Raw genomic sequence first — 263,126 nt, 5'->3', positions numbered from 1 at the left:
CGGAGAGAGGAAGAAATCATAGAGCCTTCACGCTCCTCCAAAGTGTTCGTAGGCTATAGCGATGATTACGTCACGATCACGTCTCATTAAAAATAACCAGGATACAAGCGCAGATATTCGGGGAAAGGGCATGGGCAACGCCACTTTCCAATATAAAAACTGCAGAAAACTGATGAAATATCCTGACAGAAAAACTGAATGCCTAACTAACAATTAGTGACCCAAAGTCGAACGTGCCGAGCACCAACGAGCCATTCGCATATTCTCTCCGAATTATGTTATGTAAATGAGAGAGAATGAGAGAGTGAGTAATGACTGTTCATCACTGACGAGTGTATTTCATTTACAGCACACTTCATACCATTCAGCTTTAAATGTTCGGTGTGTAGTATATTCCATTATACCCATATAAATGTTTAGTTAATAATTAACAGCATTCACTCTTAAGTATGTAGTTAGCACACTCTGCCCTGCTTTTGATGGATTCTATAAAGGCCGCCGACTTTCAAATTATCTACAATAAATCTGAAGCCGGACGTCTGATGGGAGGCTTCGGTCGTGGCTAGGTACCACCTGACAAAGATGAACAGCCGGTCTACTATGTCACGTAGAAATCGATTAGGGGTATAGTTTTAACATAACTGCAATACCCCAAACAGGCTAGCCCGCTACCATCTTACTGCATCATAACTTACCATCAGGTGCGATTGTTGTCAAAAGCTAACTTGTAGCGAAACAAAAAGAAAGATTCGGGCAGTTTAAAGACCAGGCCTGCGGGCCGATAGCTTTGAGCGCTCGCAATCGAGAAGTCGTTTTCGTATATCAAATTCCGTATTATATAATGGAACTAATGTCACTTACCTATCTTACAGTCGCAAATCCTGTACTTCTGATTTTTATTTTAAAAACGTTCTGTCAAAAGCCTGAGCTAAAGATAAATAGACAATTTTGAGCTTTAAAGCATTTAGTATTTGCATACTCATAAACGACTCCTCGATTGCAAGGGAGTTATTCTTGCACTAAGGCTACTGTCGAGGTGTGAGGGGGTGTAGTTCTAGTAACTATTAATCGTTTAAGTAGTCACTAATGCCCATTTTCACTAAACCTAGGAAACGCTTAAATCGGAAGACTAATGATTTGGGTGAGGCGTAGACAAATAAAACCTTTCACCAACTTTTACTTAATGACTAACGATGTTAGACGCCGTCTAAAGTTACGACACCGATTCTGCGGGTTGTTAAGTTTAAGGGACTAGTAAAGTAACCTTACACTGTTAAACGACACTAGACACATAAAAAAAACATAAATTCGGTTTTTTTTAATAACCATGTATTTTCCATACCAACCATTTTTCGTATGGTAAATCCATACGAAAAATGAAAATACAAACACAAAATACCACACCTTGTGGCAAGAATCATAGACAAGTTAGGTTATATGAGTTGCCTAGTTAAAATCGTTTGGTGAAAGGCATAGGTATGCCTGGGAATCATCTTTGATTAGGCGTTACTTACTTAGGCATTGCCTTGTTCGTGGTTAGTGAAAACAGGCATGAATGCATTAAGATTTAAGGAAACCACTTAAAAATATTAAACATGAGAAGAAAAACGAGTAGAGGTAATGAAACGTAAAGTAACGTGTGTAACGACTCTTCGTGAAAACTTAAAAGGAGGAAGTGGAATGATAAAGTATTTTTGAAATGGCAAACGTAGAATGTATATTGATGATCAACAGTATTTTGTTGTAATTAGATTTTAGGTGTAATATATATATATATAAACTGTTGTGGTAACAAAGATTAATCGATATGGAACAAACCATTTGCAAAAAATAAGATAGCGATGTCGATAATATTAGTTGTAAGTCGCTTACCAAAGGTTATTAGGATTACAAGCACTGCGTGATACGTAGTAATTAGTTTTTAGGATACCGATGAGACAAGAACAGACATCCTAACTTTCACAGGTATTGCCTATGCAATAAAACCTAAGTTATATGTAACGAAACACCAAATATATCGCGTTAGTTAAGTTATAAGTAATTTTTTAGTAAAAAATTAAATAGCAAAAAAAATACTCAGATTAATCAGTTGTGCATGTTCTATGCACGCATGAAAATAGGATAAATGTAATTTTGCATACACCGTCAATAAATAAGACTAATAAATGATATTATCCATAATTTACCCGATAATGATAAATTGTCAATTCTGTCCTAAGCAATCAAGATAACTAATATAGTAATTGCATGTATACAGGTTGGAAACAACCTGTTTAATATTCGAAACTACGCGATTTCAACGAACTTATTTTTTTTGCATTTGGATTTCTTATATAGTTATAGAGATTGTTAATGGCACTGTGTAACGTTTTATTAGCATTACATAAATATGAACCAATGCACCACAAACTTCGAAGATAAAAGCCACTCAAAACGAAAAAAAGAGTGAAGTATAATAATGTTATAATTTTTAATTTTAATATTTATTTTGTAACCATAATTATTACGTCCGCCTTTACACCAAAAATTAGCATTACAAGAAACAAAATTGGTTTTAATTACAAAACAGGAAATATTCTTTGTTTGATCAAATAATTATATTTTAACTAAATAATTATAATGATCTCGTATGTAAATTAAGGAATACTATGCATTATATTTGAATGCCATACTTATATTTAACTTAGAAATTTTGTTAGTATGGGCTATAAGGAGAATAAAGTTACAATATTTAAAACGATTAATAGGTACAATAAGGTCCTTAATTAAATTTATATTGTAGGGTTCAAGTACGAGTATAACCGATAGGGATTTTTCACACCGTAGAGATTTTCTTCGTCAATTTTCATAATAAACTTGTCAATTTGTTGTTATAGTATTAGTAACAAATAATTGTTTGATCTCATGCGTAGACGCATAGTCTTTAAGCGAGCCATACACGATAGGGCTAGGAATCACCGCGGCTGCAGCAGCTTTTTATGTCTAGGCATTTGCGAGCATATAGTTAACGCATAAAAGAAAACGTCTGACCAGAGATCTAAAAAATCATCAAAAACTACACAGTTAGCTGGTAGTTATTAGAATTGTTCTTCCTAGCGTTTGATCAACTTTTTCTTTATTTCTGATTAGGTCAGGAGTATTCGCATAAAAGAACGGTAGAATAGTTTTCTCACACAAAAGTTCATATTTACGTGTACAGTTTAACTGTATACCATAACCTACCGTATATGGCTTTAGGATTTAGTAAGTTATTTTTGTAGTTGTTGAAAAGGTCAATTTGCAATTCAGCTCTTTTAGGTCGAAGAGATAGTTTTGTATAAACAAATGTTATTATTGGCATCGTGAATGCGGTTTTGGAATGAACTTGCGAAGAGAATGATAGGACAGAGATACTTTGTCAATTAAACCAGCATTTATTTAACGATACAGAACTTTGTGTAACCGTTGATTCGTAATAATGATGCGCAGATCTTGGTATACTAGCGCTGGTCGCATTTGCGCATTCACCAAGTAGTCGGTTTAGTAAAAGTAATTTTATATTTCTATACTTAATGCAATAATTTCACTATTAATACAAATTGGTTGGCTTAAAAGTAGCGAAAATCTTTTTTGAGTACTGAAAACACTAAAGATATTCTCGATTTGACTCTAAAGCGTGAGTCTATATACATAAAAGAGAAAGTGTGTGGGTATGTTCCGTATAGTCTCCGAAACGGCTGGACCGATTTCAATGAAACTTTCAGGGAATCTCCAGATTGACCTGGCGAGTTATCCTGCAAAGTTTTGTGACAATCAGAGCACTCCTATTTTTGAACTGTCAAATACAGCTTTTCTTTACTTTGATGATATTCTATTGTTGGGTGTACATGGGTGTAGGTAATGATCTTCACCCGCTCGAGAAGAGAATAGAAGAGAATGAATACGGAGAGAAATAAATGATTTAATATATTATGAGACTTAAATAAAAAATTTAATGATGTAAGTTTATTGTTTAAATAAAATAAATCAAAATCTAGCCCGGCGAAGCGGGCAAGGTACGCTAGTTGTCTATAAAAGTCAAATAAAACTTACTCATTTCAATTTAGGAATGTCTTTACTTGATTGATTGTTCGAAATAGCAATTCGCACTAAAAGTACACTCATAGTTTTTAAGTGTTTATTATAATATTATGTGATTATATTTGCCGACCCAGTGTTATACAGTGTGCAAGATAATACTTATGATTGTAATGTAAAATTGTGCTGTTACACAAATATTAATTTTGTTTGTCGATGACATACTTTAGAACATTTTTTTCTATACAAAACGCAAGTCTATTGAATGTTTTTAAAAATAGGTAAATCTGTCGAGTAACCGGGCGCTAAAAATTCATTTTGTATTTTTTACTTTTGCGACTTAATTCTATTCATGTAGAACATTTCGTTATAACGCTTTTTGACAAACGTAAAAAAGTTAGGCGTTAAAGTTTGCAGAGTTGTATTGAAACAGAGTTGCATCTGCAGCGTACCGGCTAATTTACAGCGAAGTTTCCTTTGTAAACCAAGCGAGCCTAATGCCTGTTGCAAACGTTTCACCCTGCGCACTTGTTAGCTCACTTACAAACGGGCAAAAAGTGCTACAAATTACGTCAGTCAGCGTGAATGAACGAATGAATGTATAAATACACTTTTGTTGTACAAAAACTGAGAAAAAATATAATAGAGCAAGCTATTTAGAAGGCACAATTTAGTGCCCTTATCGCTACATAGAGATAAGCATGCGTAGCCATTACCATGCTACGTCGTAGCAACGAAACTAAAACTTTAGTGTAGAACTTCTTGGAGTTGAATAAATAATAATATTTAATAAGAAACGGTGGTAACTGATATATTTACTTACTACACTTTTAGCTTTCGTAAATTATAATATTAGTGGTTATTCATATTTTATTGAAAAAATGTGGTATAGTTAATGATGCATTAGCATAAAATTAGCATTTTATTGTTATAAACACTAAAAAATTAAAAGATAGTTTAGTAAACTCAGGAAGTTTAAGCTATTCATAGACACCAAAGTCATTACTAAGTAAGTGCTTAATATTTATACAAAAAAAACTAACTCGCAACAATAAATAATTAAGAAATAGCCTAGGTAACGTAGTTGATTTATAGTACATAAAACGTTTTATCGTATTATTCCAACAACACATCGAAAAACGTACAATGCGGAACATGACTGATACAGACACATTTTACATGGCGGGTAGCGTTTAACTCCATTGTAGAATACAAGTACGCGTAATAACTAAGCTTAATACTAAATTGTGTAAACGTTTGGTGCATGTGTGCGTAGGTCTAGACACATTGATGGAACTCTCCACAGAGATGCTCCATAATATTCCACGTAATCCAACAAAGCTTACAGTTTTGATAATTGTGAATTTCACCTATTAGGTTCAGGACAACTGCCTAATGCCGAGCAACTCGTTAATTTTAATGAATAAAGAGATTTAAAATATTTCTATCTAATAAATTGAATTAACCTCGGTTAGTTTTATCGCTTAAATATAAAAAAAAACAAAACGATTTTTAGAATGCTTCATCCGAGGACTAGCAATACTTTTAGTCATTTAAATCAAGCCTTATCAATTCTTTCAGCTGGTTCAATTGGCTGGCAAAAGGCTTCGGCCGTGGCTATCACCCTACTGACAAATACGTGCCGCTAAGCGATTTATGATGCCGAGTATGGTTTAAATATAACTGCCATACTCCCTATCAGGTTAGCCCGCCACCATCTTAGACAGCATCATCACTTACCACCAAGTGAGATTGCAGTGAAGGGCTAACATGTAGTGTAAAAAATAAGAAATACAGGTTGAACTCCGGGAGTCAAGGGCTATCAGTCATAGGCTAACGTGTAGTGTAAAAAATAAAAAATACGGGTTGCATTCCAGGAGTGCCTCAGGCAAAAAGGCTAAAATAGGAAATAAGCAATTTTGATTCACAGTTTTTAAATATCTCTCGAATACCGCATCAATTGGACTTTTATATCTCGTTGAGCTAATATTGCGTTGATTGGACATAGTAAAATCAAATTGTCTATTCAAAACTTCAAATAGCTGCCTGCGTAACGGTGTCGTGAGTCCAGAGATTTTATCTCATCTAAAAATATGCGTACCGCGCTAAAAGAATTATTCACTTAAAAAAAAAAAAAAACTTTTTAACTTAGTCTGTGCTATGTCACCCGGGCAGGGATGAATTTGCCTGTTTTGCAAAGTTTGATCCTAGCAGTATACAATTATGAGTTACTCAAACAAAGGCTCGTGGGCTCAAAGTGGTTATAATGGATAGAAATTTGTATATTATACGTCGTAAATTATTCTAGTATTTAGCAGTAAAATAACTCCCTATTTTAGTACATATATATAAGGATAAAGTTAGGGCAATGAAAAGCAATACATTCTGTACAATTTTTGGTAGGAAATTAGAGTCAAATAGCTATATCTTAAAAATATTAATTCTATAAAAATCATAGTTTACAACTCGCCTAAAATTAATCAAAATTGTTATTCTACCGTAAGAGTACTTTCAATTCTGTAACTTATATGTCAGTTTAAATGATTAATGATGGTTATTATGTAACACCAGTAAACTTTAGGGTTCTCGATATCGATTATCATCTATTGTATATTGCAATTCATACTTTTTTTATACCACAAGTTTACTCCTTAAATGACACCTGAACATAAACAACGAAAATAACTATATGGTATCTTTGGCCTTTTAACCGTTATCTAAAATAAATGTTATAATATTGAAAATGTTGTGCAATAAATGTTACCGTTTCAGTAGAATATCGAATAAGGTCTATCTAGACATACCAGAGTCGTGTCTGTCTTAGTGCAGGTGAGATACATTGGGGACTGATGTATCTTTGTCTCACATTTTATATAAATCGGCGCCAGAACCCTTTTCCTAATGACATAGAAACCTCTAGAGCTCAAAAACTGCCACCACATCATCCAGCGCTTTTCATACGTACGCCTTAAGCAATTCTGAAATATCACAGTGTTGCATTGCCCAGTTTTGGTTTGATGTTTTCACTGTGTGTGAACACAAGAACACTACATGACCTATAAATTAGATGATGCTAAAGGATTCTACAATATGCAAATTATTTTCGTACTCGATGACGGGACCCGGACCTTGATATTTCTAGATAAATCTTGCTCTAAAATAATATCAAATTTATTTAAAATTGTTGTGTCATTATTTGGTACAGTATATACTACTTGCTATTGCATAACATAAAATCATAATTTATAATGAAAAAACATATATACATTTATAAGTGCATCCATAAAATAGTAAGATTTATATTAAATACATACAGAAAATTTAATACATTTACTACAACGAATCCTTGCAAGACAAAAAAAAACAATTATTTTTATACAGTAAGTAAACTACATATTTTCATGTTATCGTTAGTTGAACATGCGAATATATATTGCAGATATACAACGACCTAGTTACTAAATGCTTGAAAAGTTTTCATAAATGCAACAGTATATAATACTAGCTTATACATCAAAATACAAGTTTATGACTATATTAAACAAAAATAATATTTAACATTTTATAATAAATAACCACAGTTAAAAACATTTGTACTTTACCTTCATTATAATAAAATAAATAAGCAAGTTAGTAGTTGAAAATAAACCTTAGATTCACATCAGGTTAGATCGTCAATGATTATAATTTACTTCGCATTTATTGCCAATCATATGAAGTATTACTGACGTATTTATTTAACATTAATTAAAATAATAGATATTTCATGTTAAATAAATACATTTGAGTAAAATATCTTGCAATCATCTACTACGAACTAGTAATGAAAAAAATGATTACAAAGTTACTTGTTGCAAAAATTACGTTTAGAAGCCTCATCCAACAAAATGAAATGAATATTTGTCCTTGATACACGTGTTTAACAACAACGCAGATAACTTTACTTTTTTGTTGCTTACTCGGTGTTTGCAATTAATTTAATTTTAATTAAGTAATAGACAAATAATATGTCTGTTAACAGTAGTTTATATGTATGTGTTAATTTCCCTTATGTGCAATACCTATTTACTGACCTCTAATATTATCACTTTACTGGCTGTATGTCCTTCTACAAATAAGAACTGAAATCTGGTCTTCATTTGAAGCTCCACTGTTTACATACGGAGTACTCTGAACCTAATGTGACAGTGTTTTTAATAATGGAAGTTAAATTTCCTTGCTTACTCTTATTACAGCTTTAAAAATTACAGCGCCAAAATGGCGTCAAAAAAACTGAGAGAAAAACAAAGTGATAACAGCCTGTTTTATTATAATAATAGGGATCAGTGTAATTTTATACTCAATTCTTAATCTCTGTGTAGTATACTTCATTAACTGTTCATATATAACCTATTTGTATGTACTAGCAAAGGAAGATATTTATTTTTTTTCGTAATATTTTTTTATATGTGATTTTTTATCAGTTATTGTACTTCGACTATCGTCAATTATTATTATGTAACCAGTATTGCCAATCAGCCGAATAAATATGTCAATTTCTAATACTTGAAGATAAAATAAAATAATGAAAAACAATACTATTTTCTTTTTTTTTGCAATTATTTACTCACAAATGTATAAAAAATGAAAACGATTTTTAAAATATTACGAATGTTGAAAAAGTTCACGTTTAGAAAAATTATCGAATCAAATAAATAAAATATTTAAGAAAAACGTAGATAACTTTCCTTTTTCGTTGCTTACTCTGTGGTTGCATTTTACTAGATTTTAATTTACTAATAGACAAGTTCGTCTATGGAGAGTAGTTTGTTTATCTGTGTTAGTTTTCCATAAGTGCAATACCTATATACTGACCTTTTATATTATAACTGGACAGGCTGTCCTTATAAAAATATAGTCCTCAAACTCCAAAGTTGTGACCATAGAATAAACTTGAAGTAATATTACAGTGTTTTAGTAATTCAAGTTTTAGTTCCTTGAACACACGTACTAATGCTTCTTAAATTGCACCGCCATTATGACGTCAACCGATTGGAGACAAAAAGAAAGGGACAACAGCCTATTAAGTAATAATAATAGAGATCAGTGTACCTAGGGCTAATTTTAACCTATCTTCTTAATCTATGTGTAGTATTAATATAATTATTAATATTTAACCTATTTGTATGTTATCAGCTAAGAAAATTTTTAATTTTGGATTATAAGAATGATTATTGGTTTATGTTTTTATTTGTGTTTTTTAAATCACTGTATGTCCTTCGCCACTATAACTGTCTTATTTAAAATGTTTTTTTTTTATAAGTATGATAATTATTTTTTGTGGTTAGGATGGGTAGTAGGAAGATGGATATTATTATGAAAAATGAGCTTAATTTGCTATACTCCGCGAAAATCAGGAGAATCTGTATGGTGTAATTTATAATTTCTTCAATCCTTTTACTCCACACCAAACAGATCTTTGGCAATGTACTTGAGGGTACTATAAATAACACCATACAGAATCTCCTGCTTATCGCGGAGTATAGCAAATTAAGCTTAATTTTCATAATATATCATGGATTTCCGCAAAGTAACGGCTGCTTCGATCCAATGCATGGATATTAGGCAAGTCATAGGAAAACAGTTTTCAAAGTCTGTGGAACGTATGGCTTTGTGTAATCGAAACCAGTGCTCGCAAACGTCCTCAACGACCATTTTTGTAATAGCGTCACCCAAACAGAATACACTAAACGCTACTAGTTTAGTTTTAATTTATACTCTCCATGCGGATCCGAATGTTTCTAATTCCAATTTTTAAGCACAATGCACTTTCAGTTATTAGAATCATAACTTTCACCGTGGTGCAGACCTTCTACTTAACACCCATACACTCTCACTCTCGGTTAAAAACAGAACTGGACTACAGAGCAATCGGAACAAGCGTGCTGTGAAGTAAACCTTCCCGGCGCAGTGGTGAACGCTGCGGTCTTATAAATGAGCCGTGCGGATTCGATCACCAGCAGAGACAATTTAGAAATTTTGATTTCTGTTTTTTCTCTGATCTGATCTGATAGGAAGCTTTGTCTTTCCACCCTACCGACAAATTCTAGTGGCGTAAGTTGAAATTGGCGCGGTTGCACGCTCGCGTATATCTTGGAAAATAGTAGGTAGGTTGACGGGTGGACGGGCTTTCACACCGGGCTTCCAAAGAACCTAAGCCATCGTGGTACTCTCTTATTCGCGAACCCATATAATACTGTACGTGTACATTTACAGACGATCTTCCAGCATGCATCTACAGACTCTTTCAGCATACGATGACGCCGAATAATTCTCAGAATTTTCGGAAAAGTCAAAGAGTATCTATCATATCTATGCATCGAAATTAAATAAATCTTTCAACCAAGTTAATTATTATTAATAAAATATATTTATAAGCGAATTATAGAGGTTTCACTTTTTGCCGCTCAGAATATGTTTAGATCAGTTACGGCAACGGTGTATTAAGAAAACATATAGTTTTAATATGTTTCAAACGATAATTGATAGATACCAATTTTTAAGATAAATTAAATTGAAACTTTCGATACACCGTTTTTTTATTAATACCATACCTATACATTACATTAGTAGTAGATTACATTACATTACATACAATAGTGTTTTTGGAACAGGTGGTTTGCTACTCCATTCCATTTTACAGTTGACAGTAATAATTTTACCTCCAATATTCTAAACAAACGTTTAGAATATTGGAGGTAAAATTTTGGGGAAAATGGGAAAACATTACGCGGGTATGAAGTGAGACGTGTGTGTGATTTCACTGTTTTTTGACTGCATGCAATAATGGCTGAACGAGGGTTCTCAAGATCTTAATTCTGTGTCAGTCAGGTTATAGGTTTTCTCATCTGTGGGTATGTGACTATTACTGCTTACAATTATTCAGTTATGCTTACTTAATTGCTTGTTGCTTTTTTGTTATTTCAAATAATTGTCCTTTCATTAGTTTAAGTGCAAAATCAACTAAAACTGATAGGCGCATTTTACGATAATATGAATTCTTTATATATGAGCAAGCCCTTTAAAATATGAATATGCCTATCAGTTTAAAATTCATGAATTATGTAAAGGAGGCTTCAGACTAGATTTTCGTATCACAGCTTGTCCCGCCTTGCTCGGTGTTCACTTGATTTAATTCGAAAACATAAAGATGTTTGGTTTGTAGTCTCCTTAAGTGATGTCGACACTATCTTATACGGCGTCCTCTAAAAGTATGTGTAATGAATAGCTTATAATTATAAGATTGGTAAATAAAAACATTAAACTTTAGATTTTATGTTATTTTTAGGATCCTAAGCCTACTAACTTCCCATTAATCATCACACACCTCCTTTACAATGGGAGAGAAGAATGTAGAAATTTAGCTCTCCAAGCTGTTCCAATACGGACCGGCGGCTTTTTGTTATCACTTGTTTGTTAAAATAACCGCAACTGACGGCTTAATGTTGCCAAGCGTATGGAATCATCATCATCTTTGTCATCATCATCATGATCGTGATCATCATCATAATTTATTTTTATTAGCCTTTTAAAACATTTACTAACCAATTTACATGAAAACAATTGAAAGAAAGGCCGAACCCCAAATGATTCGTGATCCATATTCATGAAACGCAGTGGCATATAATTAATACTAACGCAATCATGATATGCCACTGATATGGCTGTGACCCATATATCACAGAAAACCAACCAAATGGCAGACTGTATCATGAAAATCACTACAAATCATGCACTACACGCAAATTACTAAACTAATATCGACTACCCTGATATACAATTTTAACTCATAAATAACCCAGAATTACTAATTGTTTTTATCGCCGCCTTGTTTACTCCCGAATCTTAACAACATAAAAATATATAAATTGTAAAAAAAAAAAAACCTATTTTAAATACTCTCAATTTTGCCTTTCAACTGAAACATTTTAACTGGAAGTTACTTTGTCACACTTCTTCGAAATCGTGGTTGATCTTTTTTGAATATGTTAGATTAAGCTTTTGATAATCCAAATTCAAATTCAAATTCAAATTCATTTATTTCAAGTAGGCCTACTTTATAAGCAATTTTGAAACGTCAAGTATGTATGTTTGTAGTGACTCTACCACCGGTTCGGAAAGCAGATTCTACCGAAAAGAGCCGGCAAGCAACTCAGTAGTTGCTCTTTATTCCTGATATTTAAGGGTAGTTTAGTTAAGAAAATAGATTATGGATGTATGTCCATAATTTTCTACAGAGTTATCCAAATAGCCAAGGCCGCCTTAACATAAAAAAATATGGAATAAAAGAGCCGTAAGGAAAGGCATCTTAAACCTTCACTATAGTTCATTTTGATGCAAACCATTGAAAAGCATACTCACGCCACTGGGAACGACAGTACAGGGCCAATGATTTAGAGATCGACCCGGGGAAAACTCTTCGATGCCTTGAGGTCAACCTCTTGAGTATCTTTATATCTCATTGAAAATTATAGCATGAACTTACGTTAGGTAAACATAAAATTCTCTACGTTCCAATTATTTTTCTGTACGTTTTTATTATATATATAAATATTGTTCCAGGTCGCCAAGCGCCGGCCGAAACAACCACGCAAACAGATCTTTAAGTCAAACCTAATGACTGACGATTGATCATTCTAATTATTCAAAATATACGATCGATTTTATTTAATTTTATATATCATGAAGTTAAATGGTTTATAAATTTTTAGTTTTATTGTAAAAGAGGAAAGTAATAATTTTAAATCAATCATCGTATTACCAACCAAATTAACGAATTTTCAATCGTCATCGTGAAATTTGTAATACCATGCCTAACATGGTATTACAAATTTCACGGAGCAGAACTTTCTTCTGTTAGTATAATTTTATTCATGTGAAACTTTGAATCTGTTGATTGTATTTAAAGAGATAGTTATATATATATATATAGAGTCAGTTAAAAATATTTCAAGAAAACATATTTAAACTACATGTAAAGGATTTAATATCTTGTTACTAATACTCATACATATAATACTGATTGACGGCCGAGTGGCGCAGTGGGCAGCGACCCTGCTTTCTGAGTCCAAGGTCGTGGGTTCGATTCCCACAACTGGAAAATGTTTGTGTGATGAGCATGAATGTTTTTCAGTGTCTGTGTGTTTATCTGTATGCTATAAGTATTTATGTGTATTATATTCATAAACAAATATTCATCAGCTATCTTAGTACCCATAACACAAGCTACGCTTACTTTGGGGCTAGGTGGCGATGTGTGTATTGCCGTAGTATATTTATTTAAATTTATTACTGATTATCCCACTTGGGTTAAGATATAATGTTTATCAGTAAAGTGACTGTTAGTTATTAGTAAAGAACTCAGGCTGCGTTAGCCAGAGATATGCTAATATGAAGCATGCGGGTTAAAACCCCAACTATACTTAAATGTTGGTAGGTATGAAAAGGTAGTAGTTGAGCTTTGTATGACAGAGCTCGTCCGGGGAAGTACTATCACCATGCTTATTGCTGCCTCTAAGCAGCATTTTCGCATGCTGTGCTCTGATTGGTGGACACAGGGAAGCACTTTGCAGGATGTGATGGGGAGTGATGCTCTGTTTATAGGCATATGACGGCCGATTGGCGCAGTTTGCAGCGACCCTGCTTTCTGAGTCCAAGGCCGTGGGTTCGATTCCCACAACTGGAAAATGTTTGTGTGATGAGCGTGAATATTTTTCAGTGTCTGGGTGTTTATACATATATTCTAAGTATTTATGTATATTATTCATAAAAATATTCATCAGTCGTCTTAGTACCCATAACACAAGCTAAGCTTACTTTGGGGCTAGATGACGATGTCTGTATTGTCATAGTATAGTATATTTATATGATTTACCACTTACCATTAGGTGGGATATCTGCTTGGTCCATCAATTAATAATTATAAATGATTAAAAAAAATAACAAGTAGGTCCTAAAAGAAGTACGCATTTTATTCAATAAATATAATTGAATCGTAGTGTATTATGATAAATAATCATTTAATGTTATCAAGTTAAATATATAAAGGAATTATCGATACTTAAACAAAAAATGCTCATAAAGAAATTGTTATAAGTATTTATGTGTATTATATTATAAAAAATATTCATAAGCTATCTTAGTACCCATAACACAAGCCAACTAACTTTGGAGCTATATAGCGATATCGTTGTAGTATATTTATTTATTTAATTATTAATTTTATCAACACAAACTGTAAAAGATTCTGGGAACAAGTTGTTTAATATAATTACTTATTTATTGCTTAAATCACTGCTGCAATCTTCGATTTTTTCATTTGTTAAACTTAACTCTCGTTGTTATGTGATTTTACCTAAGGAACATTACATATGCAAAGATAATTTTACAAATTCTAATATTGCTATCTCGCTTCGACGCAAGGCAGTTTATTCGCCAGATCTCATGCGCAATCCATATAGAGCATAGGTTATTAAAAACTCTTTCTAAAATTTATCTCCAAAACGTTTTTATTGAAAATTGTAATTATTTAATTTAAAGTTAAAATGTGGCATGACCGCGAAAGCAGCAGTTATTTCACTCCGAAAATGATTTAAAGAAATGCTCAAGTGTTGTATTGTAGCGGACCTTATTTTATTTACGAGTTGTGAAAAATACAGTTCAATGAGGGGTGTTCGCTTTGTGTTCGGCGCCCGTAAACCTCTCACTACAATCAGGATTCTAGGTGCAATACATTTGGGATTTTCCTCGGGGTCCGCTACGTAAAAATGTGTTATTATATTTTTAATTAGAAAATACTCAAAGCACAGGAACAGATGATTTTAAAAAGTATAGCAATTAAGTACGTACTGTTTAGGAACGAAAAGATTTTAAAATAAAATTTAGGACATATTTTATTATTATTATACCCACGGGCAGATGTCTACCTGCCCGGATCTTCGCCTGTTTTTTTGAAGACATAATCATTAGCCGTTTCGAAAACGGATTGACAGACAGAAGATGTCTATTATAATTATAATCCACTGAATCTTATACATATATAGCAGATCTTATCAAAATTTCGTGCAACGCGCTGGGATTAACGTGGTTCGTAACATATTTCAAAACATTTAAATTTATTCAACAGCACGATGTATTAGATTAATATAAAAGTTTATTTAAACATTTAAAAGTTTCTGGGCGTTCAAAAGCTAGCGTGCATTTTGATAAGATTTGCGTCTTCTATATAAATATAATATTTTATTGCTATATATTATTAATAGAAAATGTAGGCATATATTATATATCGAATTAGTTTTTGTGAAAAAAAGCTAGCTAAAAGCTAGCAGTATTATAAATAACTAATAGTTCATTCTTGCTATAGAAATATGCTTTATGCCATTGACTGTAAGTACCTATTGTAGTGTATATTTGTTGTTTCTGTTATACTCGTACAAGGGTCTTGTTACTCGTTTTATTTGTTGATATCTTACTAGACGGTAGATAAAATGACTTACAGTAGTCGAATATTGTAACATGAAAAAATTTAAAAATAATCCGAGTGTGCTTATACTCTATCTCCGCATTAGTTAAATAATAATAATTATTATTAACACAAAGTATGGATATTACTATATTTATATATACATCTTTATATTATATGTACATTGTATATGTATATTAACCTAGAAGACCAAAAATTCTCGGTATCGTGTGTAGGAATATTCTCTAATATTGTATCTGCAATTATTTATATACAAATTATATATATGCAAATATGTATCTATACAGTACCTATGTCTCTTCTGTGTTCTGTTAAAAAAGTTATTATTTGCCTGAAAGAGATCGCTACGTTAAGGCTGCCATATTATATTGTATGCATTGTGTTGCGTTTATTTTAACATGGTTTACGATGATAAAGATCATGTAGAATCAAGTTCAACAAATCGTTTTTAAACTTTATATACCAAATAGAAGACCCGGTAAACTTCATATCACATGTTCTCATACAAAATTATCAATTTAGATTTTTGTGAATTTTCGACGGTTCATTTGTGTTTTCCTATTTTTTTTCCAACGAAAAATTTAAGTGTTTTTTTTAATTTGAATACTAGCTGTCCCAGCAAACTTCGTACCGCGGATCATTTTTTTTTTTATGAATGTCATATTTTAATTCATACTTATTATCCATTCCGGTCTAAGAGAAATCCAAAAAATCTAATATCATAAAAATTGGTCCAGCCGTTCTTGAGGTATAAATTGTGTAACTAACAAATGTTTCTTTTATATATATAGATTTAATTTGGTCATGCTTTCTGATAATTAGCATGACTCACGATCAACAACTCTTTTGTTATTTAGAATAAATTACGGTGTGCTTCGAAAAACCTGAAGAATACCATAATATTTATTTAAGCACATCTTTTTTTCGACTTTTACATAGGTCTTATATATCTCTTTGTCGCATTGGTTAGCGCGGTGGTCTTTTGTACGTGGGAGATCTCGCTTTCGATCCCCGTAGGGACAGTTTTGGAATTTTTCATTTCAGAATTTTCTCTAGTCTGGTCTGGTGGGAGTGTGTATATATACAAGTAGTCACCATAAATTTAACAATCATTTATTTATTATTTTGAACACAAGGAGATAGAATAGAATATATCAGTCGGCCGAATAGCGATCTCTGCTAGGCGTTAGGAAAATATTAAGAACATATGCTGGTACATAATTATAATAAATCTAGATTCGATTAAATATCACAAACGAAAGCATAATTTCATTCAAATGCAATATTAACTACAGTTTAATTTTAAAATATAAAAGTCTGCTCAAACGCTTAAGCGTCTAACTTACACGATCATTTGTAATGAATACGTATTTGCGGCGCTTGCGTTTGAGACATTGGGACCATAGTTACTAGAAAATATTTTCAAATACTTTAAAGCTGATCCGTGCATCTGGTGACCCAAGAGCTAGCGCTTAATAAACCAAAGCCTTGCCTCGTGCCTATAGGTGACCGTTTGGACGGAGTATATATTTTGTAAAAATTTTGTAGTCTTATTTTCATTTTTTGACAATATGTACCAATAGTTATAAGATTTCATTTCTCTTCTTGTATATTGTTACTATGTGTAATTATAAAATAAAGGAATACCAAAATATGAAAAAATAAATGTATATTCAAATATTTTATTTTGATCATCAAAATTAAGGCCAAACTGTATTATTAACACATTTTATAAAATATACTTAACTTTATTTTAAGTAACTATAAAACTACTAAAACTAATACGGATAAATTCGTCAGCTCATAAACCACACATAAGTGGTGGCGAATTTACCGACACAGAAAATGATTTATGATAATGATTAATTCCGGGATCTACATATGCATACATTTGAAAAACTTAGCCGCCCCCCCCGACTTCTGAAAAGTGTCTTATACAACATTTCTTCTGCTATCTTAGAAATATCAAACAACCCAAGGTGGGTCGACTCGCCTGCTAGCATTCCTCAAGAATTAGGATATCAAACCCAAAAAATATTGTTTAAATCAGACTGATATCTCTCGAGTATAGCGCGTATAAATAAACTTTCATCCTCTATCTAAGTACTTATTTTTATAAACCCTTAAAATTGAAATCTATTATATTATTTGTCAACATCAATTCAAAATTGCTAGCGATACCTATTGCTTAAAAAGAAACTGACTTTCATATAAACGGGATGATAATAAAAGGGATGTAATCCCTTTAGGGATGAAAGTTGAAAAGTTATACATTTTTCTTTTGGTACTAATAATAAAGCCAAAGAGTTTATTTTTAGCTTGACTCGCTTATCTCTGGAGTAGGATTTAATTTATTTTTTCCATTTTAGAGCCCTATTTTTGCGGAAGGCTACAGACTATTTTCTCAAAAGTTGAACTTATAAATACACTTCCAGTATAAAAAAACATACTTTCAGTTTCATTACAAGTAAATATACATGCAGCACAAGAGGAGCAGACAGCAATTTTACATCCCACTAAACACCCATAAAGGCAGAAATGTCATGGCAATGCATGTGTAGATTTCGTATTGCCGCCAAAAATTTTTAGCCGCACAACAATGCAACCGCAATTTCAGAAGTAAGTTTTGAAAGTAATTGTATGTATAGATGTCACATTCGACATTTCAAAGAGCATTTTGCTGCAGGTTAACTTGAATGCCATGTAGAGCGAAAGGCCTGCACAAAATGAAATTAATTTTGAAGTGAAAAGTTCTTTAAACGCGTTGAGCACTTTTTGGGTGGACAAAAATCATGCAACTCGCGTCATCGACATCGCACGGTTCCCATGAGCTATATGAATAATGTGTACATATGTATACAGATTTAGTTTTAACTTCTATTGGTAGTGCTCAAAGACTACCCCGATTTTTTTATCTATAGTCAGGTAGCAAGACACGGACAGCTGCTGTCCTGCGACAGAGTACTAGCAAATTTGACTGTTTTATTAAAAAATTATATAACACGAGAGGTGGCTGGAGTTGCGTGCAACAACAGCGAAACTTTGATTTGCCATGATAATTAAAGAATTCCCGGGATCGCCTATGATTTATATTTAGTCGTATGGCATTTTCTAAGAATTAGGATTTATGGTTATATTATTGATATCATCTACAAAGTAATAAGTTACAGTCAATGTCCAGCTTCTCCAACCATGTGACAGTCCGAGCAGGGAGATCAAAAAGGTCGTTGGGCAATCCGTGGTATGAAAAGATAGGGCAGCGCTGGATTATCTGCTCCATCATCTGATCTTCTTGGCCACAGACACTTGTAGCAGATGGTTCCCAACCCCACTTATGCAAAAGATAGTTGCAGCGTCCATGCCCTGTACTTAGCCGGTTTAGTCGACACCACAGGTTACGAGGCAGATGGAAACCCTTGGGTTCCATTGTGGGATCGAAGAGATCTGTTGTCGTTCCCCCGGTAGCTTTCCGTGTTTGTTCCGTGTAATGCCGTTTTCAACGTATAATACTTTAAAAGTAGGATATATAGGACTTTCATACAAACTTCGAACCCCTATTCCAAAACCGTTTCTTAGCACCACTGACTATTCCGATTTTGTGCGTTTTAGTTTAAGCAATTTAAATATAACTTGCTTTAAACGGTGAAGGAAAACATCGTGAGGAAACCTGCATACCTGAGAGTTCTCCGTAATGTTCTCAACGGATCACCTTACCGCATTGGGCCAGCGTGAGCGTGGTGGACATCGGCCTTAGCCTTATTCTTCTCATTGTGTGAGGAGACCCGTGCTCTGTAGTGGGCCGGTAATGGGTAGATGAATTTTTAATTATTATTTTTTTTTTTTTTTATTCTTTCTTGGTTCTAAAGGAAACCTTAGGTAGGTTTCCTTTAGAACGAAGAAAAGATTATAGGCCAAATTTAAAGATTATAGGCTTTATAGTACCTGAGATTTCGTGATGAATTAATTAGTCAGTGATTCAGTGACCTTTTGCTATATAAAGATTAGTTTAATATTTAAACTATGAGCTTAAATTATTGAGTCCGATTCAAAAACAATTGAATTTTCTTAAAAACTTCCCGAAAAACTTTCCTCGAAAAAGAAAAGCAGTTTGTCTCAACTGTATGTCTATCGAATGCACACCTCATTATAAATTAATTCTTGGAGCACAATCTAAAAACGGAACCAAATTACTTACAGATTTAAAATATTACAGCAGAGTGGGATTAAGAATGTACCTGAGAAAGACGAAGGTTATGTCTAATGCTCATGTTCCGCTCCAACCATTAATCGTCACGAGCATTGTACTCACGTCATCGTGATAGCGGTTTGGCGCAGTGGACAGCGACCCTGCTTGCTCAGTCCAAGAAAAAGAAAATATTTGTCTGATGAACATGGATGCTTTTTAGAGTCTGCCTGTTTATCTGTATATTATAAGTATTTACGTGTATTATATTCATAAAAATATTCAGCTATGTCAGCTATGTTAGAAACATTCCAAACACACCAAGCTCGCTCTTATTATTGCGAGCATAAACCGGATATAGGGTTGAAGTGTGCAGTGAAACAATGAATTCCTCTGAATATAGCTTAAAAGGCAACTGAGAAACATTTTAATGCGAGGCTGGATAAAAGTGTAACTTTTTTTTCTAGGAAGCAATACTTTGGTTATATTACAATAGAAACTAAATCATTCTGGCTAATAAAGCATACCAAAATACTGTTGCAATTGTGTAGGAGTACCTACAAACGCACACATTATGACTCCTGTGTGCACATAGCTATAAGGGACCATACAATAAATATTTAAAAATCATAACTGTTTTATTCTGCCCTGAAATATTTAATATGTTATTACTGCAGTTATACAAATAGGTGATTCTTATTCAGTACTATATAAAAGTTAGTAAATAATTTTCAGGAACATGATTAAAATAATCGTTACAGTCCGCCAAACCGCACTGGTACTCTGTGGTATCTTAATGCTGCTGATGATTAAATCAAAAGAAGATGCTAGCTTATAAGGGGCATCTGAACCAAAATTCATTAAAAGTTATAACATAATATGTGTTACTATTATAAGATGTGTGGTTAGGTACCTACGTTTTCAAACACGTAAACTCCCCTCCCCGAACGGTGCGCTTGCTTCACTTTTTAATTTTACTATAACTCCTAAACTTTTTGTCCAAATACTTGCTATACGGGGAAAAGTATTATTAAATATAAAAATCACAATGGTGTTTTTGTGGTTTATTTTTTAAGAGATAAATATGTATAAATATGTATTTGTGTAAGAATTTTTATTAAAGTCGGTTAATTAATCTGTATGATATTATTACAGATGATGTTTGTATATAAAAGAGCATCCCCTATCACCCCATTTCTGATTGAATGCACACTGCATATTCTTCAAAGCCCTTTGAACTAGGTTTCCATGATTAACAATGATTAAACATGCCATTTCCAAATCATTATTGCCAAAGAAACATCTACGGAAAAGTCGCTCTAAACTATCAATGATTTGATTAGAATATAGCTAGATCTAGTCGGATCATTCAGTAGTTCACTGTTGCTAATTACAAAAGTACTAAACCAAAAATTGTAAACCCACAGAACAATCAACTTTATGTTCGATAGACAGCTCTATAGAATAAAATAGGAATAACGTAAATCGATGATAACAGAAAGCTTATTTTAACATATTTAAGAGACGTTTAGATTTAAGAAAATGCTCGTTTTTAAAAAAAAAACTTTTTTTCCGTCTTTTATAAACTTTAATTCTATAAAATACATTTGATAATGAAGCACTACAGGTATAATACTTTCTGTTTAAAGTTTCAGACTTCTTGCTTCTGTTTTATTTCTCTCTTCACTTTAAAAATTGCCCCGGAGCTTATTTCCTTTTAAAATTTTGCATCAACTTTTCTCTTGAAAATGGATACTCAATTCTGAAATATCAAGGCTTTCTTTCAATTAACTTTCCAAACAAAATTTTTATTAATTATTGCAAGTTAATAATAATACGGATCATAGGTACTTTCTTGAAGGTACAAAAATATGAATTTCTAAGCAAGAAAGTTTTAGCGAGTTCCAAAGAGAACATTCGATATATCTGGCGAGAAGATCTGATAGTGTCGACAACGCCACAAACTTGTGCCATTACATGTAGAAAGCAATTAGATTTTTTGACTATAGATAAAAAAACTTTCTGCCTATAAAACTCTAATAATGACTCTAATATTACAAATAGATTAAACTTCGTTTCTGTTAAATTGTTCTTATTAAAAGTTAGGTAGAACGTGTTATCGCGCACAGCGAACAGGGTGCGTGACCGCGATGGTCCACCGGTTGCGCGCGAGGTGGATCGCAGTTCATTTCTCGGGCCGAACTTCCTCAGTATCGCACAAAGTTGGCAGGCAAAGTTAGCGCGGCGTGGATTGCCACCCGTCGCCCCCATCGATCGAAGTAGCGGCGCGCGCACCTCCCTGTCACTGATATATATCGCGGGCCGCAACAACGACCCTCACATCGCAAGAGGACGCGCGCGATCGCCTGTCACGCCGCTCGCCCGGGGCTCCGCTCTTCTCTTTTCTCTCTTTTTCTCTGTTCGTCTGTTTCTCGCTGATGCGGTCGCGCTGAGGCCGATGCGGGCGCCGCCATGCCGCGCTGCCTCATGGCTAAGAAGTGGAAGGCGGCTCCGACGACCGAGCTCGCCGACGAGTCGGACGAGGAGATCGACGTGGTTGGTGAGGGGCGCGGCCGGAGCCCCGCGCCCGCTGCCACCGCGCCGGGACCGTCGCCACGCGACCCTGAGCCTACTCTCCTCTACAACGGTAAGCACTTGTTACTTGCTTTACAACCACTACTACGATGCTTCGAATATCATTCAACTCACTCGACTGAAGTAACAACTTTTCATATTTTTTTTTGTCGCAATACGTTCATAGTATTCAAACTAGTTCTAAATTAATAAATTAAATTTTTTAATTGACTGTTTCATGAGAAAATAAGTAAAATCAATTTATACAAAGTTGTTACTTAAGTGATTTTAGTACTACGTTATGCATACAAACTGCGGAAGGAAGAAGACACAAAACAGCAAAAAAGGTAAGTATAAAAATCGAAAACATTGGCAGGAAGTCCACAGTCCGTTCAGTACGTGACGAGGCAAAACACGCAATATGAAAAGCACGTCAATCTTCAAAAAGGAAAGGAAAGTATAAAGTACATTAAGACACGTCAACAAACCCACTTTAAGCTTCGTAGAATGTAAAATTGTATGCTCTGCCTATTGCGACTGATTGACTATTTGCGAATTTTCATCATAGTAACCTTCATCAAAGCGCAAGCAATTTGCGACATATCTAAATAACATGTTTCTACTCGTATATTATTTTTCTCGTATCCATTTGAACGATAATCACACCTACAAATGTTATACCAGTACAAAACATATAATTATAAAGTGTCGATGTCGTTAACTGACAACATACGCAGACTAAATGACACCTTATGATTTTATGGCGCCCGAAATGGTAAAAGCAATAGAGAGACTAAAAATGTTTATGTTATGCACTAGCTTTTGCCCGCGATTTTGTCCGTGTGGGTTTGTTTGCCCAGGATAAAAAGTATGTCACTGGCCACGTGTTTAACTTTATGTATGCAAATAACTCCAATCAGTTGATCCGCTGCTGCGAGAAAAAAAAAACCAACAAAATATATGTCCACCGTGATTTAAAAATTCTTAATTGCCTAATAGATATATAAAATGGAAATAAATAGATTGATGTAAAATTACCATACATAATTAGTTCAGGAAAATTTTGCAAAATCGTTGATCTTTCCAATTTCAATGTTCTAATAGTTTGCAAATAATGGGTTACAATAATTACAAAAAAGAACATCGTTTAATATGAGTTAAAGGTGCACTGAATTAATTTTTGCTATCAATGAAAGAAACCAAAGATTTTCTGGTTTCCTGTTTAATAAATAACAATGAGACCGTTCGATTTATATACAGTAATAATATACTACGTGTAACAGAATTACGTAATAAAATTGAAGGGTGCGTCACTATATTTCATAAGGAATCACCCTGTAGAAATATTTAATCAAAAGAAGCATATTTATTTTCACCTATAAAAGAATTCAAAACATTCTAAGTGATTATGACAACCCTATTGAAAATGAAAGACCGATACGGGCATAGTACCTACGCTTCGCGACGTGTACCTTATAAAGAGATAGGAGTCAAATGATTTTAATTTTGCATGTGATGTTAGGGTTGTATCTGATTTCTTTCAGTGAAAGCTATGGCAGTGGATTATTTAAAAAACTATAAGGTTTCACACAGATAAGTCTCTGAGATAGTACATAATGTACTCGTACCTCTAAAGCCTGTATTATTTCGGTTTCCATTTACACGTTGTATCCACAAACTGGGTTTAAGAAATATTAAAGGTTTAAGTACTTAAAAACATTTCTGCATGATTAATACTTGCTGTAACGCTCTTAAAAAAGTATATTCTCTAATTAGAAACGTAAGAAACAGTGCATCCTAGTTTAAAATGTGGGCGTGTTATGCACATACAGTTTTACGCAAGCGCGAGCGTATATATTTCGAAAAGCGCGTACGGTGCTGGCATAAAGGCGGTTGAAGAAATAGCATAGTTAAATACTTTCCAAATGGCAGGAAATTTCTAGGTAATACGGTACTAAAAAACAAAGCTATTTGCGTCTTATCTTCTCAAGACTGAATGGGTTTTTTTAAGGATGAGCTCAACATCTTTTACCAAATTCACCCTACAATCCCGTTTTACCATATACGATGCCAGAAAATTCACCTACGTACAATTTTTGATACCCTACGAAATTATACAATGTTCCCGCAGTAGAAAAAAAAAACTACTAGCAAATCGAAAGCAAATAAAAGCTAAAATAGCAAATTTCTGAGTATTAAATTCAATAAAAGTATTCCCATCTTTAATCCCCTATTAAATCCAAGAATTTCCCCGGTTGGTTGTCAATCAAAGGGATTGGACCTGGATGAATGGAAAAAAGAAGACCGAGCTGAAAGAAGTACTAAGATGCCTGAAGTCTAAAGGACTCAATAATCCTTGAGTTTGACAACTCCTTTTACTACCGGGAGTTAATTTTTCCTCGATTTTCTGATCGTATCGTAACTGACCGCATTGAGCAGTGCAGTCTCTTAATAGTTTACGGGAGATCTGTCTATTGGACAAAACAAAAAGCTCTGTGCACAGCTATTATGCAAAACATAAAAGACGGCTGTCGAAGGCATAGCAAGGCAGATTATTTCAAATCCAAACTAACCCAAGCGCACGCACATTGGCCACAGATACAGAATGAGTATGGCTCTTACGAAACAAGGTCTACTAAAAGTCAGGCCACTGAGGAACAGGGACTCTTAAAAACGGGCGAAAAACCGACATCAGTGATATTTCATTCCGGTATTTAAGAGGTCAGAACGCTAGAGGCGGTACCACGAAAGCGTGGTTTTGTTCTTCAAAAAAGGTGTCAAAAATCTGTTGAAAATTTCAGACACATCCCGTGCTCCAGTATCATTATGAATACTCTCACTTAGAGTTTCGAGGACTTTCAACCTCGCGAATAATCTAGATTCCAAAAGGGCTTTATATTCTAGACCGCTACGCTGCTGAAAGTTATGCTGTAAACCGTATAGTACGAGTATAACCAGTATCTTTAGGCCAGTTTAGTGTTTCTAGACTTTTAAAATTTGTAGTGAAACTTAGGGCTCTGTTATGGACACTGCAGAAATGCCCAAGCAACCGAAGTACTGAAGTGATTGTAAAATACTGTACAGTCTGCATCAGGGGCATTACAAGGCCAATCCAATTCTGGGCCAGTCAACAAGTAACAAAAACGTGTTAATTCTTGATCAAGCTCCTAAAAATATGAGTGATGGCTCATTCGATTCGGAAGGTCGTACAGAAAGATGTATCGAAAGCATACATCAGATTTTTTTAATTAAATGAGTACAAGAACTACGTTCAGAAATATACAATTTTTTAACCTAGTGACGGAAAAGGAATTCATATCTTTTCTCTGCCATATTTAAAATTTTATTTAATTAAAATTAACTTTTTTGCATAGAACATATTTTATCCTAGAATTATCCTTATAAGGATCTAGATACAAGTTTATTGGGTATTTAATAAAATTGTACCAGTCCGCATTTCAGCAGCGTGTTCGATTTTCGCTAGTCTTAATTGATAGACAGCGCAGATGGCCCACCTGATGCTAAGTGGGAAACCATCGTCTATAAACAGATCAGCACTTCACAGGGCATGCAAGGAGCACGTCTTGCATTATAGCCAACACAACAATGCCGCCCTGTGTCCGTCAATTTGAGGCGTACATATTAAGCCTGATGTGCCTTTAATAACACCGGCAACTACGCTCTTCAGACCGGAACACAGCGTTGCAACAATACTGATTAGCGGCAGAAATAAGCATGGCGATAAAACTTCCCCGGACGAGCTGTCTCTAAAAGCAGAGAGAAGAGGCCCGAGCGTAGCAGTGCGGTATTAAGAGGTGATGATGATGATTTAGCATGAAGATAAGTGAGGTGTTCGTCAATCGAGGCGAAAGATTAAAACATACGAAACACAACAGATAAAACATCTGCTTTAAGTTTTAACTCGCAGATTAGCACGAAAACTAAACTTTTTATAAAACTTCAACTTAGTATAATATGTCAACAACATTGCGTTGCACTGTTTGAAAATAGTCATGAAAGTGCCTAATCTTGGCCTGTAACTCTATAAGTATCAAAAGATGTACTAATTAGCAAACAAAGCAGTGCAAAGATGTACTAATTAATTAGCTTTGACTACCGCTTAAGTTTGTAACTTTGACTACCGATAGTTTCACATGGTGTTTCTTACTAAGACAGGAATTCAGAGACAGGGACCATTTTCTATATCAATTTTATGTTAAAAATTCTTTACTACGTACGAGTATAAGATGTAAAAAATAAAGCTTTCATTTCTTCATAAATTTTGCATTAAACATTTTCCTTAAATGTAGTAATATCATAATTTTTCTCTTATCTAAAGTAGATCATTTAAAATGGGCATCATGCAATATCTTACGGTAAGCGTGCCGAGATAAACAAGTATTCCGAGGGATTTTAGAGTAACTACTGATCCAGATCTACAGAATCCTGAGCATAGCGAGGGGTTAAGCAGCGCCTGCGATGTAAATTTCCCCTGGCATTTCCCCTGCTTTGAGTACTCTGCTTTGCACACCTTAGGAGAGACAATTTAATCATTGGTAGTTCAATAATAGTACATTACTGCAGCAGCCAGCAAAAGACGGACAATGGAGGATGAACGTAAAAATGTGGGACGAGGCGAAGCCGAGGCACGCATAAGTAAGTGCATCAAACATAAGTTTGTCAAACGATGCGCGGAAAGTATTACGGTAGTACCTAGGCAGCACTTTTTATTTAAAATTACAATTACTTTAGATATCATTGCTGAACCACAACTACAACAGGTCTTGGTTGGTTTCATTAGTATTATAACCATTTTCTTCTTCTTTTTTAAGTCCTTAACACTCTGTGGTGCATAGGACCGAGACTACTTTTTCCAACCTGATCTATTACCGAGCTGTATACTTAAGCGTGTTCCAGGATAAATTGGTCGCCTTTATTTCCACTTCCAGAGACCGCTACCATGTTGCCTTTGGCCTGCCACGCTTTCGTTTGTCCCCCCCCCCCCCCCCCCCCCGATTTCCCACCCGAGGCTGCCATTGTAATGCTTCTTGTTGGACACCGGATATTCGGCGTGAAGCGTGGCCTATCTAGTTTCATTTTCTACGCCGTATTTGCACAAGGATAGGGTTTTCTTTAACAAGGGAATCAAGATCGCAATTTGAAATTGTTTCAGACCAAAATATACCAAAGACGTTACTTGATTGGCACTTGCTAATGAAGACTTGCAGTTAAATGACGGCTGTATGCTTCTCAGTTTCGCAGCCGGAAAGCAGGATACTCTTAACGTTACTGTTAAATATCTTCTTATGAAAATTAAGCTTAATTTGCTATACTCCGCGAAAAGCAGGAGAATCTTTCTCCACTCCACACCCAACAGATCTTCGGCAATGTACCCTCTGCGCACGTTTCAATCATAGATTGGTTGATATTACGTATTCTGCAAAGTGACGCCTGCTTCTATCCAATATTTAAATATTATCATTTTAAACATCCCAGAAAGTACCAAAGAATGCCAGACTTTGCGCAATATTGCGAATGCGGTTAGATCAAGCAGACAAATATCATCAGCATAATCAAAATCCTCCAAAAATGGTCCACGAGTACAATTAATAACACGCAGGGTATCAAATGTATTCCGTAGAATGTCCTCTACAAATAATGAACGAGATGAACAACATAGGTAAAAGCATAAAACCTTGACGTACTCCTGTTTTGAGCCTAATAGGCTCCGAAAGCGTGCCACGATGTATGACGAGCACCCTTTGTAATGCATTTTAATTAGGTAAACAATTTTTATTCTCTTACGATCCTCCATTCTCAAGACATCTCCAGATTGAAAGCAAAGAAAGGGTGTCACATGCCAAAGTCTACAAAGGCCAAATTAAGATTCATACTTCAAATGAATGATTATATTTATATATACATTAAATATACATATTACGAAAGCAAGATACTATCACACAGAGATACTGATGTATTACAAACAATACCATAAGTTTACCGGTTAATCATACCTTTTAAAAAATAGTCAAGCTTAAAGCATACTTAATTAGTTTGCTATAAAGTATATCCGGTTCGGCACCCTGTTTTCAATAACCCTCGAAAATGCAAAACGATACGTTCTCGTGTGCAGTTGTTGACAGTATAGGGCTAATATTTTAGTTGCCATCTATTACATAAGTTGTGCACTAATAAGAGATTATGGCTTAGATCGTAGGATGATGTTAAATAATATTAATGTATAAGATTACTTTATAAAGTTAATTATTAGTAATAGATAGAGAGTTAATAACGTGGGGTTACAATACAAAATAAAAAAAAATTCTTTATGATTAATGTATCAATTTATAAAATTTATTTTTCAGCCATTATTAAATAATTTTTAATAGTTGTTTCATGTTTAAAAATATTTTTTAATAGCTTTTAATAATCACAAAAGAACGGCATCTTATCATAGGCACTTAAAAGTGTTAGTATTCTAATCGCGTTATTTCAGAATACTCGCCAGCTGTCACTCTCGTTATGACTTCACTTCTTGCCATAAAAATTGCGTCTTTTAGATGAAAATATAAGTTATATATATAATTATGTATATAGTGGCGATGAAATCTACATATTTCCAGTCCCTTGGGATAAACTTATAATGCGTGGCAATATGTGTTCGAAAATAATAATAATACCTACGATAATTTCATGCATAACCTCAACTCGAATCATGCGAGAAACTCCTGCGATGAAATGGCGCATATAAGTCGTCATTTGAATAAGTAAGTTCTCATACATGAGTAACGCAATATGGAACATTATTATAAAATAATATGCGGTCTGAACTACGCAATTATAATTGAAAAAGATTCACAACAACTCAATACCTAAGTATTTCTAAGTTAATTTAGTGTCTGATGTTACAAGATAATTTAACAGGAAAGGTGTATTAGGTATATCTTGTACATAATTCTCAAAGAGAAGATTTGCAGTTAGTATCAAATTACCAGTCACTTAAAGTATCAAAGGCCACGCCTCGTTTTCGTATCTGTTTGCAGTCTTCAAAATAGTAAATCAATTTATGAATTGCTACGTCAACTTCTATCAAAGAAATTAAGGTTAGATCTGTAAAGTCAACGTAGTAATAATACTTGGAATGGTTATGTTTAGAAGAGGTTTATAAAAAATGTGGTTTCAGGAAGGGAATTCCCTATGTAACCATTTACGTATCCCCCCAGCATGGCTACCACGGGCAGGAGACAATTTTCTCCCCGGGGAAAATATAAAAATGTATCCCTTGTCAGGGGGATATAATCGGGGGATATAATTTTTGTCTGCTGCCTCTGTGCAAGCCCTGCAGGTCAGACTTTAAGCAAAAGGCTTCTATTAGAAACTAAGAATGTAACCAACTAACACTAGTTACTAATAAACTAATTTGTGGTTTTCATGGTTTAATCAAATGCTCTTGAGAAGTTAAATAGAGTCTAGTAGCATTTTAGGAAAAGAGCATACGCCATTCCTGATTTTTAAGGCTAATAACATTTCCATGAATCTTTGGCTTAATATATTTATAACCCTGTATGTAAAGGTAAGAGTAGCTAGTAAAGTATATTTGTATATTCAATGTAGATTGCTACAATGTTTGTGGTAATAAAATAAGTAGAAAGGGTATGGCTTAGTCTTCCTTGAAATATCTTACAATAATTGTCGTTAATTTTTTTGCGCAGTGAATGCAGTGAAGATTCAATATCCGAAGGTTATATACCTTTTAAACAACTTTAATAACAACATGTAGTAAAACTGATCTATAGAAAGAGCAATTCCCTGCAAAGCGAAATTAAGTTAGAAAACATTGCTTCGCTCATGTGCACAATCAAAACATTGAGGGGACAAGTTGTCGGCTTTATTTTATAAGCAGCTTTTCCGGGAGCTTTTGCCTGGAAGTGCAAAATCTAACAACATCCTCTTTATGATTTTCCACTCTGCAGTTTGCACAGCTATGCTGGAACAAATATTAATTAGTGTCCAACGTCCCGTTGCGAAGAAACTTTGTTATTAAACAATACGTTAGAAATTGGACATAGAATACAAAAGGACAATTTGAAGGCGAATGGTTTTATTATTATTAAATCGATATAAATATTTATTTATAAAATAGATAGGTACACTTTCATTATAAATCAAATAAAAAAGTAGTTACAGAGATATGAACCCAATCGAAAAAGATAGATAGAATCGTATGCCATGTAATGTAAATAATAAACTTTGACAAACTAATATCATAAAAGAATATTCAGTCAAATATATCCTTGTTCAGGGCAAGATATGTCAATGTTGATATTCATCTTGAAAACATCTGTAAATTAAACAAGATATTTCGTTATGATAAGAAAGTTAAATTAAATAAACCTGATTTTATTGTTTGTGAATGCACTTAAAACTGCATTTCTACAGTCCAAGAAAATCACGTAAACTGAAAAGCTGTCAAAACTTCACTAACTGGAAATTGTATTCGTTAAAGTTGAACAGCAAAGCGAAACAGTTACAACATTTTAACGTAGTTTCTAAACCTGATTGTAATTTATAAATGTTTTCAAAGGTCAGGTGAACTCGTCAGAAATTTCGTATTTGTTCGTGAACGTATAATAATTTATATAAGCAAATTCAGCTTCCGCAAAGACTGATATCCAGCAGCGGACATCCTTGGGTTGAGGTGATGATGATGATTTAACATATGGACAACGTCATTCTATCAAAAGTATTTTGATAATTTCTTACTTGGTAAACGCAAATGCCTAACAGTTGTCCGGCTGGGTTGGGTGGGTAAAGTGTAGCATGCTAACCAATAGACCAGAGTCGTTTTTGCTAGCAGATAAGGTTAGCCGCAACTAATAAGTCTCATAAGAGAAGACCTGAACTAGTTTTGAAATTAAGAGTTCCCACATCGGCTTCCACTGGAAAATGATGCCAAATAAACCACCGAACTAAAAAATTATTTAAACTATTTTACATCCAGCAGCAAATGCCTTTTTCTCTTTGTAAAATCAGCAGAATGATCTGAGCGTGTGGTATTTTTCCAACAGTGGCCAAATCGAGTTTCATTTCAACCGAATGCACTCCAAACTCTCCTAACATTATTGTTATAAATTTCCCATTTTCCTTTTAGATTCGTTTTTTACTTTTTCGTTCAATTTCCGCTATGAACAAGCGTTGGATACTTAACGTTGATAAGTTTGACTTAAATTTAAAAAGTTATTTATTTTTTGGATTCCATTGTATTTCTTAAATAGTAATATTGGTTTTACTAATTTTGAATACAAGAATTATTACCATCGTTCGCGTACAATTTATATTTTTTCTGTCTGCATTAGTTTGTTTACTGTCTTGAAATAAAAAAAGTATTCTTTAAACAGTCCGCGGTATTAAATAGATGTGCAGCCAGCCAAAACTGGGGGCCCGTGAAAACTTACTTCCACGAATAAGAAGCCAGTTTTGATTATTTTGCTCGTTGAAAAATCCAAAGGAATAAACGTGACGAAATATATTAATCAGAGTATTAAAGACAAATGTATACTAAGTTAAATTCATTATTTTTAACCACTAAACAAATACAGATAAGAAGTAGAAAAAAACTGACTGCATATAGTAGGTACATTATTGATCGAAGTTCATTGCTCTTTGAAAGAAGAGTTAAACCAACAAGCAAACATACTTTCACATTTATGGCATAAGTGGCTTCGCCTGCGCGTAACCTTTGTGTAACAAACCTAATCCAAATAAACCTTAATACCATTCACTCACGAATGCCTTATCATTTATTTAAACAACAATTATCAGCTGAGAAAGCTGTACGTGGGGTGAAATAGGGGTTGAAAAGGTTTATTACAATTATATATTTTTGAAACTATAGTTCATGACATTCATTTATGAAGATTAACAAAACCAACAACATTTTTTCGGAGTAGAAATGGCGGAGCTCTATCTAAAGACAGATTACTAAAATCATATAAATATATATAGTATTATTATAATATATTACATTCACTTACGGCAACTCTTACTGGTTCTTAGATCTGATAATAGACCTTAGTGTCTCCAACATGATAATATCAGATATGACGAAAGTAGATTAACCGCATTTATCACAAGTTGCAATTCATAGCTAAATTGGCAAGGGGAACCAGAAGTCCCTAGTACCTACTGAAATACTTTTTCTAATAAATCGCAGCGTAGTTATAAGCGACGCAATATTTTCGAAATCCCTACAGAGTTGTCCAGCACGACCATCGGTTAGTAGTAGTTATATAATCGCCATACCAACCTATTCGCGGCCCATAACAGGGCATGGCTCACAATGCGAAGGGTTAGGGCCGTAGTTCGCCACGCTGTCCCAATATGAAAAAAATATTAATAATAACATTTGTACGGCGCTACAAGTAAACGTTTAACATAACTTTGTACCTTGCTTTAAATATTCTCTGCCTTGCGCTATCAATCGGAAACATGGCAGGTCGTGTGACAGCTACAGGGGCGTGACTGCGGAACACGTCTTCGCTTCACCAGAGCTGAATTGAATACTCTCTCAAGCGTAACAACGAGATTATAATGATTCAATGCACTTTCACTGCGTATGGCGAATATTAAAACATTTTGAAAGTATATTTATGCATTACTGGTAAAAATTCGGGATTTTTAACAAGTAATCGCTTATTAGTATTGGAGGGAAATTTACGCGTCTATGCCCATTTCGGAAAAGTAAAAGCCAAATTTCCCTTTATACCTCCGCATTTATCTGATAATAGTTTAGTAATACTGACAATAATTTGCGGTGTGATAACGGCAACTTATAGTCAGATATATCTGGGTGATAGCGTAGTGGGTTTGACTTCAAATTCACTTTCGGGGTCTGAGTTCGAATCCCAGCACGCACCACTAACTTTTGCATATTATGTGCGTTTTAAGCAATCAAAATATCACTTACTTCAACAGTGAAGGAAAACATCGTGAGGAAACCTGCATGCCTGAAAGTTCTTCAGAATGTTCTCAAAGGTGTGTTGAGTCCACCAACCCACACTGGGCCAGGGTGGTGGACTAAGGCCTAAACCTCATAGTGCGAGAAGACCCTTGCCCTGTAGCGGACCAGTATAACGGAATGTCAAAATAATATAGTTATTAACAACTCCCTCTCTCCACGGGTGTCGTACGAGGCGACTAAGGGAAATTAACGAAGAATGAGAACGTGGTGATTACGGGCAACAAACCCCCCCGGACCCCCTCTAGGAGAAGCAATGGACTGATATACTAATGAATACTATGTAATTAATGTCCGCGGTTTCTGCCGCATTTATTTCGGTTTTTTATTCCTTGCGGGAATCCTTCTATTATGGGGGCTAAAAATTATATATCTTTGCCCAGTAAATTAACGGCATGGTTTCTTTTAGAGTTTAGACTTTACTGGAAGAAAGGGTTTACCTCAAATCGATCTTACTGAAGATGAAATAGGACGTGAATGATTTAAACTATGTGTTTAAATTTAAATTTAAAGAAACTAGCATTTTTCAATTCGTTATGACATTCTGATCAATAGGTATTTCGAAAGTACTAATTAGAATTTGTACACATAAAGTTGCAAATACTTACCGTTTATTTTTGTTGAGCTTACAATTTATAAAGCATGATGAAATGCTGCGCTTCGGATTAAAGCTATGAATTTGATCTTACTTTACTAAGAAAAGTGTTAAATATATATAACTGCAAATAGTGCTACTGTTTTTTCCGCGATATTTTTGATGACTTACTGTTTCGCAAGTTTTGAAAGGTCATGTGAAACCACTTTTCTTATGATTTAGATAAGATTTTAAATTAAGAACCTTAGAAAGCCTTGACTTTAAATTGGCCCAGCATAATTTAAGTTTTTTTTACTTTCTCTGAACTAGAGCTGAAGAACTGTTTTCTGACCCATCCCCGTTATATCTTTCTGACGTATTCTGTAAAAATGACAACTATTTTTGGTCACGGTTTTAGACTTTTCGTCCAATCAAATTCCCAACATTACATTGTAAGCTCACCAGAGACGCAGTAGGTATAGGGGAAATGGGGTGGTATTGCTCCGGGCAGCAGACATCAAAGGGCATTTCCAAAAACAAAAACCTGCCGCGATTTGAAAAACGCTTCGGGCGTAAAATTAAAATTTGATGCACATAGGTGTTCAGAGTTAGGTAACTCAATCACATACGTACAGCGTAAAACACCTATTCTACTATTATTGGGATTAATTTCGGGAAAACTTTTGGGATATGAAGAATGTTTGTGAAAAATGTGTATGTTTGACCAATCTACTTGATTCTTTCTTGTATGACATAAAAGGCTACGTGTGAGGGTTATCTGTGTATTTCGATTCTAAAATAAATGCATTATTACTATTGTTTACTGGATCTTATGTAAAATAAAGATTCAGAAATAGAACTCTCCCGACCACCAAAACTGCTAAAGCCATATTTTTTTGCCAAAGGAGGAATATAAATAAATTCTACTCACTAGTTTAGAAGTAGTTTACATGAATTTGTTTTAACCACGCTAGACGCTTATGCATATACGTTAAAAGAAAATCACTTCGTACGTTTGTTTGACGTACTGTCACCACTAATGATCCCTACATTCATCAGCCTTATCCATAGAGTCGTTTAAAGTAGGTAATATGATAAAATAATTTTAATTAAACTTTCATAAGTTTAATTAAAATTATTTTATCCTGAGACCTGAAATAAAAGCTTTAAATGTTGTTCGATAATAGCAGTACCATACTATAATTTCTGACTCGCCTCCGTTATATATTTCTGACGTATTCTGTAAAACATAAACTATTATTCGCTCACGATTTTAATCTGCCATTCGTTTCTACCCTAAATCAAAAAAAAATTACAAAACATACCAATTTACATTAAACCAGCATTGAAACACTTAAAAATCAGAGTTTAAATAATTGTATATTTTAACAAAATATTCGCCAACTTGTGAAACCAACAAAATAAAATTTTGAAAATGTATTCAAATTTTCATTCATGATCCGAAAATGTTCGTTCGGCATACGAAAATTTAGAGGTTAAATTCAAGAGTTTTTTTTGCGCTCATTAACTAAGTTATTTTGATTAAATATACTAAATATAAATTATTTTGCCTGCGCTCATGCATGCACTTTTGTTGAAACATATTTCAATACGGTTTTACTTAGCTTGGAAGTTAAAACCAATAAATTCCAAACATCGAATGTCGAACAATTATCTGTATAATAAAAATATAAAACCCTAAGCTCGTGTCGTAAAAGTTCCTAATGTAAATTGAACTAATCTAAATAATCAAATTAAACTAATCGAATAATCGTTTGCAGGCAGGAATGTGTCATTATTTTTCAAATTGGGAATACGTAAATATTCTTGTATAGTTATCGAGTAACTAATCTTTTGCCTAATTAACATCCTAACAAGACCCTTTCTGTACTGTAGCGTTTACTTTAAGATATCAACGATGATAACAGAAATCGATAAAACCATCGAAGGTTGCAGGGAAATATTAAGTTATGTTAGTTAGCGATATTACGCATAGTTTGCCTAATCGACAATTTGTGCTGTCAAGTGCATTGACATGGTCGAGTTCACATCGATACAACAAGCTGGCGATAGCGGTCATCAAATCATCATGCTTAACCTAGCAAAGGCCTTCTCTCGTATAAGGAGGATCTAGATATCTAGCCCCTCTAGGCTGCAACGGTACATAGAGCAGCTAAGCAAGGCTCGCGAAACTCACCAAGGTTTTAAAGATCATTATCACTCCAAGTCCATATAGGACTGTTTCTACCGAGGGACGGACCGAATGCAATTTTTTTTAGCTCCATGTTGGTAGAAACATAATCATCATCATATGAACCCATTACCGGTCCACAGTGAGAAGAGGTGAAGGCTGTAGCCACCACACTGACCCAGTGCGCATTTGTGGACTTCACACACCTCGGAGAACATTATGGAGAATTCCCAGGTATGAAGGTTTTCTCACGATGTTTCCATGCACCGTTGAAGCAAGTGATATTTTAATTGCTAAAAACGCACATAACTTATATAAAAGTAAGACTCGTGCGCTTAGATTCGAACTAGGCCCCCCGAAAGTGAAGTCGAATTCCTAGCGTTAGTAGCAGCAATTCCAGCACTAGCCATCATTATTGAACCCACAAAACACTAGACCGACGAGAAGCAGTTAAAATGAGATATACTCTCAAATCAACAATACCATATTTTGATATAGTAACTTTCCAATCAACCTGAAAGGCTCGTTTATGTATATACTTGTATGTCGATACAACAGTTTTAGCGTAGAGACTCGTTTCCCTTTCATGATTGCCCCTCTGTATCTGATTAAAAAGGGGACTGCTTCAATTGGAGAGGCTTAAATGCTAACTATAAATCGCCACGTCAGGATATATCAAACGCAAAGTAAGTGTTCATGTTCAAAACACAGGTGCGTTATTGCAAATTTTGCCGCACCGACGTTTGTCGACCCCGACTACCGCCGAGGGCGTCCGAAATGTATATGTTTTGGTATTCTGCGAAAGTGTGAGTGCACAGAACCCCGACTCACACAATCATACCATCATTGTATGAGTATTGAGATGCAAATTAATTTGTCTGAAATGTTTTGTGTTTGTCCATACGCACGTCGAGGAATGGAGGGTGGAAGGTATGGAATTGATTTAATCAGCATCGCATTCTATTGTACGCAATTTGTCTTCATTGATGCAACATTGTCAATAAACGCCAGATTGCAATAGAGGTGATGCCATATTACGATAATCGGGAAAAGTATTTAAAGTAAAAAAAAATGTTCCGGGCCCTGTTACTGTACTGTTGCTGTACTGTGTACTGCAGAGTTTCTTGCCGGCTCTTCTCGCTAGAGTCTGCTTTCCGAACCGGTGGAAGAGTCACTACAAACAGACATACTTGACTTTTCAAAAGTGCTTATAAAGGAAGCCCCTACTTGAAATAAATCAATTTTGAAAACTCTTTAAAACGTCAAAATCGTATTTGTGGATGAACGCATGTTTACATAATTCCAGTTTACATCAAAACGTCATAAATGTATCAGGATTGAGTATAAAAATATAAAACTACCAAAAATATTTAACTAAACTTTTCCCACATTATAGCAGCCTTTAAAATATTAAGGCCCTGTGTGTTCGGTAATTTGCACTTCTTTGAAGAATTTTGAATTCTAATAATGTCGGACCCAGGTATTCTTTATAAGGGGAAGGGGAAGAAGAACCCGGCATGATGTTCAGCGTTTGCTCTTTTCCAACATTAACATTTTACAATTTAATAATCAATTATTCCACCTTGTGCATAATAAAGCAGGATAGCCAAGCTAGCAAAATTTCGGTCTCCCTTTTGGGAATTTTATGCATTTAAAGTAAATTAATTTAATAAAATAATAAATATTGCTATCTTTAATAGAGAGAAGAAAAACATTGTAAGTTAACTTGCACACCTGTTTGTTCTCCATAATGTTTTAAAGCCGTATGCAGTCTACCAATCCAAGTGTAAAGCGCAGCCTGATTTCTTTTAAGCCACCTTATTACTAAGAAATTCATCCATTGACTAATAATGACTTAACATCAAACTTATACATTGATTAGACCAAAACTACCTTCGGAATCTGGTTATGAATAGGGAAATGGGTGTCCGAAAAAATTAAAATTTATATTCATACAGATAAACACTGCCCCTTATGAATTTGACGGAGTGGCACTGATGTGAGCGGTTTATTAATGCGGCATATTTGAATTCACCCTTCTATTCAAACATAGAAGATTTGTTACGCACTACACGGGTAGTACGATACCTATGTTACGTCTGCACAATACACAGTTCAAACAAAGTAAGCCAATAAAAGCCTCCCTGATATCGAGTTGTATGCAATGAGAGTTTTTACCTCTATAAAGGTAGACTCCATACGTCTGGGGACAAATTGGACATCATTATGACGTAACTGCGAACCAGACCTTAATAATTAATTACATTTTATTTTATAAATTGTTTATTGATATCTAAGAAATACAAAACGTGTCATAAACCATATATAACCTTATCATAAACGTATCATATTGCAACTGATAAACGTCCACTGCTGTACAGTATGTCTTTATAGGGATTTCTTAACTTCATAACCCTGTGAGTCTCTTGATGTTATTTGTCTACTTAACAACCCCAACGTCCTTCCTCCGAATTACGTACCCCGCTCACTGCCACTTTTACAGGTTTGCAAACCATTGATCTACGCCAGTAACCCTGGCTTATCTACGGATCTCCTCATTCGATATGGTAATTATAGTAATGATACCCCTCTAGGTATAGCCCTTTCCAGCAGCCGATAATTGACAGCTTTCTTATCAAACTCATAGTCAACGACCATGTTTTTGGACCACAAGTAAAAACTGAACGCTCTGTTAAAACACACAACGCACACGTTGTATATTTTTGAACAATTTCAGAATAACAGGACCATATTAAAAATTGCGGAATATTTCAAGACAACTACGTTTTACAAAGAATATACAAAAGTTCTGCGAAAAATTGCTGCCAGTATTGGTATCTTTAGTGGTTAAAACTCGCGATACCTATTCCTACAGGATATTGGATAGAATAGAGAGGTATAGCAAAATAAGCTTAATTTTATACCTGGCTCCGCTTGATTACGGTTCTACCACTTTCTAAGGACACTACTTCCATTATGTTTCTTATTCTTGGTCTAAGATCTGTTCGCTTATATACGAAACTTCCCAAGTCGTCTCATTATACATTAAAATTTATGACTTTTTTTTTTTAATTTTGTTTAATTTTTATACACCGTATTTTATTGCCTACTCTAAAAATCTATAAGATAATTTTTCATGAGTGAAGCGCACCACTGTGTCGTACACATCGTATGAGTGAATGAATATACTTTTATTGCACACCATAAAAAGTACACAAAAAAAGAAAAGTATAACCAAACAACGATCACATTGGCAGATCCTGATCCTACTCTGCGTGTCCACCTTTACGTAATTCTTGGACGTTTTAAAGATTACGTAACAATACATACGGCACGCGGCTTGCGTGCGAAACCGTATCCATGCCACGTTAAGCGTTTCACCTACACAGCGCGCAGCCGGCAAGAAAGAGAATACCGGAATTTAAAGGGATCGTTATATTATGTCGCAGGTACTTCGACACTCTCATCGGCTCTCATACACAATAGCTAGGCGCACGGCAGTTTATACGTACATTGTCTAACAATGTACTAACGGTGATTTTATATTTCCAATGTTAGCAATGAGATGGATGCATGGATTATAAGAAATCGTGTTAGCTTGAATACGATAGCCAATTAAGACAGGAAATTGTATTTCATTTATCACATAAACGCGTTACTAGCCCATTTCATTGTGCGGGTCTCCTTCGGGTTCGGGTTTTAGAACCTAGTCCACCATGCTGGCCAAGGGTGGATTGGTGGACTGCACACGCCTTTGAGAACATTATTACTTTCAGTGATAAGGCCGCCTTTACACCCCTTTTGTTTACTAGTTGTTTTTGTATTATATCTTTGTTTTGTTGGTGTAATATTATTATTACTAGACCCGTGCAACTTCGTCTGCACCAAATCGGTTATTACCTGGAAAACACAAATAAAATGACATTCTCTAAAAATGAATCCTAGCTAGATCGATTTATCGCCCCCGAAACCCCCTGTAAACTAAATTTCATGAAAATCGTTGAGGCCGATTCCGAGATTCCATTTATATATATACAAGAATTGCTCGTTTAAAGATATAAGATCGGTTTGAACTTGTCACCCCAAAATGAAGCCGAAGTCCTAACCGCCAGGCTACCATTGCTTTCTTTTGTTTTGACTAATTTCTTTATTGAGAATTTTACATTTCATTTTCATATTTACAGCAAAGTAACCTTGCCGTAAATATTCCGTATAATAAACAAACAAACTCATAGTCCTAGGCTTCTGCAGGATTGAACTTGATGGATGTAGGTGGTTGACAGCATAATCTAACTGTTTGAAAATTATAGCCCGGACTCTATGCAATAGCATATCACTGGTTACATGCAGCTACTGTGTTCAAATGCGCCGCCCTGGCTGCCGCAGCCAGTTACGTAATAAATTTCTACCACGTTTATTACTGCAGTACAAAAAATTGTTACGAGATGTTAAAATCTCGGGTAAAACCTTAATAACACCAATAGCCGCTTATAAGGAAGAACTAGTACGTAATTAAAAATAAATTTAAAACACGATCGCGCACTGCAGGCATTTTCACATTTGTTAATAGCGCTATCAGCCATTATAACTTTTTTTATTTTATCTTTATTCCACTGCAATTAAGCCTTTGACTCGGTGAGCAATCTCACCTAGTAATAATGTTCATGCAGTCTAAGATGGTAACTGGCTAACCTGTTAGAGGTATGGTATATATTAACTATATTTAACTCACACCCCTAATCGGTTTCTACGCGACATCGTACACGAACGTTAAAGAGTTGTGTGCCACGTCTATATCGGTAGGGTGGTAACTAGCCACGGCTGAAACCAGGCAAGGAAAAATTTAGAAATTAAAATTTTTAAATATCCCTTTCCCGGGATCGAATTTGGAACCTCACATATAAAGCCACAGCGTTAACCGTTGCGCCACGGAGTTCTTCAAAACTCTGGATGATTATAAGGATTTTAACAATACCTCATATATCTAAATCTATTTTAAGATATTTACAAGTAATTGTGCAACATACAAACTCACTCAACAACATTTACATAAACCCTGAAAACATTGCACTCCTTTTTTGGACAAAATTGAAAATAGATATTAATTACTTCGTGGACATTTCATTGGAGATACTAGCTGGCCGATTTGGATTTGAAAGATTTGACAAAGTGATAGCTGAATTCCAGCGCACAAAGCATTCTAGAAACAGTAAGACACAAGTATTCAAAATGTGTCTCAAAAGAGTAGCAGCAAAAATTGCATAGCGTTCTCACTGAAATTTAGATATAGGAGACAATGATAGATATTCTCAAAGTGCGCGCTGTAAGTTCAATGTTATATTTTGAATTTATTGTTTATTCTATTACCAATACACCGTGATTAATTAGGGAATTGAATATAAAAAATGGCTTGGGCTGTATGCAGGTAACCTCCATGAAGCAACAGTGAGCGCTGTGAATTTAAGTAGTAAGACCCGGGTTGGATTCCCAGCAGGGGCAATTTGTAAATTTATAATTTCTGAATTTTCATAGTTACCACCCTACCGACAAACACACGCCGCTAAGCGATTTAGTGTTTCCGATTATGGGTATAACTACCATACTCACTTATAGGTTAGCCCGCTACCTGCATCACCACCAGGTGAGATTGCTGTTAAGGGCTAACATGTAGTGAAATAAAAGAAAACATGTTTCTCTAGCCCAATGTCTTCAACACCTCAAGGCCCCACTATTACTCTCTCTTGTAAATATAAAATATCGACATTGAACCGAAGAAAAAAGTTTAACTACAAAGAAAAAATCTAACTATTGATTGTATGTGAGTAAGAGTTGTCATTCCGAGGACACTAAATAATAAACCATAACAATATAAGATTTTGTAAACGTTAAACGTCTTTCTCTTTAAAAATTTCAGATAGCCGAAATGACTTTGACTAACTTAGTATGTGAGTTGAAATAGACAAAATTGATTGTTTCAGACAGACGGACTAAGCGAAACTTCAAGGTTTCGTTGCTTTACCGAAAAGCATTTAAATGTACAATCTTAAGAAAATTTATCATTCATTGATAAACTTAACACTTTCAAGTATTGGACTACCGACTACTTAGATATAAAATGGAACAATGAAAAGACGGGTATATTTATTTATGAAGTCAGAATATTAAATCTGACTTCATTAATAAATATACCTGTTCAAAGGCACTTTATTGTACAGAGCGGACTGCTAATTCAAGAACGATAAGGTCTTGAAGACAAAGAAACAATAGTTATTAAAATTGTTGGCTTTGGTTAATTAAAATTTGCGCGTTTGTAATGCTCCTTACAGTATTTGAATCTTAAGAGTCCTTGTTTTGCTGATTGTTTCACGAAAGATAATACAAGAAAAGGAAGCATTTTTATAAAAGAAATAATAAAACGAAAATTTTTAAGATTAACCGTTTCATTTGGACTTTACGGTTACTAAACGTTACGGCTTAAGAGACCATGATAATTAAGCCTATTTAATAAGCACTTTTGAAACCACAATTCTGTATGTTTGTAGTGATTCTACATGCAGCAGTTTGATTGGTAGATTCCACCGACAAGAAACTGGCAAGAAACTCGGCACTTGATATTTTCCAACATCAGCATTTTACAATTATTTTACTTGTGGAAGATGAGAGTTGAGCTGACTGTTTCCAAGCTATCTTATCGTTGCATCAATTGTTTAGTAACCTCGAAATAATAAGTTAGTTTTAACACATTGTGGAGTCGTTTCAAATATTGGAACAAGTTTTCCAGAGATAAAAAGCAACCTTTGTTACTCAAGGTCATTTCAAATAACTCTATGCCAAAAATATAGTTGGTTAAGAAACCAATCAACTTGATTTTTAGCATAGTTGGGACGTTAATGCAAGAACAAACAAACTCATAAAACAAACACACTTTCAAATATTCCAATTTACAAAATCGATAGGATTTGAAAAATTGCAATTGTTTCCCAGGATGGTTAACCAAACCAAAGTTGGAAGACGTTTAAATCTACTGGCTATTAAAAATTCATTCACAATTTTTTTTTCTATTTATTAGTGCACTTGATTTAAATCTGGTTTCTTTCTAATATCACTTTTTGGTAACGTTCAATTTTTATAACTTCATTTGCTGCGTTGAGCCAAATAACAATACTACGTGAACATAAACCTTAGAATTCAAACAAACTTCACGGAACACCTAGATGCCTGTTATCCAGCAGCTCCCTACGACTCGTTGATTTGATCTATTCACCACGTGAGGAAACTATTAAGCCTGTGTTATCCCCGATAAGTAACCCGCCCGTTACCAAATTTTACCTTCACAACTCATTGACCTTTGCCAGAAATCTGGGATAAATCTCCCCAACACCGTTGAGTAACTCTTAGCTTTCTTATTATAGAAACCATAGAAAACTAAAAAATTCAACCCTCCCTAAATTGGTTTCCATTTTGAAACCAAATGCAACGGTTCATTATTATAAATAGTATAATAATTTCTACTCAAAAATATCAATTTTAAGAAGCAAAAAAGTTATTTTGTTTTTTTGCATTTGATAGATATGTTTACAAAAAGTTCACTACTTGCCATTGTACCCAATTCATACCAATAATATGAGTTTTGAGAAGTCAAGATGAAACCCATTAGTAAAGCTACTTGAAAAAAAGTTAAAGAAATTTTAAAACCTTTTAAACGCTTGGTGAGGGAGAGAGGAGCCCCTGTAGAATGAAAAAAAAAAACAAAATTGTACAAAGTTGGCAAAAATATATTGCTTCGATCGGTTCGTTTGATTAATTAAACGCATTTCAACTACCCTCAATAGCTGCGGGCAGCGAACCTCGCTCCGTAGATATAATAACTATGCATATACCTACATATGTTTATACTGCCAAATTGCTGGTCGCCCTAGAAACGAGGGGTTAGGAAGAGGGTTGAAACACCGACATGAACACGTGTATTGATGAATTATCCTCTCTTTTAGTCCTATTAAATTAAGAGGATCTATTTCAATTCATTGTTCTTAATCCTTATGAATTAGTTATTACTTCAGCAACGGTAATTAAATGTAGAATATTATTTTAAATTCAAAATATTTTCAGAAGAAGCCCACAACAAACTCAGCTCGGTAAACTATTATTATGGTTTCCATTTTTTTTTGCTGTGTCACAATCTTACAAAAATGAAATTTATTTAACTAACGGCTGACATCTTAATTGCCAAGTAAAAGTCTTAGAATATCCTAGATGATTAAAAAATAACAAAAGTCTAATGATTTTCTCATAAAAACAACTTGGTTTTAAGCGCTTGCGAAAGCGAAAATATGCTACACAACGTGTAACGGAATTACGAAATTCTGTGAAAGGGTGCATAAGAATATTTCATAAGGAGTCACCCTGTAAAAATATTAAATCAAGAGAAGCTTATCTATTTTTTCAAACAAATTAATTCAAAACATTCTAAGTGTTTACTTATGACAACCCTATTGAATATAAAAGACCTACACGTGCATAGTACCTACGCTACGCGACGCGTTCCTAATAAAGTGGAGTCACTGTATTTTAATTTTGCATGTGATGGTTGTATCAGATATCTTTCAGTAAAAACTATAACAATGGTGTAGACAAAATATATTAGCGATACGGTTGACAGATAACTCTCGGAGAAAGTAAATAATGTAAGCCTCTGAAGTATCAAGTTTTATTATTATTTCGGTTTTCATTTACACGTTGTATATAAAATAAGGCTGTGACACTCTGGCAAAGAAGCACAATAAAATTAATTTTTACTATTTAGGTAATAAATATTAAAGAAAAAACATACTTATGATTTAATAATCATTTACGGTAGACGTTGCCGAATTTGATGCTTGTCGAGGCGAACGTAAAAGACCGTGCGAGTAACAGTACACCCACCCAATTTGCTAATGAATATCCGGCTACGTTCGTTCCATTCAGGGCAGGAGCACGATGTCAGACGGGGCATCACAACTCTGCCTTTTGTCTGACCAGCGATCCATGCATCTATTCACACTATAAAATGCTTGTACAACAAGTTTTGTTCGTTAAAATAAGCTCGGCTTTGCCTTTTTGGTCTAGTGGTAAAGTTAGACTACTCGGTTCAATTCAAAAACATAATGCAATGATGTGTGATGATGACGCACTATATCAATCCGTTACCGGCCCACTACAGGGCACGGTCCTCCTCCCACAATGAGAAGGGTTTAGGCCGTGATCCACCACGCTAGCCCAGTGCGGATTGGTGGACTCAATACGCCTTTGAGAATATTATGGAGAACTCTCAGGAATGCAGGTTGTTTCTCACGCTGTTTTCCTTTACCTTTGTGATATTTTAATTTCTTAAAACGCCCTTTCGTAGAAAATTTCGAGGTGTGGGTGCTGGGATTCGGACTCGGCCCTCCGAAGGTGAAGCCGAAGTCTTAACCATTAGGCTATCCCGGCTTTTAAGCACTTCCGCTAATTCCAAGGCATACGTTTTAGGTATTGGGTTTCTCTATAACTATATTATATAGGCAATCAATTTTTTTTTATTCTTCTTACATAATTTTTATACGTTTTTGAATGATAATTGATTTTGCGTATAAAACATACACAAAAAAAAAACATGATAATAATTTAAACATAACAGGATAATATTTTTAACAAATGCAAAGTTACGGGTACCAGACCTCGTAACTTTGGATTTGTTGTCAACACTTTAAGTACCATCCTCAATAAAAAAATTGTGCTTAAAGCAACTTACCTATATACCACAATGTTAGATATGATGACATTTATTTTATATATTTCATAATTATATCAGTATACTTATTGTAAAGTATATATAATATGATATTTGAATATACCGTTATCTAAATTATAAGACAATCCTTACTTTTAATTTTCTTACAGTACAAGCTTTTAGTTTGATCACTTTTCTTGTCGTTATATTTTACGTGTAAGTACCGAAAATTCTGATGGGAAAATACCTTTTTACCCAGAGTGACACCTCAGACGCGACGTACCTACCGATGCGAGAAAATGGCCGGAACCTTTTTAGAAACACTGTAAAAATGTGGCTACAGTATGTGGTATTACAGTATGTTATACAGTATTAAATTTTAATGATTCCTATTAAAATTTATTTGTTATAAAAAAAAGTTTCAAATATTCAGTTTATCAGAAGCCGTATAACAATATTTATTTATCTAATATTTATATTTTTCTGTATTGAAGTATTATTACCAGTGGTTCAATGTATTGGTTACAATATAGATAAACATTACGTACGTTAGTATAAATATTAAAACTCCAAGTTAGAAAAGGTCCCATTTCTAAAAGCCATGCAACAGTTTTGTGCAAACAAGTTAAATAAAATTTTAGAGCCTTTAATTTCAATTTATAGAAATCGGTTTCATTTTGTTACTGTTGTTTAGTTATCTTTAACAAGAAATAATTAATTCTGATAGTTGTTAGAATATTCTAACAAGTCCGTAAAAACAAGACGGAAATAGCTTTGGTATAATATTTTTCACTCGTTCACACAAAATATTGGTTTCATATGAAAATTGTACGCATCGATACAAAGCCATAATAATTAATACCCATCAAATAAAGGCCTGCTTTCGGAACGTATTCGGCCCACCGTAATTAGCTACATGCGGCAGTGAGGAAGAAAATCAATAAGTGACCCTCGTTTTACGGTCCGCTAAACTGCCACCCAAGCCGCGCTGACTGATTGCATCTACGCATTATAAAATCTGAGCAATTTTGGATACCTAAATAATAAATATACATCTTTAATCCGTTACTGACAGAAAACAAGACTGGAGCTATATTTCCTGAAAAACAAGGTGTCTTTTAAAGCCAACCTCCAGAGGTGTTTCTTAAGAAGCACTTTTGAAAAGCCAAATCTGGTTGAGGCTACTCCATCACCGGCTCTGAATGCAGATTCTACTGAAAAAAATCTGGCAAGAAACTCAGCAGTCAGGCTTTTTCTGCATTCATCAGTTTTACCTATAGCAACCCCATGTTGTGCGTTTCGTTTTAGCAAAAATTTTAAATTTATGCATTCGTTGGCAATAGCAAATTAAGTAGTAAAGCCTACGAAGATATTTATTTTGTCTTCTTCTTGCCCTTATCAAACCTGATAAATTGAGATGGGCCTACTTCTTATCAAAACTTGAAAACAGTTTTGATGTTTTGATTTTTGCAACCGACCGCTTGTCTGTCAATCTTCCTTGAAAATTTTGAACATTGAGTATTCATATATCAGATTCTATCTATTATATTATACATCCAGCCATATATTTACTAGGTGGTAGCTAAATGTAAGAGGACATACACTGATAACTTCGTCTAAGCATTAATTAATTGTTCCACCTTCTTCACTTCCATTTCCAAGACTGTAAAAGATCTTTTATAGATCTCTTGTCCCTTTGTTTAACTCTTATCCTATAATTTTGAGACAAAAGAATCAGTTGAAAAAAAAAAAAACGATTGAGATAATATTCCGGTAAATTAGTTAGAAAATTCGTGATATATTCGGAACGAAGCATTAGTAACAGTTTAATTTTACTATACATTAGACTGTCCGCTCCAGATCACGCAAGTGTGGCTCTTGATTGGCTTCGAGCCAACTTCTTAGACTCTCGACAACTCTCGGAGACCCTTTGTTACAAAAAGAAAACCGAACCGAGAAATGTTCTTAGTTTCAGTCTCTATCGCTTTTTATCTATCTTATTTATGTTGTGACTACAGCCTAAACCGGTTATAAGTTTAAATAAATCTGGTGTCATTGATTTGTGACGTCACAGTATTAAAAAAATATGAAAAAAATATTTATTGTGGCAGCATAATTACATTTAGTAATACACAAACAAAAAGTATGGACGGTCTCTGCAGCATAATTTAGGTAACCCTGTGCTATAGGCACCAGCGACCTACTCTCCTTAATATTGATTAAGTACTAAAATAACAAAATCAGTGCATTTTTAATTAACAAATTTAAAAAGTAATATAAATGTAGCAAAGTTTATATAGCAAAAATCCACTGTTAAGGCACAGCCTTGACCAGATTTTTCAATCATTAGGTAAGTGAGGTACTAAATGGCAGAATTCAAACAATATCGGAACATGAAATTAATATTCCAGAAGAGAATTTTACTGTTTCATAAATTTTTGAACTTTAACTTTAAAATTTTATGAAATCCTATTACGAAGCACAAAAACATAAATGTTCTTGTCACGGATCTACGAATAAAGCAAATATAGATATGACATTGTTTTTAATAATTAATGATTAAACTACGCAATACGATATTGAAACCTTCTTTACAAACTAATTTTATACTATCATTATAATAAAATAAATCCATGGTAACAATTAACGAGGTGTTACGGATTCACTACCCGGTATATTTAGCAATCAGTTAATTGGCAATTAGCTAACCTGTCTACGGCTGTTTACCAAGTCTGCCATATCCATTGATATGATACGCATGAATAATTAATTAGTAAATTGACAAGGTGTAAATTCAAGCTGACCGTGTAGATGCTATGTGTTTTAGAACAGTGTTTGTATTCTCAGTAGGTTCTAGGACTTGATTCCTAAATGCAAATATTGATATTTGGCAAATTGCGACGTTTGGCTTGACGAAGCCTTGACTAACTTACTTAGAAATACTTTCTATAATAACTATAGTTTGGTTATAACACTAACCAAAGACCACACTCCATTACGAACGCCTTATTTTGGAATACTAAAAGTTATAAAAGTATAGTGCTATATTTATACAATGGTTATTTTTTGACAATCTCCTTTGTGGATCTTCCAAATATACGTGATATTGGCGAAATACGACGTGCTGATTTGGCACACTTAAAGAACAAGAATTGTAGTTTGAAAAAGTCTAACTTAAGTTTAATTTCTAACGTCACTAACGTGACAATAGATAATCAGATATTCCACATACCTACTGCATAAAAAATGCGTTTTCGACTTTGTCATTTATTAAACATAAAAGTTAGGTACTTGGGAATTTGGATAGCTTATTTGAATGCCGTCTTTTACACACTATTTTGATAATAACTAGTTTTTAAAATTCGTATGTATTGATAAATTAATACATTATTAATAAATTAGTTGTCTTATATAAAGCAAGTTACCAAATGGTCCTAAATTGTTTGTCAGAGATGTAAGCCCGCGTAGTGTATTTGTTTTTACCAATTTCTGGAACGGTATTTTCCTTGTTTTACAAAATTTATTAGGGACACATGTTGCCAACTTGTTTTCCCTTCACCCCAGTTCAACTCTCCCTGTTATGCTAATGGCTTACTATTCATAAATATACTCGCAGTGTACTCGTTCTTTTGTACAAACATATTAGCCACGGCGTCCAATTACGCTTCTTATTTGAGTTACGCGCGATCGGATGTAGATAATAAAAAAAACAAACATCTAAAAAAAATAACTAAAAGTGATCACAATTACTTATCACAGTAATTGTAATATTTCATTGGTCTCATAGCTAGGATGTTCCACTAAGAATCATGAGTTCACGAGTTAAAAGTTATTACTTAAAGGGCTATTTTTTCCCATGAAAATATTAAATAACAGGCTCGTTAAGAAATTAGAAAACATATTGAGAGAATGGTGTAATATCACTTTTATCTGGCAATAAAAAAAATTATAATAACTGATAAAGGAAAACAGCAAACATTGGAGTATCGCTATACGGTATAAGCTGTAAAGCCCCTCCCCTATGAGAGAGAAGGCCAGGGGCTATTCATAAAAAAATTGAAAATTCAATTCAAAAATTGAAAAATTCCAGTTTCATGTCACACTTCTACAGCGTCAACAATATTAAAATAATACTGCTTTAAGCGATAAAAGAAAATTCATGTCCCTAGCAATAAATAGCACTATTTGATAGACTAAAGATGATAGTAAATTTATAAATGCAGTAAACATATATGTTTCTACTAATGCTGTGAAGATAGACTTATTGACTATTACTTGGCCACCTCACTCACAATCTCCATTACCAATTGACCTACCGTGTTCTGGCCTCATACTGTGTAACCATGTGTTTTTTAAAGAACCTAACTTGCTAGCTCTATTCTGCTTATAACCGTGCAATTTGATTTAGAGCTGTCGATAAAAATACATAATACGGTCGACTATACGTTTAAAAATTACAAGTTAAACAGCACTGATACACTGTGAAATGCAAATTCACCAGTCAGTTACGATAATACAAGCCCGTCCCGAATGTATTATTTGGAACAATAGCGCATTTCACTATTGAATCAGAGAGCCATTTGTTGAGCAATTAACAACCATCCGCCTACTTTGTTGTCTGATAATTATTACTTATCGATTTTTCAGTTGACTTTTTTTGATTTATAATTGAACACAGCTAATCATGAAACGGTTAATGAGGTAATGCCACTCACCAAGGTATTTAATTAGACCTGTTAAATTCGAGTCTCTCGAGTTCAACAAGTCAGATATTTTTTCATATTCATTCTTCAATTAATCTGTACACATATTATATAAAAAATAGAAGTACATACATACACCTGAAAAAAATTCGCCCAATTTCTAGTGTATTCGGGTAAAATACAATCGCTCAGATTAACCGAGCGGCTAGAAGTCATGCGTGAATTTTGACGAAACACATTTCTACATAGTACATTCCTACTTATTTACGAGCGCTTCCTCCTGTTAAAAGTAGGATTAATGAAAAAATATGGCTATTGCCTCGATTCATTCCTTCTTAACCTTTTTACGGTGGCCGTTGTGTAGGTATATAGTTGAACAAAAACACATTGGTAATTCAATCGCTGGTCCTAGATTACTAAGAAACTTAGAAACCTAGATCTACAGATTCACCCACATTTGAACTAAAATATTCCTGTTTAATAATTATTATCATACGCAACTCCTTCACAGTTTGGATTAGAAAACCATATTATTTTTGTAATAGGAAACATTAGTTAAAAATTTAGACAAATTTTTCCTGAACGCATGTTCCCTCTTCAAAGCAGAGTAAACCTGGTAAGCAAAGCTGACAAAGGTTTAAAGAATTTCAATTTAATAGGGGACTCCATTTTGGATTAAATAATTTTATACAAAATGGAGTCCCCTATTCGAATAAAAGATAAAGAAATATACAGATACTAAAGTTGAACTTGTACCTTGGGACGTTAAAAGCCTTTAAAGATTACACATAACTTTCGGTTCCGTGATTTCGCCGTCTGATCCGTCTCACGCCTCGTGTATTCTCTACAACTGTTGAGTATTACGATATTCTATTCTATAATCTTTTATAAATTATTTTATATAAAATCGTGCAATAAATAGATCGACTCATGAAAGCCTAATAACGTACTCTGTAGTAAGCTTTCCTTGAGTTTGCTAGTAAAAGTTTTGTTCGTCAATTGCTAGTTCCAGTTTAGTAAGAAGAGTCAAGTTCTTCTTAGAGTATCATCTTCTCTTGGTCTCATTAAACATGTTAGCTAAGAAAACATAAATCTTTTGCTTTTTTAAACAAAGGAAAAAAGTGTCTATAAAATCAGTAGTCCATCGCGCTACGGCTCAACCCTAGATTATATGAGTACCTTCTGATTCTAGAACATTACAACTCACATTGGCGACCAGAAAATGTTGTCGGGCATCTATACTCGACAGAGCTTTTCTTTGCACCATATCTCAACATCTCTTCCCATGTACACGTCATCTCTCTATATCGATGCATTTTATTCAGTTCCGATGTAGAAATTGTATTGCTTTCGTAAAAACGCTAGTACACACTTTTACAGGAATTCTGACTAATTTTTATTTTCAATTAAAATTGAAAGAAAATTCTACAATAATGATCCAAATAAGATAAAATGAAAATCCTCAATTGCGGCGAAACTCTAAAGCGTACTTGATCCCAAAACACTTTGATGTGTGTACTTCGTCGTTGAAAGCGCTGTAATAGTTTATTCTAGATTAAAATATTGTGAACTCATTCTCAAGTCTTAGTAACTTTGCACTTCACTTCGCAAGTAAATTTACCTTCAATATCGCGAACGCTCTCCTATCTATTAACAATTTACCATGCGATACCCAAGATATTTCAGAGCTTCAGATACTTTTACCTATTTAAAATAATTTCAAAACTATCGCTAAATTATTTGCTTACCAACACGCAATATTGTTCAGAATTAAGACTTAGAATGATTATACCTCACCTGAGGTCGATCCTGTGCGAAGCCTTTTTTATGCAAATTTTGACAATACTCTAAAAGCATTAATCTAATGAAGATAGAATTATTTCTTCCGCAAAGCTTTTCTAAGTTGCTCTAAACATATAAAAAGCTTTTAATGAAATGCGTGTGCAAACCAAAACAAAATAATATTCAAATTAATAAAGTTCGCCGGGCAGGCTATGCTAGTCAACTTTCACCAGACAATATTGACAACACATTGTAAACATCGTGCGTCGGTTCGAACTTCAAAGCAGTGCATGCCTATAAGAGTTTTTAATTTAGGGTGACCATTGCAAAGCTACGCGCTACCCTTTAATCTACAAGTGCACGTATCAAATAACTGCTACCCTAATTATGACTCCCTAAATCTGCCCTAGGCTTTGCGTGTATCTACTTTTTGCCGGTTTTGTGTCCCTACTCCCCCAATAATGTTATGAATTTGAAAGCTTTTGAGTGAAAGAAGGGCAAACCAAGGCAAAGATACACTACTTCGGCTAAACTGTGGAGACTTGATCATCGTCGTAAACTTTGTCACAAAGTTAGCCGGCTTTCTACAGAATGTATTTCAGAGAGTAGCTCCTGAGCTACTTGTTCACATTAATTTATTTTATACCAAAATAATTAGTATAAACATAACCAATACAGATGTCTGTGGACAAGGAAACTATAAGAGATATCTACCGGTAACTTTTAGGCACTAAGAGTTGGAGACGGAAGGAAAATACAGTTGGGACTTATGCAAATTCTAAATATACACATAATGCGATTAGCTTTTTCTTTTCTTCTACCCACGGCTCGAATTATGACGCTCTTCCTTATTCTGTGTTTTCTAATTCTTGCATTTTAGGCAATGTCGATGTGTTTACAAATAAGGACATAAAATTAAATTAAATTAGATCCGAATCTGAATAGATCTAATCAATCCACTAAGCAAACTCGATTTCCTCTTCATAGATAAATTTAGTTGAGTATCCCTGGAGTCTAATTTGGAAAATAGTTTGAATTTACTACGGCAATATTAGCATTCAATTACTCTTCATTTAATTTACCTAACAACCAAGTGCATAATGGAGTTTACGAATAGTGTTGACTTTGTGAGGCGGCGGGCTTTTCTTACACCATAGGCACGCTTGCAAACGCAAAGTTGATATTGTTCAGGCGTTTCTATCCCCACAAAAGACTCCACGAATGCATGCGTACTAACCTCGTACTAAGGACCGTGCATATATTTAGGGATTATTGATTAATATATTTGTTTTGATTAATTTTATCAACGCAACTCAAAATCAGAAATGAAAGTGGACAGGAAAAGAACATAGAGTTGCTACGTCATGTCACGCTCTTAAAACTTAAGCTACGAGGATTACAAACACGCCCTGGCCTATGAATAAGCTCAAAATAAACATCAAAAACGCGATTATCATTTTAGCTTGGAGACTTTCGATACTGGTAACCAATGCATACATTTAAACAAAGTGTAAAAATACATTAATACAGAGGTTACTATACCTTTGATGAATTCCTTAATGACAAAGTAGATAGGAAGCAGCCAGCTACGCTCTCATCTCCCGCGAGACAGAAAAATGAATGTTACTGTTGATGTTGGAAAAGAGCAACTAGACTTTGCCGGCTTTTCTCGGTAGAATGTGCTTTTCGCACCGGTGTTACAGTCACTACAATGAGAAAAAAATAATTTAATTTTGAAATTATGGCATAAAACATTCCCATTAAGTCCACTACATTCATCCATCCACTTCTAATCGCTTTCTTTATGTAGTCTGACTATCGTGCTTGCGGCGTCATACTCTGCGTTTTTATACAATTGACAATCCAGCTCTAAAAACCATAAATATTTTATATTTAATAGACCACGGGTAACATTATAAACAATTTCGTACCAATAGACATGTTAAAACATTAAAGTGAGAGCTTCCTAGTTTGGGCGACTGTTATACTTTGTCAGCGAATAGCTCGTAATGGAAAGCTATAAAGCAATAAATTAGTTTCATCGATACGCGAGTCGAGCGCTTTTTCCTCTTTGTAATCAGCCCACGATTTATGTCCATCACACGAAACTAACTTCCTACAGTTTTTCGTAGGGGTACATTTGTGTAAATAATTGAAACACGATTTATGTTCAGTTTGCTGGGGGTGGCAATATTTACCTCCTGTTGATTCAAGTGCTATGTGATTACATTTATTATTTACCGCTACTGTGTACTGCAAGCTATTAGGAACTTATATTAGCTATATACTAGCTTTTTGATTTGTATACCATTCATACATAAAATTAAGAAACACCCTTTAGTGACGCGTTTTGGCTACGGTATCTTGTGGTAGAAACATATTAGCGTGTCCGTAGCTTTACGTAGCGTGTGTATGTGTGTGTAAACGAGTGTATCCGGTGCGGTCTGGCTTTATTGTAAACATAAGAACTGTGCGCGTTAGGGAAGAGGCAATCCAACAATTGGATAACTTCATTTTCCTAGCCTCGCGTAATGCAGTTTTGGTTAAAAAGGTATATACGAAAAAGTTAATGCTTTATTTTGTTAAAGGAACGCCAGCTACGCAGTTCCAAACCGCTACGCATTTTCGCTTTGCGTGAATTGCTAACACAACTTTGGTTGTAACCATCATACCGTCTAGCTCGCACATTTCTGGTGGAAACGCACCGTCGGGCACGGTGGTAAGTCATAGTAACGTGACGCGCCAGAATTTCCGTACATTATAGGTTTCAGAAACAATGCTGGATATTACGTAACCGTTTGCTTTTTGTTTCTACCTTTCTTATTCCTGTCATTTATCTATTCAGTCTATTAAAAATTTGTTGTATCTTAGATTTTTATATGTATTAAAATAACCTAACTTTCAACGGTTATTGAATAGTCAAAGTAGATTTGCCTATCCCAAGTAAACTGGAAACACTTTTTTTATGTAAGCTGTTAAATTAGCAGTTTAATAGCCGCCAAGGGAGTGGGATATGCCTGCTTGAAAGATTACACCTTGAAATACACGGGCTATGGCCTTATAGGGGTGGGCCGCAAAAAGACATCTTTTTCAAATTTAAAAATAAATAAATAAATAATTTATATACTACGACAACGCACACATCGCCATCTAGCCCCAAAGTAAGCGAAGCTTGTGTTATGGTTATGGTTATACTGAGATGAATGATGAATATTTTATGAATAATATACATAAATACTTATAATATACATATTAACACCCAGAAACTGAAAAACATTTATGCTCATCACACTTATTTTCCAGCTGAGGGAATCGAACGCACGGCCTTGGACTCAGAAAGCAGGGTTTGTGCAAACTGCGCCAATGGGACATCAAAACAAAACAAGGAATCTAAACTATATATCATCTATTGAGCTTAATTTTATGAACTTAAATAGGTTGAGGGTGTTTATGATGACATCGCCGCGTATTAATGTCCGTTTGATGGCCACAGCCTTCCCTGTCATATGAGAGAGTAATTAGAGCATTATGCTACATTGCTGGTAATAGAAGTTCGCTTGACAAATATTTTCACACGTTAGTGATTATAACCCGGACCGACGCGCGACGAGTTCGACTCTTAGATATTTGGGGATGACCACGCCAATTCCCTAACTCCGGGATTTTAACCTACGAACCGTAATCAAACATGCTAATCACTAGACGCTAAACTTACTTTATAATTAACTATCAACCTGCCCTTTAATACTAAGGTATAAATTAGGAAAAAAAGTGAATTTACTGCCATGTAACCAATCAGAACTGGGCCAGCGTACTGGACTACGGTCTTAACCCATTCTCATTGTGGAAGAAGAGCCCTTTAGTGGGCCGGTAATGGGTTGATATGATACCTGGTCTGTGGAAAATAATCCACACGTCCGTGTATTTACCATTCAAACCACAATTCAATCCGTTTCGTGTTTAAGAAGAGTTAGGGTTATATATAGACCGTAATTGCGACTTTGTTTTATACCATATAGAGAAGAGATAGAGATGAAAGTAAAAACAAATTGAAATGCAAACTAAAACATATAATATGTGGCTCACGTAATGCATTATTCATTTTTTATTGTATCTGCTGACTTGGTTATCGTATCGGAACTACATAACACTTGAGGGTCAAGTTCAAACACTCGAAAACTTGTATCTTCGATATCAGGAGCGGTTTGAAATAGCCCGTGTGGTTTTCTTGTATCTGGCTGTTGCGAACAAAATAGAGTTCGGATTGTTTTTATCAAACTTACTTTTATACTTATTAAATTAAAGCAGCAGTGGAAATCGAATTTAAAGACCGTCATTCTCGCGGACACTTTACAGACGGGGCATTTACTGTCATTCAAATGGCACGAATGTGTGAATAGTTAATATGATTATTTCGAATAAAATAGGTAACTACTTATCTTGACAGCAAAATCCATTTATTTTCTATCTACAAACAGGCGATTTATGTTTTTCCGTATAGGGTATAATTTAATCACAGTAATGGCAGTTTTCATTTAATCCTATCATCCAAATACCCTGTCCAGAGCGGCCGGCCCAATACACTAATTAAAATCTTTAATAATCATTCCTCGCGACAGTACTGCTCCCACAGCCCTCAGGGGATTATCGTTCAGTGCAACTAATTAATGTCTGAAAGATTAGATCCAGTTTCTTGCATCCAATCAACGGTTGAATTTTTTTCTCTTTCGAAGGTACTAGGTGTTGAATTCATGTCCCGACTGAAGTAAATAATGGCTTAAATGGCATGAGATTTACTTGTGTTGTCTGGGAATAGTTAAAATAAAATATATAATAATAATAATAATAAAATTAATAATAGTAAAAATTAACATTAATAATTCCACATGACGATAATCTGGTGAAAGCTGAAAAGGAAAAAGTATCTAAATACTTGGACCTTGCTCACGAGATTACCGCCATGTGGAATGTTGAGTCGACCGTTGTTGTTCCGATAGTCGTTTCAGTCAATGGTCTTCTCGCGAAAAGCTTCGACCAACATCTCAAGAAGCTTTCGCTTGGTTGTTGGATCAAGTGTCGGATACAGTAGTCCTTGAAACGGCGCGTATTGTGAGGAGGTTTCTCACTCTTGAGCCCTGACCACCGGTTGCTTGGGCATTCAAAAGCCCCGCAAGCGGAGGGTGGAAGTTTTTTTTTTATAAATTTTTAATAGTGTTTTTTAATTTATTCTTAAGCATTGTTAATAATTTAAAAAAAAATAATAAATGATAGAAATAATAATAAATAGACTACTAAACTAAGCGTAGCTTGTGTTATGGGTACTAAGATGACTGATGAATACTTTTATGAATAATATAGATAAATACTTAGTATATACATATAAACACCCAGACACTGAAAAACATTCATGCTCGTCACACAAACATTCTCCAGTAGTGGGAATCGAACCCACGGCCTTGGACTCAGAAAGTAGGGCCGCTGAAAACTGCGCCAATCGGCCGTCTAGTATATACTTTAAAGAAAAGATTTCATTATATATAACGGAATATATATCAAGTATCTCTACTTTTCGGAGTTATGTTCGTTATAAGCAATTAAAATATCACTTGCTTTACTGGTGAAGGAAAATATCATGAGGAAACACGCATGCCTGAGAGTTTTCCATAACTTTCACAAAGGCGCGCAAAGTGTACCAAACCGCACTCGGCCAGGTGGTAAATAAACTACACTAAATCTTCTTATTCTGAGAGAAGACCCCTGCCTTGAAAAGAGCCGCTAACGGCTTAAATTTAATAAGTGGACAATTTTTACTCTTATTCGTTAAACGTAGTTTTCGCTCGTTCCTCACATACTAAGGTGTAAAATAAGGTTGTATAGTGGAAAATTAAGACGCTTACTTAAGGCAGATACTTCTTAACGTGTCGTGTAACAGATGCCTCTTAGTGTAACTTCGGTGAATTTAGTCTTCTTGTATTTGTTTTTAAAAATAGTTCGGCTTTCCGAATCAAACCCTTTTTATATGTACCTATTACCTCCTGGACTTACGCATCTTTATAAAATAGATATAATATGTAAAATAAATAAATAATAAATAGATATACTACGACAATACACACATCGCAATCTAGTCCCAAAGGAAGCGTAGCTTGTGCTATGGGTACTAAGATGACTGATGATTTTTTTTTAATGAAAAATATACATAAATACTTTCAATTTACATATCAACACCCAGACACTGAAAAACTATGCTCATCACACATACATTTTCCAGTTGTGGGAATCGAACACACGGTCTTAGACCCAGAAAGCAGGGTCGCTGCCCACTGCGCCAATCGGCCGCCAAAGGTTAACAGAAACGCCGTGTGGTGACAACCTATCAGAATACAGCTGTACACCACCCATCCTCTTACCGCGGGTGTCGTATGAGCCGACTAAAGGAATTTAGCGGAGAATGACCAGAAGCCTGTGCTACTACAACCATGTACTGCATTCACCAACCCGTCTGCGCAGCGTAGTGATTACGTGCGTAAACCGTCCCGTTGTAAGAGGCCTTTAGCAGTGGACTGTTTATAGGCTATAGATTGATTGGATTGAAATGGAAATAGAGAAAACTGTATATATCAACAATGAGGTACTGTTGTTTTCAATTTTCTACGTTTATATTAAAAATTATACCAATTAGGTGGGACTTAGTGTTATTTTCTTCAACTGCTAATGCTAATATTAAATGCGAAAGTTTGTAAGGATGGATGGATGTTTGTTAGTATTTCAAGAAAAAACTACTAAACCAATTTGACAGAATTTTTGGCATTGGTATAGATTATTATCTGGGTTGCTTAACACATAGGTTGCTTGTGTCCCGGTAAAATGTACAGATTCCTGTAGAATTTATGTAAAACCGCGGTCAAAAGATTTTAGTTAATAAACCCTTAACAAATATACTGTGCAATTCACACACAGCAGAAGTTAAACTTCTTAAAAGTAGCCTAATTGAGATTAATATGTTTGGATATAGATAAATAGAAGGTTTATTATTTTTACCAAGCTTAAAAATTATTTAATATTTTAATACAAATATTCAGTTTTCACTCTATAGGGTAATATATCTCATTCTTTCACCGACTATTTTATATATTTATGTGTTAATTTCTTTTTCGTGACGCATTTTCAAACCACAACAATTCTAAAGAAGTTTTACTTCAAAGATTATTTTGCAATGAAGTCGCCGAATTATATATTTATATAGGTACATATAGCAACACCTATGTCGCTCGGTCACGTTTATCAATCGTACTTTGTTACGAGAAGTTAGCTGAAAACATTGTTTATAAAGAAACTCTATATACAAAGGCTGTAACTTCACTCTGTTTTTCTCATTTATACCCGTGAAAAGCCGAGGTGGAACGGTCGTATGAAATAAACACCATTGGATCGCAGCACTAAAAAATTCTCATAAAAACTTTTAATTTCTAGTATTGTGTTATAAACAGTTAGCCAAGATGCCGCTCCTCTCACGTATTCCTTTAAATCAATCTTATAAGAATTCCAATCTCGTGTAAACGTGCGTCAACAAGTACGCTGAGCCCGTTTTCGGGGTGAGAGCCGGCGGAGGGGGGAGAACCCTTGTGTTGTTCAGGGGTCGAGATTCAACTGGTGCAATGCGGCGTACCCCTTGTCTCATCCCACCGTGCGCGTTTGTTTTTACTATTGTATATCTGCGGCGCATAGTTGGCACGCTAAACGTTGATTTTGTTGTTTTGGCTATCAATATTACGTGACTTAGCTATCCACAAAGATTTGATCGTTTCATTACTAAAGAAATATATATATCTATATACTTCTTTAAAATCAAGTCGCTTTTCGCCAACGCTTGTTGCATACTAACTCCTAATAAACCAAGGGATGGATTTTGATGCGATAATCACAAACACAGTTTTTCACAAGTGTTTTTTAATATAGCCTAATCCTAATCGACGGCATATAAATTTTGACGGCCGATTGGCGCAGTGGGCAGCGACCCTGCTTTCTGAGTCCAAGGCTGTGGGTTCGATTCCCACAACTGGAAAACGTTTGTGTGATGAGCAATAAGTGTTTTTCAATGTCTGGGTGTTTATATGTATTTTCTAAGTATTTATGTATATATAATTCATAAAAATATTCATCAGTCATCTAAGTACCCATAACACAAGCTACGCTTACTTTGGGGCTAGATGTCGATGTGTGTATTGTCGTAGTATATTTAATGTACAAAAATATCAATACCTGAAGGAATAAGAATAACTAAACAAGTAAAAGGAAAAAAAAAAATAAAAAAAAAATAATAATAATAATAAATAAATAAAAAAAATAATACACTTAAAACTCTATTTATAGAATTAAAACACCTTAATATGTAAAAATAAGGATAACTCATTTAATTCACTAAACATATATTACTTAAATTATATAGTACGCTCAATCTCCATTATTCATGTCACTTCCTGCAAAATTTCCCTATATCTTTGTAACAATAACAGTGTACGTCGGCGCACTGCGCGCGCGCCGACTGTTCGCCGTAAAATTTGCGGGTAAGCACACAACATTATTAATGTATGGGTAATTTCGGAGCGTTTGGTGTGGAAAAGTGATTAATTTATTTGTGTGGTGTTTTGTAGTGTCATTGCTCATTTTAATGTCTTCTTAGTGATTTAATAGCAGGTAAGTCTATCATGTTATGTACAACATAGGTAATTAGTGCTTGCATTTGTTTATACTTAACTAAATGTTCAGGTTAGCTACAACAAAAAATACACATAATAAGTACTTATAAGCCGAAAGTTCGTGGTTGATTTATTATGATATCCTAGACACAGATATCTAGTTAGGAGTCAAATATACACCCTAACATATGGCCAATTATTCTTTTTAAGTAAAAATTTTACGTGTATATAAATTAATTTGTATAACCTTGGCTGTAAGTGGGTTAAATGTATAACTAATGTATATGTACTTAAATAAATAAATAAAAATATCGTTGATTGGTTTGGTATACAACAGTCGAACAAATTAAATTCGCGGTTTGCCATGCTTTTCACGTTCGCCTAATCAGTAATTACCTATATTGGATCTCCATTATGACGCCTTAGTACACGTTAGCATTGGTATTATTCTGAAATAGATGCAGTACATTATTAATTGATCGTACCGCTGTCCAATTACTGACGATGAATAGCGTCCACTACAATTTCCATCGATTTAAGCCAGCCTACTGTACTAAGCTGTTACGGATGATTTGACCACTTGGTGCGATCGTGTTAGAGTGGAATAATTTGTGGCGGTATTCCTTCAATATTGGTTGCCTGGCTGATATCCGATAGTTAGGTCCAAACTTGTGGTCGATTCACTATAAACAGATGGACTTGACGTTTTAATAGTGCTTAAAACTAGGCCTACTTAAAATAAATGTATCCTGAATTTTGATTTTTATTAAACTTGTTATTAGTTACAAACATTATTATGAGGCGTGCAAATAAAAAGCGGTGATAGTCTCGTAATTAGGACTTGAGCGTTCCTTTCGGGTTTTTCCCACAATGAGAAGGGCAAAGGCCGTAGTCCACCACGTTGGCCCAGTGCAGATTGGTGGACTCCACACCTTTAAGGACATTATGGAGAACTCTCAGGTATGCAGATTTCTTCACGGTGTTTACCTTCATCGTTGAAGCAAGTGATATTTTAATTGCTTAAAACACACATAACACATAACTTTTAAAAGTTAGAGGTACGTGCTGGGATTCGAACTCGGCCCCCGAAAGATAAGTTGAAGTCCATCCCACTGGGTACTGGGCTATAACCGCTTCCGGAGCTATTCTGAGTTGTTTGCGTTTAAAGCAACTGAATATCACTTAATTAAACTTTTAAGGAAAACATTTTGAGAAAATCTGTATACTTGAGAATTTCGTAAAATGTTCTCAAAGGCGTTTGAATTCACCAATCGGCTCTTGGCTAGCATGGTGATTTTGTTGATAATGAGTTGATAATGTTAATGACCGTGTAAGCGTGTAGCGGGAATGTTTTAGCGTAGTAGCCATAGCAAAAATTCTGTTTATTTCGTTAGTTCGATCAGAGTTGGTGTCTGAATGGATGATTGGTGACCCGCATAGGAGAAAGAAAGTTTAATTCACAGAGTTCGTTGCATAATATTGGATAGAAGCAGGCGTTACTTTGCGGAATTCCATGATATATTATGAATATAAAGCTAAATTTTCATAATATCCGTTACTTAAACGGACTTCCTAGTTAACGCAAAAATGATTTTATTAAATCGCACTACTTTTAACAATTGACTTTAAAACAGACAGCTCAGCCTTATTTTATGACATTAGTATAAATTTTTACAATAAGTACAATTGATTATTTATTCAAATTAGAAAAATACTTGTTACTTAGAAACTTTATAACATCACAAACAAAGACACCCACTGCGGTATTTTTATCTTATTTTATTAAACCATTTATTATTTGACTATTTTTCTGCCATAAATTTGTCCACGTAGTGAGCTGATTCCCTGTTAATAAGAGATATTTAACCGCTGTAACCTAAACCTACCCACCTATACTTAATGCAAAATATCCTCAGAATTGTTCTTGCGGTTTATACGAAGGAATAGAAAATTGACCACAACTGTGGACGTAATAAAGTTCCGGCTAAGGAAATTCTAAATTTAAAATTGAATTCAAATTTAGAATTTTCTCGTTTGAATTCACCAATCGGCTCTTGGCTAGCATGGTGATTTTGTTGATAATGAGTTGATAATGTTAATGACCGTGTAAGCGTGTAGCGGGAATGTTTTAGCGTAGTAGCCATAGCAAAAATTCTGTTTATTTCGTTAGTTCGATCAGAGTTGGTGTCTGAATGGATGATTGGTGACCCGCATAGGAGAAAGAAAGTTTAATTCACAGAGTTCGTTGCATAATATTGGATAGAAGCAGGCGTTACTTTGCGGAATTCCATGATATATTATGAATATAAAGCTAAATTTTCATAATATCCGTTACTTAAACGGACTTCCTAGTTAACGCAAAAATGATTTTATTAAATCGCACTACTTTTAACAATTGACTTTAAAACAGACAGCTCAGCCTTATTTTATGACATTAGTATAAATTTTTACAATAAGTACAATTGATTATTTATTCAAATTAGAAAAATACTTGTTACTTAGAAACTTTATAACATCACAAACAAAGACACCCACTGCGGTATTTTTACATTCAAAAACTGCGAACGTCTGCGACGTCAAAAAATCTGTTTCGGCATTTAGAACGAATGTATTGTGAGACATTTAACATACTCGTAAACCCTGATAACATTGCAATGTTATTGGGCAGTCGTGGTTAATTTAAATGAAACAAACCTATTTTAATTAAAATAAGAACCTATTTCAATTTTAGACATCCCCTTGAACGTTCTCCTGAGCTGATTAACTCTTGTATAATAATAGCATTCCTTTGTTTAACGTAAACAATAGGATAGCAATCGCTCTCAGTTATGCTTTACAATTTCAACATTATTTAACAATAAATATAACAGAAGCGGAATATTCGAAGCGAACGCTTCAGTAATCGTTTTATAATAGAGAAAATACCCATTGTAACGGTTGAGCACGGCACCATTCACTGGGTTGTTAGCTGGAAAACCGATTTAGGAACTTGTTAGCTTCATACAACTTGTTATCTGCAGTAGCGGTACCCAAATTCCACTATAGTTCGATTAATTAAAACTGAACGCCGATGCCGCTAGGTAAAGTTTGCAATTTCTCATTTATTGCATAGCGTGAAAATAAAAATATGTTGTACAAATACCGTTTACTCACCGATTAACAAAATACCGTTTTTTGTTCAGCTTACTGTATATTAGGTTTAACAAAACCTGATGCGTGTCTGGTCGAAGTGATAGTATTTAGATAGTGATGCATTTTTCGTTATTCGAATCGTCAATTAACAAAAAAAAAAAAAATTAAAAAAAAGCAAGAAAAAAACTATATATTTACAAAAAAATTTACCTATTTATGAATAGGACAAACACTAGATAGTCAGATTTAGGGGTAGGCTTCAATAAATAAACAAAAATGTCTCAGTAAGCAAGATAATTCTCGGTTTTATTTTCGTGGTACCATAATATAATTGCCCTACCATATAATTGCCATAAATAGTCTTTGAAGTCGAATAGATAAAATTGACAATCAATATTCAGTTAAAAAAAATAATAATTTACAAATTTCAATCCAGATACTTAAAAAATGATTTCTGCAATTTAAAAATCATAAAAAATTGCCTTATATACGATTAATTAAACGAATGAAATTTCCCAATAGCGACCTCGATGCTTCTGAAAAATGTAGAAATAAATATAGTAATTTTCCCTGTCTTTCAAGTATTATAATACGAATTCATTAGAAGCTTTAAAGAATCTAGGAATAATATAATAAAACCTAGGTACTTGTACGTACAAAGAGGATCGGTAAGTACCTTATAATTAGCGGAATGAAGAATTTAATTTAAAGACTTTAAAGGCATCTTTCAAGCGAGGCACATCTTTGGGATTCCTGTTGTATTTCCATAGATATCCTCAACGAAGGCGAATAAAATAATGAACTGCTGTCTTAAATTCTTTTTAAAAATTCTTTTTGAATATTTCTTATAATTTGCCATTTTTCTTGTTCACAATTTAATAACATAAATAGCTTAGATTCTCAACCGTTTAAAAGGATATCGTCTATTGTTTAACACAAAAGTGGACTGAAACGTTTGTGTAACAATGCGCTCTTCTGTATACTTTGTTGCCTGCATATTTTAACCTTTTACATTTATTGAGTTTCTATCATAATGACTCTGCGAGGTTCGCTTTCTGAATTAAAAGCTTTATTGGAATTAATATTTGTCGTTTCATAAAACCCACTATTGTATTGAAGTTCTTCCACAGCGAAATTCCTGCATACCTTTAGAGGGAAATATAACAATTGAACATACTTGTAAAGCGAAATATGAATCGACAAAGGATAATATTATATGATATATAGGACTGAAAAATCTTATTTTATTAAACCATTTATTATTTGACTATTTTTCTGCCATAAATTTGTCCACGTAGTGAGCTGATTCCCTGTTAATAAGAGATATTTAACCGCTGTAACCTAAACCTACCCACCTATACTTAATGCAAAATATCCTCAGAATTGTTCTTGCGGTTTATACGAAGGAATAGAAAATTGACCACAACTGTGGACGTAATAAAGTTCCGGCTAAGGAAATTCTAAATTTAAAATTGAATTCAAATTTAGAATTTTCTCTTGTCTGTTCTAGTGGGGGGCTTCGGCTATATGTTAGTTACCCCAGCTGACAATTCGGTTACGGATTTGGTTTTAATAAAACTGCCATACCCCAAACAGGTAAACCTGCTTCCATCTTAGACTGCATCATCACCACCACCAGTTGAGATTGAAATCAAGAGCTGACTTGTAGTGGAGTGGTCACAAACACAAAGAAAAACATGATCCCTAAAACATTAACAAACAGTAAGTTATTCACTTACATTTTTATATAAATCGTAAACTATAAAGTTTTGTAATCGTGAGCGTCGATAGCCCAAAATAGCCCACTGTTAGACGATAGGCCTCTCCCAACGGAGGGCTTCTCATAATCGCCATGCTGGGCAGACCTGTATGTAATCGCAGTAGATGATAGTAATAGCAAAAATGACGCTTTGGCTGCTCTCCGTTATGTATGCTATGCATGAGAAGAGGTGGAGTGGTGACAACTGTTATGATCTGCAGTTACCACATAGAACCAATAATACGTTACGTAAGTAGGTCCAGGTAATAAGTTACATTTTTTATTTACCACTCGGAATTTCTTCGTAAAACTATTACAAGTAAATCTATTGAGTTTTGTGCAGGGTCTTGGGCGTCTTTATCGGATAGTACAAAGATACGACCAAACAGAACCACTTGACCGGAGAAGTTTAGCCCGGAATAGTCAGAGACTGCACAAAGCGGCATTACATAAGCTTTGCGGATCACGAGGCTTAGCATTGAGCGCCAAGTAAATGAAAGTTTGCTACGAGACGGGATTACGCTGCACGAGAATTATATACGTTAAAAGAGGGCGCCATAGAAATATATCTGAGACAAAAAAGCTAAACAAACGAAATACAATGAAAATAATAATTTTTTATTTGCTTAAAGGTACAATGTTTTTTCTAAAATTACCCTGGACCCCCAAACTAGGATATCCCGTGTCTTGGGGTTCAGTGTCTTCCCTTATGTGCATCGAGATTAGAAAAAAAAACAAAAAAAAAACAAAACAGAGAGAAATACTGTACAACATACAAAACTAGACTGCTAAATGGTAAAATATATTTCTAAAGACATATCATTCGCTTCTAGTATTTTCCCGTAGATAAAATAACATCGTTAAGAGTATATTTGCGCTGTTTAAAAAACAACTACTATATATACTATATAGTCTATGTGAAAACGCGAGTTTTTGACATCTAGCTAAAACTAAGTTTCAGAACTGTAATGTATTAGTCTTTCCGTTTCCTATTTCCGAAACGACACCTCATATAACCAAACATGTTGAGACATTTAGAAGTTATGATGGAATAAATATAATCACATACATACATTGTCATTGTCTGGCTTTGGACGTTGCTAGTTACCACCCTATAGACGTGCCGCTAAGCGAGTTAGTGTTCCGGTGCGAAGTCGCGTAGAAACCTATTAGGGGTGTTACTACCATCTTAGACTGCATCATCACTTACCACCAGGTAAGATTGCATTGTAGCTAACTTATAGGCGAATTAAAAAAAAAGTGTTATTTAAAATTCATTTTCCTATCTTTTATGTGGTGTGCAATAAACAAATATTCATTATTTAATTCAATCATTAATGTCAACCCGTTATCGGCCCACAACAGGCCACAGGTCTCCTCTTAGAACGAAAGAGCTTAGAGCGTAGTTTACCTCGCTGGATAAGTAAATTCCGCCAGGTATAGAACTTGGTCTCCCCGAAAGGGAGGCTGAAGTGTAAGACCGCTTATACATGCACAAGTATACATAAACCTTGAAGCATTACGGCCCTTCTGTGGGCAGTCTTATAAAAATGATGCGTTTTTTGCTAAAAAGAGACCAAATTTTCGTACTCTTTTTTGTGTAGGTAAGTAATTTCGCTTTGACTCCTCACGCTGCCCCAACGTGGGTGTGTCGGTATTCAAACAACACGTAACACTAATTGATCATGGTCAATGCAATATTTGGTTTTCATTAAAACCGTTGTCACTTCCAAATTAATGAATGTAAAACTAATATATTTCATTCTTGTTCAGGAGGCAAATTGCATTGGTTTAAACGTTATTAACACTGCTTACCTAAAAGTGATGTATAAGCCACGGCTTTGAATATTTGTAGAATCGACATCGCAATCCACTTACTTACATTGGAAACCTAATAAAACGTAAAAGTTAAGGCTTGCAAATAATAAATTTCAAAATGCAGGTACCTTAATAGAAACATGAATTTACTCGAACAGTGATGTCAAATTTATGATATACACGTTACTCCTCACAAAATGCCCAATCATTTTACGCAAAATTTTACGCCCTATATAATTTGGTCACATCTTTATAAAATTGTTAAATGTTATTCCTTTTTTATGAAAATAAATTAAAAGATTATTACTGTAGCGTCCAGTAACACCAAGCTAAAAAACCAGTAAAAGAATAATGTATTTAGTTTAAAGCGGTGTTAGCCCAGTAGCTAGCTTTGGCTTCAGTGGCGTGCATAGAGGGTATGCACAGGGTATGCTTATGATATAAAATGATCAAAATCTCCAGTACGAGTTATAAATACTTATGGGTAGGCTTTTTATAACTCGTACTGGGGATTTTCTTCATTTTATATCATCTGCATACCCTGTGCATACACTCTATGCACGCCACTGTTTGGCTTCCCTTCTGGGGGGACAGAGTTAGATCCCCGGCACGCACCTTTAACCTTTCGGAGTTACGTGCGTTTTTAATTTAAACAATGAAAATATGACTTGCTTTAACGATGAAGGGAACATCGTGACGAAACCTGCATGCCTGAGAGTTCTTCATAACGTTCTCCAACGTCTGTGAAGTCTACCAATCGCACTTGGCCAGCTTGGTAGACTTCAGCGTAAACAGTTCTCATTTTGAGAAGATACACTTGCCCTATGGTAAGCAGAGAATGAGTTAATAATGCTGATATACATATTACCCAAAATATTTGAAGATCTCCCACCCGCTTTGCGGAATAAATAAATGAAAAAAAACATATATTTTTAAGGAAATGTTTTGATAAAAACATATATTTTTAAGGAAATTTTAATGAAAATACATTTTTTAGCTAATATTTAAAAAAAAATGCCACTGTTCGATTAAGATTGTCGAAATGATTTACATTAAGATAAAGTTACATTTACATTTAGATTAAGTAGTTGAATATTTTTAAAGATATATACTTGCGAACCCGCCATCCCCACCATGAACGCATAGTTTCTTAGGGGATGGATAATTATGTTGGAAAATATTTGTTACATTTATTTTGAACAATAAATTAAATATATATATATATATATATATTTATATACGTTTGTTAGTTAAATACGTAGATAGCTGGAAATAACACAAAAACCCAACTAAATCTATATAAATAAAATCATCAAAAACGGTCCCGTGGCCTATAGGGTTAATTTTCGACCTAGGTAATCGTTTAAAATAAACCATTTTGAGTTAAGTTGTTAAATTAATTACATAAATCTTACCGTAAATTTGACGATACAACGAAGAAACTTTCCCAAACAATAATTATTTATGAAAACGCAATGACACTCGATCGATGCACTTGTTGCTTAAGGATATCCTTACAAAGCTTTGATTATGAAATTTACCGAGTCCCTTAAAAACATTATGTATGCTTTATATTACATAGATACATTATATTATCGATTCCGGACTGATTTTCAACAACCTTGTCTATAAAGAAGGACACGGACCTAAAATACCTTCAACCCTAATGTAATTTAAAATGTGTGATTAAAAATTAGAAATTAAATTTAATTTTTTAACTCCGTCTTGTTACTTGTAAAATACCATTATTGGTTTAAAAAGGTACGCTGAAAATGAAGTTTATATTTTTAACGCAACACGGTGGTAGAAGGCGACGCTACAGGTTGGGGGTTGGTCTATACACTGAACAGGCCACAGGTTGCCTCTGGAAGTTATTAACGATCCCAGAATAACTCTTGGAAATTCGTGTCGGGACTCCCGACTGCGTTCCGACTATCGCTCTCCGCCGTTCTTATATTTATACGGACTACGGTAGTTACATGAAGTACTACTTATCTTATTACTTTACTCTTTTATTGTAGTTTAAGAAAATGTTGTATATACTATTATTAATCGTTATAAATAGGTATATGGACCTTTCTTTAAATAGTTTCTTTACCAACCATGCATAGCACCTGGTTACAAGACCAATTAAAATCGAGCATTCACTACCTTTTTTTAACCTATTACTCATATATAAGTTTTACATAGTATGACTTTACATAAAGCAGTGCTTTATACTTATGTAATTAACTGTTATGGCGTCAAAATCCCGCAGCGAATCGCGCATGCTCAATAACAATTTAATTGAAACCTTAAGGAGGTTTACTCCTTGTTTGTTATGCGAGTATATGTTTGGAACAAGTATCTTAATATGTGCATTTCTCTATTCCACGACAACTTCTTTTTAGAAATTATAGCCTTAACAGTTTTAGATGTATTGCACGCCTCATAAGCGAAGCCTTGAGGTGGGTATTACTATCAGTTTACGCACACCGAGTGATGATCCAACTTAAATGTCACTTTTTTTATTCTTTATTGCTTTTGTAAGTGAATATAAATAGACAAATGTTGAGAAAAACACTATTTTTAACACTCATGATATTATTAAATCTCTTTTTATTATTTAAACTAATTAAAAAATTGTTTAAAAAAGTTCTGTCTTGGACGTCCGTGTGTCTTTATGTGCGGATCCCGTATCTTGAGGTCACGATAACGAGCGAAATACTTCACTTAACAAGTTGGTTTTTTTTATAGGCTTCAGTTTTTTGAAGAATTAGAAGAAGAAGCCTATTACTTTTCTCGGTATAATTAGATGTAGTTTAATTATTATTTAATAAATACTTTTACAAATTTACAAATAATCTCAATTTTATTGTAAAAAATGAGATTATGAAGCGTGCACTTTTAGATTTTCCAACTATTTAATAGTATTTCAGATAATGTTACTCGTAGATGTATCATCCCGTTTTTTTAAAATGTTCAATAATTATTGGTAAGTAAAAATCACCGCCTATAAACAGAGTGTAAAAAAAATAAAGTAAGTGAATAATTTAATTGCACCGGCAACCACGCCCTACAGACCAAAAAACAGCATTGCAACAATAAATAAATAAATATACTAAGGCAAAACACACATCGCCATCTAGCCCCAAAGACTTAGTGTTGCCCAAATTCAGTCTTGGTCTTGCAGTCTTGGTCTTGTTCTTGCGTTTTTGCAAGACCAAGACCAAGAACAAGACTTCCTTTTCGGAGTCATGTGGGTTTTATTAAAGCAATTAAATATCATTAACTTGAACGTTGAAGGAAAAAATTGTGAGGAAAACTGTATGCCTTAGAGTCCTTCATAACACTCGCAAAGGTAGGTTGTTCGGACCACTGCGTTTTCTGGACACTGCAACGTCAGCAATTAACGCAATCGTCTAGCCTCGTAGAAATAACTAGGATAGTGCACTTTGGGCTGCCACTCGACGCGTGTTCATTATCCATATCATTATATCATTTACTTATCATTATCAACTAGACTCAAAGGAAATACAGTCCACTTATAAATCTCTAGCAATTCTCTGTGTCATTTATCATCACTCCACAAAGGACTTGACACCAAAGCATGTCTACAAATCCACATGTAGCCTTGTGGACTACGGTCTTTACCCTTTTCATGCTGAGAGAAAACCCGTGCGGTATTGTGAGCCACTATTGGGCTCACATGCTCCTCTCTCATAAGAGAAGAGGCCCGTGCCAAGAAGGAGTAGAAGAGTTGAAGATTATAATATTAGACCCACCTCGCTGTTCCAATGCGGGTTGGTGGGCTTTAACGACCATTGTCAGTAATAATAGCCCCGAGGCACTGGGGCTGACACCGCAAGTTTCCTCCGAAACTCCTATACCTAACAAATTTTGGCCCGACCTGGGATTCGAACCCAGGATCTCGTGATCCGTAGTTAAACAGGCTAACCACTAGACAAACGAGGCAGTCACGCTGTTATATATAGAATAATATACTTTGCAAACTTCAGTATAACACATGCTAATAAAACATATTCATCACGCCAGAAAGGAGTATTGGATGGAAACTTTTTTAAACCTATGGGGTAAACACCTCAAAACACAATTATCATACAATTGAACGTACATACATATGAACATATTTACCTACTACTGCCATGGTAATATCAAGGTTTTCATTTGCTATTGATTGATAGTTTTAATTCTTTATGGCATCCAATTAGAGGAAAAACGATGAACGAATGTAATTTAGTCTTAAATTGGAAGGGTGAAAAGGCAGTCTTATCCGAATAGCTTTCCCAGCCAATCTTTAACGAGAGGAAATTGTAATGAACGGGTTGGTGCGGAAATTTAACTTAGTTCTAATTTAGTTACTACCTGAAGACCCACTTCCATTTGGGATCGCCTTTATAATCTGTCTCAGACATAAATTTGAAAGATTTCTTGTGCAAAACCTGTCAAAACGCAGGCTAGTCTGCGTCCGAAAAACAAAATGTTTTATATTTTCTTATTCAACATCCGTGATAAGTATAATATACCAAAAAAATTATTTACCCGGCTAAGTTTCTTATGGGCTCTTCTTAGACCAGAGCGTGTTTGGAACCCTCGAAGCTTTAGTTATGTATGAACCCTTTATAAGTGTCTGTGATAGGCCCACCTGAATAAGGAATTTTGAATTTGAATTTTTAGGACGTGTGTTTGTCTTCAAGCGAAATTTTACGCTTATATAGGGTTTTATACTAGTAAACTTGGTTAGTTGCCAACTTGGAGAACCGCAACATCGCTCTCCACCCTTTCGCTTCATTACTTAAAATTATCATTACAGCGAATATGACTCCTTTTTATCAGGACGTCCATAACTTATGCCTGAAATTAATAATCATTCTAATCCAAAATCTTTTCCTACTCTTCCCCGATATATGAGATAGTGTCAATAGCCCGAATAAGATTGATTACTAATATCGGGCGCTATTCAGTGATCAGTAAAGATTTAATAATAATAGCGAATAATTTTATAGGAATGATACGCAAATGTACTGAACCATTTATTACAATTTTCAACATAAGGGATTATTTTTATTTTCATTTATTGTTAGATGTTAATGGAAATTTTGATTTGTTATTCTCTGACCTCTGAACTAACACTATGCAAAAATTTTGCCTTGAATAGAATTAGTTTAGGGCTTAATCCCTCCATGAAAAAAATACGATCATACCCCATGGAAAACAAAATAATATTCGTAATTCCAGACTAAAATGTATGTTTGTAATGTTGTGCTAAGTTTCATCCAGATCCGTTCAGCTGCTTTAGCGTGATTGAGTACCAAAGATCCGAACTTTCACACTTTTATAATTGTAATATTGATTTATGTTCTTATGTATGCAATATGAGCACGTGAGGTCAGTGTTGTGTTTTGTGCGCAGGGTACACCGAAGAGCAGCCTTCCACGCAGTTCACCGCCCAGCTGCCCAGCGAGGTGAGCCCGGCCCCGCCCGGCCCCGCGCAGCCGACGCCTCAGCCTGTCTCCTACGCACTTCTGCATCTCTCCGCCTCCGACTCGACCGAAACGCCTTTTCTCCAAGTACAGCTCCACTCTTCGCCTGTCCCCCCTCCTCCGCCACCGGCGAGCGGCAAGTCCAACTTGTGTTACTCTAGCACGGGCACTCTTCTCTCTCTACCACCCAAGAAGAAGGACATATATCGCCCCTACTGTCTGGGCGACCGTGCATTTCTCCATAGGGCCGAGGAGGATCTCAATGCAGCGCACGCTATTCTCGATTTAAGTCAACACGCAGTTTTTCTAACTACACCGCCTCGTACTGATCCAGCACCCCCCGAACCGCCCCCTCCCCCGCCTGAGCCGCCGCAGGAGCCAACGGCGGAACGCCCCCGGGAAACCGTCGCGTACACCTACGACGCCTTCATCGTGAGCGACGGCCGATCCAAGCGGCGCAACTACGCTAACGCCCCCGTCGAAAGCGCCCAGCAACCTGACCATAAATCTAAATACACTTGTAGCGAGTGCGGCAAGCGCTACGCGACCTCGTCCAACCTGTCGCGGCACAAGCAGACGCACCGCAGCCTCGACTCGGTGTCGGCGAAGCGCTGCACCGAGTGCGGCAAGGCCTACGTGTCCATGCCGGCGCTCGCCATGCATCTGCTGACGCACCAGCTGTCGCACGTGTGTGGCGTTTGCGGGAAGCTATTCTCACGGCCCTGGTTGCTGCAAGGCCATCTCCGCTCCCACACCGGAGAGAAGCCTTACGGATGCGCGCACTGTGGGAAGGCATTCGCGGACCGCTCCAACTTGCGCGCCCACATGCAAACCCACTCGGTGGACAAGAACTTCGAATGCCTGCGATGTCACAAAATGTTCGCTCTCAAGAGCTACCTCAACAAGCACCAGGAGTCGGCGTGCGTGCGAGACGACGACTCTCCGCCGCCACCGGAGCCGCCCGCCGCGTCCGGCTAGGCGCACGCGCGCGACACAACCAGGGACCGTAATCACTGTTGTAACATTTACATTAAACGTAAAGTATTAATATGAATTTAGTTTACTAGCGTAACTATTATAAATATACAAATTCTAAAATAGGTAGATGGGCACGACCTGTGGCGGTGTAACATCCGCCACCCGCGTCGTGCTGCAATCGAGCAACGTTTCGCAAACAACGAATCACGTAAGACCCCGTAGTGCCGCGGACGCGGCTGTAGGCCGCGGCGACAAACGTCCTAATAACGTTAAACATAAAATTATGTATATACATGTCGATAAAATATACCCTTATATACATAGAAGTAATAAAATACGAATGAAACTAATATCTTTTGTAGGTGATTTTTACAAACAGCGAAGTAGGTTAGAGAGTATTATGGTGTAAGTATGTGTGGAGATGCGAGAGACGAGCGCCGAGCTCGTCGGTGGACGAAGGCGGAGCGCCCGGGCTCGCCGCGTCGTCCGTCTCGGTGGGGAACTTGCCAAAACTTTCCGTCCGAAGCTCCGCACAGTCGCCGCCCGCTGCGCCGGCCGCCCGCGACAGTGCCTTAGCGGTGACCACGCGCCGCACCATTCCGCACCACGCCGCACCGTGCCGCAATCTCCCGCACCCTCTGTTGCACCCCTTGCCCCCACCTTCCTGCAATCAAAACCAAATCACGTCTAGTGAATCAATTCACAACATTATCACTATTCCTGAAACCAAATTGAACGTGTACATTGTTGTAAGATTCAGAGCATTTTGATTTCAGTCTAGTTTTAATAAAATCACTTTTCGACAATCATTTTTTGACTTTTAATTTCATTGACTGATTGACCGTCGAATAGAATCATTAAAATTCATTAAATCAAATGGTTATGGACGGGCGGCGGGCGTGGCACGCGACGGCTATAAGGGACGGGCTTCGCCGCGTCACTCAGAGAGCATGCCTTTAGATTGAGTGGTGTTATTAGTGTCGAGTTGAACGTAACGGGCAATAAACTAGTTTAGATTAAGGTATAATTAATTCTAGGTTAGTGAGGTGAGCACGAGGTGCTCGGAAGAAATGGGTATTCGAAAAGCAATAATAATGTAGTCTAAATTAAGTCCGCACCGCTGTCGAATAGACGCAGCAGACTTACATATATCCCCGTAGCGTTCCCGTAGCTCTCGTAGAAGAGCAGCGTCGGCTACGCAGACGGCAAGTGCGAATAACGTTCGCGTCCTCTGCATTAATGTTTAAGATCTAGACAGCGTAAGCAATTTGATTAAGATGAAAGTTTATTCTCACTAACAGTGGCAAGGACAACGACCGACAATTCCACAACCCAAGTAGGACTAGTAACGAGGCCCCTTCGGTGCATCACTTGGGTGTGGTTTCTATCCAGGGACCCAGTGGCGCACTGATGCACCCAATCACCCTGTTATTACCAATCGAGGTCTGAGGATCACCGGAAATACTTTTAGGGCGATGTTCAATTCGTTATCCAATTTATTATAGACGTTAAAAAGTCGTGGGTTCAGAAGGTATGGTATTTATTATGTTTATAAATAATGATAATTGAATTTATTAATTAAATGAAACTTACGGAGTAATTATTTGTAGTCGATTTGTAGGCGTGATTAATTTTATTTTCGGCAATGTACAAGAATTGCAAAAAATATTAAATTGATATCACCTGTTTAGTCCCAGGTTATGTTTCTGTCAGTCTCTCTATCTTTCAGTACCACTTAAAATACGTAATTTGTAAACCAACCAGAAAGCAAGTAAACGTCACAACAGTAGATTGTTGATCATGCAATGTCTTACATTAGGGGCGCCAAGATAAATACTGAAGGCAACGAGAGATGTTAGAGTAACTTCCTTAACGTCAAGGGCTTAGCCAAAACAAAAGCAGAATTTCCCCTACGTTGAATGTTCTGCTTTTCAACTTCGCAAATATTTTCACCACACTTGCACGTAACGTGGGTAATACATGTTTTTTTAGTTAAGTTTGTATCTATCTATTTGTACCTCATTTAAGAAGGAAATAGTTTTTTTAGTACCAATAAAAAGTAATCAAGTATATAGTACAAAAATTACACCTTTTCATAAAGATAAATATACATTTAATGGTAAAAAATATTTAAAAAATTAAATTAAAATTATGAAAGCAATAATCCAAATCAAAAAGCAAATAATAATTATTTACAAAAACATAAATCAAACTATAAAAATGCCAATAATGATTATTCAGAAACAATATAATTGAAAGGTAATAATAATAAATGTCATTTACAAGGTTTTTCTTACAAGTGTTTGCAAAAACTCGTATGATCGCGTTCATTGATTATTAAAATAGCCACCATACCAAATGTAATAACTAACATGGAAGTTACAAAATTTAAATACTTTTCAGACTAGAAAAGTAGAATTTTTAGAACTTTCTAGAAGCAAATCGTTTCTTTTAATAGCTGTTTCCGCAGTTAAAATACTGAGGCTATAGTGGTCAGTCGTCAGTTAAATTAATAGCCTATAACTGTCCACTGCTGGACTAAAGCTTCTCCCAATGGAAGGAATTTTTCATCACCACGCTGGGCCGACGGGTTGGTGATATGGTACGACACCCATGGGAAGACGAGGGGTGATGGCAACTGTATTATAATCTGCAGTCACTAGACGACATGTCGTGTCGTCAGTTATTTATAAATTCAGTAAATAATTAATTTTATTAACACCACAATATAAAGTTTCGGAGATAAATTTTAAGGGAATTCTCAATAAACTATACTCTGTGGTTCGCGCTTCACGGTTCGGGTAGGTTGCAGGGACAGTATCATTCTTGGAAACGTGATGTCAATATTAAAATGAACAGTTTTTAACTCGATGCGCCATGATGCGTTCCTTGTTCAAATCACATTACAACCCTTAAATTGTAACCGACTTCATTACAACTATAAAGCCCCACTAAGCCATTTAAACGTAATGACGTATCTTTACATAACAGGCTATGTAATAAGGCATTGTCGAGCAATTCGTGTGGTATTTTTTTTAACGTCATAGATAGTCAGACCTCAGCTGCTAACAGCCATAGTTTTCCAAATAACACGGTTTCAATTGAAATAAATCACCTTTTCATAATTGCTTACGCCCTCCTAGGTACAATCACATTTATTGTATGCGAAGTATACTGTTCGTGATCATCAAGCCTGCGTTGCCGGCGCTGCGCTATAGCATTAGTTAAAGCCTCGCGAGTCAATTCTTTCTTAGTGAATTTAATTTAACCCTGTCAATTAAAAAATCCTCTATAAAAAGTTCCTCTATAAACTAGATCCTTCACCACATAGCTGTACAATAAAGCTTTTTTAAACTCAACAACCAACTTTTAAGTTGTATTTCTTTTTCATAACTGAAAGGAGATGGACGAAGAATCACTTAGCCCCAGCTGAAAAAGAATTTAACAATTTCGATTTTAATTCCATTTACAGTGAAGTACATAATCTTTTAAGACATTAAATTTTAATGATGGTGCATAACATAATAAATAATAAAAATATTTTTGCTTGATTAATTATCATGCATAAACCATTTTTTTGATACTCAAGCACTAAAAGTTCTTATTTATGCTCTTGTGCATATGTGCTAATGGGTGATCAAGAATCTGATGGCAAAATAAAAACAACTATTTGTACTGAGCTTTAGTGCGAGAAACAGTTTTTGTGAAAAGTATAATTATGACAAAAGTATCTGACCCAATTGTAATGTCCGATGAAAAAATTAAAAAGGCTTTGAATCAACTTTCTTTATTTATTATTATTAAATAGGTCTCTTTTAACATAAAGCAGAGAATTTTAAAGCATAATATATCCTAAACAAAATTTAAGGCAGGCCCAATTCCGTCCATCTCCATTAATTATAGCCCCAAATTTACATCAGAACACATTGTTTCCTAACCTCGTTTTGTCACTTAGTTGTCGTGAATCAATTAAACGCGTAGTGCCATAGATATTTTACATTCCTTAACTTACTATACTCTACTAATTTGTAAGTAATAATTTATTTACACGGAAGCTTGACCGGACAAAGGTTGCGCGTAACAAAAGCAATAAAATGTTAATTGATAGCAATATTACGGTAGAATTTACGTAGTTTATATTCATCGTTTATTGATATTTGGTAGAAGGTGCTTCGAGGTACTTTATAAAACGAGAAATTAATAAAACGAAATTGACATCGAATATTATGTAATTTATATTATATTGTGATATTGTTTTTCGAAATTGAATTATTATACGTTATACTGAATTGACATAATAATATTAGTTCTATTACCTACCTAAATACTTTGTCTCTTGTATCTATTAAAATTTCAAGCCAATTATGTAGAACCTAGCGTTTGTACTCTTAAACGTAATCCTTCAATTTAACCTTGTAATATTAATTATCTATTTAGCCACATTTTGTCTTGTAGAAATTTCTAAAGTATTGGCTTTTAAAACTTAATCAAAGAAATTTAATTCAAATATTTATACTAACGTTATAATAGTTGTAGAGGTTATACATTAAGTTAGTTTTAGTGTAACGATATGAATAATGATGAAACCAATTTATATACAAAAATATATACCTACTGATATTTTAATGTAAATAATCCATCGTGTACCAAATTCCCTTCTTTACAATTATTATAGATGTAGTCTTATAATCTCTGTAATTACTTATTTATAGTAGAAGTTAGTGTTATGCAGGCCAATGAGTCTAAATTTTAAAACAAACTAAACAACAACAAACACTGACAAACAAACATGATTAAACTAAGAGTTAATTCACACATATCCGGGTCAGGGCTTTCGGTATCTGGAAACACAAAAGTGCATGCAATCAAATATCTGTGTTCACAGTTTATTTATTAATAAAGAACACCAATAATAATTTATTGTACTAACATTCAGGCACAAAGTCAGAATTAATGATTATTTATATATTGTTATGCTATGGCCTTAAATTAAAGGTATACATGATAAAATTATAATAATTATGTTATCCTATAAAAATAAACAACGTATGATTTGTGGTGTTATTCTTTACAGATTCATCTCTTTGGTAATTGGTGACATAAAAATATCTGATAACGCTTAATGAAGAACTCATTGGCCCATTCATGCTGCAGGCATTTTCTTAAAGAACTTAAACTTCCCCTAAAACAAACACGCGTCATGTCCACAATGTGGTATATTTTATTAAACATTTAACAGAAAAAATCCCCGATCCTGACGAATTCCTGACCGGGCACTGACTCTTATATGTCTGAATAGACCACAATGCTACTAAAAGACGCAAACTCAAATAAAGGTTGAATAACAAGAATTAATTTGTAAATAAATATAATATTCAGATAATTTTTGTTTCGTAATAATAATAAGTGCTAACTACTTAGATTTTTTTTGTTTTCATGTGTTTGATATTATCAGTAGTCCTATCACTTTACTTATCATGTTATAACGAGTACCTAACTTAATAGATTTTACAAATTTAGGACAAAAGGTGTACCGACAAACAATATTCTTTATAATGCGTGGTCGTAGTAAGACGATTCGGCTTATTTTCGTCATACTTAAGTATGACAAAAATCAGCGGAAGACTCTTAAATCGTCCGATGTTTTGGAAAGGAGACGGATGAAATTTCATACTTCATCCAACCTTTGGCCTATTGTGAGGAGTAGATGGATGTGGTGATTTTTTTTAATTGATTGATTTTTATTATGTCTGTGTGTATGGTTAAATAATCTAGTTTATTTTCCTTAAGATGTACCTAGTCGTAATACAAGGTCGTAATGAACAAACAATTGTTAAACATTCAATTTAAAATTATTTACAGGTGTTTCTAACGTCCTTTGTCACTCTTAATTCATCCATCTCCTCTATTTCTTGGGCGTGCATACGTCGCCTGACTGCACGTATTGAGTATATCAGCTAAAATATCAGCTACACGCAATGCTGTATTCCATTTAGTATTCCAATAAGGAATCTCATGAGGCTGGCCGCATCGCACGTGGGTACGAATTTGTGTCGTAGTTAATATAACGTAAAGAGGTCAAATCAATCAAATCAAATTATTATACAGGGTGTAAATGACAAGTTAACGAAAATGATGTCAAGAAGTTACACGTTACAGCAAAACCACAAATACCATTTACATCGGAAATAACGATGGAATAATTTTTGAGCACACATTGCGAACAAAAGCATTATACATTATCAGCTGCCTGTGCGCATTTAAAAGTTAAAATGTAACCATCGTATTTTTCAACTTTATTTAATATCAAGTTTAGGTACACTAAATAGATTTCATACTTGAATTTGTTAAAACTATTAAAAATATCAAAATCAAATTTATGAAAGGTCACGTAAGTCCAACGCCGAGGCTCAGAATCGCGTACCCGGTGTCCCTGTGAATCCCTCGTGTCACTTTCGCCACCGTTCGCCCGTCGCATACACCCTTCATTGCTACGCCATAACAGGGCCTTAGCCTAAGCACAGTCAGTGTTAAGACATGAATGCAAATAAATAAACATCGGTCATAAATTGAGTACGCACACTGAATACGTTTTTATCTGTAAAATAGGGAGTGTTCCAGTGATATCGCTCCCGTGTAGTCCTCTTTGGTGCGTGATATATAATCCGCATCTCAAAGAATAATAGCCGTTGCCATCGTAAAACAGAATTTAAATAGAAATTAATTCGGTGATTTTTCATTTACTTTCATCCCATAAAGGTTTTTGTTTTTTATACGATATGTTCAAAGCACTCTATTTGTAGTCTTGCATTTGTGTATTATTAGGAAGGAGGGTTTTCGTATATACTCGTACGTGTTCGCACGAGTCGAATTCATAAGAAAACACATCCAAAGTGCGGTGCGGTCAGACAAAAGCTATCATAGTTCGTTTCATCACTTTCAGTTAATAGCATAAGAAAGAATTCATGCCTTTATTATGTAAGAACTTACAGTACGAAAAGGATTTTTTAAAAGTATATAAAAAAATAATATAAAACAGAATTTCAGTGATATAACTAACAAATAAGATTGTCCAAATTAGCAATACTTAAGCAATAAATACATGATAGCAATACTTACCTACTATAAAAATAATATCTAGATGATGTAATTCCTTGAAAGCAATATAAATTAGTACTTATATAAAAAGATAGTTCTTAGTCATGTTAGGTACTTAGAAGTAAGGATAAACGATGTACTAACTGAAGTTTTAAAAGATTTTCGTGGCTAAAGAGTAGACTGCAAAACGTGATATTTCTTTGTTCTTAGAAAACAAATTAAAGCAAAAACATGGCTAGATAAATAAATATTCCATTATTAAAATGGAAGATTTTAATAAAAAAAAAGGTGGCCGAAGGGCTGGTTCATTTTTGTGCACAGGATTAGCCTGGCTATTCAGCGCGGAAATGCAGCCAGCCATTCTTGACACCATTCTACGCGAGCATGATTTTTGTAGTAACTAGTTATACTTTAAGTTAGTTATAAGTTGTATTTTAATTCATAAGTATTAGTAATTAATTTGTATTCCACTAAACGAAATCTTATCGTAGGATTATGTCCTATTGATAGTAAAATTTCTTAATAACAAACATTTAACGCGATGTCTTCTTTTCTGCAAATGTATTAAGCTATACTTTCTAAATTTCTTCACTGCCAGATAAATTTAATTGACAATATAGCTCCTATTTTCGGAACTAAATATCCATTCATCATGTTTTAATTATTATCAATAAGAAAGTAGTTACCGAACTAGTTTAGACTAGATTTTAACTATCCTGATAGTTAAAATAGTCGTATTCGTAATTAGGAAATGATTTTGATTACTCGCTCATCTTTATGTCGGTCGGAACCCGACTAGTTTTGAAACCGCCTGAAGGGCAGAGCGGGCGGGGGCACCAAACTAGTCGCGCATAGACTGACACAATTATATCCTTGAAATGCGTATTTGTAATAACTCCTATGAAGGTTTATTTTAAAAACAACGTAAGAATATAGTACAATGACTTTGGTAATTATATAGGTATCATTATTTATTAATTATATATATGAAAAAGGTAATTGTTCAAGACGTTAAATTTAATAAATACACATATGCGAGTCGGCATACCGTTGCAACCAACTCAATCAACTGCTAAAGTTCACCAAAGCCATCCGGGTTAATTCAAAAAACCTCTTTAGAACATTTTCAGCACGATTTGGCTTACCTTGGGATGTTCATGGCAATATTTACGACCCGCATAAAGACGTAAAATGCCTTAATTCGTTGGGTGATTTATGCTAGATCATGGCGGGAACGAACCGTACCCGTACGAAATACGGACAAGAAACGGATCCTAAACATCACGAGCATATTTTATGAAGCCGTCTATACTACACCGTGTGGCGTCCGAGCTTCAATGAGGCTAGAACGTACCCGGCGTCTGCAATAAAACTTAACGCTTCATATAAAGTTGATTCGAGTATCATTCGTTTCTCGTACGCGGCTCGTTCCCGCCACGGTGTAGCATAAATTATCCTTTTACTCGTCTTGAGAATACAAATTGTTTGTAATTAGTAATTACACAAATGTTGTGGGACTTTTAAACCCCAAGAGTAAGTTTTCATTGTCACATTTATATAGAGTTATCAAACGATGACAAGAAGTTTAGGAGTCCGTGTACTAAGACCGATGTGACATATGTTTACTTGAAAATTTACCCAAGGGTGCAGTTATCGGACTCTGGTTCCCTGTAACATTTTAGTCATTAGAAACGGTTCGAGGCTGACCACACTTATTCGACTCCATTCGCATTTCGCTTAAAGTTTGGTTACACTTATTCAGCTCTCGTTTTGGCAGCAGCGTGCAGCGCTGAACGCCTGAGAAGCGATGACCTAGTATCAAAATTTTATCTATTTGTACTTGTTAACTGCAAAAAGTCGCTATTTTTTTAAAAGGAGATCGTACACCGCTTAACGGATCCGACTGAACAGAGTCGTTAGTACACGTAAGAATGCCATGGTAAAACTCACTTGTCCTCTTTTTTATTCCTGTTTGCCACGCAATTTGAATAGACGAGGAAAGCTGAGCGGATACTTATGCATTTCCACAGGAAACACCGGTTTTGTATGAGCAAAAGCTGAATAAGAAAATGAATAAGTGTGAATGGTCTCCAACCACAATTTGTAACATTGACAGTGCGTTCTTTCTAGACGTGTTAAAATTTACGTCACATACTGCATTTAGTCGAAATTTAAATAATACATAGTCAGGGCTCCGGTTGACTACCTTTTCGGTTTTATTCAATTTTTTATAATACAAGATAAATAATTTTTGGTTCAAATTTTTTCGATAAGAATAGTTGCGGAGTGATTACAAATTTTGCAAATCTGTGTATTTTTCCTACCTGCATTTGGATTTTAATGAATCCATTGAGGATCTTTTGTATAAATACAAACTATTGTTCCCAATTGAAAAGACAGTGTAATTATTAAGATACTATTTAAAATGTCTGTACTAATATTTAATATTTTTGTATTCTTTTTTCTCTTAGCATTATTAGATATGTTGTATTTAAGTATTATTATACTAGTAAAGTTTTCGCCGATGCATAAGAAATTTAGCTTATCGTTTTTATAGTATAAAGCATAATATTTAAGCTAAAAACATATTTGGCGAGTGACATAAAATTATAGAATTTATTGTATTAGGTATACAAACATAAAATTATAAGCAATAAAACAACGATAGCAATAATATCGAAATTTACAACGAACATATTTACTTGGTTCCATATTAGGCTTAGGTGTTGAGTGAAATTGTTTTTAGCAGAATGTTAAAAGTCAGACATTAGTCTATCATAAATTTATTAAAAGGCAAGTTTCAGACAGTTGAATGGTCAATCTGCACTTGTAGGTTTACATCTTCGTCTTCGGTGTACGCAGAACTGAAAAATGAAAAATAAATTCAAAAACGTTATTCAATAAATAAATAAAAAAATAAGATTATTATACGTGCTCACGACTTTCAATAAACATCCGAAGAATAATATTTCAAACTTACATTTAAGAAGAATTTCAACAATATTGGGAAAAGATTGTTTAATAACGTGTACAATAGATAAAGAAGATGTTTTGTATACCTTCCTCTATCACATTAAAATTAATTTTAAAAATACGATAATATCCAACTAATGGGAGCGATTAAGTTTACATAATGCGTAGGCAGTGATTATACAGTTCAAGGCACAAGACGTATGCCTACGAGTATTGACTGTGTGATTCCAATAAAATTATTGATGTGAGATAAATATTTAGATCCGTATACCGGTACGGTACTTATTGCCTGAACATTACAAGATATTTGTCGATTCACGACTGTGTAGTAATGAAAATTGTGTTTAACTCCTGCTCATAAATCAAATTTCTAATAAATTATATTTAGCGAATAGAGCAAGAGAATAAAAGCTATATATGAAGTGCTATGCAAATATTGCCCACTATATATGGAGTGCTATGCAAATATTACGATTGGCACATTTAATTTACGTACACACGCAGATGGCCGCGTCGCATTGCATTGAAATAATTATCTTAGTTACTGTCCATAAAGCAGCTCGAAAATCACTTTATGATCAAAGTTACAAAGCGATGCCCCTCGGCGTTCATCAAACATCTGATTGGTTTCCACGTTTGCGGGTTTACTCGCCTCGTTCGGGTTTTAGGGAACACTGAGCAGCCATTCTCTCAATTATCTGGTTACCAAAATGCAGTTTCATGCCGACATACGAATGTGTCACCTAACCTAACTAACGTATGTTTAATGAAACTATACTTTGTATACTATTAACTACTCAGTTAAAATTTCCACCATGCCTTCATTTATCTTAGCTTATGTTCAGCAGAAAATTAAGATAAAAGTTAAGTAAGTAAATATACGTCGATATTGACGATTATAAACAATGAAACTGTATTGTTATATTTAATAATAATTTTAAAATTGCAGTTTTAACGTAGGTTCATATTATTCAAGTAGCACTCTATCTCAACAATCGTTTCACTTAATCCGGTGGCATGTGAATTATTGGAACAATATATAATACAAGATGTCTATATGGCATTAAAATCATAACTGCCACCAAAATGCTGACTCAAACAAATTCTTAATTCCAAATTGTGGTTTCGTTACTATCTGTGGTTATACGCTAGGTAAACTCCAGATAAACGCTGGAGTTTACGTACAAAATCGAGCTACTGGTATAATGTGAACCGTTCATTATTACCGCTGAAACGTAAAAGCAATAAAAGTCAAAGTAATCATATAGATTATAAGGTAATATATTTAATCTATTAGAATCTAGATTCAACATATAAATAATAGATGTAGCAAGGGAGGTAATGTGTGGTGCATAGAGCGTAGATAGCATGTAACCGTGACTAAGAATATACCTATTTTAGAAGTGGTGTATGGGTTAAGCACAGACATAGTTCGGGAAGAAAGGAATCTGCCTTATTTTAAGCGTTGGCTTTAGAAGTAAAGAAAAGCAATTTAATTAAATAGTCTTAAATTTCCCACGGAACCTCTATGTACTTATTGTACGTAAGTACATATTAGTTCCAAGTGATTTCGAAATTCCATGATTAAATATACATATAAAATATACATCGTTTCATCGAAGATGTTAATCAATATATAACTAAATATAAGGCAAATTGATTACCGAATCTTTGAATATATCAAACTGTCTTAAATATTTATTCAAATTCAACTTTTTGTAAGGGTTGCCAACTTAGTTGATAAAAAGATTTAATTTAAATTATCTCATAAAATAAATGTAACAAAATAAATAGTACAAAGATTAGGTTTAGAGCTGCAATTATAAATAATCTCCTAATCAATCTCCCTCTATAGATAGACAATACAACTGAAATTACAAACGAAATATTCCTGAAGATAAAAATAAAAACGTGTCTATGTAGTCGCCTAGGTTCCGCTTCATTCAACTTAATTTTGTACTTTTAAAAATGCTACGCGAATAGACCACTAAGACATAATATTCTCGTGCTATATGGCCCTAAGAGCGTTGGTAATCCTGATTATATCCATACTAGCTTAATAGTTTTGAATACGCAGTGATACATTTTCATTATTAGCCTTCATTAAATCTAAAACGACCTACTAACTATATGAAGATCAAGTGATTTATTAATAAAAATATTTTATATTAAAATTAAAACTTTAAAGATTTCGACGTGAAACAATTACGTAGGTATAACTTGCAATCAAATAATAAGCAACCGATTAAATAAGTGAAAAAATACCTTTTCCCTTTTCCATAAAATGATCGCAGGAGTAATCTTATTTACGAATAATATTTACTGCAAACAATACCTACGTAGTATTAGGTTCTTGCAATCAAATAGATAATATTGCAACCGTTTAAATAAGAAAAAAATACCTTTTCCCTTTTTCATAAATTTATCTGAGTAATAATCTTAACTGTTATACAAGCAATAAAAACAACTATCGGAGTCGCATACTCCGATAGTTGTTTTTATTATTATATATGATATTTTTTTAACTGTAGGAACAACTAACTGTCCGTATATGGTCATTATGTCAAAACGTACATAAGATAGACTACCTGCTATGTTAGTGAAGAAAACGCTTTGAAAACAAAATTGTTTTAGCGGATGAATTTTCACTCTCTCTCTGAATAAAACGCCTATTACATACAGGCAGACCGAAACGACGAAGCCAAAAAGAACCAAAAAATTATTTGACTGGTAAACTCTTAATACAATAAATGTCAACAACTTGAAGCATACTAAGTAAATTAATTTCATTGTAAGTGTTTAGCAGATTACACAGTTGTTTTATTATCAATAACTATGATAGTTTAGGAAAATTCCAAATTTTATACTGCAGGGAAATAAACCATTTTATTCGTAGTATGTCAATTTTTAAATTAAATCAGTCCTTCCTGAAAATCAATTATTATATCCTACAATATAACTAGGTGTATGTATATAATGTATAAAATGCATTATTGATAAAAGTATGTTACGTTTTGCACTATAAGCGAATATAAATCTACCTTCTTATGGCCATACAAAAAAAGGTGGTATAACGTTGGAATAATTATGCAGTCAGTAGTCACACTTCAACCATAGTAAATATATATTTACTGTTCTTCAACTGAAAGCACATTTCAAATACCAGAACGTGATAAACCACTGGAAACCGAACGTTATTCCACGTTTAGTTGAAAGCCTTTCTAGTTAAAATTTAAAGCTCGTCTCGATAACGTACGATATCACGATACGATAACACTTTTTTTATTTTCTGTAATGGTTTTTCAAAAATACAAAAAAAACATCGGAAGTGGCGTGCACAAGATATATTCATGGGTTTAGGTTGAGGCATTCGCACAATTCAGGTGTTATACTAGAAACGTTACTATTTAATATACAAATTTATATTTTCGATTCCTTTTACTGCTACATAACATTGTTTTTAATAATAATGTTATTAAATATATTAAATAAAAACTAACGAAAAACATATACATACTATCAAAAAGATTATCCAAATTACAAGGTGCCCAGAGTGGTAGTAACATTTTAACTCGAACCACGCACCACGTATCTTATGATGTCAAGAATTGAACATCACAGTGTAAGCACACTATATTTATGAGGCGATTGGTTCTTCTTGGAACTCTCTTTCCAACGCTATGGCGTTGGCATATGCCAGCTAAACCACCACCAGCTTGCTTCCGCATGGAACATGAGTCACCAGGGCTATTGCCATCACTAGGGGCCAAGCGATTTGGCTTTAACACTGGGCTGAATAGCAGAGGCAATAATAGATCTTCGGATGATCATGTAAAGGAAAGCTCGTAAGGACCGTATAGTCACAGGTGTCACAGTCATAAAGTAAAACTATAATCATTTTTGTTGGTGGATTAGTTAGACAGGATCAACCTATTCGGCCCTCCAACTTGCACGCCACTAAACCTAGGTTCAAACTTTATTTATGTAGTGTTTTTTCCTATATTAATTAATTTTAGAATATACCTTGCTTTAGAAACATATAAAAGGTTTGAAGGTTTTTCTGAGACAAAAACTTACATGTGAAAATTTGTTGTACTTTTTATTTAATATAGAATAGTTTGCAAAAAAACCGATAACTGAAGCGCCTTTTTTTCCATAACTCTGTTCAAATTCGTTTGTGGTTTTTTGCTTTACAATCAATGTAATTAGAATAATAATTCATAAATGAAAAAAAAATTGGTTTGTTTATCTTATACTAGCCGAATACTTTAAACGTATTTCTACGTTTAAAAGAATTCGGTTCAGGACCTCAAATCAGGAACAATCAAAACCACAAAAATTGCCAACTTGTTTACATCCAGAACTAGTGCAACGACGAAAACAACTTTTACCCTTCAAAAACTTCTGGATAGCGAATACAGATTAAAAATTATTTCAATATGCCATTTTACCTGCTGACTAAATGTGTAAGATCATTATCTAAGACATAACAAAGATTTCATTAAACTGTAACGATGGCGATAGAATTTTTAAGACTTATTTTTAAATTATGTTGCATTAATTAATATCTATTCCCCTCATATTAAGCGATCCGGGATTTATCAGACAATATCAAGCTATTTAACTCTTAAGCTGGCCAGAAACAGCGATCATCTACTATATGAGGCTACTACGGTATGAAGATGTCGGATTTCATTAAGCCAGACTCAAAGCGGTCGTCTTGTAGCTCAATGTACCGTCTTCCGCAATGTTGTTGTATTTTAATTAAACTAGTCCCCCGATACAAGATATCGAGGTTCATCTGCACAGTAAAACATTAAAGTGACAGGATACCAAGACGATCTAGATACTTTTCTTCATGTACTGTCGCTATATTCAGACTAGCACTGATCGCTAAGTCAACCAATGTAGATCTAACAAAATAATGTTAATCTAATTTTAGCAATAGTCATACAATTAATGTATAAATGATCTACAATCAATAATTAGCTTTTTGTTTTTACAAAAGGGCAACATTTAAAATTTTTCCGATTATTCATTATATTGAACTAAGTAAATTTCCTAATCAAGTCTACCGGCAAAGACGAGCTGCCGAGCGTTCAAGTTGGATGTCGCATAGAAAACAATTTGGGGTATGGGTTTAACATGTATATTATCTGCCATACCCCTAACGTGTTAATCCTCTATCATCTTAGAATGCATCATCACTTGCCACTTGATTGCAGTCAAGGCGTAAATTATTTTAATTGAAACAAAACAATTCTAGTGATATGTGATCGGTTTGGACTATCGGTTTCTTTGCAAATTAATAAATTAAATTAATAAATATCTCTATATGTATACATGATAAAAATAACTTTCTTCCGTATTCTTACATATATTTTATTTAAAACATATAATATAATGCGTATCACATATGATGTGCAAATTTGATTACACACATGTTCTCGGTACTTATTGAAACTAGGTGGGTCGATAAATTGCTGATGGAACGATCAAACAGTGCCTAATTACTGATAAGCGATCGTTATATATGTATATATTACGTATGTACTTACTGAAACATATTCTTTACACAAAAATACTACAAAGTAAAGAATATAATGTCTATTTTATTATTAGCCGACTATTTTTACATGTATCTTTTTTTATCACATTAGTCTTCTTCTCTTTATTTAATTCCTTTTTTCTCAGTGTTATATATTATATCACCATATAATTTTAATATTAGCAATTACAACTTAATCCTAAGTAACTAGGGTCCACTACGTTGTAGCCTAGATGACGTAGAGCCCAATGTATTGTCACGATAACATTATTCTAGCGCTTTGCTGACCGTCGTCATAATTTTAATAAAATCGTAGGGTAAGAAATACTTTCTTTATAGACGCGAGATGATATTAACTCAGCAATAATCTTCTATCTAAAGCGGGTTCCAAGAGTATGTTGGTGTCACCTTTACCCCAGCGATCTCCGTCACGCTATAAAACATATATTTATAAATGATATATATCGCTACGAGTGCACTTCTGTGCTCGTAGCATCCGTAGCGTGATTACATAATGTTGTGGGACCAAAGATCTATAAAATTAGTATCGTAGACCCAGTTATGTTTCCAAATGTGTGAAGAAATTATTCTATTTTAATTCTTCACATAAAATCCCTTACACTTCTACCTACATCTTCAACGAATCCAATTCAAATAATATATCATGTGATTTGACATGATTTATTATACTTCCGAGGGCGCATTTATTTTTATACGGCGAATATGAAAAACTTGTTTTTGTGTGAAGGCTACGTTGGCAGGGAATCTGTTCGCATACTTTTCCTACTGAAAATAATTAAATGTGGTCCTTATTAATTCCTATGAGTGCTGCTGTATTAGGTCACCAGGTGTGGAAACGTGGAACCCGCTTAATGGTGTGCAATGTCGTTATATTTGCACAAATCAGTTCGTTATATTTTTGATACTCATTCAAGCACTTCACTTTTATGTTTCTGTTTTAAAAGCTCGTGTGTTTTGCGGAATATTCTCTACCAAATATGCGCGTCATAAAACATGTACCCCAGCCTTTAAAATTTTAGCACGAAAAATCGATTTTACTTGAACTGATAAAAAATAACAATCACCTTGTATCTTTGATATTAGTCTTATATGATCGGTGTAGGTTATACATAATTGGCGCGATGCCACAGTTTTATTACTAATTACACAGCTCGCAAAAAATAATAAACAGCGATATACGACATGAATATATAAGTATCTTTTAGTCCTTGTAAGTTATGGTTAAATCATATTTATGTTAAAAAGAGTTTCTATCTTTTAAATAAAATATATAATTATATCATTTGCATGTATCAGGTCTCACACCTCATAATTTTATAAACGAGAAAGTTTCATAGATATTTCGTTGTGTGGACGTTAAACCGTGAATTTTGACAACAGCAACCATTGGTGCAAGGACTAATAAAATATGATATATTTAGTTGCATACTGAGTCCCTTTATCCTAGTAAAATGCCAACGAGATTTCATTCTGTTGAATTCGGAAACGAGTCAATATAGAAAACCGACCATGTCTCATATCGAATACGATTTATCAGACAGGGCGACCAAACTGAGATAGATAAGATTCGCTTTGGTTTTTTAATATGAATTGGGAATCAAGTTCGGGGAACGTGCTTCTCAACGTGAAAATGGAATTCATAATACATTTCCGTATATCATCCATATGAACACACGAGTTTTATAGTGGCATTGAAATTTTCTGTTGCATTTGATCCGATTACCTAGTACTTATTTATTTATCTTAAGTTACTGTTGGAATCTACATAAGATATAAATAGCTCGAAAAGTCATATTTATGCTGATGTAGATCAAACATTTATAAAATAGACCTAAATATTTTTGTCAACATGTTTAATGTATTAAAATAAGGTACATGTTTTACTTTGAATGGGAAGTGTTTAGGATGGAACTATGTATTTAAAATAAAATGAATAACTATGTAAAGAGAAATAAATTCTTGCATTTTTTTTATTTTATGTTAATACATGCTTCAAATTTTTATTTGAAATAAAGAATACTATAGTATAAGTGCCTTTTATTTTAAATCTAGTCTTAATTCATTCCTGCCGCGTACCACTAGACAATGCGGTATGTGTCAGCCATAGATCAGTAGGTCCAGGATTCAATTCTCGGGTCGGGCTAGTAATATGTATGTCTTGAGATATCCTGTTTGGAAAGTACATCACCAATTTGGGTAAAAAATCCGACAGTGCTGGCCAATAAAAAAGTTTATGTATTTTGTTAGATCTTGCAACCGAAGTCGAAGCTGTAGATCTACTAACCTTGGTTTTATTTGAGTTCTAAAATCTGTACTGTAAATAAATGTTTGTAATTATTTTTGTATTCTTATTTTGTATACATTTCAATACAGGCGAATGTATTAAGAAATATATTTTTCAATAAGTTGGATATCTATATACTAGTAATATGGAAAGGTGGACTAAAAATTATGTCATAATAATCTGCGGTGTCACAATAAAAATTGTTTGGAAGGACTAGTTTTAACAAAACAGCATATTTTAGGACCAAAAATTTATGAATTTTGGATACTTTACAGAATCGTTAAAACCCGCAAACCCGCATTCGAAAGCGTGGATATATATATACTCTTAACTCTCTCCTATGAATCTATAATTATGGAGGTCTGGACTGGGAAAAAATGGATACTTGAATTAGACTCTTGGTTATGAACTTAAAACCAATGACTCTAATAAAGTACCTACCTAAACTATGTAAACCTAGATTATGAAGCTATCACATAATAGAGAATAGTATGAAAAACCTGAATGTTTGTTTGTAACTAAGGCTTAGTACTCGTAGGCGTTGATATTGCTTCTGCTAAGATCAAGTAAGTAGTGTATAAACGGATAACCAGGTATTAAAACTATAAGAAAGCAGTTCTTTACTCATAGAGGACGAATTTTAAAAGCCCCTTTTATGCAAAAGTTTCTTAAAAAGAATATTAAAAGGAAAAGCAAAACTTTGGTTATTACGTATATTAAAACACTGCAAATATGCATTTTTCTATCGCCCTATTTAGGTACATAACGGATCCCTAAATAAAAAATGGTATGTACACACTCGAAATATTTCTAAAACGACACCCCGCACCATGAGATAGACGAGGAAAAAATATCTTCCCCACTTTACGTGTAGGGGAGAGCCCTAAAGTTTTTTTTTCAATATTTTATTGTACTTTTTGTAGGCGTGAATAATTTGTACCTATAATAACGCCAAATAACAGCTTTCTTGTACTAAGAATCTTTGCGCTAAGCCGCGAAATGACAGAAGATCATGGTGAATCTGTCTGGCGGGTTCTCTGTTGACTACGGAACCCTAAAAGAGGAACCACTAGGTAAGGTTTCTTTATTGTTATAATGCATTAATTTCTTATCATGAGAATAACTTAGTTTAACAGAAAGGGCTCAACAACCTACTAAAAGTTACTTTTGAGTTACATTTGTGTTGAAAGGTACATTTGTGTCTTTTTAACTAATATTAGTTGTTGCCCGCGACGTCCTTGTTTTTGTTTTAAAGCATCCCGTTTATTTGAGTTACGTGTGGCATTAAATTCGTAGTTCTACGTTATTTTTAATATTTGTATTTTTGTAAAAAAAAAGCGTTAGATATATGTTCTCGCGACAGTAACACTAAAAAAGACCGTTTTTTAATGTGTAGTCCTTTTTTTAGACTCATGATTACTTCTTCATTTAATGTCCGATTGAGGTGAATTAAAATAGTCGTTTATCTATTATCATTTACATTCGATCGTTTAAATCAGTGTGAACGTTTCGTAAAACGCTCTCTACGCGGTTGAACACTCGCGATTCGTGCCTCAATTATAATTCTCGGCGGAATAAAATCTACTATTGCTCTACTGTCCAATTTAAGCTGTACATTTTTAATTATTAATAATAGACCAAAATATAATGAAGGGGATATTTTCGTATTTAAGACATTTTTATAAATTGTGAATGCTTAATTTTATTAAATACAAAATAAACCGTAGCCTATCGTGATAGTTAAGCTTTTTTTTGGTGAAGAAATTATTAAAATCAGTACATTACTTTAAGAGCCTATTGGGTACAAAGAAACAAACAAAATTACTTGGTCTTTATAATATTAGTATAGAAAAAGAAAATACTTTCATCATATGTTTTCTCATTATATGAATATTTTTCTTGCGCAACGAAAGTATTTGCTAATTGGACCATTTAAGTAGGAACCAATAACCCATTTTTATAAATACTGTGGATTGACGTTTGTTCTAAACTACTACCAAAAAGTGTAAGCAATGCTGGAAAATAAGCATTAAAATTGTTACACAAAGTTGCATCTCTACACAGGGTTGTTTTCTTATTGATTATCTGGCTCATCTACTCACATATTGCTTATCATGCTTAAAAACGCCACTACACGTTGACGTACTTGGGCTTGATACTGATCTCATATTATTTGTGCTGCACAGCAGTTTTATATTATATCTTTCGACGACCTTCCTAGGCAACGCTGAGCGCCTTGAATTGAAGTAGGAGGTCTCAGGTTAGATTCCCGGCAGGCGCAATCTGGGAATTTATAATTTCTGAATATTCCCTGATCTGATCTGGTAGGAACTTTTGGCCGTGGCAAGTTACCATTCCACCGACAAATACGTGGTCCTAAACGATTTAGTGTTACGGAGCGATGTCGCGTGGAAACCAATTAGGGGTATGACTACCATACTCCCAAACAGGTTAACCCGCTACCATATTAGACTGCATCATCAATTATCACCAGGTGAGATTGCAGTCCTTTGACTGCAATCAAATTTGTGCTAACTTGTAGTGGTAGTAAAAAAAATCTTTGACGATGTACAACAGTACAGTTACTGGATGGATGGTAGGTTTGGTTAGGTAGGCTAGAGGGATAATACCTCGGTCTTCGTTCTTTTAGGGAAACCCAGTTGGAGCCCCGACACGCACCTTACTTTTCCATCTTAACTTTCAGAGTAATGTACGTTTCAAATTTAAACAATTATATTTCTATTGCCACAACGCTTAAAGAAAACATCGTCGTGAAACCTGCATGTCAGAGAAATCTCCATAATGTGGACGGGTGGACGTTAGGGTCCCAAGTTGTTGGAATGGTGACCCCACACTGGAAAGCGCAGCGTCGGTAGACCCCCAACTAGGTTAACAATATATGACACCACGCACGTTTCAGAGAGCCGCTGGACGCAAGCGGCAGAGAGGCTGCGAATTCTACAATTTGCACCCTCTCTGCGAAAAGACCTATGTCCAGCAGTGGACGTCCAACGGTCGATGCAAAGATTATTATATGCATTAATTAGAAAAGCATAGGAAGTATTTCACAATAATAAGAATACTCGTTTAGGTCACAGATATTCTTGAAAAAAATAAATATCAAGTATGTGTGCTTTATAAGATGTACTATCATTAATCAAGAGCCCCATGCGGGTAATGGCTTCGGCCAGTTTTTTCCATGCTTAGTAGGTTCTTTATTCTGTGCTCTGTTGATCCAGTTTTTGCGAACCCATTCGTCCGCCCAAACTTCTTTACTACAGTTTCGAGTAAACTTTGAACTGCGAGAGACATGTCCATAGACATTCTCGTTTTATGCTTTTGCTATAACTTGATTATGGTATCTGTGCGGTGTGCCTTGGGTTTTATGATGAATTATATAAATACCTACTGAAAATAATATAAATTAACGTACATATTAATAAAATCGATCACTATAAATCACTGACATAGGTATTATGAATTGGACGGAGGGTCTCTTAAAAAATTTACGAAAAAAGTGTACCCAGTTAACTTATACATCTATAGAAATTTAAAACATTTACATTGGAGTCATATCTATATATACAGATAATTTTTGCTTTTAACAATCTATTTAAGTAAACTCAAAATGGTCAAAGCTGCGTGCGAATTAACTTCCTGGAAAAAAATACGCCATCATCTTTTCATACTTAAGTTGAGTAATTTTTGCATGTTTTTACCATGCAGTATGGTATTTTGTACGTTTAATCTGTCAGTCGAACAAATGAAGAGTGGCGCGAAATTCACACCGTTTTTGCGTTTTCATACCCATTTAGTTCGGACGTTTTTGAGCGGTGACCCGAAGTCTATTTGAGTCTATGTCATACCTATTAGGTCAGTGTTATAAATAAACTATATAAACAATGAAAACAATGTTACACTAATAAAAGTCTACTTATGAAAAATTTACTACGCTCCAAACGCGTTTGCGTAATATCGGTAATAACAGAAATTAACGCTATCTATTGGAAATATACTAAACTACCATGGGCCGAGATGCACACAATAACTCAGCAGTTATGCAATCGGTGTGGACACACAATTCAAATTTCAATCAAAATTTTAATCCTCGCGCCATCTCTTAGCAATGGTAACCAACTAGCTCGGCACAGAGTGGCTCAACGCGTGCGGGTGCTCTGAATTACCCTAGCCTTTTTAGTGTAAGCATACTGCGGTTCAATAACCACCCGCTAGATGGCGTTATTATAAATTGAATTCATTTGTTCTCTGGAGCTCACCGCTACATGTTGAATTTTATCTTGGAAGGCTTCTCTCAATCCTTAGATATAAGCTTATTATATGAGTAACTTATGCATGCTATTTAAATATCTAAAGAAAAAATATTGTTCTTGCATGCTCGCGAAATCTCGATAGGTATTCGATGTACAAAAATTTACCATTGATGGAAGGAAAAATTGTACCTACTTCTTCTTTATGATTTTATGTCAAAGCTATCTTAAGAACTTTATAATTTTTAAAAAAACCTTTATACCCTCATTCGACCGTTTGAAAACGGTATGCAAAATGAACACAGCTTATTTACAACAGTAAAAAGAATATTCTCCCAAAATTTCAAATTTCTACATTCAGCCAGTTAATTTGACTTCGTGAATCGTTTTAAGAACTTGATACTGCACATTTCACCATACTTACTTTAAATTTTTGAAAATTCTACGTTATGTCCACAAGGCGTCTATTTTTAATTAATAGCTTAATTTAGATGTTGGTCTTGCTAGCTTAATATAGATGTCCATGGACATCCTAAGCTGGCTGTAAATGTAAACTCCTCTCCATTGACCCGTAGTTTTGAGTACCATTGGAGCTGTAGGTACTAGGTAGGTATGGTTTAGACGTTTAGTTTAAGTTTATAATCTGCCGCAATATAGTTGCGTCAAAAAACAATTTTCTTCTAGCAATTTTATTGCATTTGCAGCGTTATAAAAATAGTTCAACTGTTATAAATAAAATATAAACCATCGTCACAATTTATTGCTAAACATTCAGAATAATCGAATTGATTTCTTTAGAAAATAACAGCTGCGTTGTAAAAATGTTTTCAATTTTCTTGAAATCAAATGGAAAAGGTACGAAAAACGAGATGGACTGCTAACTTGTCACTGTGTTGGTGGACTCTTTTGCATCACATACTAGGAGCGCATGAAATTGCAGCGCCCATTGCAGGCGCGAGAAAATCTACAGGATCTGATGAGCGCGCTGCGTTAGACCAAGCACTGTTACTCGTCGAAATTCTCAAATCAGGTCTTTATCCACTGACTTATACCTAGTTACTTATTATAAACAGGAGTGAGGCCGCTCGGTAGCAAAGTTACCTATAATTTTCATAACATTCCTAAAGTTACCTATAATTTTCATAACAGTGTAAGAAAAGAAGGAGTATTTTTTCTATACCTGATAAGAGCTTTCCAACTAAGACACAAAAAAATATTTTTGACTTACCTGGTGTTTTTACTGTAGATGTTACTGATAATAATAGTATATTATACAGTTGTAACTATGGCCCAGCCTGGTAATTATGGGCAAACACTGCCTTTGAGCTTGGAAAAGGCATTTAATCCGGGAAAGGACTGTTATAGGATATTGATTGACAGTAAAAGTAAGAAAATATTTTTGCGGTTTTGTATACAGCGCTGCGGTCTTCTTTGTGGACATAATTTTTAACATTGTACATGAGTAATAATAATAATTTTTCAGAATATTCCAGAGTTCTCAGGGAGAATGAGAAACTGCAAGGCAGGACAAAATTGCACGCGATTGACACGCAAACCTGCGCTACGACTGCGGAAAAACCGTCACAAGTTTCATTAGCACGTAATGACGATCTAAATAGTAGCATATTATAATTTAAAAGTAACGGTAAATTCACATTAACCATCGAATAGAAAGCGACTGCTGTGCGTAAATTATAAATCAAAATTTTAACAAGCTCCCACCCGCCTTGTTGCATCGTGGGGAGGTTTGCCCTTGAAAGGTGGAAACGAATTATATTCTGGAGTACCTATTCTATTTTAATCCTACCTATTGTAGCGGTAGTTGTTAAGGTATCACAACTTATCAACCTCCGATGCGTGCTAACCCGCTTTGCTGGAATATCCTCGTTAAAAGCTACTTATTTCCACCTCTGTGAGACGACGCATGTTATAGTTAATGGGGTAGGCTAAAGATAATGATGAAGCCTACCGCCTACGCTATCGCTAGGGAAAAAACATACCGTGCCTAACTATGGAAAAAAACTAGCACTAACAGATAATAAAACTATTAATAGGTATTAAGGCGTAAGAAGGCTACATACAGATGAACCACCGAATACTGAGAGACAGCGCGCGGCTCTGAAATCAAAATAAGAATGAACAATCATTTATTTTACCTGAGTTTGGTACATATTCATGTCCAATAGTTTATTTATTATCTAAGATTTAACTAACTAATAACGAGTTAAATAAAATGAACACATTGAATATTTTCATAGGCTACATCGGTGAGATTCATGGGGTATAGAATACAATAAAAAATTTACATTTTTATCTATCACTGTCGTTTATAGGTACTCTTCAGGATAACGTAGCGCCCCCACATTCACCAGCGACGCCGTTTTCAAACTGGAATGCTCAACGCGGCCTAAGTTAGTACCTACTTGTATCTGAATTTTGATTTGACGGCCAATTGGCGCAGTTTGCAGCGACCCTGCTTTCTGAGTCAAAGGCCGTGGGTTGAGCATAAATGGGATGAGCATAAATGTCTGGGTGTTTATATGTATTTTATGAGTATTTATGTATATTATTCATAAAAATATTCATCAGTCTCAGTACCCATAACACAAGCTACGCTTACTTCGCTTAGATGGCGATGTGTGCGTTGTCGTAGTATATGAATTAATTATAAATATACTATCTTCATGTTCTCTCCCTGTATTTATATTTCACTATCATAAATGTATCCTGGGTGTGATTTTGTATTTATGAAATTGACTAAGCAGGCCGATTCTGTGCCGAGTTGTCGCCAAATGTAGCTAGCCACTGTAAAAGGTTGCCAAACAAAATAACCCGGTAAATCTATCATTTGCATTCTGAAACTTAAATTTCCAACTGAGTATAATAATGGTTTGGGCGTTTTGTGATAGAAAATTTTAACAGCGGATAGGTAAATAGTTAGTATCGACTGAGATACAGAATAACCCTGCTGGTTGGAGGGCCACTTTACCTAATCCTTAGCACTTAATATACAAAACTTGATTACAGATGGCTTTCGGCGTCAACGTCGTTGGCGTCCACCTGCTTCATTTTATTACTATGGTAAGGTCCAGCTCATTATTATTTTACTGCGTGTAGGGTAAGAGCGGTAATAGCCTACGAGGGTTGGTACCCTCACTTTCCCTTTCAGGGAAGGAAAAAGTTTGATCCATAGCACGCACCTTGTAAGGTTTTATTTTCGCTTTCAAAAAAAAAAATAACACTTGATTTATCGGTGAAGGAAAATATCGTGAAACCTGCATGAAAGTTCTCCAGAATACTACCAACGCACCTGCTCGCAACTTGTGGACTACGGCCGAAATCCTTCTCATTCTGAGCCTTGGGAGACCCGTGCTCTGTAGTGGGCTGGTAATTTATAATTTTGATGACGATGTACAGGGACATTGAACAAATAACATGGCACCTACCTATGGGTGCCCATAGGCGACTATACTTGCATTGCATTGCACGAGATATACTTGCATTGCAACTTGACAGTATTTTAAGCTGAATGTATAAAGTTACCCTCCACATCCTGACCAATCGGTAAATATGTTCCTTAAACCGATGCATTGTTCTGTTAAGGTTTTACCGTAGTTAATATATCCAAATTACGTCATAGTTTATTCGTGATCAATAGTAGTTCATGAGTATTCAAAGAGATGGCGCTGGGTTTTTTTAAGGTGATATAGGTATAAATATTTTATTATCATGCCATTGAGGTTATCCAGAAGGCTGCGATAGATGTCACTTTGTTCAGCCAAAGATTTTGTTAAAATGAACACAACTTTAAAAAGTTAGAGGTGCGTGTGTTACGAAATAAGGAATTACAGTACTCTCTCTCTTTTTTATATATATTTATATCATAAACACGATGATTATATTACATATATCAACAAACCATTGTTAATAAACTGTGATGGTGCTTTTGATTCATAGTGCTTTGAAAATAAAATAAAGGCCTTTACTAGATTCTCTGTAAAAAATATATGATATATAGGGTTGACGCGAGTTTAACAAGATCGATTAGCGGGAAAGAAAAGTTAGCACGGCTTTGAACTAAATAATTGAGGAAATCGAGAAAAAGTAAAGTATGGTGATAGAATGTTACAAATTGGGAATAGATGATTTATAATGGAAACTGTATTCTGAATGAAATATTATTGTGGCGGAACGAGAGACGTAAATACTTGCGATGGAGTGATGATAAGTTGTTGGTACGATGGTCGTACCTGATGTTGCATCAGATAAGTATATCTCTATATCATTTGGGTTATTTAGGTATCGTACATGGAGCCATACTTTTTACAGCGAGTATTAGTTAAGGTTGTTCTATATAAACAACTTGTTCCAAAAGTCTTATAAGTAATGATAGAAGTTATGTTTGACCTATCTTATATGTCTTGTATCAAAGGACCTAGCGTTATAACATATGACAATGCTGTAATTGTGTTTATAAGTCTTGTTCCAATTGATTTAATAAAAGAGCAACGGTAGAGTTTGAACCAGTGGTCTTCCGCACCGAAGAAAGCATGCCGTAGAGTAATTTTAGTAACCAAGTAATATGAATTATAGAGAAGTTTAAAATACAGTTTTAGAGTCGGTCCATTTGTTTTATTTTATTCCTTGGGGAGAGAGGGTTATAGAGTACAGACCGACAACACTGCTCTAATGTAGGTTTGGGGCATTGATATCATTTCTGTAATTAATACTTTAAGTAAGTATGAATAGTATCCATGAGAAAAAATTATTATTACTGCTAAGAAGTTAGGTATTTAGCTTCAATAATTATTAATTATTGATCTAGGTGCCATAATTTTGTCATAATCGTGTTAAGTTGTTACTCATCAATTTCTACTCGGTAAACACAGGAAGCAATATTTCTGAAAAATTGCTTTGAAACACTTTATAACGTTTGCATTATTTTGTTTTCTGTCACATAGATGTGCCCTTTAGAAGGCTGTATGACAGCAGAGATTACTTTGGTAAGTACGATGAATAATTTGAGATATGGTTCGAATTAATAAAGGAGCTATAAATAATCTAAACAAAAACGTTTAAAAGTACTTGGGCAATTAATAACTACTAGCGGTCCCTCACGACTTTGACCGCGTATGAGTGATATTATGTTGTCGCAGACTGTTTTTTAGAACTTTTAAAGATGAAAAATACCGTCATACTTACTACATACTTCCGTGCCGATACTACCAACACAAATATCAAATTGGAAAAAGCAGTTCCTGAGAGCGCGCGTTCAATCAAACAAATTCAAAATCTTTATTATATTATAGCTGATCCGTGACCACTTCATTGGGCGCTAAACATTTTTACTCGTGTTTAAATTATTAATGTAGTTCGTTTAGTGCTGAGTGCTATGATTTATTTCCTGACTCCCAAATGGATGATTATATTTTTACTACATATGCAAATTTTACGAAAAAAAACAACAAAATCCTTTAAACCCATTCATTAATTATTAAAATTAAAAAAAAATTCAAAATTCAAAATTTATTTATTTCAAGTAGGCCTAATATAAGCACTTTTGAAACGTCAAGTCTGTCTGTTTGTAGTGATTCTACCACCGGTTCGGAAGGCAGATTCTACCGAGAAGAAGCCGGCAAGAAACTCAGCAGTTGCTCTTTTCCAACATCAACAATTTACATTTTGCATTTTAACATTCATTCATTCATCACACAAGATAGAAATCTTGTGTGAGCTGAAAGCGGAGCCGGAAGCTTCCAAGCAACCTTGTCATTAAAAAATTCATCAATTGTATAGTAACCTCGCTGTAGTAATTATTATAATATAATATATTATAATTAATATAACATAAAAGAGCAAAAACTTTTGCTGTTTTATTTAATTGAAAATTCATTCGCTATTAAACTGGTAACAGAAAAAAGAAGTAGGAGAAAAACAGCCGAACGAAACAGTTCCATGAAATGACAATTTTAAATAATAAAAATTAACAATCCAAAGAATCCAATCTTCTGGTGCGACTTTGATCTAAGCTTTGAATTAAAGCTACAAGGATTAGGATTCCTGGTTTAAAAATAAGCCTCTGTGAAACCTAGCTGGGTGTTCTTATCGCCTAACAAAATATACGTAAGTAATTGCAAAACATGCTACGTTGGATGGAGTGAAAAAATCAACAAAGAAGCACGTAGATATAGTGATCAGTATGTAGGTACTAATACGGGAGCATGAAAAGGTAAAAAAAATATTACCGAATTCGGTTTTCTATAAAAAACTGTTTGATAAACGCCACTTGCGTGATCATTTACCTAACCACTATTTAATATAGAGATAATGCCTTAGCATTTTGACGTGACAACGTCTTATAAATTGGTTTGCCGGGTGACACTTCAAGAAACTGCGTTACGCTCCGCTCACGTTATGCGCTCACAATGAGAGCGAGTGAGAGGCACGCGTCCCTTCCACTCGGGCATGGTTAGCCCGCCTAAGAGCGAGAGAGACAGACATAAAAAGTGAAAGGCACGCGTCCCTTTGTAGTAAACGCTGTTTCATTGTACGCAAATGTATTGCAAGTTATTGTATGTATATTTGTATATAAATACGTATGTATGTGTAAAGGTAAAAATAAAATTTTGTTAATATGAAATTCAGTGCGAGATTCTTTGTATAAATTAATGTTTTAAATATAATTCTTTGTATAAATAAATGTTTTAAATTGTTACTATTATTTCATCCTTCTTCCTACTATACGAATGAATATTCACATTAAAATTATTTTACCACTCAAAGTCGTTGTCACGTAAAACTTTCGCCCGTATACCGACTTTACAGGCAACCAATTTTTTGTTTGAACGCACAATTAAACTATCAGTCGAATTTAAAAAATGTTTTATTTGATAGCCTATCCAGGCACCGTAGAAAGTAGATCACCATCGAAGCGCTCCTTCTGTACTTCAAAAAAATCTAGAAAATTATTTTTTGATTATCTTTGTGCAGTGCAGCGGTTTCACGGCTTGTCCTACGTTCATCCCATTGCTGGGGTCGTTTTATTTTTCTAAATTCTTTGTTAAAATTTATTATTTATTATGGTTCTATTAGTTTCATACTTATATTTTTTGTCAATATCTGCGTACTAACAAGTAAGTAGTTTAAGAAACAAGTGAAGGATCACTACTTGTCTGTATCGGCCGGGCATTGATGGGATGATCACTGTATTCTATATTGTTTATTTCGTATTCCATATATTTTTGAGGGTTCTTTTTTTTTAATTATGTATTTATAGTAGAGTATTTGTATGTTTATATGTTTGTATATATGCATATTATATTTTTGTACATATCTTTAATATGTTATGTTTAATATGTACTATTTTATATATAAATTTATTTTAAAATCCTAATATTTCACTAATGTTTGTTGTACCACCTACTAATTTCGTATAGCATTTTCTTGTATGCCTTCGGTTGCCTGGAAGAGATCGCTATTTAGCGATAAGGCTGCCAAATTGTGCGTTCTACCTTATTGTGCTGTTGTATTTGTATCTCTGTAAATTTTCTCTGTGGTGTACAATAAAAGTGTATTCATTCATTCATTCATTCATACCTATCTATTCTAATAGTATGATTAGGGCACGGGCCCCCTCGCCTATTCCATTGAGTTAATATGTTACTACTTAGTAGTTGTAAGCTCACAGGCCTAATTCTTTAAATGATTCAATTCTTTTTAACATCACGACTAAATAGGAGCCAAGCAAAATAAGTAAAAGCTTGGCCGGGTGATGCGACGCGGTGGGTCGAATTATTTTATAGTATATCAGGTGGAAGTTTGCTAAGAAAATGTATCGACAGTTATGCGCGAAGTCGCGGGGAACTGCTAGTACACCATAATTTGCCAAATATAATACAAAGCGACTTTAAGGTGCGAACATTGGTACGGTGAAGTGGCGACGTTTCAATTACGACGAAGACTTCGGACCTCAACCAGGCAACAACAAAACAACAACATCAACGAAAACAACAACGACCACGAAAACATCCAGCAAGAAGCAGACAACAGCTGCCTCTACCGCTAAGACTAAAAATACTGCCTATATCGAAGTTCCAGAATCTTCTTTCACTTCTGTCGGTCAGTAACCATATTATTTTAATAAATGTACTTTTAAATATTTTTTTACAAATTAGATAGTTATTACTAGTAATACTTCAATAGAAATAATGATGCTTGTTGCTCTACGCCAATGTTTTTGTTCAGTGATGTCAGCGAGTAGGTATTTTGATCTACTTTTCATCGTTTACACCAGTTTGATTGACTTCAGCCTACTTACAGTACTTATAAATCCTTCTGGCGTGCAGGTCACATAATTTGATGAGTGGCAGGATAGCAATCGAAGTTTCTGTCGTGCCGATTGAATGAAAGCCATGATTCCACTATGATTCTCAATTATTACAATACCTATAATAAAAATATAGTTTGGAAAATATGGTAATCAAAGATTCCGAGCGAAGCAAAAAAGTTCTCAATGCGACTGTATGTTTCTTTTTTTGCACCATATTATTAACCGATTTTGATACGATATGCTTGGTACGTTGTAATCCAGAGGTGGTCTCATTTTAATTTGGTGAAGATTTATTGTTCAGAAACTTGAGAAATCGAGGGAACTCATCAGATAGGTATATAGGAAAATCTATAGCGATCAGAGTATTTTTAAAGGAACTTGAGTATTTTCTTTGTGTTATACGATTGGTAAGTTGTTGGTCATTTTTGCTCGTCACAATCAAGGAGCTGATGGTCAAGTGTCGATAGAACTTCTTAACCATTAAAGCCAAGATAAAGGTTATGAACAGCGGATATTTGGCTATTATAATTTGGATAATTGCAAATCAGCCACTAAAAAGCGTATAAAATAATAGTTTGACACAAAAGACCGACTTTGGTTATATGTATCTAGGTACTGCGAAAAAGCTAGAAGGCCATTTTTTACATTTTACTTGGCACCAACTTATTTTATGTTGCAGATGGTATTAATCTCTTGCGCTGATAATTTTTTTGACAGACGACTTCGAACAGCTACTACCTATTATACTAAAAATACTTCATGTACTGAAATGTTAAACAATTAGTGACTGCCGCTTTACTTATAGGAGGCGGTAGCACAAATGTTTCCAATGAAATTGTTACTAAGCCAGGAATATCGGGACCTACTTCCGAGAAGACTGACAATCTTTTGATAACTGAAGATACTGTTTATACGAACCCTTCTCAGTTATCATCATCCCAATACACTGCCCAGAAAAGCAAAATTGAAACCATTGGCAACCATAGTTCACCAAGACGTAAGTTCATTTTACAATAGATTTACTAACGTAGCCGTTAAGTAGAGTGTCAATAATATTAATATAAGTCACCATGACCAACCCATTACCGGTCCACTACAGGGCACGGGTCTCGTCTCAGAATGAAAATTCTAATGGCTTATATTTTCGGTAAATATTAATAATAATAATAAATCTTTATCTGGAACAGTTACAAAGGCACTTAAAATACTAGCAAGGGTGGCACTGCAATAGTAAAAACTGTGCTGCATGTACCACCGCCCACCTCCGAGTTATAGTACAGTAATTATACAAATTTTCCACTAGATTTAGTGTTTGTGTGTTTGTGTGTGTGTTTGTGTGTGTGTGTGTGTGTGTGTGTGTGTGTTTATATTACAGATACTCGTACGTTCTACAGGATGGCTAGGGATGTCATATATTTGATAGAATGAACTCTTCCGTTTGATCATAGCTCATTTGCAGTAGCCATGTAGTAATTTTCGTTTTAGCTAGGTATTTAGTCATAGGATAGATATTTAATTTTTTATTTATCTTGTTATATATATAGGGAGCTAAGAATGAATGTTGGTGTTTAAAGAAGGATGTTCGAGGCTTGTAAGTGATACGGCAAACAATGTCGCTTCTACGTTTGTTAGCGGGGAATGTGGGATCAAATGTAAGGGATGAATGTATCTTGAGGGTAATGGACAAAAAGAATAGTTGACGTACTGTTCCTTAATTTCTTAAAAACCCATACTAGTTTTCCAATGCGTCCAAACAGGTGAAGTACTTGTGGAATCCATGATAACTTTTCATCAAGTATGATTCCCAAGTACTTGATACTTTCTACGCGGTGAATTTGTGGGCAGGTGCAGGTGACAGACTGAGTGTTATCACAATTGTGAACTTCAAGAGTATTTTGAGGTAAGGTTATCCTCGGTGAAATGGAAAATGCTATATATTTGGTTTTGATTACATTAAGCGTTAACAGATTTAATTTTAACCAATCAGTTACATTCTGAAGGCCTACTTGAGCTACCGAGTATACCTCCTCCCAACTCCCTCCCTATCCCTAGAAATACGATGGCGGTGTCATCTGCGAATGAAAAGATGTTACCGTTCCTGAGGTGAATTTGACATCGTTCAATTACGTAGATCAAGAAGAGAGTTGGACCAAGGATACTACCTTGGGGCACTCCATAAAGTATAGAGCAGTCATCACTAAAGTTGTTATCAATTTGAACCTTTTGTACTCTGCCGGTCAAGTAACTATTAAAAAGATTTGATGATGTGTCACGAATGCCAATCGCGTATAATTTCTGTAAAATGGAGGGTACAGAAACGGTGACAAAAGCCTTGGCTAGATCAATAAATATAGATAGGCATTTTTGTTTACGATCAAGATTATTAGAGACAAAATTGACAAGTTTAATAACAGCATCTTCTGTTGGCGTTTAAAGCGTTTAGGCAGTAGTCCACCACGCTGGCCCAGTGCGGAGTTGTTGATTTCACATGCCTTCGAGAACATTATCAGAATTTTTCTACACCGTAAAAGAACCTCATACTTAAATTGATTGATTTAAAAACGCACCATAACCCCGAAAGTGCGTGCCGGGGATCGAACTCGGTCCCCACGAAATGGAGGCTGAAGCCCTAACCAGTGAGCTTACCACTAACTTACTTAGTATAAAAAAAACCTAAAATTTACGCCTGTTTTCACTAAACCTAGGCATCGCCTAAAGCGAATGCCTGATGATTAAGCGATGTCTATAGAAAAAACCTTTCACCAACACTTAGATGACAACTATATTTTGTAAACGGTTGATGTATGCCTAGGAATCTTATTTGATTAGGCATTGACTTGTTAGTGACATCGCGTCGTTAGTGAAAACGGGTATAAGCGATCGGAGTACCTGAGCCTACTCTGATTTCAAAATCTCAATGTTATTTTTAGTTTCTAAATGCATTTGACGACGTAGGTACATTTTGACATGTCTTCATAAAGACTCTGAAAAAACTGCGTACCTCAAATTTTGCTTAAATTTGTTAGAGATTAAACATTTACGTATAACAGAATTGCAACTATTATTGCCATAAAATGAATTTAACTAAATATTTCGATTTACTTACAGTCAAAACTGAAAACAACCGGTTGAGATCATTTTCCACTGCGAAAATCAGGCCAGTTGTCGTGACCGATTTCCTTAATCAAATCAGTTTTTACTGTGACGGCCTCCGTACAACTTATCGATCCAACACCAGCTCGACTCCTTTTAAGTTATTGAAATATGAGCTTTGTCATGCCAGAAAGTGAATTTTAATGAGCAGAAGGGTTCCACTAGTCGCGAACGAAAAATAATTCAAAAATTTGTCTTATTTTACAAAACACAGCTCATATTCCAATGCTTTAATTTAAACAGAGTTGATGTCGACTCTATATAGTGTGAAAATACGTGGCCAATACACCACAAGTATATCGCAAAAGACATATCAAAACGAGCCGATTAAAAACTATCGATGCTTTAATGGAACAAATGTATCATTTGCCATTAATGCATTATTTTTGCAATAACATATCTATTTTAATACAGAGGTCGGAATTTAATTTAATTTTAGATTTTTTTTTTAAGCTCTCAGGAAAAAACCGCTGCCGTTACCCAGAAACACAAAAGGTAATGGTATACCAACAACGCGAGTGAGAGAGCCAGAGTTATCGCAAGCTGCGGAAGAACTTGTCAAAGAGCTCGGAGCTGTTGCTACGCCTGGTAGCTTTGGACATCGCTTCTCAATCTTGTGGCGTGGCTCAACAAAAGCGTACTTGGCAGATAGCACCCGTTACCCTGTACCTTTACCACAAAACCACGCTTTCTGCTTCACCAATCCCCACAACGCGCTATGTCGAACTTTTATTTAAACTAAGGGGCTTATTTTGAAACTAAATATTTGAGTATTTAAGAAGAATCCACACTAAAATTTCTAAGCAAAAAGGAATGCATTGTCATGTCTAGTAGGTATGTATACTTAGTTTCGATCTATTTAATAATCATACACCGGCTAATCTGACAGTAACAAACTTAAACGTCAGGATTGCATCACTGGTCATCATTATTCAACATGAAGTGTTGGAAAACTGATGAAATATCCTTCTTCCCTTTATCCTTAAACTGTACTAAATAGTACCTACATACATACATAGAGTCTATAGATATGAATAGAAGGGGAGACCAGGTATGAAACTAACACGGGATGGACGTAACCAATGAGTTGTTGAAAGAGTTTTGCGTTATTTTATGATGGTAGTTTTAAAGCAGCTTGCTTGTCATGTGGCGGTAGCTTATTAACTATTCGTCTTTTTATGTTGGCATTCAAAACAGTATTCTTATGAAAGATTTTTATTTTATAGCCTCTTTTTGCTAAATTTGGTATATTTTATAGGTAGGGTCGAAAGTAACAACTTAATCCCGGTTAAGATTTTACCTTCTTTACCAGCTTCGTTACTGGTCAATTAATAGAAAATGTTGCAACCCCACAAACCAGACTCGATCCAGTCACTAAGCGGGCAAATTGACCCAATGCCCTCTTCGTCATCACTTGTACAACTGATCGTGCCTATTAGCTGCTGCCCCTATAGAGAAAGTGATTCTGTGACTGGTTATGTTGGCGAGACCGACACCATCTAAGGACCCTTGGAAAATATCACATTAATTTGATCCGCCATCCTGGTGTAGGTACGGATGAATAGACATAGCCGCGGATGGTAACTAGTAAAATCAATGATCTGTTATTTAGTACCTAGTGTTTTACAAGGGCGGATCCAGCTTTGGCGCCAGGGGAGGGTCACATCGCGAGAGGGGAACGATTGGCTCTCGAAGAAGTTGGCCAGGTGCAGCGGATGGCTACCCGGAGGATGCGGGACCGCTGGAAAGCGAGTCTGGAAGATGCCCTCTATGGCAAACGCACCATAGAGGCCATGCACCCGGTCCTCGGCCAGTGGATTCGGCGGAAGCATGGTTCACTCTCATTCCGGCTCGTGCAGGTTATGACAGGCCATGGCTGTTTCGGTCATTACCTGCACCGTGTCGCGAGGAGGGAACCGACCCCGTCGTGTCATGAGTGCGGTGCTGCGGATGACACTGCGCAGCACACCCTCGAGGAGGGTCGCAGGTGGGATCCTCAGCGTCGCACTCTGGTAGCGGAAATAGGCGGGGACCTCTCGCTGTCCAGCGTTGTATTTGCCATGCTGAGCAGCGAGAGGTCTTGGAATGCTGTGGTTGACTTTTGCGAAGAAGTTATCTCGCAGAAGGAGGCCGCGGAGCGGATGCGTGAAGAAGCTGTAAACGCACATCCGCTCCGGCGTAGACGGGGGGAAGGAGACGGCGGGAATATGCCGCACGTCTGCTTGCCCTGGGAGGCGGCGGGTAGTTATTGGGCTAGCTACCCGTCCCTATACGAGTCTCCCTGCTGTCTGAGGGGGGGGTCAAGCTGTCCTGATCACCTCCTCCTTAGCTTAGTAGCCCTGGCAATCAGCTGGGGTTGTTGGTCAGACGTCTGGGAAGTGTACAACGGGTTCCCCGGACGTCCAATAAATCCAACGAGAGGGACATGCCCTGGTGGTTTTTAGTTCGGGTAAACGAGTCCCACATAACCTCTGTCCTGCCCAAAAGGACAGAGGTAGCCATAAAGCTTTTCCACCACGACCAAAAAAAAAAAAAAAAAAAAAAAGGGGAGGGTCACATAGTCGTGGTCAAGTCGAGAACTTATAATTTAATTTTGATGACAATAGATAGAAGTAAAAAGTAGGTATTTTATTAATGTACCTAAGTACTGTACTTAAAAATTACAGTTACTGCCAATTTATATTCCATAACCGTGGTGAATGATTTGCCATAACAGCTAGATGACGCAAAACTCCGCTAGAGTGAAGGGGTGGGTTCAACAAGTGTGTAGTGCATAAACTAAGAATTTATATACTCGTATAAGTTCAATTGCCAAACAATAAGAAATAAAATAATTCAGAGAACTAACAAAAATAACATTTAAGTTAAAACACACGCACTGAAATAATGAAAAAGTGACTACTTTCCATTTCTTGTAATTAGTGAATTTGCAGCAATAAGTTTTAAGAATACTTATAAAGGTACACTTATAAACACATTTAAGGTAGAAAGAGATTTAAGTTTTTTAACTTGGAACTATGTAATGATATGTTGAAGTTCCGATTTCGATTGAGGTTAGGTCTAGCTAAACGTTACGTAATCGAGATAATTAAAATTTTCGTTGCGTTCATTCCCAAACTTTGCCACCATACAAAGTTATTATATTATATGGAATTAATAAAGTATTGAAGGTTTGTAGTTACATAAAATCTGTATGGTGACGAAATATATAAAAAAAATCATTATGTTCAATTAGAGGTCCACCTGAGTCCTAGAACCAGCTCGGGGGGGGGGGTCATGACATATGGTTTGTATTAGTTACTAAAGTACCTACCTAGTAATTGCTGATTTTGTATTGTGTTGTAGCTAATTAGGAAAATAAATAAATTTTTCTTTGTTTTTGCTTGAAAATAATTGGCCGGAACTGTACTTTGTTTTACGTATTGTGACCCGACTGAGTTAGGCAAGATATTTGTTGGCGCTTTTATTATAAATAGGTAATCATAAATACCTACTGAATTGTATTTCATTATTACGTAGGTATCTATTATGTCTTTATTTTAGTATATTATGTTATCACATCAATTAAAATTTGTTAAAATAAAAGATCATTAGACATACCTTTTTAGAACTGTTTCTGATTATGTACGAGCGTTGGTGTTAATATTTTACAATTGTATTTGCAGACACTAAAAGCAATATAAATTTTCTATTTAATTTCTAGCTCAGATATCAATTTTCGCCCATTATTTTGTTTTTATTTGTATCTATATAGGTACCTAGTTGAAGTCGTTGGTTATTATAGGTTAATACGGAAAGTAAACCATGTTGATTTTCAAATGAAAATGTTAAAAAAAATATTTATAGCAAACAAAGAGTCTCTCACTCTCTCTCTGGTCGTTCCTTCATCACTGAAGATCGTGGTCCTTGTGAGATCTCAACTTCCGAGTGGGTAAACTGTCTCCATCGGCTTGTTGGAAGCGGCACGAATTTGACTCTTCAAACTGCCAATCTCGTTGAGGACCGACCTCTAGGTCTGTCGCCAGGTGTGTTGCCCATAACTATATTTTTTTTCAGGCCATCATTCCCCCGGCGTAAAAAATAGCTCGGTGCTTTTTACGATACCATCGAAATAATCATTCTCATGTCTGTCAAAGAAATATTTATAACCATGCACTTTTTAAATAAAACTTTATTTAACACTACTATTCATTTGTTAGAATTTCGTACACTATTCAAAGCGCAGTTCTGACGTCAAAATGACGGTTTGTTTTAAAATCCAATGGTTTATTTTGATAATTTTTTTGCTGCCAAATTATAAAGTAGGCATTTTTTATAATACTATAAAATTTTAAAAATATTAAAATTTAATAAATTTTACCGTTTCTCCATTTGTGCTGATATAGGTCTAAATTCATAGAACTTAGTAATATGGTAACAAAACTACTTGTGGGAAGTGGTTTAAAATTAACAGATTATTTATGTACTGAATAAAACACGTAAAATATTCATCAATTTTTATTACATTAAGAAACCTAAATTTGACAAATTCCTTTATGGTTTATATAATAGCATTCTTATACTATATTGAATTTTTGAAATCTTTTAAATTCAGTTCCCAAAACATGCACAAAGATAATTATCATATTCATTTAGTAATATTGAGGTAGTTATTAGTTTCTGAACTTATACCAATTATAAATGGTTCTAAAATAACAGTAAAACAAACAAAATTTAGGTGGAACAGGTGAAATAAGTCCAGTTCACTGAAAAACAGCTCTAAAATGTACATTGAAACCGAGTGAGAAGCAACAAAAAAAATAACTAACTTTTACATTGTACATTGGACTTAACTGAGCAACAATAAACAGTACAAGTGTCCCGGAACTGCTTACTTACTGGTACGGTCACGGCTAGAGCGCTCTGACGCTCTGTGCCGAGTGCTGCCTAACGGGTGTGCTCGACCGCGCTCATACATTTCAACACTATTTTTACTTTTTATAATACATTCATGAATAAGGAAATCCATAATCCAGACGATCAAACGCCAAATCACAAAAACATTACACACATTTAAAATGAATATTTTAACGTAATCGTATAACAGTAGAACCATCAAACAAGATTGATAAAATACATTACTACCAGTGAGAATGACATGTAGATGGCGAAGCCCGGGCGACGCGGCGATGTAGTTCAGTCTCGGGCCGCGCGCCCGCGTTTACCTCAACTTAACACTACTTCACAACGATACAATAATCAACTAAAACTATTAATTTCTGCTTCCTAACACATTACGGAATCGAAATGCTGTTCACATTGCGATACTGTTGCTTACAATGGAAGGAATAAACGACATGCCTATATGTACACTCATACTCCTATCGCGGTCAAGCGGCCGTATACACCGAATAGTTAACGCACGGCCGTCACTTTGTCCTTAAGAATATCGTTCATTTTCATTTGCTGTTTTTAACTGAATCAGGTACATGTCTAAACCTAAGACACGTATCTAATTTATGTGGTAAGTAAACTTATGATGCTCATTAATAAAAGATCGCTGGCCAGGTCGTCAAGTAAAATCTGGCTCCTTAAAGGGTTATTCTTATACAGATTTGATGTTATTTTCATTAATCGACTTTCGCAAATAAGCGTTCCTAGGTACAGTTAACATTTATTTAATACCTACGTTATAATAATTACTTTATTAGCCGCCCAGTTACAAATTACATGGTCAAGTATTGCCAAACTGTATCGTAACTGAACGGCTGATAAAATAGGACCAGAAGCCTAATCGCGTAAAGATAGTAATATTTCATAGAAACGTACAACACCTATAATACCATTTATATTTAGACTACAAACAATCGTTTACACGACAGGGCATCTGTTTACAAACGTAAATAATAAGACTTAATAATATAATAAGCCAGTTCCAAAAAGCAAAATGTACCTACCATAAATGACGTAAAATTACAAATTGTGAAATCATGTTGAAATATTCAATAAAAAAAAGGTCCAAGAACAGTTTAACAATTTGTTTTTGAGATTGAATTGCAATACTTTAACATCGGCTAAGACACCGCGCGCAACCGTAGCAGTCTTCATAGATCTAAAAAATAATCCAACTAAAACAAAAATTACTAATGCTTTTGATATAGCAATTGTTAGTACAAATATCTAAGGAATGTTAAATTGATACCAAAATAAGTCTGTTGAATTAGGTAGGTATCTAGGGAATGCTGCAAATGCGACGGGTACGCGCGTGGAAGGATTATACTTTGATATTATCATAGAGAATGGAACATTTAAATTAGACCTTCAGTCATTGGCTCCAATCTAATATTAGGTAGGTAGCTGGTGGCAATTTCGATATTGATTGCATTATTTGTATTTCGTGTAACACACTAAAACAAAAAAAAAAACACGAAAATAATCTTGTTAAAAGCTAAAGAAAACAATGGTAATTCGAAGGCTTTTTTTTTTCTTCTTACCTTGGCTCATCATATAAACAAACCAGTTACATATGTATCCCATGACAGGATTCCGTTCATAGCCAACTGCACTCGCAAATCGCAATAATTTTTACTTGCGGTCGCTTGTTATCAGCCTACACAACAACACTACAACGATATGGGGTGCGCGGTAAAACGAGGTGGGTGGTAATATGACCAGAATAACAAGTTCTACCGAAAAAATATATTAATTATAATATTTTTAATTTCTGCCAAAAGCTACCTAACTATATTTCTACAGGTTCTCGCATTTTTCACACTACAATGAAAACAAATTTAATATTTATTCGTATTGATTCCGATTGATATTTGGTCAAACTAATATTTAAAATTATTTCTTAACTAGTTTTAAAATCAACTTAAACAGCCTATTTAAAAACTATAAGTTCCGATTCTGGTCTGGGATTCGAATTTGGTCAAATAATAAATGCTACTAATCATAAATGAATCTTATGGGATTAAAAATTTCATCATAATTTATTTTTCAATTCTACTGCAAACAAAACTCTTGATAGATTTCCATTCTGATTCCGGATCCTTATTAAGTGAAATAATTGCTACAAAGTAAGCATGTGTTTCTCAAATTTTACTTAATTTTAAAATCAACTGTAAATAAGTTAATCACTTACTATAAGTGTAAATTTAGATATATGTAATTGATCAGTTTATTGGTACTGATTCAGTAAGTTGGTCAAATAACTGCATCAGAGCATGGCATCGACCATTCAAAATGATCTCATCGTTCCAAACTAAATTTTTCACAACTTTTTATTACTCAATTATATAAATAGTATATGTAAAAGTAAAAAAAAAAATACATTAAGTAAATGCACTAAGGCCCTGTGATATCAAAATCATGCTTGTTTATACATAATATAATGAGGGTATGTAACATGCTTGTTAACATGAAGACCAAATTTCAATATTATTTAGAATACCATGCAGGTTTGTTTCTTTTAAATATTGGAAATGAAATGTTGATCCTTATTTTTAGTTGCTACAGTAAATTCAATACTCATAGTAATTCATCATCTCAAAATAATAAAATTTATAAAATATTATAAATAAACCGTTATTTAAAATACTCATCAGTAGTCATTATTAATTACTAATAATTTAACATGCTTCCAAAAAAGGACTACTAGGTAGAATATTAAATAGATGCGTTTTTTTTGTTGCACCAAATAGTTATTTCCTTTGTATATGACAGGGCCTTCTGTTAAGAAACAAACCAAATTAAGATTGACATGCAGAAAGGTAGAGCAAAACTAGCATGGAATGGATCTGCATCTGCTGTAAGACGTTTTATGTTTATTAGCCGAAAACTGATCTCACACGGAAGTAAATGTAACGGTACATTCGGTGAAAATTGAATGCCAAAAGCGAGATAATATTTTGCTTACTATGTGGAAGTGTCAGGGGTGAAATCGGCACAAGCGAAGACTGATTCGGCTCTAGTATGACTGATGAAATGGGCCAGCGGAACTAATAATTAATACCTGATGCACCTCGGGCAGCGTTTCATGCTGACACAATTAGGTTCTCGAGTCGAGATAATGTAAAATATTCTCACTTTTTGCCAAACTTCCATATATTATTATCTCATTCATATATATAAATATCAAAGCTTCTCATTAATTTTGATATCATTCACTTAATCTTATTCTCTCATAGTTAAATATCTCACTTGGCACAATTAACACAAATCGTACACTCGCATAAAACCGTATCGTTGCGTGGAACCGAACAACCGCACCGCAACGCACCGCACCCACTTAGCCGGTGCGGCTCGACGTGGAGATCGTTCTTAGTCGCATCGATACAGGAAAACAGTTATAAAGCTAACAAAGACAAAATTACAAAGAAAACGATCAACAAATGACACTTACAAATTAAAACTCATACCTTTAGTCCATACCGTCCAACGATGACTACTATATCAAAAATATCTAATCCGGAGTGCGGCAACTACCCACACAGACTGTGAGTCCGCGCCCCAAAGTCGGTCAGTCCGCAGTCAGTGGCTCGCGCACACTAAGCAACTACATCAGACTGTTAGTCTTTACACTGCAGTTGCTAAGCATCCGATATTCTCATTGGAGCCTCGTGATTAAAGCGATGTCGTGTTTCTCCTTTCTTGATCGGTGTTCGCAACCCACACACACCCTTCAGAATAATATCAACAGTACATTGAAGTGCTTTAACAGATTAATCTATTACTTTATAACAAAACAAAATATGTATTACATCTCGTTTGTATAATAATGGCGCTGTACTCTAACCTATTGCTACTAACATGTGTAAATGTATATGAGAACATAATGACAACTATTGCAATCTGGGAAAACTCTTTACAATGAATTATAATAACATGGTATGAAAACAATATAACAATTAAATATATTCCGGCTAATTCCTTTAACTGGTACTATCGTTAAAAAAAAATTGTGTATATGAATAATATATAAAATACATACTTTATATCCAAATACTCATCAACATTAATCCGGGAATAAAATTCACAATTAATTATTCACTATGTTAATATAATACGTCAACAACAACATTGAACTTAGGCTGCTAACAAATCAAAGCGCTAGATGCTGCGCTGCGGACAATAATGTAAGCAGCAGTTCGACTGCCATATGAAATCTGTAATAAGACTGTGTGCTCCTTATACCACTAGAATAGATGAACTAACAATCCAGCATAACAACAGGGGCAAAGGTATAGCTTAGATAAGGTTGCCTTTACATAGATAGATGTAAACCATAGCTTTGTCCGCTGGAGAGTCCGCTCATCTACTATTTTCTACATTAAGCGTGTGGATTCGTCGAAAATCAGTCAAGTGAACAAAAGAAGTAAGTTCTACGTCGTACTACTGCTTGCATTAATTTAAACGGGCTCTGGTTGGAAATAGCAGAGCAGGGTAGGGTGGGGAGGAAAGAGCAGAGTGGGACTGGGCAGGACTAGGCAGGGCAGGGCAGGTTAGGGTTCGGAGCAGAGGGCGGGGGCGGGTAGCGTGGCACGTTGCGGCGGCTGTGGCAGCGGAGTGGTGGCGGCGGGTGGTGGTAACGGTGGGTACCGTCTACTGCTGCGCCGGCGGCGGCGGCTGCTGCTGCGCAGCCCGGCGGTGGCGCACCGGCGCGCTGGCCTGCGCCACCATCGCTCGAATGCGCCTCTGTGCAGACTGCAACCACCAACGCGACATATCACTACATATTCAGACCCCATTCCAGTAATTACTGGGTAGTTGCCATTTGTCCAGCACTTCTAACGTTTTTTTAAATTCTGCTTATAATAACGAGATTCACTTAATAAGTAATATATGATAAAAAAAAATTACTTATTTGTATGATTATGTTCACAAAACAAATGAGGACTTTCTGGTTAATTACTTTTGGCTTGATAAACATGTATTTCGACTTGAGTTAAGAGTTGGATCAAACGATTAATCTTGAATTTATTCTATTGATCTGCGCAAATTGATTGTATGCATTTTGCCTAAACAGCAGACAATAAGCACACAAAAGCTAACAGAATTTATATTGCAATGCAAAATTCACTGCCAGTAGGGTTTGAAAATCTCAAAACTGTTGTTAATGGAATTTGAAATACTCTGTATCCATCTGTACCCCTTTAAGTCTAACCACAACTAAGCCATCAAGGATCACTTAACAAATTTACGCGCAAAATGCTTTCTTGAAAAGGGTATGATGATAATATAGTTTACAGTTGTAACAACTAAAAAAAGAAAAATCCACTTTTTTAGTGCCATATACACTCACATTTCATGCTCTTTCGCATCAGCCTATCAAAATACCGATGGTCGTGCTCTTTCTACCAATTAAGAATGTTGGATTATTTTAATGAAATTATAATGTTTATGTTTCAGAAACTAATTTGTTTATTAAATAACTAAAAATTGAACTAAGATCTCTCATCTTCAGTCACTCTTCTTTCTCTTATAATTAACGTTGATAAAAAAAAAATATTCTAGGTTGCCTTTAAAAGATCACTTTTGGTTATAAGGCCGCCTTTGCACCCTAGCACTAAGTACTATTACTGTTTTCCTTGTATTTTTCCTATTGTGTCTTGTTGCAATAAAGTTTTTATATTCTATTCTATTCTTTAGAATTTTTTATACATAAGACATTACAAATATAGTATATCAATGATTTAATATAATTGTACTATATTCTAAATGCTAATAATAATTCTATAATAGCTGCGCCAAGGAGGTCGTCGTTTCATTGTAAGTAAATTTTATTTAAGTGGGTAATAGAATCTTGTGAAAATAAATTGTTTTATTTAAGTAAAGTGTAAGGCTGAACAACATCTAGGATTTCCCTACGGTGGTATGACGCAAACAAGCTTCGCCGGGATTTGAAAAAAAAAACTATTTTCTAAGCTAATTGCTTTTGCGTTGACTCAAATTACCGAAGCTCGCGCGGAATATTGAGTAGCTACGGGAAATGCCGATATTGATATCGCCCTTCCAGAATATCGTGAATACAATACCGTAAAACGGTTAGTTGACAAAAATTTAAAAGGTAGAGAAAAACTCTTTGGTCATGTGGTAAGAATGTTCGACTTATTAGGTTACACGATTACAAGGTCCTGGCTTAGATTCATAGACTGTTTTTTTAATTTCTCGGTAGACTTTGAATGCAATTTCACAAATAGTTATTAATATTATACCCATATATATTTGTTACCTCTTCGTACACCTTGAAACAGCCTTGTAAAACAGTCAAATATTTCTGAGTTTTTCACAAAATGCAATTAATTGCAGTTTTTGGAGAATGTTTGTTGCAGTTATTAATAACTAAGTAATGGTTAACTAAGGCATCGATCTAATACTAGGAATCATGTTATGGATGGTCTTTCATAACTTATCAACCTAAAAAGTAATGCTTTTTACACGCAATATAAATACAATCAGTATTTTTTACCAACAAATAAATATTCGCAAGCGATAAATATGCACAATACCAATAAGTGTAATCTTAATTAGTAGCCAACTTTCACTCAACCTCTATCAAGCAATCACTCAAATCTTTGAATAGAATCATCTAAAATGTTTACACATACTTATTTATGTACATGTAGTTACAGACCTGTAGGAACAATTTCAATAAAACAAGGTTAAGATCAAAAACTATATTAAACACAATACAATGTAACAATTAATCTCATGTATACAATATTGCATTTATGTTAAGTACATTCGCGTCGAATAAACATGATTAATAGCGGGAAAGAGCTTACCTATTGACAAGAGGAAACCATAAAAGACGCTGCCATGAGGGCCGTTAAATGTCATTTCATTGGACCATCACGCCTGACTGCGAGCTTCGCCACAACGCTCATCCCGCGTCGGGCGACCGCTACAACATTTAAACATTTATTATGCCGCGATACGTCGCCTACTGTTTCATCAACCAGTTCGCAACGCGCCAGCAACTATTTAAAACAAAGTACTTATCTTAGATATCCGCCGGCAACTCCTCGACGACCGCACAGCAACCGTGATAATAGGCTTGTAACCACATGTACATTTCGAAAACAATAGGACACTATAATTTCATACTAACATTCACCACATGTACATTTGAAAACAATAACACACTATAATTTTCTAGTAACATTCACACATACATACAGCTCGCATACATTTATTTCGTTACCATCTAACGCTAGGTCATTATACCACCACTCTTCAAGGAAAGCATTCGCCAATAATTATTATGAAATTGTAACAGGTGTATGTCCGCAATAATTTAAATCATCCAATATTTGGCTTCAAATAAACATTAAACACTTCACTTCTTTTCACGTTTACACATATTGGATTATAAACACAAGTAGTAAGTACAAAGGTACCTTACGAAGTAAACGAGACTCAAATGATGACGTCATAATGTTATCATGTTTCATTCTTTTGTCGTCGCCACTTTGCCTGGCCGACTCGAAACGAACTTAAAACGTTTGAAGCTAGTAACCGTGTAGAAATCGAAACTCTGAGGGATGAAAGTTGTACTCAGTTGTCCGCAAATAGACATAGACAACCGCTAGTTGTATAAAAATGCTAACAGAATAATATAAAGACCGTAAAATCACTGACGAGAACATAACAGGTCTAGCAATAGCCAAGAAACTCGCATAATACGAACATAATAAACAATAATACGAACCTGAACGCTATAGAACGGTCCGACAATGTGCACGGTGGTCTCGTGGTCATGGGCAGCGGCTGCGAGTGGCTGCGGCTGTTCAGGCAGCTTGATCAGTGAGCCGGTGACGCGCTGTAACTCGCGGACGTTCTGTCCGCCCTTGCCGATGATGCGCCCCACTTGCGAAGATGCCACTACAATCTCCACGGTCAATCGCACGTCATCAGATCCAGACATGAAACCTTCCTCCCGCATCTTCTCGTAGATCAAGTACTGCGCCTGAAATATTCCGTTAATCACAATTGAATACTTTTGTAAACTAAAAGTTAACTACTACAGTACGCATAGTTAACAACTCTGGTAGCATACAATTCATTCAAAGAATTTTTTTATCGATTATCACACATTTGACCTAAAAATGGGCCTGGACCAAAGACCAGTCACAATCAGTACTTCTGAACATTTCACCCACATTTCGCGCCGTCTAGTGTAAGCAATACTATAATTCTATGAAACAACTAGTACCATACAGCGATCGATTAAAAATAAGATTCTCGCAGCGCACGAGTTCCTATTACTGAAAACCTATTAACATTTAGTCCTATTGAATCGAAATAATAAATATGATACAGTACTTGCACCTCTGCATATGATAGTGAAGACGTTATAGTTTGTTAGTCCACGGCTGGATTAAAGGCCTCCCCCGAAGTGAAAGTTTGCCCATAATGTCCACACTTGCTGGACAGATTGGTGATTGCAGAAGAGAGTAGTAGTAGCACAGAAGAAACTGCCTGTTCTCTGAGGAACCCATCACAAAATAATATTTCCTTTGTAACTTGCAAATGAATTGCGGTTCATAAAGCTTACCTTCCACTGGGCTTCGGGGCTACCAACAATGGTAACCTTGCGTTCTTGTTGCGCCGCGGCGTTCCCTGCGGCGGCGGCAGCAGCGGCGGCGGCGCCTGCGCCCACGCCTAGACCTGCGTTCACGCCTCCTTCAAGGACCTTGTCCTGCTCAAGAGGAGCTATCTTCACCGAAGCGTTGCTGAATCGAATGATGTTGCGGATGTGCGATCCTTTGGTGCCGATGATAGCCCCGACCGCGTTGTTAGGGATGTATAGGTAAGTTGTCTCCTGGATTAACAAATAATGAATTAACTAAAATTACCAACTATTGCACAATATTCAAATTTGACCCTTAGATTTTCTTTAAAGAGCATGCCTGAGAGCGAGGAGGTTTAAGACAACACTGGTATGTATGTCTCTAAAGATCCGAAATATATCCATGTATGCGAAGACTGCTAGTTAAATTTCAGGAAAACCAAATAACATTATTTTTCCCCTTGAAAGCGTCTCAGTAGGTAGGAAAAAAAGCAGTTTGCATAATCTTATTTGAAGGGATGTTGTCGAATGGACCATCCCACTGCACTTTAGTAGACATTTATTATTCACCTGCGAGTCTCCGGCGCCTTGCTGCGCGCCCCCTTGGCCGGCCATCGGCGCATAGATGGGGGGTGGGAATGGTGGCGGTGCTCCACAGAATCCGCGTCCAGTCGACATCATGGCCATTGGGTGCAGCCCTGGGAACATTATGCTCTGAGGCGCCAGTACCTATAACAACAAAGTTAATTAATTCCTTGGTTTGTATACATGCAATTGTTCTGTATTCTTTAGTTCTATTATAAATGCGAAATACTGTTTGTTTGTTGGTCCTTTCTTCTCGCCCTTACTGAGCAAATCAATCAACTTGACATTTGCCAAAGTTAGTTAGAGCGGAAAGGAGAAATAACGTACGTAGTCTTTGTAAAAACCGTAATATGTAATATAGAATTTGTAAAAACGCAGACAAGATCGTGTGCAACAGCTAGTTTTTGATATATTAGGTACTATGCCCGTGGGTTTGCAAAGGAGGAACATCTCTTGTACCTCGACTCGGTTTCAAAAAATGTTTTTTTTAATTTAATGATAATTCCGCTTTCCTAGATTTTCCGTTTAGAATTCATTTTTTTTTTATTATTTTTTCTAAATTATTTTTGTGCCTTTTATAGACAAGATTATTAGGTACATCATAGACATGTACGCATAAGTACTTTAGGTTTTAAACAATGCGCTTGTGTTTTTAATCGCATGCATGGCGGTGTTAAACTAATTGGAATAACAGGTTACACTGGTTTTTCCGTTTTCTGTATTTATAGGCTACTTTTTTTGCAATTGGCTTCTACCAAAATTAGTGTTATAAAGCAGTATATATATCCAGAGGTACTATAGATGTAACCATTGTGCTGAAAAACTTTTATGATTTATGAAACAGACAATATAGTCTGGATTGTGCATTACTTGTACAATACTTTTTTGAGCTAATGCGGAAAATAAATTTGTCACTCAAGTGCGGTCACTCAAGCGAGTGACCGCACTCGCTTCTCTCGTGCGTTCAACTTCGCTTTCGTGGGCAATCGACAACTTGTCGCACTAGTTGCACAATATACTATTCCGTAACTACGAATAAATATTTTTGCTTACCTGCAAATCGTTTTCATAGCTCTGACGCAGCTTGGCCGAAATTTGTGACTCGGCTTTAGCCATGTTTTCTATGGATCCTTTTACGGTGATAATACGTTCCAAATTGAAGCTGTTGATATCATTTATGGATGAAACAGTGATCTTCGTATCTGTCTCTTGCATGATTCTTTTAATGGTATTGCCACCTTTGCCAATGATTCTACCAATTAAGTTATTATGAGCCAGAATCTTGAGACAGATTTCCCTGAAAAGTAAGAAAATATTTAAAGGTACCTCTATTTTGATCTGAGTGGATAAAACAGACTTCCGAGAGTTGAAATCGTATGGACTTGAGTCTGAGCAATTCTTACCCTTTGTTAGTGTTGTTGGCTTCCTGTTGCATCACTTCTAATATTCTTTTACAGGCATTGGTGCAGTTATCTGGGTTGCCGTATATGGTGATGGCCTTCTCTAGCGAGCCGACGTTGTCTTTTCGATGTACGTCGACGCGCGCACGGCTCTGCTGTGTGATAAGGCGGATGGTGCTGCCCTGGCGGCCGATGATGGCGCCAACCATATCGCTTTGGACCAGCAGACGCAGCGGGAAATCAGTGGGACGGGCGCCGCTGCCCGGTGCCCCGCCACCGCCTCTGCCGCCGCCGGGCCGCCCGCGCCTTCCTCCGCGTGCCATCCCATCTGCAGCCTCCACCTTCATTCGGCCCCCTTCCAGCTCGCATCCATTCAAGCCGTTGATGGCTCTATCACACAGAAATAAAGTATTTTTTATTACTGCTACTCATTTAGGCTGAACGGAAACTGACTATTAGCGCCTGGGCCGTAACGAGATTTTTAGTGGTCAAAGCGGCCAAAAACCAAACACGTCTACGTGTTTTGTATAAAAATCAAGATCGGCCGGCTATCGAGGCGCTTATTTTACTTGAGCTACTTTCCTGACCACAGGATCGTGTGATGAGCTAAAGCGTTCTAGATTGATCGCTTTCTTACACTGACTAAAACACTGACACTAAATCAATACAAAATCTTCTACTAATTGCTCAGCCGATAGTAGCCAATGAACGGCCAGCCATACACTAGATTCGTCTGACGATTGTATTAGTTGGTTGTCAAATACACTTAATTGTTTTAGTTTCTTCACACTGACACATTTAAAACTCACGTCAATTTCATCTAAGCATGCGCAAATTCTATAGGTTGTTTCCTCTAATCACAAATAGAATTTTGATATGGTGCCTAACTGACATTACCAGTCCGCCATTTTGATTTTTATTTAAATAGCGGCCTCGCATTAAACCTGTATTATTATTATATAACAGCCAGCAATACCATCGAGTTTTATATAAGACAAAATCTGAAGTGACAGGATTCCGAGATATAGACTGATGCTTTATAGTTTTTGTTTTACTGATGCTTTATAGTGGATAAATCCGTACATATACTAACAAAAAATTATTGTATGAGTTGGATCTGAAATATAGTTCTACGGTAATCTAAGTTTAGGTTAAGGAGATCTACCTTCAAAGTTAATCTTCTTATACCTAAGGTATTTTCAGTGTGTTTAATTTTTTTATGAATATGTTGTAGGACTGGACTTCAAAGAACGGAAAGCAATGCTTTGGAGCTAATTTGTACGTTTAATCATAGTTATTCACTTGCGGCGCTACCAGTAAAGTTTTGACAACTTTTATTCGGAATCCTGAGATTTTGTCTTCTTTCTTGTTTGTATGGCTTCTAGCTATTGATTTAATACAAGTTTAATACGTGACCGCTATTTTGAACAGTAAAAATAAAAATACCGGACGAGTAGTCAAAGCCAAAATTTGCAAAGCCCTTTCCAAAAGTTCAAACTTATTTTTTTAAGGTGAGTAACACATTCAACAAAGTTAGATTGATAGTAAAATTAAAGTAGTTTTAAGATCAATAAACTCCAATCGTTGCATCCAGGGGGTCTCAATTGTATTCCTATTTAAGGAAGATAATCTTTCCCGCGCACAGGCTGGCCCGTGCCCTGGAAGAGGAACTCAGTTTTATAGCCGGGGCCCCAGACCGGGTCCTGCGAAATATTATTAATTCCGAAACTGTGGTCCGTACCTCCGGTACGGAGAAGTGTGAATATCGTTAATATTAGCAATCATTAGCAATCGTTTTAACCAACCATTTTGACCATTAATTTATTAACCTAAACTATTTCAAATAACATGTTAACCAAAAATTATTATGTATTGCGTGAATGTGAAATATATCAGTAGCAGAAAAAATATCAACTGTTACCAGGTAAATATCAAATGTCCATTTTACAATAACCACAGCACTTCATGCATATAGTGCAGCCTGAAAACACCGGACTATGTACAAAGCATCTGATTGCGGTAAGGCAAAAGAGATAGACATCACATTTAAGTCATACATCATGCAAATACTGACCAAAGAGCGTGCGAGAGTGTGAGACAAGCAGAAGACAAGAGAAACAAGGCCTTTTGTCCGACAAAGTATTGAAAATTAGTTGAAACGGGCAAGGCTTGTTCCGAAAGGTGCCAGCAAACGTTGTGGAGACAATACTCACTGCTGCGCCTGCTCCGGGTTCTCGAATGTGATGTACACCGCTTGGGTGGTGGCATCGCGCGAGTTCGCTTTGTCGCAATGTTGCACGTTGCCGTACTGTGAGAGCAGGGGCTCGATGGTGTCGAAGCGAGCATGCGGGGGGAGCCCACTGATGAGAATCCTTGATCGGCTGCGAGAAGCGACATAACCTATCACTTATTGTATAGCATAACAGTCATTCTCTATAGGGATGCACTTCAACATAATCAAGGGACCTTCAAATGAAAGTCCAGCAAGGATTAACTAGAAAGAGATAGTAAAGTTTAGGCATCTTTGCAAAAAGACATTGTTAGTGTAGTGGGCACTCTAGAAAATAAGACTGTCATGATGTGAGCTTCTATACAAATGCTTTCTTGCAAAAGAAGTTTATTGTTATTTAGACTAGATATATTGCTGAAATACAATAAATATACTTTCTTTATGCGTTTCTATTCAGTTCTATTGTGTTTTATTGTGAAAATATGCTTCTCCAAAAACGCAATTTGATAGATTATTCAGAAAGCCAATGGCGTTAACAGAACCACGATGGGTGGACTAGATATATTTTATAGTCATTTCACTGAAAATCTAATTAGGCGCGAAGTTCCCGGTCGCGAATTAGGAATATTTCATTCAAAATTATTTTCCACTTAAATAATTTATTTAAGTGGAAAACCGGTCAACAATAAAAAAATTAGATTTTTTTGTGTCGTCTAGATTTTTATATTAACCTCATTCGCATAATGCTTGCTAGCAGTTCTAATCTAATATTAGTCATATTATAGATAAGAGATGTGTGTAAATTGTATAGGCCTGGTTGGTGACTCTGATACGAGCGGCTAGCGACCCGCAATACAAAATGGCGGAGCGGAGATGACATCACCGGTCGTGCACGCCGCCCCCCCTCCAACATTCCCGCGGCAATTGCACTCGTTGCCATTCACAAGCGAGTCGGTACTCTGTAGTAGTTACGTTGCACTCTCGACTCACGAGTTCGCACTCGCAGCGTGACCCTTGCCAGTGCGTTTACCTAGTTACTACTACTCGCGGTGGGGGCACTACTAATTGTAACTATTAGTTACACTCCACTTACTTGTTACGAGCGTATTATCTTTGTTGGAATGCGTTCTTTGCCCTTAATCATTATCAATGAAACACGCTTTATTTACACTCTATATTACTATAATGAATAATACACTCAAATCAATATAGGTATGAAATTTAGGTTTAAGGCGCAACATTTTATATTTTACACATTTCGGTAATTAAATGCGTTAATATACCTAGGTACGTAGCTATCTCTTACTTACTTTATATGTTTAAATATATCACGTTAAAACACCCAATATTAAAAAAGAATCCACGAGCACTACAAGGTAAGACTATTGAATGGACCATTTCGAACAACGAAACTAATTAACGCTCTAGGTAACCCACTCCAAATTATGTATATTCTCAAAAAAAAAAAAAAATTGCTACCCAGTATTCGTAATGTAAACTTCGTAGTATTCGTAATGTTATTCAGTTATTTTTGAAAGGCCTACCAAAAACGTCCGCACTTTACGAGTATAGGATATATCTATCGGATATCTTTATAACAATATTTTTGTATGTAGGTATTATCAAACCAAATTATGGCTTTCTAGTACTTATAGTCTATTTGAGCAAAAAATGTGCCGCCGAATTTATGTTTATCGTTCAAAATCCTCCATTACGCTCCCAACCAGCGGACCCAACCACATACAAGTTGCGATTCATATTTTCGCCAGGCAAGTTGCACCTGCGAATTGCACGACGTGTAAAACTCGAGCTTATAACATTGACGCACCTGCGGTTTATATGTTTGAACTCTGCTATTATACATGCCGTACGTATAATAGTTTGCTGGCGCAAGTATTGTAAATAAGCGCATACAAATAGCATATAGAACCTTAGTACACGCCTATTTAACAAAGCAGCGGGTAAAAATAATGAGGGGATCAGATCTATAGAGAACGTGATCGCTAGAGTACTAGGGGCTGTGTGCAAATGAGTGTAGTGACCTATCGAAGGGCGGAGTCCCTGACTATTGACTAACCAGTTTCTAGATTACGGTACCCGTGGACTATACGCTACATATTGGTCTCGAGTTTTATTAACTGCGCCGGACTCGTATCGTATCGTAATAGATACAAATAACTTTTACATACGGGAAAAGTTTATAGTATATTTCGTATTTATATTTGCAAATATATGGAATGGACCTGGTTTTAGTATACAGTAATCTTATTTATTTACGAATGTTTCTAGAGTAGGTACAGACAGACCAAAGGAAGAAGTTCGAGAATTTTGTCGAGTTTATAGTTCAAGGTGCTGCGAAATCTATTTGTTTCTAACTCTTGAATCATTTATACCTAGTAGGTATAAAAATTACGATTCCAAGTTCGAACGGTAACTACGAAAACTATAACAGACAGCCCAAAGCCATATTGAAGCCGGGTTTGAAGTTATTTTTTATTAGTCTTGTAAATTCCCTATTAGATTTGGATTTATGAGGGGCAAAATTACTATAGTGGTTTTATGGCAGGCAACATTTTTAACATAAAGAATCCATACAGTTTTAGGCCCGGTAGGTATGCAGTGTTATTAAATTATATTGAAATCAAAAGAATTTTTTAACTGTTTACAAAAAAAACCATAAAAGTAGGCCAATGTATGCAGATTATTTTGATCTATTCTCATAGGTTCAAATTGAGTCGTGTGCGCTTAATAAGTGAATGTTCATTTGAGCAACTAGCTGTGCCTTTAGGTTTCACCCGCGTCAACTACGGGTTTCATTGATGTACTAGTAAAGTACTAAAGTGTAGAATATTACCAAGCGCAGATTTTTGACTGCGACTTGACAGTTCGTTTTATAATAGATATAGTAAAAGATAACGTGCATAGCTATCTTATTAATGGACTAAGGTCATAATACGTATAAGAGCTTCAATCACTCAGATAACATTAACATTGATAATGGTAGAAGAATTAAATTAGTCGATCGCACTTGCTTGGTAAACTAAGTTGACTTATGACCATTTACAATATTCATTCATTCAATCTATCCGTAATCTCAAAATTTATTACTTAGCAATCTTGTGTTTTTAATTATTTTTAACAAATAACTTTATTTAGAAGATTAAATATAGAAAACAGGCGTTAAACCACTAAATGGATGGATGAGCAACTTTTTTTATCAGGGCGGACACGCCCTCATTTATCTGGCATGTATTGTATGCTTTTACATAACTTTGTTTGTCAGTAAATAGGTAAAGCAGATTCTTTTTTTTTCAAAATCTAAATTGACATTTTTAAAATAGTACTTTCATTTTCCTAAAGAATCATTGTAAAAAGGACAGCTCTACTTTTAGATAAAGATAAGTAAGTAACCTGCAAAAAGTTGTCGTTGAATCCAGATTTATCAAAATCGATATACCTACCTATAGTATCCATACTTGAGTCGGAGAATGTGAGTAATTCATAACCACCTACTTGGCCCAAACGATTTAATGCTATTATTCAATTGTAACTTGTGTCATTCCATGCCAGTCTATTGGAGTAAATTTTATTATCAGCGCGCGCTTGGCGCTCGACGCGGTGACTCATGGTGACCGACCGAGCCGCCGGCGCCGCCATTTTACTTCACGCACCACGTGCTCAAAACATGCAACGCGATTTGTACCACTACTGTATCGTTTGCAACGGCAACAATGACCGGCAAAATAAAATTGCAACTTTTCAACAATACAATTCAAGTAACCACTATACAACGAAATAACAAAGTAAGCGAAGAGGACTCGCAAGAGGCGTGCCATACCTGCGGTATTTCGCCATTGTTTCCATGTGTAGTTGGCGTTGCAGACAAGAGTTGGGCGTAGACTCGCTAGCGGAATTGTCAAAACAGTTTCAAACTTAATTATGTAACCAGTTAATAACAAACAATTTGGCAGTAACGTTGCGGGAGGAAACTTAAGGAATCGTGTGCAAAACTGAAACTGGGATGAAATGAAGGGATGGGGTTGAAACAAAGCGGCGCGACGTCGCGCTATGAAGTGACACCAGCGCGAGCGCTGCCGTAAGACTGAATACTGATAGGGCGATGGCCCAGCGCGGTGCGGCATGCGGCGGACGCGGCAGCGCCAGGGCAAGGGGCGCGGGCGGCACAATAGCCATGCAATGCAAAACGGCCGACCCCGCCGCCCGCGCCTCTCCGCACACTACCTGATAAAAACTTACAATCCATTCACCCCATTCACTCTAATTACTCTACTCTGCAACTTTCAAGGACAAACTACAACTCACTGGCATTCGCACAAACTCAAGATTCTTATCGATGTCACTACTAAGTGCCTACTTATACGAATTATTGTAAAAATTATTACCTATATGTGTAAGCTGCTTCTTATATATATACATGAATTTTACACTATGTAATTCAATATAGAATAGTTATCCCTGTTGCAATATTAATTCGACCTGTGTGTGCCTGTAAAGTGTGCTCTTTATTTCTCCTAGTAGGCGCAGGTAGGCCTCTTTATCTTTTTTACGCTTTTAGGTTAGGTATTTTATTCAAGATTTATAATGCCCAAACTTAAAAAAGAAACAGGATAAGATTCTTAATAATACTATTGCACTGTACTGCAACACAAACGTACCTATATAACTAGTCCGATGTTACCGAAACGCTGAGACGCATAGCGGGGGCTGCATCAGCCAAAGAAAATGTATCGTCCATCAACCACGGCCTCACGGCAGTGAACGGCTAAGGAGTAACTTAAAAAAACCAGTACAACTTTTACCTAGGTATTTAACCTTCGAATCCTCGTTTCACCCCTTTGGCGGTTGATTTCCGAAATAATAATAAGGTTAAAGACAAAGTCACAAATATCTGTATTCAAGTAGGCCCCATAGATGGCACATTTGATGCGTACATTACATGAGAATTACACGATAGTGAGATGATGGCGATAACCATATTCGTAAACAAAACTAAAGCTACGAGGGTTCCAAACGGGTCTAAGCCCACAACGAACTTGAAGTTTTCCAATCCGGAGTTTAGCCGGAATGTATAAAAAATCTGATGCTAATACCTTCCACCTACTGTACCCATGATGATAAGAATAATATGAAATTCACTCACGCCGCGCTGTCGGACGCGCACCGTAACTAATTGCCAGATTATAATACAAATTTTAATGCATTTATGAGTCTAAAAAAATTATTTTGCAGTAACTTATAATGAACATCGGTGCCACCTGCCAATGAATTTCGGGACAAATTTTTATAGCGCTCATAGTTTTAGGAAGGAGGTAAGTGTGTGAAATGTAAAATAACTAGCGGTTTCCCTCGGTTTTTTAATCCACTACAAGTTATCCCCCTTCTGCACCTGGCAGTAAATGATGATCCAGTTCCTCCTACCAACGAGACGAGACTAAATTCGGCAATTATAAATTCCCGCATGTCCTTGTCGAGGATCGAACCTGAGTTCCCCACTTATAAGATCGCTCACCATTGCGACAAGGACCTCGAAAAACTTATACGACTGCGTACACAACTGTAACGATTTTAAAAACTTTCATGATAAACTTTCAATCGCTATTATTCTTCACAAAACAACCAACCGGTTTACTTCGCCGGCCCATGGTATAAATGGAATTGCTCGACTCCAAAGGAGCGTAACGTGTAAATAGGTAGCTTAACCTTCCTTGAGAATTAAGCTTGTTTAAATCTGATATCCGGATGCTTGTTACAGAGATACGCGTTCTAACAGATAACTTTCATCGTCTAATTAATCTCTTTGGAAGTGGAATTTTTGTTTATCCTAAAGATTACTATTTTAATAATTGCTAAGGAATTAAAAATAAGGGTACTAAGAGGATTATTAATAATTGTTCCTACCCACCTTTCCTTTGTGGATTGTCTGGAGATTAAAGCACAAGACCCGCCTCTGCGCATATTTTATTTTATATTTTGTAATTTTCATATTTTGGTTTTTTTTTTCTTTATAATTTAGAGAAAAGACTATACATCTATCGTTATATCATGTATCCTTTATAGGTATGTTTAAAACGAATAGTGTACGCATTTTTTTAAAACAAACAATTTTTTTTTCATAGAAACAGTCGGGTCTCTAGTTTTATTCCTTCTTTTCAGGAAGGCTTTAATTTTATAAGCTATAAACACTGACGTTATAAGACTTCGGGTCAGAGCTCAAAAACGCCCAAATAAAAGTACAGAAACAGTATTTTATATAAATTTGCATTAAATCAACACATTTTATTTAAATTTGCATTAAGTCTGATAATCAAATTACTCATAATAGCATATCCGTTCTTTTCATATGTTGCGCTGCATGGTCAAAAATAGACCAACTACTTATACCTACGTTAACTATTACAAGAGGTTAAGTAGAGGATGAAAGTTACCATGTTAATCCGTTAAATTATAAGTTAGGTATATCGATGAAAATTGGTATTTAGGTTGAAAAATAAAATGGTTACATACACGTTAAGATTTATAAAAATTCTAACCCCAAATTGGTTAAATAATAGATTTAAGTTTATATGACAGAACCAACTCAACGTATTCAGATTACTGAAAGGTCTGCGGGTGAGTCAACGCAGTGGGTCGGGGTATATTGAATATATACTATGTAGGAAAGCGGACGAAACTTTTTCTGGGAAACTTATTACAATTCTTATGCAGACGAAGTCGCGGGGGAGCGCGCTACTAGTACTTAAAAATGTAAGTACTTGAATAGAAACGCCGCAGATACAATCCGCCTACCAACCATGAGCGGAAGTGGAGTCTTTGCCGAATTGATATTTCTAGCGATACGTTATCGACTCAAATCAAATCGACATAAAAAGCCGACTGCAATCTGGCGAGGGCCGAGCGGTTGCGCAGCGAGCGCGTGCTCCATGCCACCTGCCGACAGGTGCGCCACCTCCAGCCCTCACCAGTCACCGCTTGCAACTCATTCATATGTACATGTGTACACATCCGCCTGCATCGCATTTATAAGGTGCACTTTAAGACAATACATTAAATAGCAATCATTTTCAATTGAAAAGTAAATATAGGTATTTGTTTGAAGTGTACAATTAATTTTTCGAGCGTGGAATAGGAAATCACGAAACTACTAACTATCGGCCGGCTGAATCGCTTAGAGGCACGTCCTTGTCGGTAAGGAGGTAACTACCCATTGCCGAGCCCTCCCACTAGACCAGACCATTTTTTCCGAGATTGAGAGTAAAAGTAAAGTCCCGTCAAAAGAATAAAAAAATAGGCCAATAATCACTAAAATGGTCCGACACACCACACAGATCTCCCCAAATGTATACTCTTTATGCACCTTCCGCTCCGATATCTATATCCTAGTGCAGTGGTTCTAAACCTATTTAGCCAGCGGGAAGCTTACTTATCGAAATATTATATTAAGATATTTATCGCGGCGCGGCCCCCGCGGCCTAACCTAAGCTAGTGATTAACGACTAAGACACCGGAAGGTATCTTTGCATCTTTCGAGTCCATGTAGGACTGCCGCGCATCGATAATACAGCCGTATTTATATAAAAATACCCACCAAGTCAATGTCATGAACATAAATATCTGGCAAATATGAATTTATTATTTATTATCAAAAGTTTAATTATTTACCCACTTTATAAATTTACTGTAACACTAGTTAACTTTGCAATCTCAACATTTCCTTGTTCGCAATCGAGTAGTCGTTTTAGAGTTGCAAAATACTTGCAACTGCAGAGTTAAATGGATCTTATTTCTATTGATTTAATTGCTCAAGCTCAAATTTGCCCGCAACTCTTCACAAGCATTTGTAAAATAAAAATCAGAAGGAAGGAATAAGAATCAGAAGATAAGGCTTATTCTACTTTGAAGGTACGAGTTGGATATGCGAAACGACTTTCCAATAGCGAGAATTGTATTATTTCTGAGAGACAGTACACTATTTGTGCATAGTCGCCCTTATGTATACAAATCAAATCGGTCTAAATACTGCTCGGTCTAATACGGCCGTACCGAGACGCTGCTGATGCGCCGCGTTTTTGCCTCGACTTTGCAGTGAGCGACATTCCTTAGTGAAGGCTTTGTGATATTAATATCTGCTTAGCGCATAACACATTCCAAGATATAACGTAAACATACAACGTAATGTGATAAACCCGCATTGCACTATATTAATTATACAATAATATTATGACTAATTCTTACGATAATTGTATTAAAAACAAATACATACCTAAGTCAAAACATTCTCAGGCAAATCGAAATTGAAGAGCCATAATAGTTGATTCCTTATCGTTTTTTTTTCAATAATTAGCAATAATCACTACATGTTGTTTTTTTTTTTATTTCCTTTATTTTATTTTATTTTATTTTCAACATTAACTTTGAACCCGATTCGGGAATTGACCTTTAGACCTGAAATATGTCTTCAAAACCAAAGTGAAAAGTAAATGTTTTATCTCTCTCGACCTTCGACTTCGGCTCGGGGAATTAACATATCTGATAAAATGGATCAACCTAATATTAAAATTCATGTTAATTTTCTAACGTGTTACGTATTTTGGATACAGCCTACGATAAGAAAGTACCTACCAGGAAAATAATATTTAGTTAAAAGAAATGGTTAAAATTTTACAAACTGACGCATTTTCATACCGTTTTCACCAATGACGATATTTTTTTTATAAACGAGAATCTATGCTTAATAGCCTATTCATGAGTTGTAATTATCCACTAATGACTGGTACCTACTATAACTTTAAAAGCTTATGGTGATTGCTCCGTAAGTCGGCCCTTTAAGGGAAGAGAGTTCTTATTCTAAACTTGCTGCTTGTCTTGCTTGGCAATTTCATTACAATGATTTTCTGAGATTTCTTGTTTAGCTATTAAAACCATTGCATTTTGTATGAAGAATAATTTTAAAAAAAATTTGAAAAATTTTCATTAGCTCTGCCCATATGCCCTTAACGCTGAATTTGTGTTTTCAAGGTGGGCCTTCCTGTTTTGCATGGCATTTTAAAACAGACTGATTTTCTTCGCAAATTTAATTATTTTAGCTTTCTATTTTAGCTAAAGTACGGAACTTTCGTGGGTTGAGATCTTCAAATTCTTGTATAAAATAAATCTGCAACTATTATAATCCTCTATTATTGGTTTAATTGATTTCAAAAAGTAAATGCATTATAAAATCAAACTGGTTAAATTATTAAAATTAGTTGGTTTCTTTTTATTTCGGTATTTGATCTTTGATTACCTCCTGATCTGCACGAATACCGCTTATATTAATAACTTACATTATTACTGTGAAATTAATTCTAAACCACAGCTTATCGTCACGTGATAAATCAAAATGATTCGTCTGTGTTTAGAATTTATTTAAACAACTGTTCAAGTATCGTACGAGAAAAGTCCCTGAAAGCACACGCCATGAGGGAATTTAATCCAGGTTAAGCACTATTATAGTGACATACATTACCAAATTAGTTTATACAAACTACTAAGAAATGTAAAAACTTCAAGCGATACTAGGTACAATCGCATTATTAACGTTCCGCCGTTCTTAGAACAAAATATTTAATGGAAATGAGGATGAGCAAATCTAACAAAAAGGACAGAATGGAAAAAGTAATAGATACAAAGTACCTAGGTAAATTGGCTATTAAGAACCACTAATGTTCAAACATTCATACATAAATAAAAATGTGAGAAATAGTTAAATAGGTACTTTCATTTAAAATTAGAATTAACAAAAACCATAATAGGTATTTGCTTCATTGAGGGGTTAACCAGTCCTTTATTTAAATTTCAACAGATTACTTTCTGTCTTCGAGATGTCTGTCTATTGTTGGACCCCTGTGATACGAATTCAAACTCCTTTAGCACATCGAAAAATATGACAACAGGTAGTTTTAATAATAGATGTGTGATAACGTTGTCAATAAGATTGAAACAGGCATACGAAATTGATTGTGAATTCTTACTTTTCGGTGAGATCTCAAAGTCACTGGTGCATAAAAATCTCGAAAAAGATTGAAATTAAAGTTACTGTTACTGGTCTGTAGTTTCCCATGTACGCGACTGACACCTATTAGTATCGATCAGTGGATAGGATGTTGCCACTATTTACGTCTTTAATAGATTGGCCATTTAGGCGCTGTATGTTGAAACGTGCATTCGAGGAACTAAATGTTAAAAACAATGTACCTACAAAATTTTAGTTTCAGAGAGGCGAAAATACTAGGGTATTTTCGCCTTTTCGCGTCCGACGCCCAACTCGCGTCCAAACGACGGTACACTGTTTTACAACAATGAAAAATAACAATACCGACACACCAATCTAAACAAGAGCGCTTCTATTGATGTTCGGACCTATGACAGGTACTAACACACAAACAAAAGATCTATGCGTGCAACCCAAATTTAATGAAAAATAAACTAATCTTGCGTGTGCAACCAACAAGTGCTGACGCGCGAATGTGTTGTAGAAAAAAATAGTGAGCAGCTGTACTTTTCACGATAAGTATTTAAGGTGTTTATGTGAAATTCAGAATACTTTGTTATATCCCTAGACCTTAATTGTGAACCACACTATAGGAATAACGATGTTTGTTCTTATAATTTTCTACTGACAGCTTTATATAAGGTGGACGCGAACTGGTACATAAACTTTATAAAAAAATCACTTTGCGTCCGCTGTGGACGCAGATTACTCTATGTCTCAGTCAGATGTTTAATTAAATACGATAACATGGGAAAAACAATATAAACTTCCTATCAATTTTAACAACATTAACATGCATAATATGACGGACGATTTGCGTCCATATAATTAGAAATATAAAAAAAGATAATGAATGTCAAAAATCAGACTTGTACGCACAGTTTTCCTACATTAGAAACCCTATAACATTTTGCGTCCATCTTTTTATCACACGAAAATAATAGAGTAAAATTTATATAATTTTATTTAAATATACTCTTTATAACCTACCTAACCTAAAAATATACAATTATTATACGAAAATTATTTTAAGTATTTGCCAATATTTGAATTTTGTTCCATTTTTAGTGTTCCTTACCCAAAGGGTAAAAACAGGAACCTAGTACTAAGACTTCGCTGTTCGTCACCAGGCTGTAGCTCATTAATCGTGATAGTAAGACAGTTGAAATTTTCATGGATGATGTATTTCTATTGCCGCTATAACAATAAATATTAAAAAATAATATAAAACACGGAACGCGCGAGTCCGATTCGCACTTGGCCAATTTTAAAGGCCTTGTACCGAAATGGTAAAATAGAATACTATAAAGCCATCGACATGATATTCGAAATAATAGTGAATCTATTAATGGAGTTAGTTGGAGGAGAAAAAAATATCCTGAAGTGCAATTTATGTTTACTTTTATGATATCAGCAATTATTAAATAAACGTTTTGACTAAAATCACAAGCTTCCCTTTTTATTTCCTATTTCCCTTCCTAATTATTTCTAAACAGGTGGACGCCAATTGGTCTACAGGCGGACGCAATCTGGATTTTGTGGACGCAAAATGGGAAAATCGCCTGTTTCAGCTATTTGTACCTGTGTAGAATAAAACATCAGATGCGTTGTCCAAAACTGTGCATTAAACTTGACAAGACTAGGGTCATTTCGCCTGTTTGCGTCCACTTAGTGGAGTTGTTAGGTTTGAACGTGAAAAAAAAAAATGTCCGTACGGTAGTTTTTAATCAAATATGGTTGTAATGTAGTCCCTATATAGTCTTGTCAAGTTTAATGCACAGTTTTGGACAACGCATCTGATGTTTTATTCTTACATAAATCTTACATCTTACATAAATTGCACTTCAGGATATATTTTTTTATTAATAGATTCACTATTATTTCGAATATCATGTCGATGGCTTTATACGATTCTATTTTACCATTTCGGTACAAAGCCTTTAAAATTGGCCAAGTGCGAATCGGACTCGCGTGTTCCGTGTTTTATTTTTTGATATTTATTGTTATAGCGGCAATAGAAATACATCATCCATGAAAATTTCAACTGTCTTACTATCACGATTAATGAGCTACAGCCTGGTGACAGACGAACAGCGAAGTCTAAGTACTGGGTTCCTGTTTTTACCCTTTGGGTAAGGAACCCTAAAAATGGAACAAAATTCGAATATTGGCAAATACATAAAATAATTTTCGTATAATAATTGTATATTTTTAGGTTAGGTAGGTTATAAAGAGTATATTTAAATAAAATTATATAAATTTTACTCTATCTTCTTCTTCTTCTTCTGTTCCTGGGCCTTTTCCGCACTTGGTTGGTCTGGGACCGTCCGTTGTACGTATGGCCACTGATGCGGCTCCCCGCTGGATCACTCCAGCCAGCCGAGCTCGCTCCAAAAGCTTAGCAGGCCGCCCAGGTCGCCGAGTGCTTCATGGAGTGTTGCTGAGGAGCCAAGGTGTGCTGCGCGTTGTTCTGCTACTCCGTTGCATTGAAGCATTACGTGTATCGGTGTTTCCTCCGTCTCCATGCATGCTCTGCAGAGAGGGCTGTCAGTTATACCTAAAATGGAAAGGTGTTTGTTTAGTGGGCAGTGCCCTGTTATCATACCTACAACTGTCCTTAGTTTAGGTCGATTCAGTTGCAGTAATTTTGTTGTTAGTCGTGGGTTGAGAACTGGTACGGCCTCCTTCGTGTGTTTGCACTCTTTTGTTTTAGACCATAGCACCGAGTGTGATGTTTGCGTCTGGTTGTGGAGCCATGTTTTGTATTCAGTGAAGGGTATGGGTATGATGGGTTCCGGTCCAGCTACCCTTAGTGATGCTGCCTGCCGCGCTAATTCGTCGGCTGCGTCGTTTCCTCTGTTTCCGTTGTGACCTCGTATCCATTTTAGGGTTACTCTGTTGGATTTTGATAGGGCTTGTAGGGCCTTGTGACAGTCAAGTATGAGTTTTGATGTTGTTGTGTGTTTGGTTAAGGCTTTTAGTACAGCTTGACTGTCACTGTTTATGTTGATGCTGAAGCCTTTTACTTTTCTGTTTAGCATGGCTATGACTGCTGTTGTTATGCCCACGCACTCCGCTTGGAAGACGTAGTTGTTCTTACCAAGCGGCTGGGCAATGTTTATGTTAAGCTCCGGGCAGTATATCCCTGCTCCAGTGCCTGAGTTTGTCTTTGATCCGTCGGTGTAGACCTCTATTGCGACGGTGTCAGCTTTGTCTGTTTTTCCTCCTTCAGCGGCTACTTTATAGTGCCTGTCTAGCACATAGTGTTTCCGCGTCTTGTCACATATCCAGTCTAGTTGTGGGCATTTATTAATTTCTTTTGATAGTATCCTTGTATGTCCTATGTTTGTATCCTTCCACAGCCCGTAAGCCCTCAGTCTAAGGGCTGCAAGTGTGGCTTCCTCTTTAATGTGTAGGTGTAGTGGTGGTATGCATAATATAGCTTCCAGCGCAGTTGTTGGTGGTGTGCTCATGCAGCCTGTGATAGCTAGGCACGCTTGACGTTGGAATTTTTGTAGTTCTAGCTGGGTTGTCGCAAGGAGTGTTCTCGGCCACCATATCAGTGAGGCGTAGTTTAGTGAGCTCCTGACGACTGCTAAGTACAACCATTTCATGATGTATGGTTTAAGCCCCCAGGTTTTTCTTGCCATGCGTTTGCATTGGCTGAGGATGATCGTTGATTTTTGGATTTTTGTATCTATGTGTCTTCCAGTTTAGTTTGGAGTCCATCGTTACTCCGAGGTACTTTACCTCGGTTGATAGTTTTAGGCTTGTTTTAAACAGTGTTGGTGTTTTTGGAAATTTTACTCTATTATTTTCGTGTGATAAAAAGATGGACGCAAAATGTTATAGGGTTTCTTATGTATGAAAACTGAACACAATGTTTTCCTTCACCGTTGAAGCTTGAATATTTTAATTGCTTAAAACGCACATAACATATTCAAGTTAGAGATGCGTGCTGGGATTCGAACTCGGGTCCCGTAAGTGAAGTCGAAGTCCTGCCTACTGGGATATCACTGCTTCAGTCCTGCCCACCGGGCTATTACCGCTTTGGCTGAATAGATACTAATAAAATTCGGCACTAAAGTATATTGGTCTTGAAATAATGCACTCCCAGAATACAGTTTGAAAATTCTACTTATATTTTAAGTGTCCAAGTAGATAAGCCTGTTGGTAAGTGCTTGTTTCACGCAGCGATGGTTGCTTTAGGTGAGTAGGGAGCCACCTTAATAGACAGTTGTGTCTTATTTTATATCTGGTCTACCTAAATTGGTATATTAGGAAATCATTTTGTTATGCAGAGTGATCTGAGATTTAAATGTTAGGCATTCATCATAACCAAGTACTTCTATTGATAAAACTGAAATATATTTCTTTGTATAAGAACACCCAGTTATTTTGCATAACAAAAATGCGACAGATAGGATGAGTAGATTCGATAACGCTTTGTTATACAATAACTTACAATAGATGTGACGCAAGGGTTTTAATGCTATTCTATATCATATACATCACTGTTACAATAGTAAATACACTGTTATAATAGTTTAATTTTCAGTGGAATATAGCTTAGTACAGAGGCAAAAAAAATATTTATTTTGCTTTTATAAGCGGAGATTTTTATAGGCTGAGGTTTGCAGTTATTATAAGTTGAGGCCATTCCGAGCAACTTTTTTAAGCATCAAAATGGTTTTAAATCTCGCTGAGATGTTGTGTGTCATCGCCTTAATACTACGTAAAATAAAGACCGCGTTTACTTAAGACTCGATAATTCAAAGTCGGGAGAAAAAGATTTGGCATTACTTGTGCGCTAGTTTTGTTTTATAAGGGCTCTAAAAAAGCAGGAGGACATACCGGAAAAAATTAGTTCGATCTGTCCCCTCGTCGGGAGCAGGGGGACAGACTGCACTTTGTATGCGACAAAGTCTGATTTTTGACATTCATTATCTTTTTTTATATTTCTAATAATATGGACGCAAATCGGCCATCATATTATGCATGTTAATGTTGTTAAAATTGATAGGAAGTTTATATTTTTTTTCCCATGTTATCGTATTTAATTAAACATCTTACTGAGAAATAGTTAGAGTAATCTGCGTCCACAGCGGACGCAAAGTGGTTTTTGTATAAATTTTATGTACCAGTTCGCGTCCACCTTATATAAAACTGTCAGTAGAAAAATATAAGCACAAACATCGTTATTCCTATAGTGTGGTTCACAATTAAGGTCTAGGGATAACAAAGTATTCTAAATTTCACATAAACACCTTAAATACTTACCGTGAAAAGTACAGCTGCTCACTATTTTTTTTACAACACATTCGCGCGTCAGCACTTGTTGGTTGCACACGCAAGATTAGTTTATTTTTCATTGAATTTGGGTTGCACGCACAGATATTTTGTTTGTGTGTGAGTACCTGTCATAGGTCCGATCATCAATAGAAGCGCTCTTGTTTAGATTGGTGTGTCGGTATTGTTGTTTTCACCGTTGTAAAACAGTGTACCGTCGTTTGGACACGAATTGGGCGTCGGACGCGAAAAGGCGAAAAGACCCTATATAGGGACTACATTACAACCATATTTGATTAAAAACTACCGCACGGACATTTTTATTTTTTCAAGTTCAAACCTAACAACTCCACTAAGTGGACGCAAACAGGCGAAATGACCCTACTCTCCGTATGACATTTGACAAATGTAGTTGTAGCGTTTCAAATGGGTATAAGATTTTCGCTGTCATTTTGACAGCGAAACGAAGAATTCACTTCATTAACTTCCCGTTTAAATAATAGCGAAATAGTGGATTCGTGACTGCTGGTGTAAAAAATTGTAAACGTAATTTTTTGCTACTTTTGATGACCCTTGTTTGGTTTGTTTACATTTATTATGTTCAGAACTTAGCTTTAGTACCTATAGTACAGTCCGATTGAAACTTAATGTCGTCGCGGAAGTTAGCTAAGCGCGGAAGTTAGCTGCGAGTGTGGCTTCGCACAAGTAGTCAACTTTACAGTCCCGCAGATGGAACGGTACCGAATACGGATTTCTGCGTATCGAAACGCACGAAGTTTGATAAGTCGTCGATTTTATTTACTCCCCACTGTAATACAGCAGATGGTGTTTGATGAGATGATGATGGTTGATGGTTACTGGTAAAACTAGTCTAAATCACTTCTTGCAAGTCCTCATCTACTGATTGCTTGTCGAAATGGGTTCAGCCATCCTGAATTGTAGTTCGGACCAACGGCCGCTAGCCCATGACAGAAAATATATAAACGTCAAATGTAACAAACGTAAAAACTAATAAACCTTTTAGTTTAAAAACTCGATTTTACAGTATGTGGGATCGAAAGACAGTAATAAAAAAATAGTATTACTCATAGAATCATAAAAGGTAAGAACGCGTCAACGTGTGAAACGAAACTGATTTTTGATTCATTTCCGGCAGTCCGTAGTTCGGTGCCGCCCGCAAGCAAGCGCAGAGCAGATTCCTTGAGCTCAATCCGTTGCAAACTGTGCGTGCGTGGCGTCCATAGAAGCACGGAAAATAAAAGTGAGGCAGTTTTATATTATTATGTGTACCTTTCAATTTTCAATATAATATGTGGTGAAGTGTGTACATAGTTGAAATGTTTTTCTCTAGTCTCCTCTGAGTAAGTTGACACATCATGCTTAAAGAACAATTCAAATGCTCTCGAATAGATAATGTATATAGAAGGTAGGGGAAGCTTACCTATATAAGTTAGGTATTCTTAACTGAAAAAAATTTAATAAGACACAAACTCAACCAACCTTAGATCTTGGTGGTCATCCTGTTCGAAAATTTGATCATGGTCCTCCTGTGAAAGGCTGAGTTCGCCAAATTGTTGCTCCATAGAATTAGACATTTTGCACTGATTTTGAACAATCCACTGACACAATCACCACTGTTAGTTTAGGAACCAAACACAGATTATCGATCGATTCGAGTTACTTAGTTGAAATAAAAATTTGATCGATGTCTATTACGATGGTGAACTGTGAAGGAGGTCGATGAGTCTGCGATCGGATGTGGACGGCGAGGTACAGCAGCCGGCGCGCACACGTGCTCAGTGTTAAAGGCGCGGTGTTTATTTTCGTATTACATAATAGTTCGAAAGCGAGCGGGGCGCACCGGTCGGTTCGGCACCAGAGTGCCGAGAGCGATCGCGATGTTCGCGCGGAGTTCGGCGCGGCGGCGTGGGAACGGAAAAGGGTCTGGCGCGAGGGCACGTGTGCGCCGTGCGTACGCGGTTCGCAAGCTAGCGAGGTTGCTACTCGACTGACTAATGTGACGCGACTGAGTCTGTGCCGCTCCGCTCCGGCCTCCGCGCGAACTACGAGCGTCGCACCGACCCGACTCGATTCTCCGTGCATCCATTTTGTGTATTTTGTTGGAGAATGCGGCGCTGGGCGTGGCAGAAAAACGAGGCCCGCGGGGAGCTCAAAGTTTCTAGTGAGGCGCCGGTATCGATTTAATTCTATCGGGAGTGGTTGATTAAGTACTTATGTTATTAATTAAACTAACTATTTATCTACTTTTCAGGTTTTGACTACACATGCACAGCTAGCATGTTCAGCGGACTTTCTTCCGCAAGGAGTTATTGCTTATCATGTTTAAAGTGCATGTGCCACTTAAGAGCCATATCGACCTTTTGAGTGCATTAACAAACTACAATTTTAATACTCAACATGTGGGGCACGATTCCAAACCAGTTTAAAAATGTGGAAAACTATGCACGATTGAGGTTATTTCTTTTCCATCAAAGTAAGCGCAAAGAAACGAAAAGTTCGCTCGCACGTAATGGGTAGATTTTAAATTTTTAACTGCTTAATTAAGATACCTATGTTAACTGGATGAAAATTTCTGCTAAAAACGGCGGAGATGACTTTTGAAAAATAATATCGGATCAGGGCAAGTTCTTTTGCTATCACATAAAGATAGTTAGTACTTATTTACTTGTACTTCGGTATTGATAGATAATAACTACTATCACAAAAAAAGAAACGGATAGACAACTAACTAAACTGCATTAAATTGATTACCTAACAGTTTATGGCAGTTCAGAAATAAAAAGATCGTATGTATTAATGAAAGTTTATTTTAATTAATAACATCACTACGAAAGTGTCTGGTTCTTCGCGCTAGTGCACTTTCCAAATTTTGTATGACGAAGGTAAAGTTAAGAAACGCAGACGGAGAGGAATATTTTAACCATTTTATACAACTCGTTAACTTTGCTATCTATACTTTCAGATTAATTACGGTCTGCATATATATATTATTTCGTTTAAAACTGTGAACTGTTTTATAATATTATTGCCGTTCGAGAGTAGCGGTAACGCCGTTTGACGAAGACTTGTGCAAGTGACTATGCAGAACGATGATAACATCAAAACTATACTACTCGTTAAAATGAAATCTAATGACGTTTGTTAATAATAAGATTTAGAAATAACGTTTTTTATCGACAATGGGCCAGATGTTACAGTCAACCACTAAAACGATAGAAGTTCGTGAAGTATATTCGTTAGTGGGTCCGTGTGGCGGCGCCCCGCACCAATGCCTTTTCCACAGCGCCCGTCCGGGGCCTACGGAGGGCGGTCGCCCGATACCCGCCTACTTCGTCCGGTACAGGCGTCACCCGCCTCGTGTCCCGCTTCACCTTAGAACTACAAACGTTCGGGGCGCAGCCGCCACGAAGGAGAAAACGCCCTTCAAATGGCCCACATCCAGAGTCCCATACTTAGCCCTCTCACTATGCGTCCCACGCATGAGTCATGACGCGAAAGACACTTGCACAAGGTTTCGTCAAACACAATTCACTTGAGCTCCACTCGAATCCCTTCGACGAACTGACGCTTTCAGCTGGTTAGGCCAAGGTCGAAACGATCCGTCGATAAGTCTTCAAATTTGAGAAGTTCTTGGCCCTGTGTTTTGTTTTGTATTTAAATAAAGTTAGCGCAAGGCGGTGGTGGCGGCCGCAGTGTACCGTTCGAGCGCAGCGAGCGAGAGCAACGGAGTGAGTGCGGAGTGCGGACTGCGGCCTGCGGTGCGGTGCGAGCGCGCGTGCTTGCACCGGCCGGTAGGTTGCGTCACGCGCCATTCATCGCAGTTCGCACCGCCATCCAGGGCGTCAACAGTGCGCGCCGCCTAGGGTTGGCTTCAATACATTATAGGTTGCAATAATTATTTTACTACAATAGAGCATTCTACCTAAGCATACATATTTTTTTATTTGTGTTATTACTCTTTACAGAGGTACTTTTATACTAGATTAGAATACTCAAATTTAAGGTAACATTATATATAGGTAAACCTAATTTTACATATCTAAATTTATTTTGCTTAATTTTTTTATAGACGTTTTTTTATTAATCGTTTGTTTGTGTTATTTAAGATAACTCTAGAAATTGAGTTTTTTTTGTTTTTTCACACCGATAAGAAATATATTATGTTTAACTACCGTCCTTGCGTCAAAAACTGCTTGAACTGGTAATGGAATGGCTTTTCCATATTTAACCCCATAATTATAAACATTATTTAATTATTATAAAAACTAAATTCTAGGTATTTTTTTTTCTTTTCATGTTGGATTGTCTACCATATTATTTCAGGAATTAAGTTTTTAGGTGTAAATAATGTTAAAAAATAAATAATATTTATTATAATAGTAATAATTAATAATACTAAGTAACTACATTTTTTTTTAATCTAATGTAATAAATTTCTGAAAGGTTAGTTATTTTGAGACTTCATGAATGTTGTTTTACATTTTTTGCGGTTATATTCGTATTACTTTACCTATAATAGTGTACCTACCTATTAAACCTAAGAATATTTTTTTTAAAGATTGAGATGGCAATAATACCGCGTGTCAAGAAAATCAGATGACTAGATTTTTCAGAATGCCAAATCTTTAAATCCGGCCTAGTTAAATATAATCCGATACGATCCAGAGCAATATAATGAAAACATAGAATTTGCACGAACGAATGTTTCCGGAACACAGAACGTTCTATGTAGAGTCCCAAAAAGTTTGAAAAATTACTGCAAAGTATAATTTCAACTTTTATTTCCAAATCTTGTTTTTGCTATATTTTTAATATAAAAATATGGCTTATTATATGTTATTTTTGAAGTTGTTCGATATTTTTGTTTGCATTTTTATTTTGTTGTAAAGAATAATTTTTTAAAGAAGAATTTTATTATTTTAGAGAAGAAACGCTAGGGGCTTATTTGCTATGCTCGAATAAGATTGAAACGGCTGATATTTTGAAGTCAGTGCGAGTGATTATTGAGGAATTGCTATTAGGTATGTGGTATTTGATGTCGTCTATTGTCCAATCTTTTATATCTAACGCCGGGTATAACTTATAACGTGCGTTTATAAAGAAGGTACAAAGTAAACAAGTTTTCTTAGTAACTTAATGAACTAGTTTATGTACCTATAAGTTACAAAAATTTATATAATCGCGGACTCAAAAGTATATGTACGTACGTAGTGCGTACATAAAGGTCATAAATGAATCTTTTAAAAATTGTTAGTGTGCAATAATTGTGGATTCTGTCTATCCTTTTGCCTCACAAAGAAAATTTAGAAGAGCAAAGTAGAGAGTGGTTTTTTCAAGCCATTAAAAAAGCATAATAATGTTTCGAGTTCTTAATCAAGATTAAATCTGCGAAATACATATTATATGTAACTAATAAGTTTTAAAAAGATGTTCATTTTAAGGTAATGAAATCTCGTGTACGTAACTAACACGTATCATATGTCACTATTAAATTAAAAAAACAGAATGAGCCAGGCTGTGGCCAACTTAAAAAGCGCCCAGATACTACCCAGATACTACTTCCCAAAAGTGTTGCCAACCCTAGGTCTACCCACACATTTCTTTAAACAATAATATTTATTTAACTACTTACCATCTTAAATGAGCACACATCTATACTATACTATATTATAGTATATACCTACCTAATGTTATAAAGAGGTAAAGAGGTTTTTTTTTTTTTTTTTAAAGTATATAGACAAGTGCTTGACTGCAATCACACCTGATGGTAAATGATGATGCAGCCTAAGATGAAGCGCGCTTGCCTAGAAGATGCCTATTCACTCTTGATTTGAAGGTACCCAGATTATAGGTATCAGGGAAGACGGAAGATGGGAGGGCATTCCAGGCCTTTGCGGTGCGGATCAGAAAGGAAGAAGCAAAACGCTTCGTACGTGTTGATGGTATTTCAACCACGTAACGGTGCAGATTCTTTCGGTGCCTCGCAGTTCGATGGTAGAAAGGAGATGGTTTGACCAAATCGAATAGCTCCTGAGCACACTCTCCGAAATGTATCTTGTAGAAAACAGCCAGACAAGCAACCTTGCGCCGGTGTTCAAGGCTTTGAAGTCTACTGACTACAAGGTCGTTGCCAATGAGTCTCCTAGCACGACGATCCACCGAATCCAAAGCATCGAGCTGGTACTTGGCAGAGCCATCCCATAAATGGCTGCAGTACTCCATGCACGACCGAACCTGAGCTTGGTACAGGGTTAGAAGCTGTTCTGGCGTGAAGTAGCGCTTAACTTTGTTGAGGATGCCAAGTTTTTTGCCAGCAGTTTTAGCTTTGGACTCGATGCATTGTCCAAAGCTTAGATTGGACGAAATGCTGATACCTAGGAGCTCAATACTATTCGTGATTGGCACAGATACATTTCGGAAAGTCGGAGTTAGGGGGAACGGACTCCGTTTGGCGGAAAACAAACACGCTTGAGTTTTGGAAGCATTAAACTGTACCAGATTAGTGTCACCCCAATCGGACACCTCGCTTAAGGCCAGATTAACGCGTTCCACCAAGGCCTCTCTGAGCACAAGAGTTTCGTCTCCACTAGCTCGTGGATTGGACATGTATCTAGCCGTCACAGTGCTGTCATCTGCATACCCAAAGATGCCGGGTTTTAACAGATCATTTATATGCAGCAGGAAGAGCGTAGCGGAAAGAACCGATCCCTGAGGGACACCAGCGTTGATGGCCATTAGGTCAGACGAGGACCCATCGACGACAACCCGAAAAAATCGTCCACTCAAGAAATCAGCGATCCAGTTGCAAAAACTAATGGGTAACCCGTAGGCTGGAAGCTTGTGCAGAAGACTTTCATGCCAGACACGATCAAAAGCTTTCGATACATCGAGTGAAACGGCGAGCGCTTCACCGTGCTTATCCATGGCTTCACCCCAGATGTGCGTGGCATACACTAAAAGATCCCCTGTTGACCGATTTCGTCGAAAACCGTACTGACGGTCTGACAGGAGTTCGTTGTTTTCTAGGTATGCCAGAAGTCTGTTATTAAGTACACGCTCCAGACTTTTACATAATAAAGAGGTGATAGCAATTGGTCTGTAGTTAGATGGGTCGGCACGGCTACCCTTTTTTGGAACAGGTTGCACGTTGGCAATCTTCCAAGCTTTCGGGACCTGAGTGGTTTTAAGGGAGAGGCGGTATAAACGTGTTAGAATAGGAGACAATTCGGGAGCACAGGTTTTAAGAACCACTGCTGGAATTCCGTCTGGACCACTGGCTTTATTCACATCCAGATTGCGGAGCACTTTTAAAACCTCACACTGTCGAATGCGTATCTCTGGCATGACAGAGTCACAAAAAGGTATGGTTGGTGGTGAGGCACTTCCTGAATCTAGCTGTGAATTAGCTGCAAACAGAGATCCTAAGAGGTTAGCTTTATCTGTTGCAGTAAAAGCCAGAGACCCGTCAGGTTTCAAAAGGGGTGGCAGCGAAGGACGGCAAAAATTCGTTTCGATGGACTTCGAAAGGGACCAAAAAGCTTTACTACCACGTGGATAAGAAGCTAATTTTGCCCCGATACGTATGGTGCGACTAAAACGAGCTCTTTTTAGTACCTTCTTGTAGGACTTGGCGGCTAAGTTAAAAGCTCTCTTCTTGGCGGTGATATCCGGAGCTTTTTTTGAACGGGCTTCAGCCCACGCTGCAAACGCTGTATCTTTATGTGCCTCGGCTTGGGCACACTCAGCGTTATACCACCGTGGAACCCTGCCATCGAGTGATACGTCAGCGAATGGAATAAAGTATTCCATGGCTTGCATTATGACCTCCGATAAAGCTTTTTCACTGCTCGACGGATCATTAGACGAGAAGCATACTTGCCGCCAAGGAAAAGATGCAAAAAAATGCCGCATCTCGTCCCAATCTGCTGACTTGTATCGCCACACCCGTCTGATTCCAGTAGAACCGGAGTCCAGGGGGTGATAGTTTGACACTGACCTAACCAAACAGTGATCAGAAGTGCCCAAGGGAGCTCTAACTGATACTGAAAAACGGTCTGGTTGTGGGGGTAACCTCTAAATCTACTAAACCGATTTTGAAAATTCTTTTAACAATAGAAAGCCACATTATTTGCGACCGTCATAGGCTATATTATATTTACTCGAAACACAAAAAGTAAGCATGTCGGTCAACGAAAACGTTTCTATCTTACGAATTCTGCTTTAACGATGATGACTGAGTTCCAGACCATAGACCATACCTATGTCTAACTTTTATACTCAAGTCTTTTATACAAAGAAAAAGTCTGTCCATAAATTCTAGAAACTTGTTGATTTGTTAAGAAAAATACGGAATTACTTGTAATGAAAACTTATTATAATCGCAGCCAGCGATAATATGTAAATACAAATTGACTGGCATTATATAGACGAAATTGCTATTGTATGGCTGTGATATAATTAACAAACTCTCTGAAGATATAAAAGTATGATATGTACCTAAATAAAAAAAAAAACTGACTTCCTGCTTGCCCAATGTTTTTACAAGATTAATAAATTTTAGAAAAAATGTAAGATCTGAATTTTAAATTCATTATTTTAATTCACGTACATCATTTTAATGAAATAATTAGTAATAAATAATATCCAGTAATTTCAATTAATAATCAAAAATTGTAATAAATATTATTATAAAATATTTGCACGCCATATTCCTATGGCAAAATGTGAGCATTTTAAAACGAACAAACATTAAAACTACCACGTTTAGCAAATAAAGATGATTTGATTTGATTGAGAATAGAATTCAAGTTTTTCATCGTGTTTATAATGTAATGGGGTCATATTGTCAACAATTATAAATCTTATCTTTAAACGAGTAATTCTTATATCGAATATCGGAATCGGTTCCAACGATTTTCATGAAATATTTTATACAAGGGGTTTCAGGGGCGATAAAACGGTCTAGCTAGGATTCATTTTTCGAAAACGTCATTGTATTCGTGTTTTCCGGTAATAACCGATTTGGTGTCACGGGTCAGCTAGTTCTTATTAAAACAAGTGAATATAAATGGTCTCTAGTGTCCTAAAAGGCTTGTCTCTTTTACAGCATAAAAATTATACGAATGGTTAAGGAGATACACAGGTATGGAACCGTGACCGTGTCGTAATCTATCGAGTGATTTTTATCAAGACTGTTTTTTTCATACACAACAATATATTTAGAAACTATATAGAGATGGCTAATCACGGGTTTGAACTCCTAAAAGATATATTTTTTATAACATTTCATATTTTATAGTATATGCGACTTCGTCTGCGTTTGATTTTGTTTTTGGATGTGGCATTAAATTTAGTAGTACTACTAAAAAAATTGTATGTACCGCTAAGCCTTAAATTAGGGGTTTGCTGCTATCCGCTGAGGAGTTCTGTCCTCTATGTCCAACCACAGGTTGGGCAAAATTAAACACATATTATTAACTCTATAGTCCAAAAATAATTATTTAAATCGGTTATAATTTGTCGGAGTTATGGTGTTAAATCGTCAAACACTTTCATCCCCTTTTCCAAAGGAACCAAGCTTTATGTCGGGATAAAAAGTATCCTATATTACTTCTAACACTTCCAAGAATATGTGTACAAAGTTTCGTGTTGATCGGTTTTGTAGTTTTTGCGTGAAAGCGTTGCAAACAAACTTACATTGACATTTATAATATTAGTAGGGATAGGGATAGGGATAGTAAGTGTTGAACACTTAAAATAAACATTATTTATTCAACCATAATCATTTAATTTCCTTATTTGAAACCCGGTAATATAGCCAAATTGGGATGTAAAAACATATACAAATGCATTAAAATAAACCTCCTTTTGGCAGTCAGGAAATAAATCAAAGCTACTAAGTACCTATTAGCCGAACCACAGCCGGTAAATTTTTTTTTGACAAAAAATAACTACTCTGTCAAAAAACTAAAACAGCAAGAATTACATTTTATTTTCAAATTTTTTTAAATCGGTGCCAAGTAAAATGTAGGAAATTACTACGTACTTTCTTTGCTACTATGTAAAATGTAACGGTATACAAAGTATATTATCTATACTGAGTAAATTTTATTTTTTATTCGGCACAGACTTTAATTAGTAAAAAATCTTTATTTCTTGCTCCTTCAACAAAGTCGGCTATTGGGTTTCTCAATACTTATTTTTGTGTGGTTCCGGTGGCCATCCGTGGTCTTCACCAGTTTAACTTAACTAAGTGGTACTCTCTTATTTAACACGCAAACAAAATTCTGCTCGTTATTCACAACAAACGCATTCGCTGTTATTTAGATTGGAAAATTCCTCAGGAGTGGAGCGTGAATGAGTATTAAATGTCAAACAGATGGTTGAGAAAACCTATGAATAAAACACGCCTGTTATGTGTTTTATTGAATACAGCAAGGCGTTCGACTGGGTTACCTGAAACTCGTCGTCGAGTCGTTGGGAGAAAACTTGGTGTGGCCATCTTATTGGGGTGGTGAACCTCTGTGTAAAAGCCCAGGAGTGGTCAGAATCGGCGAAAGGATTTTTCATCGTATCATATAAAGGGCGTGTACGTCATGGCTATATTCTTTCGTCTATCTTAATTAATGCGTATCGCGAAAACATTATGAGGCATTTGAAAGCAAACCCTCGCTATGTTGATGAAACAACAGACTTTGGCCGTAGATAAAGCGGAAATGGTTCATGATTAAAAAAATGCAACAGATCAGCATTGATTTGGGTCTACTAATAAACTAGACTAAAATTATGGTGATACGAAGATAAAACAGGTTAAAGAACTCACTGGCGCACTTAGGCAGTAGGCTATATTCGAAGAATACTTTCATCTAGGTTCCAGTATCACATATAACGATTCTTGCGAAAGGAGAATTGAAATGGCAAAGGAGAATCATACTAATCAATTTAGTTCTCTATTAGCGTATATTGTGGATGTGGTAGCATTCCGCTAACATCCCGTCAATATTCTTAGATCTTGATTGAAATTTGACCGACGCCAGTTGGATCTTGCGCCAACATGTGGATCAAAAATCCAATATCTACACGTAAATGACACCAATAACCGTTCTACAAGCAGGCTACACGTATTGACCCAAAAAAACAATCTCCACAAGTTCCATAATCCCATAACACACATGGCCTTCATGAAAAAGTGCCAAAAGAAGGATCCAACAAACTCACTTTCTCATGATAATTCACATGTAAGATAGAAATCATGCAAAGCATGGACCGACTTCTAGTGGGTACAACTTCGGCTTTCTTTTTGGGGGGGACCGAGTTCTATCATCTACACGTACCTACCTCTTAACCTCTCGGAGTTATGTGCGTCTTAAGCAATAAAATACAACATGCTTGGTTTTGCTAGAAGGAAATGATAGCGACGAAACCGGCATGCCTCAGATTCTTCATAATATTTTAAGAAGCGTGGTACCAATCCCGCATTTGGCCAGCGACTACGGTCTAAACCCTTCTCATTCTGTGTGGAGACCCGTGCCCTGTAGTGTGCAGGATGATGAACCGCACTCTCTCATGATAAATCTCATGTTAGGGTAGAAATAATTCAAAGTTGGAATAACTAATTTTACCTCTTCGAACATATTCACGAACAGTTATAACGCGCTAGGATAATGAAATTTTATCATTTTTTACCGCCTGCATGCGAAGCTTTATGAAACATTCCAACGAATTTTAAAAGCAAACGGAGGGTGGATTGAGGCTGTCGGTATTATTCGGTATTTGGTCGATGCAAAAATAGCTTTACAAATTATCTATGTGTATGTATCTGAAGGGTTTGTTTTTTGTTTCAATGTTTTTTTTAGAATGCGCATTGCTTTGATTTGTAAAACCTTCCTCGCATTTGTCGAGTAAGTCCAATCCTTAAGTCACTATATAGACTATCTTTCATCGCGCTAAGGCTCTTCAGAGCCGAGCAAAAAGTCAGTTTTAGAGAACGCTAAGCGACAACGCCGTAAACCGCGGGCGCGGCGGGCGATGCAGCGCGGTGTGTGCATGAATATTATGTAAAATAACGGATAAAAGTTTGATGTGACACTAAAATACCTTTCAGAAAAAAAATTGTACTTGTGTTTGTCACTAACTAGAGTTTCTTTGGTGTTAAAAGTGTGTGCGTTATTTGTATAGTATATATAAAAACAAACCAACTCCTAAACGGGTGGACCAATTTGGATAACATTGTGTGTATATATTTCACTAGATTCCTGGATGATTTGAAAACAGGACAAACCTATGTCTGTCGGGATGACTGTCGGGTCCAAGCTATTTTTTGCAATTCTCCACACTGAAAAATCAATTATTTCGGACATTTTTAGGTAAACAGACAGCACTGATAAATACATGGTTAAGTTCCAGAGGTATCATTATAACTTAATTAACATTATCATTAACGACTTAATACGGTGGCCCAGTGCGGATTAGTGGACTTCTCACGTCTCCGAGTAAATCATGGAAAACTCGGAATGCAAGTTTCCTTTGCAGGATATTAAATTGCTTAAAACGCACACAACTCCGCAAGGGAAGCTGAGATCTTTATCACTAGGCTATAATCGCTCCACAAATAAAGTTCAAGCAGACCCCCTAAGGCAGAGTGCGTTAATTTGAATCTAAAAGAGGAATCCGATTGGGGTGATGCGTAGTCAAGTTTAAGGCTATCAAAACACAAACCTGTTTATTCGCCGCAAAAATGGACCCCTTTATCTGTGGTTCCCACTTTTTAAAGTATTCGTAACCGTTGGCGAATAATTATGTGCTTTCTTGAATGGATATCTAAATCAGTACAAATTGTCGCAGGAAAAGTTCAGTGCTGAGCGATGTTGTCTCATAAGTGGGCGCGTCCGGGTTCGATTTGGAAATGTATGCTTTCAGATTTTACTCTGGTCTGGTCTTGTCTACTTACCATCCTACTGGCAAATACGAATTCAGCGTTTCGGCAAGATGCCTGGTGCCCGAGGTGTTAAACCCACAGGGTAATGGTTTTTATATAACTAATACTTCTAACAGGTTAGCCTGTTACCATCTCAGACAGCATCATCACTTACGATCCAGCGAAATTGCATCAAGTGTCAAGTTGAAGTGGAATAAAAAAAACAGTACCTACTACCGATACTAAATCCAATACGATAATTTCAAAATTCGGTAACCTCTACTGGCTAAGCAATGTGATGTAACTGGCTCTTGCCCATCATCTATGACGAATCTCCAACACAAGCAACAAAGCTAGATTCAAAACGGCGACAAAATGTTTACAAATTCCGAATTTAAGTCGAGTTACAACTACACTTTTGAAAAGTCACCTTGGTCTGTTTGTTGTGATTCTAGCACTGGTTCGGAGCACAGATTCTACCGAGCAGAAGCTGGACAAAAACTCAGCAATAGCTCTTTTCCAACATCGACTAAATACAAGTTTATATTTAAGCATAAGTTTTGCTATCTTGTAAGAGATGACAGCTGAGCCCGCAAGCAATTTTGTCATTAACATATTCATCAAATTGATTTTGGACCCTTGGCACTACCGGCTTGCTGCTCCACTGGTAAAAAAAAAAAAAATTTAATCGTTATTTTTTTGAATACCCAGAAATCTTCCCAGCTGTAACTTATACCTGGTCGTTAAGTTGTTAAGAACTTCATATTATTATCTCCGTTTAATCCTAACCGAATTCAGATGCAAAATCGGTTAAAAATATCGCCCGCGGGGCAGGTCCTTTTCACCCTGTAGGGTAGGTAAGGTCAATTGAAAATAATAACGAACACCCATAGTAAGTACCCAAAATACAGGTTTGTCATTCTGATCTTTATCGATCACAGTTGAGCAAAACATCTAAACCCTTTAGATACATCATGGGAATGACAAATACAAATGAGAACATTCCCGTTGAAACCAGAATGGGCATTATAAATTCATTCTCAATACTTGTCAACGGGTTCTCATTGCCAGCGGATGCTATATTCTAACGTTCTTTAGATACAGACCGCTTGACTACCTTCTAACTAGCACACAGGACAAGACCTGTTTTTGCGCGGCTGAGAAGTTACCACGATTCGTACTGGTTTGACTGTTTATACGAAAGCGTTAGTGATTTTGATGACGGCCAATTCATCGAGCGATATATGCGACTATTCTTAGTTAGTGATAAACTTAATGAACAATAATAGAAATTTATCTAAAAAAACGGCACCAAAAGGAGAATGGGACTTTAACACTAAAAAAGACACGCAGTGTAAGGTTCGCTTAGTGAAGATTCCGTTCCTTGAATAGGAACGTATTTCATCTAGTAATTTAGATAAATTATTCAACCTTGTTAGATAAAAGAAACATTTGTTACAGACAGCGTGGACGTAGCCGCAGGCAATCTCTACTAATATTGTGTTCTCGGGAACCATCAGTCCTATTTGGAAGATTATTTTGGTTAGACAGTCGGTTTATTGATGGAGCTATGACTATAGTTAAAGAGGGTGAAAGCGTTGCGCATATCGGCTCTTAGAATTGTCTGCACCACCGTAACGAATGTGACACATCGACGCTCCTCTCGACAACTTTGTCCATACTTAATGAGGTTTAGAGAACTACATAGATTATTAATAGATTAATAATCAATTTAGTTCTCCTATGTTATTCTTGACCATAATAATGAATAAATTTGTGACCGCTTGACACGGTTTAGTAAAACATTCCCGATAAAAAAATAACCTCTAACGAAAAGTTTCAAGTACAAGTTTTTCTTAGGGACCACAAGGAATATTGTGCATGTTTTTTAGCGATAGCGATATTTTGTCTAAGTGCAGGTAAAAAAAGGAATCGTACTTTAATAACAATATATAAACTTTAATTCAAAACGAACTCTGCGGCACCCAGAATTCATCAAAAATTGCAAAAAAAAAAGACAATTGCCACGTTTTGTACTAAAATCGAATCTTAAGACATCCTTTGTACACTATGCAAGGCCTATTGCATGCATATTTAGTTCTTCTCATTGAACATACTTTAATAAAGGCAGAGGTTCTCGAATCGCTTTATGTTTGTAAACACATTTTTCCGCGCCCGTTTATGGTCAATTTGCGTGAAATTTAATTTATTCCGTAGGGGATGAACCTGAATGGGTTACATTGGAATTTCGTTAATTTTGACAAGACCACTTTTAGGTACGCAGTAATAAAATAGTTGTGTCTTTCATGAACAAATTGTGGTATAGGTAGTTAGTTGGCATTAGCAGGGGTTTGAAGTTTCAAGGAAATAAGTACTACTACGTCGTTCCCGTTGGGATTTAATTGCGATTTCCCGGAAATTATTGGAAACTTTTCCATGCGATTTAATGAAAACAACTATAAGCTGATAAAAAGATAAAACTAAAAGCTTGTTAGTGTTTCTGAAGCAATTACGCACATATAGTGAGTATAGGTAAATATATAAAGGTTGATGCTGATATAGTTAGTGGTACTCTTAATTAATCTTTACTTTTTGAATTATTTATTTCGAATTATAGCTCTATAGCTCTTTAATACTTTGCCTGACGGAGAGTAGCATATGCTACTTTCTGTCCCAGGGAAGCAAACGGTTCCCACGGGATTTGTCAAAAAACCGTAATAAATAATGATCTAATATTAAGCACCTTACATTTCATACAACTAAATTATGCCTAAATGTTTGTTAATCTCGTTTAACTGACTGAACCTAAGTCTTACCAAATTGTATTTCTAAATTTATCGACCTAAGTATATCTAGTCTGTATAAATATAATCATTTCTTCACCAAATTAAAGCTAAAATATTACGGAGTAAAACATAGACTATAATTTATTTTCAAAACATTGAAGATCCTTAAGGAAATTGTAATAAACTTACGTAAAGTAACAAAATTTTGCATTTATAAAGTAATACGTAAAAATTATGTATTACATTATTTACTTTAAGTAAGTACTTTACTCACTATTTTTACCTACAAAAAAGCCTGCAAGGATATATTCCCATATATCCTACTATTTTGAGCTCCATTAAGAACAAACGTGTGCTACATTGGTTGCCTTATATTAAATTTTATTTTATCATCAAGGGTGTTTATTATAGCAGTAAAATACTTTCTATTCATTACAATTAAATTTAAAAGAAGACTATACACTTTAAACAAAACAGTTCTTTTGAGAGACCCACGTATTGAAAAAGTTATTTTTAAAACTCCATCTGATTGTTCTTTTACAAGAATACACAATAGCTAATATTATATATTACCGATATTAAAATTCGTATGCCTATTTAGTATAAACAATCAGAATCTTCTTCAGCATCAGCTAACCCGTCTTCGATGTTTTCTAGTACACCTTAATCAAAGTTTTCTAACTATATATGAACATTGATCTTATACTCATATACAAAGCTGAAGAGTTCGTTTATTTACTAGAACGCGATGATCTCAGGAACTACTGGTCCGATATGAAATAATTATTTTAGTGTTGGACAGCCCAATTATCTGGTAAGGCTATAAGGCTATAGGTAATCATGCTAAGAACAATAGTTTCAAAATAAGGGGTTTTTTTTCTTTTTGAGAGCTTCCGCTGCGTGCTCTGCGTAAACGGTTTTCGATAAAATCATACCTACATGATCTAAAAAAGAGTCCGCGACAGCATATTTCGAAGATTACGAAGTCGCGAGGGACCACTTCTATGTAATTGATATAATAGACTAATTGTTGCCTGATATCTCGTCGGCAAATATTACTTAATTGTAATTCTCCTAAGGTTGCTGTAAAAAAAAAATCCAGCCTTTTTACTTCGTTTTAGTTTAATTTTTTATTTGAATACAAAAATATCTTTCCACTTTAAAGCTGGGAGGGTTCCAAACGGTCCCTGGTCTAAGATAAATAATAGTAAAACGAGCGAATGTAGGTCGGGAAAGTAAAACGTATTCTATAAGTCCGTCAGAGCTGCAATGGGCGGAGTGCAACAGGGTGAAGTAGCATCGACGCTGCAGTGACCAATAGCATGCCGCCCCACCCGCTCGCTTGCACAGACGCGCAACGCAAAGCCGCATGTACCCCCCCGCCCTCAACATCATGATGACATCCAGCCAATGATCCCATTTCTATTAGGCAAATGATAACACTGAATACCTAGATACCGCCTCTAGCCATCGCCTTCCAAAGAGAGGTGGTTACTCATCTCTCTGCCCCTTTATCTTCTCTGCAAGTTATTATCTCCGGAGAATCAAAACGTTACTTAGTTGATAAAAAATCAGAAGCAATAAGTTATTGTAATTAGTGTTTCATATTATATGAAATGCATTAAAAACAGAACCCCAGTGTAGTGTAAAACCAGGATAGACTATTTAGGTTAGGCAATGCTTTTTTGCATAAACGGACCGCCATTGACTCTACTATCTATGAGATTACAAACAATACGTGTAGGTACTACTGTAGGTACTACAGTAGTACCTACACGTAACTATTAGTGCTAATATAATGATATATAATGATAATTGAAATGGGAAATTTTGAAATTAATTTATTGTTGTGAACTATAACATTTTCTTTCTTTCATTCTTTTGTGAACTATTACCACTAAATGAATGAACGAAGATAACTGTAAAATTATAAAACTGCGTTAGTTGATATCTGTCATGAGTAAAATTAAATAACATACGAATACACCTATACCCTACATAGGTATAACTCTGACGACCTCTGTTGGCGTACTGTAACTAGGTATAATAGAGAATAGAGAGTTTAGAGTTGTTTAATAAGTCAAAACTAACCCTATGGTTAGTCTATATCAATTCGCTTACTGCAAATTACTGCCAGTGAAAGTTAAGCCGTTACAAACTTACATAATAAAAAAAATTCATAAACGTGTTTTATTTATGCTATTGATCCAATAAAACAAAAAGTAGGATTTTTGTCAGTACCACTAAATTCGGCCAAATGGTTCTAAATCATATTAATAGAAATAGGGATAAACGGATGGCTTCGGAATTAGATCGTTAAGAAGAATAATAAACACTATGGGGTTTTTCTCATTTTCAATTTCGGTACCAATTCTCTAGTTCTTACATCGGCCGGGAGCCTTAACGAAGTGTCATGAGCATTGGTATTCAATTTATGTTGGATGAATGTTTTGACACAGTTCCTAAGCATTCCACAGACAGTGACGTTGCAAATAACTCTTTTTGAAATTGACTAAGTAGAAATACCAAGCGTATTATACAATGCGTACCGATGTACAATTTTGACAAATGAGTAACGTCCCAGCGCGTGATTCACTTTCGTACGGTAATATCTCTCCCAGACGCAATAGGCATCAAGCGTACGTTCGTGACGAGCACGCGCAGCTTCCGGTCGTCACTGGATCGTGACCAAGCGCGGCAAGCGCGCGCGACGACGTCAACCTAGGACGAGTACAGGGGCAGCGGTGTCAACGAACGCCCAGAGGAAATGGAACGTCTAGACCTCGGATACTTACTTCAATTAAACCCTAAAGCTGCCGCCACACACTTGCCGAGCCAATGCAAACACGCACAAGCACCTCTCGAGAGACTTGCATCGTGCTAGGCTCGCTTAAGCTAAACAAGTGCAAGGCGGTTTGCCGGTTTTTGAATGCCGAAAACCCTTGGGAGGTTTGTGGAAAGCGATTGCAAGGCTCACACGTTCGAGCGGTGTGAATTTTGAAACGCTTTCGAACTTATTTTAGCTTTAAAACTTTTATAGGTATCTGGAAAAACACTTCACTTCCGACAGGATCTGATAGCAAAGAAGATCGAATATCGTTTAACTTCCAAACCTATCTGATATCGACGAATTTCGACTTCTATCTACCCAAACACAAAGCACTCGGCAAGAGTGTACACGCTGGCGTTGTTCTATTTACAAGCTTTTTTAAACTGATATTCTTAAGAATCTTATTAACTCTTAAATTGAAGGAATATATTATATAAGGTACGGAAAACATGAGCCGACTGGAAGTTAAAACTAAAGAGGGGACTAGATAATAAAATAATTATACTAAAACAAAAAAACAGAACCAGAATTGAAGCCTATCACGATTCTTGTAATTCTATAGGTTCAACCAACCAATTTAAAATCTTCTGCAAAGTATCGTTCAAATACAGTCATTTCGTGCCAAGTATCAATCTGGATTCGCCGAATCCAAAGCCTCGTGTTAGTAAAAGATAGAGCCATCTCGCCATAGATGCTCGAGAACTCCACGTTTCGGCGTGAAGTTCCTCTTGACCTTTTTGAGGATGACGCTATTTCGTCTTTCTGGATTCATTGGCCAAATTTGCACGAAATTGCCTGGAATATTGACAATCCTAAGTACCTACCTCACTGTCTGTTGAAAAGAATGCATTTTAATGTAGACAAAGCCTAGTGTGGATGTTTGGCAGTGATAACTAGGGACAATAGACGAAACTAAGGCGTCACCATTGGCTAACTATTTGGCCCTCATTACGCAATAGTTGCATAAATAGTTAATATTATTAAGTTTTTTTTTTATTAATTTAAATATTAGAGCGAGAAACGACAACGTTTTAGTTTAACAGCTTTGTTCATCCACCGATTTGGTCTCGATGAGCTGGCGGATAGACTAATGCTTTTCAACTGTCAATTTGAAAAGCATTAGTCATTCAGAAAGGGATTGAGGAAGAGATTCTTATTTCCTTTCTTATATGGTAGTCATAGTATTATCATAACTGTCATTTCAAAATAATACTGCTTTATGCGATGGTAAGATCCCAGAGCAGATGACATAAAATGGAAAAAGCCTTCCCCCAAGTAAGGGTTATAAGAAACTTTAGGGTAGGAATTTCTTTTGTACATGTAGGTAGTGCTAATAACTTATGCAATTTCGTTTGCATGTAAATCGTTCAAAATATGTGAGCAAAGCAATAGTATAATATTACAAAGGATTTATAACAAACGCCACATTTTAAATATGTCAGATAGAAATAAATAAAGTTGATGTGAATGTATTATTTCGAAATAGCTGACTCCTGAAAAGCTCAAATGACGATTTTTACAATGATTGTAACCTAAACAGACATTTTTAATCCTAGTGTCAGCCTGTCTCTAAGCTAATCTTTGGAACGGCTGAACCCATTACGACCGGAAATTCACAGACAATAGTGGATAAATAAAGGACGATAATAAGCTACTTTTTATTCCGGAAAACCACCGGAAATATAGAAGGTAGGTTATTTATTACCGTATACATTTTAATTTTGTATAAAAGGACGCAGACGAACGAAGCAATTTGAGCTAGTTATTATAATAATATGTTTGTAACCAACGAAATTTTATTTTAATCAGCAAATGTTTCCTTCACAAGACTATTTAAGTGACCTAAGACCGCTTACCTTGAACATCGTATTAAATAATTTATAGAATCTGTATAATGGAGAGATGAATAAAAGCAGACACCACTCTAATAATGACCCTTATATAAAAAACGTAATACATAAGTGGATTATTAGAGTAGTCAAAGATTTATTGACTTGCCTAGAAAATGCCTTTTCACTCTTGAATTGGAGGGTATTGCTTATTGTTAGCATCAATTTTTTTTTTTTAAATGCATATTTGCCTTTATTGCACGTAGGACGAAAATGGAAGCTGGAAATTCATTTCAAGATGTTACCAGTGCTTATAAGAATAATAATTATTTTTTGTTATTTTTCTCCTTGTCTTGTCTTGTCTCCTTGGGCGGGTCCCAGCCCTGTCCGTAAACACATTATCAGCTTAATACATAAATGGGCCCACAGTTTTTGGTCTTTATCAAATGAGATGTATACAGCTTTTAACAGTCACGCTGCTTCAATGCGGATTCGATTTTATTAAATTTCCCGCCCCATCAATGTGTTTCGAAACAGGTCAAATCCTTATCCATTAATTTCAAATTATCGTTAAGGAGAAACCGGTCAGGTGCAATTCGTTTATATTTACCTTTTATATTGGAAGCTCTTTATATATAAAGAATTATTATTGTGGAGAATCGTTAATGGTGACCTTGAAGGCGCGCATTTTAAATCGGAGCAGCTGAATTTTGTTTGCCGAAATACCACCCCCTGATATCTGCCAGAGACCATGACTCGATCTCATAAGTATTATTATTTATTCAGTGCCCTTAGCTGCTACGCCGCTGAGTATGCTTTGTATCAATTCAATTCATTTATATGCTTAAAACATCAACATACCATATAGGTATAGGTACAGATAACTCATCACTTCCAAATCCTTACTTTCTTAGATAAAAGGTACTTATGAGTTTGATATATTTGTCAAATTAACTATTAAAATTTTATTAATTCATACACGCTTTATTCCAATAACTTAATCCGTGATATCAAGTAAACAAATAGTCTCCAAATTATATTTCTGTAGCAAACATCTCTTACAGCTAACTGACTTTATATTGCTTCGAACCTAATCACTATTGTAATTACCTGTAGATTCCGAAGAGTTAATTCAACCTACAAATACCTACAAGTTAAAATTTAAGTATCATTCATTTAGTTGTAGGATGAATGAATACTTAGAAATCCATCGCCAGGTGTTAGTGATATAATGATCAAAGAAGTCTCCCCAATCAGTAACATACCGATTGTATGTCTCCTTTTCTTAACCGAAGCAATTGACCGATTGATATGCACATCTCTTGATCTCTCCCCATGCATAACCTGATAACTTATGGATTCCAACCGGTCCTCCAATAGTAATACCTTTACAAGTAATAACCTTTACAAATTGATTTTGCGCTTACCATTTTATATTGAAAGAAAAAAGTAACATGAGCGTGAAAGTGCGAATTCAAAAGCAATGAATTCCCCATAGTGCGCGTGGCCAGATGCGTACCAAAGGGCAAGGCAGGTCTTTGTGCAATGTAATAATTTAATTTCTCACAACAAAGGGCGAAGGGTTTGGGAGATAAAACGCGCTTTCGCTCGCTGAGAAAGTGCATTTAGCGAAAGTGCGCGAATCGAGGGGCATACGCGCGTGCTAAGACACGTGCCCCCGAAAGTACTCGCCTCCTTCAATGACTTCGCATACCAGCCGCTGTTCTCTTTCAGTCACCGAGCGCTAACGATTGATAAATTGGTGAGGTCATTTCGTATTTATGTTTTTGTTTCAATAGACGATTGTAAACTACTGTAAGGTAAAATTATTTATAACGCGTTCCATTTATTGTAGTTTTTTACAAATCCCGTTTGTTTTCCTGGGTTCAAAAGTAGCTTATGTGACCATCCAAACTTTCAACTATCTCTTTGCCGAAAAAACTAATTTATTCGTTACTTAGCTAGCGTGTGAAATGCGGGATGGCTCGGCCCGTTTCTGAAGTCAAATCTCCCCGTTATCTGAGAAACGAACTAAGTATTACTTGCAACCTTTCATCTTATATTTAACACTACTAACTTGCGAAAGTCCGCTCACAATCAGTTCAATCGTTAAAAAGATTAGCTTTGACGAAAACCAGATACGAGTTTCATCTAATCGGTCAAATAATAATCACGTGAGCTTTAGGAACAACAACATATTATGAGGCAGTTATTTAAAAATAACAGAAAGACATTTAAATATAATTTACTAACTACTAATTCTGTTGACATGGTTCGCAACTTAATGACATATTATTATGCCTAAATAAACTTTCCTTCCCGGACGTTATTAAATTTTTCAAGTTTTCCTAAAGCAAAGTAAGTATGCGTCCAAATAACAAGGACAAGAACAAGGGTTTTCATAAATCAAATGACTATTTTGTAAGGATTAACACTCCATGTCTAGTAGGTACAACGATGATTTAAAACTAACCTTTTTTTGCGAATATTACAGGAATTTACTTCCTTTTTTTTAGTTTTTCATGCTGATATCTTATTATTACAGAAATAAAATAAGGACAATGTTATTACTGGATAAATAACTTCCTAATGGTAAAAGACTGATTCAAATAAGTTCAGTTTCAGAGTTACTCGATTACAATCAAACAAACTAACTTTTCTTCTCGTTTTATGATCCAAAAATGCCCGTTATTACTAACGACGAACAAGGCAATGATTTCTAGGCATACATCGACCGTTCACCGAAAGTTATCAAAACTGAGTTGGTGAAACATTTTTATCTATAGACGTTGCCTGTCACTAGGCATAAGATTTATGCGATTGCCTACGTTTAGTGAAAAACGGACATAAATATATCTACCTATAGACAAACAAATATATATACTCTTCATGTAATCCTACTATATAAAATAGGTAGACATACAAATTAATAATAAAGATTTATAAATAAACATGTTAAGATCTGTTTTATTATTTTGTATAATATGTATCATCTTTTACTAAAGTCCATTGTAGGTAAGAAACGCTATAAAAACTAAAATTAATTGAATTTAATCTCGATTAAGGGATTATTTTCTCTTAAGAAATACCTTCACGATATTAATAGAGCTTAAGATTTATGATAAACGTGCTAATTAATCTCAGGATCTTATAATCCTTCTTTGAAAAAATATTGTATGCCTTATTAGATATTTTTAATTTAAAGCGGATAAAACAGCGCTCCGTCAGGGCAAATAAAAACAAAATAATCCCTCTCAACGATGAGCTTATAACATCAGCATCGCAACACTGTAGTATTAGTGTAATATGAAAAGGACCGAAAATGCTTTGTTTTACAGCTTAGTTCGACTACTTATGCGAAGAGTACTCAGGCTTCAGAAATGTTTTCAGACGAAAACGTAAATTAAAAATCAGTTAAGTACAGAATTTGTGACGAATGTTATCGTACATTTGCATTGGTAAAATTTGTACTCTCGCAATCATAGAGCCGCTTTCGAGTATCAAAAAAATGTAACGTCAGAGCAAACACTGCTATAGTTAAGAGTTATTTGTACAAAATAAAACAGTAGTTAGTGCCAGTGAAAACCAGTTGTAAGGCCATTTTGGCTTCAAGTTTTATAGTATTGCGCTACCGAAACAGACTACCATAGCAAACGTACTAATATCGTTATAAGGCCACATTATTCCGAGGAGCCACGTGAGACGGTAAATAAACGGTAAAAATAATTATTATGAACTTGTCAGTAGCCATAACAGGGTGAGACGGGTGTCGCGAACTGCTACAGTTCCCGACTGTCGCCGTCGTTAGCGCCGAAGTTGATGCCTATACAACGCTTTTGTGCACCATTATTACGCATACATCGTATTGAAGTGGTAATACTGCAGTCGGTAGCACCGAGGTGACGCCATTTTATCGACGGAGCCCCATAATCATTTCAGACTATACAATTTCGAGACAAATGGCGTCGGAGAGTTATAATTAAATTGAAACGACTAAGGCACCAGGAGGTATCTCTTTGTCTCATTGCAAAACTGAAGTATATAATCGCGAATGGGAATGTACAAAATACCTACTTGATAGCTACCGAAGGCAACTTGACGTTCGCGCTGGGTCATCAAATATAATTTCAATTATTATAACTATTCTATTCATGAAATAAGAATATTTATCTCATTGTAAAAATGCCAATCTTAATTAAATTTAATAAAATATAGTAGAGTCGCCACAAACAGACTGTTTCAAAAATGATAGTAAGCTAGTACGCGCTTAAAATAATAAGTATTAAGTATATTATTAATAAACAGTAATTACTCGTTTTTGTTGGACGGGCTAATCTCTGGATTATTTCTTACATTTGATAGCTCGATACTTGAAAGAAACTTATAGCCTTAATAAGTTGTTGCAATTTTCTCTTTTTCAAGTTATATCATCGCTAAAAATTCGTATTAAGCTTGAATGTTATAATAGTAAAAAATATATATTTATGATAATACTAAAATCGGTTTGATTTTATCTTTTTTGCATTTGGTAGCCTAAACCTGTAGCCAGGCAGGCGGGTGAGTCAGGCTATCTTGTGTAGAAACTTAGGTTCATCAACAAGAAGTTAGTAGGAAGTATTTAAGACGTCGCGGGGAATCTCTAGTACCTATAAATAAAAATCTTTTCACTTCTAACTTGACAATGAAGCGCAAAGAAATGTAACCCAAATGCATGCTGCCACACGCTCATTACCATTTACTCATCGAAGAGTCAGTTATTTTCCAAAAATATCTCATTGTGGTTTAAGGTATCATGTATTTATTTTCTTGATTCACTCAAAATAACATAGGTACCCTTGACCAGTTACCGATTTATTGATCGGAGGCCAAATTTCTTTAAAAGTTCACTTTATAAATAGCTGGAAAACATTGTCAACGGGCAGGCTATTAAAAACAACGCGATGAGTTTTCCAACCCACCCACCCAGATGTTAATTTTTGTATTAACATCTGGGTAAACCTGCATAGGGAATCTCAGATGGGCACTGAATTTCATAACCTAAAACAAAAACAGTACCAAAGCAATTTTTTACGTGTGTTTCTCTCCCTACACTTAATTCAGTTTATCCATGTTTGCACTTGACACTAGCTCATTAAATCGGTTGGCAATTTTGTCAAAAGACCGCGACAGCGCCGCTCCGTTTTGTGTTGTAGCCTTTAATTAAAAACACAGTAGCCCGCGAGGTAAGCTGTTTGTTTTTTAGAGACTATTCTACACTTTATAGTTAACATAATTGCCGTGTGCGTGTGGGTTTTTCGATTATTCAAGGACATTTGAGATAGGGAATGAGAAAGTATATTCAAAAGTAATGTTTTATTTTATTAATACCTAATAGTACAAGTGATTGAAAATAAAGATAGGCGAATGAAGGCTTATTCGTTAGGCTCTCGTTTGGGCTATTTACCATACCTTAGTTGCAGAGTGGATGAAGTAATAGCGCAGGCGGGAAACGCGATGCGGTCTGAGTGACATCTGTCCCTATCGCACTCTACGGGGGGAAGACAGGCTCAGCTCGACGGCAATATTTTATTCAAAAACCTCTTTAATAAATTTGTCCTAGCTATACAAACGTCTTAACTGCTGTGCTTATACTGTGCCGGGACAATACCGTGCGTGATATATCCAAAGCACGGTGGTTCATACAACAAATTTCCTTACTCTGATAGTGGAAGTGAATACACTTCCTTGCGGTGTCCTAATAAAATCTATGGCCTCACGTACCGTAGTTCAACAAAATTCAAAAAAAAAAAACAACACAACAACATGTTAACTATTAGGCAACGAAGCAATTCTGGGTCAACGACGTTAACGAGATAGGTACCTATAGTAAGTTTTAATTGAAAATTACAAATTAAACGGTTTCGTTGTTTCTTTACAGTAAGTCTTTCAAGCGCTATGAAAAAGTTACTTGGTTATTTACGATAATAATCTGCAAAGTGTCAATCTTTTTATCCATCTAAGGAAAATAGACTATCGATGTTCACATTACAAGAAATAGGAATACTTCGAAGCGCCGCTATCCATATACCCGCATCAATGCATACCTTTTTATTTGTGCTAATCCAGAAAGCTACCGTGCGATGCTCGAATTACGTGCCTACGTAATACGATCGCAATTCGCGCGAGCTAAGCTAAAAGCTAGGTATTTATTGTTTTATACCGAGAAATAACATGAGATACCCTCGTCAGTATGTTTTTTTTTGCTATTGCTGAATGGCTTGAAATTTTACAAGTGTGTGTGTGCGTATCGTATGGGAACCGGGTAAAATTTAATTAATCATTATAATATGCAATTTGATATTGTTGATAACGTAACAGTATCCATACCTATTATGTTGAGTATCACGCACGCGGTTTATAGCTAAAATTAACGTAAACGCTGTTTTTGTTTAAGAGTAATAATTGACCAAGCAGATGTCCGATCTGAGGGACACCCATGGCTTATAAACAGAGTAACACTTCGTAGGACATGCAAATAACACATCCCACAAATTAACATCCTTAGTCCCGTCAACTTGAGGCGTAGGTGATAAGCCACATGTGTCTGTAATTGCAGCTACGAGCGCCGATATTAGAAAATCGCTTAGTACGTGTTCATAGGATACTATGCAAGGGTGGGGGGATGCCTCGCAGTTCTACGGCAGCAAAAGGGTAACCGGGACGGGGGGAAGTGGTTCAAATAGTTCTTGCGCACTCCGCATATCTTGCATACCGATAGACAAAATTGTTATAAGATGATGTATGTATAGTTATAAAGTTTCTTGTACATCGTATCACGCATAGCCTACAACAGTCGACTGCTGAACTGTAGTAGGTTACTGCTGGCTCCTCCTCTGTTAGAGAGGGGTTGCTCATAATCACGACGATGCGGTATATGGTTTAATGATCGCAGTAGATGGTAGTAGTTGAACAGTTGATGCTGTTGCCCGTTTTCCCTCATATTCCTCTAGATCGTACGTTGCGCGCGGGAGATGTCTACTGTAATCTCATCTGCACCACACGGCAAACCAAGAATCTTGTACATTGTACCTAAATTAAATACCCTCGCCCAGTACAAGGCACATTTTACATCACATTTTATCCGTTGCACATCACGCTGGCCAATTGCAGGTCGGTTGACTTGACATGCCTTTGAGAACTTTATACAGACGCAGGGTTTCTCAAGATATATAAGATTCCTTCACCGTTAAAGCAATTGATAATTGCTTAAAACGCGCATAACTCCCAAAAGTTAAGAGGTGCGTGCCGGGGATAGAACTCGGATTCATCGAAAGAAGATCTGAAATCTTACCACATCACCTCGTGTTTTAATTGTATATTACAAATACATACCTACCTTAGTGACTTAAAATTTTGATTTGTGACAGCAGTCAACACTCGTAATGCGACAAAATTCGTTGCCATGTTTGCCCCGGTCGATACCTCGTAGATTATAAAAGTGAGTGTAAATTTGCATTGGCGAACGTCAGACAGCGATAAATGGACTCCGATCCCCTGCCACAGCGCCATTTGACGCTCAACGATAAAAAAGTGCAGCAGAAAACCACACCAGTTAACGAACCTACCCATATCTTATCTAGAGAACGGATTATATAAAAGCCTGAAATTATGCATGAAAATGCTAAAATGGTATTTATGGATATAATCAGACGGTTAATATGAAAAAAAAAATATTTTTTTGGTATTTTTGGTTTGAATTAAGGGTGTTAGGGTTTGAATTTAAAAATAAATATTTTTATAGGTGAGGTAGATTAGAAACAAATGCTAATGCCAAATGCAAATACGGAAAGTTACCACCCTACAAACAAAAAGGTATGCATAGCGATTTAGCGTACGGTACCTACTATGAGTTATGACATTATATTTCATTCATTTCAGTTATCCATTACAGTTATAACAGAATTGAGCACACCTTCCTATAGCGTATCGGATCCTTGATTTTATTCTTAACCATTGCTAGGAACTATTCGGTCCATAAACTCTCAATGTACAAAAAGTCATTGGTGGATGCACAAATTATATTTATAAGGTTTTATATCAATTTTCAATTATTTAAAACCAAAAATGTTTCATAACAGGGTTTATATTTATTTATGTATAGCTAATTAAGCGTCATCCATAAAACATCATTTTACTTGAACTAATCTTATATTTCCGCCAATATTTCTCACTATATCTCCCACTTATAATATTGTTATTGGTCTATTTGTGGACGGGACAGCTTCCGTGGCAATGCGCCCTACAGTGCGCGACGTTCGGAATGAAAGGGGGATACCATACAGCCGCCCCCTGAGACACCGTGAGGTAGAACCTTTTGCGGGTGAAGTAAAAGTTCTCATTGGAAACGCACCTTTTGATACTTGCACCTTTTTTTGGGGGTATAAGCAATTTTTATTTATTTAGTGACAATAAAAGAAAGATGTCTCTTTAGTAACTTGTATCTTTCTTTTCATTTTGTATACACATCTTTTGATACTTGACGGGGTCTTATTTAAGCGACAAGACAAACGAAATAATGGTCCAGTTTTGTTTACTTACAAGCACTTTAAAGGGGCGATTTATGCTACAGCAGACTCCGGGTCGCGTAAGAGATAATAAATGAATGATTAAATTTGAAAAATAACGATACACGGCCAGGCATACAAAGAAGGGATGAGAAGTCTTTATAACGCAAATGTATTCCAACCTATTTAAACGTCATTATATGGAGTATTATTATTCGGAAACTCACAAATATCGTCCACCATCTATAGCGACTGTTTGCTCCGCGGGTGAACTTTATGCGTGACAAACGCTCGTAGCACGAAGTTTTGCGAAGCAGACTGATGTTTATTAATGTGTGTCTAGTAATTAATACTAGCTGTCCCCGAGGACGTAACCTAATGTTACCATATTAAAGTTTAAGAACTAATAACTAATTATCTCCTAAACTTTGCATCCAAAGGTGCAGAAATTCTTTAAAAAGATCCCTTATTACGACGAACGGATAAACCTTACATTGCATGTTTTTTCCTCAATAAAAAAATGGGTTTGGAGTCCACGATACCTCATAGTTTATGTGCTTGCACTGAGTAGAGCAAAGAGGCGGATCGGTTTCGCGAATGAGTCAGTGGTCTGGTGGATATTAGAATTGAATAGAATTAAAAGAAAAAATAATGAAGCTCAAATGTACAATTTGCTATCTTTACAAAAGAGTAGATTCCAATAGCTTCGGAAAATACATAATTCTCAGGGAAAATCAACAGTTTCTCTCGTTGTGCATAGTATTTTCAAAGAGTAGTTTCCGGGTTTCAGTTTTTGCGACAACTTTGCTACTTACAATAACCATACATAGTTATGGTATGCTAACTAAACCGGCAGTGTCGCTTGACGTCATTTAACATTTAGAGCAGTAATGTGGCACATAATTTAAAAGTAATATGAGGTTCAACGGGCACAATGAATTCGCATCTGTTTATCTGTGCAACAAACAATGTACCTACTTAGTCTAGATCAAATAGGTAAGTTTCCCCGTTCCGTAGATAAGGTACGCATCTCGCTGCGGACGCTAAGCGGTGAGCGTAACCTTAATGGGAATCCCGGTGGCGACCTATTAGACTATAGGCTAAGTTCAAGTAATTAACTAAGTTTAAGTATCTGCATCAATCATAAATGCAAAAATCGAACTGATATTATAAATGCCCTAACAAACGATGCACCGATTAAGATAGAATTTAGCTCAGAAATTATGATACTCTTTAAACCAGTTGTTTCTAGTTGAACAAAAATAAAAATAAATATTTATAAAATCATAATCATTTCATTCACTCATTTGAAACGTGTCAATATTTCCCCGCATTCATCATTTTATCACTAGTAAAAATGTTTAAAGTCCAATGATCTAATCTCGTGAACTGCTGGTATAGTCGAATAAGTTTTGTTTTTTTTTTGGGTTGGATAGTCTTTTTATCGCCTTAGGGCTATATATTATAACGTCACGTTACGTGTTTGCAAAAACAGCAGAAAATTTTTGAGGAATTTTCGGCTCAGTATATCCAGAGATTACCACCGACAATCTCACAAACTTAAACCTCTTTATTATATTAGTACCTATAGAATATTAGAAGTATATTTTTTTCATAGCACATCATTTATAGATAACTTTATTTTTTTCATAGGAGATTTCTCCAAATCAGAAATTATGCAACTGTGCTGTTGTGCAATTGTAGAACAATGTACAGAAGATTCCTTTAATCATTAATATTGGCATTTGAGCCTTCAAGCTAAATTGCACCTTGTTGTATGTTAATTATATAATGCCATCCCTAGTTTTCGTAGTCGGCTAGACATAATATAGACGAATTGTTTTACATATGAACCTAAATTCTTGTAATACGTGAACTTTTCACCAGTTGACCAAATCAAGTTTTAGCTTTATTTATTTTTCTCATGAGTTCAGCCGTCAGTTAAATGTTTTTTAGTATGAGCCTTACGAAAGCCGATCGTAAAAATAGATATACACTGTTGTCTTTATTTTATTGTGCAGGCGGGGCTGATGCGACCAAGTGGGACCCCCCTACATAATTTTATAATTAGGAACTATGGTAGTCGTTTTTAAAAATGCAAAATTTAGTCAAGATAGGGTTTGCTGTAATAACATATAACTAAGCCTAGCTAAGTTTGTTATCGCGCTCTAACGTTTCTTAGGTGTTATCACCGGATAAAAGTCAAGAGACACAGGTAACAATAAACAAAGAAGCACTTTCGCATTACTGTGGATAATGTAAACCTGAACATAATATACATAAACAAATTATATTTATTCCATATTTTGTATGGTCGACATACAATTGAAGGCAAAATTTAGGTGAATGTATTTTTTGGTATAGACTTAATAACAGAAAAAAATATCAGTTGTACAATAATCTGTGTGGCGATTTTATTGCCACAAAGGATTTGTAAATCTCGTTATAATAATATCCCATAATAATAATATCCGGGACGCAAGAAATCTGTATAAACTCCAGTCAAGACAGTTTGTGCTGAACATAGGCAATAAATAAACATTTAAAATAAAGATTACAATTCTGTACCTAGCTTCCTATGCCCCATAATAATTATAATGATCTTTTATGTACCACCTTAAATGTTTAAAGATTTTACCGTATATAGTTTACTCTTTGTAACAAGTTTCGTAATACCAGCGGAGTAGTGTGAACTGTGAACAGATCAAATACGTCGGTGGCAACGACCTCTGGGAACGCAACAGTTCCCCGGGCGGTGTGACGCGCGCACAGCTGCGCGGAACCGCCGTCGACACTTCCACGCCCTATGCTCCGTAGCGAAACAACGACTGAGCATCGATCAGCTTTGGATTTTGAAGGATCATTATTATTACTATTGGTACCTACCGATCATATTTTGTGAGTTATCGCCTTAGGCTTGCGTGCACAGGGCTGTTGAAATAACTTTGCTTGCCAATTATAATCAAAAGATTTTTCATAATCCTCGCACATAGGCATGTAATTACTTTTTAGTTATACCTCATGTGCTTTTTAGGACTTATGCATGTCACTATGGCGCTGTATACCTACCTCAAAGTTGTGATTCGAATTTCGAACCGCATCGCTCAGCCTACCGAGCGGCCTTTATGTATTTTTTAAAACAATTACTACGACTAGTAGACCCTCTTTTCATCATTTTTCATTGTTCATTGTTGAAAATAAAGTTGAGCATAGATAAAAAACTAATAGACACACTTCCGCATTTATATCATTAGTATGGTAACGGATAAACATAAAATGTGTAAAAACATAAGAAGTTCTAAGAACCAGTCCAGAAGTAATACAAAGGTACACGTAATAAAAACGGTCCACCCTTTCGAGCCTTCAATGACACGTTCCGAGTTCCGACATTCCGATACAATTGGATAGGGTCGGAAGGTCCTTTTTTTCACTAACTTCAAAAAATAAGAAGGTTCTCAAATTCGGTTGTTTGTTTTGTTACTTTCTATGTTTGTTTGTTATTTCAGAGTTCGTTGAGGTTGGTGGGATCCTGGCGAAATCTAGGCAACTCTTCGAATATTTATGTTATGTGATAATGGCCACCGGAACTAAACAATTAAGTAAAGGTATTGCACGGGTTGCGATTCGATTACTTTAATGCTTTTTAGTTGGTATAATCTTTAAATAGAAAGTCGGATTTTTATTTCCTTATTTTTTGTAAATAGGATATATACACTAGCGCTTGGTTGCAATATCACATAATGGTTGATTGGTTGATGCCTATCTTTATCTAAAACTTCTCATGTTTAAGGTTGTGAGGCAAACGGGTACCAGCTTTCTGGTTGGTAAAAGAAAATCGAGGAAATAGCGCTCTGTAGGTAAATACATAAAGGGTCGATGGTAAATAATTAAATAGTTCAAACAAACTAAAAAACAAGCTTGGTATAAAAACTAAACTAATTTCTTTCTTTTAGTTTATTCATAATAGCGATTTTTTTTAGTTTTTCTTGGTCTATTATTTTTATTAGAGCAAAATTAATCGGTAACCCATCCACAATTAAAGAGAAAAAATATAATTTTTTTATTCAGTGTGCCCGTCTCTCGAAATGCAAGTTCTAATTATTATTTAAAACAGGCCATTAAAAAGTAATAGCTAACGCCCTCTACCATCTAGTAGCTTAATGTTTTCTGTGGAATTTGTTAGGTACGCGAACGCCACAGGTTTTTTACATTTGGGTCTAGATGGCGCTGTAGTAATTAGTAAAAAATCTTATTTTTTATAGTGAAAATTGGAATAATCTTTTCAGATTAGTGTATTGTCATCGGTCCTCGACATGTCTACAAAGTTTGAATGAAATCTGACCGTTTAAAGTGGGTCAAAATCGCGCCCAAAGAAGTCGGTTACAAACAAACATACAAGTGAAGCTAATATAAAGCGTGTAAAAAGAGGATTAACTGCATCAAACAGTTTCTCTCAATAGGCCTCTGGTTAGGATTTATTATTTTTAAAAAATTTTAAATTAGGCATAGACTCGCGCTCTTAAGCACAATCCCAGCCACGCGGACTTCAACGATTAATTACGTCTTACGGTGGACAACCGTAGCGCCAGTTTCCTGCTCCGAGCTCTGAGTGGTACCCACTGGAATCACGAGGATAATCTAACACGAAACACTTTTAGACCTCAGCCGGGGTCGAGACCAGCATCTCGTGATAGAACATGCTAGGTACATGGTAGATATTAATAAATAATATTGTATATTATATGTTTCTTTATATATACGCCGCCGCTATAACATCCGTTAGCAACACGCGCAAGTAAAGGGTAGAGTAAGGAAAAGGGGAAGTCGTGATGTGCTCGAGCAAATTAAAGGAATTTCAAAGGACGCCGGGAAATGCAACTTATTCTTGTGTTCTGGTGATACATGAAATGGCCGGAACGGCAATGTGACTTTACGGGACGGAGGAGGGAAACACTGATAAAAGTTGAAAGCTTGTTACTTCGCCTAACATCGAGACTTTTAAAACCTACCTAGTAAGTCAACAAAATTTTAAAAACGCATGTGGTGGAGATTGGCGTGTTTTATTTTATTCTTATGTTTATGTTAAGTTATGTCATGATCGGTTTTGTGTGTTAACCAATCCAGCATCCCTTTCGGGGGAACTGAGTTGGATCCCGGCACGTATATCTGAGCTTTCCAGTGGTATGTGTACTTTAAATAAAGTCAAAGTCAAAGTCAAAAATATCTTTATTCAAGTAGGTGGTACTTTTGATGCGTACATAAGAACCACACGGTAGTGAGATGATGGCGATAACCACATTCGTAAACTTAAAACTAAAGCTACGAGGGTTCCAAACGCGTCCTGGTCTAAGAAGAAGCCCACAACAAACTTAGCCGGGTGTTTTTTTTTTTTTTGTTATCACCATCTCACAATGTCATTTTAAATTATTAGAAGAGCAACCTGGTTAGAGCAATAATTTACACCCAAGCTTTTTTATCGTTTACGTAGTCCTTTATACTATAATAGGACTTTTCTATAAGCTTACGTTTAATACTAACTTTGAACTTTTTAAGAGACATCTCCAAGATGACAATTGGTAGTTTATTGTAGAATTGTATGCAATTTCCTTTAAACGAATTATGAATTTTATGTAACCTAGTATATTGCACTGTAAGCTTATTCTTACTTCTAATGTTTAAATTATTGCAGTCACATTTTTTCTTAAATTTAGAAATGTTTTTATGAACGTACATTAAATTTTCAAATATGTACTGACTATACACTGTCATTATTTTAAAATCTTTAAATTTATCTTTCAATGACTCTCTCGGACCCATTTTGTAGATAAAACGAACAGCCCTCTTCTGCAGGACGAAAATAGTGCTAATATCAGCAGCATTACCCCAAAGTAAAATTCCATATGACATAATTCTGTGAAAGTAACTAAAATATACCAGTCTCGCAGTTTCTACGTCGGTCATATGGCGTATCTTCTTTACCGCATAGGCAGCAGAACTAAACCTGTTCGATAAATTATTTACATGATTATTTTACATTTTTAATTATTTATTGAAGTTTAGAATCTAACGTTATTCCTAGAAAAACTGTCGTATCCTCCAGTTTCAGTTCCTCATTATTAAGTAGTACAGTGGTTTTCACGTGTTTAACATTAGGTAAAGTGAATTTTATACACTTGGTTTTTTTCCGTTAAGAACCAAATTATTAGCTTCAAACCACTGTACCACTTTAGCGAGAGAGTTGTTTACGTCGTCAAAAGCTAGTCCACGTCGATTTATTTTAAAAGTCAGTGATGTATCATCGGCAAACAGAACTATCACGTGTTTGTCCTTGGCAAGGTAAGGAAGGTCATTAATGTAAATAAGGAACAGAAATGGTCCTAATATAGACCCCTGTGGGACACCTTTTTTTTTTTTTTAAATCTATTTTAATAATCTTAATGCTAAGCAAGCAACGAAACAAAAATGAAAAGTACTTTCTTTGTGTATTGCAGGTATTTACTTTGCAACAAGGAAAAAAAGCTAAACAAGTAAACTGGAAAATATGTGATGTGATTTTTGAAAATGACCTTTTCAGAAAGCCTTTGAAAGTATGAGCAATGGGACCTTGGTCCGACAAAAAGGTAAAGGTAAAGAACTGTTTCATATTTTGTAGGCAACTACCCAAACGCGGTACATATAACTAAAAATGCTCCAGAATTTTTTCCGAAGACTCGATGTCTCCACTGATGATTGTGTAAAAGAAAACGACCATTGCTAACATAAGTCTGCTCTTAAGTGGCGCGTTATATTTTACGAAACGTAAGCTTGATCATACGAAACGACAGAATTATAATAAAAAGTCTGCATAAGACTAAAACTGCAAACATCAAAGTAGACTAGCATCCGACTCTAGCCGTGAGGCAACAGGTTGCGGCGTATAATTGCAAGTCGCCCCGGTAAGGAATCAGTCGCGACCAATCGCTGTGCACCTTCCGTCCTCACACTCCTCTTATTTCCTCAGTTCTAAAAGCGACGAAGCTGTTGTTTACCTGCTTCGTTGCACTAGACTATAGTGTATTTGAGTACTCGCTCGCGATCGATGAGTCGTTTTTGCATATGAAACCATGTTTCGTCAAGGAAACCATACCTAATATTACTCGTTTCAGAGTCGCAAATCGTGTACTTCTGATTTTTGTTTTTCAAACGCTCTGTCAAACGACCGCGCTAAAGAATTGTAGGCAAATTTGATCTTTAACAACCTAAAAGAAAGATCCATTTTACTACGATGTTCAAGTATATCCATACTCGAGAACGACTCCTCGATTGCGAGTTAGAAAATCATGTACCTACTAAGGCGCTGGTAAACTACACTATTACGCACAGTACAGTTATAGGTTCACTGATCACGAGAGGGTTGGTTAGATGCCCGGGTTGGTGCAAAAAGTTGTTAGGTATCGGGTTTTCTATCCAGTAATTATCATTACCACCCCGGATTGACCAAAATTGCGTACCAACCTATTCATGACCGTGCCTCAGAGAGCGCTTAAATAAAATTAAACAGCGTTCGCTTCGCTTAATCTCGAATCGATTTGAATAGGTATATATTTTAGTTAAATGTACCATGTCAGAGATGTTTATGAAAAAAGAAGATTCTATACAATGTCACCGACGTATTCTACTAGATGTTCTATAAAATACAGGGCAGCCACCGCCTGAAATTCGACATACAATCTTCTGACCACCACGCTGGCGGATGGTGAGCGCTAAGGTCATAAGTGTAGGAGGTTCCGGTAAAATATTTTGTATTTTATCAACGGAAAGCACCGGAGGGCATTTCCAGAATCATGTAGAGCGTATTAGAAACTTGCGAGCAAAGCGAAGCAGCGCTTTCTACGTGTCTTACGCAGTTCGATGAAAACTTAAGGGTAGAACTTAATCGAATAGTTCCTGTGCAAGCACTTCCGCTTCGTCAGCAGCGGAATTATATCCCCTGACAAGGGATATAATTAACGTGCCCACCTGCTAAATCACTAGAACATGGAATAGGAGAAGTTTACCCCCGTTTATTAATACACATATAGTATTTGGATATTATATCCACATGTGCGCCAGTGCTCTGAGAGTTTATAAAGCTGCTGGAGAAGATAAATTTATATCCTTTCCCCGGGGATATAATTGTCTCCTGCCCATGCTAGCCGGGCTGAAAGGCCCAAAAGCGCTATCCCCTATATTATTTATTTTTGTACTATGTCTTTAGTAACAGTGATGTCATGCTATCTCCTTAGCATAATATTCGGGCGTCAACATATTGTGCGAAAGTGACAGCATCATGTCAATCGCTTTTTATAAGCCTTTTCTTTAATGGCGCGCGTTATAGGCAGGTAGACAAAACAAAATGGTAACCGCCATCTCAAATATGGGTTCTATAAGCAATGTGTACATTAGGCAGTGTGTTTATGCATGCACGCCACTATCAGATACTAACAAATGCCTAACTTATGCGAAAGACCTTCGATACCGATTACTTTATAAATCGTTCTATTGAATAGCTTCCAGCGCCTTAGTATAAGATTTACCAGTTTTGCAATCGTATTCGTTTTCGAATCTCCTACCTTCAGCATTCACAATAAAATGAGCCAAATGTCACTAATTTTAAAGTAAAAAAAATCAAGTTCAAGTTAAATCAGTTACAAGAATAGGAACGCCTAGCTATTAAAGTGTTGATGAGACTAACCCTTAAAAATATAGGTATAAAGTTGTTAAAGGTCAGGTCAGGTCTTGACGCTTTAGTGTTTCAATACTCGAAATCGACTCTGGCATGGCAAACGTGTCAATCTCACACTAAAGGCACAGGACAGACTAGGTGTGGCATTGAAATAATGGTAACAAAGCGAACTGCGAAGTAGCGGGCGACTGATAAATGATAAGCAACGACAGATACAATTCAAATGTGACAATGCTTAATTTACAATTCACAGATCTGGGACTCTTGAACAAAACAACTAGAACCATCTAATCTAGGTAGAGATCTGGAACTGAGGCCAATATCCTTGATCTCCTATTTGTGTAAAATATTTAATCTCATTATTCTTAAGATTAGAATCGTACCTACATTGAAAAAGAATAAGATAGTGTCTCCTTTAACAATTGGCTTTAGAAAAGCACAATACTGTACCAACGTCTTAGTAAGTTTATTTTTGTATATTCAAGTAGGTCTATCGGAAAATCTCCCGACTTTAGCTTGTTCTTGCATAACAATGTTGGGGTCAATAGGGTGATCTTATATTGGATGATTTAAATGTTGGTTTAAAAATTTTACTTGATTTGAGTTAAGAGAGATTTAAATAATAGATCAGAATCTGGCGAAAGAACGACTAATGAGGTTTGGCTCAGGGTGGTCCCCCTATCGCCTTTTTAATATTGCAACTTATAAAATCTGTAGATTAGCCCAGGAAAAGGTAGTGCTAAGTTCCAGTACGCAGATGATTTTGTTGTATACTTTATAGAAATAAGGAGTTAAATATTTGCCAATCGCGTGTACAGGAAGCGCTTAATTCTGTTTAAATAAGTGGTGACCCCATTTCTTTTTCAGAGTGTATAAAATATTTGGTAATGTGGCTAAATGTAATGGTGTGGCGTAATGTGGGTAAGTCTTTTATGGAGAAAACACATAAATTATATTGGGCAAAAGTGTGTTAAGTTTCTAAACATTATAAAAGTATTGGCTGGGTCTAATTTGGGGTATCCACCCCAAACATATGAGATGCTTATACATCGCTATAATTAGAAATAGAATGAAAGTACTATTATTACTATTTGATAGTAGTCCAAAAACTGAGTATAATGGTTGTTTTATTAAAAGTTCTCCAATCGATGTGAGTGTGAGTTAAGTTTACCTCTCTTGTGTTCAAGAAGATTGTAAGTTGCTTATAAATATAGTTTAGAAGCATTTTCGTGGTCCAGTAACATTACAATATATATAATCTCTGACCTGAACAAGTGATCATATCTCAAATAGGTATTGGTTACACAAAAAGAAGCCCCTCCTGGTTAAAAGCATACGCTGAAACAAAATATTCAGTCAACTAATCCTGTTAAAATGTTTGCTTCAAAAGTATGGGTCTCAGCGATAGATGTTAAAATATAGTTGTAAGTAATTTGGAATTGGTACGAAAATCAAAAGCTAGTTATGATTTAAATCATCTTATAGCAAAGGCTGCGTACTATGTTAAAAACAGTAAGTGGCATAAAACAACGCTGAATGGTCTCAATGAGGGGCTTTTTAGGACCAGAATAGTGATAAAAAAGTATTTTAAAGTTAAAAATGATGTTTCTATTATGACGTTGGAACTCATTACAATCTAAGAAGCTATAAAACATAGCATCTAAGGGTTCAACTTTAAATATAATCTATTCGTAAAAACGAACTTCAACATGTGGCTCGATGCGTCTCTGCTTGCTGCTACAATGTGATGCAACTAGCAGAAAGTCTTATGATTTTTGTCAGAGCGGTAAGGAGTCAAAGCATCGATGGATTCGATCTCATATAGGCTTCAAGGGTAACGAAGAAAGAGGCTGACAACCTTTCCATACTAGGCAGAACTATAGGAATTGAGATTAAAGCCAGTCCCTTCTATTCAGAGGTTCTTGCAAAATTAACTATTTGGCATTGCATAATTGGAAATATATTTTGACGAACGATTTAGAATAAAGGGAATGTCCAGAGTAAGCCTTTTCAGGAACAGAAAAAAATGAAGAGAAATCATCTCAAATTAGCTTTTAGGATCCGGTCCGATCACTATCAATGCAACAAGTTTGCACAACTAATATAGAAGATCTACTGCGCTGTGTGTGGACGCCTAGAAGATGTGCAACACTTGTTGATGAAGTATGAATGGAATAAAAGTGGAACTGTTTCACTCATAAGCCGATACAACCTCAGTTATAACGACGTAGGTGTTGCTGCAAAGTGCCTTGAGTAGCTCAGTATCTGCGATAGCGTTGGAACATATGAGGTCCGTACTTACTTAGTTCCTTCATCTCATCCTTGAATCATACTATGGATCTCACTGTGTAGGTTAGGATAGGGTAGTCCATGGTCATATGTTGCCTTAGGATAAAATTCCGCAAAAAATAAAGATTAAAAAAAACTTCTATATACTACTACTACTTTATCTTTTACACTACAAATGCTCGAAAGTTTCATACTTGTTCAGAAACCAGGTACAAACTAAAAAGTTATAAATATTACTGTCATATAAATTGCAGTTTTAAATCTTTCATTACATTATTACAGTAATCAGCATCTTAATAAAAAAGACCAACAGCTTAACATAGATTTAACTTTAACATAACTAGAGTACCCCTCAACAGGTTCGCCGGCTATCATATTAGAATGCAAGGTGTAGTGAGAAAAAAACCTTTCATGTTGTGTAGTTATCGGAATAACCCTCTCGCTCGCTAAGGTTATGGATATAACCGTAATATATTTCTTATGGAAATACTCCAAAGAACTCTTCGAATGAAAAATATATTATTCGATTTAATAATATATTTTTCATTCGGACAGAACTTCATTTCCTCTGCATTTGCCAGTTGTTTGCCAATATATACCCGTAATATATATCTTACGGAAATACTCCAAAGAACTCTCCGAATGAAAAATATATTAGTAGATATAATAATATATTTCTCATTCGGACAGAACTTCATTTCATTTGCATTTGCCAGTTGGTTGCCAATATTGATATTGGATACTAGAGTAATCCAAAATATAAAATCCTACATACGATTTAATCAAATCCTCAACTTTGACCTTAAATGCGTTCTTTAAGGATCCGTACCCAAGTTATTGGTATCAGCAATTTTATTATGAGCATACGAGATTTTATTTCAAAGTGTTACTGGCAGCAGATCTAAATATTATGGTTTTATAATATTTACCCCTAACCTTCAAAAACAGAGGCAAGAAGTTGAGAATGATTTATTTTGGGACATCGTTAAGTAGTAGTACTATTTAAAAAATGTTATAAATACAGAAAAAAATCTAATACGGTAATAGTTTACCAGAATGCCAATGCAGTCATAAATTAGCTTCCGATCTTATAAACATAGATAATATTTAAAAATTGTTAGATTTAATATATATTTGAACTATATTAAACAAAAATAAATATATAATTTGATTCCTTTTTTTTGTTTATAACATATTTTATTTTTTATTTGATTAGAAAAAAAAATTAAGTCAACATGAATTCTTCACTTTCTCGCTTATACGAGCTTTTTGTATTTGTTTCATTATGTGACTTATTTGTAAAAATTAACTAAATATAACCAACGTGAAACGTCTCAATCTACAATACATATATACGCATGATCGCGAATACAGTATACGCCAATTGGGCAGTTTCGCCATTGAATGTGATAGTCTTTCAGAAATTATTTTATAAACCCCGGTTAAAAACGTTGATAAAGCAGACCGTTAATTAGTTCAGGTTGTTCGGACATGCACATTGTGCTAGTGAGCACCGTGTCAGTTGGGGGGCCTTTGTTGTCCCGTCATTTTTAACAACATCGTGTACCCCCAGCAAAATCGTTGCCTGTGATAGGTAATTTGAAATAAGTACTAACTTCTAAGCATATTCAATGTGTTTTTGAAAATATTTCATCAACATCGTGTCATGACCGGAATAAATTTCAGTATGCATCCCGTCTGCCAAAGTCTAAAAGAACTCTAAGCGAAAACGAAGTATATAATATACAATTATTACTGTAAACGCAGGCGTCCCATGCGACGCTGACGGTTAGGGTATATTGCGTAAGAATAGCGGGTGACCGTTTGTTTTAGTTAGTTCTACGCAGTCCCGGGAAATCGCCATTATCAAAGATCCTCCGAGCTAGCCTTAGGTTCGGCCTTGTAATTTTGCATTTGTCAACATTGTTGGTCAAAACAGTGGGCGGTGCAGCAAGACCGTCACAAAAAAGTCATAATTTTGGTGTAATATGTAGAAATAAAAAAATGTGTTTATTTCTTTTTTTATTTTCGCATAATATTTATGCAAAAGCAGAGACAAACCGAGCCACAAAGTAAAATCTCGTTATAACTTTTAATTGAATTTTGGACGACGACGGTGCCTTTCATTCCAATGCGCAGCCTGAGATTAGAAAATCAAACAAGAAAACCTACACACCCTGTCAAAAACGCATTCATTTCCGCCCGATCGAAGCGTGGACGTTGGGTTTTGTCTAAAGGTTCCGGCTTTGGGGGAAGCTTCCTAACGAAGTTTTTCGCGACATAAAAAGCCAACAATCGCATCACAGACAGCAGACCGCATGCGGGCACAATAAAAACGAAATACAAAATTAATGTAGTCGAGTCTCTTTGAAATCAGTAAACTCAAAGCGCGCTCATCGATTTCTTTTTCATTTTCACATGGAAACCCCCTCGTAGTTATAGTTTTGCGGGAAGATAAAGTCTTTCACCCACTTTAATAAAACCGCACGTTTTGCACATTCAGTTAAAACTATATGACGACTCATCGCTAGTATTAACCTTTTAATTGATTTAGCAGTTAGCCTAGGGCGAAGCATCGTGTCGATGGTCAGTGCTGACATGATAATAAATTAATAGTTCTAAAAAACTAAAAGACACGCTTCGTATACAAAATCAAACTAATTTCTTCCTTTTAGTACTAATTTATAAAAGCGTGATTTTTAGTTAACTATTTTATTGTTAAAATAATCGGTAACCCATTCACCATCAAATTTGTAATTAAGTGAAATCTGCTAATTTTAATTTTAAAATTTAATTTCATTCCTATATATTCCTTATCGACTATAGATTAATATTAATATAAATTGACATAAATCACATTTAGCATTTTGAAAAATGGAATAATCTTATTAAATTAATGTATTGCCATCGGTCCTCGATATATCTACAAAGTTTAAACGAAATCAGACCGTTTGAAAAGGGTCAAAATCAAGTCCAAAGGAGTCGGTTAATAACATGCCAACATACAAACCAAAACACAGGTGAAGCTAATAAAAACCGTGTAAAAAAGGACGTCAACGGTAACCAAACCACGTATCCGACGAATCACCTTTTACGTTAGAGATATACTTACGTTACTATATTGAAGACGTCGTGAGTAATGATTTCCTAATTAGTAATTTCAGTTATTTGCTCAGAATGTATTACAGAGAAAATAAATTGTTATTTCTGAAAATATAATTTGATGTACCTTACTGTAATTTCTTGTAATGTCGTTTGATATTATTTAAACCATACGCTATGGGCCAATCCTGATAGATCCAGGGACTTGCCTTTTTAACCGACTTACAAAAAAATATTATACCGAGATTATCAATTCGGTTGTATTTTTTTTTTAATTATTTTATTTAGTCTTTGTAACATCATCACCATCATCATAGACGGCTTCAATGCCCTACTGCCCAGAACAGGCCTCCATGATATTAGAGTGGGTTTTATAACATAGTACCACTACGCTGCTCGATGCGGGTTATATAAAAAATAAACATTTTACAAAGGGGGAAATTTTTATCACATATTTTACACCGTAACTCCTAGCCTATCTACAGGATCGGTTTTCCAATTCAACCTTCTTTTTTTTTTTTTTTGTAATGAAAATTCTTGGCGGAACTTTTATTATAATTTATATGTGTTATTTTTATTATAAAGAATTTAATAAGAAGTCATTTCTTGGTGTCGATTTTTCTCTGGTGTGATATGGTGGCAGGCTTCGGTCGTGGCTAGTTAACCTACAGACAAACACGTGCCGCTAAGCAAGTTAACTATAATTGCAATAGCAGGTTAGCCAGTTTCCGTCTTAGACTGCATCTTAACTAAACTTAACACCAGTTTAGAAAAAAATCTTTTGGCGCATATTGAGCCAAATAAGGCACATAATATGATGTAGATGATGGGGTAAACAGAAGTTAGAAAGGGTATTCGAGATATTAGCATTGATTAAGAAACGACGCAGCAAAGGGCTCCGAACTATAGCAATTGTTTAGGGTTGAATTCATTCTACCAACAAGATGTATAAAAATATAAATGTTTAAGTTGTACCTATTGTAACGCTATTTCAAAGAAACGCCGCGCGGGGGCTGCAGATTTTTCGTGGGGTGTATGCGATTCGTTTTTCTTGCAAGGTTACTACTAGAAAAGCTGTTAAGATACTGTATAGGTACCTGTACTAATAGATACAGACCACGATATATAATATGAAAAAGAACGTTTTAAATGGTCAAAAGTTTTGCGCGCGTTCATTATCTTAGGCATGTAACTAAATAACTAAGATGCAGCGCTAGAATATCTGGTCGTTTAAAATATGTATATTCTCTATTAATATGTCTCAATATAAATAGGCACATGTTGATTGAAACCTTGTACATATTTACATCTACCAACCTACCTGTAAATAAAAAAATATCGAAAATAGACGATTTGCTCTTCAAATCGTTGTAAGTTTTTCTGTTTTTTTTTTGTTATGTATTTCCGTTCGGCGCTTTGATGTTATAAACCTAGATGTATTAATATCAAATTCATGAACGAGACTATTGACAAAGTAGCTGCCACGGACCAATAGATGGTAAAGACGAAGACCGAGGAATCGCTGGGCGGGACGATTTTACTCAAATACGAATAAGTGGACCTTTGTGGATGAGAAACGCTAAGGTAAGGAGGCAATGGAGAGAGCTGGGGAAGGTCTACTGCAAGTAACATCAACTAGACATAACACAAGCTAGGTATTAAATTAATGTATTGAAATGAAATATATAATTTGTTATAATATTTATAATTAAAGTTATGTAATGTAGTGAGTGAATTTAATTCTAATGGTAGGAGAATTAAAGGTTTTTTTTTTTATAATATTTATTTTATTAATATCAAAACCGACTGAGCAATGTTAATTTTGTTACTGAAGCATGTTGTCAGTTCTTTCAAACTACAATATAATTATCTCGATTAACGAAAAAATAATCGATACGCTTTTATTTATCCTTGACAGTCGGGAGGAATACGCTTTACTTATCCTATGACAGTGGGGAGGAATGGGTTAAAATACAGTACAGACTAGAATATCATAATATTCATAAGTAACCTAAGATACCCCCTAAGAAGCACCTAAGATGGATTTCATCTTATACTACTATCTGTTACTTTCATACTGTGCTAACCCTAAATATAGTAAAAGTAATAGTCAATTCATAATCCAATGGGAGAGATATCGAATAGAGATAAATATTGGAACACCACTAGGCACTACTGATTACGAGAAAGAGAGGGGGGGGGGGGGGGGGGGGGGGTGCGTCACTTGACAGGAAAATACGATACGATAATAATAGTATTAAAGAGTTGTGGCCGATGAGGATATTGTAATTTTTTTTAATACTTCACTGTGATGTGATTAAAATCGTTGGATTATAAACCAAACTATAATAAAACTAGTTATTTTGGTACAGAGCAATTTACTTATTTTATAAGTAACAAATGACCCGGTTGTTACGGTTCCCTACCGGTGTATTTTGTTCGCTGCAGTATGCAACAAAAAGGTCTCGTGAATGTACACGTAGGTAGGTACGTACCTACTTTGTCTCATACCTTTTTTTTAAAGATTTATTACAAATGTACGTGAAAACATCGCAGAATATCAAATGTGTCAAAAATAACGTTAATTCACGAACATCATTTGCTTGTAACTCTGAAATCCGGCGAACTTGAGTTTTAATGATTCTGGTAATGAATTGTAATTATCTATTAGACCCTTCCAGTGAAACGAAATCCCATACTACGTCCGGCATTCTCTTTCATCTTCATATCAACCCATTACCGGCCCACTACAGAGCACGGGCTTTCTACCACAATAAGAATGACCACCACACTGGCCCAGTGCGGATTGGTGGACTTCACACGATTTGAGAACATTAAATAAATAAATAAATAAATATACTACGACAATACACACATCGCAATCTAGCCCCAAAGTAAGCGTAGCTTGTGTTATGGGTACTAAGATAACTGATGAATATTTTTATAAATAATATACATAAAATACTTATAATATACAGATAAACACCCAGACACTGAAAAACTTTCATGTTCATCACACAAACACTTTCCAGTCGTGGGAATCGAACCCACGGCCTTTGACTCAGAAAGCAGGGTCGCTGCAAACTGCGCCAATGGGCCGTCAAACATTATGAAGAACTCTCAGGCATATGCAGGTTTCCTCAAAAAGCGTTCCTCCACCGTTGAAGCAAGTAATATTTTGATGAATCAAAACGCACACGATTTAGTTAGAGGGGGTTGCGAGCTGGGATTCGAACTCGGCCCCCAGAAAATGATGCCGATGTTCTTACCAATGTTCGAACATCGCTTCCAAAATGATTTTAAAAAAGGGAAGTTTTTTTTTGGTAGTTTTCCAACCTAGGGTCATTTCGCCTGTTTGCGTCCACTTAGTGGAGTTGTTAGGTTTGAACGTGAAAAAAAAAAATGTCCGTGCGGTACTTTTTAATCAAATATGGTTGTAATGTAGTCCCTATATAGTCTTGTCAAGTTTAATGCACAGTTTTGGACAACGCATCTGATGTTTTATTCTACACAGGTACAAATAGCTGAAACAGGCGATTTTCCCATTTTGCGTCCACAAAATCCAGATTGCGTCCGCCTGTGGACCAATTGGCGTCCACCTGTTTAGAAATAATTAGGAAGGGAAATAGGAAATAAAAAGGGAAGCTTGTGATTTTAATCAAAACATTTATTTAATACCTAATTGCTGATATCATAAAAGTTAACATAAATTGCACTTCAGGATATATTTTTTTCTCCTCCAACTAACTCCATTAATAGATTCACTATTATTTCGAATATCATGTCGATGGCTTTATACGATTCTATTTTACCATTTCGGTACAAAGCCTTTAATAAAATTATATAAATTTTACTCTATTATTTTCGTGTGATAAAAAGATGGACGCAAAATGTTATAGGGTTTCTTATGTAGTAAAACTGTGCGTCCAAGTCTGATTTTTGACATTCATTATCTTTTTTTATATTTCTAATAATATGGACGCAAATCGGCCATCATATTATGCATGTTAATGTTGTTAAAATTGATACGAAGTTTATATTGTTTTTCCCATGTTATCGTATTTAATTAAACATCTTACTGAGAAATAGTTAGAGTAATCTGCGTCCACAGCGGACACAAAGTGGTTTTTTTATAAATTTTATGTACCAGTTCGCGTCCACCTTATATAAAACTGTCAGTAGAAAAATATAAGCACAAACATCGTTATTCCTATAGTGTGGTTCACAATTAAGGTCTAGGGATAACAAAGTATTCTAAATTTCACATAAACACCTTAAATACTTACCGTGAAAAGTACAGCTGCTCACTATTTTTTTTACAACAGATTCGCGCGTCAGCACTTGTTGGTTGCACACGCAAGATTAGTTTATTTTTCATTAAATTTGGGTTGCACGCACAGATCTTTTGTTTGTGTGTGAGTACCTGTCATAGGTCCGAACATCAATAGAAGCGCTCTTGTTTAGATTGGTGTGTCGGTATTGTTATTTTTCACTGTTGTAAAACAGTGTACCGTCGTTTGGACGCGAATTGGGCGTAGGACGCGAAAAGGCGAAAAGACCCTATTTAGATTACGTATACAGAATATCGATTAAATTCCGCATCGTTCAATTGATAGTGTAATTCGTCATAGGTAGGTATATTATTTATTATATCTATCACGTTGGTGAAATTAAAAAAAACGTGGTTTTACAAGCCGATCAAGTTTTCTACCAGTTACCTACTTATATTATATTAGTTTGGTGGCTTATGCATCTAAAAAGCTAAACTGTTAAAAAAAGAAACCTATATCTATATGCATTTCAAGATCAGTTTTAAGTGATTGTATGAAATGAAATTATAATTAACAGAAGAGAATAAGAAATAAGTATAATTAAAAAGCGTGGTTACACAGGTTGATAGTCCCATACCGCGTAGGTAACTAAAATCTTGGACCTACTAAAATTAAAATAGAAACCAAAAAAAAAAAATCTATATCGACCAAAATTATCAGGATCAAAAAAGACCCTAATACAGTACTTTTAAACAAAAGTCGGTCTGTCAGCTGTCAGCTCACTAATCTAGGATTTTGATGCAATTATAAAAAGTAACCTATTGACTAACAAAAATATTTTTATGACTACATTTTAAGCACTTAAGGTATTTTAATGCCACATAATGTGGATTCTCCTTCAAGCCTACAAAGTTGTCTGCAAATAAATCCATTTGCTTACTTGAGTCACCGTTGCTTGCCCCGTTACAATTGACTTTTTACTCACTTGCGAAAGGGAAAGAAAAATATAAGGTAAAACTGTAGTTAATAGATCCCAAGCACGGGTTATTGCCGACATGATGTAAGATTTCAATTGAAGAATCAATAATATTCGCGCAAATCGATTTTGGGAATCACAGTTTGGAAAAAAGTCGCATCGCTATCATAATTATCTGTAGATAGGTACCTACTTAACATTTAAAAGCTGATCAGTTTTTTGTATTTTTGTACGATTACAACAACCTGTCCAAATAAAATAATCTTTGCGTTAGGTAGCTTACCTATTCGTTATTCAGGAAGATTGTAGACAAAGCAGCATTACGCTATGATCCATAGTTGTGAGACTGGTGAGGTGAGACTAGTTTAAATTGTTTTAAGGTACTGTTCCAGAGCCGGTTAAAACAAAACCGCGTACATGCGTCATTTTATTATCACATAAATACCAGGAATATTAACTTTATCAGTAGCATCAAAGAACCAAGCGGTTTTCAATATCAGATCGATCAAAATTTGCCCGATTCGTTTAGTACAAAGTAACGAAAGTGAACTTACGCGGTTTCAACAATATAAGCTACTCGGTATGGGAGTACCAACGACGTTAGCACGATAACGAATGAATCAATTCGCCGAAGCGTATGCTTTGCAAAGGGAAAGCGGGATACAGCGAAAGAAGTAGAGTGCATTACATACCCGTCATCAAAAGTAGGAGTGACATCTCCCGAAACGTCCTGGGACAGGTAGCCGTCCATGTCGTCAATGAGAAGCTGGAGCAGCTAGTCACAGTCACACCGGCGAATGCGACGAAAAGTACGCGCGGAATAGAGGCCAAAAACGCGAGCACACTCAGTGCGGAGCGCGGACCCGTTCTGAGTTGCATGAGTCCGACGGCAAGGCGGCTAGGTGCGGGAGGGACGGACGCGCGGGCGGTGAGAATGCAGCGCCCCGACGCCCGCGCGTCGCTAGGCAACGTTGTCGCCGCACGTGGGCACGTCACAGTCTAACAAATGACAATATCATGCACACGCAAAATATAAAAACTATCGGGCGCGGTATTGAAGTAGGCTGGTGGCTTTCCATGATCTATCAATTTGCCTGTTACAGTAACGGGCTAGCGGACTGTCATCAATATTTGTACAGTTCACACTACCTTACTTGCCCGGGCTTAAGTTGACTATCCGAGACATTCGCGCATGTACCTACCTACCTTATTTTCAAATGACATATTTGGTTTCCTCTGCGCAACCACTCATGACCTATAATAGGCATGATGACAGTAACAAAGATCGGATTAACGTATTTTTATTTTTTTTCGTAGTGAGGTTGGTATTTATTAATTTAACTGCTCATTTTGGCGACAGGTGAAACGCTGAATTCAAAAATATGATGTCACTTCTACATACACAGTTTTGTACCGCTTGAACTTCTAAAATCTCTGCGTGTATTAGTATTTTGTAATTTCAAACTATCTATTCTATTAAAAGCTTTAGAACATTCTTGATTCTAAGGCCTCTAATTGGCCATGACACCCGTTGAGGTTTTTCGCTTGAAATAATTTGCAATTTTTATCAACAAAACCTTTTATTTCTTCAAAAAATAAGATATTTTGGATAAAGTAGATATTTCTGAACCTCATAGTGCATTTAAAAATTAGTTATCAATGCCTATTCCAGTCGGGCTCGCTTATATTGCGCTTAATGTATCATATACAATGATTAAATTTCTAACAAAAACATCTGCGCACCAGAAGAGTGCGAAACTGCGAGCCCGAATATTCTTAATAATATATAATTGTATTAGCTAAACTATACTAAGCTACAACAGCATTACAAATCTTTAACGTTAATTCCTTGCAGTGCAGTTAGCACTGCAAGGAATTAACGATTGTTTAAAGATTGTTGTGTGTTAAGTGCAGTTATTATACTGTATATAACTACACTTAACAAACACACGAAAAATTTTTCAGCCTTTATTGCATCATATATGTTGTTCCGAAGAGATGCAAAATTTTAACTTATCAAGTTGCCATATCAATTTGCCCAAAATGCCTCTGTTTTTATTCATTTTTAAACTCGTATCCAAACTATGCTTCCTTGCGCACTGCAAACCACCCCGTTATCATGTATATTTGCGTCCATGAAAAGTAAGCTTCTTGTAGGTACAGATACAAGAGCTAACTGCAAAGTAACCTTCGTAGGGACTTTTAATAATGAAAATAAGAGCAAACCTACCTTGTACCTACGTTCTTGTAATACCCTCGTTATAATTGGAGCATACTAATGAGATGGATTTCTATTAGAATTCAAAGAAAGAAATATACTTTAATATGTTCAGAAATACCTATTTGTTGCTATAGGCGCAGTTACCCTCATTTCCCAATGAAAAAATACAACAAAATGCTCTAAGTGTGCATACCTTTTTAGACTAATTATAATTGGTAGTTTTGTTTATATGTTTATGTTATGAAACATAGAAAATGGTAGGTTCTTCAACCGGATTCCACCACATGCAAATAGCCAAAGAAATATAGATCCAGTGGCGTAGCGTAGCTCGTAGATGTAGTCGGAGATGGCCCCGGGCGGTAGATCCAGGAAGCGGCATTTTAAAGAGCAAGAGTTATTTACTGTGTTTTAAAATATGTAGGATTAAGACACACATGCATCACTCTTGTTAAAAACAAAGAAATCTATCATTAGTTTAGAGTGACATTTTATAGTTCGGAGGTCGTGACGCGTAGGATTCTGTACGTCTGGTGAAGAAGCAGATTTCTTAAAAGTCACTCGCGTGTCCGTATGTGTTCCGCCTATTATTCAAACTACCCGCTTTAAACGTATGCGCACCATGGGGATATGGACTGGACGCGTTTGGGTAGTCGTAATTCGTATATTACAGCTTGGCACTGGGCCTGCAATAACTTATGGTTATAATGGAATAATTTATCACCTTGTGATATAACTTATAGATGTGGAAAAGATTTGATATTTTAAGATTACAAATGATTTCTCTAAATTGAAAGGCGGGGGTGCCTTTCAATTTTAACCCCATGTTTTATCAAAATCTACCCAAAAGGGGCAATGTAAAAATGGGGTTCATAATATCTAAATCTACATATACCTTAGGTAGGCACCTATGAAGTAGGTCTGTGGAATAACAATCTCCTTTAATCTATACTTATAATAATCCCTACTAATATTATAAATGTCAATGTAAGTTTGTTTGTTACGCTTTCACGCAAAAACTACTTAACCGATCCTCATGAAACTTTGTACACATATTCTTGGAAGTGTTAGAAGTAATATAGGATACTTTTATCCCGACATTACTCGGTTCCTTTGGGAGAGGGGATGAAAGTGTTTCACGATTTTACACCATAACTCCGACAAAATATAACCCAAATTTAAATAATTACTTTTGTACTATACAGGTTATAATATGTGTTTAATTTTGTCCAAACTTTGTGTAGATCTGAATGTGGTTGGAAATAGAAAACAGAACTCCTCAGCGGACAGCAGCACACACCCTAGATTTAAGGCTTAGCGATACTTTATTTTTTTTAGGACTACAACTAAATTGAATGTCACATCAAAAAACAAAATCAAACGCAGACGAAGTCGTGGGCAACAGCTAGTTAGGAATAAATCTACTCATAGGTCCACATCTAATAAAACGAGGGAAGCAACAAAAGCATTGCAAAAAAAAAAATCAGACAATACTTGATAAGCCCATTGAACTTGGCTGTACTTAAAAGCTATACAAGACAAGGTTCAAAAGCTGCTTGTATTTTTACACTGTGGCCGAGAAGCGCGCCCCTTTCCGTTGTTGAAGAGTGAAAACTTACATAAGGAGCTTAGTTGTGACTTCATCTTAAAGTACCTATCCATACAAGACTAACCGTTCAACAACTGCTCAAGTATTTTTTACACTGTGTGTAACCACATGTAACAACTATCTTAGCTTATTATCGAACACATTACACCGCATACTTTATCAAAATCTGGGCCACATTTTTTACTACAAAGCAGATAGGGTGACGGTATGGCGATAACGTAGTGCGATAGTAATGCATCATACAATATGCATGCGTTACAATTAATTTTTGTTTGTATTGTGTCTTAAGAGATGACCTTGAAGGCATGAAGTCCGCGCATGTAATTGTACCTACCTATCAACTTACCGCGTAGATATGTCACCTCAGATTTCTATTGAATTTCTCAAACAGTCCGTAAACTTAACACTCAAAAACTATGCTTGGCAATGAAAATACGTATAGGTACCTACTTCCTACACAAATTCAACAAAAGTGATTTTGGATAAAAGCAGGCGTTACTTAGCGGAAATCCATATATATTATGAAAATTAAGCTTAACTTGCTATACCTACCTACTCCGCGAGAAGCAGGAGAATCTGTATGGTGTAGGTACCTAATTTGCAATTTCTTCAATCCTTATACTCCTCACCAAACAGATCTTCGGCAATGTACCCCTCTACGCAAACGTGCGTAGAGGCGCTTTGAAACCGAGCATCCTCAGTAGATGTTGACTTTACAATGAATAGGTATACTAGTGATTTTAGCAGCTAATGACACTTCATGTAGGTACCTACACAGGAAATGTGGACACTTAAATGGCGAATGGCACGCAGATAGATGCTTTATGACTATAGTTTCTTAGGGCTAGTACTAAAGTAGGTATCATTCCTTGATATTCGAAATTAATTCCGTAGGTAACAAAGCTTTTTGTGACAGCCTGACCGGGGAAGTACTACCACCCAGTGGCGTGCACTTCATGCAAGTACAAAAGCACTGCCTACTCTAAAATTTTTGTATGTCTCATAAAGGAGAAGAATTTTTAAATTTCGTTCTTCCTTCTTTATGCATACCCTAGTCAAAAACCCTGAGAACGCCACCGCTACCACCATGCTTATTTCTGATGCAAAGCAGCATTGTTGCAATGCTGTATCAAAAAGGCTTGTTAACCGGCGTTACTACTGGCTGGCTGGACTTAACACCTACGCCTCAGGTTGATGGGCACTGGACGGCAAGTAGCGTGACGTGTTTCTTGCACGCCTTGCGAAGTGATGCTCTGTTTACATGGCGATGGTTTTGTACCATCAGCACGGCTAGCATGGGCAGTAGAAAATTATCTCCCCGAGGAAAGGATGAAAATTTATAATCTCCCACAGCTCTATCAACTCTCAGAGCATAGCTCTATCAACTATCCCTTGACAGGGGATATAATCCGGGGATATAGTTTTTGTCTCCTACCTATGCTAGCCCTGCAGTTGAGCTATCTGCTTGGTCTTAGTATACTCATTGGAGCGATTAGTTTGATATCCGCTTCTCCTCTGTGTCCGCACCACAAAATAAATAGGTACAGTTGACCGGCTTCATACGAAAGCCGGTGCGGGCGTTGCGTGATGATAACAGGCGCCGCCGCGCGCGCCGGGCCCATGAACACATACGAATCATGTGTTCTAAGCGGCTTACTTTGTGGAAATGATGATAATGTGTGCCTACGTCGTAACTCCTTTAGTCAGCCGCAAGATAATGATGCAGTTAGCCCTAAGTGGTGTATGTAGGGGTATATTATTGTAATTGTATTACTGGCTGGTTCTTGTCCTGTGCTAATTTAAAGCCTTTAACGAGTAGGTACCTTAAATATTTACGTCGAACTTCGCGATAATGTAGACAAGACATTAGTACCATCTGTTAAAAAAAAATTATAGAGGTACTAGAGTTAGATACTTGGCTTTTAATTTTACTATGGAACCAGTTCTTCTATCAGCTATCGCGGGTTTTATAGAGGTCATTTAGCATTATAAAAATATATAAATATATTGGCTAGCTCAATCACTTAAGTGTTTTCTAGGTTCAAGTAGGTACTGTAAGTAACAATACACAGTTGAGCCGAACTTAAACGAAATAAAAAGTTGTATTATTGTAATTAGGTACTTATTATCTATACTAATATATAAACAGTTAAGATAATAAACAGTAAAGATTTTTTATATATTAATAGGCTGCGAAAGTACCTAATGGACCATTTTTAACTACATATATATATCTTCGCTAAAAGAAAGCAAAACTATCACGAAGTAACAAAGGCATTAATTTATTTTTATAAAATTTTAGATCTTTAGGAAAATTCCAATAATGCAACTCAAGGTAGCAAAATTCTGCCTAGAGAACTATTTTTTTGCTTCTTATACATAATTCCACATTAACGTTACTCCCTGTTAAACATAATAAATGCGGGTCAGCGTAAAATTTGTTCCTGGAGTAAATCTCATGGTCTAACAATTAACGCTAGTAAGTCACGGGCTAGTATTATCGTTAATCTAAAGCAAACCCGTAAAACCCCGATCTTTATGTCAAAGATACAGTTGTGAAACCGAAACCGTTAAAAATCTCGGAATCTCGGTTTGGTTATTAACTCTTCATACTCTTTGGGTGCCGCAAGTTAATCAGGAGAGTCTTTTGGAAATCTAAACTAATCAATCTTTTAAAGATATTAAATCAAAATAGCTTATTTATTTTTCCATGCGAATAGTACATAACGCTACGCGAGGCGTATCTAATAAAGTGACAGGATCCACTTGGTTTAATTTTTCATGTGATGTTGTTTTCTTTTACACGTTGTATATCATATATGAGTTGTTCATAGTTTTCTACTAAAGTAACTATGTTGTCAGCGAACCGAAGATGGTTTAAATATTCCCCAATTACATTGATCACTAATCCAGTCCAGTCTAACTTTCTAAAGATACCGGCCTCGATCGGATATCCTTGCAATGCTTCACGTCAAAAATTGTTTTTCAAGTTAGACTCGTAAAAAATTGAATCGAAAGCCTTGGTGTAATCTACAAACGCCTACATAAAAGAGTTTTCAAATATACTAAATATATATTTATAACTTGTAGATGTGGTCTAAGGTAGAGTAGTCGCTTCGTATGGAGATGTCACTCTTTTAGTGATAAAGAAATCTATTTCATTTTATGTATACCAGTCGGGTGACCGCCACGTCCTTTTTAGTTTTGGCTTTTTATTAAAGTATTCATAATTTTATTTCGATTTTCGAAACAGAAATTAATAAGCCTGGATCCTCCTTTTTTCTTATTCCATATCCCTAGGGGCCCATTATCGTATTTTTTTCTAGGTTTGCATTACCAATTTTTGCATTCAAGTCGCCTATTAGCAATATTATCGATATGTATTTTTAGAGCGAATTCTATATGGTTGTAGTAACAATCTTTTTCGTCGGTGAATAAACTTGTATGATGCTTAGTGCAGTACTTTCTAAACATAGGTCTAATCTAGCGACTCTATCTGAAATCGCTATAAATTCAATTATATTATTTTGAAACTCTTTTTTAACCATTAATCCTACTACATTTCTTCCACTTTTCTTTTATGTGTAGAGCAAAACATAATCGTCATGTTCCATAATGTGAGTTTCTTCTTTAATCTCTGAGAAACCTAAAATGTCCCATTTAATACGTTTTATGGAGTGTTCTGATTCATCTTGACGACCTATTCCTTCAAGAGATCTTACGTCGAGTGTACCAATATATAAGCGATGGATGGACGGCGTTGGTCTCCCTCGGGGACTTGTGAGAGTACACACATAGTATTAATAAATATTTATTTTGTGTTATTTTCATATTTATAACCTTTATAATCTTAGATAACTTTCCTCAAAGGTCGTCTTGAAAATATTGCTTTAGCAATAAGGCCGCCTTTGCATATGAATGTTATTGATTTCTCGGGGAAACTCTAGTTAGTAATAATTATTAAATTATTAAGTTAAATTAAGCTCAAGCTGATATAAAAATAGTTTGGTTAGTTTATGCTTAATCGTTAGCGCCAAGTTTTATACGTTTACTGTACGTGTCCATCAAATTAGTTGAGTTTATCGCATACATAAGTCCACTCCTATTATCGCCGTATTGCTGGTGGTCTGTACGAACATTAAGGCAATACGCCTGAAGTATATCGAATAATATTCCTTGTAAATCCTAAGTATATAGATAAAAGTTATGTTAGGCATAGGCCATAACCTCCTCTTGAAGAGAGGGTTTCACCACACTGCTTCAATGCAGGTTGGCGGGCTATCTATATACCAACTTAAAAAAGATAAAAAAACTGTCTAGCCTTATAGTGCACTCAATTACAACGCAACGTGTTTCCCTACTTCCCCGGTTCCCATTGCCAAGGAATTGCCAGCCTAACGGAAATGTTCCATAGTGAATAGATCCTTATATGCCGCCATACTTCTTTATTACAGACCAACAAAGAGAACAACACATGGCAATGGGCAGCGTGTTCCCATTGCCGAGGTATTGCCGGTATAACGGAAATTCCAGGTAGGTATATTCCATACTGAATAGATCCCAAAAAACCGCCATGCAGGGCAATGAGGAATAACAAATGGCAATTGGCAGCGACAGCGTGTTCCCATCACAAAATGCCCCATTGCCGAAGAGTTGCCGGTCTAACGGAAATTCAATTCCTCTCATCGTTAAAAAAAAAATCAAGGCCAGTTACTACTCACTATGTAAAGATAATCGCAGACTGCCGTTTTAGGTGCGCCTATAATTTTTTCTACCAAAAAGTTGCGGTTGCGTTCATATGGTGGTTTGTAATGCCACGCGATAGAAGCAGCAAATGCACCAAATGAAAACAATTTGTCCTAAGTCTTAATTATTTATATTAGGACCCAGGAAAGTATTGTGTGTGTGAGTGTGTGTATAAATGCTCTCTCCTAATATTAATGTCAAATATAGACGGGATAGTTTCTTACGGTTAAAAATCGTAGATTCAGCGTTTGGCCGAGCTCGGAGCCACTTTTTATTTACCAGTAATTTTTAGTTAAAAACCTACTTATAAATAATAATAACCTACTTTTAAACCTACCGGTTAAATCGTTGCACGTTTTCCAAGATACTGACACCTACTTTATACCACCACTTTAATAATATAGCGCACTGCAAAAAGCACACATAGCAGTTTTAAAAGCCACGATTTGAAAAAACCTATTGCGTTGATTAAATAAAACTACACAATAAGCAGAGTTTGTACGGTTAACACTGTAAGTTCAGTGAAATTGTATTCTCATTATAACCGATTAAACTCCAAATAAATAATCTCCGATACCTCAGTTAATGACAAAAACCGGTTTAATTTTCCTTTTGTCTTATGCGGCTATTGAGGTAGTGTACGATAGAATAAATTCTTGTTTATCCAGCGTTTTAAGTTTCAATTCGTCCTATTAACGTTCACCTATCGATGAAGGTGACCCCGACTACACGTGTCTTGCTTTCAAGAGTAAGGGCGCGTCTTGGGTGACCTTAAGCCGACTTCAAAAAAGTTAGAGGTTCTTTCTACATTTTATACCTAAGTACCTACTTTTTGTATTCATGACTTGAAAACTTAATGCTCGCGCTTCTATTGTGCCAGAATCATGAAAGTTTGCTTGTATTTACTGCCTTGTTGGTCTAGTTGTTGGTTACTATGCTCTTAAGGATAAATGGGAATCATGAGGAAACTGGGTTCGGTTTCCGGGTCGAAACAAAAATAGGTATTGGTATATCTGTCAAGTGTTTACTTCGCCTCGACTACCAGCTTCGCTTCGACTACCAGCTCCGAGTTAGGATATTGATGTTAACCAGTTCCCGTGCCTCGTAGAGCATGGAAAGTCGGTGGTCTCCCTATCATGCTATCATATTTTAAAAAGTAAAAGAAATTTTTGAGAGAGCAGCTTGAGCATGTAAGACAAATAGGTTATACTGGATTTAAGAGAATTTATAATTTCTGTGGTCTTGCCGGGTGAGAGACAATTGTTACCATCCCAACCGATTTCACGTAGCGGTACGATGACACGTTAAAAATCGATAAAGAGTATGATTTTAATAAAAAATACCATGGCCCTAACAAATTAGCACGCATACGTACCACTGCATCTCAACATCAGCACGGCTAGCATGGCCAGGAGACATGTTTCTTCTCGGGGAGAGGTAAAATTTTATTTTGCTCCACAGTTTTTGGTTTACTATCAAGTTATGCCAATAATCACCGCGCTTGGCATGCGGGTTGGCAAGGTGCTGGAATGGCTAATCCGCACCGGTAAACCCAGCGTTATTCGGCCTCAACGAGGTCGCCAGACGACATCAAAGGAGTCTGGTAGGCGCAGGAATCACGCGGCACAGGAGTCCTGATTTTGGATCTTCCTTCAAAGGACCTACGTCCAGCAGTAGGCGCCAATCGGTTCAAGTGATTATAATGCCAGTTTTGTAAACTATGCGAACAAAGGCGCACGTATGAAAATATCCAAATACATAATATTATACGAGTAAGTGAAGAAAAAACGGAGATAAACTTCTCTTATTTTATTATTCTTGCTTTTTATGCTAGCCGGTGAGATTTTAGTCTAGGGCTAATTTGTAATGGAACTTGTAACGAAATGTAAAAAAGAAAGGCTTTCAGCATTATTTGTTTGGTGAAAGGCTTCGGCGGTGGCTAGCTACCACCATTTCTAAAAGACTTGCCACTAAGCGATTCGAAATCGGGTACGATGACGCGACCGACACTGATTGGAGGTATGAGTTTAATATAACTGCCATTCCTCTAAAAGGTCAGTCAGCCCAGAGAGGGATTAAAAATGTTTCACCCTCCACACTGTTACAATGCGAGTTGGCGGCCATTAACGAAGTTCACTTAGTGATAATAAACGGGCCGTCACGTGGGCGTCCCGTTACCGTCTTCACATCTGCCAAATATAGCATAATTGCTAGACCTACCCCTAACAGGCTAGTTCGCTACCATCTTAAACTGCATCATCACTTACCAGCAGGTGAGATTGCAGTCAAGGGCGAACTTGTAGTGAAATAAAAAAAAGAAAAAAAAGCTAGAACCCTTCACAACGGTTAGGCAGCGAACGCGATTGCTCAATGCTCTTAGTCTTACCTAGCACTATGTCCGCCGAATTGCCTTTGTTTATATTAATGAGTAACCAGATACACCCCGCGCTCAGCTCCATAACAACTTGCTTTTATCAATAGGGCACTTTACATTGGCTTGTTTTATATGCTTCTCGTGTTACCCGTGCCCTCAAACTTACAACACGTGATCCTATTTGAATCGGGGTAATTTTTTGGCGAATGATTTTTAGGGTTCCATAGTACCACTGTCGAACCCGCAGCCCGTATACCTTACTTAATTACTAGCAGTCCCGAAAGACTTGGTACGCGGAAGATTCCGATACAAACTATCTTTCGTAAATCTAAACTATATACTCCGTCCCACCACGTGACGTGAAATAGTCTATCCTATAAAAAATTGGGCTATCAATGTAAAATAGATTTTTTAAATGGTAAACTGATACTTGTTACCCAATCTCAATTTTAGCGCGTTCTGACAAATAAACTTTTATCGTAAATTTAACGTCTTTGGGGGTAGAATTTTTATAAATTTTTAAACATGTACTTAATTAATTGTAGCCTTAATACCAATTTCATCGATATGCAATTGCGGACTTTCATATCCTATTTTATCCCCTATTCAGCCCACTTTGGGGTGAAAATTTCAAAAGTATTATTAGCAAGAATTGGGTTATCAAGAGTTTTCAATTCCGACAGGTAATTCCAGATATTAATACGTTCTAACAAAAAATCCTTCAGACTCTACGATTGTATTTATTTGTTTAGATTTAAATTGGTACACACAGATAAACCTGCATGAATAGTCGTGAGGCTCTGCTAAGGCATAGCAAAAATATATGTCTGACTTAAATGATTTTCAGTCTTAAGATATTTATTTGCGCATGCCTCTTCCATCATTCCATAATAATAGCGAAAGTGAGGTTCTTTCTTCGATTGATTTGATTACATGTATGAATAAACCACTGCATATCAATATTGATAAAATAGCACATAATATAGCTTGCATCCTGGAGTAGGATTATTATCCTGAAAAAGCTCCCGAATAATAATTGAAGCTGACATAGGATATTTTTAAACCTGGAAAACTTAACGGTTCCCGCAGGATTTAAAATAAAACGATAATATATGTATCGAGTCGCGGGCAACAGCTTTTAATAATCGAAACTAAAAAACTACCGAGCGAATTTTTTCTTAGGTTTACACCAATTGGATTGAGAAGATGAATGCTGAAACATGACGTAACTGGCGTTCCCGGCGTAAGCCTTTTTAGTTATATAAAAAAAATGTTTTACGGACTTATTCCACTTATAACTAAGTATATTCAAAGCAAAGCACCCTATAACTACCGAAAAGTTGCTAAAAATGCTTTTAAACATTGAAACTAAGTAAAGCAATTATTTGCATTGATGATTTATGTATCACTTTAAATTAGATCATTGTTTTTTTAAGTGTCTCTAAGACTAAACCATTATTCAGACCAGAAATTTGGTTAGTCTCTAAGCTGTTTAACATTAAAAAACACAGCGTATTATCATATTAAAATTTATCAGATTATGTGCAAAGATTAAAGTCGATAATCTTTATACGTATACTAGCGGACCCTCGCGACATCGTTCACGAAAGAGTCAATAGAGAAGCTAGAATATATATGATTCTAACGTAATAATAATCGTAGCTAGCTTAAGTAAAATAATAATGTAACTATTATTATTTTACGTAGTATACTGAGTTAGTTAGTTGCCATTATTTTAGTTGATCAAAACTTCCGTCATCACAAATTTTCGCATTTATAATATTAGTAGGATGGTTGATATTATAAGGTTACATTCGATCGTTGTCCCATATGCCTTGCGACTGGCTGTTATTTGTGATGAGTTACGTCCTTTATCTCCGACAATATTTACCAGATCTTTATTAAAATTTCACAATACATGCTTGATAGTTATACACTTTCAAATAAAAAAAGAAATATTAAAATCGGTTCAAATTTAACGGAGCTATAAAGTAAAATTGATAAAAATTTTCATTTAATTTCCCGGAGGAAACTTATTTTTTATGGGGATAAAAAGTATCCTTTATGTTGACCCGGAATATCAGCTACCACTTAAATAGTTGTTTTCACGTGATGCCCGCCCGGACAGACAGACAGATTATAAAGCATCCCCGGGTCAAAATTTTCAAAATATTAAAATGTACAGAAATCTTCCAGTTACAGTTTTATTATAAATGTAGATTATGGTTATGGCTATAAATAACTGTTTTGATAACAAAATAATACTTTTATTAAATAAATGAAATAGTTGTCGTTATTTTATCTTATTATGATATCAACACGAGTGCGTCAGAACAAGACAAATAATATGCACACAAGCCGTCACGTCAGAGCGTATCAACAATACGTCAGACCTATGTGAATCAAGCTTTAAGCTTTAGCTTATATCGCTTGCAATAAAGCGCGGTGCACGAGGAGGAGCAAGTACATAAAGCGAACTATGGGAGGGGGGATGCACGCACTAATAGCAAATACCTAGGCCATCTGCGTAGGCCCGCGAATCGCCACCCCGTCTTACCCTTTCCCTGCACACGTCAGCATAAATGCCAACCGTGGTGGCTATAAACATTTTACTAGTACATAACGCCAGAGATTGAATGGATCACCCGGTCTTTATGATTGGTACTAGCTTTTCTGCGCAGTTTTACTTGTGTGAAATAAGGATCGAAACGTATTGTTTTAATAATATTAATATTAGTTTAAGAATCGCGTACTAATATACGTTAACTTACGCCTAGTATATAACTCGATCTTTATGATTGGTACTAGCTTTTCTGCGCAGCTTCACCCGCTTAGAGGTTCGAAACGGAATGTTTTAGTAATATTATTATTATTAGTTTAAACACTGCACACTCATAGAAGTAAATTTATAACTTGTAGTAACTAGACATGTTCTTAGTAACGCCTAGTGCGAACCGCGAAAACGAGCTCCACCGATATAAAAACGAACTTATTTAATTTTTTTTTAAATAAAATAAATAATTTAATAGGACATTTCTTATATTGTGCAATGCTTGTAAAAGATGGATATATATTTAATTATTCGCTGACATTGTTTAGATTGACAGTCAATATTTTTGAGATACAACTTATTTATAATTAAGACGAATTTACTTAGCAAGCGGGTAAAGTAGCTCAGTATTTCAGTCTTAAATCTTATTATTTTCTAGTGAAATAAAATAGGAACTTTTTAGTTTTTTCCAAAACGGTTCAGTAGATTTCGGGTCAAACCATTATTATTAAACATGAAGATTACAAATATTTATCAGCAGCAGCAAGCAAGTAGTAAGTAGTATTTTTACTATACTGTTTTTCTAGTTTTTAAAATCCTGTTTGAGAAGAAAAGAGGATAAGTAGAAAGCAAGTGGAAAGCAAGGCCTATAAACCCGAGGAGCACGTCCAGTGATGTTTCCATCAACCTAAGGATTTAATTGAATTTGTTATATGCGTTTTAAGTAATTAAAATATCACTAACTTCAACGGTGAAGAAACCTGTAAGCCTGAGAGTTCTCCATAATGTTCTCCCTGGGTTGTAAAGTTCACCTGCACTAGGCATGCGTGGTGAACTACAGCCTTAATACCTCATTGCTCATTGTGTAGCCTCATGTGCCTTTAAGAAATCAATTTAAAAGACGTGTGTTTTGGTAATAAATTGATCATAGCAGCCTACTATGATTTATTATCTGAATGTTCTAAGGTACAAAAGGTAAAATGCCGATACACCTGGTGATTGCTTTAGACGGCTGTCTAAAGTAATGATTCCGATGTATTGACATACCGATTATCTCTAAAACTAAGTACTATCATTTTACACAAACAACATACTAAAAAGGCTAGGTACTATTTTTAGACTTGTCGTTTTAGTTTAGTTAGATATTTGTGTAAGACAGAATTGGTATGTAGGTAAGATGATATTTGTGTAAGACAGAATTGGTATGTAGGTAAGATACCTATGTTGTTTAATTTATGTATTTTTAACACTATCAATACTTTCTCATGACTTGTCACATTTGTCATTCTAAGGGTTGATTTCACCAACCAACTTTTATTACTTTAGCAACCCGTTAAGTGCTTTAACGGACTGTTAGTGTAAACGAGTGTGCCACCACGCACCAACAAGTGATTATCTTTCCTGACGGGCCGTTAAAGTTAATTGCTGGTATATAGATCTGTCAAATATCACGATTCAGTACTGCCGGTTCATAAAATTGGTCATCGGTATTTGAAAATGAATATTTGGAAAATTTAAATACTTGTCGCTTTATTGGTACTATAGTACGATATAGTTCAAGAGCATAGACCCACCACGCTGCTCCAATTCGGATTGATGGGCTTAAATGATTATCGTCGTCATGTAAATTATAAAATTCGGGACCGTCATAATATGCTCTCCGAGGCACAGGGTTGAAAAACAATATTTTCGTAACTCCGAACCTGTTCGAAGAATTTCTTAAATAATATCAACCATTTTTAACCAACTTGGGAATTGAAATCAGAGCATCTTGTTATTATATGGTGGTTGCGCAATCTAATTTTAGTTCCCGTTGCCGTGAGAGCTTAGAGACAAAAAATATGCGCAAACATTCGTGTATGGTGTATAACATAAATGGTTGTGTATAAATTTCAAGTGGATCCATTGGGTTTTTCAATACTAACATAGGAAAGCTGAATTTTTAGAAATAGTATCTTTGCTCGCGGCTCGCTGTGTATTGTACTATTCTCTGCTTCCATACTAATGTTATATTTACGAACGTTGCTGCGAGAAAGAAACCAATAAAACACACTCGCAGCTTTGTCCGTGTGAATTAAATTCGCGTGTACTATTCTATACTCAGACTTATACTAGATTAATTGCCACCGTTGCTGCGTGAAAGAAGGACAAACCAATAAAAACACTCGCAGCTTTATTCATGTCAATTATTTGTGTATACTATTTACACCCAAACAAAAATAAATGCGCATCTTGCTGCGTGAGATGAAAATGAAAGATGTACATAAAAATAAAAAAATACTCGCAGCTTCGCTCTTCCAAATTATTCGCGTGTACATTTCCTTACTTGTATACTAAAGTAATAAATGCGAACGTTGCTGCGTGAAAAGCTATACTTACCAATACAATAGCTCGCTTTTATTATTAAAAATTAAGAGCAAACAAATCTACTATTCTTTATTTTTGCCGCCATCTGTGTAGATCTTATATTAAAAAAAAAATCGTATGAAAACCTTTTTCGTTCATCATTGAATCCCACTAAACACTTCTGGAGTACCTACTTGTGTTGTAAAAATAACCGGTCCTAAGCTAAATTTTTCCGGGCGTTTTGAACCACAGAGTAATGCGAGAGTGTGTCTTTCGCCTGATGCTTGATTTATTGATGGTCTGTCAAATGTATGACATAAGACGTAAATTACCATAACATCCCCATCCCATCAAAAGTTGTTTTTGATGCCCCGTTGGCCGTCGGCTAGTTGCGACTTTATTGGTAAAATTGGCCCTAATCAAGATATAGTGTTGTATTATATTCCAATTATTTTCTTGCTCTTAACGTCAAGGGATTTCGCTAAATTTAGAAATATTATTTGTCTAAGCTTTATAGTACCTGCTTAGGTATTATAAATATTATCAGACAATTATAGCTAGACAGCGTGGGTAGTTGAATGAACGGGGTTGGGTTGCAAGAAAACAAAGAAAATGAAAACAAGCCAATTAAGAAAACTTCAGTCTATAGGCTCAACGAACTCAACAAGGTAATCGTAATAATTCCGTTTGATTTGGTGGCATGAGAATATGGGCAACGTCACAAGTGAATTAAGACGTGTGTGTGGAGGAGTCACGCCGTCGAGTCGATTTCCTGTTTCGTGTTACAGTAATAGTCATAGTATCTATTATGCTTATATGCTTATAGACATAAATAGTGTAACAAGTATAATAAACAGCTATTGTCCTCTTTTTTTAATCCCCGATGAAAAACTGGGTGTTACATGTTTCACGTGTCTGTGTGTGTGTATGTGTGTATGTGTGTGTGTGTGTGTGTTTGTTATTAGCTATGTTTGATTACAATCGGTCCAAGCCGCCGCCGCGCCGCCGCCACAAAATACTTTTTCACAGCTCAAATCTAAGATGGACGCTACCACCCAGAGGCACAGGGGGCTTTTTAAATTTTTTCTGTTCTTTTTAAAATACGGCGGAAATTATTTGAATTTCCGGAATAAACGTATTATGTATGTCCCTAATCATGTTTCCAAGATTTCACCAAGATCGGTTTAGCTTGGTTTTTTAAATCCTACGGGAACGTTACCCTGGACCTTTTCTGAGATAAAAAGTAGGCTATGTCCAAATCAAGGACCTGTATGTGTGCCAAATTTCATCAAGATCAGTACAGCGAAAGAGCCAAATACAAAACGAATAAAAAGACAGACCCTTGGCGGCACATGTATCGGTGGGAACCGGTGCCGTAGCCACCCCCACCACCAAAATGCAGATATTATAAATACCTAATTACACCTACATGGGACTAAACCCGGAACCTCGCACATAAACCACAGCGCTGACTGCTGAGCCAGAACGACGTCCTTTGCTTTGTAATCGGAAAAAGATAGAAAATATAATGACGATAGCACAGGTAGTGAGTGCCTACTTACGTGTACTTAAGTTCTTAAAGCGCTCCGTAGAGTAAAATGTATTTCATGTTTGCGCCGAGTATTTTCCTTTACAAAACCAACGTAGATAATAATATCCGGGATTTAACAAGTTTATTGCAACTTTGCAGAAGTAATACGATTATAGATTGAACCGCTCTGGATGGAAGGTAATATGCTGCATTGGTTTTGCGCGACACTAGGCAGCCAAACCGTACTTACCCGGCGCTATTGGCGCTGGGGACATATTGACCAGCAATTTTTTTTTAACGGTTGCCAAACGTTTATGAAGCTATATATACAGCTCCCCTTTTCCAACACCGCTGTTATAATCAATACAACTTCGCCTTCATAGCGTGATAGTTGTTATGTACACAAATTGCGACTCAATTTGTGTTAATCTGACTCATGGTCATCGCTTGTGTCATACGTACCTAAAGTGAGTAACTTTTTTTTTTAATTCTTTGATACATAATATTAGCTACACAATATATTTTCGTACGTGGATACCGAGTTCGAGCCACGGCAGGCACCACCTACTTTTCGGAGTTATGTGCGTTTTTAATTTCTCCACAGTGTTCCCAATGGCGTGTGAAGTCCACCAATCCGCACTGGGCCACCATGAGACTACAGCCTAAACCCTTCCCATTCTGAGAGGAGACCCGTGACCTGTATGTAGTGGCCCGATAAATGGGTTGATGGTGATGATGAATATGAATATATAACAAAACTAGCTGTTGCCCGCGACTTCGTCTGCGTTTGATTTTGTTTTAAAGTATTCAGTATCGCTAAGCCTTAAATGAGTATAGTTGTATATATATATATATATATATATATATATAACATGTGACTGTCAATTAATTATAGACAAATAATTTGCAATAAAATAAAATTGTGACTTTACTCACAGATCTAAGCTATCCTATCTCTTAAGTTGGACCAGACTGCTCACGGTGTGCCAATTTAATTTAAAATCGGTTCAGTAGTTTAGGAGTCCATCGCGGACAAACATCGTGACAGGAGATTTATATATATTAAGATGGATAGGAGAATTATAATGATGAATCCCGAGTGTGAAGGCGACGTGTCCCAAAAAACTTGGGAATCAAAAGATAATATAAATAATATAAATGCAAAAGTTTGTTTGTCCTTCCATTCGCCCTAACTCAGCAACCAATCAGACTTTATTTTTGGAATAGTTAGTTGAAAGGAAGGAGATCAACGTAGGCATATAACATACTTTTTATAACAGGATTCTCACGGGATTTAATAACGGGATAAATACGGGCACATAATGTCTTCTTCTACACTTGTATTTGTTTAAGGTATATTTCTTACAACCTAATTTTTCTGACGTCAACACTCTTCTGCTGGGCTTAGGTTAAGTATAAAAAAGTATTATTTTCGTTTTACGAGTAGAGTAGGATCGAGTTCAGCTCCAATATTGTTAAGCTGGCAGGCAGGAACAGTGTATTTAAATTAAACTGGATGTCAGCTGTAATATGTAGTAACATTAATTTTATTGTGAATTACTAATACATGGACCTTTGTAGACTTTGTAGATAAATGCAATACAATATACAATATAAAAACCAAACCATTATTTGATTTATATTTTCAAAAATTAAGACAAAAGTTTTAGATTTTGTAAAAAAAATGTAAATACGAATTGGCATCATCTTCCGCGTTACAATTTTTAAGATCATTGGCGCCAGGATAATATTTAAACCTTATCTAAGTCTCCTACCGCACGAAAAAAAGCGATTTAGAATTAGAGCTTCTACTAATTCTACCTTACACGTTTAAAGTGCTATTAAATTTAAATTTAGCCCTAAATAGTTTAAAATTCAAATACAAATATTTTGTGTATAACTTATTATTTAAGTGATGTGATTTCAAAATTAATTATTCCACACGGAATATAAAATCTGTAGATTGTTTCAAACATTTGTTACCAACATTTGTTACAAAATCTAAAACTTGAGTCTTAATTTTTTAAATATAAACCAAATAAGATAAATTGTTAAATTCGGAATCGGGAACGGAAATGGTACGTAGTTCACCGGATCATCTAGGTAGCATAAAATATGAAAATAATTGTGCCACGTGTTTAGCCAAAATTTGAAATGGCTTGACAGGTGAGCAGGAATATTTTTTCCGTTTTGCTCGCTTCAGAAAAACCCGAATACACGGCCAAGAATTTGAAAGGTAATTGTGAATGGGAATTTCCACTTCGGAATTACTTTCTATAACCATCATCATCATCATCATAACAACCCATTAACGGCTCACTACAGAGCACGGGTTTTCACCCACAATGAAAAATGGTTAAGGTCGTATTAAACAGCGCTGGCTCAGTGCACTGGTGTACTTTACATACCTTTGAGAACATTATAAAAAACTCTTAAGCACGAAGAAAGCCTAAGCCGTATTTAGGTAGTTACGTAGTTCACCAGGTAATCAAGTTCAAGAATAAACATTTTCGTACTTATTTTAGATACGACTTTTTCCAAGATGTATTATATGCCCCTACTCTTCTCCAGAACCGTCTACACCGCAGTAGTAGATATGGTATGCTGTAGGTATCCTAGATCGGTTCAGAGATTTATAAATAAAATTGTGCTAATAAAAGATAGGTAGATGTACCCACTTTTAGTAAAAATTTGTGTGGATTTTCGAAAGTTTCAACGAACGCTGAATACGGGGAGCTAAGGTTTGCGATACAAACTTCTGCACCCATTAACCTTCCTTCGTCGATATTCTGAAGAGTATTCTTGATCTGAGAAATTAATATTTTCGGTTAAAACCTTATAGATTTAATATTGCGTTTCAACGAATGATGAATACGAAGCATAATTATCCGATACAAACTTCAACACCAAGTTTTACCCACATTTCGAGTAGTTTGATTTGTGTTATTAAAATGTTCTGTAACAAACTTTATGGTTTGTTATTATAAGAACAATATCGGGTAGGCACATACCACCTGAATTGTTGCCTATAGGTGAAAAGTCTTTGTATCTAAAGATTTTAAACTAAGATATTCGTGTAACTAACTAATAATCAACATTTCTTAAATATATTATCGTGGTATGTACCCGTTGAACTATATTTAAGAAAAGTCTTTGTATCATTTAAAAATAAGCTTAAAAAGCTTAGGACTTCATAGCATAAGTTGATAATAGTTAAAGCTGCTAGTGTTTTATAGCACAAACAAGATAAAATAGTACCTACCCCAGTAGGTATAACTTGATTAATTCGTCATTAAGGAATTTTCAACTGGGAATAAGTATTTTCAACCCAACGGTCACTTCATTGAAAGTTCTTTCAAACAACCTTCCTACTCCCAATTTGGAGGTTAATCCTCAAAAATAAACCGATTTCGAATTTGAGAGATTTAAGATTTGATAATTAGTCGTCAGTCAGTCGCTATCTATACAATCACATGGAGAATGATAAAATATTTCGTTATATTATGTATCATTATAAGCTAGCTAAGCTATTGTAAATATTATAATGTAAAAAATCTTAAATGTATTCCTTACGTGAAACTACCTAACTAACGTAAGTTGCAAGTTTGTCCTCCTGACTAATATTTTGCAAGAAGCGACCGATTCACTAGAGAAACAACTGGTAAAATTTTCCCTTATTTTATTACCCAATCAAAAATTATATTGTCTTATTGGTGTGAAACTATTTACAAATAACATGGTGTTTTAATGGTGGGTCAGTAAATCGTTAGTAAACATAGTATGTTACCGATAGGTACCTGTACCTACAATAAATTATTCTGCTATTAAAAACCAGCCCTTATAAGTTTAATGCATCGTCATCATAAATTACAAATTGGGTGGCACCCTGGATGGTCTTGATTAAAAAATCAGCCCGACAGATGAACTAAGAAAACAGTTAAACGTGGTACATAAATCCTATTCACTTATGAACGGAGTGATAACAAATGAGTTTCCTTATAAGCTCTAATTAATAAACGAAGTTGAGGCCATTTCCTAGTTACCCTTCCTCAAGTAGAAATTTTCCACAAATTGAAACCTATTATAATTTTCAACCAGCGACCTACGTGCTGTAGACCGTGGGAGGGGGATGGGTGGTTGCTAGGGTGCAAGTCGGGGGAGGTAAAGGCATCGTCCTCGAATCGATCCACGTGCCACGTGGCCGCGAGTAAGAAGCGTCCCCACCCGCTCCCCACCGCTCGACTTAAGACCAATTTACACTTCTTCCATATTATTAGTAGCGAGTTAATATTTGCGCGCAAAGAAAAACGACTTGTGTAGATCAAGCAACGTTCAGGTGGTTATCGGCTACTGCCCTACCGAGAAAGGAAGAGATTACGAGAGAAAGGCGGCCATTTCGTTTTTCAGCTAGTACAAAGAACTATATAATTTCCCGAATTAAATTAAATTAATGGCTTAAAACATTTGGCTTGGTTTCGCTGAACAATAACAATCACTACTACTCCGATTATTTTACGAGCTTGAAGTTTCAATCACAATGTAACCGCAAAGATTCGCGTCGCGTTGTCCCCATGTCCCCAAAGTGTCGTGTTCGTAGCTCACTTTGAAATAAAAACTTCGCGGTAATGCTTAGTTAACAATCACTAAGAATGTACGTGGGATGGTAGTCGCAGAACTTGCGTTATAGTATACGCAAATATTAACTTAAATTATTTACGATTCAGAGCCAGCGCGTCGTGTCACTCGTGGGTAATTCATTATTATTAATATTTTGTTTATTATTCGGCTCTTCGGGGTTAGAGGACACTAGTTTCTACTTCACTCTCATTACTCCACTCCATTAATAAATTAAAAGACAAAAATACTTGTAGATGCATCACTCGCCTTTCTGCTGCAGAGAGCACGCGAAGTGTGACCAATCGCACTTATCGCTTTATCGATAATATCCATTGCAATTTACGGACCGTATCCACGCAAGTTTTTGTCGATAGGACGATGTGTTTGTCCAGACGTATCCCGATAACGCAAATCTTGGCTTTGTGGCCGTAGCCCTAATCATCACTCGTCGGATCAATCACTCATCGTGTATACTTCACACACGTGTCGGGGGTTAATTTCAAGGGGGTCATGTCCAAATACCTACATCGCAGGCCACGTCGGAGATTGCACGCTAGCTGGAGCGTTTCCTTATTGTTTACTGCCTGGCACAGGCCTCACTTCTCATAGGTACATGAAACGGTTTTAGAGCACATACTCACCAAAACTTGCAACTGACCTTGCGTAAATCTTGGAGTTTATTGCTATACCGTTTGGTATACCGGTGAAGGAGTCACTACTTGAGGTTTCAAAAGTAGTCCTTATAAACTGAGCCTACTTGAAATAAATGAATTTAGAATTTTTTTAGAATTATGTTTACATACTCCGATATTGCAATTGCACATATTATTGGTGCAAGCTGCATTGACAAGTTACTAGTGCAAGCGCCATGCACGTACCTACGTGATCGTAGGTAGTACGGTACGTGCATGGCTAACTGGGGCATTCTACTTGTACTTTTTTTCTGTGTTGCATGTATTTAGATAGAAGGTTTTTTTGAGTAGTAGAGAGCTTATTGTGAGCTAGGCCGGGGATTTTACTAACAACATGCTTAGTTCTGCCGCTAGCAACATTGTTGTAATGCTGTGTTCCGGCACAGTAAGTTTGTCGTCAGTGCGTGCATCTGCGTGAGTGTGCTTTTTCGAACCTTTGGTCCTAGTTTTCGTACTGCTTGTTAGTATTATTAAAAGATTTTAAACTAAGATTTTCGTGGTTAATCATTTACATTTCTTAAATATAGTTCAACGGGTACATACCACGATAATATTTTTGGATTTGTCGATATTTCGACCCAGTTGCATGGAGCGTGGTAACGACGGGACTACGTGCGAGATGTCAAGTTGGATGTCACGGGCAGAATCGGACTACCCCTGCTTTCGTGTTCTTTTTGTCGGTATTTCACGAACTGTTCGACACACTACACTGACAACGTCTCTTTTAAATTGAGAAGCTGAACGATGCTTTCTTGGTTTGCATGAATTTTATTTTTCTTTCTTTCTACCACTAGATTCCACACACTTGCTAATTTAAAACCGTCCTCACGATTGAAATTTTTGCTTTGCTTGCTTTAATATATTTACTGCGGTTACGGTCTGAAGGGCGTGGGAGCCGGTGTGGTGGGAGGTACATAAGGCTTAGCAAGTACGTTTATAGACACAGGGTGGCATGTTGCTGGACGCGTTCCTTGCATGTTCTGAGAAGTGTTATTTTTTTTATATGCGATGGATTTCCACTTAACATTAGATTAGGTCATCTGGTTGGTCCGTCAATTGTATTTATTACTATACCGCTTTTGTTTTTGTTTTGCGAAAGACATGTGCCTCATAAATGTGGCAGCACGTTATGTATTTAGGATAGCTAAGCCTGGTGTAAAATTGTCAAACACTTTCATCCCCTCTCCCGCGAGAACTGAGCTTAATTTCGGGATAAAAAGCATCCAATATTACTTCTAACACCTTCAGGAATACGTGTACAAAGTTTCGTGATGATCGGTTAAGTAGTTTTTGCGTGAAAGCGTAACAAACAAACTTACATTCACATTTATAATATTAGTAGGGATAGGGATAAAATAAAGGTTAGAAGCGATAGATCGCTGCCATCTGCGTGCAATCATTGCTGCGACGGATTGCTTGCGAACGGGGACCCTTAGTTAGCTACTGTACTTGCGTTATATCTACTTACGGATGTGTGAATCGGTGTTTAGCATTCACGCCCACGGTCTTTCACTTATATAGTAGGTACGTATAACATGCCTTTTTACTACGAATACGGGTGCAGCGTACGCCGGTGCCCGATTCACGCGATCCTAAATGGCGCCGCCACCACATGCTTGCCAAGCCGCGACAGGCTTATACTAACATCACCATTCTGAGCTAATTAATGCTCATCAAGGTGCTATAGAAATTGATTAAACAAACGTCTCTTTTTAAACGATGTTGGTTTCAACGTATTATAATCCTCAGGTTAATGTCCCAAGTAAAGTCTTCTTCAAGGAAGTGAAAAATATAGAGGCGGTTGGCGAGTCTAATCTGTTTATGATCACACGCTAGGCCCAGGGACCGATGGCTTAACGTGATTTTATTGACCTAACTTTCGCAGTGGCAGGCGCTGTGGTCTTTAACTTTGAGATCCCGGGTTCGACCCATAGAAGGGGCAATTTTTTAATATATAATTTCAGACTTTCATTCTATGTCTAGTGGAAAGCTTCCGCCATGGATAGTAACTACCCTAACAGCAAATTACACGTGCCCGCCAAGCGATTCAGCGTTCCGGTACGATCCAATGCTGCGTACATTATACATACCGATTAGGGATTTGGGTTCAATATAACATGTTAGTAATTGAAAACCGTACCGTCTTAGTATATCATCACTTAAAACCAAATAGGATTGCAGTAGAAAAAACTCAGATAACAGCAACTCCATGCTTTTGCTGTTATTAAATAAATAAATATAAATATACTACGACAATCCACACGTCGCCACCTAGCCCCAAAGTAAGCGTAGCTTGTGTTATGGGTACTAAGATGACTGATGATAATTTTTATGAATAATATACATAAATACTTAGAATATACATATAAACACCCAAATATTGAAAAACATTCATGCTCAGCGCACAAACATTTTCCAGTTGTGTTAATCGAAACCACGGCCTGGGACTCAGAAAGCAGGGTCGCTGCAAACTGCGCCAATCGGCCGTGCAATGCAATTAAATAGCAGTAAAAAATTGTTATTGAAAATTCGTTAATATACTCAGTAATGTCTAAGTAAAGCATTTTTTTATTATTTATCGCAATTCTTTATATATGTTTATATATAATAGAGCTAACTAAGAAATCCGCCCTTAGTAACTATAACTTTTTTTCTATAGAGAAAATTTTACTGAATCATGTAAATCGGAAAACCATTCGGTCAGAAATCCAGTCTAGAATAACACATATTTTTTCGTTTCAATAAAACAGGCTAGACCATAGTTAAAGTTATTAAGCAGAACCTCAGCCCAGAGTTATTGACCTACAATAACTTAGTACTTAGGATTTGACTTACATTTTGCTTCTTAAAAAATCTAATGAAGAAAAAGTAAGTTGCATTATGAGTATTGGCTACAGGATCAAGCCTTCCCATAACCTGTTGCTTTAAAGCGCACATTAGGTCTCTACTAGCTGTTGCCCGTAACTTCGTCCGTTTTTGTTTTTGGAGCCTCCCGTAGTAACAGTTTATTTGGGAGATGTGCGGTATTCAACTAAGGTGTAGTTCTAAAGATATTTTAGTTGTATAGTGTTGTTTTTAAAAATAACTTTTTTAATTAGGTTTTCCTTTAAAATAACTGTTTTGTTTAATTGTAGTCCTTAAAAATTCTAAACTCGCAATATCTTCTAAATCAAAGGCCACGGTAAATCATGACTTCTACAGCGACAAAGTCTATGATTCTTGCGACAAGGTGTGGTTTTTGTGTTTGTATTATCATATTTTTCATTTTTTGTGTGGATAAAGAGAAAGACAATAGAATTTATAATTTTTTCTTCTGTAAAGTTTTAGCCGAATAGGTTCCGTAACTTTATGGCGCCTAACGTTAGTCATCACCTAAGAGTTGGTGAAACATTTTTTTTTTCTCTTCTCATCACCTAAATTCATTAGGCATCGGATTTAAGCGTTTCCTAGGTTTAGTGAAAACGGGTAATGTAACTTTCGAGTGGACCGCGTTCTATTTGTAGCGGACCGATAATGGGTTAAAAATATCCGCTGTAAAATATTCAGCAGTGCGTGTGAATTTTATTAAAGTGGACCTTAGATGATTATTGAGATTGCATCCGTAAACATGCACGCATGCGAACTAAATGTCTCGTTACACACGCTTGCGCTTGTGGGCGTTTACAACAGCTCCCCCCGCAAGTGTTGTGCGGCGCTAGTTTCAAAATTCAGTTATTTCAAGTAGGTAGTGAACCTACCACCGGTTCGCAAAACATATTCTTCCATGAAGAAACTGGCAAGAATCCTAGCAGATTGCTCTTTTCCAAAATCTTTTTACATTTTAACAGTCAACTAGTCTCACAAGAGTAAGAGATGAAAACGGACAGGCCTTTTTGGCATGTATATAAAATTATGCCTTCTAAATGCTACGTTTAGGCTGGTTCTGGCTTTGGTATGGTAAGCAACAAGTCTTACCGTTTGAACATGACGAGACGATACAATTTTTTACTAATTATAGCCTCTAGCAATGAGTCCTTTACGTAATGCAAGGGTTAAGCTGTGAATGCTCTTTTCTTATGGGAAGCCAAGCAGCTGAAAATAAGTAGGCTGAGAATAGTCGTGAGTCTTAACAGCTCGCACGACCATTAATAACATGACATGCACAATATTCAAAAATCGAGCAATCTACACTCAGATTACAGATACTCCCACAACTAGACCTTCGACGTCCGACAGCATACGAACCGAGATTGTCGTACAAAACTAAGTTCCGTTACCATTTTGAATTTCAAAAACCGCAGCGGCTGCAGCCGAATAAAAAGAAAATTAGCAGCTGGCTCCCCTCGCGAAACGAACGTGAGAGCGTTAGATATTAAAACAAACTCACGTCGATAGCACACTAAAAAAGATCCGAATACATTTAGGTACCCGTTAGATAAAGGCGCCCATCACAATGGGCACAAGAGAATTCTGACAACGCTCGGGCAACGGTCCTGATAGCTTCCAAATTTAATTCAGTCGGAAGATGACAAAAGAGTTCCCCTGCTGATTTGTGATGTTACGCAACGTTCCCGCGGAGAAGGGGCACGGGGTTCGGTGGAAAGGGCGTAGATATTACAAGCCGGCCGGGAAGGTATGTACACAGCCGCTATTACATCTGCGCTTACTTAACACCGCCGAGAGAACACGTGTAGATTGGCAAGCAACCCCTTCTAGAAACTTGTTGCGGGCTCTTGACAGAGACTCAAACAAATGCGCGGCGCATTCACGTGCTCTCAGCCTTTGAAGCGCGGCGGTGCAATTAGGCGATGTACAAACGTACACACACTTTTTTATAGCCGACACGGGAATCTCGACTACTTTTATTACTTTGATTTAGCGTAAATACTATTTAGTTCGCTTGGTGACGGCACTAAGCGAACTAAACACACACCAAGCACTTGATTAGGAAGCAAAACGGTTACTTCATAATCAATTCATCATCGTTGATAGGCTATAGCAAAATTGACTGCTGGATTTTAAAAAGGCCAACGGCCGGGTTTGTCCCATATTCACCACTCTGGGCAGACGAGTTTGTGATCGCAGTAGATGGTAGTACAGAGGACGCTGCTGTCCTTTTTTCGGCATATACCCTTAGTCGCCGTTGTGTTCTGATCTGCCGTCACAACAAGCCACATGTATCATCAAGTGCCATCTTTATATTAAGTTCAGAGTTCAGCCGGTCAAACGTCCGGTCCACCCTCCTAAAACTAATGTCTCGTTAACACTCATTATTGGCGCGTATTTGGATATGCCTCCAACTAAAAAAAAAAATTCTAGTTGATTTACACTGCACACTTTTTTGGAACTGGACACAAAATTTAGAGTGTCTTCGCTGCGTAGGTGGCAGTGGTCGATTTCATTATTATAAGTATAGTAAAATATTCATATGTAGTCTTCTAATCGTGTCTCTGTTTTCGAAGCACCTAACAGTTCGCGCTCGCTTTTTAAGGTTTCGCATCGAAACATTATAGCGTAAACATATATATTGTGTTTTGTTCTGATATTCTTTAATTTGTGGAATAACTCGAGTTTAATAACAATACACATAAATTTCATTTTACCTTAACATTATTGAGTTGGTATATTAAAAAACTATTGATTGCGAGAGTCATTTTCTGTGCGATTTAGAATAAACTGCTTCACATTAAGCTCTGGTAAACGCAGCGTTGGTCGGCTCTCAACGAAGTGGACAGACGTCAAACGAATCGCTGGGAATCGCTTGGAAATCGATTTGGAACTCCTAAAATTCCTAGGAAACGTTTGAAGTGTAAGACGATCGGTTGAAGTGATGATGTCGATGAAAAGCGTGTTACTTATTTATGCTGCATTATAATGAAATATGCAATCAATTTACACACTTTATTTTAAACAATGTGTGTATGTATGTTGGTGTGCGTGTGTGTTTATTTGTGCGCACCCACCAATATATTTATAACAATATAGTATTTGTAAGACAACATATTAGTCTTTATAAACAAAAAGTGGATATAAACAGTCGACTTACAAGAAATGGTCAAAAATTAGTGACATCTGCATATCGTCTGCGGAAGGTGCAAAAGTCATTTGTGGGATTGAGTATACGCTATTATAATATGATTCCTAAGGTAATTTTAGACCTACCAATGCATAAGTTTAAAGAATGTGTTAAAACACATTTATTACAGCGAGGTTATTATACAATTGATGAGTTTCTTAATGACAAGGTTGCTTGGAAGCATCCGGCTCCGCTTTCATCTCTCACAAGATAGAAAAACGAATCTTAAAATGTAAAATGTAAATTTAAAATGTAAATGTTGGAAAAGAGCAACTGCTGAGTTTATTGCCGGCTTCTTCTCGGTAGAATCTGCCTTCCGAACCGGTGGTAGAGTCACTACACACGGACAGACTTGACGTTTCAAAAGTCCTTGTATTAGGCCTACTTGAAATAAATGAATTTTGAATTTAGAATTTTGCGCGTTTGTATGCGTTTGTGTTACTGTGTGCGGTTGTGCGTAGGTGTGATCAAAATAGGGCAGTGCCGCCGCAACAAAACGGCGGATTATGGTTACAAATGGAAGGGCTTGACTAGTTGAATACTATACACTATGATCTATGACAAATCTCAAACCCTAGGTTGTCACCGACATAGAATAGCGAATTACATTTTTTTTCTAAACATTTCTCTCCATAACATATATAGGGAACACGATATTGAAAGTTAGAATTTTATATAATTTTGAATTTATAGGTAAGAAACAATAGATACTTACAATAGAACATATCGTCTCCATGATATGTGCGCGAAATATTTAAATTTACGGGAATAGCTCGTTCGAATAACGGTTCATTGGTGTTTCCATTGTTAGTAGTATGTAGTGAAATTATTGTGTAAGTTTCATAAAAGAAGAAAAAATACAGACGAAGCTGTAGTGATACCCAATAGTATAAAAGACGTTAGACGTTTTCGTGGTAAAAGCCAGTCAAGATCTATTTTCCGCTTTGCATGATCACGCTTGTCAGCTCCATCAATACCGAAATGGCTGGCACAAGCAAACGGGGACAAAACCGCACTTTCTTTGTCGCACTAAAATGCTTTCCGTATCATCGGTCTAATAGGTATAACAAAGTACGCGAATTAGTACCTATTGTCGGCCGATTGGTGCAGTGGGCAGCAACGCTGCTTTCAGAGTCCAAGGCTGTGGGGTTCGATTTATAAACAACTGGAAGAATGTTTGTGTGATTAACATTAATGTTTATCATTCAGATAAACACCAATTGTAAGTTATTCATAAAAATATTCATAAGGCATCTTAGTACCCATAACACAAGCTACACTTATATTGGGGCTAGAAGGCGATTTGTGTTGTCGTAATATATTTATTTAATAATTATTTATTATTTAATTGATCCAGTTTTAAATCCAAGCAGTGGCAGTCGCTGTAACGAGTTTCGTTTAGCATTAGCTATTAGTTTAGTTATTTATTTGTTTTTAAATAAATACCTACCAGTACCGGTACTTATTCTGAAATTCATATCTATATTCTATACCTACTATAATCAAGAACAGTAGGTGTTTTTTTCTTTGTAACAGTCCCCCGCGCCTTCGTCTGCTTAACTTCTTTACTAAATTCGTCCAAAAGTTTCGTTTCACTACCAACCGCATACTCAAGAATAGTAAGATGTTTTGTTTTTTTGTTTGTATACCTACATACAACCACCACCCACCGCGTTGCGTCGCACGCTTTTTGCGCAACTGTATATGCCTAAGAATTGTACGAGCAGCGTGATGCAAAGGAAAACAAATCTGACTGGTAATAACTCGCGCGTACAGGGTAGGTACCTCGATCCGATGACCTACAATATTGAAAGGTAAGAAAGTAGGTCCTGCAAGTTATGAAATAAATCCGAAAATCCATGATCAATAACCTTGAATATAACGAAAATATACAAGGATAAAACCTTTATATGACATTGTTTAAATATGCACAAGGGAGAATATCGTTCTTATATCGTTATATCGTATCGCCATTTTCCGAGACGATTTTACTCGCAAGGCGCGCCAATAGATACTATTCAATATTCTTTTTCACAATGAAAAATGCGTGTGCCATTCTGCACCGCTGCACTGGGACGGCAGCGTGGCTTTTCTTACACTGTAGGCATTTACCGTCTATACTAGCATATCATACATTGAAAAGAGATTATCCCCTTCAATATCATCTGCCAGCTGAATTCCTAGCCTTTGTGCACGCCTTTTCTATCGGTTGAAACGACATGAATAGTATCGAAGTTCAGAAATGAAACTGAACTGAAGGAACAAATCCCTAAAGTCTCTTACGTAACGCACTACAACTTCTGCATCGGAACTAAGCCGCTTTACGCGTGAGCTTTAGCAGACAATACAAACTAGAGCCTGCAGTCAGCAGCTAGCAGTCAATCGCACAGTAATTGAATGCCTTAGGCATCACTATGTATGCCTTTATATGAAACATTTCCGTCTACACAATACTAGTTTCATACAAATCCGCTTATGTGGGTGTTCAATTGTCATAGCCCAAGAGCCCGCAACGCAACGATCAGACCTTGGTTATTTTATCTCATAAATATCGGCTTCACTTCTGGAAGGCCGAAGTTCGTAATCAAGCACGCACCTCTAACTTTTCTAAGTTACGTTGTGGACTACTGCTGAAACACTTCTCAATGTGGGGGGAGACCCATTGCCCTGCAGTTGGCTGTTAATGTGTTAATCATAATGATGATATTATATAAACTTAATTTCGGACACGGCTCTAACGAGGTTCATGAAATTTTGTATGCAGGGGGTTTCGGGAGCGACAAATTGATCTAGTTACAAAAAGACGTTTATTTGTGTATTTAGCAGTGAAAAACTGCTAAAATATAATTAGGATACGAGGGTAAATTTCTCTATTAGTTGGTAGTGAAATTTAATAGTTTATAACAGCTCAGTTGGAAAACAGAAGTGTCTGACAATATACAAAGTATTTTCTAATAATATTTAAAATAAAATTAATAAACACAGTAAAATTTAAGTTGCAATTTTACACAACTTTGCTACCTACTACTACTTGCAAATTTATAGCCATGGATCGTTATTTCTTTTATTAGGGACATGAACAGAAAAACGTGGGCTCTTGTCCTATTAGGGTATTAAAGTAGTAACGTGGGGTACCCATTTCAACTGAAAAATGAAAAGTGAAATGCTTTGAACTTATGTTTTCTATGTTAACAGAGATTATTATGGTACTACGTGCTTGTAACGATCGTACCTTTGAAAACCCGCGAGGGAATGTAATTAAAAAATGTATTATTCGACGTTCAAATGAGATGTTTGCGACACCCAAGTATTTTCAAAGTTATATGAAAAATATACGATATATTCTTGGAACATGCTTAAAACCTACACACCCTTATTCTAAAAGTCTTTAGAATGCGACGGGTATGGTAAGGTATGAATAAAGAATATTTGAATAGGGTGGGTGGTTTGGTACTTTTGCGAAAATGACTGCCGAGCAAGACTAACAGCCATCAAATAGATAAACGGAATATCCAGCATTTTGTGCAACGAAGCGATGGGGATCCTGTTGCAGCTTCGCAAACAGGACAGCAGTTTCCTAGAGATTATCAAATCCGCTCCCATTCTAGATTAGCACGTTCTGTTTTAGGGTGGATTATCGCTTTGTAGAGCGAGAGACCGTAAACCGGCACAAACCTTTTAAAGATATGCAAATAAAGATTTTATTTTCGAACACAGGGAATATAATTTCGCTAAAGGCACTCAATTAGCCTGAATACTTTTATTTTTTTTAGAACTACAGTTAAATTTAATGCCACATCAAAAAACAAAATAAAACGCAGACGAAGTCGTGGGCAACAGCTAGTCATAATTAAAGTTTGATTATCTTACCCTTTCACTCCCTCCCTCTCTAATTATTTTTCCCATTTTAATTGATGCATTTAATTTGTAAAAAAGCATGAATATTTTGGTTTTCTAACCGTAACGCCCGCCCGCCGTTGAATGAAATCTATCTACTTGGCAAATTTTAATGCAATCGATACTCTTAGCATATATTTTGTAAGCTACTAATCGATGGTTACTACTACGGACACCGACGGGACGTTAGATTAAAACAAAGTATATGAAACTCGCATATAAATTTTGCTCCTGCTAAGCCTACTTGTATGTATTTTGGACGTGAAAACGTAACAGATATACTCATTCATTTGTAAGTACTTCGTTCAGTAGAACGAAGTACTTACAAATGAATATTTTTTGCATGGAATATGAAAACATTGTTCTAAACAAAAATAATTATCGCTAGGTCGCTATATTTATTCACATTGCCATTGTACTGTATAATCGCTTTTTTAAATAGCTTTTCCTAAATTATAAGTAATCTATACGCAATGTATGTACGTGAACAATCATTGTTTATATCACAATACGCGGTTACATTTATGTCTTTCAATTTATTTTACTTTATTTAGTTTTACATTCTATTAATGTAATTGAAATTGAATTAAACTTGAAATGAAACCTCCGAAATAAGTGATTATAACATTAATTTAATAAGTAATGGACTTATAAGGTAAATTAATGTTCAAATTTATTTTATTTTATATAGTGTTGGAATCAATTAATTTTAATAAATAAATTACCTCTAACCGTACGAAGGGACTGTACTCGTAACAACGTTTACGTCGAATGGTCATATTTGTATGAAGCGATGAGATTCTTTCAAATGTTTTATTTTCCGTTAAGATTCTTTCAACTCGCACGTGTTTGAATTTTTAATAACCGGGGTTTATTGTTTTGTAACCGCTACACCGTGCGCTCAAATACACACACCGGCATATTTAGCGGAACACAAAAAAAGGTTTGATATCAGTATCATATAAGGTTGCTGGCTAGTTTATACGTCATTTAATTTAAAAAGAAATATTTCCAAATTTATATATAATTTATGCAATTGTTTAAATTTTATTCAAATACACTTTATCTGGAGCGAACTTCGAGTATTTCTTCCTTAGTATTTCTTTCTTCTTTCCTGGAGTTAAGGACTGAATTATGCCTGACTTAGCCCCAACGAAGATTGGCAGGGCCCTCGAAATGCAAAGAAATCATCAAACCTACAGAGTGAAATCCAGAGATCTTCGTCGACCAGTTTCAACGATCCATCGCAGTATCCAACGGTTCAGGGAGACCGGTACTTATGTGAGAAGAGCAGGACAAGGCAGAAAAAGACGGACGTCGAGTAGGGATGATCGTTTTATTCGGCTTCGTGTGCGTAGGTACCCCCGTTTGACGGCCGTCCAAGCCCGACATAAGTTGGAAGCATTGCGGGGTGTAACCGTAAGTGAGCATACGGTACGAAGAAGGTTCGTGCCTTGGCTGGTTTGGGTTCATTACCTCGAGCTATGAAGCCTTGGCCCGCCAAGGCTTCAAGGCTCGAGGTATGTCATCGTAGAAACAGGTTAACTTTTGCTCAGGAACATCGACTTTGGAACGCGGACCAATGGAGTAAGTTGTTTAGTGATGAGTGCAGAATTCTCTTAAATCAAATTATCGGCGGGCAAAGAATATACAGACGTAAAGGAGAACGATACATTCAGAATTTTTGAAATTTTGAAACTACAGTTGCATACGGTGGTGGGTCAATAATGGTTTGGGCGGGCATTTGTTTGGGAGCTCGCACAGACTTGGTAGTGATTGACAGACGAAGTCTGACTGCAGACCGCTATATCAGAGAAGTTCTAGAAGAAAATGTCGTACCGTTTGCCCCATATATTGTTTTTATGCAGGATAATGCTCGGCCGCATACCGCTCGGGAAACTCAAGCTTATCTTAATGATATGAATATCACTATATTCCAGCTCCTGCCAACGTGGCTCTGAAACGCCGTAGTTGAGGAATGGCGGAGACTTTCCCAGGAGACCATCGATAACATCATTCTCAGTATGCCTAGACGGGTAGAAACTTTAATAGGAACACGTGGAGGAAATACGCGATATTAATCACCATTTTTCTAATTTAATTAATTGTTATTTTAATATTAATTTTCTGTTTTCCCGGTTACATGAAAAGTTCCATAATGTACCATTTTTCACAAATTATAGCGTTTGCTCGCAACATCTGTTCTTGACCTCATTTTAAGTAAAACAAATGAAATTTTAAATAACAAAAGAAGTGTAGTAATTTGATTTTAAAATAAAACTAATATTTTTTTAAATTATGGAGCTTTTTTTTGTGTTCCGCTAAATATGCCGGTGTGTATAGTTGGCAGCACAGCAACTCGCATTTTATTATATATGAAAATAAACACATAAGTACATTATGCAACTATAATTTAACTATTTCATATTTTTTACATAAGTTACAATTATGAAACACAAATAAATATTAAAGTACTAAGTCGTCTGAATCGCGACGGACCAATATACTATGGATGGGCCTAAAGTACGTGCCAATTTTTGAAGTAGCCGACAGTGAAATGAACTATAGATAGTTGATTTCCATCCTTATTCCAACAATATACCTGGACAGTGACTAGTAAGTACTAACTAAGACTTATCTACCTTGGTCGGCATGCATCATCACTATCACTACGTAGTGTAAAACAAAGTCGCCCCCCGCTGTCTGTTTGTCCCTTTTATATACTTAAGATCTTTAAAAGCACGCAACGGATTTGGATGCGGTTCCTTTAAAAACATTTATAAAGTGATTCAAGGGGAAGGCTTATATATGTAATAACATGCATAATGTGGTAGAGAATCACTGATAGTTTTAGAGGTTTCCAATGCAAACGCAAAAGGCTGAGCCCGAAATATATACCTTAAAAACGTCTACAAAAAAGTCCGCGATGGTATATATTTACTCGTATCTCCAAAGGATGATCCACAGTAACCATTTTTTCTTTTCCATATAACATTTCCATATACAGTAAGTATTATTCCGATACTAGTAGGTATATTAGATACGTTGTGCATTTCATGTGAAACCAAAACTGTCTCTTACATATCTTGAGATATTAGAGATTCCAAAAGTGGGAGCAGGCGCGACATTCAAACTCCTAAAAATTACATACATACATTAGATACATTGGACCCTTGCGAGGCCGGGGCGGATTTCTAAACAAAGATATTTTATTAAAAACTCAATAGTACTTCTCTGCAGAATAGTTTCCAAGTATCTACTCAGACTTGATCATTGAAACAGTCTTATGCTTTAAGTAGGATTACTTTTTCATCAACCAATTACCGGCCCACTACAGGGCCCAAGTCTCCACTCAGAGTGAGAAGGGTTTAAGCCGTAGTCTACAACGCTGGCCAAGTACGGATTAATAACATTAAACATCAATAGAAAGGTTGTTGGCAATTTCGGTGTATACCTAATTCGTCCTTGAGAATCTGGGAAACATTTGTAGGTTTACTTACATTAAAAAACAGGGTTTTACCTATTACCAAAAAATCTATTCGATAATGCGCATCGGTTACTAGCTAAATTCATAATTATGGTAGCACCACGTAATGTGTGGTTCTTCTTTGGATTGTTTTTATTTTCGAGAAAGGTATGCAGAGTTATGTTGGATTTCGTTTAGTAGGGTTGAGTACAAAAATATTTAGTGCGCGACTCCTGTGATATTGAGATCGACACTTGTCTGTGATGCGAGTAGATCATTTCTACTTCATTTAAGATTTGACCTCCTTTCCGTTCCACCGTGAGTGCGAAAGTGAAGTTCTACGGACAGTCTCAGAGAGATTTTAGGCATGGAATAGATATCCTTACCTACCGAGATTATAGGTTTAAGGGCACATGTTCAGGGTCGTCACCCTCATTATATATGTCAAATAAACTGTCATTTTAACGTAATACTTAAAATGACAGTTTATTTGACATTTTGAAACGTATATTGTAGTAAGGTTCCAGAAGGCGTGTTACTACGTAATACTAAAAACATAAAATCAGTCCTATCAGTATGATCGCTACGCGTAGACACACTCGTATCACTCAGCGGTCAAACAAAGAAAGTCAACCTCTTCGTACCCTAAACGCATTAAAATTTTCCTTTCTATTGTGAATAAAAAACGTAGTAAAGGCAGGCAAGCAGCGCGTGGACGCAACAAGTGGAACAATAACATTGACCGGTGTTAGAATCGAGACGGGCCTGTGAGGGTGGCTCAACTCTTACCCACTTCCCACATTCTGTAATGTAGCGGCTGCACAACCAACTCAGTTTGTTAGCCTCTTCACATTGTATTACACAATTAGGTATGGATAAACTAAGATTTAAGTGGTTAATCAACATTTCTTAAATATAGTTCGACGGGTACATACCACGATAATATTTTTGGATTTGCCGATCCATGCAAGTGGATCGAAATATCGACAAATCGAAAAATATTATCGTGGTATGTACCCGTTGAACTATATATATTTAAGAAATAGGTATGGATACAATACAATGTATAAATGAAAACTAAAATATGCATCACTGGCTTTAGAGGTACATTATGTACAGCCTTTGAGACTTATCTGTTTTACTGAGAGAAATCAGATACAGCCCTAACATCACATGCAAAATTGAATCATGTGACTCCTGTCACTTTATTAGGTACGCGTTGCATAGCACAGATACTAGACGCGCGTATCTTCAATAGGGTTGTCATAAGTAAACACATGGAAAGTTATAATTTCGTTTGTATGGAAAAAAAATGCTTCTTTACATTTAATATTTTTACAGGATAATTCCTTGTGAAATATACTTATGCATCCTTCAATATTATTTCGTATTTTTGTAACACGTTGTATAATAATACAACTAAGTATTAATTACATTTTCTAGCTGCTCTCTACGGATCACAGCGTAGTGTTACATACAACAATGTCTAATGTAGTCTACCATTTCCTCCTCTTAAGCACAGATTTTTCGAAATGACAGTTCCAGACATACAAAGAAGCTTCTAAGTTTTAGTGTACCTACATAATAAAGATAGCGATGCAACTTTATAATCGAGTAAGATACATTGGCAGTGGTAGTAGAAGTATCAAATGTTAGTCAGGCAAAGTTGTATTAAGTCAGTAAATGGATAGGTGAGCAACTTTTAGTTATCAGGTGTTAGGCGGGCGCTTCTTTACCTGGCATGTCTAAAATTCAAAAATTCAAAAAAGAATTCAAAAAGGTCTTTGTTAGTGACTCTGCTTGTACCCTGGTTTATGCGTAAAAGAACCGTTTTATTTTCAGTCAGTTATTTTTTTTTAAATTCTTAACGATGCTTAAAAAAATAAAAAAACACCATTAAAAATTTATGAAAAATAACATCCACTCTCCGCTTGCGGGGCTTTTGAATGCCCAAGCAACCGACGGTCAGGGCTCCAGAGTGAGGAACCTCCTAACAATACGCGCCGTTTCAAGGACTGCTTTCTGTATCCGACCCTTGACCCAACAACCAAGCGAAAGCTTCTTAAGATGTTGGTCGAAGCTTTTCGCGGGAAGACCATTGACTGAAACGACGATCGGGACAATAACGGTCGACTCAACATTCCACATGGCGGTAATTTCGTGAGCAAGGTCCAAGTATTTAGATACTTTTTCCTTTTCAGCTTTCACCAGATTATCGTCATGTGGAATAGTAATGTCAAAAATTATTGCACGGCTCACTGATAGATCGACTAGCACTATATCAGTAAAGAAAAGAAAAGAAACGTTTTTATTTTTAAATTGTATGCGTTTGTTTTTTTTTCAACGCCAAGGACACGAAATTTTGTTGTACTAGTTTAGACGTAGAGCTTTTATTACCGAGTGGTCCGTCCTGCCATGCTGTATTCCAGCCTGAAGGGCGTGGTTGTCGGTGTAATAACAGGCTCATGAGGCTTAACACCTACGCCCCAGGTTGATGGATATTTAAGTTTTTTTTTTTAATTTATTGCCTATTATAGTACTGCTGAATAGACACAGATAGGTACCGGGTAGTAGGTACCTTCCAATTATAATGTTGTCACGTAATATTATACCAATGACGCCATAGCCACACATAAATGCTTGTTCTGCGGAATACAGACAGAAAAAATGTCTTGTCTCGTTTTTAAATGCCGATAAGTTTTATTAGATATAAAGTAGGTAGTATTAAATTTTAGGAATCAGCACAAATTCAGCATTCATTCTGATATAAGTGATACTTAACATAGTGATGTTAGCAAAAAGTGTAAATTACAAGAAATCTATCTTTTCAAATTTAACGTTAAAGGAGGTTTCATATCAACACAAAATTGATGTATTATAAAAGGAAGTCCACAAAAATAACTTAAACTAAAAAAAAAGTTATTCATCTAAAAAGTAATTGTATTGATTAAGAAAAAATTAAAGAAGTAGTTCGCTGAGCACAATCACTCCGTAATAATCAAGTAGATACGAGATTAGATACTATTATTTTACTGCGATATCTTCTTAGATATTCATGATCTCTAGTCTCTAGCCTTAAGGAGTCCATCGTTGACAAACAATATAAACTATTCTTTGAAAAACACTACGATTAAGGTCAACACGCGAATTATGATTGGAAACTTCGATTGATTTGAAATTTGGTGATGTTTTGTAGTTTCTAGGCTCTGTTTGCCAAAATGAAGAAAAAAGATAGAACAAAATAGAAGTGTTTCCGTAAATTCTAGTCTCTTTAATTTTTATAGCGCCTGATAAGTCATGTCATAACTAGACGCGATCCAACTATTCTTTTCTTTAGAAAACAAATAGGCAATACCGACAAACAATTTATTGCATAAGAGCTGTATTTTTTTCGCCTTTTGTTCGCCAATGAATGTAAACACACCAAATTCGCCTCAGAACCAATTCGCAAAATATTAGAGCTAATATTTAACAATATTCACTTTAATTTATAACAAAACAAACCAGCTTCAAAAAGAACAATAAACTACTAATCAATAACCATTAATCTGGGAACTAGTTCTAACGCAAATAATAACACGCGTGAAGTTGTCTAAATTCACTCGCTGTTCTGGTCATCTTCACTTACTTCAACTCATAATCTGGCATTTGATCTCCATACTAAATTATTAAATAATCTAGATTGTCTCTGCTAAATACATGAGTTAAAGCAGTAAAATTAAGCCCCATATAAGTCATTGAGTGTGAGCGAGACAAAGCGACACCTCCGATCGGGTCCTCGTACACGATCACGCACGGAGCACGATTGTGATATTTCGGCACGGCGCTTAATGTCATTATGTCGCGTTCGGCTAGTTGCTACCATAGTCTACCTGTCAGAGTAACGTAGTGCTTGCAGTAACGCAGATAAAGAGTATACTATTTGTCCATACATTATAGAGCAAAGTGTGTTATAAATACTTGATAACAATGAGGCAATAAACATGGTGTTTATTGCCTCATTGCTATCAAGTATTAATTATTTGTGAATTGCATTTCGGAATACTCTTTTTAGAATTTTTAAAGGGGACAAACTTTGCCATACATGATTTTTTACGAAGAACACGCATAGGAAGCTCTCAAAAGGAAAAAAAACCCCGATTTGGAAACATTTACATTGGTGCTATTTTGCTATTGGTCTTAGCGTGATAATATAATGCCTATGGCCTTCCTCGATAAATAGGCCAACACTGAAATAATTTTTCAAATTGGACCAGTTTCCTGAGATTCAAATATGTATGTGTATGTTTGCATGTTGAAGCAAACATACACTCTTTAGCGTTATATAGTCTATATATTTAAAATGTTATGTTGGTTTGTGAACGCTTCAAAAACTCTAAAAGTTCTGCACCGATCGAGCTGAAATTTTAGCATGATATATAATACGCATCAAGGATTGTTTTTATCTATTTTTCTCAACCATTCAATCACAATGTGCCACAGCGAAGCGTGGCAGGGTACAGCTAGTAGTAGTATATATAGTATAAGATAGGTATAAGATTAGCAGTGTTTAATTGTAGTCCACATTAGTTATAGCAGTAACTTACAAGTAAAACTAACCCGAAGAGTAGAAATAGCCTAGAATCAAATAATGAAGTAGGTTTTAAGTCATTAACATTTTGTTTTTACTTAACCACATCCCGTACATCAAATTGGCAAATTTCCACGGCACCGTGAAATGCAAAAGTTTTTGCCAATTTGCAAGTAATTAATGCAGGCCACACGCGTGACCTATATAAAGTAGAATCCTTTAATTTACAATATTTTTAACCGAGGATTTGTAAATAAAAAGCTTCCCTGGCTTGGCAAAATGGCGGCCGACTTAATTGCCATAATTTTGATAAAATATATACATATTTAGATTTCAGAGACTGTCCTTTAAGAACAGGTACATAGATCATTAATATTCCTGTCGGTTATTAATTATTGTAATATGATATCATTAACCCTTACTGTGGGGCCTCATAAGTCGGCTCGGGCATATTGAAGCAGCACAGGAATAATTGATTCTATAGGTAAATAATCCCTATCCCTACTAATATTATAAATGTCAACCTAAGTTTGTTTGTTCCGCTTTCACGCAAAAACTACTTAACCGATCCTCATGAAACTTTGTACACATATGCTTGGAAGTGTTAGAAGTAATATAGGATACTTTTTATCCCGACATTAAGCTCGGTTCCTTTGGGAGAGGGGATGAAAGTGTTTGACGATTTTACACCATAGCTCCGAGAAATTATAACCGATTTAAATAATCATTTTTGTACTATAGAGGTTATAATATGCATTTAATTTTGCCCAAACTTTGTGTAGATCTGATGAATGTGGTTGGAGATAGAGGACAGAATTCTTCAGCGGACAGCAGCAAACCCCTAATTTAAGGCTTAGCGATACTGAAAACTTTAATTTTTTTTAGAACTACAACTAAATGCCACATCAAGAAACAAAAACGCAGACGAAGTCGCGGGCAACAGCTAGTTATAAAATAAAATTGATGGCCTAAATGTTAGCATATCGCCATAATGGCTTATTTTTATTGGTCGATATCTCAATTGATACTTATTTGACAGTATGCGGGGCTTTCCCGCAGACCGTATTGTCATTTGTCATACGTAGTAAACTCGATTAAAATAAAGCAAGCGAGGGTTTCGCGCAGACGGCAGTTGATTGGTAAAAAGTAGGGTGTATTTATTCCGAAATCATTGTTTTTTTTTTAGATCTATAGCAAAACTTGGTAAACACCTGTATGTGGTGGATTTTTCAATGATGGGCTTGAGACTGGTGAAATTACTCAGTCGCTTCACATCTTAAACGGTCACGACTAGCAGCGTTAGTATAAGATTTAATCGTTCGGAAGATCGAAGAGTCGTTTTCGACTATTAAACTCTTGTTTCTTTTAAGTGCAATGGGCTAAATCTGGCTCGTTTTAGAGTCGCAATTCCGGTACCTTTGTTTTTGTATCACAAACGTTCCTTCAAAAGCCCTAGTTAAAGAATTGTAAGCATATTTGGGCTTTAACAAAATGCAAATAAGATCTTGTACTAAGGCTACACGAGCCAAGATTTGCTTTTTCTCAATCGAGGAGTCATTTTCGAGAATGGAAATACTTTAACATCGGACTAAAATCGATCTTTGCGACACTACATTAAAGCTCAACTTAGAACTAAAATTATTTAGCTCGGAACTTAGAAAGAATGCTTTTAAAACAAAAATCAGGAGTAGGCGATTTGCGACTCTAAAACGATTAGCATTCAGTCCATATTACTTTAACGACACAGAGTTTGATACGCGAAAACGACCCGATTGCGAGGTAGTAAATCTTTATTCTAAGGCTACTATCTCCCAAATCCTTTTCAAATGGAAATAAGTTCTTGTCGTTCTTCATACGGCTACATAACCTATGCAGAAGTACCAGGCAGTCATAGAAATCAAGGATACAATTCATGGTGTACTTACCTCCAGCCGCCGCCGCCTCCGCCCGTGGCTAAGGAATCCGCGCTGGCTTCCTGCAGTTGGACACTGCTCGCGCTCTGCATGTTGGGCATGTTGACGCTGCAAGGTGAAATAAGTCTTATTACTGCTGACCTCGGAACCGGTTTCTTTTTCTACAACAAGGTAGCCCTTGAATGCAATCTCACCGGCTGGTAAGAGATGATGCAGTCAGTTACATTAAACCTATATTACCGAAACCCATAATCACTTAGCGGCATCACTAGCTTCTTATCAAAAACGAGATACTGTTAGTTGATCAAAATTGAATTAGAAACGGTTTCCCTATTTAACCGTTCAAAAAAAGAATACCAGTTTCTACCAATTACCCAGGTAATTATTTGGTAGAAGAAACTGGTTCGAATTTTTTTCTGTTTCAATATGGTCTGAGAGACGTAAATTTATATACAGGCATAGCTGACCATTATTTCTATTTGCATTGCGCAGACTTACATACCAAGTGATATTACATGCTAAAGGGTTTTATTTTTAATTGTCCTATTTTCCACCCCAAAAATTTGAGTAAATCGTTACTTTTTATTGTTACACATTGTATTTAAGTGTATTTTTTTAAGATAGGATAGAAAGAAATCATTATTAGCTTATTGCTGCATTTGAGTCTTTGTTATAGATTTATATGGCAACAGTCTGGGTAATGGTGCGTATTTCCTTTTAACCTCCTTATATTAGGTACCTACCGATTTCAAAAGATATTTTAAGGCTTTTAAGGTTAGAGTTCATCTTTGAACTTTCCGATATCAGTGTTGTTGATTTCGCAAGATACAAATGTTATTTCAAAGCTTTTTCTAATTTCATTATGTTCGTTCCATGTTGTTGTAATTTTAGGTGTATATAATGAATTTCAAGGCGGGTTACAGTTGAAAGTTTCGAAAGGCGTTGGGATGATTACTCATTTCGTACTTTCATAACTTTAAACTCTTTCCTCAAGTGCCAATGTAGGCAAGATTATTTTATTCCTTTCAGACTCGCGGTTTACCTTATTGATATAGAGACGATACGAAGTACTGTTAATAATCTTGAATATCGTGTTTGTTTTAAAATACTTTTTACATGATATTTATTAGAAATATAATGAAAGATACTTTCAGCTTGAAAAATAAAACAACGCCACGGTGTATAACAAAGAGCCTGCAGAAGCTTTGAAAACCAGGTAACAAAGCGTCAGGGTTGCTGTCAACTATTTCTGCAAGTTTTTTACTTAAGATTATTTTCACTTTGTGAGGCAGGAGATTGCAGAAAGATAATTTAAAAAGATTCAAGATTTACAATACCGGCATTGCATAAATATTTAGTTAGTTTATTATGATGTGAACAAAGAGTGTAATAATGTAAAGTTTATTCAGTTAAATTTATTATTCGCTGTTTGCTTGATCAGATATTACCCATAGATAATCGTATATGTGTCGTATACAGTAGCCGCGTTTATTCGTGAACCTTCCATATTGGAGCAACGTGGACAGCATAAGCTTTATTCTCCTGAGAGTTAGAAGGATCTCGATGCTAAACTAAATGTATAAGTGTAGGTATATAAGGTGTTTCTACAGTTTAACCAAGGAAGAATGAGTAGAGCATTCCGACGAAGTTGAAATAAATTGAGTTATCTAAATAATAGTCGATAATAAGCGCGCCGGCAGATCCTTCCAAATTCCGAAAAGCTGAGATCAAATTCCACTTGATCCGCTATTAATTGAAGCACTTAAAGCTCAAAGCAGATTTGTTAAAGACCGGAATTGAAGTTTAATCCTTCATCATAGTCGTAAACGATCTTCACAATAATAATCACGAACGCACTTGAAAATGTTTTGTTGTTCATTTTAAGATTAGAGATTTATGATAAGATTGAACCGACTGTAAAGGTATGTGGATGTTATGTATCTACGAGGACATTAAGCAAAACGAAACTAAGACTTAAGTCTTCATGTCACATTCCAGGTCCTTATCCTCAGTCTTTTATTGTACCACAACAGTGGCCTTCTCCCTCTCCGGGCTTGAAGGAAGAATATTTTTACCGATTATGATATATACTACCGAAATTAATTTAAACAAATCATTGTCATCGATCAACAGTTCAAAATCTGACTAAATTGACGCAAATTACATCGTGTTGTTTCAAATGAAAAGCCTAGATCACTCGACATAATAATATCTTCTAGACAGCTTTACACACATTGGGGCATTGTTCGTCGGACAACGCTTACCTGCGCTAGATTTTATGTTATTAAAGCTAACGCAGGTAAACAACTCTACCTTGACTGAATTCGGCAAAAAAAATCGTGTTCGGTCGTAGAAAGGAATCTTGTTTAGACTAGAAGTCGGTTGGTCTGCAAAACCGAATGGTGGGTATGGTATGGAATCTTATCAAATTATTCATGCTAAAAATTATAAAATCTATTCAGTTTTGGATGAGAAAACAGGGAAATATAAAACGATCTGAATCAAATGTTTACAGGTAAAATCAAATTTGTATAGGCACTGAGCTATAGTTCACCTATCGTACTCCACGGGAAAGACAGTTTCAGCGCGATTACAATAGTTATTTCAAACACCTATTCATCACATTTGTCTCTACTAAAACGTCGTCGTCGTCTTAAAAAACCAAGGCGTCCGTGGTGGCATTCAAAAGTTGCCGTCTACGTGGGACCAATCACAAAACCTTTCTCAAAAGGTTGTGTATTGTGGTTGGTCCGCATCATGACGCTAACTTATACGTCAATGTAGACGGAGGTAATCCATGGTTCTGGCGTATACCTATAGTTACTTTTCCGGACAAAGACCTGGGTACAACATCGAAGGCGAGCTCCGGTGCTAATTAGAGACAGATTAATCGCATTCGAAATGTTAAGATGTTTTAGTAGTGCTATCTTTAAAATCTACAAAAGTAAGAGGAGAGCACTACAAAATTCAATCTATCATCTGAATAATTTGGATAAGATTGAATATTTATGCTCGTTCGGGTTCGGGGACGGGGTCGGGTCAAAAATCGATAGGTATTGTGTTTTTCTGTTAAAGAATTTTCAGTAGAGCCCAGAGATTGGAAATTCGCGGTGGCACTCCGATAACACCCGTGCCTCGGAGAGAACGTTGAACTGTAGATCCCAGTTTATATTACTAACTTGTGACAATAATTCTTAAAGCCCACCAAACCGAATTGAAGCATCGTTGTGGGCCTATGTTGTAAAATCGTCCCTCCTACGAGACAGGTGGCCTGTGCCCATCAGTGGGATGTTAAAAATATGGATGGATGATGATAATGATTAATAATTTAAGACGTTAGTAGAGTGTAATATGCATCATACACAAATAATATGGAATTCGACTTAGAAGTAAAATTTTTAGGGTGTAACAATAGATCGGTCCATTACAGTCGTTTGTTAATTGTTTACATAGCAAAAAATCTTCATCACAAAGTCTAAAGTAGTGAGAATACGCTAGTCTTCTTATTTTTTTTTTTCTATTCTATTTTAGGTGTATTCTTATGCTATTAAGAAAAGAAAAATAGAGCTTTAAAACATGACCGCTGACCCCTAGCGCTGCTCTCGAGATAGCCCGCATCCACGACTGACTCATCTGGTTCACTTAATTTAACTTGCACTTGAACTGATTAAGTGAATGAGAGGAGGGCTTTAAAAGAATAATTAATTATTAAAATGTCCAACAGCAGCTTGTAATATCTGCTATTAATACTTATATGACGAGGTGATTTGATTTTTGGTACGTCGAATTAATTAAAAATTTTTTATACAACTCTTACTTTTGTAGGTTTTTAAAGATAGCACTACTAAAACATCTAAAGATTTCGAATGCGATTCATCTGACTCTTAATTAGCACCGGAGCTCTCACCTTCGATGTTGTACCGATGTATTTGTCGAGAAATGTAACGATAGGTAAAAAAAAAAACTTACAACAAGCAAGTTGCATGTTCTACGTTTTATTAAAACATTAATAGGATTTCAGTCTGTAATATTGCTACTTGCAAATCAAGCATAAGAAAGTAATCGCTAACGAGCTGCTTCATCGAACTGCGCTGACTAAACTATGGTCCTTGCTTTTTCGGAAGGACATTTGCCGATAACCACCTGAGGGGTTGCTACGGCGTCACCGGGGGAGTGGGGCGAGCGCGAAAGCTCGCCATGAGAAGAGCCCCAGGGTTCGATGACATCGGGGAAACTATGGTCCGTCATACCTACGTATTTATATACTATGCAAGTGCTATAAAAATGCGGTGATCGGCCCGAGTTCGAATCCCAGCACGCACCTCTAACTTTTCTAAGTTATGTGCGTTTTAAGTCATTTAAAATATCTTTAACGTTGAAGTAAAATCACGCGAGGAATCCTGCATACCTGAGAGTTTTCAATAAAGTTCTTAAAGGTGTATGAAATCCACCAATCCCCACTGGGCCAGCGTGGTGGACTAAGCCCTTCTCATTGTGGTAGGAGACCCGTGCCCTTTAGTGGACCGGTAATGGGGTTGATATGATGATGTCATCATCATATCCTACAAAAAAAATTGGTCTTTTGTTGTTTAAAAACAATCCGCATATCCATAAACCTATCTATTTTAGATAGGCCACAATTACATATTTGACGAAGAAAATCTATTATTCTTATATAATTTCAGTGTAAAGATGTTTGTACGGGATGAAATCCAAAACTACTGTTTTCCAAAACTAGTTTATATTCTAAATTCTATTATATATAATACCCGGTCACGATATATAATGAACTTCGAAACTACTGAAACGATCTTAACTTTTTTTTTTCAATGTGTTTTTGTTTCTACATAGAGGATAGGATAGTTAATATATTGCAATTTATAATTTGAATATTTTGAACTTTTCATCATTCACATTTGAACTTTTACCCTTCACTTCCTTAAAAATACCAACAGTGCCTACCTAATTATTGAACGAAATACAAGAAAATCACAGAACGCGTGGCCGGGTCTGTTCGTTATTTATAAACCAAAAGGAACTTTTTAATCGTGATTATGACGCACAGGATTCCTTTCCCTTCAAAATACTTGAAATATCAAGACAAACACAACATGTTTTTCGTATGCAAAATTCAATAAACAATGGAAAATTTTAATAGGTTCATATAAAATGTATGGCGCTCGTTCGATTTCTCGCGACTGCGCCGTTTGTACTAGGTCACTGAGGTCGAGTGGTTTACCTGTATGAGTTCGCGGTTCATAAATTTTAAAACATGACGTTTTATAATGGATGTGCCGTGTGGTGACGGTAGATCAGAGTATAGTTATCACCACCCCTCCCCTCCCCGGGGTGTGTTACGAGGCAATAAAGGGAATATACAGGATAACGGACAACATAGTCCGATTGCGATCACAAACCTTCCGCCAAGAAATGGACTGCTATATTTAGGCAATCGATGATAACATAACGTTGCGACCGTTATTTACGCGGGCGAAACCCCTGGTAACAGCTTTGTCAAATAAACTATAAGTAGAGCACAGAAAATGCATGTGGAATATAATTCAGCGTACTAAACAGAGTTCTATTATAGCTTTTTGGAAGCTTCTTAAAAATATTTTTAGATTTAGCGTTAATGGTCTAAGAGCCCTTGAATCCTTGAGCCCTCCAGACCTTCGTTATTTTATAAACACTGAAAGCTACGGATTAATAATAAATGATGAATGTGTTGTTTTATAACACCCATAGTTACGCTATAAGTGGAAGTTAATTTTTCGCTCGTCTTAATTTACCAACAATACCAAACATGTCACCATCACAGCCGAAGAGACTCTTTTTTTATTTTCCTAAATTAAATAAACAGTACACGCTGATTTGAAGCACGGGCTAATTAGGATCAAATATACGAACACATGCTATCCTCCACTCGACGAAAGGTTAGTTACTGCGAAGCATGTTATGTACATCATAATTTTTTTTTATTGATAATAATCTTATATTTTATTTGAGTACTTTAATGATCATATTAATTTTATTTAGGTACTTATTATTCTAACGATAACACTAAATTCGCATTAGATTGCGGGAATGAATTGAGTTCAAATATGTGACCCAAAACGTATAGGTGTATTTTTTTATAATATGCTAGACCTTTCTACAATCAATGCATAAGCGTATATAAAACTTGATGTTATATAGCAGATGAAAATACCCATTTATCAGCGCAATATTGTCATGTTAAAAAGTAAAATATTATGGTACCCTGGCCAGGACGGTGACTACAAACTGTACACGAACTGATGCAGAAAAAGTTACTAGGAAATGGTAAAACCCACTTCACCCAAGACCGATTTGCTGCCGTTCAGTTCCATGGATTTACATTCACTATCTTCGAAGATCCTCATTAGAATATCATCATTCATTTTAAATAGCTGACCATAGGTTAAAACTCATTCAAATTAATCAAAATTCATCAAAATAGGTCAATATATATTGGGAACATAATATCGCACGAATATCGATTCGGCCTTCATTACACTTAAAATACAAATTAAAACTTACATTTTCTTATTAGCAACCGATGGCTCGACTATCAAAGGAAGTCCACAGTAGGAGTAACCTGTAAAAATTAAATTTTGTTCAGAGGCGGTGATGCAAATATTTTGGTTATCCGGGCTATGAAGGGACACCGTCATGGCGCGGTAGGCCTCTCTCCTATAAGAGAGAAAGCTTGTCCCCGGCGTGGGGGCATTATGAGCACAGTTTAAAGAAGAGCAACAGTTGTTGGACGTCATCGAGTCGTTGTTAAACGCCGACATCGTGTAGTCAGCGTCGCGACAGGTCTCTTACTACGCAGCAAGAGCTTTTCCTCGCCCCGCGCTTGCAGCACGGACACCGTCTAGACGAACGGCTCCGTCTAAACAGCTTCTTATCTTACCTTGTGTGTTAAAACTATATTATAGGGGATAATAGGGTGACATCGTGAAATTTCAACCCGTCCAGCATTCCAAATTTCAAATAAAAAAAAAAAATTACATTCTATTACATTATCGATTTCTTTGCAGAAGCAAAAAAAAACTACCGTTGTCGAAAATATTGTTTCTAATTGTAACCTACTACTAGCAAAGGATTTTTTCTAAGAAACTACCAAATAGAGACAGAATTTAATTTTTCTCTTATATTTACATAAACCTCAATCTTCTCAACTTTACTAAAAAAAAACTGATATTTTCTTGTTATTCGCATTTAAAAAGAAAAACCGCTATATACAAATATTTTATGACCTACTTGGATTAGAAACCTTATTTTAAAATCGTTGATATTCGAATTTTTCGCTTCATTTTTGTGAAAATACAAGTAGATACGTCTACGAACCTTTCATTATTAAATATTAATTATCATTGGACGTAGTTTCTACGTGGTATATTTTATGTGTGGGTTTTGGTCACAAAAAATAGTGTTTCATAATTATTTTTGGATATTTTTGTTAAATGAAAGCCCTTGCTTATTGGATTGGTATATTTTTATGGTTTGCGTTTTCTAGCTAAATTAACGAACAATTTCAAGATTGTAGGTTACTAGAAAGTACCTACGCATATCGAGTGACATACAAATTTTGCCATTCAATAATTTTTTCGGTCAAATGCATGGATTACCGATCAATTATAAATCTTAGTAAGCAACACCAAAAGTAACGAAATAATATTTGAGCACATTCCAATCATCAAATAATTATAAAAAGCGAAGCCTACTTCAGGTTATTCCAAATAAGTACAGTAAGTAATAAATTACTAAAATCTTTGAAATGAAATTTTAATATCTTTGACTAATTAATAATAACTCGTTATGGGCTCTCTTTACCGGAGACCTGTACTAACATGGTTTAATTCAAAGTTATAAAGAAAACAAAACATTCTTATCAAGTAGGTAAGAAGGCATACTTTATAAGGACTTCATAAACTTCAAGTTTGTTTGTTTCTCGTGACTGTAGCACCATATAAGATGAAACTTTGTAATGGGAACAAGCCGGAAAAAAAATTAGGAGTTGATCAGCCAAATATCAACATTAGGTATATTTTCCAATTTCACATTCAGTAATCTGTTTTGTGAGAAGCTACTTCAAAGCCATCTATCTGTCTATTTTGAAATTCATCTATTATGTCATAACCTCGCTGTTAAGAATTACCTTCGGAATCATCATGTTATAAAAACGTTACCATAATAAACATCGTTCTTAAATAACGTAATAGAGTTAACTGATAATTAAAAATTAATTTAAATGCCAACCAAATACCTATATGTTTTAATTTGAAGTTAAGTTAAGTTACCCTTCGGATTGTACCTACCGGCATTGTGGATCAGTTGATACCGGCCCCTTAATTTTGTCACCCCATCGTCGTCTAGCCTGACCGAGGCCCAAGCGAGCTTTCTAAATCCGTCTCTAATAAATTAAAAATGGAGTTTAATTCGTAACAATGAAAGTAATGTTTTATAGATTGGTAATGACAAAAATTAAAGGTAATCTTAAAACCTCATGGTAAGTTTAGGTAACAAAAGTATTTTATGAACGACTTCAATTTTATGTTATGACCCGAATCTAGGAATCAAATCTTAGCCTTCAAAAACCAATCCTCGTAATCAAAGTGGAAAACAGAACGTCTATAAAACTTTTTTATCCGAGATGTTTATCCCCCGAGCCGAATGAGACGTCGGATTTTTAAGTCGAGAATTTTCCTTTTATAAAGACCTTATTCCATTGCCTTTAAAGATTATGGGTCACAGGGAAGAATCTTAGATCCCGTAGGTTTTGATAGTAAGAAAATAAACTAAATAGTCTTTCAAGATTATCTTTTTATTGCGTTTAACTTAATAGCTTGAAATTTTCACACATAAGGAACTCTTGAGCAATAAGGAAGTATTGACTTTACTACCCGGTAGTAAGTTTCAACTTCAAGTACCAAAGAAAACGGGTGCCACACGGACTTAGGACACACAACGGAACACTCCCTATTAAGCGTTATGATTTTTGTCGGACCCGTAAACCGAGCATTTATAATTTAAAACATTGAATTGTAAAGAATACTTTTGTTTAACATAACCGTATTATAAAATATGTAATGTAATGTGTAATTATCTACTGTTCTCGATAGCAACGAACAAAGACTGTATTTCGACCGTGATATTCTTATTGATAGAACAATCCATTACAATAGAGCTGACATTACACTTCAAGATAATAAATAAGTTTAAAAAAAAACTCGCTTTTTATAGAAAACCGAACTAATTAATAGAAAATAAATTTAAATATAAATTAATAATAGTGTGAATAAAAAAAATATATTTTATTTAAAAAAAGCGTGGTGTGGTTTTTAAGATACATATAATCAAAATGATAATCACCGTACTCATATCTGTCTATAAAATATTTACAACTATTGACACCATGCATCCCACGCTTTTTTTACAATAATTGTTTTTATTTTTTTATTCACACGATTATTAATTAAAATTTATTATCTATTTTTTACTTCGGTTTTCTATAAAAAGCAAGTTTTTTAGTTTTTTTTAAAACTATTATATATTTTCTTCTTTTTAGTTTGATTTATTTTAAACTGTTTTAAATTTGATCTAATCTACTATCAATTCCGTGATAACTCTCAGTAACTGTAATTATTTTCCACATTATTAATGTGTAATGTGTTATGTATGTGTGTTTAATACGTTTTGAAAATTTTTAACTAACAAATATATTTATAACTACTTATTGCAGCGCTACCTACCAGGTCCAGTTTTATTTCTAACTATGTAATTCGCGGCCGGGCGGTCCGCTGCATTTTTCTTGCTTCTTGCGTTTCTATACCCGTCGCAACTTCTAAGCGATAGGTTCAATTTAAATAATTTAAAAAGGAATTTGCAGGTATATAATCAAAATTAATAATATTTATAAAACTATTTATTTGGATAAGGATTAACATCATGATAGGAATGTCAACATCTTTCGATAATACCCGTGTTTTCAATGAGAAATTATAGAAAAAGCAGTTTTTGTGGCTTAACCATAACAGTTACACATGTAGCTACGTGGATTATTTTGTAGATAATCATGATTACTTTAAACATGTAGTACATTATTTTAATGTATCATCAATCATTTTCGTCGCATACGCCAGAAAAGCCGGTATGACATCGTTAAAAAACATCGTTATATTTCAGCCCATTTACAGAAAACCATATTAAAATATACTCTAAAAATATCCATCCATACATACATCCATCCATCCATCCATCCATCCATCCATCCATACATACATACATACATCCATACATCCATTATCACGAACTGTCGCATTTATAATATTAGTAAGATGGTACGCATGCATTCTACCGTTATACCTTATTCCTTGCGACATGCTGGTATCTGTGATGAGTTATGTTCTTTATCTCCGACAATATTTATCAGATCTTCATTTAAATTAGACAATACATGCTTGATAATATACACTTTCAAATAAAAAAAGAATTATTCAAATCTAATGGAGCTATGAAATAAAATTTATAAAAAGTATCCTATATGTTGACCCGGAATACCAGCTACCACTTTACCAAATTTTATTTAAATCTGTTCAATAGTTTTTACGTGATGCCCGGACAGACAGACAGACAGCATCCCCCGATCAAAATTTTCCCCGATTAATAAAATATAGTTAATAATGATGCTAATAACGTTCCTTGATTGAAGGCAGCGTTGATCTACGAACGTCCTCAAGCCACTATACCATCTAGTGCGATCACCAACCAGTCTGCCCAACGTGGTTATTATATGTAAACCCTCCGGTTGGTGGGGCCCAAAGTCCAACATTGAATTGTTATAGGCTATTGATCCGATACCGGAGGCGGTCAATGCAGAATAGGTCGGCCCTAACGAGGTCAGACGACATCAAGCAAGTCGCCGATGGCAACATGCAGCCCAGGCTCTCGGCCAGGACGTCAATCGGTTCATATGATGATGATGATGATGATTGATCATCTGTATTTTTGGGCCGTCCTAGGGGGAGTTATTCCAGAATTTTCGTTACTAATCACTGGACCAACAAGACACAACTTGTGGACCCTACGTATGTGTGGAAGCTACGTAAACACAATTTAAAATTTGTTAACTAAAGGGCATGTTATTTAATTTACCTGCCGAACTCATTGTTTGTGGAGTCAATTTAGAACGGAAGTAAGTTTTAATGAGTTTCACTTTAGAGAAACCACGTACTGCAAATTTTAATTCACTAGCTGCACTAGTTTACAATTTAAAATTGTAAATTTCCTTTGTGTTGTGAGTTTATAGTATTGTTCGCTATCCTTGTTGGAATATAGTTTGTAGCTCAGTTGTATCAATATCTTGGGAATGGAAGTCTTCGTTTGTCAAACATTCTTCCAACTTTATCAAAGCGAGCTTCGTAGCAGTGATACAAATCACTGACTAGTTCAAAGAGCTTAGTAAATAATATATATGCAATATTCTAACAATTTCCAATAACGCTGCAATATACTACTTCAGTTGCCAGTTTAAGTAGTATTATAGAGCAACTGGAAGTTTTACCCTGCATCTTATAAAAGTTACAAAAGAATTCAATATAATACCAATTCAGTACGTATGATACCAATATAATAAATACAAAAGTTTATCTAAGTAAACCTTCCAATCACAGGGTTACAATAAGACGATTGTCTTAATCAGTAAGTAGTCAAATCGAAGGTACTTCTTATCCTATATTTTTTTTTTTCAAATAGTCAAATTTTCAATTAACGTCCAAAATGTCTTAGTATTCCTTATCAAAGTCTGTTCGGTAGAGATAGTTTATGCTGTAAGTCAACCTTTGCACGCCTTAACTAGTTTTTAAGTTTCTTACACATAATTAAGAACATATAGAATCCTCATTCAGCCATTATTGTATGCAGTGCATTGTGTTTAATTTTTTTTATTTTTTCGAGAAACAACACTAAAGTGCAGTGGTTTTTGATGCTTCAATATTAATCGTGTACACAGTTTCTGTAGGTGTGGTTTCTTCTTTATTTTTGAACCCTTCACGTAAAAACTTCGGGCTAAATAAGTTTGACGTATCTGTGTTTTCCAAACGGATGGACCGATTTAGATTTTTTTTTTTAAGGTGAATTAATCGAATGTGTTCTTAGATATGGTTAGCAAAAATTGACTCAAGATGGCCGCTGCCATAAAATGGTAGATTACATTGTTTGGCTTAACGTATAGAATGCAGATTCTGATGTGACTAATACAGATTCAGATGATATATTTTACTCTCAATAAGTTCGAAGTTTATATAAAACGTAAGCTTACAGAAAAATCCTATTATAACATTAAGGATTATTTAAACGATAAAAAAAGCTTGGGTGTGAATTGCTCTAGCTTCATAGCTTAATTTAAATTTACTGGAAGATGGTGATAACAAAAAAATAAATTTACACGGCTAAGTTTGTTGTGGGCTCTTCTAAGACCAGGGCGCGTTTGGAACCCTCGTAGCTTTAGATTTAAGTTGGCGAACGAAGTTATCACCATCCCGTTACAATTATGTAAACAAATATGTATGAACGCTTCATAAGTGCCTGTGATAGGCCTACATGAATAAAGAAATTTTGAATTTGAATTTGAATTTATATTTTTTAAATTATGCCGTTATGCCATATACTCTAAGTCTGGAAACATAAACATATTTTATTAAGAACTCAATTGAACTATAGAATATAATCTGTGAGCCATTGTGGTGCTGTTTTATTCTTTATTCTGGTGCAAACATATATACCCAAAGTTCCTTAAAGTAGGTAGTTTAAAATAATTGTATCCAATCTATATAATAAAAGCAGTTAATTTTTTTAATTTATGACCATGCGGTACATAGTCTATTTATCATATACGTGAACGTCAAGTTATGATGAATGGACATTAGTTTGTATCTGTGGTAATTATTTTTCCATAAAGTAATACTAAAGAATATGTTAACCTCAAATAGAACCACCACAATCTTAGTAAGGTATTATAACCCCCACCATAGAGGTTTTTAATAAGAGTGCTATTGAGTTTTACATGAAAATTTTTGGTTCATTGTTCTCAGATTGGTTGACAAAAATGGAAAACCTCTGAAACCAAAGAGGACCTTAACTACGTTCACAACTTTAAACAAATAAGTAATATCTTTATTCCCTGACTTTATTGAAAAGTAAACCTTAAGAAAATGTTCAAGAATTCATACTTGGAACATTTACATATTGTTCATTCGACGCAAGAAAAAAAATATAAGGGCTTGACTTGTAAAATCTTGTACACCATTTAACACCACACTTTCGAAATAAGTTATTGATGACTATAAATTTTACACAAAGTTATTATTGATTATGGGCAATAGCGTGGTTAGCCAATATTTCCAATCAAATAATACTTCACTTCGATAGAAATCGATAGCCAACGAAGCTACCTTCTTATTTATGAATAGCAGAGCCGCCACTGCGGTGGTGTCATAAAAGTCATAATAATATCTGAACGTACGAGTATACAGGCTGACTCTTTGATAATGGAGAATCAGGAATTTGTAGATATAATATATAAGATACAATAAACTAAAATATAATATATAAACTTTTAGTTTATGACTTTCTTTTTTTGATTTGATTTTTTAACACTTCTTCGGAAATAGGATTACTGTTTTCTTTCTCAAGCAATTTTTATCTGCGTTAACATTGCTGACTGTGATTTCAAGACCATTGAGTAGGACTCAACCATGAATACATGTCCACCACTGCGCCAGGTAAGAAGTAAGAACAAAGGAAACAACGGTTTATAATAAGTAGTTATATAATAAAGATTTTTGAGACATCCTGTCGCTTTAAAGTTTCCATAATTAATGCATTTTCTCGTTTGCTCGGCTTTTGTAACATAACAGCATGGATCACTCGATAGTTTCGATTAAATGACCTACTTCGGATGTACGAATTTCACCTTACGACCATCGGAACGTAAAGTTTAAGTTCGTCATTTCTACGTAGTACTCTAGGAGTTGAGTGCTGCTATAAGAGGTTAAATGAACTTAAACTATTAATTATCCACGTGGATTTTCATATTTATCCCTTTTACAGGATTAAGAACAATTTTATCGATAGAATGTTACCCGAAAATACTATGAACATACGTTTTGCCTTAGTTATTTATTAAAATTATAAATATAAAATAAATATAAATATACTACGCCAATACACACATCGCCATCTAGCCCCAAAGTAAGCGTAGCTTGTGTGATGGTTACTGAGATAGCTAAATTTTATGAATATAATACACATAAATACTTATAATATACAGATAAACACCCAGACACTGAAAAACATTCATTTGTTCATCACACAAACACTCTCCAGATGTGGGAATCGAACCCACGGCCTTGGACTCAGAAAGCAGGGTCGCTGCCAACTGCGCAACTCGGCCGTCAAATAGAAAGATACTATCTATGTAGACTTTACTGAGTAAAATATTCAGGCTGTTTTAAATTACTAGAATGCATTATAATAGCAAAAAAAAAACTTTGCATACTGAAATCGTATACGCTAAAGTATAATGCATTGCTATATTTGCTGCGACCTACCGACTAATTTTCATTGAGTTAAGTACATTTATGCTAACAACAAACTACATTATTGCTGTTGCTCGTCGATATGATTTTTAAGAATCCAAATGAATTCATAAATAATAGATTCTCAGTCCATTAAAAAGTCCATAACCGGGATAAAGATCTCTCATCATCCCAACAACTTCCTACCGCTGGGTACAGGCCTCGTCTCTCATAGGAGAGACGGTTTTAGAGCAGAGACCCACCACGCTGCCCTAATGGGGGTTAGTGGTCGATGGACTTCAACGACCATTGCCTCAACAAACGGGACCGACGGTTGGCTAAACGTGCCCTCCGAGGCACGTGGTTTGACACCGGCGACTCTGGTCTGGTACCGAAAATTCTTTATCAGAAAATACCTTTTAAGTTTCGGCCCGAACCGGGATTTGAACCCAATAACTGGTGATCCGTAGTTGAGCAAGCTACCTACTAGACAACCGAGGCAGTTAGGCCTCTCATAAGAGAAAGATAATGAGTGGGTACAGCATTGAGGCTGGAATGATGAATGTTCAGCAGTGGAAGTAGGCTGGTGGTGATATGACGATGATGATGCGAATGCTCACTACCGGGACTGATTAAACATGCTCTCCCAGACTATAGAAAACAAACAAATTACTTATTATATATTTTCATATGTTATGTTTACTTTTACGAAAACACTACACTTAAAAAGAATAGTTAAAATTTTAAATAAAGGTTGTATTAGTGTAAGTGTTTGTAAGTAAACATAATAAATAAAAATAAAAAAATTGGTCTGACCCGCGAATGTATTTCAGGAATCTCGTAATCCGTAATCGCCAACTTAGGTAGGTATTTCTTTTAAGTTGAAAATAAAAACAAACAAGAAAGAAAACATCTAACTGTACAACTTAGTTTATAAATAATTATTCCTGATGCCATAAATAAAATGCTGGTAAGGAAAATAGGTCATTTATTTTTTCTGTTCAAACCTTGTCAACACACAATTATTTGTTTCAAACTTTCACTTCTCAAACTTCAGAAATTAGGTTATTTGGTGTTTTCAATGTCCAAAAATATACGGTTATAGTCGTAAAAATGTAATAGGCCCGTTTTGACATTTGTCATCGCGACGTAACTAGTTATGGACCATAAGACTCGGGACTCGATACTCACGATAAATCAATTCAAGTTTTTATCAGTACTTGATTGATATTATTATGTATTGTAAAGTGTTCGTTCGTTCAAAGTATTCCTTTAACTTCACAACCAATACGCGTGACTGGCTGTTGATTATACGTCCACTTTTCAACATTTTGAAACAGAGTTAGTACTATATAACAACAAACACAAAAATCGAGTCAAATCACTATGTTTAAATTAATGTCCAAAATAGAAGAGCCATAGTTAACGTAATAGTAAACAATATATATCAAACTTAAACGAGCGCACAGTCAACTTTACAAGATGAGGAACGAAAAACTGCGCAGTGCGCGCGGGGACGCTTCAGTCATGTGCCGTTTGGTCAGATACATCAACCCAGACTCATTATTTAGAACCCATTTTGAGAACCAAGCTCATTCTTTGCAGTAAAGATTACTACACAATATTTAATTTCGATATTCAGTAAAAAAATGGTTACAGCTCTAGTATAAAAAAAAAAAAGACTAAGAACGTAACTGTTTTCGGAACGTTTCGCAACAATTATAAATTGCATGCTACGATAAATTAAGCGCAAAAAGAATACTCGCGATATATTCTTTCATATTATTTAACGTCGCAAAAAAATTTACGTATTTTTTAAAACACTGTATGTAATTGATTTTTATTTTATTGTTTCTTTCAGTTTCATTCCAAGTTACATTCTATGGTCTTGCACAAATGTCAAAACGGGCCTATTATATTTTTACGACTATAACAATTTTAGAGCGTGAAAAGGAAGCCCTATCAAATAATACCGCCACTTAGCCGATTAACCCAATTGAAAAGTTTCGTCATAACGATGCGGAGAAACTTATTTTGGCCCATTCAAAAAAAGTTTGGCACGTTTTAATTACGTAGGCTTACGTATTACAACAACAAAAGTTGGACTATAATAAATTTTATTATTCTAAATTTCAAATCAGTAAGTATTGGCTATTCATTATCATCACCATTGCCACAGGCATGGCCCCCTTTCAGAATGAGAAGGGTTTATGCTGTAGTCCACCACGCTGGCCCACTGCGGAATGGTAGACTTCACACGGCTTTGAGAACGTAATGGAGAACTCTCAGTCGTGCCAGTTTTTCTTCACCGCCAAAGAAAAACCTGCACGACTGAAATGCCTAAATGTGAAAAAAACATTTTTTTTGGCTATTACTTAAAAATAAATATGTAGACAGTGGCAAAACGTCGCGAAATCAAGAACCTGCCTGCAACATGTTTGAAATAAACCTGCAAAATGCAATCTTAAACTGTTCATTGGCGGGTCTAAACAAATTCCTTTCTACTAAGAGACGACGCCTTTGCCCAGCAGTAAATCTATCTAATAACCTGAGGATGGGTATGTCATGATGATGCCGAGTCGTTAAATTTAAATGACAGCTTACCATGTAGTTTGTCAATCGCACGATCAGCGGCCGATTGGTCTGGGAAGTCGACAAACGCGTATCCCCCACGCTTCACAGATATCTCCGAAACCGTCAGGTTATGCTCAGCGAATAGTTGGCGCACAATCTCCTCATCGGCTTCCGTCGGCAGGTTGCCAATATACAACTTGTTCATAGACACACACACGGTCTTTAGTTGCTCGTTCATCATGTAGTTGTAAATCCGGTTAGAAATCTAAACTATTGCAAATCTGGATTTAGGTACCACTGAATTCCGAAGGGTCGGTTTTCTTTTGTCTGTGATGTGTGCGACGTTCAACTGAATTCAGAACGTGTCAGCTTTGTTTTTCTAGCTGGCTTCGACTTTTGGTTACAAAAAGGTTTTGCTGTTTATTCAAAAAGTTTTCACTATGATTTCCTACCTTTCTTTATCACGAAGTAGAAAATGGTATATTTAGGCAAGAAGGTATATATATTCTCCCTATCGGTTAGTTTGTATATTTATTAACATTTTCATAAACTTCCAAAACAAACGTTATTCTATATTGAATATACCTTCACTCAACGCGTGCGTAATTACTTCGTTTGCCCACACATTAAAACTTCCTAATTTAAAGGACACAAAACTTAATATAATATTTATACAATACAAAAAGTTGTCAAAGTGTGTAGGTAGTTCAGTTTTTTTAAGAAACTTTAATATAATTTATAACAACCAACCAGAGAACCTCAACAAGTTATTACCAACAGAATTACGGTTTTTAACTTTAAAAACATTTTTCGCTCCATTTTTATTTAATGGCGGAGGGAACTCGCTCGGTACAAAGAGAATATAAACTCAAATATCAAAAGGCGATACAAATTGCTCCGAAAGCAAAACCCTTCAGGTACCTGAATTCAAAATAAACTCTAACAGGTCAAACATTCAACAGGTATCTAAGCCCCGGGGCAATTACCTATTCTGTGTTCTGAGACTGTAATGTAATCAGCTTTTCACCATATTAGGTTTACGTCCGAGCGTTGCAACTTAATTATGTGCCAATGATTTTTAACTGAGGCTTTTTATTTGTTTGGTATTTTTTACTCCAAAGATTTTGTACACTTTTATTAACTTATTGCCCATTAACGGTTAATGCGACATCGTCCGCGTACCTACAATTTGTTGTACCTGTACGTCAACAAATTTCATAAACACTTTCATCCCGAATTTTACGCTACTGAGGGGTGTTTTAAAAATCTTTTAGTCACAACAAATGAGTCTGGATTCACCCCTCTAGAGGCAGATTTCCAAAATAAAAATATCCTATGATACTCCTCTTATAATGGTCTGCCTGTCAGTAAAACATTTTTTTGGAATACGAGCGTGTTTATAATTTCCTCGAAATGGGATTTTTGTTCGTAACGTATTCAGTGCGTCATAAAAAGTAAAAATATGATGACGTGTTGTCAAATTCCGATCATTAGGACCGATTTGACCAATCAATCAATGTATCTTACTTTAGCGGCCCGTTAAGTGCTTTAATGGACTGTTGGTGTAAACGAGTGTTCCAGTACGCGCTAACAAGTGATTATCTCTCCTGACGGGCCGCTAAAGTTAATTGCTTTGTAGGGGGCTGGTAATGGGTTGATGTGATGATAATAATGATGAGAGAAAAAAGCAAAATTATTAACAAAATATTAACTACGGAAAATTGAGCGACTATTTTTTTAGCGGGCCTAGGTATACCGATATACAGGCAACATCCGGCGCCGGGATGTCATCGTGCCACATGCGACTTGACCTGCGCGGATGTCATCATGTCACATGCGAATTGACCTGCGCGCCACCGCGCCGCGCCGGTCAAGTCGCATGTGACATGATGACCCGGGATGACCCAGTTGTACCGCGTTTTGACGTGTTAGCGATGTGCTTAGCATTATAATATTATTAAAAAAAATGAAGTTTAAGTAATACTTTATGCTGCAACTATGGCTGAGATATTAAAACATCTAAGAAATGAAATCCACAGAATCGGAGCGAACAAAGAAGTGTAGAATGAAAAACTTAAAGTCACAATGAAAAAAAATTAATCGAGATATTTTGGATCTACAACCACACATAAAAGTTTTTAATAAGTTTTTGGAAAATTAAAACACTGGTCACTTCAGTGGTCTATAGGATAGTACAATATCGCGATAGTTACAGAGCATAGACCCACCGACGCACTGCTCCAATGCGGATTCAAGTGATTATCGTAGTCATGTAAAAGATAAAAATCGGGATCGGCTTAACATGCTCTCCGAGTCACGGGGTTGGAAAATTATATTTCCCTAACTTTAAACCTGTTCTGAGAATTTCTTAATGATATTAACTATTACCAACCCTGATTTAACCAATCCGGGAATTGAACTCAGAGCCTCGTGTTATTTTATATTAATTTCTATTCTATTCTAACGCGTTGCCCTGGGAGCTTAGAGAAAAAAAGTATGCGCAAACATTCTTATGTAAACATAAAACGTTGTGTAAAAATTTCAAATGAATCCATTGACTTCTAGAGTTTTTGAACACTAACATACGAAAGTTGAATTTTTATTTACTACTAATAGGTAGCTGATTATTTTAGTTAAGTTGTAAATTATCGTTATTATTCGTTACACCCATCCTAAAATAAATGCGCATGTTCCATGTAGGAAACATGGAACATGCGCATTCATTTATACTTGTGTACTAAAGTATTAAATTCGAGCGTTGCTGCGTGAAAAGCTATACCTACCAATAAGAAAGCTTGCTTTTATTATTAAAAAATAACAGCACACCAATCTACCACTATTTGTAGATAACAGTTAAAAAAAAAATTAGCATTTCATCGTATTGAAACCTTTTTGGTTCATCATTTTATCCAACTAAACACTTCTGGAGGACTTGAGTAATAAAAAACAAACCAATTTTTTGATAGATTTGAACCACAGAGATATGACAGTGTGTCTTTCGCCTGATGCTTGATTTATTAATGGTCTGTCAAATGTATGTCATAAAACGTAAATTATTTATTGGACGGGAGCTATGGTGATACGCTCGACCGTAACAATAGGAAGATCTTCCTCTGAGTTCGTACTCAGAGACCGATGTCCGACAATTCCTCTTTGGAAGTGGTATATTTGGTTAATTTTTGTGAACACTTCTTTAGCGCTATGTTGGATCTTTTGTGGCGCCATCTAGTTTAGTAATGTGGGGACCGCTACAGTATTCTCCTCCGAGACTGGAAGTCAGTGTTGCTGAGGTGCACAGCTCTGCGAGAATCGACCGTCGCTGTTGACTTGCTGAGTGGTCGGGTAGCGACGCCGATGTGTTGCAGGATTGACCATCGTCAATGTGCTTGCTGTACTATGCCACTCTCTAATCAATCGTGTGCATGCGCTGCGAGCGTTTCGTGCGTTGAGAGCGTGCGTTGCGAGCGTAAGTTGTGGTGCCTTGGTAGTCGTGTCGCGTGTGCGTCAGGTTTGATATGTGGTGCTGCGATGATAACGTCGGGGAGACCGCTACTTTATTATAACATTACTGTTGTTTTTAATGCCCCGTTAGCTGATGCCTTGTTGCGACTTTATTGGGGAAATTGGCCCTAAGAGGGTTAAAGTATACCACGCGCTATATTCTAGAAATTCTGCAAGAGATAGTGCTGTCTTAATAAGAAAATGTATAAATCGTTAAGAACATAATTAATATGAAGTACTACAATTAAAAGCTGTGGCAGCACGTCTTCAAACGAAACAATATTTTATTTCTATTCGTTAAAAAAGCAGAACTACATACATTTTTTAAAGCAATTTGGAAATATGTAGATGTTTTATGATGGAACTGATTCTAACGTCAAAAATACTTATTGGGGCTCTAGACTAACAATTTAAAATTTCCAGATCTCATACATTTTCACATATATTCAAAATATTTCACCGAGATATTTGAATATCAATCAGTAATATGAAATGACTTGGGTTTAACTTAAAAGTACCCCTAAAAAGTTTAGATCATATTAATTGAGAGCTTGAAAAATTTGTAATAGATATTCAGCAATCGGTTTGGAGTAACACGCCGCCTGCTTAAAAATGGAGGAAGCTGATACTGAAGCTGATTAAGGAAAAACGAAAGCAGCGAAAATCGTGGTATCAATCAAGATCCCCACAAGAAAAAAAGTCAACTAAATACTTACAAAACTAATTAATAAGGAAATACAGAACTTTAATGAAGCTTCGCTAGAAACTTACCTCCAGAGTTTGACCGGCGAAAAAGACGGACTATTCACTGCGGAAAATGTCAAAAAATATTAAAAGACTAACAAAGAAATACCTCCAAATAGGTATAGGTATGTAAACGGTCAGTGGGCAAATAACAGTACAAAAAAGGTGAATTTGTTCGCAATACACCTACAAAAAGTATTTCAACAAAATGAAGGTTCCCCAAATTGATTTGTAACTATTTATAAGTAGAATATTAAGTTTAAAATAAATAAATAAATTAATTAATAATTTTGACGTAAATTTTTTTGAAGAAACTCTGCGACTCTCAGAAATCGTCAAAAGTGCAATAAAAATAATTTTAAAATGCTACTACGTCGTACACTGAAATCTAATCCGGTCATATCAGAAAGTAATACAATTTACAGACGAAACCTCTTTTAGGATATTTGCTGCGCATTCGATCATAGATCAGATCATACCAACTAATGCAATATGTATTTTTACATTGCAAATTCTTGAAATGAAATGAAATGAAATTTTATTTGCTGAATATGAGCTTAAATAGGGTCTTATAATATAACATTCCTCCATATTCTACTATTAAGCATGCGAAATGTAAAGTGCACAACAAGAACAATCATTACACACGTCTGCATAATGTTGTTGAGCAAGGAAACTGTTAATTATAAGCATATAAAATAAGATAATGTAAGAAAACTAAATTAATATAAAAAAAATAGGGCTGAATAAGATTGAATACATAAGTGTTGTCACATTTATGAGTACTTAGTGCTAAGTACTGAATAAAAATGTTAGAAATTTTCTTGGTTAACTAAGCTACAGCAGGCGAATAAACTAACAATGCGATTACGATTCTGCGTTTCCTCGGCACTTCTAGTTTATTTAAAAAATTCATACTTTCCTCCAATGTAAAAACAATTTAGTAAAAATTATAAAATTACAAGATATGTTGTGGTGTTGTATCCGCTTACTTCTCGTCATCCCACCAACTCGTATCAACGGAGGCACGAGAAGGAATTCCCACTATCAATTATTGTCCTCAGTGTACGACTGAGTCCGGATGATGCTCAATTTAGCTTCCCTTATAACTTTATAATAACTAATATTATAAATGTGAATGTTTGGATTTTTGTTTCTCAATAAAGAAAACACGGCTGACCGGAATTGGATTTAATTTGGCATGCGTGTATCTTTTGACATGGAAAAGAACATAGGCTACCTTTTATCCCGATTCCTTAAGTAGTTCCCGAGGGAGAATTGAAAATTGTTTACGAGCTAAGCAGCGGGCTATCAGCTTTGAAATTTGGTATGCGTGACACCTATTCTATGGAAAAGGACATGAACTTTCTATACCGATTTCTCAAATAGTTACCGTGGTAGGACTCAAAATTGTTACCGAGCGAAACTAAGACCCATTCCTGAAGACCCAAGCAGAAGCTATAATACTTAATCAATAGTTTTTGGTAATTTTCTTATAACTAATACAATAAACTATACTCGTGTTTTAACCGACTACAAAAAAGGAGGAGGTTAACATTTAAATATAAATTCAATAAACAAGGTTTAAGATTGTTCAGTTTCTATTTTAACAAGCCTACTTGAGGACCCAGACTTAAGATCCACGTTCACGAATAAACCTTCTAATACTTACTTGTAATACTCAACCAGACTAACGAAAAAGTCAATTAGGGGAAAAAAGATATTCATATTTTTGTTATAAGTGTGGTTAGGTTAACATTTCATTAAATTCAATCGAAATATTTATTATCTGTCAACTTATATTATGTCTAAGAAAAAATGCTTTCTTTTATTGTGTCTAGTGGTATTGCTTTTCTATTTTTTCTCATAAAACGTATATTGAAGTTTGCACAAAAATAACTAAAGAGCCAATATGTACCTGAAATAGACTCCTTTTTATCTAAGGAAAATAAGTCTACGTGGGCTTTACGGCGCGGCGGTGGGCGAGCAATATTTTAATTATCTCATAAGTCTGTACCTTGGTTTTGCGCTACTTATCGATTTTAGATATTTACGGGACCTACCTAACTAGTTAAAAGTTAAACGGGTCTAATAACCTTCCTTTAGATTCCTTTGTCTCCCGGTTGAATACAGAACCGGCTCTCTATTTAGAAGTCGCTTGAAAAAACTGCGAAGATTCGGCATCGACTGTCCCTCAGGTAGTCGATCCGAAATGCTTTTGTCTATTTTCGCTAAAATGTGGTTAACCTTGAGCTTAAGTTGCATATAATATGTTACGCTTCGCCCTACGTAAGCGGGGTCAAAGCAAACGCGGCTCGGTAACTCCTACTTCCCGACTAATATTGTTAATAAGTTAGGTACGTAATCTGTGTTCCTGTTTAATAACAGGAACACAGATTTTTTTTCGAAAACATTATCACAAGTTTTTTGCCAGAATATGGGTAATAGAATTTTTTTATTACACTACTAGCAAGCCCTTGACTGCAATCTCACCAACTGATAAGTGACGATGCAGTCTAAGATGGTAACGGCACGTCTCGGCCTTTGTCAGTACAGTGGTAACCACGGCTGAAGCTGGTGGCGCCGTACAGACCAGACCAGAGAAAATTCAGAAATCATAAATGCCCAAGATGACCCTTCCAGGGAGCGAACCCGGGACCCCAAGCGGATCGCTCTCTGCTGCGCCAGGGAGGACGTCAAAACTAATAGGCATAATAAATGTTGTAATTTGTTACCTATGCACCGATCAATTCAACAAATAATATTTTTATTTGAATTTTGATACGTATACAACGTGTACCTAAATGAAAACCGAAATATGTCTCACAGGCTTTAGAAGTATTTACTGTCTCCGAGAGTTATCTTTGAAACCGAAACGCTAATAGTTTTTGTGTAAAGGACGTTATTAGGTACGCGTCGCATAGCATAGGTACTGTGTACGTGTCGGTCTTTTCTTTTAATAGGGTTGCCAATAAGTAAACACTTAGAATGTTTTGAAATTATTTCGTATGGAAAATAAAAATAAAAATGCTTCTTATGATTTAATATTCTCACAGAGTGATTCTTTATAAATTATACGTATGCGTCTTTCAACAGTATTTTGTAATTCGGTAACAAGTTGTATAGGTTTCAGCCTGGAGATACTGTATTTTTTGGAAAAGCACAAGGGTATCGTTTCAGGGGAGGGGCTTAAAAAACCTCTTTTAAAGACCCTCCGAAACGTTACCCTTGTGCTCTTAAATTCCTTTGACGGCCGATTGCCGCAGTTTGCAGCGACCCTGCTTTGTGAGGCCGTGGATTCGATCTCCAAAACTAGAAAATGTTTGTGTGATGAACATAAATGTTTTTCAGTGTCTGGTATTTATCCGTAATAATAAGTATTTATTTATATATAATAATTATTCACAAAAATATTCATTAGTCATCTTAGTATCAATAACACAAGCTACGCTTAATTTGAGGCTAGAGAGCGATGTGTGCATTGCCGTACCTAGTATATTTACTTTATTTTTATTTTTATAATTCCTTTGTTATCCTACAACGCTTTGAAGCTAAATTGAGTATAGTGGCAGAACAAAAAATGATAAATACCTACACTTTAAAAAGGAAACTTAAGCAACGGGCTTGGAAGGTTTTTAAGTTACTAGGTACATACATTTTTAGGCTCGTATGGTTCGAAACATATTAATGAATACTGTAATGAATAGCCCCTAAAGTTGTTGTTTGTATAAAGAGTATCATGTTTTATATTTCCCTTAATATTAGTCTTGGCGTAATTTTGCAGAGTTAGCTTGCGTTTCGGTAGCGGATTTAGTATATTTTTCAACTCGTTATAAGTTAGACTTGTTTGTGTGTGTGTGAACGTATTTGCGTAGCACCCGAACGGCTAAGCCGATTTGATTTTGTTTTATTTTTGTTTAACAGATGAATTTGTCTGGAGTGTTCATAGCTATGTCAGTCCAAGATGGCCGCCGCTACAAAATTGCGGATTACATATTTTTTCAAAACTACCTCAATGTAGGTTTCAAATTTTTTCACAACTCCTTCAATATGGGTATCAAATGAAACTAGTTTGAACACCATGGGGTTCGATTCGAAAGATTTCACAGTGACAAACAAAAATAAAAGGTTAAATATGCCTTTATTTGGACTTTCCAATCAAACACTTTATGATCACTTTTAAATGTTTCTAGTAATGTCATCGATTCAAATGGCAGATTTAACGAAAAGAAGCCGGCAATAAACCCAGCAGTTGCTCTTTTATCGTTAAGATAACGTGACCTACATAAAAGGGCTTGTTTGCCTCTTATCAATTCTCCGATACGTTATGGGTATCGATTCTGATAAGGCGCTATATAGATACTCGCGCGTATCAACTAACTTAAAAGAACCGATGTAATATTTTTGTAGCGTTTCACATCACATCCCTTAAAAAAATTGAAATAATGGTGCCAAATTTGCTGTAACTACAAAATCTCTAAGCGAAACTAATTTACTGATGCCTCGTTTGCTTAGCTACAGTTCACGAGGTCCTAAGTTAGAAACCCGGGTCGGGCCAAAAATGGTTAGGTACTAGGTTAGGAGTTAGGTTTGCGGTGTCAGGCCCAGTTTATTATCATTAGCTTGTGACAATAGTCGTTAGCCCAAGTTCCAGCATTGGAGGAGTGTGAGTGTGGTCTAATGTAAAGGTAGTGTAGTGTTCTCTGTTAAAAAGGATAGCACAACTTATGTTAAGACAATTTAGTTTCGTTTAGTGCCTATTTAAAGATTTATATGTAAAACAAAATTGGCACGATTGCTGAATATTGCCTTTGCCAAACTTTACTTTGCGGAATTCCATGATATGCATTGAAAATTTATCTTAATTTGCTATAATCCGCGAGAAGCAGGAGAATCTGCGCGGAGTAATTTATAATTTCTTCAATCTTCATATCTACTCCACACAAATTAGCAATTATTTATTGTAAAATCAAAGTCTCCTGAGGATCCTTCGGTGTTGGAGCAAAACGTGCGTGGAAAGTATATTGCCGAAGATCTCTTAGCTTGTTAGCTTTTTTATGCACAGAAAATGCCTGACCACTCCGTTGGGAGAAACGGATCGTCTATGGAGGACTTGCGTCTTGCACCCACTAAAGAATCTGTGTCTCTCGAATAACTTATAAGTGAGAGTACGACTGTATGACGAATGTATGGCGGGTCCCATTGTCGTCGGCAGTCCGGTTGCTGCCGGATCCGAGAGGCGCGCGACGTACACGCCACGCCGCCTTCTCCGGCTTGCCACTTATTAGGTGACAAACTCCTCGCATTGCCAGGTTAGTACATATTACATATTACATATAATATATGTAGTATGATAGATAAATATTTTGGTCTAGATGCCACACTATGGGTCTCATAAGAAGACTGAGCAGCCGATGGAGAGATCTCTACGTGATCAAATCAGGAATGAGGAGATCTGTAGAAGAGTTACCTACATAGCTCATCGAGTCACGAAGTCGAAGTGGTAATGGGCGGGGCACACAGCTCGGAGAACCGATGTACTAATCTGCTGGAATGGTGATCTCGCACTGGTAAACGCAGCGTTGGTAGAACCCAATGACATTGATTGTTTGATGGGACATCAAACGATTTGCAGGGAGCCGCTGTATCCAAATAGCACAGGACCGTACTATTTAGAACACTCTACAAAAGGCCTACGAGTATGTCCATTGGTGGGCATGATGTGTAAAACGAGTAGCTATGTTAGAATTCTACAATAAAAATACTTAAATATATTATAAAATAGTGAACTTCGGCTCGGATGATCATTTTGAACAATTAAACATTACATGCGTAACCTACCGGTGATGTTTCTTGTTAGGCTGGGATTTGGCAGTGTGCGGAGCTTTTCCTTGAATTTGACCTTGAACTTCTACGCTCATTCTTGTCCTACTCGCACGTGAGTTTTATCAATCTATTGGCTCGGTTTCGTTAGTTTTGTACCTACGTTTTTAAAAGAGAATCGCTTATCATAATTCATAGTAGGTACGGCAATGGCGTGCACTTCATACACGCGGAAGAGCACTACCTACACTGAAGGTTATTTATAAACTGAACAGTTTATAACACCACACATACTATAGCGATGAGGTTCTTAATACCTATGTCCAGTTAGCACCCAAATTAGATTGGGTTTGGTAATCACTAGATGCTGGGTCAGATTTCCGTGGGGGTTAATAATTAGTAGGTACCTAAATACCTACTCCGGATTTGTATCGAGTTAAAAAATATTTAACGTATAACGTTATGGTATTATAAATACTTAGGGTTGACAATATATTTATTACGGTTACTATTAAGTATGTACCTATAAGATTCTTTAAAATATTTCAAAAAGCTTCTCTCACAATTTTGAAATAACGAGCCTGCCTGTTTGTAATGACCTGCTTCTACCTACCATGAAAACAGAAATATACATTAATTTTCATTACCATTATATAGATTTGGATATAATTATACAACGTGTAAATGAAAACCCAAATAATACTTCACAGGCTAGAGGTAAGTACATTATGAATTGTCTCTGAGACTTATCTGTGAAACCAAAACCTAATAGTTTTTGAGTAAAGCACTGCCATAATTTTTACTGAACTAAATCAGATGCAGCCCTAACATCACATGCAAAATAAAAATCACGTGACTCCTATCACTTTATTAGGTAAGCGACGCGTTACGTAGGTACTATGCGCGTGTCGGTCTTTTCTATCTTCAATAGGACTGTCATAAATAAACACTTAAAATGTTTTGAATTCGTTTGAATGGAAACATAAATACGCTTCCTTTGATTTAATATTTTTGCAGGGTGAGTCCGTATGAAATCCTTCAACATTATTTCGTAATTCGGTTACACGTTGTACCTGTAAGGCCTAATAAATATAGGGGAATATATTGAATGATAGTTATACTCTTACTAGGTCAAAGTGGGTGCCTAATGTCAGATTAACCTGGCTGGTTTAGAAAGGTCTAAACAAGCTTGTAGGTATAATGGAAAATTCAGCTTCCTGTGGTGTTCGTAAAACAGTCAATAAATACAACGTTGCATTATTTTATGTTATAGAGTGTTTGTACCTGGTACCTACCTACCTTAGCTCCCACGAGAAATCGAATAAGTAACAGAGCCAATATTCTGCCAAAAAAGATAGTACCTAGTATTAGCAATACAAATCCCCGTCAACAGTGAACTTACAAAGTAGGTAACATATTAAATCAATGGTCGCCAACCGTTTGGCAAGGCTATAATATAATAATTTATTTCATGAATAGGCCATGAAAAAAGTTTTTCCAAATGGTGCCACTTATTCCAACAGTGACATCTACTGATGATTTTATGCAAAGTTTTATAATCTTCACTAAAACTTAGATAGAGGGTGCTCTTCCGTAAATCAAACCAAGTATTTTATGCAATCATTCATAGGTGGCGCTATTGGTACGTGATGTTAGTTCACTCTCTTTTGCATAGATGTCACTTATCGAAACCTCTGTACAGATGGTCCTTCATCTGAACCGTACTTATCGTTTTATACCTACGTATTGAAATCAAGTAAGAAGAAAAGTTTGCAGTGCCTGTCCCTAAGATTAAAGTTGATGTTTTATTAGAGTTTTAACGATATTTATAATTTTTCTTTGGAGTTGGTTAAAAACTACTTTTTATCATTGTATTTCATAATCCATCTATCATTCTGCTTGTGACAAGATATCTCGAAAACGGCTGGACCGATTTTAAAGGGCTTTCTTAGTAACTTGGCTAGTTATAACCGACTTTGAAATGAAGGAGGTTGACATTCGGAAGATTATTTAAAAAAAAAATATTTTGTAAATCGATTGATCTACAACATTTTTTTTTGGTTAGAAAGGTGTATGCTTTTGTTATTTCGAAATATTAAATTGAATATAAATTTGATAATGATTTTCGTACACAGAAAACGGAACTCATCAAAAATTATAGCAACCGCGAAAGCCTACTGCGGTCACTACAGCGCCAGTGACGTGTCAAAAAGGCCTATGCCCAAGTCGCGGGAGTATTCTGTTAAGAAATTAAAATGTCACTTGCTTTTACGATGAAGGTAAAAATCGTGAGGAAACCTAACCTAACCTAAGACTTCCCAAACCACACGTGGTGGATACGGCCTGAACACTACTCATTGCGGGATTTTCTTCTCTTCTCCCGTACCCCGACGTGGGCCAGTAATGTGTTAAAATTTAATGATAATGTCTATTAATTTTGTCTGCGTTTCTTTGGTTTTCCATAAAACCCGCGTCGACCGACATTTTTTCTGGAATAAAAAGTACCTAGCTTCTGTTTTTATCAATTTTCAATTATACCTAGTCAAAATTCGCGAGGAAGATTAACAAATAATAATTATATCCATAAATACAAACTTTTGCATTTATAATAGGTATTAGTGGGATTTCATTTCTGATCGATCGCGACTCCGAACATAGCTCACTCTTTGCCCACTGATTTATAGATAGGTTACCATTTGCCAGGTGGGAGGCTTCGGCCGTGGCTAGTCACCACCCTACCGACAAAGACATTGCGGTACTAGGTATGTCGCGTAGAAACCGGTTAGGAGTATTGGTTAAATATAACTGTCGGATTCCCTAATAAGTTAGCCCGCTACTATCTTAGGCTGCATCATCACTTATAACCAGGTGATATTACAGTCAAGGGCTAACTTGGAGCAGAATAAAAGAAACCTATGTTTTGGAGTGATAAATAGTCTCTACCAACACGCTTTATTCGAAGGATTTGTTCTGAATAAGTTTGAAAACGTGCGTCCTACACGTAATTTTTTATTGCGTGTAGGTACAGACTTATTCGTCGCGGCGCACACCTAAAAACAAAAAAAACAGAAAAAAAACCTAACCTACTTTATACACGCTACACAAAAACATATCAATGAGAAAAAAAAAAAGATCTAGTGTAGGTATATCTAATTTTCAGGAAGTTTCTTATGGCAAACTTTATAGCTAATCGATATGAAATTCAGTATTTTACAAATCGCGCGAAAACTATGGACTTTTCCCAGTTGAACGTGTAAATCAGTAGTTTTTGCGTAAGAGACTAACACACATCGATATATCTAGACATCTTGACATCCATCACAAACTTTCACATTCATACTATTAAGTAGGTAGAACTAAAAATTAAATAGTTTCCTAGGTAATAGAGTGGCGCTCTCGTAAAACTTCGAACTTTCGTGGTTTAAATGATAGTCTTACATACGAGTAAAAACATTTATTGTCAAGTAGCGTATATTTTCGTACAGGCAATACTGTCTACTTGGTTCTAAATAAGTACTTACCAGTAATTTTATCACCTCTAACCTTAAGATAATTCAGCCAATGACGCTTGTATCGCCAGGAACAAAAAAAAACCTATCACTTTAAGTGGAGAACGAGTAAAACTTGGGCATTGGAATTATTGAACAATACTAAAAATAATTTGTATCACTTTGAACTCACTTAAACATAAATAACTTGCGTAACTTCTTAGCACTTATAGATAACATACGTCATCATGCATCATCAACAGAATCACGACTGTACTTTGGGATGTACAGTACAAATACTATCGATATTAACATATCGATAGTTTCAA

General features: G+C 35.8%; 4 protein-coding genes across 9 annotated transcripts; 2 read left to right on the top strand and 2 right to left on the bottom strand.

Annotated features, from left to right (window-relative positions):
* The first annotated feature begins 60,926 nt into the window (after window positions 1-60,926).
* Window positions 60,927-75,742, top strand: LOC120636688 (transcriptional repressor scratch 2-like). The gene is made up of 3 exons (XM_039908256.1): window positions 60,927-61,046; window positions 65,777-65,902; window positions 73,170-75,742. The coding sequence occupies exons 2-3, from the start codon at window positions 65,878-65,880 to the stop codon at window positions 74,216-74,218; spliced, it is 1,074 nt and encodes a 357-aa protein (XP_039764190.1). The 5' UTR covers window positions 60,927-61,046; window positions 65,777-65,877; the 3' UTR covers window positions 74,219-75,742.
* A 21,514-nt stretch (window positions 75,743-97,256) lies between these two features.
* LOC120636521 lies at window positions 97,257-108,629 on the top strand. Its single transcript, XM_039908033.1, has 8 exons — window positions 97,257-97,440; window positions 97,894-98,010; window positions 98,744-98,821; window positions 99,438-99,491; window positions 101,372-101,413; window positions 104,322-104,528; window positions 105,545-105,736; window positions 108,346-108,629. Exons 1-8 carry the CDS (start codon window positions 97,257-97,259, stop codon window positions 108,627-108,629), a joined length of 1,158 nt encoding a protein of 385 aa, XP_039763967.1.
* Window positions 108,630-112,374: 3,745 nt separating this feature from the next.
* LOC120636467 (insulin-like growth factor 2 mRNA-binding protein 1) lies at window positions 112,375-190,135 on the bottom strand. Of its 6 annotated transcripts, none has more exons than XM_039907956.1 (8): window positions 189,956-190,135; window positions 125,643-125,810; window positions 123,433-123,819; window positions 123,083-123,326; window positions 122,015-122,173; window positions 121,430-121,696; window positions 120,584-120,841; window positions 112,375-117,576 (listed from the first exon to the last, which is right to left on the bottom strand). In XM_039907956.1, exons 1-8 carry the CDS (start codon window positions 190,012-190,014, stop codon window positions 117,475-117,477), a joined length of 1,644 nt encoding a protein of 547 aa, XP_039763890.1. In that variant the 5' UTR covers window positions 190,015-190,135; the 3' UTR covers window positions 112,375-117,474. The 6 variants fall into 6 exon arrangements, with proteins under 6 accessions (XP_039763890.1, XP_039763889.1, XP_039763892.1 ...); XM_039907955.1 differs by lacking the exon at window positions 189,956-190,135 and adding an exon at window positions 142,497-143,001; XM_039907958.1 differs by lacking the exon at window positions 189,956-190,135 and adding an exon at window positions 129,498-129,754.
* Window positions 190,136-232,075: 41,940 nt separating this feature from the next.
* LOC120636617 (insulin-like growth factor 2 mRNA-binding protein 3) lies at window positions 232,076-249,567 on the bottom strand. Its single transcript, XM_039908177.1, has 3 exons — window positions 249,272-249,567; window positions 238,626-238,683; window positions 232,076-232,175 (listed from the first exon to the last, which is right to left on the bottom strand). Exons 1-3 carry the CDS (start codon window positions 249,480-249,482, stop codon window positions 232,076-232,078), a joined length of 369 nt encoding a protein of 122 aa, XP_039764111.1. The 5' UTR covers window positions 249,483-249,567.
* Between the last annotated feature and the right edge of the window lie 13,559 nt (window positions 249,568-263,126).

The sequence above is a fragment of the Pararge aegeria genome, chromosome Z (assembly GCF_905163445.1).
Source record: "Pararge aegeria chromosome Z, ilParAegt1.1, whole genome shotgun sequence".
Taxonomy (NCBI): domain Eukaryota; kingdom Metazoa; phylum Arthropoda; class Insecta; order Lepidoptera; family Nymphalidae; genus Pararge; species Pararge aegeria.
Note: the sequence above shows the minus strand (reverse complement) of the source record. Positions and strands in the feature narration are given on the sequence as shown.

Excerpts from the sequence above, each read along its gene's own strand:
- LOC120636688 (XM_039908256.1), top strand. The coding sequence starts at position 65,878 with ATGATCCCTAAAACATTAACAAACA. Across the intron at positions 65,903-73,169 it reads CCCTAAAACATTAACAAACA|GGTACACCGAAGAGCAGCCT; the intron begins GTAAGTTATTCA and ends TTTTGTGCGCAG.
- LOC120636521 (XM_039908033.1), top strand. The coding sequence starts at position 97,257 with ATGGAAAAGGTACGAAAAACGAGATGGACTGCTAACTTGTCACTGTGT. Across the intron at positions 101,414-104,321 it reads TGACAGCAGAGATTACTTTG|GTGCGAACATTGGTACGGTG; the intron begins GTAAGTACGATG and ends AGCGACTTTAAG. Across the intron at positions 104,529-105,544 it reads ATCTTCTTTCACTTCTGTCG|GAGGCGGTAGCACAAATGTT; the intron begins GTCAGTAACCAT and ends CTTTACTTATAG.
- LOC120636467 (XM_039907955.1), bottom strand. The coding sequence starts at position 142,591 with ATGTCTAATTCTATGGAGCAACAATTTGGCGAACTCAGCCTTTCACAG. Across the intron at positions 123,820-125,642 it reads AACCCGGAGCAGGCGCAGCA|AGCCATCAACGGCTTGAATG; the intron begins GTGAGTATTGTC and ends TCTGTGTGATAG. Across the intron at positions 120,842-121,429 it reads GCCCCGAAGCCCAGTGGAAG|GCGCAGTACTTGATCTACGA; the intron begins GTAAGCTTTATG and ends GGAATATTTCAG.
- LOC120636617 (XM_039908177.1), bottom strand. The coding sequence starts at position 249,482 with ATGATGAACGAGCAACTAAAGACCGTGTGTGTGTCTATGAACAAGTTG. Across the intron at positions 238,684-249,271 it reads TGCGATTGACAAACTACATG|GTTACTCCTACTGTGGACTT; the intron begins GTAAGCTGTCAT and ends TAATTTTTACAG. Across the intron at positions 232,176-238,625 it reads TCGGTTGCTAATAAGAAAAT|CGTCAACATGCCCAACATGC; the intron begins GTAAGTTTTAAT and ends TTCACCTTGCAG.